At 48.1% G+C, this 219706-nt stretch overlaps 9 protein-coding genes, 2 long non-coding RNA genes and 2 other non-coding genes across 29 annotated transcripts in view; 4 read left to right on the top strand and 9 right to left on the bottom strand.

Moving 5' to 3' along the window:
* Positions 1–12675: 12675 nt before the first annotated feature.
* On the top strand, positions 12676–28436 carry LOC123652071. The gene is made up of 3 exons (XR_006741158.1): positions 12676–12691; positions 22407–22410; positions 28304–28436. It is a non-coding gene; the product is annotated as an uncharacterized LOC123652071 (long non-coding RNA).
* On the bottom strand, positions 13025–41804 carry LOC118715512 (myelin associated oligodendrocyte basic protein). 7 transcript variants are annotated; one of them, XM_036431937.2, is made up of 7 exons: positions 40599–40882; positions 35832–35921; positions 28988–29197; positions 28355–28681; positions 23167–23374; positions 15013–15095; positions 13025–14893 (listed from the first exon to the last, which is right to left on the bottom strand). In XM_036431937.2, exons 3-4 carry the CDS (start codon positions 29191–29193, stop codon positions 28390–28392), a joined length of 498 nt encoding a protein of 165 aa, XP_036287830.1. In that variant the 5' UTR covers positions 29194–29197; positions 35832–35921; positions 40599–40882; the 3' UTR covers positions 13025–14893; positions 15013–15095; positions 23167–23374; positions 28355–28389. The 7 variants fall into 7 exon arrangements, with proteins under 7 accessions (XP_036287830.1, XP_045435398.1, XP_036287832.1 ...); XM_045579442.1 differs by lacking the exon at positions 35832–35921 and having other exon boundaries at positions 40599–41804; XM_036431939.2 differs by lacking the exon at positions 28355–28681 and having other exon boundaries at positions 40599–40849.
* An 8143-nt stretch (positions 41805–49947) lies between these two features.
* RPSA (ribosomal protein SA) lies at positions 49948–56720 on the bottom strand. Its single transcript, XM_036431933.2, has 7 exons — positions 56574–56720; positions 55558–55721; positions 54590–54708; positions 52672–52917; positions 51698–51826; positions 51411–51576; positions 49948–50108 (listed from the first exon to the last, which is right to left on the bottom strand). Exons 2-7 carry the CDS (start codon positions 55688–55690, stop codon positions 50014–50016), a joined length of 888 nt encoding a protein of 295 aa, XP_036287826.1. The 5' UTR covers positions 55691–55721; positions 56574–56720; the 3' UTR covers positions 49948–50013.
* Positions 52455–52607, bottom strand: LOC118715849. The gene has a single exon (XR_004986988.1). It is a non-coding gene; the product is annotated as a small nucleolar RNA SNORA62/SNORA6 family (small nucleolar RNA).
* Positions 53524–54252, bottom strand: LOC123652072. Its single transcript, XR_006741159.1, has 2 exons — positions 54210–54252; positions 53524–54008 (listed from the first exon to the last, which is right to left on the bottom strand). It is a non-coding gene; the product is annotated as an uncharacterized LOC123652072 (long non-coding RNA).
* LOC118715850 lies at positions 54773–54922 on the bottom strand. Its single transcript, XR_004986989.1, has one exon. It is a non-coding gene; the product is annotated as a small nucleolar RNA SNORA62/SNORA6 family (small nucleolar RNA).
* A 4932-nt stretch (positions 56721–61652) lies between the features above and the next one.
* On the bottom strand, positions 61653–73223 carry LOC118715508 (caspase-14). 2 transcript variants are annotated; one of them, XM_045579436.1, is made up of 7 exons: positions 72775–73223; positions 70762–70814; positions 68974–69126; positions 66498–66723; positions 65528–65644; positions 63439–63548; positions 61653–62780 (listed from the first exon to the last, which is right to left on the bottom strand). In XM_045579436.1, the coding sequence occupies exons 1-7, from the start codon at positions 73124–73126 to the stop codon at positions 62679–62681; spliced, it is 1113 nt and encodes a 370-aa protein (XP_045435392.1). In that variant the 5' UTR covers positions 73127–73223; the 3' UTR covers positions 61653–62678. The 2 variants fall into 2 exon arrangements, with proteins under 2 accessions (XP_045435392.1, XP_036287816.1); XM_036431923.2 differs by having other exon boundaries at positions 68974–69123.
* A 5398-nt stretch (positions 73224–78621) lies between these two features.
* SLC25A38 (solute carrier family 25 member 38) lies at positions 78622–90355 on the bottom strand. 6 transcript variants are annotated; one of them, XM_036431929.2, is made up of 7 exons: positions 89972–90355; positions 84119–84240; positions 83225–83309; positions 82593–82772; positions 82211–82379; positions 81270–81436; positions 78622–78889 (listed from the first exon to the last, which is right to left on the bottom strand). In XM_036431929.2, exons 1-7 carry the CDS (start codon positions 90038–90040, stop codon positions 78767–78769), a joined length of 915 nt encoding a protein of 304 aa, XP_036287822.1. In that variant the 5' UTR covers positions 90041–90355; the 3' UTR covers positions 78622–78766. The 6 variants fall into 6 exon arrangements, with proteins under 6 accessions (XP_036287822.1, XP_036287823.1, XP_036287821.1 ...); XM_036431930.1 differs by lacking the exon at positions 89972–90355 and adding an exon at positions 88570–88615; XM_036431928.2 differs by lacking the exon at positions 89972–90355 and adding an exon at positions 84681–84776.
* A 1543-nt stretch (positions 90356–91898) lies between these two features.
* CCR8 (C-C motif chemokine receptor 8) lies at positions 91899–93184 on the bottom strand. Its single transcript, XM_036431924.2, has one exon. It carries the CDS (start codon positions 92961–92963, stop codon positions 91899–91901), a length of 1065 nt encoding a protein of 354 aa, XP_036287817.1. The 5' UTR covers positions 92964–93184.
* Positions 93185–115836: 22652 nt separating this feature from the next.
* CX3CR1 (C-X3-C motif chemokine receptor 1) lies at positions 115837–127134 on the top strand. Its single transcript, XM_036431920.2, has 2 exons — positions 115837–115938; positions 126028–127134. The coding sequence occupies exon 2, from the start codon at positions 126037–126039 to the stop codon at positions 127105–127107; it is 1071 nt and encodes a 356-aa protein (XP_036287813.1). The 5' UTR covers positions 115837–115938; positions 126028–126036; the 3' UTR covers positions 127108–127134.
* Positions 127135–156778: 29644 nt separating this feature from the next.
* On the top strand, positions 156779–166385 carry XIRP1 (xin actin binding repeat containing 1). Of its 5 annotated transcripts, none has more exons than XM_036431918.2 (3): positions 156779–156940; positions 160521–163953; positions 164369–164426. In XM_036431918.2, the coding sequence occupies exons 2-3, from the start codon at positions 160585–160587 to the stop codon at positions 164375–164377; spliced, it is 3378 nt and encodes a 1125-aa protein (XP_036287811.1). In that variant the 5' UTR covers positions 156779–156940; positions 160521–160584; the 3' UTR covers positions 164378–164426. The 5 variants fall into 5 exon arrangements, with proteins under 5 accessions (XP_036287811.1, XP_036287808.1, XP_036287810.1 ...); XM_036431915.2 differs by adding an exon at positions 164707–166385 and having other exon boundaries at positions 156780–156940; positions 160581–164634; XM_036431917.2 differs by adding an exon at positions 164707–166385 and having other exon boundaries at positions 156781–156940; positions 160584–164634.
* Positions 166386–192181: 25796 nt separating this feature from the next.
* Positions 192182–204189, top strand: CSRNP1 (cysteine and serine rich nuclear protein 1). The gene is made up of 5 exons (XM_036431907.2): positions 192182–192320; positions 198883–199107; positions 201018–201277; positions 201693–202007; positions 202097–204189. The coding sequence occupies exons 2-5, from the start codon at positions 198906–198908 to the stop codon at positions 203015–203017; spliced, it is 1698 nt and encodes a 565-aa protein (XP_036287800.1). The 5' UTR covers positions 192182–192320; positions 198883–198905; the 3' UTR covers positions 203018–204189.
* A 3653-nt stretch (positions 204190–207842) lies between these two features.
* TTC21A (tetratricopeptide repeat domain 21A) overlaps positions 207843–219706 on the bottom strand; it is a 30318-nt gene continuing 18454 nt past the window's right edge. Inside the window, exons 15-29 of the mRNA XM_036431906.2 lie at positions 216965–217203; positions 216196–216268; positions 215993–216103; positions 215497–215635; positions 215180–215283; positions 213069–213257; positions 212121–212231; positions 211358–211439; positions 210091–210241; positions 209692–209853; positions 209352–209544; positions 209029–209253; positions 208376–208496; positions 208110–208177; positions 207843–207977 (exon numbers count right to left, since the gene is read on the bottom strand). Coding sequence (XP_036287799.1) covers positions 207900–207977; positions 208110–208177; positions 208376–208496; positions 209029–209253; positions 209352–209544; positions 209692–209853; positions 210091–210241; positions 211358–211439; positions 212121–212231; positions 213069–213257; positions 215180–215283; positions 215497–215635; positions 215993–216103; positions 216196–216268; positions 216965–217203 — 2046 coding nt within the window. The 3' untranslated portion in view covers positions 207843–207899. The remainder of the gene's footprint in view (positions 207978–208109; positions 208178–208375; positions 208497–209028; positions 209254–209351; positions 209545–209691; positions 209854–210090; positions 210242–211357; positions 211440–212120; positions 212232–213068; positions 213258–215179; positions 215284–215496; positions 215636–215992; positions 216104–216195; positions 216269–216964; positions 217204–219706) is intronic.

The following is a 219706-nucleotide window of genomic DNA, read 5'->3' as shown; positions in this document are numbered from 1 at the left end:
TATTGACTTCAGACAAAGTAGATTTTAAGACAAGAAAGATTATCAGCAATAATCTACATGTATAAAAAGCCAGCGACCAGGATGCCCTAACAACCAGAACAACCAGAGACCAGACCACCACGGCCCCTCACTCAGGCTGGGCCCGAGCCCCCAGGGAGCGCTTAGGGGTGTGTGCCCCTAGGCAACACCATAGGGGCCAGTTGGATGGAGAATGGGGGAAGGCCTAAGGGTCTGTAGGGTTGGGGGGTCGGCGGGAGTGGGTTTGGAGTGTGCTGGGGAAGGAAGAGGAAGATTCGATTGGAAAGGGCTCAGCACAGTACCTTTCTCATGGAGAACCAGACGGCACCAGCTGTGGACTGAATGGTGGTTGTTCCATGAGTGCGCTTGGGAGTGACATGTTCATGGCCTGAAACGTCACTGATTCCAAATAGTAAACAGCTGTCAATGTCAAAGAACAGAACAGCCTAGAGGCCCTGGACCGTTGCAACAGGACTGAAGGAAATACCGCTTAAGGAGGAGCTAGAGAAACCAGAAGTAGGCCACCAGAGGATTGTGGGATTGTGGGGGTCGCCTGGTTGCCTACCTACTAGATAGAACAAGAGCCTGTTATTGCGCATGTGCATAGTCAGCGCTGTAGTCCTTGGTCTGCCAGTATTTGGATGTGACTTCTGGCGGGAAATTATTTCGATTGAGGTTTGCTGTTCCTTTGCAGTGAATAAAGATTTATTTTTTAAAAAAAGCCGAGACCAGTTTGGCTCAGTGGATAGAGCACTGACCTGCAGACTGAAGGGTCCCAGGTTCGCTCCCGGTCAAGGGCAGGTACCTTGGTTGCAGACATATCCCTAGTGGGGGGGGAGGGGGGGTGCAGGAGGCAGCTGATGGATGTTTTTCATCGATGTTTCTAACTCTCTATCCCTCTCCCTTCCTCTCTGTAAAAAATCAATAAAACATTTTAAAATAAAATAAATTTAAATAAATTAAAAAAAAAGAATTAAATGTTTTGTTTGTTACCTTGGTTTGAAGCAGAGGAAAATGGGATAGTGACGAGTAAGAAACTTCGGAGATAGTGAAGGGCAGCTTGTCCAGACTGTTGAGAGCTCAGAATTAGAGTTTGTTTGAGATAGAAATCCTGCTAATAGCACCTGATGCCTGAAATCTGAGCACTCAATTTTTAGGTTTTCCAGTTCAAGAGTTTGGAGACTGCCTATGAAAGCATTCCTGGTTGGAAAGTGTTTGTGTAGAAACCCATAAGTATTATTTGCTGTGTTTACCATGCTTAGCTCTCTGTAAAGAATATGGAATAATGTTAAATGCCTCATGTTCTCAAGAAGCTTGAATTTTAAAATAAAAAAATAAAGAAGAAATATAAATGTTAAAAATTAAAAAAGAAGAAGCCTGAGTTTTAGGGGTGAAATCAGGCAGGCAGGCGAGCAGTTAGGGGCGATCAGGTAGGCAGGCAGAGAGGTTAGGGGTGATCACTCAAGCGGTTAGGAGCCAGTAGTCCCTGATTGTGAGAGGGTGCAGGCCAGGCTGAGGGGACCGCCTCCCCCCTCATGCCTATACATGAATTTCGTGCACCAGGCCTCTAGTATGAAATAAAAGAATTCATTTAAAACCCAATTTTAGAATGTATTACAATATCACAGGTGAAAAGAAAAACATTAGCTTGAGGAAATCTTAATGTTTAACTGAACTTTAATTTCATATATGCTTTTACTTAGATTTCCTGACTGCATGCATACATTTATTAAATAATGACATGTTGTCATCTAGAAATATTGGCCAAAGTCATATATCTTTCTGATTCCCACAGATAATTTGTTGCTTTGCAGAAAGATTTTGCCTTTTTAGACAGATTGGTAGGGAAACAGCAGTTTTGCTTTGAAAATGTTTTAGGCTGTAAGCATCGACTGTGCTCTCAGAAGCACAAGTGGAAATCCAAGGACAACTGAACGAAATTACATTCTTTGGCTATTGGGAATACTTTTCATGCTTGTCTGAAAGTAGATAAAAGAAAAATCTATACGTTTGTTTTCTATTCCTGTCCTGTTTTTCCCTGTGGGAGATATTAAAATAGGTGCAAGAGCATTTGTGTAGATCTGTCAGTAGATCTCAAATCGCTTCATCTTTGAGTTAGAGGGTAATATTGCCCCATGAATGTATGCAGTGTCAATTGACTGGTAATCCTTGATTTCAAGGCTGGATTAATGATATATTTATCCTTTATTGCTAATATATAGTAATATTCAAAAGGCTTATGACTACTAACCATATGTTTACAACCTAGGGCTATTACAATGCCCCACCAACTGCTTTTAACAAATATTCAAATGATATTTTGTTAGGAATTTTGACGTTCTTAAAAAAAGGGTCAAGAATAAAGTATTCCTAAGGATGGTAACTACAGGGAGTAATGATTTTAATATGCTCATAATCCATTTATACTGAAATAGTCATTGACTAGATCTTATGAATGATTGAAGTGCCTAAAAGAAAGTAATGCATGTGGGCAGACTGTTACCTTGAGGCACCTTAAAATAGATCTGTGGTGTTGACAACATTAATATTCATAAAATTCATTCAGGATTGTATCAAATACTTACTGCAAATGGCCCCGCATATAAAATGGGCTTCAGCTCCTCTGTGAGAAAAGCCCTCAGTGGTGCTGGAAAGCCTTGAATTCTGGTTTTACCACTATCATCTGGTACAGCTGCAGGCAAGGTACGACAGCTGTGCGTGTGAGCATGTGTGCCTCAGTTTCCTTGACTGTACAAGGGTATCAAATGATCTCCCAAAGTGGTCTGTAGGGTCAAATGAAAGAAGATGACAGATCAAAGAGCGTTATCAATGTGGGGGAACAACATGGGGTCCCCGTATAATTCAGGAGCACAGATGCTAGTTTCATTTCTTCTGCTGCCTGCCAAGGCAACAGGGCTGTTTTGATTGTTTTGTTGTTGTTGTTGTTAATCCTCACCCAAGGATATTTTTTCTATTGATTTTTAAGAGAGTGGAAGGGAGGAGGAAAAATGGAGAGAAAATTGATGTGAGAGAGACACATCAATTGGTTGCCTCCCGCATGCACCCTGACCAGTGCCAGGAATCGAGCCTGCAATCGAGGTACATGCCCTTGATCAAAAATCAAACCTGGGACCCTACAGTCCATGGGCTGACGTTCTAACCACTGATCAAACTGGCTAGGGCTTGGTGTCAGGTTTTTTAATAACCATTTGTCTTTTTACTAAACCAGGAAGTACTTGATAAATGTCAATCTGTGATAATGGTGTTCATGGTAACTATCCTCAATGTAAAATATCTTCTCTTCTATTCCTGGGATTATGAGCAGACTATAAATTAACCCAAAGTGCACCATTTGGGAAAGAGGAACTGAAATGTCACTGGAAAATCAAAGCATTCAAGTGATTATTTCACTTTTAAAATGTTTTAATATATTTTTATTGATTTCAGAGAGAAAGAGGAAGGTAGGGAGAGACAGAAACATCAATGATGAGAGAGAATCATTGATTGATTGCCTCTTGCACACCCCCTACTGGGGATCAAGCCTGCAAACCGGGCCAGAATCGAACTTGGGACCCTTCAGTCTGCAGGCCTACGCGCTATCCACTGAGCCAAACCAGCTAGGGCTATTTCATTTTTTAAATGTATCTTATTTTCAACATAAAAGAAGGTAAAGATGCTGCAAAAGGAAGAAATTAACATTTGCTGACCATTTTGTGCATGTAATGCCATTGTCACACTTTTACCTTTAAGCAAAGTACAATTCAACGAGAAGTACTGTAAAATCCGTTGGTCTAAACTCCTTTGATTGGATCTCGTACTTGTTTTGATCCAATCCAAAGCTCATTCTCTCTCCAACACATTACAGTCTTCGAAGGAACCTACAACAAAGACCAAGAACACAATTGAATTCCTGCCTAAACCACCTCTTGGGCTTTGTGCTGCCTCTTCCTGGCAGAGATTTCTCATTGAAAATCTGATGCGGGGCTTCTATTGGGGCGTGGCTTTCAGTATTCCTGCTCCATGGGACTAGTGTGCTACTGACTTGGACTTTAAATACTCTGTTCCTCTTGTCAGCTATTAATCTCATCTGTCTGCTTTACACTTCCGTCCCATTCATGAGTTTTGTTCATGTGAAACGTGCCTGAGAGATGGATCCATGCTCACGGTGCTGATAAAATAAGCACAGAAAAAAGGCTAAGGATCTGTGAAGGGGAAGAATGCCACCAGGTGAGGCCTCTTTGGGGAGGGCCTTGTGTGCCCTGTACACAGCCTGCCATCAGCACAGGCCTAGGGGCGTGTCCACCACCAGAGGCACTGCTGTGGAGGCGGGGCCAGAGAGAAGGAGCGCGGGGAGTGGCACAGTACGATTATCATTCCCTCTCACCCTTCATCAGCGCAGCTCCTCAGAGACCAGGCATTGGGGTGGAAAAAGCTTCCAGTTCACAGAGCCGTGATGCCGAGAAGGCTCCGAGCTGTAGAGAAGCCGCGAGGCTCCAGCACAGGTGTGCAGCGGCATGCTGATAAAAATGTTACTTAGTGGGCTGGGAGGGTTGTGGGGGGAGGTAAGATCAACTGAAGGACATGTATGTGTGCATATAAGCATAACCAATGGACGCAAGACACTGGAGGAGGGGAGGGAGGGTATGTGTTGGTAGGGGAGGTTAGGGGAAGGTCAAATGGAAAAAAATAAATAAATAAAAGGAGACATATTTGTAATACTTTAAACAATAAAAATAAATAAAATATTACATAGTGAGAGTGCAGAACGTCTGCTCAGAGTGAGGTATGGTTATATAGAAAAAAAAAAAAGAAAAAAAATCCCATAACTGGTAAAAGGACACATGTGGTTCAATAGAGGAACAAGAATGGGATAGGCATGTATTCAATACAGATGTGAGGAAAAAGGAAACACTGATGTGAGTCTCCGGTGGATGGGAGAAGAACTGAAGAGAAAGGGAAGGTACGGAGGAAGTGGGGGAGGCAACACCAGCCTTGGCCTGGATGGGTTCAGGGACAGGGACACACCTATCCATCTCCAAACACAGGGAGTCCCATGACCCAGCCTCCCAGAGCCTCGCCACCCTTACCCACCTACCACAGCTGCAAGGGTGACCCTTCTCAAGTCACCATAAAATAAAGGAAACCAGATTTGTCTGGTCGAAGAGCCCTGGTGAAATTTCCCATAAATCTCCAGTAGGCATTCCCGCTATCAAAAGAGTCCCCAATAGAGTTCGAGGTAGAAGATGCATATTGGTGAGCTCCTGTGAGACAGGGCAATGGTGGCCTCTTCCCCATGGTTCGGAGGGCTTGGTCGGGCAAAGGCATGGAGAAGAGACAGTAGGTCCATGGACGCCTGGGGGGCTGGGGTTACCTCTGAGTGGGGAGAAAATGATTCAGAGAAAAAGCAAGGGGGAGACAGGATAATTTCCCACCCAGGACGGTGATGAGAAGCCCTGTGGTGAGCTATTGGGTCCTGCAGCGGAAAGCAAGTCTGTTCTGCTTTCCACCCTGGACTTAATTACGTGCCAGGCAGTGAGGCGAGTGTTTTCACCAAACAGCCTCAGGACCTGTGCTGGGCCGTTCAGCCGAGGGTGTCCACATGCCTGAGGGAGAGAGTGGAGTTATAAGCACCGTCTCCAGTGTCCTCATGTGATAAAATCAGACGCCAGGGAGCCCAGGAGCAGGCTCTGTACCTGGGGAAGAGAGGAGGAACTCCCCATCTGACAGCCAAGCAGAAGGACTTGCGAAGGAATAAAGTTCGACGGGAATTTGTTCGTGGAATTCCAAAAGCTACCCAAAAGGGCAGGGGTGGAACACCACAGAATCAGAAGAAAACACTGATTGCCTGGAGCTGCACGGTCCTCATTGCTGAGCTATGAGGAGCCTTTAGCCCCAGCTCTTCTTGCCTTCGTACACGAGATTCTTCCCATCGGGAATGTTCTCATTCTGTTTACCCGAATCCCGGCACCTGGGCTCAGCCCTGTTGAAAAGCCTCCACCGCCACGAAGCAGACCCTTGTTCCCCCAACTCAGGAGGCCCCTGGACCTTGTCACAACCTCTGCTGGGAGACATTGGACTCTGTACTTTGCATGATGCTATTTATGTCCACGTCTCATCTGCGCGGCCAGACGGGGCTGCTCGGGGCCGGGAGCTGTGCTGTGTCAGCTCTGTGCCCAGCGCCTGGCATAGCGCCTTGAGCACCATGGTCCTGGCTCAGCACCCGCTGAGAGTCACCTGAGCGAAGACTCTCTGCTCCTGTCAGCACTGACACCTGGTCGGGTTGGGAGGCTGGGAGCCACCCTCCAGAGGTCAGGCCACCCCGTGCCCCTGGGACTCCCTCATCCAACGTCCTGCCCACCAAGGTCCATTTCCTGGCAGCAAGCTGACGGCAGCAGGATGGGCCAGCAAATCACCGTCAGCTGCACTCCTGCTTCCTGTGATTGCTCCTCATTCTGGGTCGTCTTCCCTGACCAAGAAAGTTTCATCATCTGCATTTCTACGTTTCTAGCAATTTTGTTTTTCCAGAAAGCAAACTCAGGGCAGAGCAGGAAGGAGCTTCGTGTCCCTCACACCCCAGCAGCGACCTGGGAGGGGCGGCCTCCGTTATTGTTGATTATTGTTGACAGAGTGAGGTGAGGGAGAGCCTCCCCCCTCAAGTTCCAGGCTCTCCTTCACTCTCCCCTTTCCCAGGCTCCCCAGGCTGTGAGCACAGGTGTCAGGTGGCTGCCAGCAGAGGTTCCCCTGGCCTCAGAGCTGCTCTTTGAGGGGCGCACATTCCACTGAGCCAGGGGGCCAGACCTGTTCCACTGCGCACTGAGGTCAGCTTGAGCCAACCCGGGCTGGGTGGACCTTGGCATTCACAATCTTCTGCCTGTGCCTCCCTTTGCTCCTGACCACCTGGGCAATCCTGGGAAAACTACTGAGCTGCCCAAAGTCTGTAAAAAATGGCATTCAGCTGCCAAAAGGTAGTTCTCAAGCGTGTCCCTCTGGGGGAATGTGAGGCTCAGCTGACATAACAGTATGTTGAAAGCTATTGGTGCTGCAATGTTAAGAAAGTTATTCCAGCCCTAACTAGTTTGGCTCAGTGGATAGATCATCGGCCTATAGACTGAAGGGTTCCAGGTTCGATTCCGGTCAAGGGCAAGTACCTTGGTTTCAGGCACATCCCCAGGTGAAGGTGTGCAGAAGGCAGCTGATTGAGGTTTCTCTCTCATCAATGTTTCTAACTCTCTACCCTTTCCTGTCTGTAAAAAAATTTTATATATATATATATATATATATATATATATATATATATATTTATATTATTTATTTTTAAGAAAGTTATTCCAGTCTCAAATTCAAAGAGAAATAGCCCTGGAGTCATTTTTCTGGATCCTTGAACCAGGATGGTGGGGGACGGGGAGGTAAAGAGGAGGAGAAAGGAAGGGAAAAGTCAGACAGATGAGTTTCCTCTTAACACGGCTGAGTCACACACTCACTCACCTGTGTGCAGTCATTGATTCGCTCACTCAGTCTACAATTATTGAGTGCCTGCTGCATGCCAGACTCTCTCCAGGTGCCAGGGACCCATCTGACGGTAGGAAGACTCCAAAGGATGTGATTTCTATAATTCCGGCCGGACATGGTGATGCCGCGAGGCCTGGCAGAGGAATGAAGGGAAGTGCGCAGCTTCCATTGGTACGTGGGAAGCTGAAGTAACAGAATGACATCTTTTGGATATGAGAGGGGGATGTTGGTAAGAGAAGAGATGATGTCAAGGATAACTCCCATTTTCTGACTCGAGCAAAGGGCTGGGTGACAGTGCCAAACACAGAGGTGGGGGTCCTGGGAGAGGAGCCGCTCGGGGAGGGGACATGGCAGGTTCAGGATGAGTCACACTGAGTTTGAAGTCCCTCTGAGACATCAGATGAAAGACACTCATTAAATATTAGGACTAAACATTGGAAAAGAAAGCTGGGTTCCGAGATAGACTTAGGGAACATCAACATTTGTGCTCCAAAGAGTTTCAATCTCACATGAATACCCTCAGAGTCCAGAAGATGGATCACGGCTCTCTGGAAAGTTCTCTTCTGGCCACATTCAGTCCATCCAGATCTGATGGGCACCCAAAGCCTCTTCTCCCTTGGTTTCCTCCTACCTCCTTTTTTTTTTTTTTTTAACTACCTGCTGCTTCTTCCACAGGGACTCAGTTTCATCTTACCACAGTTCTTGGTGAGGGCTGGCAAGACCTAGTCTCAACTTCTATCCATGAGAGATAGTGTCCAGATTAAACGAAACAAAAAAAACAAAAAAAAACATTCTTTTTTTTTTTAAATATATTTTATTGATTTTTTACAGAGAGGAAGGGAGAGGGATAGAGAGCTAGAAACGTCAATGAGAGAGAAACATCGACGAGCTGCCTCTTGCACAACCCCTACCAGGGATGTGCCCGCAACCAACGTACATGCCCCTGACCGGAATCGAACCAGGGACCTTTCAGTCCGCAGACCGACGCTCTACCACTGAGCCAAACCGGTTTCGGCCAAAAAAAAAAAACATTCTTGATAAGATTGATTGCCTCTCTTATCAAAAGTTCAGAAAAGAGTTTGCAACAGGATCAGAACGGGAAAGAATAAAGGCAGTGAAAGGCAGAAAGTCTCCCTTCTCCCAAAATGTACCCCCAATAAATGACAGCCCATGGAGGTCCCAGCGAACTGTGGCCTCTGCACTTGTCTTCTCCCTTTTAGTCCCAAACCATTAATACACTTAAGAATGTGGGATGCAAAACTCCCCTTTAATTCCAAAGTTTGCTTAGCACCTTCCTGAATAGCCTCTTCTTGGCATCCTTTTGTGAATCAAGGCATGGTTGAGTTAGGGCCAAGCAGACAAAAGGAGCTCAGTGCTGTATGTGCCAGCAAATCACCGTCAGCTGCCACCCATGGAATCCTGTGCTTCAGCAGGAAACACCAGAATGCCGACTTAGCATAACACAATCCACTCCCACTTTGTCGCACTTTCCTGCTGAGCCCAGTACTTCCTCTTTTGCTGCCATATAGCCAGGTTCTAGGATTTGCAGGAACTGGAAGAGTGTTAAGACCATAGAGCAGAGACTCTCAGAGGCCACGTCTTGTGAGCTCTTGATGGGCAACATGAAGGTTTTATATGTTTAAAAAAAAAAAAAAAATGAAAGTAAAGAAAGACCTGCCCTAGCCAGTTTGGCTCAGTGGGTAGAGTATCAGCCTGTGACCTGAAGGGTCCCAGGTTCAATTCTGGTCAAGGGCACTTACCTCAGTTGCCACCTCTATCCCTGGCTCTTGCCCAGGCACATGTGGGAGGCAACCCATCCATGTGTCTCTCTCATCATTTATATTTCTCTCTCTCCCTCTCCCTCTCCCTCTCCCTTCTTCTCATTAAAATATATTTTTAAAGTTTTTTAAAAGAAAGACCTGATTCACATTCTCCTTTTGACATAACACATTTTCTGGATCCTAGTCCAGAAGCAAAACTACAGAACTACTTTCATTCCAATTAACATGTTTAATGTAATGGATGGTGCTGTTTTTTGTTTGTTTGTTTGTTTGTTTTGTGTGTGTGTGTGTGTGTGTGTGTGTGTGTGTTTTAATATATTTTATTGATTTTTCACAGAGAGGAATGGAGAGAGATACAGAGTTAGAAACATCGATGAGAATCATCGATCAGCTGCCTCTTGCACGCCCCCTACTGGGAATGTGCCCACAACCCAGGTACATGCCCTTCACCAGAATCAAACCTGGGACCTTTCAGTCCGCAGGCTGACGCTCTATCCACTGAGCCAAACTGGTTTCGGCTGGATGGTGCTGTTTTGCTAAACAAAAAACATTTATGTTGGTTTAATAATAGAAAAATGTTTATTAGATGTTGTCTGGGTATTTTTAAATTTGTTAATCTACTTTTTCTTTTCAAGCATGCTGAGGATTGCTATCTTTTCATTTAACATTACCCTTTATTATAATGAACCAATCAATCAAACTGTGCAGTCCAATAATGAGAATGTATTGAAAACCTTTACAGCTACTACTACTAAACCATTTTGAGTTGATAACCCAGAAACAAGATCTGCATGAGGCATTTACTTTTTTAAAAATATTTTTATTGATTTCAGAGACAGAAAGGGAGAGGGAGAGAGAAATAGAAGCAGCAATGATGGAAATCATTGATCGGCTGCCTCCTGCATGCCCCCTACTGGGGATTGAGCCCAAAACCCAGGCATGTGCCCTGACTGGGAATTGAACCATGATCTCCAGGTTCTTGGGTTGGTACTCAACCACTGAGCCACACCAGCTGGGCAAGAAGCATTTACTTTTTTTTTTTTCTTTATTGATTAAGGTATCATATATTTGTCCTCATCCCCCCCCCCCTGTTCCCATCCCCCACCCCTCCACACTCATGCCCCCACCCCCCTATTGTCCTTGACCACTGGTTAGGCTCATATGCATGCACACAAGTCCTTTGGTTGATCTCTCTTTTTTATCCCCACCCTCCCCCTGAGATGAGGCATTTACTTTTCATGAGTCTACTTCTGCCTGCTGTGACCTCGGTCTTTTTACTTCAGCTTGTCTATCAGATAGGAATTGAGTGAGGACTCTGTTCTCCTACCTCTTGTCTCTCTCCAAACTACCACACAACACTTTTGTGTGTGGCTTTTTCAGCCCAATATATTGTCATGCAGCTTTCCTTTGCATGGTTGCATCGGTTATGTAATAGTGTTCTGTGCTCATTAGCATGAGAAGCGAAAGAAATGAAATGGAAGTAGTAAGCATATTCCTGTTCTGCAGTAATTTTTAGGATGTCAAATCAGAACCTCAGTTTGCAAAATGACTTACAACTCTAAAGCCTTCTCCTACGGCAATGCTCTCCAGTGCATATCACCGCTGCTGAAGAGAAAAAAATCTGTCTTTATGACACGAGTACCATGGTAATTATGAGTCAACTGTTGTCATTTCGACACCACCACCCTAACGTCATTCAGAGAGGCTTGGCCGCACGGTACAAGTTCAATGCTGTCACTTCAAGGCAGGGATTGCTCACTACCCACATCATTGTTAGCATAGCTCAGAAACAACACGGCAGAAGCTGATTTCAGTCTGAGTGTTTTATCCACATGACTGAGGGTACAGTTAAAATAATCCTTGTAAGATCATCAGCTTTTGAGAATATTACACTTTTGGGAAGGTTGTCTATTGAAAAAAGAAAAATATTTAAATTCTAGAATTCTCCCAGCCACAGACACCAGTGTGATGCACACCAATCTCTGTCATCTTCACTGTTCAGAAGAGGAACAAGGCCGGGGGAGAGGGAGGCACACAACTGCTCCGGAACGGAGCTGGACTCACACTCAGCTCCCTCCCATTCCACCCGGCCTTGTCTCTGTATCGCCTTGGTTCTTGTACCCCCAGAAGCAAGTTGGGTCTCACTAAGTTCAGAAATACAAAATGGTGATGCTGAAGGATACTTATTTTTTAGTTTAGCTTTTTAAATGTGTGTTGTGTGTTTTGTTTATTTTTGTGTTTGTTTTTTCTTCTGTGTCTCCATTAAAACGTAGAACTTAGAGTTCTGAATTCACACTGTTGGTTCATGGATAATAATTTTGTTTCTCAACTGCAACAAGAGCTCCCTCTAATGGCTGTTTATTTGGACAACAAATTCTTGGGGAAATGAAATACTCCTGTTCTTTCAGAAGGGAGGACTTGAGATCATTTGAGTCTTTGGTCAGCATGGCCTTAGCGCAAAATCTGTAAAGAAAAAAGCCTTGCATCCTATCCAATTTGGCTCAGTGGATACAGCATCAGCCTGTGGACTTAAGAGTCTCAGGTTAGATTCTGGTCAAGGGCATGTGCCTTGGTTGCGGGCACATCCCCAGTAGGGGGTGTACCGGAGGCAGCTGATCAATGTTTCTCTCTCATGGATGTTTCTAACTCTCTCTCCCGCTCCCTTCCTCTCTGTAAAAAAACCAATAAAATATATTTTAAAATTTAAAAAGCCTCGGCCTTCTTCCAGGAAAACACCAAAGAAACTAAGAACTCAGTACATCCAGAGTGATAGCATGTTTGCTTAATAGAAGATAACAGTGCATTGTAGATTATAGACAAGTACCACTTCTCAAGGGTACAAAAAAAATCTGTCACTTTTCTCCATTTGAACTCCCTGATTTGATTGTTTTACTTTTTCTTCATATTTTTTCTTCCACTGGTGCCCATTTATGAGACAGAACTTTAAGTAAAAAACCCATGGGTACATACAGTGGCCTGTACCAACTAAAGAGTCGACCGTACACATCTTTTCCCAATTCTGCATTCAGAGACACCATGTTCATAGCTTGCAGTCACCCACAGTAGAAGTATTTACACCACGGCAATTGGCAAGTGCTGTAAATCAGGACTTTTTACCCAGAGAGCAAATAGTTAAGCATTTACAGAACAACTGTGGGCACACACCTGTTTTCCCCAAATCAGTCAAAATGTCAGAACATGCTATCAATTAACATCTAGAATCATCTGAGTAATATGCCAAACATGAGGGTTGAGAATTCCTACTCAAGAGGTCAATAAAGAATAGCTTTGGGAGCTTTATATAATTTCTGCAATTGTCACTGCATAACATTCCCCGAACTAACCCTTAAAAGACAAAAAATACAGCCTGGTGGCATAGGTCAGTGGTTGAGCATAGACCTATGAGCCAGGAGATCACAGTTTGATTCCTGGTCAGGGCACATGCCCAGGTTTCAGGCTTGATCCTCATTGTGGGGCATGAAGGAGGCAGCCAATGAATGATTCTGTCTCATCATCTGATCTCTCTCTCTCTTTCTCTCTCTTTCTCTCTCTCTCTCTCTCTCTCTTTCTCTCTCTCTCTCTCCATATATATATATATATATATATATATATATATATATATATCCCTTTTCCTCTCTAAAATCAATGTGTGTGTGTGTGTGTGTGATAAAATAAGACAGTAATTTGGTTTTTAAAAAAGACCAAAAATACAATTCGATTAATAGTATGTTTTAGTTATAATATCCAAGGCACATTACATGTAGTTATCTATCAATTTCCAGAGGGCTTTATTTCCACAACAGACAAACATAGAGAGTTCAGTAATGTCTAGTGATTAAATTTCCATGCTGACATCCAATTCTTTACATGAATGAACACATGCTATGCTCTCTCCTCCCCAACTTTACACTCTGCATAACTGTGTACCATCTGGATAGATATGGAGAACAGAGCCTAGCAAGCCTGAGAATGGGGTCTGGCTTTGCCAAAATCTAAGATGGACTGAAGAAATACTGTTGAGTCTGAGTGGGGCTGGCCCACTAATTTCTTCTTTCTAGGAGTCTGTCATGGCACCCCGGGTGTGATTCCCAGGACTGTAATGGCCTCAGATAATGCATCGTTGGAAACTGTTTGCAGCAGAGGTTCTCGTTTTGTTGTTCATTTAGCACCTTAATTTAGGCAGGAGAAACACTAGTACCTGAAGGCTCTGTGTAGCTGAATCCCCCGGCCTTTTTATTGCCACTTCAACAGAGGACGATGGCCTGAGCCAGGACACTCAGGCCTCGCCCTCCAGCTGCCTTGGGACAGTCCTCGGCCAGATTCCTCTTTCTGAGGGGTTGGTATTCTGAGCTATATTTCATCTGAATCTACTACACTTCCTCCCTACTCTCTGCCATTTCTGCTAACCCCAGCCCCACACCTTGGACAGGACTTCCTCTGGCATGGCCTCCATATTCTTCCTCGCCTTGGTAGAGCTTCGGGAATAGGCCAGTGTTTGGCTACCCTGGCTCCCAACACAACACTGCTCTGGATGCCCCTTTCTCCTTTACTCTGAGTTTCGCTCCAACTAACATCCCTCCACATTCTACAACATTCTATTATCTTCTGAGTTTTTCTACGTATTATTAAAGGAAGGTTGGGAGAGAGGGAGTATTCTATATAGTCCCCTTGTTCCCCATGTCAGAAACCTGCAGGAATCACAAGACAATCCAGATCCAAAACGGACTCAGAACAGATGTGTTTGTTTTCTAAGACTTGTGACCTTGGAGGGACGCTTGGCTTGTCCTCAGTCCCCCACTTCTCTCTCCAAAAACATTGTGCCTGGCTAATATTGTTGACCATTTCCATACAGCTTTTAATTTCTATTATTTCCTCAAGCCAGTAATTATTTCAAGTCATCTTCTTGTTTTCCAAGAGGACAGATATTTCTTGGGTAACCTTTTATTTTGTTGTCACTTTTTAAATTCTCTGGCATTACAGAGAAAGTGTGAGATCTTAAGGTTTCTGCTTTTTTTGGCAACTATAGCATTGTGAGTCATTCAAATCTTGCATAGGGCATCATATTGCAATTACCATCTACTATTGCTTTTTATATTTTTCATTTTGTTTTCCAAATTTATCTACTTGGTATGGGTATATCTGATTCACTTGTTTTAACTGCTGTTTAGGATTTTATTTAAATATATGATTATTGATTTATTCATTCTCTTATTGGTGGACATTGATTAATTTCTTCTTATGTCTATCTTTTTTTTTCCCAATGGCAAACCATGCTTCACTGAACAGATTTAAACTTACACCAGTATCTCCTTTTTCTATGAATGCAAGTTTTCTCTAGGATGGGTATTTAAAATTATAATTTCTTGTTCTATGCAATATCCTGCTTTACTAGCATCCACAGACTTCACCCCAAAGGTGCTGTAGAAGTTTATAAATTCTCATTGGTAACTTATGAGAATTTTCCCCACATCTTTGCCAACATTTGAAATTTTTTATCTTTTGCCATTATAATGGGTGTACAATATATTTTTTTGCACATCCATGAAGAAAGATATATGTATCTTCATATTGAAGAAACTTGGGTCCTACGCAAAATAAATAGAAATAAGTCTATAGTGAGTAACATCTTAGTGAAATTGTAGAATACCAAAACAAAAGAAAAAAACATTTTTAAATAACCAAAGGGAAAATACAATTTACTTACAATGGAAGGCAAGTAGAATGATAGCAGATTTCTCATTGGCAATTATAGAGGTCAGAAGACAATAGAATGATATCTTCAAGATGCTGTTAAGGGAGAATAAAATCAGTCAAACTAGAATTCTCTATTATTCTCTTGGTGATTTTATCTGTACATTCTCTATTGGACCTCCCCCAAAGGAAATAGATACTGTCCCTTGACCAAAGGGGAGGGTAGGTGTATGAAGCTGGGCAAATCCTAGAACCTTGTGCCTTCTAGTCACATGATTGTCAAGAGTAGGCACACAAAAAAAGAGCTCTGGCAGGCTGGTGTGGCTCAGTGGTTGAGTGTTGACTCATGAATCAGGAGGTCATGGTTGGATTCCCCTATAGGGCACATGCCTGGGTTGCGGGCTCAATCCCCAGCAGGAGGCATGCAGGAGGCAGCCGATCAATGATTTTCTTTCATCATTGGTGTTTCTTCTTCCCTTTCCCTTCCTCTCTCTGAAATCAATTTAAAAATATATTTTTAAAAGAAAGAAAGGGCTTTGGACATGCTCAGCCCTTCCATCTCCATGCTTTGAAAAGACATTTTGTTTGTTTTGGTCCCTTGCATCTGAGAGTCCAGTGAGGAAGCTTTTCAAGGAAGAAAGAAAAACTGGTGCTCAGTGCTACCAGCTCTTCCTTAGGACTCCAGCTATTCTATTCTTAGGACCCCAATAGCTCTCCAAAGGGAAACTTACACTAGAAAAAAAACGGAAGGCATCACATGAGGAACTGGGTTAAAAATTTTGAGAATTTTCGGAGATTTGAGATGATGCAAATAACATCTATAGACGAAAGTACGTTAAGAGATAGGTTCTGAGATGATACAACCATCCTAATGCAGGTGAACACCCCTGCAGGACATAATGGCACCTTGGCACCAGGCCATTTGGGGAAGTGACAAAAACCAAGACTGGAGAGACCTGGAGTCAGAACACACCTGGATGAAGATCAGTAGCCCTATATCAGGGGCCATTCACAGTTACCCGATGGTGGGGACTTGACTCAGTCAAAAGGGTATTTGGGCAGAATCTGTCAGCACCTGGGAAAAGATCTGGAGAAGGCAGTGACAACTGTGAAGCCCGGAGCAATAAAAGTGGAGAAAGATTGATAGTAGCTATGCCAGAGATCTCAAAGCCAGGATGTTTTGTGAGTTTAAGTTGTAGAAAGACAGGTGAGTGAGGGAAAGAGATGGAAGAAGGATGGCATTTGGAGGGCATGCGGGACCCTGGAGTGAAGAGAAGGCTGCGATCTGCCCCTAGCTGTTCCCGCCCTCCCAGCACTGCCTACTGAGATCAGTGAGCAAATCACGGGAGATGTTTGGTTGTTAAAGAGGCTGTGGCTTAGAAAAATAATGGAGTTGACATTCTGAATAAATATGTTATGCAGCTGAAACCACTTGATCTTTGCATCAGAGAAGAAACCCCTTAGGGAAAGAAGTGGACGGGATTCTTTTTAAAATAAAAAGTTCGTTGGCAGATTACCACAGTAAGAAGATGAAAAGTCAGGGAAATCGGATGGTAGCAAAATCCATGTTGCCAAGAGTTGAATAAAGACGCACATCATTAACATTACAAGCTACATAATGAGGTGTCAGCAAGACGTCAGCTGTGGGGAAAAGTTGGAAGATGATGCTTTTTTTTACTTGCAGCCAGAGCTCTGGTTGAAAATAAATGCCATATCTTGCAGCTGACAGTAGAGATCCTTAATGATCTCCATCAGAAAACTAAGACTGTTTAAGGGCCTGACTCAGAAAGCTTACAAGACAGAAGAGAAAGAACAGAAGCTGTTGGCTGCAGAGAGGGCGTTCATGGAGAATTTCAGAAATGGAGGGTGAATTATAGTGAAAACAGATTATGTAAAACTCTGTTGAATCATCCTGCTGGAAAAACAAACAAACAAAAATGCCCAGGACACCAGGCATTTTTTCTTTTTGATGCATCAAAATTTCTTCCTGTCGAAACTGGTTTGGCTCAGTGGATAGAGCGTCGGTCTGCGAACTGAAAGGTCCCAGGTTCAATTCCGGTCAAGGGCATGTGCATTGGTTACGGGCACATCCCCGGTAGGGGGTGTGCAAGAAGCAGCTGGTCGATGTTTCTCTCTCATCGATGTTTCTAGCTCTCTATCCCTCTCCCTCCCTCTCTGTAAAAAATCGATAAAATATAAAAAGAAAAGAATCATTAAAAAAAAAAAATCTTCCTGTAGAAAAGAGAAGTGCTGCCTTCCTAAGACAGAAATTGCAGGTAGCAAGCCTTAAGATAGTTGTACTTCAGAGATTTCAGAAATAAACCCAAACCCAACAAGATCTACTAAATAACTCCCATCCATAAGAGGTTCTAGAAACCAGATGGGCTCCCATGACATATTCTGATGAGTACAGGAGCACTGTACCCCCTCCCCTCCAGTGTACCTTTCACCTTTCTTTACTATGGAAGATGAATGCTGTGAATTAGCTGAATTAGCTGTGAGTGGGCTTGTACCTGGGTACAAGGATAAGACGTGGTCAGGAAAAACCTTACCCTCTAACCTGCATGCAAACATGACTTAGTCGATGAAACACTGCCAGAATGTCTAGTGGGTACCACACCCTCTGATGACACACTACCCAACCCTCCTTGATGGTGGACTCAAGAGGGATATCGCCATTTCATCATCAATCAAACAGATTTGCCTAGATGTTAGCATAGGGCCGTTCATGGACCACCACCTTGACCAAGGGACTTTTTCAATATCTGATGGAAATATCTACCTCTAACCCTCTAGCTGGTTTGGCTCAGTGGATAGAGCATCAGCCTGTGGACTGAAGGGTCCTGGGTTTGATCCCGGTGGCTTCATTAATGAAGAATGGCCCGAAGAGCTTGCACTTAGGGCTGGTTTGGCTAATGCTGATAAAAGGAAAGTCCTATCTTTATCAGGAACACCTGTCATACTCAGCACAGAAAGGACTCCCACCGCGACCAGCCACCGTCTCAAAAGTAGACCCTCTTTCTCCCACTTTCTTCCTGGTGGGCTTGCATTCTGTCTAAAGGAAACTTTAGAAACTTAAAGCCTTTCGCCATGAGAGACTACCTTCTTTCTGGACCCTAATGAGTTGAGATTATCTATCTTTCTCTCTCTCTGCAAAATACTTCCAGCCTACGGGGCCTAGAGACAAGACCAATCAGCTTCTCCAGGTGCCAACCCTGGACCCCACAGGCTCCCAGTCTCAGGTTGTAAAGAAACTATTGGGAGAATTTATGTGCTTCAAAACCCAATGTGAATGTTACTTTGGTAATTAAACTTTAGAGCTTAGTTTTATTATTAAGAGATCTTTTATGAGCCACATTATTCAAATCTGCTAGGTATTTTATTTGCTATGAAGGCTGGCTACCACTTAAACTCTAGTCTCTCATTTTCTCCACTCTCCTCAAACCCATTTTATGCATTATTAATGTAGTTTATATAGTTAATGTAGCACATGCAACAGAAATGTTGAGTGCCAAGTTGAGTGTAATACTTTTACATAATTTTTAAAGTATAAATATAAGTATCAGGAATGTTTGTTAACCTATGCACTTTTGCTCAGCCACACGTTGGATAAATCCAGTCAGTTAATCAAAAGTCAAAACAATCAACTTTGTGTTGGCGAATTGTTTTCTAAGCGGAAATAAGTAACCCAAACCTATGATGTAATTCCAAATAGTATACTCTTCGGTTCAATAAATCATTTAGAAAAATCACTAACATAGCTATTCTATCAATATTTGCTTTCAGTCATGAAAGCGGAGACTGTCAGATTCTTTTACTCCAGTAGAACCATTTAACCATATAAAATTAGAAATCAACATAGTCCCTAAAATCTGCCTTAGATGATGTGGAGGTGGGGCCAGGAGCCTGCTGACTTCACCTCCCTCTCATCTCATAAGGTGGCATCTCCAAGTATTCCAGGGCTCCACCAGCTCAGATTGGAAACTTCTAGGTCACAGCATTATGGCAGCAAGTTCAAGGTCACATTTCATATATTAAAAAAAAAGAAGAGCAAGTGTGAAAAATCTCTCTAAATCACAAATGTACACCCCACTGTCCAATCGACAGAATCATCTTTGTTCATTAAGAACATTTCATTAGCCCTCGCTGGTTTGGCTCAGTGGATAAAGTGTCAGTTAGCCTGCGGACTGAAGGGTCCCAGGTTTGATTCCAGGCAAGGGCACATGCCCGGGTTGCAGGCTCAGTCACCAGTGTGGGGCATGTAGGAGGCATGATCGATGATTCTTTCTTATCACTGATGTTTCTATCTCTCTCTCCCTCTCCCTTCCTCTCTGAAATAAATAAAAAATATCTTTAAACAAAAGATCACTTCATTATATTTCAACAGAAGTAATAAGTACTCTTTAATGGAGGTTTTTTAAAATATATTTTATTGATTTTTTTATAGAGGAAGAGAGAGGGATAGAAAGTTAGAAACATCAATGAGAGAGAATCATCAATCAGCTGCCTCTTGCACACCCCCTACTGGGGATATGCCCACAACCAAGGTACATGCCCTTGACTGGAATCGAACCCGGGACCTTTCAGTCCGAAGGCCGACGCTCTATCCACTGAGCCAAACCAATTTTGGCTTTAATGGAGTTTTTAATGGACCTGACACATGTGCTATGGAGTCAAGCAAGAAGCACTCCTAGGACCCTTCCAGGGTGAGTTTCCACATTCTTCTGATGTTAGAACAGCAGCCCAGATGACATTCAGCAAACTACTTTCTCACACAACAGCTCCATCTGGCTGTGAGCTGTCAGAAATTCTATAGCTTCCAAGAGTGAAGGCTTCCTTGTCATTCTTTATTCCTTAAGAAGATTAGACTCTCTCTTGCTCCAACTCTTCTGAGACCATATGGGTCTCAAGTTAGATCAGGGATTTACATCTAAATATGAAGTTGTAGGCAAGGACTTAGTGGCAAAATATTGCCTTGAATTGTAAATTAATTAACTCAGTAATTAAATTCACCAGGGGAAGGTTTTTTAAAGAAGATTTCAACAACCTGAGATAAAGTGGTTTCTTCTCCACCATTCTTATCGCTGACTCCAATAGCAGCACCCCCACTGTGGACTTCAAGAGAAAATCAATGCCAAAGGTGGGAAATGACCCAAGCTCCTGCCACTGACCCTGCATACCCATCAGACTCTACTCTCCTTTTCTTCTTCAAATTTTTTCCTAATAAAAAGGTGCCTCTGGTCCTAACCGGTTTGGCTCAGTGGACAGAGCGTCGGCCTGCACCCTGAAGGGTCCCAGGTTCAATTCCACTCAAGGGCATGTACTTTGGTTGTGGGTACATCCCCACTAGGGTGTGTGCAGGAGGCAGTTGACTGATGTTTCTCTCTCATCGATGTTTCTAACTCTCTTCCTCTCTGTAAAAAATCAATAAAATACGTTTGGTTTTTTGTGTTTTTTTTAAAGGTGCCTCTGAATCCATGCCTAATCCCCTCATCTGTTCCCTAGATTCCACCTCCCACATCCTCAGTTCTTTACTTTATCAATTAATCTCCTCCTCTTTCTTCGTGCACCCTCTCTGCTGCCTTCTTCCCAGTGGCATTCCCCATGCTCAAGTGTCTCCTAAGTTCATGGAAAATTCCTGCTCTTGCCCTATCCTCTGCTTTCTTTTATGGTCAAGCTTAGTTGAAGGAGTTACATCAATCTTCATGAATTCCTTTTCCTCACCTTCCATTTGTTCCATACAGAGGGTGCCCTACAAAGTCACCAAAAACTCCTTCTACTAAATACAACAGACATCTTTGATTCCTCAATAGTCTCTAAATGTTTAAAAAAATGTTCCTATAAAAAATCAAACAAACAAATATCCATTCAATCAACAAGTATTTATTGCTTTTACTAGTGCTGGGAACTGAGGACGTAGCAGTAAATGGGTCCTGGCAGTCCTGGAGTCTACATTAGGAAGGAAAGGGAGCCAAGCAATAAACAAGTGAAAAATGAACAAGGTAATTCCACTGGGTGATAAGCATTGTAAAGACAAACCAACCAAAGTGATGGGCTAGAAAGTAACCATGGAAACCACTCTGAGCGGAAGGCACCAGTGCAAAGATCTTAGGCCAGAGCATCACAGGCAGAATGAACAACCACAGAGCCCCAAGATGGGCACAAGCACTGGGGAGATATGACAACATCTTATCTACAAGTACAAAAGGAAAGAACAGAAAGAAGGCAAGAATGTGTGGTCTTCCTCAGTAGAGAAAGGGCATCTGAGTCCCAAGCAGGGTGAACCAAGCCTGGATGAACCATAAGCCTTTTACCCTTACGGTCTGGGGCCTGGCTCCACATCACCTCCAGACCTAAGAAGAAAAGTGTGAGGAGGTGGGGAGAATGGGGGAAGTATCTACAGCTTGCATCTTTCACCCTTCAACCCCAACCTATACATCAGCCAAGCTTAGGCTTCAAATAAGCTGGGGTGGCTTCTGGAATGGATCCTGCTGGAGCCTAAAGAGAGACTGATCCACTCCAACCCTCTCCTTCCACCTTCCAACTCTGATGTTAGGAAAGTGGCCAAGAGGGGCTCCTATAAGGCTACTGCTTGGCATGCAGTGGAGCCCTAAGTCAAAGACAGGCCCAGAAGGGAGTGTATTAGAGTTTGTGTTTTCAGATGCTCAGCTTAAGAAGTCAGAGTCCTCAGGGGCCATGGATCCAATGTGAACTTGTATTTGTGCATGAGAGAGAAAAAATGAGTGCCCAAAGATGATGTTCTTCCAAAGCCAAGTTCCCTAACCACACACACACACACACACACCAATCCACAAGGTGATCTGAGAGTCCTTTATTTAACCATTAACCTATGGACACACTCCCTCCCTACAGCGTGTGTGTGTGTGTGTGTGTGTGTGTGTGTGTGTGTGTAGGGGGTGTGGTGGACCAGGATAGATGGGGGCGGGGGAGAGCTACTTCCTTTGGTGGTGACAGAGAGCCCATACTGACACCAAAGTCCTTCCCAAGAGTCTAGGGCTACTGGTAGTCGCAGTAAAACAGAGAGCAGCGATGGGCATTCAAACACAATCTTGCACCATTACGATTGGGACCAGTGCCCGCCACCCACCCCCTCCCTAACACACCCTTGCATGGCCTCCTACACAGGAAGGGAAGGCTTGGCTGCTTAACCTCCCATAACTCACCCTTCCCACCCACTTAAATCTCATCTCCCCAAAGCCAAGCTCCTCTTTGTCTTCTCCTGATCTCACTGCAGTATCAGAGAGAAATATGAAGGGGTCCAGCTAGGGAGAGCATGGAGGGACCAGGCCTCAATCCTCCCCAGGAACTGGGCACTATTTCTATAACAACTCTCTGAGCACACTTTCTGGTCCCATGAAAGTGCCCAGGGGCCATCTGCCCACCCAGGGAAGTGAGAAGGTGGGAAAACAGTATTTCCTGCTTCGTATGGAGGGCCCATCTTAGCAGCCCAGTTTCCAGGACTCCCCAGAAGAGGGGATGGGAGTAGGGCATCATGGTGGAGGCCAATAACCTGCTCAAAGCAGCACAATTTGCAAAGCAATGGATTCTGGAGTTGAGACCACCCAGATGGGTTGACAAGCTCAAAAGCAGTGCCTTAGAGTCTTTTCTCTCACGCAGGCTGGGATCAGGAGGAGACATTCACAAATTCCTCTGTGAGGTCGGAGATAGAGGCCTGGGGAGTAGCAGGGGCTGCTTTCTCATGCCTTTTCTCTTAGCTTCTGACGCAGTACATTGGCCACATGTGGATGTAGACCACTCTGACCCTTTCTGGGGATATCTTGGCATCTTTATAGATTATTTGAGAGCCTATTATTTTACTCTGAGAAGAATGTGGATCTTCCCTAGAGCCAACTCTATGCTTCTGACTGTGGGCTAGTCCAGGAAACTCACTACAAAGAAGAAGGCCACGGATCTAAACAGGACCAAGGATCTGCAACAGGATGCCAGGGACAGAAGGAAAAGGGGTTAGAGGACAACACATGGGCTGACACTTAAACCATCCTGATCCAAAGACCCCGGGGCCTGAGCACATCCTGGGAGAAAGGACTGCAGGTAAGACCAACGGAGCCACGCCCTGAGTTCTGGAGCCCGTGGGGCGCTGCTGGAACCCTCCGACTGGAGCATAACACAGAGATGCCCCTCTCACCTCCAGGCAGGCCGCCCGGTGGCCCTCCTGCCATGGAGACCTTGGGCATCAGCCGGTGTCTGTCTCTGCATCGTATTCGGAGCCGGCGAGCTTGCCCAGGGGCATGTGGGTCAGGCAGCAGTACGTCCAGGAGCTGGGGCCATCCGTTCTCTTGAAACTCCTCCTTGGTTATTTCTTCCTTGGGGTTGGCTTGCTCCTCCTTCTCAATCTGGTTTACAAAGAGAGACAGGAGAATCCATGACCCTGGTAAGGGCTCAGTTCATGGGACTCTGAATTTGTAGACTACCTTTGAGGTTATTTCAACAAGTGGGAGCACCTGAGTTGAGGAGAATCTGCTAATAGCTAGGTTTAAATGGCACAGTGTATCCATTAAGTAACAATTCTAGTCACATCCACCTACCTAGTGCTATAAGATCCTACACTAAGTACTTCACCGCGATAAATAATGAGGTAGATAACATCCTTATTTTACAGATGGGGGAAAAGTGTGGTTTTGAGAGAATAAGTAGCTTGGACCGGCAACAGAGCTCAGATGCAAACCTGATGCCATTGTCCTTGCCCTTCCCACTGTGCCAAACTAGGTGTATTTATAGGTCTCATTCAGTCAGTAACATCAGCCAACCCCTGAGTGGGGCCCTGGAGATATGAGTGTAAGACAGAGTCCCAGCTCCTGACTCATGTACACTCCAGCAGGGGAGACAGACTGTATGGTGTCCGATGTGTAACAGTGGAGATACCAACTGAGCCTAGGGAGGGGGTGGGCATCTCCTAAGCAAGAAATATGAAGGCTGTACCAACGCTCCTAACCACTGACAGGCATGATGGCTCTGCAGACACAGGAGAGAGGTTCTCGGCTTATATGAAATAGTTTACGCATCATTACCATTGACCAACTCAAAATATGCCCCAAATTCTAGTAGTGATTAGAACCTCTTTGTGTTTTAAATCCAAAACACATTCATGCCCATTCATTAGTTTAATGACAGAGTATGTCTATCAATGAACCACGATGAAAGATTAACCATATCTTGAAATGAGAATATGAAGAAAATACAAGTATGAACCTACAACCCAACCCAAGTACCTTAGCTGGTTGAGCTCAAGCCTTTGGACTCTAAACCCTTTCAGTGATCCCAAAAAGCCAAATTATCAAGGACTTAATCTTGTTAAAATAATTCTCTAAAAAACAAATGTTCTAAGTGAAATAGCTTAGGTTTGCATATGGTTAAGCATACAGATTAAAAAGTAAAAAATAAAATTGTCTCTTCATAGACAACAAGATTGTCAATGCAGAAAATTCCAGTCTATCCCCTCAAAAAGGGTAGAATAAATGAGCAGCAAGATTACAGGATACATGATAAATATACAAAAATCAATTGTTTTTATATACTACCAATGAACAATTTCAACAGCACTTTTATAAACTACTTAGGTATAAAACAAAATATGTGCAAGATCTGTGTACTGAAAATTATTTAAAAAAAAAAAAAGCCTAAATAAATGGTGGGAAATACCATGTTAATAGATTCAACAGTGTTACTACTTCTCCCCAAATTGATTTGTAAACTCAACTCAATGTCATTCTAAATTCTACCAAGATATATTGTAGAAACTGACACACTGACATAAAATGTATACGGAAAAATAGAGAAACTTGACTAGCCAAAAACAATTTCAAAAATGAAGAACAATGTTAGGTAATTCACACTAATTGGTTTTAATACTTCCTTTAAGGCTACAGTAATTAAGTGTGGTGGTGTTGAAAGGAAAGATATATACATTAACAGAACAAAATAGAAAGTCCAGAAATAAATTCACATCTTATGGCCAAAAATTTTTCAACAAAATTGCAAAAGTGATTCAATGGAGAATCTTTCCAACAAATGAGACTGAAACAATTAAAAAATGGATATGGGGAAAAAATTAACCTTAATTCATGCCTCACACCATTTAGAAAAAGTTAACTCAAAATGGATAATAATGTAAATGTAAAAACTACATATTTAAATTTCTAGAAGAAAATCTTTGTGACCTTGGATTAGGCAAAGTATTCTTACATATAATACAAAAAGTATAACTCATAAAAAATGATAAATTGGACTTTGTAAAATTTGAAACTGGTTCAACACAAGACACTGTTAGGAAAATGAGAAAGCAAGCCACAGGCTGGGAAGCAATATTTGCAAAACATATATTTGTATCTAGATAAATTTTATAATCTCTCAAAATACAATAATAATAAAAACCCACTTTTTAAAACGAGAAAATGATTGAGCACACACTTCACTAATAAGTGGTGGATGATATACAAGCTCATTAAAGGATTCTCAACATCATTAGGAAAATGCAAAATTACACACCTATTAGAATGGATAAAATTTTAAACCCTGACATACCAAGTGCCAACAAGAATGCAGAGCATTGCCCAATGCTGGTCAGAGTACAAAATGATACAGCCACTTTGGAAAACAATTTAGCATTTTCTTATACATTGAAATATACAAGTGCCATATGTCCCAGTCATACCAGTCCTAGTTATTTACTCAAGAGAAAAGAAAACTTATGCTCACATGAATGTTTATAGCAGCTTTATTCATAATCACCCCCAACTGTAAAAACCCTAAATCTCCTTCAACTGGCAAATGCAAAACTATGATAGGTACATCCATATAAAGGACTACTATTCAGCAATCTAAATGAAAGAACTGTTTATTCACGCAACAATGTGGTTCAATCTCAAATGCATTATGCTAAGTGAAAGAAGCCAGACTCAAAAGGCTCCATGCTGCACGATTCCTTTTATACAACATTCCGGATGAGACAAAACTATAGACAGAAAAAAGGTGAGTCGTTTTACAGGAGCTTGGGGGTGGATTGCAAAGGAGAAGTATGAGAGAATTTTACGGGTGATGAAATATTCTATCTTCATGTGGTGGTGGTTGTGTGCATAGAGCTATCTTCTTTTATATATATATATATTATTTTATTTATTTATTTTTTTTTTAATTGATTTTGTACAGAGAGGAAGGGAGAGAGATAGAGAGTTAGAAACATCGATGAGAGAGAATCATCGATCAGCTGCCTCTTGCACACCCCCTACTGGGGATATGCCTGCAACCAAGGTACATGCCCTTGACCGAAATCGAACCCGGGACCCTTCAGTCCCCAAGTTGACGCTCTATCCATTGAGCCAAACCGGTCTTGGCCATAGAGCTATCTTCTGAAAAGGTTGTGTATCTTAATAAACCTGACATATGTGATGTGTGTGGGGGGGGGGGTGTATTACACATACATGCACATGTAAACCCTGGAGGAGACAGGAAGAAGGAAGATCACAGGTGTGGCTGACCTGATCAGAAGAGCATGCTTTTCCCCTGAGGCTGAGGGGAAGCATTTAGACAGGTATATATCCTGATAAATGTGTGAGGGCTGGCGGGGCAGGCTAGCCTGGAGAGGGCCTCAAGCTCATTCATTTGTGGTGGCACCAACCCACAGAGCTGAGGCTTTCCTGGCCATGCTCAGCAGCCATGGCTCAGCAGTTGGGAAACTGCAGGTGAGTCATCAGTTTGATGTAAGATCAGGGATTTGTGAGATGAAGGTAACATGATATGGGACAAGAGGATTAAGGCTATAGGAGGGAGACTGGTTAACCATGTGGTTGTAGGTTAAGGACATGTGATCAGGGAGGAGGTGTCAGACTCGGGGAACGCACAGCTGCCTAACCCAGGCCTCTGCATTGGGACTGCCTACGATGCGCAAAGATGCTCAAGGGCCATGGTCTGCAAACTGCAGCTCTTGAGCCACATGCTCTTTGGCCCCTTGAGTGTGGTTCTTCCACAAAATACCACAGCCTGGAAGAGTCTATTTTGAAGAAGTAGCATTAGAAGTTTAAGTTTAAAAAATTTGGCTCTCCAAAGAAATTTCAATCGTTATACTGTCGATATTTGGCTCTGTTGACTAATGAGTTTGCCGACTACTGCTCCAGGACAATTAAAGCTCACTATTAACTTGTAAAATAGGCTCATTTCCAAATATTAAAAGGACTAAAAGTTGGCCTGCCATGTGTGTGGGCAGGGAGTATATGGGAAATCTCTGTAGCTTCTGCCCAATTTTACTGTGAACCTAAAATTGCTTTAAAAGATAGAGTATTAAAAAAAAAAAAAAAAAAGTTGACCTGCCTAAGATGATGCGGATGAAATGTGCCTGTCTGGCTCACCTTTTCTTTCTACATGGATCCCCCGCCTTTTACCCTCTATTCATCCAGCTGACCACCTCTGTGCAGCCTCGGTGAAGCAGGCCCTGCTCCAGACTCCTATGGCCCAATGTTCACACTGACTGTGATAATGTTAGGACATTTACGGTATACCCTACATTGTGACCAGCTATTCTCTTGTTTGGTCCTAGTGAATCACACACACACACACACACACACACACAACTGGCTTGTTCACTGCCATGCCCCTTCCTACAGCATGGTATCCGGCACTCTATACATATGGAACCAAGTTTGTTAGATGACCGACTGACTCACTGACTGACTGAGTGAATGAATGAGATTATCCCTGTTTTGGCTCAATGAATAGAGTATCAGCCTGCAGACTGAAGGGTACCAGGTTCGATTCCGCTCAAGGGCACATGCTCAGGATACAGGCTCAATTCCCAGTAGGGGACGTGCAGGAGGCAGCCGATCAGTAATTCTCTCTCATCATTGATGTTTCTATCTCTCTTTCCCTCTCCCTTCTCTCTAAATTAAATTATATATATATATATATATATATATATATATATATATATATATATATGATTAACATTAGATGAAGTGTGTTGGGAGGACGGATAGACAAAATGGCTGAACCTCTGCTTTACACATACCCGGATATTCTTTAGAGTGACCATTCCTCCTTTCTCCGAGGCACCGGAATGCAGAGCCTCATCTACTCAACCTGCTATTGTGTCAAGACTCTGAACTGGTAAATTAATCACTTCCAGTTCTACTAGACCAAGGAGACCATGGACACTGCCATCGGAGGTACTGTGTCGGTGGCATGAATAAGGAAAGCAGAAGCCACACTAGGTATTTCAAACAGAGGGGGTTTAATGCAGGGAACGGGCGGCATAGGCTTGGGAAGGCTGAGAGAGGCCCTCGAGATAACCCAGAGAGTAGTAAACACAGGAAGCAGCTACTAACCTGAGGGCTGGGGGAACACAGGGGAAGAGATGGTGTTACCAGAACCTAGAGGCTTTGATGGGGGACCCCCCACGGCCGGCGCCTGGCCCTCTGTGGGGACTGCTGCGGGGGCTGCTGCGTGGCGGCTGCTTGGACTTCTGAGGGGGGCGCTGCTTGGCTGGTGGCGGTCGGACCTCTGGACGGGGTCGTGGCTGACGCTCAGACCTCGGAGGGGACCGTGGCTCAGACCTCGGAGGGGACCGTGGCTTGGCTGGTGCTCTGACCACCGCGGGGGGTGCCGCTGGCTGGAGCTTGGGCCTCGGGGGGGACGTTGCACGGCGCCTGGTTCTGAGAGGGCCAAAAGAAGCTGGAGCCCGGAGCCATGGCTCTCCTCTGCTGCTTAAGGGATGCTGGCAGGAGCTGGAAACAGGGAGGCAGGCCTGCTCCCCCTCCCACCTTCCAGTCTCCCTCTGGCACCTTCCAATGGCAGAACCTAACCGGGATCCGTCGGGCAGGGGCCTGGGAAGAGCAGCCTGCAGAGCCCCAGCCCCAGCATCACAGAGGAGAGGAGGAAGGTAGGGGTACGAAGGTCAGGGGGTGGCTTGGAGCTGAGAGACCACAGGCCAGCACCCAGCCCAGGTGCCGGTCCCTTACCTGGTCCTCTGGCAGGCACAGCAGATCCAGTCCTCTTCCTGCTTCTGGTAGAAGCAGCCACTTTTGCAGATGCTGTACTTCCGGTCCACAATCTCACGTTTGGAGTTGAGGAAGGTGAACGGCGGGCAGCACCGTATGCTGAACTGCTCAGAAAACTTCTGGTTCTTGGAGAGCCTGGGACCCTCCTTACTCGTTTTCTGACTCATCTCCCTGGAAATCATCCACGCGGGGGCAGGTGGGGAGACAGAAAACAGCAGGTCAGGTGAGTGAGTGTTCTACTCAAGGAACACACTCCCTGCTACTCCCAGAGCTGTCTTATGCCACAAACACCTGACATAGCAAGTTCCTGCCCAAGTCCGGGGAACAACTCAATGAAGGGTTAATTTTTTTTTTCTTTCTAGAAATGGACTCTTTTTTCCATATGTTTAGTGATCCATTTAAGATAGAAAAAAATATTACAAAGCCAAACATTACTGAGCACCTAGTATGGTAGTTGCTTTATAGACTCCTCATTTTTATAACATATGGCTTTATCAACAAACTAAAGATGAGAGAAGCTAAGAAACATGACCAAGTTCATAAAGCCTGTAAGAGGCAGAGGATGTGAACGCATGCCTCTAGGACTCCAAAATCCTGTGCCTCTTTGACCAGGTCCAGCACTATCTGTGCCCCCTGTGCTCAGCCCTCCTCTTGCAGCAGCAGGGGGGCAGGCGCTGGGCCCAGACCAGACTTTGGGGGACTGAGATGGGCCCAGAGAAAGGATAAGTCTGCACAGATGTGCGTGCGTGGGTCCTGGGCTAGAAAAGACTGAAAGTTGGGGAAAGAGCTCAGAGAAGAAGGAGAGGCAGAGAAGGGCATTGGGAGACTTCGCACAGTACGCATATGCAGCAACACTGTCCCCAGCAAGCAAGAAAGCTCCCAGCGGGGAACTAGAATGTAAAACCAGAGGGTCCTGGAAGGAGAATGGCAGACAGGTGCTTCCCTCTGTTCCTCCACCACTGGCCTTAGCGGGTTTTTTAAATCTATCGATACATTCACTGTTGAAAATAAAATATTTTGGATGAATGGAAATAATAAAAAAATTCTGCCCAGCTGGTGTGGCTCAGTGGTTGCATGTCACCCTGTGAACCAGGAGGTCATGGTTTGATTCCCAGTCAGAGCACATAGTCACAGCCCCCTTTATAGTTTATATATTTTCATCTTCTCTCGTTTTTCTTGATTACTCTTGCCAGAAGTCATCTCCTTTATATTCTTTTCAGAAACAATCTCTTGGTTTTCTTGCTTCTCTTTGCTCATTTTTTTTCTATTGTAGTTCATGAATTTCTGTATGCATTTATTATTTCTTTTCTTCAGTTTTCTTTACATTGATGTTCTTGTTCTATTTCCTTATTCTTGAATCAAATACTTATCACATAGGCATTTATGGCTGTAACTTTTTCATTAAATTCAACTCTAGTTGCATGCCACACGTGTTAGCATAAATCATTTTCACTTCATTTTAAATATGGATGAGTTCTTTGATTCATCAATTCTCTTTAAAAATCTGTTGTAAAATTTCCAAGTGTATGGAATTAATTTTGTTACATTGACTTCTAATTCTAATGCATTCTAGTCAGAGAAGAGTGTATATGATCATGACTCTGATATAATATTGGTTGAGATTTGCTTTGATAATGTCCTAGTATATATTCAGTATTGTTACACATTCCACACGTGCTTGAAATAAAATGTGCATTTTTAGAAACAATTTGGGGTTACCTAGGGAAGATAAAAGTATGCACAAACTACAGGTCAGCCATCTGTTCTTAGGCACAGCAGCCTTGGATGGCGGCTCAGCCGTGAAGAGGAAGCCTTAGGGTAGAGCACAAGGCCTGGAGGAGCTTATCTTATGAGTATAAGATATTATTATCTTATGCCTATGAATATATACTAGGACATTATCAAACAAATCCCAAGGCGGCCCTGCTCCTTCCCAGGCCCCTCCTTCCCTTTTCCCAGCTCCTTCTTGTACATGGCTATCGCTCCTCACTAAACCACACGGCCACCCTCTCTGCCTTCCAGTGACCAGGAATAATTGTAAGGAAAAGATGGGAGTAACCAGAAACTGGCATTGTCATAGAACAAGATGAAATGTCTAGCACTGAAAGCACTAGTATTTCAAAACATGAAGAATTAGCTTCAAGTGCTTAAAATATTTATACATTTTTAATGAATTTCTGTTGGATCTTGCCTCCATTTCACAATGTAATATTTATTCTCTGAAAATCAAAGCCCTTGAGAGCAATAAAAGCAGTTAATCTTTCATTCTTTGAGAGGAGACAGAAGTAAAATATAGTTACAGTAATAATGCATGAATATGGGTGAAAATTGTAAATGGAGTTTTACTAACTGGTAAGCATAGGAGGGCAGGTGGGATTAAGTGATTTAAAAAAAAAAAGACTTAATTTTGTGTATTACACAGAATCAGGGGATGGTCTTTCAAGAAATTGCCAGAACAGAAAAATTGAAGCATTCATAACTCTATATATGTCTTAAAACCAGACTAGCTTATTAAAGGCGAGAATATAGGCAAGGGAATCCTAGTATTTTTATAAAAACACAATGTAAGCCGGGACCGGTTTGGCTCAGTGGATAGAGCGTCGGCCTGCGGACTGAAAGGTCCCAGGTTCGATTTCGGTCAAGGGCATGTACCTTGGTTGCGGGCACATCCCCAGTGGGGGTGTGTGCAAGAGGCAGCTGGTCGATGTTTCTCTCTCATCGACGTTTCTAACTCTCTGTCCCTCTCAATCCCTCTCTGTGTAAAATCAATAAAATATATTTTTTAAAAAATTTTTAAAAAAACCAATGTAAGTAGTAAGGTTTTGATTTTATTTAATTATTAATATTTTTATTCTTGATGAATCACGGAAATAATAGGTAGCTATTTGAAGAACAATGGAATATTAGCCAGCTATTTTTAAAGATGCTTATGAAGATGTCATACTGACATAAGAAAATATTTCTGTAATATCAAGTGAAGGCACAAGGAAGCTAGACTATTTCTCTTTTTTTTAATATTTTTTTAAAGTCGATTTCAGTGAGGAAGGGAAGAAAGGAGAGAAAGAATTAGAAACATCAATGAAGAGAATCATTGATTGGCTGCCCACTGCACGCCCCTATTGGAGATTGAGCCTGCAGCCAGGGCATGTGCCCTTGACCGGAATCAAACCTGGGACCCTTCAGTCTGCAGACCAATGCTCTATCCACTGAACCAATCCACTTAGGGTTAGACTATTCCTTGTCTGTCATCAATTCCAGCTTCCAGCTGCAGCCATCTGAGTCAGAGGGGCTGACCACTTCAAGAGGACTCCCAGCTTCCTCTGACTCCTCCAGAAGTAGTCCTCTCGTCAGGGCCTAGGACAGAAGCCAGGGTGACCTCGGTAGGAGAGACACACAATCAGACCCTGCCTTGAACAGGTGAGACACTGGTGCTCTGGAGACTTCGAGCAATCTTAGGCCCAATTTTCAGGCTGGCAAAGACTCTCTGAATTGTTGGTGGGAGGTATTAGGACAGGTGGGGCCACAGGGACCCACTGACAGTGGAGGCCAGGTGACATATGCAAAAAAAAAAAAAAAAAAAAACACGGAAAAAGATGGAAGGTAAATACAATAGTAACACTCAGCCATTCATTCAAATACTTGCTGAGTGCCTACTAAGTGCCAATTGTGAACAAGACAAAGTAGGTGCCTGTACTCATGGAGCTTAGGGTACAGCGAAGGGGACTTGCCCCGAGACTTGCTGTGCTGAGGAAAGCACAGAAAGTGGTGCAGCTGAATATCATGTGGGCAAGACAGCCCAGGGCCTTGCCGGTGAGCTGATGACTAGGAAGAATTGGAAGGCACGGAATGGTCTTGACCAGAGGAAGTAAATCTTCCTATTCATGTTCCAGGAAGATCACTTGGGATTCTGGCAATGGCGATCAGAAGGAGGCAGAAGTGGAAGCGAGAAGATCAGTGAGGGAGGATAGGAAATTCACCTTGGGCAGTAGCAGTAGTAAAAGTTAATAAGACTGCCAAAACCGGTTTGGCTCAGTGGATAGAGACTGAAAGGTCCCAGGTTCTATTACGGTCAAAGGCAAGTACATTGGTTGCGGGCACATCCCCAGTAGGGGGTATACAGGAGGCAGCTGGTCAATGTTTCTCTCTCATCGATGTTTCTAGTTCTCTATCCCTCTCTCTTCCTCTCTGTAAAAAATCAATAAAATATATTTTTAAAAAAGAAAGAAATTTAATAAGACTTAAGGATGGATTGGATGTAGAGTCCATTGGGAAGGGCAGAGCAAGGATGACTGCCAGGCTTTCGGCCTGAGCATATGCCTAATAGAGCAGTTTACTGAGATGGAGGAGATGGGGGGAGGGGAGTAAGGGTATAGTGGGACATTCATTTATTCAACAAATATTAATTGAGCATCCACTTTGTGTCAAATATGTTAAATCTGAAATGCTTATGAGGATCTAGTGCTGATGACGCCACACAGGAGATGGGTCTGTAGTAGCAACATTGGCCTAGGCCTTAAAATTGCTTAGGACCAGAGTATAACATGAGCAAGAAGCAAGGCAGCAAGACCAATAACGAACAGGACTTGCAGATGGATTAATGGCAGGCAGGAAAGAAGGACAAACAGGATTTCTCTAAGGGGGCATTTTATAATGGAAAATAGATGAACTACTCAAAAGAGACACAGAAATGAGAGTAGATCAAAGACCCCAATTAGAATAATAACAGCAAATACATGTCAGGAGATACCAGCCAGACACAATTCAGACTGCACATATTTAATTAACAATAGCTCTGTTTTTGCACATGAGAAAGCTGAGATATAGACCTAGTAAATGGGCCCCAAGATCTCAACCAAGGCAGGCTGGTCACTATTTCAGTTTCTAACAGCAGACATCAAGAAGAGGGAAGCAAATCAAAGATGATGATTTAATAGAACAAAAGATACTACAAAGCTGCAAGTTAAAAGAGCTATACCAGCCAAAACCGGTTTGGCTCAGTGGAAGAGTATTAGTCTGCGGACTGAAAGGTCCCAGGTTCGATTCCCATCAAGGGCATGTACATCGGTTGCGGGCACATCCCCAGTAGGGGGTGTGTAGGAGGCAGCTGGTCAATGTTTCTCTCTCATCGATGTTTCTAGTTCTCTATCCCTCTCCCTTCCTCTCTGTAAAAAATCAATAAAATATTTTAAAAAAACAAGAGTTATACCAGTAGAGAAGAAAATATATGAACACATAAAAATATAAGGTGCTAATAACCAGAATGTTTACAGAAAAAATTGTAATTTTTTTAAGAAACAGGCAAATAGAAAAAAGATATTATAGAAGCCAGTAAGCATATAGCAATAGGCTTATGTCTGTAAGATTAAAATAAAAAAGTAAAAGCAAAAAAATGTCAGATCATGCCCACTCTGGCCCAAAAAAGAGGGGATGATATTAGCAAAGAATGGGGGAAAGGCTGCCAATCAGCATGTCAGGGAGGGGGCGGGGTTAGCAGCATTCAGCAAACAAGGACTGGGCTGGAGCCGGGTCCAATGACCCATCCAGGCTGCAAGCCCTGGGCAGTCAGAAGGATGCCTCCGACCCCCACAAGTGAGGAGTGAACATGGATGCTCTGATCAGGAGCTGTTTTTAGAATAAAAATTAGGGATTCAAAACTTCATGCCTAGGTTTCTTTCACCTACCACATCCTTCTGAAGGCTGCTCAGCCCCAACTCCTCTGCTATGAAAAACACGACCACAGCCAAGCAAATTCATTCTGCATCCGCCTCTCCATCAGAACCTGTAATAGTTTCTAACACCTTGCTAACTCTCTCTTGGGCCAGGAGCCAATGCGTTCCTCCACGTGCAGATTTACCCAGTGAAAGACAATGGCTGCCATGTTGATCAGTCCGCAGCAGCAAAAAAATACATCTAGGAAGCAAACTTTGCTGTCTCTAAGGATATCTTTATCCATTTGTCCTTGTTTATCCATGTGTAACCTTGGCAACCAAAATGTTCACAAAATTAGTACAAGGAACGTTGAACAGATTATTGTTTGGAAGCCAGTTCCAGGGAAGAACACGACATGCAGGTGTTTATTCTGAATCAGAGTGCTTTTCCCCAGAGAGCAGCATCCCATCAAAATCCAAAACTGACGGGAGGGTCTGCGGTGGCTGTGAAAATAAGATCCTGACTGTCTTGGGGTTGACAAGCTACTTCGGAGACAAAACAACACCCTCACTGCTTTCTTTGGCTCTGGCAACAAGGGTAAATTAAAGCTGCCCAAGGACCACACTGCTGGCAGTCAGCTATCTCACAGACTTCTGCAAAAGACCTTTCTGACTCAACAAGCACTGCCTGGCTCGGGCATTCCAGGAAGGGAATACGTGTGACCCAAGGTTGGTATCCTTTGCACGAGCTTTCAAAAGTGTTCAACTTGCCAAAACCGGTTTGGCTCAGTGGATAGAGCGTTGGCCTGCGGACTGAAAGGTCCCAGGTTCAATTCCGGTCAAGGGCATGTATCTTGATTGCAGGCACATCCCTGGTGGGGTGTGTGTGCAGGAGGCAGCTGATCGATGTTTCTCTCTCATCGATGTTTCTGACTTTCTATCCCTCTCCCTTCCTCTCTGTAAAAAAATCAATAAAATATATTTTTTTAAAAAGTGTTTAGCTCTTATTCAAAATTGGATTGCCCGGAAAAAAAAAAAAAAAAATGGATTGCTCAGTCTTTTGCTGATTCTGCATTCCACTTGAACTTTCTGAACAAGTGATCATTATACAGTAATCTAGATGCAGGTCCAAAAGAGTGTAAGAGATTCACTGGTACCTGTATTTTCATCCATACACATCTGGTGATTAGGTCTCTGTTATGAGCTTGTCTTGGTATCATCTGCTTCTTCTTCTTTTTTCTTTTTTCCTAAAAGTGAAGCAGCAGAATGTGTTCTGGTCACTTAGGCTGCAGTTAATTCGAGTGCATTGTGTACAGAGCTTCGCTTTCACAGTCTGCATCAGATTCCTGACTTTTAAATGCTGTTGCTCCAGAGTCTAACCGCTGCTCTCCTTCCTCTAGGCCCATTCATGCCACATGTGGACTCTGAGGCGGGATTAACTATATTCTTCTACTTCCTGTATTCTTTTTTCTTTTTTTCTTTTTTTAAAATATATTTTATTGATTTTTCACAGAGAGGAAGAGAGAGGGATAGAGAGTTAGAAACATTGATGAGAGAGAATCATCGATCAGCTGCCTCTTGCACACCCCCTACTGGGGATGTGCCCGCAACCAAGGTACATGCCCTTGACCGGAATCGAACCCGGGACCTTTCAATCCCCAGGCCGACACTCTATCCATTGAGCCAAATCGGTCCAGGCTACTTCCTGTATTCTTGATGCTCTGGCATCTGGGGCCTTGCTGATCCTGGAGAGACTGCCCCTCTCAAGGCTAATTAATTTGGAGACACAGCAAAGGACTCCCTGCTGAGAGTGCCTTTTATATGCAAAGCAACAATCCAGAGCCTAAACACACCAACTCCCGGGTTTTTGTGTGTGTTTTTTGGGGTTTTTGTTGTTTTGTTGATATGCGCGTGCGTGCGTGTGTGCGTGCATGTGTGTATTTATCAAACTGTCACAGATTGAGCTAAAATTCCTCACTCCTAATCATCCCAGGGCCAAGTACCAGATGATTCAGATCAACCCTACACTCCAGAGTCCCCCCCTGAACTTAAACTCGCCCATCCTACACCTGCCTACCCTGCCTACCCAGCCCGCTCATTCATACCTGTAACAAAGGTACAATGAAGTCCCTTGCTCATGCCTTCCTAGCCCCTTCCGGCTGCTGGCAGACTCTAGTGTTTCCTCATCTAGGCCTCCATGGTCTGGCATGCCCTCTCCTCTTGGGAACTGTGAGTAACAAACTATCTTTTCATTAAAAAAAAATTTTTTTTGAGAGAGGGAGAAACATCAATATGAGAGTGAAACATCTATTGGCTGCCTCCTGCACATTCCCGACCAGAAATCAAGTGTGCAACCTGGTTCCGTGCCCTGACCTGGAATCGAACCATAGAACTGGCAACCTTTCAGTGCACAGGACCACGGACCCAACCAACAGAGCCACACCAGCCAGGGTAACAAACGATCTTTTCAATGGCAGTCATCTGATTTGCTGGCCTCACCATACCTAAACAAAAACAAAACCCCAGGTACATTTTAAAATATATTGGTCCCTTAACCACAGCGAACACCAGGTTTTTCCTAATGCATTGTAGCAGAAGCACCAGAATCCATAATGGCCTTCACAGCCCACACAAGAGACCACCCCTAGAGTCCATGCCATGGTGCCTAATCCTCGGGTTGGCAGTCTTCGGACTGAGGAGAGCAACTCAACTCCCAGTCACAAGACTCTCCTGGCCTTTCAAGCCTTCCATGTCCTGACCCCAATTTTTTTGACTAAGTGTGAGGAGGCCCTTCTTTTCCACCCCAGGGGATGGCTCATCACAGGAACACATAACTCTTCAAGTAGAAAGCACTTTCTCCAAGTCCAGGGCGAGTTGTACAGCCCAGAGAGGCCATTATTACAGCTAGTGCTGTCCTTTCTCAAAAGCTGGGTTCCTCAACATTAAACAGCACCATGTGCAGAATCCCTAAGTTCTAACCTAATTTCATATTTAGAAAGAAAATATTTATCTACCTAATCCAGGGAACAGTCCTGTGAAAGCCATAATACATTCACTTCACTACCAAGATCATATAACAACTTAATCAACGCCTCTTCATTCAGATTTACGATGACATCAGAGTTTTTTTTTGGGGGGGGGGGGGAAAGGATGCTTTATATTTGTGTATCTAAAGAATCTATTTAAAGAATGCTGAGACCAGTTTGGCTCAGTGGATAGAGCGTCAGCCTGCAGACTCAAGAGTCCCAGGTTCGATTTCAGTCAAGGGCATGTACCTTGGTTGCGGGCACATCCCCAGTAGGGGGTGTGCAAGAGGCAGCTGATCGATGATTCTCCCTCATTGATGTTTCTAATTCTTTATCCCTCTCTCTTCCTCTCTGTAAAAAATCAATAAAATATAAACAAACAAACAAACAACAAAGAATAATAAAACTGCCAGCCACCTCCAAATAGTTTTCCCACTTATGAGCAAACAAATGAAAGTTCCTTCTACCAGACACCCTGTCAAGGTGCTGAAGGAGGCCAGTGAGCCTGCAGTGGCTCTTCAGGACAGCTCTTTATCGAGCTGTACCTGTTTCCGGCAGACGGTTTTGCTTAGAAAGAAATGACCACATTGATGATGCTCATACTCATAGAGTAGCAGACATGAACCCAACACACACAAAGAATCTAGATTAAACACCTCACCATACACCCATCAAGTTCATGTGCACATCATTGTAATTACCATTCATAAGTAAGAGACAGCACTTACACGCTTCTGGTGAGTATTGGGAATTATCAGCAAAAAGCCCTGGATTTTTTAATTTTTTTGCACTTTCTTGTAAGATTTTAGGTACTCATTTCAAATCCTAGTAACCATTAGATAAACAACACCTTGAGCCAGAACCGGTTTAGCTCAGTGGATAGAGCGTCGGCCTTCGGAATGAAAGGTCCTGGGTTCGATTCCGGTCGGAGGCATGTACCTTGGTTGCGGGCACATCCAAGTGGGGGCTTTGCAGGAGGCAGCTGATCGATGACTCTCTCTCATCGATGTTTCTAACTCTCTATCTCTCTCTCTTCCTCTCTGTAAAAAATCAATAAAACATTAAAAAACAAAAACAAAAACAAAAAAGCAACCCCTTGAATTACAAAATGTGTACAATCAGATGTAAGTGTGAATTTGGATATGTATGATCTATAATGCAAGCATAGTCCTTCCAAACGTCATAGCCTGGACCTAATCATGAGAAAACATCAGTCCAAACCCCAAGTGAGGAACACTTAACAAAATAACGCCTTACACTGGCCAGTGTGGAGTATTGGCCTGTGCACCCCAGGGGTCCACCAGAGGGTCCGGGTTTGATTCTGGTCAAAGACAGGTACCTCTGTGGGTTGCAGATTTGACTCTGGCCCTGGTAGTCAGGGTACGTGTGGGAGACAACCAGTCAGTGTGTATCTCTCTTATCAGTGTCTTTCTCTTACTCTCCCTTCCACTCTCTCTAAAAAAAAAAAAATCAGTGGGGAAATATCCTTAGGTGAGGATTAACAAAATAATAATAGTAATAACTCCTCAAAACTAGTCAAGGCATGAAAGAAAATGACTGTCTTGGGTACTGCTCCAGAGTAATGGAGACTAAAGACAGGGCCACTAAAGGGGACGCATGATCCTTGGATTGATTTCTGGGATAACTGGTGAAATCTAGTTGTTTGCAGAATAGATAATAGTATTTTCTCCATGTTATTTTTTTTAATTTTGTCTCTTTTTTTAAAATATATTTCATTGATTTTTTTACAGAGAGGAAGGGAGAGGGATAGACAGTTAGAAACATCGATGAGAGAGAATCATCAATCAGCTGCCTCCTGCACCACCCCCACTGGGGATGTGCCCGCAACCAAGATACATGCCCCTGACCATAATCGAACCCAGGACCTTTCAGTCAGCAGGCCGATGCTCTATCCACTGAGCCAAACCGGTTTCAGCTATTTTGTTTTATTTTGATCATGACTCTAATTTATTTTTAAATGGCTCAGGAAAAAAATAATATGTATATGCATAAACAGAGAAAGAAAGGATAATAAAGCAAATGTAGTAACATGTCAGCATTGGAATAGTCTCGATACATCGGATTTTTGAACTGCTTGTGATTTTTCTGTAAACATGAAATAATTTTTAAAATCCACTCACCAAGGCATTCTCCTGCTCTTCTGAATAAACATAAAACAGATGCCCATCTGACAATAGTCTGTTTTCTGCCTCCCGGATTTATTCAGGAAACATTAAAAATTCTTTCCCCAGGTTCTTCCTAGAACTTCTAGCCAAGTTCATCACTTTATTCCCCTGACAGATAATATTTTCTTCCCTTTCTCTATCAACTGAAAATGAAAGGAAATCAATCCGAAGACTGATTTCTGAAATTCTGCTCAAGACAAAGCATGGATGTCTTCCATTTATGTTTTCTGGGAACAAACGTTCTTCCAAGATTGGGGCTTTGCAGGACATTCCCCCTCCCCCGCCCCCCACATAAACCCGAAGATATGAAGGAAAGCGTTCCTAGATTAAAAAAAAAACACAAAAACACAACTCATTTCCAAATCATGATCAATTATAAAAAATAAAAAAAAAGAGAGAGAGAGAGAGAAAAAAGAAGAAGCCAGAGCAGGGGGCTTCAGACCAGAATCTGAGTTAGGGCCCAGATTCAGACAATTGTCCCAGGCTCAGACAATTTCCAGGCGTTTGCCAGAACATTCCAGGAGGGCCCTCCGCCCACATCAGAATAGCCTTGGTGTCCTCTGTGCTTGCGTTCTCCATCCTTTCATGTCCTCCTGCTCCTGGCAGCTCTTCCGGCGGGTTTCCCCTGGGATACAGTGAAACGGCCCATACACTAGCCACCGGAGACCAAGCACAACATGAGGTGAGATGAAAACCGGCGGAATGCCCTTACCTTCCAGTAGCAGTTGTTGTGTGAAACAGGTTCCTCCTCTCTACCAGGCTCCTGAGAGGATGAGGCCACTCAATGCACGCGGAATATATAGGGAGAGGTTATATAGCTGGGCATTTCATTACACAAGGTGTTTTTGATGGGTTCGCAGCCAAGATTCACTTGAAAACAAAAGCTGCACAAAGACTACAAAAAGGCCACACAACGGTTCAACAAAAGGCTAAAGAAAGAGTAAACAAAAGCCAAAGAAAGTTTAAACAAAGAGTGAAACAAAGACAGCACAAAGGCCAAACAAAGACTGAAACAAAGGGCAAAAGAAAAGCTAAACAAAAGCTAAATTACAACCACTACACACAAACACACATATACACACAGTCACAAACCATATCCACGCGTCAGCCGCACACTCTCATATCTGTCTCCCACCTCTCACATCCCACATAACGCCCCATTCCAACCCCCTCACCAAGACTCTCTCCATACTCACTCTACCCAAATCACACCACCCACCAACTCACTCCACCAAACCACACATCCTTCTGCCAATGTGGCATCCACCACAGCAATCATCCCAGCCCCCACTGCGCTATACCTCACCGCACATGCCACAAGCCAAACCCACAAGCTTTGAACAGAGCTAAAATCACACTGACAAATCCCTGCCTTTGGAATCTCTTTCCACACTCTACTCAGAGTAAACACACATCCTCCCTAACCCTCCCTACATACACAAGCATGCATATATACACACGTCCAAGACTAGCATCCATACATGCATGCCTCACACAATTCAGCAAGAGTACCTCAGTGTAGTTACTACTGAGATTAAATCTGGACAATTCCATACCATTTATCATTTACGTTCCAATTCATGAAAACTTAAAAAAAAATCTATGATAGATTATTTCTGTAAATTGAGAATCTCATTTAATTAACATGATATTATTGACTTCAGTCTTGGACATGGCATTTTCTTATAATTTTCCTGGAGTTTGGGGGTTACACCATTCAATCCTGTAACTCTGGGCCTCGGTTAAATGTCATGATCTTACAACCAGTGCTTTTGCTAAATTTCATTCTATGTGTAGAACTACATACTAGTGATTTGAAAGATGAAAGGATGTTTCTGAAACTAATCCAACCAACAGCAGCCTTGCCTCTTGAATTCCCACAACTCGTTGCATGACAGCGAGATTTAAATGTCAACAGTCATAAAGTTTCTTTCTAGGCTCTTGTCACAGTAATGAGAAAAGAATAGAAAACACACACTATAGCCGAAACCGGTTTGGCTTAGTGGTAGAGCGTCGGTCTGCGGACTGAAGGGTCCCAGGTTCGATTCCGGTCAGGGGCATGTGCATTGGTTGTGGGCACATCCCCAGTAGGGGGTGTGCGGGAGGCAGCTTGTCGATGTTTCTCTCTCATCGACGTTTCTGGCTCTCTGTCTCTCTCCCTTCCTCTCTGTAAAAAATCAATAAAATATATAAAAAAAAAAGAAACACACTATAAATCTCATTGTACACTAACTTCATCGCTAACGAAGCATTTTTGGTCTGAGTAATGAAGTATATGTCTGCTGGCTTGTTCACTCCTGCTGTGAGGCCAGCACGTTGCCTGTCCTGCATGGATGTGCGTGAGGGTTTGGGAGCAGAGCAAGGTGGCTCAGAGCACGGATTCTGGAGGACTCAGGGATGGTCACTAAGTCGGTTAAGATGTCACACTGGTTGGTACTGTGCCTGGCACACAGTGCTACATCAGTGTTAGCTATTGTGGTCTGGTCCTAAAGAAGCTTGCAAAACAGTTGTAAGAACACATTTCCTATTTAGAAAACAACTGGAGATGTTGTCTAAATAGGCTTTGTTTTTCTTGTTTTTTGCACATTTTATTTATTTTTCAGGCTTTTTTTTTTGCATTTCATTTTAAAATTGAATTTATTAGGGTGATACTGATTAATAAAACTATATAGGTTTCAGGTGTACAATTCTCTAATACAGCATCTATATATTGTACCGTGTATTCATCAACCCAAGTAAAGTCCCTTCCATCACCATTTACCCCTTCTGTACCCTCTCCTCCTCCCCCACCCCCTTTCCCTCTGGTGAATTCAGGTTATTTAAAAAGTGTAAGATAAAATAAAATAAAAAAGTGTAAGATCGCCGGGCTGGCGTGGCTCAGTGGTTGAGTATCAACCTATGAACCAGGAGGTCACGGATCGATTCCAGGTCAGGGCACATGCCCAGGTCACTGTGGGCTCCAGTGGGGGGACGTGCAGGAGTTAGCAGACCAGCGATTCGCTCTCGTCATTGATGCTTCTTTCTCTCTCTCTCCCTTCCTCTCTAAAGACATTGAAAATATTTTTTATAAATAAATTCATTAATTAAAAGTGTAAGATAGAGTGGGTAGATTATAGAGATACTACCTCTTCCCTGAAGGACTCCTCTGCTTCTCAAACCTTTCCGACAAAGGTCCTTACTGGCAAAGTTTGTGAAGTCGTCTTCGATCTTTACTCCATGCTATATGGAGTGATGTACAACTTATGCCACCAAAGTATGGAGTTCCCACAGAACTCCCGTTATGCCATCTCTTGATTCCTATGTAAAGGTTGGTGTTTTCCCTTCACGCGGTGGTGTTCTCGGCCCAGAAAGATGCGTAGGAGGCCCCACCTGAGTCAGGTCACTTCTCTGAATGGCAGCTTTGTGTTCCACAGAGGGCACCACCTCCTAGAACCTCAAGTGGATTAGTGACCAACATTACATGACCTGCTAACACTACAGATCATTCCTCCACAGAAACATTGGCTACCATCGACCATCCCCACACGTTATGGGCTGAATTGTGTCCCCTTCAGATTCACAGGTTGCAGACCTAGCTCTTAGACCTTACTTAGAAATGGTTCTTTTCAAACGTAATCAAGGGAACATGAGGTTGTTAGGGTGGGTCACTGATGTCCTTACAAAAAGGAAGACATTGGACACAGAGACACTCACGGAGGGGAGTCAATGTGAAGACACACAAAGACAATGGTCATTACAAGTCAACGAGGGCAGTCTGGGACATACCTTGTCTCCAGCCCTCCAGAGGAACCAACCTGCCGACATCTTCTGCTTGGACTCCCAGCCTGGAGAACTGCTGTCTAAGCCACTCAGTGGTACTAGGTGGTACCATGTAATGGCAGCCCTAGCAAACGAATACATCAGTTACTGTAAGTACTATTTTAATTCATTTTTATGAGTATTTATCAAAATAATATTGCACAGTTATAATGCATTAAAAGGCTTATGAGAAACAATAGCCCCTTTTGCACTTCATCCCACTCCATAATCCCACTCCCCAAAGGCTACCCGTTCAACAAATGTTAGCTATTTTTCTATATTTATTTCCATATTGTTAAATAATTCATACCAACAGCTACATACATGCTTATTAATTTTTTAAATATATTTTATTGATTTCTTACAGAGAGGAAGAGAGAGGGATAGAGAGTTAGAAACATCGATGAGAGAGAGTCATCGATCAGCTGCCTCCTGCACAGCCCCCACCAGGGATGTGCCCACAACCACAGCACATGCCCTTGACCGGAATCAAACCCAGGACCCTTCAGTCCGCAGGTTGATGCTCTATCCACTGAGCCAAACTGGTTTCGGCACATGCTTATTATTATAGACTATTGGCTTCCAATTGAGGATTTAATTTTCTTACACTCTACTCCTTTCTCTCCCTTTCCCCCTGTCAACTAAATATAGCTATACCTGTCAAAATTTATATTATCAATATATAAATATATTTTCTACACAACTTGGTAATCAATTATGGTGATTTCATTTCTTTGTACAAATTTGTTTTTCCTAGAGTTAATAATTGTTCTATTTTTAGTTTTTTATTTCTTACTTTTTTAAATATTCCAACAAACCTGTGAAATAATTATCAATTTTTCAAATATAATATATCAAATAATTGTTTACTTCTACTATCTTCTGTAATCGGTCCTCTTGCCCTACTTTTGGACTGGTTGCTCTCAAAGTCTGGTGCAGGACTGAAACCTCCTTGCATTTTTTTTTTTTTTTTTCCCGTAAGGATCACCTATGTCATGGATCCCATGTCATTCTCATTTTTGTTTGCTCCCTGATTTTTTGAAGTACATTTTCTAGTGCCATCATTGGAAAGAGCACGTATTAAGTGAATTTTGTTTTAGTTTTTGCATACCTGAAAGCTGCTTTATTCTACCCTCACATTTGATTGCCTTGTTGGGTATAGAATTCTAGACTGAAAATTATTCTCCCTCAAAATTGTGGATGCATCAATTTTCCATATTTTTGGAAGAAACAGTATGTGTTGTTCACCTGCCACTTTTAACCAAAAACACAGTAACTGTTTTATTGTAATATAACTTAAAATGTACCATAGAATTCAAAATTTTAGGCATAAAAATGTATATTTTAAAATATATATAAGGGTTATAGAAGCATCACCACTATCAAATTCTCTAATGTTTTCATTACTTTAAAAATAAATCCATACTCATTTACAGTGAAACATATACTATTTTATATGCCTTCATTCAAGCAGAAAAAGAGCTGGAGGGTATGACATCTTGTTATGGAGATTGGTGAAGATAAGTATGAAATGAGTGGATCATTTATAGAGGGAAGTCATCTCTGATGAGATAAAGACATCTCTATTATTTCACCCTAAAGCTTCAATGGTGCATGAAGTCATCCACAATTAGAGCATTGTTATTTACCTAACAAAACCATGTGTCAAAATGTGCTGTAAAAATTGGTTTTTTATTTAAAAGACTTAAGGAACAAGCCAAAGATTTTCAGATTCATGACAAAAATTCTATTTTTTCCTGAGAAATATGAAAAAAAATTGAATTTTATGAATAGCTGTAAGACCATTTAATTATTTCAAGGTATATAGTGAATTGGTTGGTCAAAACTGAAAGAAACAAACCTAAATAGTTCTTCATTTGTCTTTTAATCCTAACTTTCAGAGCAAATCTGTCTCCATTGAGACTTTGACCTTGATCTTATAGATTTTTGGCTACAGTCCCCAACTTCGGTAAACAGAAGAAGACAGCACCATCTGAACTGCCAGCAGCTCAGACAAAGCCTCTCTGTGTTCCCAAGCTCCACACCAGCCTCCCTCCTCCTCTCCTTCCCTTCCCCTTCCCCCCCTCCCCTTCCCTCTCCTCCCCTCCCCCCTTTCTCTCCTATCCTCTGCCCAGGCAAAACTGTGAATTGTATTTGGCCACTAGTGACCTGTGAAATAATATACATTATATTCCTTAATTAAGGGACTGGGCTTTATTCATCTTGCTGTTAAAACTCACTCTTGCCCTAGCCAGTTAAGCTCAGTGGATAGACTGTCAGCCTGTGGCCCAAAGGATCCCAGGTTCTATTCTATTCAAGGGCATGTACCATGGTTGCAGGCTCCTCCCTGGCCCAGGCCCTGGTCAGGGCCTGTGCAAGAGGCAGGCAATCGATGTGTTTCTCTCACATCGATGTTTCTCTCAGTCTTTCCCCTCTCTCTAAAAATCAATGGGAAAGGTGAGGATTAAGGGGGGGTGGGGGGGAACCCTCACTCTTAAGGTGGCATGCTTCTCCTATTCAACTTTCTGAGCCCAATTCATGGATTTTACCCCTTGTAACATTATTAGAGAAGGAAAGGGTGGACACGGTGGGAAAATGCAAGGATTCTAGCAAAGACGGAGACTCAGAACAAGAATGGATCAGTGTACTGTGTTAAAGAAAACCTGAGCTGAACAGTAATTCAAGTGTTAAAAACTGATTTTATTCAGGAGCTGTTGCAATAGCAGGAAAAGAGACTTCAGTTTAACACTGGGCTCAATTCCAAAGACAATGTGGACAAGTGGGGATTTATAGCCGCAGGAGCAGGTTGAGGGAGTCATTGAACGGAAAATTACTAAGAGGAAATATCCGAGGGGGGGGGGGGGTACAGGAGGAGGGGTTTCTGGCCAAACCCAGCTGATAGGATTCTTGCTGAGTCAGGCCCAACTGAGCAGACATCACTATGGGGGATGAGGAATTAAATTAGATATCAATTATTCTTGCTAAAATGACTCAGCTAGATTCTTTTTTTCTTTTTTTAATATATTTTATCGATTTTTTACAGAGAGGGCGAGAGATAGTTAGAAACATCGATCAGCTGCCTCCTGCGCGGATGTGCCTGCAACCAAGGTACATGCCCTTGACTGGAATGGAACCTGGGACCTTTCAGTTCTCAGGCTGATGTTCTACCCACTGAGCCAAACCGGTTTTGGCGACTGGGCTAGATTCTTGTTCAAATGGGATGATAGAAAGACAGAGAGAAGCCCCAAGGTAGAGACCTCGTTGGGAAAGGGGTTCAGAGGAGCCTGACTGAAGTTGGTCAAGGGGATCTTAGTCAGATGTCAGCACGTGGCAATGGGGAGCCCTGATTCTAATTATTGCTATCAATACAGAGACAGGAAATACACACAATGAAGTAAGACCCAACATTAATGGTAATTATCTTCAAAAAGGGAACTACCTTTGTTTTAATTCTAAGCTTACCAATACCCACGCATCTACCATTTTATCTGGTGGTTTGTTAAGAAAATGCCTTGAGAAAAATCACAGATTCTAGGTAATCTGTGGCCATTTGAGTTAATAGATTTACATTAATGGTCAAGCACTATTTTCTTTTTTCAAAAATACATTTGATTTCAGAGAGGGAGAGGGGCAGAGAAACATCAGTGATTAATCATTGATCAGCTGCCCACTGCAGGTCCCACACTGGGGATCCAGCCTGCAACCCAGGCATCTGCCCTGACCAGGCATCAAACTAACCTCGTGGTTCATAGGTCAGTGCTCAACCACTGAGCCACGCTGGCCAGGCTTGGTTGAGTCTTTTCAGGAATCTACTGTGGAGGTTATAATCTATGGTATTTTCTTTTCTTTTTTTTAAATAATATATTTTATTGATTTTTCACAGAGAGGAAGGGAGGGGGATAGAGAGCTAGAAACATCGATGAGAAACATCGACCAGCTGCCTCCTACACACGCCCCACTGGGTATGTAGGAGGCAACTAATGTACATACCCTTAACCAGAATCGAACCTGGGGCCCTTCAGTCCACAGGCCGACGCTCTAACCACTGATCCACACCGGTTTATGGTATTTTCATTTCAATATTTGATATTAGTTAATGTATTTTAATTTTTTTCTCAGTAAATTTCAGTGGATTGCAATGTAAAACATAACTAGGCAGGCTGTTTTTATGAAAATTTCTATACAAAATCAGGGATTTTTTTAACTTAGTTTCAGTAACTATTAACAGAAAGCAGCAATAAGTACCAGCCCTTTGTCATAGTAATTGCAAACCCTGTTGGGTCCTGTTTCATAGGAGACCCCGTGTCAAGGGATGCAACTCCTATGGAGGGGTACTCCCTCGTCTGTTCCCGAGAAGGTACGACACCCCTCCCGGAGACCAAGTGGTGTAAGGACGGGTCTACTCGTAAAGAACAGCTACGTGGGCAGCTGAGCCTGTCCACAAGGATACTGACGAACTACACAGTTCAATTCAGATTCTGAGCAAAGTAGCTCTTTAACCATTAGGACAGCTGGACTGTCTTTACAGGCTTAACCACGTAGTGGCCACGATGGCACAGGCATTAAGTGGCTAGTAGGCCATCACCCTATGTGGGGACAGGAACATGAGCTTCACTAGGGTGGACCCATTATTGTCGTAGACTCTAAGGAGATGGCAAATGGGCAGGGAACCCCTAGACGACCATCCTGTGTAAGGGTTTGTGTGGGAACCCTAATAAGAGTACACCAGATGATCAGGGCCAACTGGCCATTTGCATGTGTGCAGGCAAGAATGTATCAATTTGAGGCCTTTTGTTGGAGGGTGTACAGAAGTTGCCACTGAGCAGCCAGGTGGCTGGGCTGTTTTGTGCAGCTGCTTTTGTGGGACTACTTTGAAGAACTGTCTGATGGTTCTTGTAGCAATGGGTACTCTTGTCTACAATAGTCTCTCCTGTATGTGCCTGCGACATCTCATGAAGGTTGAGGTTGATCCTCAGGTAAGGAGTCTGTAAAGAAGTTCCCAATCTAAGACATGGCTTCCGGTATGGGGTACAGTAACCTTGCCATATATCTCACCCATAAAATTAGATTCTATGGGATAAAAGGCCATTTGATGTTGTGCCAATGCCAGAAGGCAAGTATCCCAACAAGAGTGCAGCAAGATTTCCAGGTTGGAGATACTGGGCGCTAACGACACAGGCTTGGAAGGGGATCCGAGGTACTAAGGGAATAGACAGGGTAGTCCGAGAGGGTTCAGCAATTGGAGACGGGAATGCCCAGATGAAACTGACCATGTTTTCCTGTTCTTTGGTCTCTGAACAGCCTCCTTGATCCCAAGACATTCTGACCAATGAGCTTTCCACCCCTGACTTGGCCCTTATACCCTAAGTTCCTTCTCCCCACCTACCCCAGCTTTCCAGCCATTGGATTCTAGAAATGACTGCAGGTGTTGCTGACCACTTGTCATGGGTTTGAGCTCCCAACACACTGGAGCGTTGAAGGACCTGGCAGATTTGCCCAAACTTGTCCTAAACACAGCCTGTGGCACTTCCTATGAAGCTAATGCTGCTGGAACTGAGGGCTCCCCCTGCCTATGCTCAGCTGCAAGGGGCCCAGAGAACAGTCACATGACATTTTGTCGATTTCCAAGGGTACAATGAATCTGTGAATCACTGGAACTACTCCAAACCTGGGTCCACTTAATTCCTCTATTTTCATTCAAGACAATGGTTTTCACTTGGCTGAGTGGCACTGTGACATCAGTAGAGCCATATTCTTAATAGAATTAAAATGCACAGAGCACTATGCTATAATTCTATAGAATTTCACACACCTGTACAACCCTCTCCCAGAAACTATAGATAAGCTGACTAGGTGACAGAAAATAGGTGACTCTCAAAGCTGGGGAGGCTGGCACCCCTCCAGTGGTTCCACAATTGAAGATCATATCACACCTTTGCCCAGTGTGTGTCTTCAATGCCATATCACTCATACACTGGCCATACAATTGTCAAATAGTAGGGCTGTCAATGAAAACCAATTAAAGTCTGGATTCTACAGAATTGACCAATACAGATGTTAAAGAGTATCAGGGCCTTGGAAAAAATAATCCTAGGGTTAACACTTATGTGCAGCTATTCACATCTATTTCCAGAACACATGATGATCCTCATACAAAAAAGCTCTGGAAAATTCCCAAGTGAAAAGTAACACACTTACTTGTCAAGGCACCTAAAGTAATTCCAGGCAGCTTGATCTGGAATAAAAAAACAAATGGACACGACTTTTAGAAACTGTTTATTTTCCATCAACCTTATTTCCGTTCTGCTAAGAATTTGTGGAAGAACAGCTTAGGACCACTCAGTGGTTGTTGCTACCCACTCAGTAGCCTGAGCAGTGGGGGCTGCAGACCAGTCTTCAGTGGCAGGCTGAGCACTCCAGTCTTCTGTTAAGAAAATACAAAGAAAAAGCCATCAGCTCTGTTCCCACAATACCTTTTGTCACCTTCCTGGCACCAGCAATCTGCCTTGCGTTCTATCAGACACACATTTCAAAATCAGATCACTTCATTTTTTTTTAAATATATATATATATATATTTTTTTTTACAGAGAAGAAGGGAGAGGGATAGAGAGTTAGAAACATCGATGAGAGAGAATCATCGATCAGCTGCTTCTTGCACACCCCCTACTGGGGATGTGCCTGCAACCAAGATACATGCCCTTGACCGGAATCAAACCCGGGACCCTTCAGTCCGCAGGCTGATGCTCTATCCATTGAGCCAAACCGGTTTCAGCCAAAATCAGATCACTTCAAATGCACCTGAATTCAATCTCTCAAGTTAACACAGCTTTTTAACATGGCCATGGAGGTCATTCAAGTTAAAAACAGACGTTCCAATGATGCACTTGTATCACAATACAGTCAACCATTGATTTTGCAGACCTCGATTTAACAGACTTCAAATTTAATGGGCAAAATTTCCAGTCTGTCATGTGAAAATTAACACATTAATTTTAAAAGGATTTGTTCATAATTAATAGGTTATTTTTGTTATTAATCCATACTGTCATTTTTAACAAATCTTAGTGAATAGGCCATGTTGAAAAAAACACCAGTGATTTCACTGACATAGTTATGTACCTACAACTATAGTCTACATATTTAAACTCGGGTCACCACTTGTAAATGTTCAGCCAATGATTAGAGTATGATCACACTACATCACTGAGGTAATTGGTTGTTGTTAAATGGCATGAGTTTCCTTGGATGTTCTGGCATGTGCTAAGCCATGTGCATTTGCTTACTCGAAGTGTCTAGACCAGGGGTTCTCAAACTTTTTAAAGTGGGGGCCAGATCACGGTCCCTCAGAGAGCTGGAGGGCCGGACTATATGAACTACTAATTCCTACTGTAACACCTTGGCTGTGCTCTCTGCCCAAAAAACCTGGCGGGCCGGATCAGACTCCTCTGCGGGCCGCATGTGGCCCGCGGGCCGTAGTTTGAAGACCCCTGGTCTAGACCCATTCAGTACAAATTTAATATTATAGTAATACATAAAGAAAACTTTACCGTGAATTTTTCATACTTAATTTTAGTTACACAAACATATGTCTACATAAGTAAAAACAGGTTTATACTTACTTATGTCTACATAAGTATAAACCAACTTGTCAATTTTTAATGGACTTTGGGTTTAACGCCCCTTCCCCCCATTGGTCCGTTACATGGAGGTGTTACTGTACTCACCAGTAGGAAACTGCTGAATGGGCACAGAGGGCACCTGCACGCCTTCAGACCAGTCTGCGACCTCAGGCTGCGCAGCAGTGAACTCAGGAGCAGGCGCAGTCCATTCACCCTGAAACTCCTCCTTAGTCACAGCCTTTTCAGCAGCGGCCTGCTCTTCCTTTTCAATCTGGTTAAAAAAAAAGTGTTGTTGTTTTTTCATAAGGACTAACAAACTTTACTTGCAAGAAGTATAAACCAAGGTGTCCAACTTGCTTAGGTGACCATAAGCCTTTGTGGAGGAAGCTTACCTCCTCAGGATCTCTGTAGAAGTACAGATCAGGCATGACTTCCCACGGGTGTTCACGAGAGATGGTGCCACGCATGCGTAGTACTTCCCGGGCCAGCATCCACCACATCAGACCCACTGAGTGAGCCCCCTGCGAGAAGGCAGAGTATTAGAAAGTGCCACTTGGGCCGATGGGGTGCCGAGGTTGACCATCTCCCTGAATCAGGAGTTCTGGTTCAATTCCCAGTCAGGGCACATGCCCAGGTTTTGCAGGCTTGATCCCCAGTGTGAGTGGTGCAGGAGGAAGCCGATAAATGATTCTCTCTCATCATTGATGTTTCTAGCTCTCTCCACACTCTCCCTTCCTCTCTGAAATCAATATAAAAAATTATATATATATATAAAAGCTACACTTGGTCAACCCCAAACTGTGTACCTCCCATTCCACCTAACCCAAACCCACATCATCTATAGTAAGTACCGCTGTCAAGCCTCTATCTCAGGCAACAAAATGAAATACCCCAAGATCAGTGCCAGGACACTGGTTATTGAATTAAAAACATTCAGGAGATTCAGGGTTTTGAGACCAGTGACAAACCAGACCAACTTGAACCATATGCAGCCCACCTTTTAAGGATCTTACAGGATTCAGCAAGCTGGTCTAAAAACTGAAAGGCTGAGTAATGCCTGAGAGGCCCAAGTAAATCAAGAAATTTGGAGAAAACAGACCCCTTTTCAAATGTTTTCATATCCTTAAAACTCTCATACATTCAACTCATACTTGTAGCAAGAATTACTATCAAACTCCACTCATTGGGCCAGAGACCCTTGTGGTGTTTGCAAAAATCTTGCCTCTCATGTAGCACACTACCTACACTTGAGAGTCAATGGGCCACCAGTGGCCGCAACTCCAAGCTCTAACAATGTGCAGAGGAATGCCCAACCATCTCTGGAGCACTCATTCTCAAGATCTAGTTTAGATCGAAAAGCAGTTACCTTGTTGTTGCAAGGGATGGCAATGTCCACGTAGCGCAGAGGAGAGTCTGTGTTACACAGAGCAATGGTGGGCAGGTTAACATAAGACGCCTCTGTGAGAGGCTGGTGGTCAGCCCTGGGGTCAGTCACCACCAGAAGTCTTGGCTCCCGGAAGGCTGCCTGGATCTGGTTGGTGAAGGTTCCAGGGGTGAAGCGGCCGGCAATAGGAGTGGCTCCAGTGGCAGCAGCAAACTTCAGCACAGCTCGCTTAAGAAATAACAGTATGAGTTAGAAGTGCTCCAGAGACAGAACTCTCAGAGTAAGCATGTGACGGGTTGTGATCACGTGAAGCAGCCTATTTAGCCAGAACTCCCAAATACCCTTCCTCAAAAATGAAAGCATCAAATTCCAGCAATTCCTGTCCTCCATGTTACCTGACCAATATGTACACAAAGACTAGAGTTAAAAAAAAGACATAGCCACACTGCTTGGTTTCTCCCCACGTGGGCCACTTTGTGAGTGACTTGGACTAATTACTCATATGCTTCCAGGTTGCTCATCTACAAATAGAAAAGCCGAAGGACCCTTACAACTGAAAATCCAGTTGACCAGTTGCTATGGTAGCCAGTGCACTCCCCAGGTCCCGCCCCCACCGGCTGGCTGGCCCCAATTGGGATTGGGCAAGATGACCTCAACTGCCGGCCAGGCCTAGGGACCCCACCTGTGCACTGGGCCTCTAACAGGGTTATAATTAAACGAACCAACACAACAGTGCCCGATAACCAGTAAGCACTTCCGGCTCTGGTCAAGTTATCACACAGCTATCCTACAAAAGCAGAAACAGCCAGCTTTACCTTCCCTCACCTTTCTCTCCTCTAGAGCTGATTATTTCCTGTTTGCCTTCCGAAAGGCAGATCTAGCTGTTTTCCAGCTACATCCCAACCACCTAGCAACACTTCCTAGATCAATATAAATGCTTAGCAAGTTTTCAGTGAAGGAAGTGTGGGAGTGGTCACTAAGTTCATTCCATAGCAGACTTTCTTCTACCAGGCACCAAACTGGAGGGACCCAGTCACAAGCCAGCCTCTGGGGAACAACCAACTCCACTACCCACTCCCCGACAAAACACACTGAAGTTAATGGGAACTAGTTTTATTGTCAAGCTAAACAATGAAACATGAAAGGATTCTCCCATGATTTTGAAAGCTCCGTTCAAATCAAAGCAAAGGATTTTTTTTTAAAAAAATTAGAAATGGGGTGAACAAAAAAAGCTTTCTTATTTAAGTTGGAAAAGATCCTTACTTTTGCTTCTTATGAAGACTTGGATGAGAGGACTAGCACTATACTCTTTCCACACTCTCGACACAACCTATATTCCTTCTTTTAATACCTCCCAAGCCCAACTAATGTCCATCTCTTGCTTGATTTTCCTCCGGATTTAGTTGAACTAACCTCTATCAGCACTTGTGAAATATAAGGTACTATGGGGGAGGGGAACTCAGCTCATGAGCTTCATCATCTCACCTCCCACCTTCATGACCCAACTCAAGTCCCACCACCCTTTTATTTTAGGTTCAGGGAAGGGAAAAGGGAAAAGCAGGGCATGCTGCCAGAAGACTTCAAAACCCTTCTAAAAACTCTGCAGCTGACAAAATTTCTCTCAAATATAAAAAATTTGACTATCATTAAAACTGATGAGCCATTTCATCAGGGTCATTTCTCAATATTTAGCGGCACAAAAAAATACATGACATGAAAAATGAACCTCAACATGTTAGGTGGCAAGTGTAATATGCACTGGAAATGGTGAATACTGGCAGCTCATACATTTCTAGAGTGAAATCATGGGTTATTTTTATACTCTCCCATATAACCCAAAATGCATATTTTTAAACGTTTATTTTTTAGTAACAAAAACGAAGCATATTGTCCCACCAACCTGGCCAGTATTCCTGGACGATATGACACTGACGTCAGCTGGGTTTTCAATGGCAACAATGGCCCGAGCTGCCAGCAGAAGCTTCTCCCAGGTTCTCTTCAGATTGATGATGTAGATGCCTAGGGGCAGCAGAGGTGTTAGCACGTGACCTGGCTTTGCAAATGGACCCTCTTCTAAACAGTTGAGTGTGGCAGAGAGCACTATCAACTCCAGTCATAGAGGCAAGCTCTACTGGTGTCAGCGAAAGTCCTGCCATTAATATAGCACACTTCCGACACTCAGAAGTTCATCGGCCAAGACTGGCCTCCACCCCGAGCTTTAATAGTGTGCAGCTTTCCATCAGCAGGCCATCATCGGCTTTCTCTGTGGTAATGCCTAGTTGTTGCCCACTGTCTGGCCTCACCATACTTTCCGCTCCTATGCCTTGACACCAAATTCAGTCTAAAACTCCATCATAGCTGAAATCCCTCTGTGGCTCCATCTCCCGAGCTGAGAACTACGTTACCCACTGTAATGCTTTCCACACTCTCGACACAACCTATATTCCTTCTTTTAATACCTCCCAAGCCCAACTAATGTCCATCTCTTGCTTGATTTTCCTCCGGATTTAGCTGAACTAACCTGTATCAGCACCTGTGAAATATAAGGTACTATGGGGGAGGGGAACTCAGCTCATGAGCTTCATCATCTCACCTCCCACCTTTATGACCCAACTCAAGTCCCACCACCCTTTTCCACTGGAACCCAGAAAACCTTTCCTTCCAACCTCAGCCAGTTCGAACAGTTGGTTTTAAAGCCTGTTCTCAACCTAGAGATCTGGTTTTATTACTTAGGAGAGCGCCCTCCAAGGCAGACGCAGAAATTACCTCACCCAGCACTTCTCATCAGAACGGCGGGAGTCAAAATTTGCCCTGAAATGGGAAATGGGGGAAGAAAAAAAAAAAAAGGCCACTAAAGCAATGACTGACCATCGCTTTTCCTCTTGTAGATGTACTGCTCCATTTGGAAGTCAAGGTTGGTGCCACCTAAGTGGGTTCCTGCTGCAAGGAATTTGAGGACATCCTCCTCCTTCATTTGCAGGACATCAAGCGCTCCGGACATTGTGAAGTTTCCCTTTAAGTTACGTGGGAACCTGAAAGAAACACACGCGAACACACATCTAGTCCTTTTCATTCCAGTGGGATAGGGGAGCAGGTGCATTCTAATTACCCCTCAAAGCAACTCCTTTTTTAAATGGAATCTAGGCCACCGCCCAGTCCAGTGGGATGAGACACAATAACTGTACAGACTACACTACACACATACTAACCGCATCAAATCGCAGAGGAGAAAGTGGTGTGAAGATGGGGAAGCAGCCGGGTAACAAACTAAATCAGACTAGTGAATTGAGACTTAAATACTTCTCAAAGTACCCAGGAGTTAGGCTCAAGTTCTAGATGAGCAAAGCTAACTACCAGATGCAAAAAGAGCAGCCAAATTCGAGAACATAAGCAGAGCCAAGGCGGTGGAGACATGAACACGTTTACATTCAAGTAGCTCGTCGGTGGGCACGCTGGAATTAACCTCTCCCTCCGGTAGCAATTCCTTTTGCTCAAAACCCATGATCACCAAACGAAAGAACCGACCAGCCCTAGCAGCAGGTGGAAGGTGGAGCCTAGGCCTCTGGTTTCACAGCCAAAGTCTGGGAGCCCCAAGCGATCGCAGCACGGTGCACCCCCCACCCCCCATTCTCCCTTCCTGAACCCGAGCTCACGAGCAACTCGGCCCCGAGCCCGGGCTCCAGCGCGCCCGCCGAGGGCATTGTGGGAGACGCGGGCCCAGTCGGCCACGTGCGGCCGCCTGGCGGATGCGGAGGGCGCCGAGCCCCCCCAAACCCGCTCCGTCTGCGGATCCCACCCCCGGTTGGTCCTCACGCCCCTCGACTGGGCAGGAAGGTGGTTCCAGCGGCCCTGGGAGGACGCGGGGACCCTCATGGGGGACTCACCGAGAACAACGCCGTATGGAGGCCTCCCTGGGTAGCACGGAAAGGCCTGACGGGCGGAAATGACGTATTTATATACCCTGCCGCCAGCCAATGACAGCAAACGCCGGGCGGAAGAGGGGCGGGTCCAGGCCTTCTCCTTCCGGGAGGCGGGCTGAAGGCGCGGCGCGGGCTCTCGGGGCGGCGGAAGGGGGCGCCGTGGTGCTGGGGGGGCGGATCGCGACTTAAGGGTCCCCCCCGCCCCCCGCCCCCCGCCCCTCCAGCGAACCGGAAGCCAGCCCGCCTGCCAGGACTGGAGCCTGTTGTCCTGACCTGAGACCACCGCGGGGCCCTCACCTAAGCCGCCGTGCCCACTACGTGGGAAGGAGTGTGGAACCCACAAGTCTGAGTGTTGGATGAACAAAAGCTGCAGAAACTATTAGCACTTTTTTGGAGGACATTTTAGAATTCAGATTCTGAAAGTTCACTTATGGGAAATTTTCCAGAAAAAAATAAAAAGAACAAGACTGCACAGATGCATGAGAATTTTTTTTTTTTGAGGGGGGGGTGGTGGTGGGAGGGCGAAGGTATAAAAAATAGCAATATTCACCAATCGATTGGTTACTAAAAATATACTCCAATACAATACTATATAACCATTTAAAAAAATAATTAAAATTCTATGGTGCAAAAGAGAATTAGAGGGTGATTCTTAAAAAACTGGAACGCATTAAAAGGTTATTTTAAATGGCCAAATGGTTAATAGTTACGTATACAGTAGGTTTCAACCCTGGCTGCACTTAGAATCAGTTGCAAGCTTTTCAACATGTTCAACCCAAACCAAGAAAATCTGATTTATAAAAACACCTCCTGAGATCATCTTAATGTGCAGCCAAGGTGAGAACTACAGGTGTACACGTACAGAAAGCGGGTGGGGTTTCCCCCTCATTTTTCAGTATTTTTTAAATTTTCTGAGGAACATAGGATGTTCGTATATTGAAAACAAAACCCTGCTGCTTCCAAACAAAGCTGGCGTAGAAAAGGAGTAAACGTGGAGGCTTGGCTTTCAGCATCCTTAGAAACTAAGGACCTGGAGACGTTCTGGCTCTCACAAAAGGTAAGACTTCGGAATAGCTTTTTGAACTAGCTGGTGGTGAAGGACTCTAGAGAACCTTCCGGATACTCCCAAACCATCTCATCAGCTCCCTCCTCTGTCCACCAAGGTCTGAAGAACACCTTCCATCATTGTAACTACCAGGACATGGCACTGTAATTACGTTCACGTGTGTTTCTCCACAAGACACTAATATTTCCCCCACAAAACTAACTTTGGCCTTGACACTAATCTGCAGGGTGAAAACTCTTGGGGAGGAAATGAGAAGAGTCTGAGATGAAAAACGCACCGAGAGGATGGGAAGTCCCGGTGGAGCAGCCCTGGCCTACGACGTACTTGTCAAATGGCCATGGCTCCATTGCGCAGGCTCCATTCCGCACAACCATCTCCATCCTTATTTTATTCACGCCCATTTCTGATGAACAAACATCTCAGCGCCTTCCTTTTCCAAACTTTGGTTTCTGGGCTTTGTATTTAAAAACTAAATGATTTTCCCCCCCATATATAAAATTGTGCTAGGGACCGTAATATTTTGGACTACACTTCCCACAGCATTGGGGAGCGAAGAGATTTGAAGCTGGGAGAATATGGGGCATCTTACTGGCCCCAGGCATCAAGTTCATCTTGGGCATCTTCCCACCTCCCTTTCTAACCCAGACTTCCTTGCTGCTCCTCTACACCCGTTTGCCTGATACCTAGGTGTCTGGTAGTCCTTTACCTTGTACCTGAGCCATGTCCCAGAATCCCTTTTCCCAGCTTTGTTGCAAAGCTCTCATTCTGTTACATGGTACGGTCCCTTCTGTCCACCGCAAGCATCCATCTGTGTAACTTTTCCCAATCACTTCGCACTCTGCGTCTTATGTTAAGTTCGTGCTTTGGAACCCCAGCTGTACCACCTTCTAACGGTGACTCTGAACAAGTCACTGAAGCTCTCCCAGGAAGTAAGAGCTGGTGATAATTCAGGTGCCGCCAGCCCGCCTAGAAGCGGCCCCTGTGCCCGGAAGTCCTACAGACGCAAGTGAACGCAGAGTTACGTATGAACCAAGGAGACATTTTAATGCTCTGTACAAAAATCAAAGCTACAGATCAAATGGAACTCCAAGGTTCCAAGATTCAATCACATGTATGGATGCTTAAGAAATCGCACTAACCAAAAAGGACTCAATTATCCCTGAAATGGAGATAGGCCTGGAAATCCTGGGTTGCTTCGTCCATCTTCACAGCGTCCTTGCCAACCGCCTGCGTTCGCCTGCAGGCCCAACCATCTGATGCGAATGCCATCTCGAGCCTCTGGGTGTAGGAACAGTCACCTCTGCGGGACGTTCATGAGCAAGTTCCCTGAGAAGTCAAAGTTCCCTGAGGTCCAGCGGGACGAGTTCTGAGTCGGCTTAGCCACACCTCCTTTTCTTCAGATGGGGAAACCAAGGTCCGGACACGGTCCACGTTACACAGGGAGTTAGAGCACCATCACAGTGGAAACCCATGCTGTTACTGTGAAGACACTGGTCTGCATTCAGATTTTCCTTTTAGTGGGCGGGGATCCAAGGGGCACCCTGAAGAATGTGTTTTGGAGGAAGCATACAGAACAGAGGGCGTCTGGGGTGGAAAGAAGAGTGAACTGTGACAAAGTATCAGAGTGTTCAGTGAGGGGATGACTGAGGGAACAGCAGATCATCTGGAATAGCCAAGACCAGGACAAGCGGGGAGTACTCGGGTAGTGTCGGCAGGGTCTGGCTGAGGACTTGGGATATGCTCCTAAGGAAATCTGGTGTACGTTCTGGAGGCAGCGAGGAGGCAAAGGATTAACAGAAAGCGGGTGGGGAGAGAGATCCAAGATGGCTGCTCAGGTAGACACCTAGCCGCAGCGCACACAACAATTTCAATAAAATACGACTAAAATATAAAATGGACATTACCCAGAACTACAGGAAAGTCGACTGACTGGAAATTCTACAACGAGAAGCAAGGAGAAAACCAGAAGGAGGCGCGGAGGAGCTGGAAAAGCCTGAAGTACGGAGACACGAGCCGGAGAGGAGGGCGGCCGAGTGCCTGGCGGGCGTTCCCCAGCGGGAAGGAGATAAATGCTCCAACTGCGTTGGGCCCCAGTTCTGACTGCTCTGAACCCCAGTTCAAGGCCAGACCCCGGGGACCCAGGCTCACCCAGCGGGAGCTGGGCTGTAAGGCGGAAGCAGCAAAAGGAGGAGGAATTGCCCTGGGGGGAAGGAGACAGGGGCTCCAGACTGCTCTGAACGCCACATCCAATTCCACTTCCAACTGTACTGAACCCCAATACCAGGCTCATTGGGGGAGAGCACAGACTGTTTGGCAGCAGGCGAAAATCGAGGGCACCTTTCTCTCACATGTGCTTGCAACGAGTACTGAAGGACCCTGAGACCCAGGAAGCCAAGGCTGTAGGCTCCACCCTGAAACTCCGTCCCATCTGTAGCTGTGAAAATGCAGAGACGAAACAGATCACAAACGAAAGAAATGGAGGACAAAAAGCGACTGGATATAGAGTTCAAATCTACGCTTATAAGGTTTTTCAAGAATTTCCTAGAAAAGATCGATAAGACCTATGAGGATATGAAAAGAGATCAACTAGAATTAATAAGGCATCAACAAGAAATGATAAGGGATCCACAAGAAATGATAAGGGATCTACAAGAAATAAAGAATACATTCTCTGAAATAAAAAATATTATACAGAGTCCTAAAAACAGAATGGAAGATCCCAAGAATCAAGTCAAAGATTTGGAACATAAAGAGCCAGAAGACACTCCTCCACAGAAGCTAGAAGGCAAGAGAATCCAGAAAATTGAAGATAATGTAAGAAACCTCTGGAACAACTTCAAGCGAACCAACATCAGAATTATGGGGGTCCCAGAAGATGAGAGAGAGCAAGATATCGAAAACATACTGAAAGAAATAGTGACAGAAAACTTCCCCCACCTGGTGAAAGAATTAGACTTACAAGTCCATGAAGCGCACAGAACTCCAAACAAAAGGAATCCAAAGAGGACCACACCAAGACAAATCATAATTAAAATTCCAAGAGCAAAAGACAAAGAGAAAATATTAAAAGCAGCAAGAGCAAAGAAGGTAGTTACCTATAAAGGAGCACCTATACGATTGTCAGCTGATTTCTCAACAGAAACCATGCAGGCCAGACGGGAATGGCAAGAAATATTCAAGGTGATGAATAGTAAGAACCTACAGCCAAAGATAATCTATCTAGCAAAGCTATCACTCAGAACTGAAGGTCAGATAAAGAGCTTCACTAATAAAGAAAAGCTAAAGGAGTTCATCAACACCAAACCAGAATTATATGAATTGCTGAAGGGGGTTCTTTCAGAAGAGAAAGTAAATAAAGATAAAAATTATGAACAACAAATACGTAACTATCAACAAGTGAATGTAAAAACCAAGGAAATTAAAAAAAAAATCTGATGAACAATATTAACTGTTGAATATAATAGAATCAGAGGTATGGAAGGGGAGTGAACTGACGATTCTTGGGGAAAAGGGGAGAGGGGGATGTGGGAAGAGACTGAACATAAACTGTGCACCTGTGGATGAGGACAATGGGGATGTGGAAAGGGCAGAGGGTGGGGTGGGAACCTGGTGGAGGAGAGCAATGGTGAGGGGGAGGGGAAGGAACATTTGTAATAATATGAACAATAAAAACTTATTAAAAAAAAAAAAAAAAGAAAGAAAGAAAGAAAGCGGGTGGGGAGATTTAGGGGAAACAGCTTAACTTCCGACTGACGAAAAGTGGCCATGGAGCCTGGCTCAATGGTTGAGCATCGACCTAGGAACCAGAAGGTCAGGTTCGATTCCAGATCAGGGCACATGGCCGGGTTGTGGGCTCAACCTCCAGTGGGGGACATGCAGGAGGGAGCCGATCAATGATTCTCTCTCATCATTGATGTTTCTATTTCTCTCTTCCTCTCCCTTCCTCTCTGAAATCAATAAAAAACATATATTTCTAAAAAGTGGCCATGGGACACACAGGTGGGGATGACTAGCATGTGGCTAGACAGGCACGGAGGTAATGAGGCGAGGTCTGAGGAATGGATAAAATCATGGAAAGATGGATGAGTCCTTTGCTAAACATTTCTCATGGGGCTTCTCTCTGTCTTAAGGCACAGATGGAAGCTGGAATACAGTTACGAGTAAGACACGTGGCCTCTGCCTCTTGGAGCTTACAACTGAAGAGAGAGAGAGAGAGAGAGACTAGCAGCCACGACACCGTCGGTGAGTACAGTAGTGTTAAATGCTACAGAAGAAAAGCAGAGGGTCTCCGAGTGCTGAAGAGCTGACCTAGCGTGAGGGGCTGCTAGTTCTCTCTCCCTTTTTGATCCGAGGCAAGGATGCTTGAACTAAACTTGGAAGGACAGAAGGGACTTACCTATGGGTGGAACAGAGTGTGCCAGGCAGAAAGTAGCAGTTCATTCAAAGGTGCTGAGGCAACGAGGAGGAGGCTGGAGAGTGGGTGGGGGATGAAAACATGAAGGCATCAAAGATACAGAGGACAAGTAGAGATACCCAAGGTCAGACTCGGGGATGGCTTAGGAAGTCAACAAGGAGGTCAGCCTGGCTGCAGACAATATGGGGAAACAAGTGAACCAGGGGAAGTCCACATAAAGGCAGTTCCGGATTACTAAGCCAAGAAGATGAGGCTTAACTCCGGCACCAAACATACAGTGGAGAGGATGGGGGTGATCAGCAAGAGAAGGACATGATAAAACAGCACACACATGGGACTGGACTTCCATGTCTTCATCACAGTTCAGGAAATAAAAAATTCAGTAAAAAAAAGTCTATTTACAAATTCCAAATACATGTAGTTAAATCTTAGAAAACAACATATGGATACAAAACAAATTAGAGAAATACAACCAGTGACAAAAATAATACAAAATGAGACTCATTTGTCCTATGCTATTATACAAAGCCTCACAGTTCTTTACAAAGTCTGTTATAAAGAAGTGCTTATTTTTTAAACCATCCTGATGTCAAAAGTACACGAATCTAGTTAGAGTTGATTCCATGACAAGCGATACTTTTATTGGTTCATCGCGCAGAAAAAACTCCGTGTGCACCACCTTGTTATTCACCTGCAAGAGAAAAGCACAAACTGTCCACGAGCCTGCAGAGCCCCGAGCAGAGGGTCTCTCAGGAAACCCGCCAGGAGGAGGTGGCAGAATGCTGACCCCTAGGAACGCAATGCAGACATCACTATAGGGAGATGTCCCACCAAGTGCTTGGTCCTGTGAGATAGAAAGAACATTAGACTGGCCAAAACTGGTTTGGATCAGTGGATAGACCGTCGGCCTGCGGACTGAAGGGTCCCAGGTTCGATTCCGGTCAAGGGCACATACCTTGGTTGCGGGCACATCCCCAGTAGGGGGTGTGCAGGAGGCAGCTGATCGATGCTTCTCTCTCATCGATGTTTCTAACTCTCTATCCCTCTCTCTTCCTCTCTGTAAAAAAATCAATAAAGTATATTTAAAAAAAGAAAAAGAGCTGACCTAGCCTGAGGGGCTGAGGAAAGCACCCCTGTACAAGTGAGCAACTCCAGCCAGAGTGAGTTTCTTCTTAATCTGGCATTTTTATATGAAAAGAGAGTTAATTAGGAAAGGTTGTAAATGAGCACAGTAACAGCAACACTAACACTGATTACAAGGCTAAGGTCAATCTTGTCATTATAACCTTCTCATCAAGTGCATTCGCTTTAGAGTGAATGAAGCGCAAAGATCCTTGGAATGTACTTACTTTGGTGAAAAAGTCGGCGATGTGCCACTTATTCCCATACTTTTCGAAGATTTCAGTCATTGCCTCAATCATCACAGAGCCAGTGCGGGGGTGCCGTAAAGCAACGTGATCTACAAATTAAAACACAAACATTCGTGCATTTTCCTCTTCCACTTGTGTGAATTGTTCTTGTGCCCAGTTAAAGCCTAGGAAATGGCTTTGAACTGAGAGGACGGAAACACTCTTGCATTAGCAGAAGTGTGCCTGGGGCCATACAGACATGGGCCATTACAGCTGGCCCATGTGACAAACAGCACAAAACTCTCAATAGGGCTTTCTTTCAGTAAAGGTTTTCAAATATACACAAAGGTAGGAAGCAAAGTTTAACACTTCCCCATAGAATCATCCCTCAGGTTCAATGGTTTCCATCATTTCACCATTTGCTTCATTTTATCCCTCTTCTATTTTTTTAAAATATGTTTTTACTGATTTCAGTGAGGAAAGGAGAGGGAGAGAGAGAGAAATGTCAATGATGAGAGAATCATTGATGGGCTGTCTCCTGCATGCCACCTTCTGGGGATCAAGCTCAAAACCCAGGCATGTGCCCTGACAGGGAATTGAACCCTGACCTCCTAGTTCATAGGTTGATGCTCAACCACTGAGCCACACTGGTTGGGCTGGAGCTCATTTCTTTTTAACGCCAAGTAGTATTCAAAGTATGATATGCCACGATTTGCTTATCCATTCACCTAGTGATGGTCATTTGGGTTAGTTAGAGTTTCCGACTACTTCAAACAATTTGTACACTATGAACATTTGTGTACAAATGACATGAGGAGATATGCTTTCATCTCTCTTGGGTAAATAACCAAGAAGTGGAATCTTACATCTAACTTTAGTGGGGACTTTTTCATGTCTCACCATTCAGTATGTTTCATTTTATATTACTGCCTTTACATTCTTAGCTTCCATTTCTTCACTAACATTTTATCTTGAATTATATATATATATATATATATATATATATATATATATATATATATATTTACATACTACCTTAATCCTTTTTGAAGATTAAGATAAAACATCAACGGTCCTTGACCGTCTACTTCTGTCTTCTCTACTTTTCCCTGTCAAGTCCACCCCTTCAGCACCTAAGATTTTTTAAAAATTTTGTTATTAGTGACAGTATTAGTAATAATAATGATATTAGCATAATACATTAGTAATAACATTAGCTAATTTTTCAGTATTTATTATGCCAATTACGATAAGCACAGTACCTGCATTACATAATTCAATTTACATAACATTCTAATGACATAAGTAAATTTTGTCATCCTCATTTTACATGAAGAAACTCAACCCTAGCCCTAGCTGGTTTGGATAGAGCATTGGCCTATGGACTGAAAGGTCCTGGGTTCGATTCCGGTCAAGGGCACATGCCTGGGTTGCAGGCTCCATCCCCAGTGTGGGGTATGTAGGAGGCTACTGATGAATGATTCTCTCTCATCATTCATGTTTCTATCTCTCTATCCTTTTCCCTTCCTCTCTGAAATCAACAAAAGTATATTTAAAAAAAAAACACAACAAAACACCCTAGTCAGTTTGGCTCAGTGGATAGAGCGTCAGCCTGCATACTGAAGGCTTCTGGGTTCGATTCCGGTCAAGGGCATGTACCTCGGTTGCAGGTTCCTCCCTGGCCCAGGCCCTGGTCAGGGCTCATGTTGGAGGCATCCAATCGATGTGTTTCTCTGACATCGATATTTCTCTCTGACTTTCCCTCTCTCTTCCACTCTCTCTATAATCAATGGAAAAATATCCTCAGGTGAGGATTAAAAAACACACACATACACACAAAGCTGACATAAAAATAATGCAGAGTCTAAAAGATAGCCAGTGACAGAGTTAGCTTTTGAGCCAACATTGTTTGCACAAGACAGCCAATGAATGACCTTATTTACTTTGTGGTTACGCAGAGGTTGATGTCTTTCCGGAAGAAATGAACGGTAAGATGCCAACCTACCATTTCTGAAAGTAGGAACCATTGTTGAAGGGAGATGGAGGGGGGTAATGGGCATCTCACAATCATCTAGCTTTGCTGTCTTACCTGCCTGGGTAGGATAGATGATGAAATAATCACTGAACGTGGGCAGCCTCTTCCTCTCGGGTATGTCATCCAATTCCATGGGCTCATCATCTGTTTCAACACCACTATCTCTTCTCTCTGTTTTTTGAAGGATGAAGAGACAAACTACAATGATACATCACCGACACCAGCGACCCTTAATAAACGTCACCATGCCCAGCCGGTGTGGCTCAGTGGTTGAGCATCAACCCATGCACCCAGAGGTTGGCAGGGCACATGCCAGGGTTGTAGGCTCGTTCCCCAGCAGGGACCATGAGGAGGCAGCCCATCCCTGTAGGGAGCATGCAGGAGGCAGCCCATCCCTGTAGGGGGCATGCAGGAGGCAGCCCATCCCTGTAGGGAGCATGCAGGAGGCAGCCCATCCCTGTAGGGAGCATGCAGGAGGCAGCCCATCCTGTAAGGAGCATGCAGGAGGCAGCCCATCCCTGTAGGGGGCTTGTAGGAGGCAGCCTGTCATATTTCTCTCTCACCAATGTTTCTATTTCTCTCTCTCCCCTTTCCCTTTAAAAATCAATAAAATATATTTAAAATAAAATAATCGTCATCACAGCTTGTATCTTCGTAAGAGAGAAATAAGCTAAGTCGGATGTTAGTCCCAGAAGCCACCTGGAATCACCTGGAAGGTGGGACATCCCTTTGTAGACATAGCCTCTCCCAGCATTTGAAGCTCCCAGACCTACCTCATGAAGTCAGTGACTTGGACGGTTCCTCAGCCCAAGTTAGCTACTCAATCCCAGTTCAGTTTTCCATCCATCCCTTCCCCCAGCTCAAACTCGCTAGTACAACTATACGACTGAAGTTACATCAGCTAAGGATCCTCTCATTTAAAATGTATTATTTGCTCGTATATGTTTTTAAACCTATTCTTTACTCTGTCATCAGTATGAGAATTTCCTACAAGTGCGATGATTACAAAGACGTTTCCACTTACCTCCTCTGCAGGCCTGGATTATAAAGATCTTTGGTTTCTCCTGAAGTGCTGGACAATTTTTATTATTGAACATTTCAAAAATCTCTTCCAGGCTGACTCTTTCATCATCTTTTATTTTCAGATAGCCTTTTTCTCCATGGGACATAAGCGTGACAAGGCAACAGCTAATTTCATCTTTAATTTCATTTAAGCCATCACGAAATGATGTTAGTTGTTCAAGTAACTCCTGTGAAATAAAATAATATATTAAAACTAGAGGCCCAGTGCATGAAATTCGGGCACAGGTAGGTCCCTAGCAGCTGCCAGCCAGGGCCTTCCTTCATTCTGTACCACCCCCTGGTGGTCAGTGCATGTCATTGCGAGTAATTGAACTCCTGGGGGATACTTTGCATATTGGGCTTTTATATAGACTAGAGGCCCGGTGCACAAAATTCATGCACTTGTGAGGAGGGTGTGCCCCTCCACCCAGCCTGCATCCTCTCCAATCCCCCTTGGGGGGTGTCCAATCTAAACCAACAGTCAGACATCCCTCTCACAATGCGGGACTGCTGGCTCCCAACCGCTCGCCTGCCTGCCAGCCTGATCACCCCCTAACCACTCCCCTGCCAGCCCCATCGCCCCCAACTGCCCTCCCTTGCTAGCCCGGTCGCCCCCAACTGCCCTCCCTTGTAGGTCCAGTCCCCCCCGAACTGCCCTCCCTTGCAGGCATGGCCCCCCCCAACTGCCCTCCACTGCTGGCCCGGTCACCCCTAACTGCCCTCCCATGCAGGCCAGGTCACTCCCAACTGCCCCTGCTGGCCTGATTGCCCACAACTACCTTCCCCTGCCAGCCATCTTGTGGTGGCCATCTTTGACCACATGGGAGCAGCCATCTTATGTGAGGGCCAATTTGTAAATTACCTATTTCTTGTCCTAAGTAAATGCAAATTAACTAACACTCCATCACAAAAATGGTGGCACCCATAGCCACAAGATGGTAGCACCCAGTCCTCTCAGCCCTGCCAGAGTCCCCCAGTCCTGGGGGGAGGAGGGTGGTGGCAGCTGAGAGCGGGCAGTGTGAGCATCCTGGTGGAATGCTTGCTTCATCGCTGCAGCGACAAGGCAAGCATTCTGCGCCTGGCCAGGGATGGGCCTCTGGGCCACGGAGAGCCTCTGGGCAGCAGGCGCAGAGCGGCCAGGCCTCACAGAGAGCTACTGGTGCACGGATTCGTGAACAGGGCTGCTAGTATAGGATAAGAACCGAAGGTGGGAGGAAATCAGAGACACTAGAGGTGGCCTCTTTACTAAGGAGGTGATCCAATGCAATGGTAAATATGAAAATACCTACATCTCTAACAGTTAGTATGAGGTAATTATTCGTTTCTTGACTTGTTACTCCCTTTTGGTTGCTCTCAGAATTCATTTGCTTTCTTCTTGTGCTACTGGTTCTAGTTTGACAAAATTAGGGCATTTCTGATTATCTACCACAAAATACAACAGAATTATAACTCTTCAAAGGGCTGGTGTTTTTAGTTCTATTATTAACTTATTTTTATAAAAAGTATTTTATATTGATATAACTAATACTCTTAATAAGGTAGAAACGGAAGGGAATGGAAGAGTCCAGCCATTCAGATACACCTGCCGGAGTCTATCAGCAGATGTCATCAAAGTCCACCCGCAGGGGCAGCCATGCATGTCTTAATAAAGACCCTACCCATCACAATGAAGTAAAGCAAAAAGTAAATGAAGTTCAAATATTGGAAACAAAGAACCAAAGCTCATTATATACAGATAACCTGACTATCTAGAAATATAAAATAAATCAACTAAAAAACTATTAGAATTGGGGATCATCAAGTTGACCAGATATAAAATTCATTTACATAGTCTACATTCCCCCAATTACCCAGCAATAATCATTTAAGCCACATAATGGAAAAGGGGATCCCATCTGTGGTCACAACAAAACTAAAATACCTAGAGGAAAAACAAAACAAAAAACAAGGAATACGGATTACCTAAGTGAAGAAAACCAAAAATATATATTTGGTGAAGAGGCAGCATAAACAAACCATGACATGCTGATGCTTCTGGCTGAGGTGACTTCATACTGTTAATTTGCTAATTCACTCCAAATTAATCTCAATTCAGTGTCATACCAATCAAATCCCAAAGGATTTCTGTAGAAGTAACCAGATGGTTCTCAAGGTCTTAGAGACCAGGTCATTCTCAAGAACAATAACGCAGAAACCCGGTTTGGCTCAGTGGAAGGGAGAGGCAGAGGTAGGAACATCAATGATGAGAATCATTGATTGCTGCCTCTTGCACGCCCTGCGCTGGGGATCGAGCCTAAAACCCAAGGCATGTGCCCTGACTGGGAATCGAACTACTCAACCACTGAGCCACGCCCGTCAGGCCCAATTATTTATCTAATAAAAAAGGAAGGGTATACAATCCAAGCTACAATTTTTCATTTTTGTTTTTAACGTGTTACCTTTTTGTCGGGGTCGATGCATGACCTATATTCGAACTGGCAGTGGTCAAGCCACTGCTTCATGAGATGGACGTCCCGGTGGGCCCCGGGCCTGTTCTTCTTCACGCACATGAGGAAAGCGTTCCGCCTGCCTCTCAGGTCGTAGCAGTCCTCCTGTTTGCCAGCAAAGCCAAGAAACAAAGTTTAGACCAACCCACAGAAGGCTGACCCCTGAACGACTCAGGTCAATGGGAAACTCCCGGGGTAAGTTCCAGCCTGGGTTATTCAAGGGTCAACGGACTATGAAACGATGAGTTTCTCCTGGGATTAATGGTGAGGTTTCCCAGTTCAGATCAGGGCACAGCAGTGATGGCCTCTCTGGGGGGAGGCATGACTTGATTTATAGCTCATCCCAATACCTTTCCCAGACCTGAACTAGTAGGCCATTCTCAGAAAATCCCTATATACAACCATAACTAACAGTATCAGGAAGCAGGACTGACAGAGAAACGTGGTAAATGACAACACCAGGTTGGAGCCATTAAAATCCAGAATGTGGGGGATTTTACAGGCCAAACAATCTGGTTTCTTTAACACTGTGGTCGGCAAACTCATTTGTCAACAGAGCCAGTTTGCCGACCACTGCTTTAACATATATGCAACTAGAAAAGGACTAAAGAAGACTTTTTTGTGTTGTTGTTTTTTAAATCCTCACCCAAGGATATTTTTCCACTGATTTTTAGAGCAAGTGAAAGGAAGAGTGAAAGACAAAGAGAAATATCAATGTGCGAGAAACATAATTGGTTGCCTCCTGCACTTTGCACGTGTCCCGACTGGGGCCCGGGCGGGGAGGAGCCTGCAACCCAAGTACTAAGTGCCCTTTACCAGAATCAAACCTGGAACCTGGGACCCTTTATCCAGATTCGAACGCTCTGTCCACTGAGCTAACCCGGCCAGGGCAGGAAGAAGTCTTAAGAGACAAACCAGTCAAATGTAGTTGTGTAGACCAGAGTTCTGATTCCAACAAACCAACTTTAAAACACATAGGGCCCTAGCCGGTTTGGTTCAGTGGATAGAGGTTGGCCTGTGGACTGAAGGGTCTCAGGTTCGATTCCGGTCAAGGGCATGTACCTTGGTTGCGAGTACATCACCAGTGGGGCCTGTGCAGGAGGCAGCTGATCTGTTTCTAACTCTCTATCCCTCTCTCTTCCTCCCTGTAAAAATCAATAAAATATATTTTAAAAATAAAATAAAACACATAGGAACCAGTCAAGGATAGCTAAATGCTTTGTTTAAGGTAAAAGGAATTATGGTTCTGTTTTGAAGAAAAGCTTTCTCAGAGATACATACTAAAATAAAGTATATGTAGATGAAAGTGATAAGATATCTAGATTTGCTTTAAAATAATGGGGGGGAGGAGGACAAATAAAACAGGACTGGCCATTGTGTTGCTAATTGCTGAAGCAGAAGTATCCCCGCCTGAGGTTGGAGGAGCCATCTTCCCAGTCTCTCTACTTTATCGTACATTTAAAATATCCATAATAAAACAACAATTAAAAAAAAACCTAAGGCCATGCAAACAGTGTTTTATCTCCAGTGGCCACTTGCTTTGATTTGTAAAATAGAGAGAGTACAGTGGTTTCAGCCGGCTGTTAGAACAGGAAGCAGTGAGATCTGGCTGAGGGAGATAAGCACAAAGGTGGTGAGTCATCTCTGGCCCCACAGGAGCAGCACCCCAAATGTCCAAGTGGGGGCCAAACGCCAGCTTTAATAAGCAGCGTGCAGGGTGAGAGTGAGGGTGATATTTACCGAGTCCCCGTCCACACAGTTATAACTCCTCTTCAGAGCTTTTCTTGGGATCACTGAATGAATTTTCACAGGAAGAGAACAAAAAAAAGAGCATTATTATTATTATTATTATTATTTTCTTTTGAATCAAGTTCCTCCCAAGCATTTCCCAGGCCTCTCATGCTTGTGGGTCCAGCAGGCTTCCATCACATTTTAGAACAGCTTCCTTGGGTTAGGGATGCCCCCTCCCCCCAACTCATGAGGCTAGAACCCTAAAACAGAGCTACCTCAGGCCCCGTGAGGTTCAGGGACAGAAAGACCTCAGCCAGAGGTTAAAGGACAAGGACTAACTGACATTAGGCACATGCACTTCCTGAGGAGGAGACCAAGACATCAATAAAGAGAAGATGAAGGAAAGGAAAGGGTAATTAAACTGTGATACATAAACAACTAACGGGGAGGGAGGGAGGAGGGGAAGGGAGGGAGGCAGGGAGGGACAGTGTAAAGCAGTGCAGGGGCAGCAAACCAAGGGCGAGTCAAAGGTCAGAGGGACAGTATCCAGCCTGCAGGCCTTGTTTGTTGGCAATTACAGGTCTCCGCTGCCAACCTGCAAAAATCAGCAGCGGCTCCTTACCTCCAACTCAACCAGCTCATATGCAGGCTGTGGGCACGGGCCATGGACAGGCATTTTAGTGTCCACCTCAAGGTCTCCCATATAAGTACTGCATTACGCCTCTCTGCCCTCCCCCTCTCTCTCTCTCCCCCTCTCTCCCTCTTTCTCTCTCTCTCTCCATTCATTCATATATTATACACACATGCATTTATTAAATTTGGGGATAGAGGAGGGACTAACCCCCCTCCCCCAACCTGTTTTCCTCTACCACACCTTCCCAGATTCATGGCAATGAGCTAACGGTGTGCAAGGAGGCGAAGACCTCTGCTCCCGAACACCCGCTGGAGATCCGGCAGAGAGGATTCCAACCGGGGCTGCTCCTGGTGTCCGCTCAAGGCCGCCCACATCACAATCCCTTGGAGATGCTTGTTACAAATGCATCTCAGGCCTGCTGAGTCCCTCTGACCTCCGAGCCCGCCTCCGAACGCACGAGCAGATCCTGATGGCTATTCTCCCACGGGACACGGGGATTCCCAGCCTGGACAAGGTGCCCATCCCGCCCACGCACCCCCATCCCATCCCCCTCCCCCCACCCCTCCTGCCCGCCGCAGGTGCAATGAGCCCCTCGATGCTCCCACCCTCCTGGTTCAGATTCACCCCCAACCCCTTCTTCCAGCCTCTGCTCTGGGCGCGGAGGGGCCCCTCGGGAGCCGCCTGGAAATCCCCGGGCGGGCCGGAGCCCGCGCCCCGGGAGGACCGCCTCGGGCCGGGGTCCCGCGTCCCAGGAGGACCGCCCCGGGCCTGAGCCCTCACCCCGGGAGGACCGCCTCGGGCCGGGGTCCCGCGCCCTGGGAGGACCGCCCCGAGCCGAGGTCCCGCGTCCCAGGAGGACCGCCCCGGGCCGGGGTCCCGCGTCCCGGGAGGACCGCCTCGGGCCGGAGCCCGCACCCGGGGAGGACCGCCTCGGGCCGGGGTCCCGCGTCCCAGGAGGACCGCCCCGGGCCCGAGCCCTCACCCCGGGAGGACCGCCTCGGGCCGGGGTCCCGCGCCCTGGGAGGACCGCCCCGGCCGGGGTCCCGCGTCCCGGGAGGACCGCCTCGGGCCGGAGCCCGCACCCGGGGAGGACCGCCTCGGGCCGGAGCCCGCACCCAAGGAGGACCGCCTCGGGCCGGGGTCCCGCGCCCCGGGAGGACCGCCTCGGGCCGGGGTCCCGCGCCCCGGGAGGACCGCCTCGGGCCGGAGCCCGCGCCCCGGGAGGACCACCCCGGGCCTGAGCCCTCACCCCGGGAGGACAGCCTCGGGCCGGGGTCCCGCGCCCCGGGAGGACCGCCTCGGGCCGGGGTCCCGCGCCCCGGGAGGACCGCCTCGGGCCGGGGTCCCGGGTCCCGGGAGGACCACCCCGGGCCGGAGCCCGCGCTCACCCGGGCCGTAGGCGAGGAAGCCCTGCCAGCGCGGCAGCAGGTCGGTGCGGGGCAGCTGCTGCAGGACCCTGACCAGGACGCGCGCCGCGGTGTCCGGGGGGTAGTGCTTGGCGAGGAGCCGCGCCAGCCCCGCGATGCTGCCGCCCTCCAGCTCCAGCTTGAGCGGCGTCACGCGCGGCTCCTCGTCCAGCTTGGCGAGGAGGGAGCGGAAGGTGCGCAGCTCCTGCGGGGACAGCAGGTCCAGGGTCTCCTGCAGGCGGTGCAGCAGCTCCTCCCAGGCCTGCGTGGTCTCCCCGAGGGCCTGGGGGCCGTCGGACCCCGAGAGAAGGCCGCCTCCGAGGCTCCCCTCCATCTTCGCCCGACGGATCTGCAGCCCTCGGAGGCCAGGAAAGTCCTCGGAGGCCCGGCCCGCGCCGCGCACGCCTCCCGTCCCCCCTCTTTGTTTTGAATAGAAGGAGCGGTTCCGCCCGAACGGCAGCCGCGGAGCCTGCCTATGGGCGTTCGCGCCTTCCCCGAGGCCACGCCCCTCACCCCAGCTCCCCTCTTCCTCCCACGCACTCCCCCCCTCCAACGGTCTCTGCCTTAACCCTTGGCGCTCAGGGTGGGGGAGCCGATCGGGAATGGGCCCTGCAGGCTCCTCCGGGGTTCTCTGCCTTGGGCCGCTGCGCCTTAGGGCCCATCACCTGGGGAACTTTTAAAGCGCTTCGTGCCCAGGCCACGAAGATAGTAAAATCTTCGTGGCTGAAGATAGTAAAATCTGGTGGAGGAGGAGGGCCAAAACCGGTTTGGCCCAGTGGGTAGAGCACTGGCCTGTGGACTGAAGGGTCCCAGGTTCAAGTCCGGTCAAGGGCATGTACCTTTGTTGCGGGCACATCCCCAGTAGGGGGCGTGCAGGAGGCAGCTGATGTTTCTCATGTTTCGAACTCTATTCCTCTCCCTTACTCTCTGTAAAAAAACAAAACAATAAAAATATATTTTTAAATCAATAAAATATATATATTTAAATCGATAAGATGTTTAAAAAAAAAAAAAAACTTGTGGGGGCAGGCCCAGGCAGGCATCAGTAGGTTTAAAGCTCTCCAGATGATTCCAATGGTTATCCAAGTTTGAGAACCACGGGTCTTACGCTCCAAGGCGTTATCAGCTCCCTAGCCAGCGGTTCCCACGGAGCCAGAAGCACTTACAGGCTGCTGCATCGACCCAACTTTTAGGGGAAACAGTGTGGTGACAAAAAAAGCTGAGATGTGGGAATTTGGTGCCCACAAGAAGTGAGAAGTGCACACTGCTCAGCCAGTGGGACAAAACAAGAGCGGCCATTGTGTTGCTAATTGTTGAAGCAGGATGAGTATGGGGGCTGAGGTTCGGAGGATCCATTTTCCCAGCCTCTCTAGTATATACTTAAAATATCCAGAAGAGCTGAGACCGGTTTGGCTCAATGGATAGAGCATCGGCTTGGGGACTGAAGGGTCCCGGGTTTGATTCCGGTCAAGGGCATGTACCTTGGTTGCAGGCATATCCCCAGTAGCGGGTGTGCAAGAGGCAGCTGATCGATGACTCTCTCTCATCGATGTTTCTAACTCTCTATCTCTCTCCCTTCCTCTCTGTAAAAAATCAATAAAATATATTAAAAAAAAATAATAAAATATGCAGAAGAAAACTCCAACAGCAATTAGGAAAACCTTGGTGAGCAGATCTCAGCTTCACAATCCCCAGTCTTTATTGCTGGCTCCCTGGCTTGATCAGGCCCATAGGGAGGACAGTGACTCTAATCGTGGTTTGTCCCCAGAGGACTTACTTTTGAACAGTCGGTGGAAGGATCTCAAGACCTTATTTGAATCCTGATTTAGATAAACTTATTGTAAACATTTTTGAGGCGGTTAGAGTGGAGGAACGCAGGAGGCACAAAGTGGTGAACTATAAATGTATTGTTCCATCTATGAGCAGAAGGGCTGAGACCAAAATGGCACCAGAGGGGCAGAGCAGGGGAGTGGAATAGTGCTGTCTCTTGGTGAAGGTCACGCAGAGTAAGGGGTGGGACCAGGTGCAGGTGGGGCCCAGGTGTAGGTGGTCCACTGGAAACTGGGTGAGGTGGTTTATGGGAAACTGAAGGTGGTTTATGAGGAAATGTAAGGTGAGAATAACAGGAAAATCTCAGGGAGTTTCCTGTTATTGGGGCAAGAGCCCCGAGCAGGGCATAATGGAGTGCCAGAATGTGCATAACAGAGATCAGAGAAATGTGAATACAGGCTGGGTATTGGAGGATATACCAAAAAATACTAACTTTTTCCAAGTGGGATAATAACATTGCAGTCACGCAAAAAAAAAAAAAAAAAAAGCCCTATGTTTTGAGCTGCACATTGAAATGTGAAAAGGTGAAAGGTGTGATGTCTGGGATCTGCTTTTAAAAGCTTCACAAAAGAAAAAAGTGGGGGCAAGAGTAGAAAGCCAAACAAGAGTTATCAGGGCAAAATCCTGATAACTGTGTCAAAATAACATTCGCTCCCACTCCTGTGACGTTTGGAATATTTCCCAGTATGTATGTGGGAACTGAGTACAATGGCAGCTTGAAAGCTTGGCATCTGACCTTTTTGCTCTGCCTTACCAGTCTCCCCTCTCCCCCCACTTCCTCCTTAAGTAATTTGCCTTAGGCAGCCGAGAGCTGAATTAATTTTTAAAAAGTAAAGGGGTGGAGGGGGGATTACAGTGAGCAATGTTTACAGAGTCACTTCCTCTCTGAAATGTGATATCCTTGGGAGGGCAGGACAGGAAAAAACAAATTCTTGGGGCCTGGGATATGCAACCCCCAAGGTCACTTGCCTCTGATTATCACCGTGTAACAAGGTCACTCGAGCTGGTTCACAAAGGCAAGTTGCAGTCTCACCCTAGGTTTAGAGGAAATTAGACTATTTCCCCAATCGTTTGATTATTTTCCCCTAAAAGGACAAATGAAGAGCATGGAATGGTGTCTCTGGTGGCTGAACTTCACCAGTCAAATAGGCGGCAGGCGAATCTGCCCTGGGATGAAGCCCACACCTCTGGGCCTCATCTCTGCCCCGCCCTCCCAGGGGCCTCACTGACTTAAGGCTCCAAAGGCCCAGAATGAGAATCAAAGGAGACCGAAGAGGCCCTGAGAAAGAACCTGAGAGCCATGGCTGAGTCCTTAGGAGACAGCCACTCCTCCCTCTGTCCCCTTTCATTCCTGTCCCAACACACCATTCTCAGTCCTAAGTGCTCCGCTGCTTTTCCCAGCACAGGCCCTCACCCGTCAGTCACCATGCACTAGGGACTCAGGTGCCACTAGGAGGTTAGTGTCCTACTCTGTTCTGATACTCCTTCCCATGTAATTGGAAAAAAAAAAAAAAAAAAAAAATAGGGTATTTTAACCTAAAACCTAAAGTATAAAATTAAACTTGTAAATCATTGAACTTCATGTTATGAGTTGATTTGTGTCCATCCCTGAAGATATTGGAGTCCTAACCTCCAGTTTTTATGTAACCGTATTTGGAAACAGGGTCTTTGCAGATGTAATCAAGTTAAGATGGGATCATTCTGGGGTAGATGGGCCTTAATCCAGTGGCTGGTGTCTTTAAGAGAAGATGGAGTCTTAGACGGTTTGGCTCAGTGGGTAGAGCGTTGGCCTGCAGACCAAAGGGTGCTAGGTTCAATTCCAGTCAAGGGCACATATCTTGGTTGCAGGCTCCTCCCCGGCCCAGGCCCTGGTCGGGACTGGTGCAGGAGGCAATCAATTGATGCATTTTCCTCCCATCAGTATTTGTCTTTCCTTCTCTTTCACACTCTCAAATCAATGGGAAAATATCCTCAGGTAAAGATGTTTAAAAAAAGAGAGAGGATGGGGATTTGGACACGTAAGACACACGGGCAGATTGGAGCGGTGAGTGCCAAGAATTGCCAGGAGCCACCAGACGCTGGGGGAGAAAAGGAACTAGAGCCTTCAGAGCGTGGCCCTGTGACACCTTGATTTCATCTGTAGGGTCCAGAACTGTGAGACTCAGTTTGCTGTTAGAAGCCACCGTTTGTGCTGATTTATTGTGGCAGCCCTAGGAAACGAATGCAAACTGCTCCTTTCCCTCGGTTAGGAAACGTTACCACCGCCATTCTCTACGCAATTTCCAGTGTGTCCAGGAGGTGGAGGGCCAGGCTTTCAACCCGGGCCGCCTGGATCACAGCCAGGTACTTAACCAGGAGACCAAATTTCCCCTCTCTGGCGCTTAAAGGAACAGCCCTTCCCTAAGCTTGAACGTTGACAGGAAAACTTGGATGGCTAACAGGCAGTAAGTATCACGTGATGAGGAAAACGTGGGGAGATTGGAACCCTCATATACGGTTGCTTGGGGATGTGAAATGGAGCAGCCACTTTGAAGAACCTGATAGTTTCTCCACTGGTTACAGTTTTAACACGTGATCCAGCAAATTATACTCCTAGGCCTTACAGGGGTGGGCAAAAGTAGGTCTACAGTTGTGAGTACTGGAGAGTATATTCTTGTATTATTATTATTATATTATTTGGATTATACAAACCTATTTTTGGCCATTCCCGTATATGCAAGGGAAATGAAAATGTACATCCATACTAACATGTGTACATGAATGTTCATAGTGGCATCGTTCGTAAGAACCCCAAAGTGGCCGAGACTGGTTTGGCTCAGTGGATAGAGCGTCGGCCTGCGGACTGAAAGGTCCCGGGTTCGATTCCGGTCAAGGGTATGTACCTTGGTTGTGGGCACATCCCCAGTAGGGGGTGTGCAAGAGGCAGCTGATCAATGATTCTCTCATCGATGTTTCTAACTCTGTATCCCTCTCTTCCTCTCTGTAAAAACCCAATAAAATATATTAAAAAAAAATAAGAACCCCAAAGTGGAAACAAAATATTAGTTCACTGACGGATAAATAACATAGGGTACAGGCATGCAATATAGCATCCTGCCACTAAAAAAGGATAAAGTGTTGGATATGCCACATCAGAGATGAACCGTTAACACATGATGCTAAGTGAAAGAAGCCAGCCACAGAAGCCAACATACTGTATGGCTCCATTGACATGAGATCTAGAGAAAAGGCAAATTTAAGACAGAAAGCAGACCAGTGGCTGCCTGGGGTTGAGGATTAACTATAAATGAGATCTTGAGGGATACACGCGTTCTAAAATTGATTTATGGTGACGATTGCAGTAAAGTTACTAAAAATCACTGAATTGTATATTTGCAATGGGCACACCGATGACAAGTAACATAATACTGTTTAGACATTTTAGGTCCTAGATTTTAGGACCTACCTAGGTCTTAGGACGGCGTGATGACACTATTTAGTTTTCTAAGAAGTTTCAATGGTAAAGTGCTGAGTTTTATTTACCTGGACTTCAGCTGCAGAAAATGCCAGAACTCAGAGGTGAAACAGTGCTGGGACAAAATAAAAAACCTTTATTGGGACACTGAGAGGCTAGGAAGCCACTGTCCCCCCTTCGGCAGGGCCTCCGCAGGTGAATGAACCAATTCTTCCTCATCCCCACATCTCCGATGCAGACTTTGGCCTGGTGACAGTGACTCCTCTTTCTGCAGAACCGCGCCCTCCCCCCTCCCCCTTCCGCTGGAGTCCCTCAGTCACGGCAGGTGGCCCGCAGCTTCTCTGGCTTTGCACTTCCTTGTCCAAGGACAGACCCCAGAGGCACAGTAGTATGGGGGTGGCGGAGGCGGAGACCCCCGACAGAGCGCTCTCCCTGGAAATGCTGTCAGGTTTGCAGGGTGTGCAAGCCCTTCTCCCCCAGGTGCCTGCGTGTGTCTCAGTGGCTCCTCTTCAGGGAGATTCTGAGAGCTGGAGTCAGGCCCACCTATTCGCTACCTGGCCTGGGTAACAAGGTGACTTATCTGCCTGGCTCTCCCCATAGGGCTTCGTCTCCGTCCAGGATGGAGAGGAAGCAGCTCTTGGCAGACACCAGGCAGGGCAACAGGTCCCATCTCTTCCCGGTGCCCCTGGGTCAGGACTTGAGGCCCATCTTGGCCATCATCTCTTCGTAGACTGTCCACGCCATGGCTGCCATCAGAGTCCTGCGGAGGACCCGGGGGACCCCGCCTTGGAAGAAGCCACGCAGCCCGTAGTCCTGGGAGGGAAATGAATGTAAAAACTCTGGTAAGTAGCAATAGCGTTATATCCCGGCCACAGAGTGAGGTCTCTCAGTACCCCGTTTTTGAGTCTTAGTTTTTAGGCTTTTATAAATAATGTCCAAACTATGACTAATGAGCTCAAGAAGACAATGAACTTAAAAAAACCCAGGCTTCAACATTTGGTGTAGAAACAGTCTCACCTTGTGCTAAGTACCTGGGAGACCATTCTTACCAATGAGAGGGCCAAGAAATGGATTTGGCAACCTTTTGTAGGACAAATACTTTGGTATCATTAAATTCATGACTTGTCTAGTATAATCTCTTACTCCAAAGGAGTTTCTGTACATTTTAGTACTGCATTTTTCTTTTGTTTTTGTTTTAGTATTACATTTCTTTGTATTTCTTGTATTGGGCAAGGGTTCGTGTTCTTTAAGCTGAAAATTTCCTCCTGAAATTAATATCCATGCAATCACCATGAAGTACATTATAATAATTTTTTTTTTTTTTTTTTTTTTTTTTTTGCTTACTTGCTAAACTTTCTTTCTAGGTTTGCTCCCACCCAGGGGATTTATTTCTTGGCTGCACAGAAGCACCAGGCCCAGTGGCAGCTGGAAACCAGACCAAGGTCTGCTCGCCCAGCCGTGGGTCCTGGCTCCAGGCAGAAGGAAAAGGTGCCTTTTTGACAATTTCTTTGCCTAGAGGGAGCTTTTTGGGGAACGGGGAAGGGAGAGGGAGATAATTCACTGTATATTTTTGGTGGCTCTATATAAGAATTAAAGACAAAACACCTCTTTTTTATCCCCCATAATCTGAATTAATTTGTTCATTCCTATTGTTATATTCCTGCCATTTTATCATATATTAAAGAATATATTTTAGGTAGGGGCTGGGGGATGGGGAAGTGGGGAAAATGGGAGATAGCTGTAATACTATCAACAATAAATATATATACATGTGTATCTATGAATATATTTCAGACCAAGTGACTTGAGGTGTAGAGAAGAAGAAAGCAGGCAATCTAAGCAGTGTGAAGATATGATCAGGTTCATAAATATCTGCTTTTATCTAGGGTGGAACTTGACGCATATGCTCAGGTTTCCTCTGCTGCATAGAAAAATTGACAAGTACAGAAAAAATCTAAAGATACAGGTGATAAATTTAGCGCAAACAAGAGTATCTGGTGGGTGGTAATAGTACATGTTTCCCAACAGCCAACGCAGTGGTTTTATTTTTTTTAATGTATTTTATTGATTTTTTACAGATAGGAAGAGAGGGATAGAGAGTTAGAAACATCGATGAGAGAGAATCATCTACCAGCTGCCTCTTGCACACCGGGATGTGCCCGCAACCAAGGAACATGCCCTTGACCGGAATCGAACCCGGGACCTTTCAGTCTGCAGGCAGACGCTCTACCACTGAGCCAAACCGGTTTCGGCCAACTCAGTGGTTTTAAATAGTACTTCAAAGCATTTACGACTACTGTACTGTTATCTTCAGTGACACCATTTGCAGAAGAGCAAGTGAGAAACAAAATGTGCTTGTGGTTTTTTTCTGACTGTATTTCCTCCTGAGTCCTTAACAAGTCTCCCCGGATCGCCTGATTCAATGAGTCTGGGGTAGAACCCTACAATCTACATGCTTTACAAATACCACAGGTTGTCCTAATATAGGGCCCCTGGAAAAACAAACAAAACACTGACTGTAGGTTTTCAGCAGTGACTCTCAATTTTTGCAACAAGATTTAAGAGCCACTGGGGAACGCCCTAACTGGTTTGGCTCAGTGGATAGAGCGCTGGCCTGCGGACTGAAAGGTCCCAGGTTCGATTCGGGTCAAGGGCATGTACCTTGGTTGCTGGCATATACCCAGTGGGGGGTGCAGGAGGCAGCTGATTGATGTTTCTCTCTGATCGATGTTTCTTACTTTCTATCCCGCTCCCTTCCTCTCTGTAAAAAAATAAAATAAATTTAAAAAAAAAGAACCACTTGGGAACTTAAAATACGGATACCTGGTTTTCACCCCCCAGAAACTCTGCTGTACTCAGCTCAGGTTGAGGGGATTTTTAAAAGCTCCCCAGGTGACTCTACTGTGTAAAGCACATGTGTCAAACACAAGGCCTGCGGGCCAAATCTGTCCCGCCAGGCCTTGCAATGTGGCCCGCACCGCGCTGTCATCACTGCACTCCGCTGCGTTTCCATCACAATGACAGTTTATGACTGTTCAGTAAACCATTCGGCCCGCGATTTAGGCTGGATTTTAGATTTTGGCCCCTTCTCTGATTGAGTTCGACACCCCTAGTGTAAAGGATAAGAGCTACTGCTACTCTAGAGAGAGCGTCTTAACCGCAATGAGAACAAATATGGATTGTACAGCCTTACTTTGAAGATGATCGTCACTGCCTGGCCGATCCACCGAAATTTCCCTGGGGAGAGCTGCATATGAGTTTTGATGACATCTGCAGGCTGAGTTACCAGTGAGGCCAGAACCCCAGCAAATACCCCACAGCTGAAGTTTACAACGGGAATAAGGGCTGCATCCAACTGGTCTGAAACAGGAAAGAGGGAACACTCAGTTGTAAACAGATCTCATTCATCAGATAAATATCGATGCCAAGTTGCCCACTAATTTTTCCCCAAAGCCAGAAGGGCCTGGATTTGGACAAAGTTGAGAATTAAAAATTTAAAGATATAACTAATAAGTGTTGATGGAGTGAAGATTCACCTTTTTATAACCATCACAATTGATTCAAGCAAGAATCAATGCCTAATGCTCAAATGTATAGATGAAGGGAACAAGAAGTTTTATATGGATTTAAGTAGGTTCAAAGTATCTTCCCACAGAGATACAAATTACAATAATAATAATAATAATAATTGAGTTTTCAATGGAGATGCTACCTTATCCACATGATAAAAAGTTAACATCACCCACAATGGGTCAGACTGATGTCATGAGCTTCCCGATGTAAGGTACTTGGGACACAATATCACTTACTGGTCCTCTTGCAACCTTAGAACCAGGCAGATTTAGGAAGCATTCTTAAGGGCCTCTGTAGAAGTGCTTTGTTCTGCCCCACCCCTCATTAAGAATGACAGTGCATCCCTTTCCAAAGGCTGCACGTGAAAGGGCAGAGACCACACCTGTGATGCCCGCTGCACCCCAGCGCCTGGCCCTGGCCCGCCACAATGCCCAGGCTCAGTTCTTAAAACCCTGCTGAGGATCCGGAGCTGCTAAGAGCAACAGTCTCCCAGTAGCAGAGAAAGCGGTGAAGATGCATCTCAGGAGATCTTTCCCCCCCCACTCCTTCTTTTACCAGTACCATGGGGCACGATGGCTTTGGTCTGGTTGTAAAACATCAGGTAGATTCCGGAAAAGGGGGCATCACGAAGGAGTGTGGCTGTCAGGCCGCTGAAGAGGCCCCGGTGGCCCTCGCTGCGGTAGATGCTCCGCAGGGCTGCGTAGACGCTCTCGTAGCCGTACCTCCCGCTCTGCGAAGGAAGCACAGGACAGGGGCTCGCACGGTGGCCCCGGATGTGAGCACAGAAGCAGGCCAACTTCAGGGTGGCTGGCATTACCAGGGCACCGGGCCCTGGCTCACACACGGCTTGGCCTGAATACTCAAATGGGTTCTCTGGGAGGTGGCTCAAGGAGCTTCCTGCCTCTGTTTACCCACCCTGAGGGCCTAACGTGGTCAAACTCACCTCGTAACGTGTCTTGATCACAGTGATGGGCGACATGCAGACCCCTGCGACCGAGCGCGAGCTCACCCCCAGCATGACGGACTCCATGGCAGTGGGGGGATGGCCTCGCAGGAAGTATTGCTTCAGAGAGTAGAGGGTCCCGAAGTAGATTCCAACACCAGGGACACATCTCACAATGGACTGCAGAGAGGGGTGGTGGTGGTGGTAAGAGATGGAGAAGGAAAGAAATCGAAGGTCGGTACTGTCAGATACTGTCTTAGCTGGGTTTTCCCAAAGGACCCAGGATTTGCATGCAAGTAGTTGATTGGAGAGAGGGCAGACGGTCCATCAGTTACTCCCACGGTCAAGGGAACCCCTTTGGGGAACGCTGGGCAGGGTGGAGGACATGCCTCAGAGCTATCCCTCCACCCGAGGAGGGGAGTGAGGTAGAAGCTGCACTAGCAAGCCGGACCTTGTTAGGATGCAGATGCACGTCCCCTGCCTCACACAGCAAGGGAGCCACCGCGAGACAGGCAGGAGGACTGTGCAGATCCTCCCACCACTTCCAATGCTCACGTTTGCTTAAAGGAGGATATATGGGGTAGACGAGTTAGGAAGGAGAGGGTGCAAGAGAAGATCCAGAGGCAGCTTACAGGGGACACCCCTTTCCACAGGCCCAGGAGACTCTCGGTGCGGACCACCTGCAGGAGCAGAGCGAGCATCCCCACGCGCCTGGATCTGCGGGCAGACAGCAGGGAGGGAGGGAGGGAAAGTCACAGCCCGCACCCGCACAGGGCAGCTCCCGCTCCACGACTCCCCTGCGTGGACCCGTCAGGGCACTTAAGAGTCTATAATTTGCCCTAACCATTTGGCTCAGTGGATAGAGCGTCAGCCTGCGGACTGAAGGGTCCCAGGTTCGATTCCAGTCAAGGGCACATACCTTGGTTGCGGGCACATCCCAGGTGGGGAGTGTGCAGGAGGCAGCGGATCGATGTTTCTAACTCTCTAACCCTTTCCCTTCCTCTGTAAAAAAAATCAATAAAATATATTAAAAAAAAAAAAAAAAAAGAATCTACATGCATCTTGGAATCTCAGAATTCTTAAGTGTCGTGATTTGACACTTATGTGTTTATCTGTCCAGTCATCCTACAATCAATGGAATAACCTGACCTGATTTAAATCCTTCCAGTTCATACATATTTAGTACACTGCCCACGGGGACGCAGAAAAAGACACTCCATACTGGCAGCACAGGGACATTACGGCTAGCACAATAACACGCAAATGTCACCCAGGCAGATCCAGGAAGCTGCTCAGGGAAGGACCCCGTTTAGTCAACATTAAATTACATAAATTAATTACACCAGTTAATGTAAAAAGTATTTACAGAGAAGAATATACACAGAACCCATGAAGGGAGAGCCTGGCCTGCTTCCCAGCCAGCAGCCAACAGAACGGAGGTGGCCGTCACACGGTACAGATGCTCCAGGGCCAGAGGGAGGGACGGAAACCAGTCCCTCAGGGAGATGGGGGACAGCAGGCCTTACCCATGGGCCGAGGGCTGGAGTGTCTGCAGGCGCGTTTTGAGGAGATCCAGGGGCTGGAAAAGGAGGGTGGAGCAAGTGCCACTGATGGAACCGCACAGGAAAGCCTTGATCGTGGGGTGCAACTGCAGGACAAGAGAACACTGTCATCTGTGGGAGGATCTCATAAAAGCCACCTGGTGGCGCCCTCTACTGGCTTCACCAGGTGACTGCCGATCCGGCAGCCAGGAGTGATCCGCCTGCAAGGCTGTTGAGAGCAAAGCAGGCGGCAGGGGGAGCTCTCTGGTCCTGATATTGCTAACCTGGCTCCTACTGAGCGGCCTATTTCATGGGTGTCCCCACAATAAAGATTACTGCCCATCTCCTTATCTTCACAAAAGCAAAACCGACTGAACACGGTGTTTGGACTCTGAACGGCTGGTTCCCAGGCTCCCTGGCTACAGGGCCTGCAGACATTTATAGGAACAAGACAAAGGAAGTGAAACCTTAAGTGTAAGGCATGCGCCACTTCCTGTGAAACCTACGGTTTCCTTAATTTAAAACTTTCCCCTTCCCTTTCCCCCACCCATCTCTCTGAGACCTCAGCAGCGCGCTGAGGGTGTGGTAGACCAGTGGCCTTCCCTGGTTCTGCTGGCTCTCCTGTCATACACACTGATGAGTCCAGAGGCACCACCAGGGAGGGCAGGAATCCATCAAAAACTCAATGGACTCCCCCAGCCGAGCGCCAGAGCCCTCACAGCATGCCCCAGGATCCAGGATTTTGAGGAGATGAGGAAGGCTGACATCTTTCAGAGTGCAAAGTGACTCTGGCATGTCAAGAATCTCTCTGGGTTGTGTCCCATGGAAGTTTGTCACTGACCCGAGTTCCTCAACTATGAAACACGAATCTCTGAGCTAAGGAATAGCTCTTGATAAACAATTAAGAAATACTGAAAAATAGCCCTAACCAGTTTGACTCAGTGGATAGAGCATCCATCTGCAGACTCAAGGGTCCCAAGTTTGATTCTGGTCAAGGGCATGTATCTTGGTTGCCGGCACATCCCTAGTAGGGGGTGTGCAGGAGGCAGCTAGCTGATTGATGTTTCTGTCTCATCGATGTTTCTCTCTCTCCCTCTCCCTTCTTCTCTGTAAAACAAAACAAAAAAAACCAAAATATATTTTTTTAAAAAGAAATACTGAAAAATAAAAATCCAATAAAAAAGGAAAACCTTCTCCAAAGAATTACTTGGCAATCTCCATTCAAAACGGTATTCTCCTCCTCATTATTATTATTTTTTTTTAGCATATTTTTATTGATTTCAGAGGGCAAGGGAGAAGGAGAGAGAAACATCAATGATGGGATCACTGGTCGACTGTCTCCTCACACCTCCTACTGGGGAATGAGCCTACAATCCGGGCACGTGTCTTTGACTGGAATCGAACCTGGGACCCCTCAGTCTGCAGGCCTACGCTCCATCCACTTACCCAAACCACCTAGGGTCCCCTTGTTATTTTTAAATAAATGGTACACATGGTCCTAAAACACTATTAAGATGAATATAAAGTTGCCTTTATGCACATCATGTAACCAAAATGATTACGATCTGTGATGTTTGCTTCCCAGAGAAGAGAAATCATTCCACATTCCACCAAACAACCCAGTCACAAGTTATAACTGGAATTACTTAAAAGATTGTTGGGAAAGGATTAGATAAGTTCAGACAGTAAGCAGTGCAGTTTATAACCATGTTCAGGCAGCTTGTAAAAGTATCAAAGGATGGTAGAATTGGCAAGACAGCCTGGCCAGCGTGGCTCAGTGGCTGAGCATCCACCTAGGAACCAGGAGGTCATGGTTTGATTCCCGGTCAGGGCTCATGCCCAGGATGTGGGCTCGATTCCAGTGTGGAGTGTGCAGGAGGCAGCTGATCAATGATTCTTGCTCATCATTGATGCTTCTCTCTCTCTCTCTCTCTCTCTCTCTCTCTCTCTCTCTCTCTCTCTCTCTCTCTCTCTCTCTCTCTTTCTCTGCCTCTCCGTGCCAGTGACATCCTCTCTGTTGCCTGGAAACAAGCTCGCAAGCCCCCCAGCTTCCCAGCTCAATGGCCAGCCATCTCCTCTCCCTCTTCACTCCTCAGACCCCCATCGCCTGCCTTCCAGCCACGGCGTCTCACTAAGCTGCCCTGGTGCTTGCCAAGGACCTCATTCCCATCTTTATCGTTTCTTACGTGGTGGTCCCACTGGTGCATCTGAGGTGGCTGATGGCCTCTCCTCTCAGGTTGGGGTTCTCTCTCTTCTCCTGGCTGCCTGCTGTGTCTCCTTTCCCTCAGCCTGCCTGCAGATGTTGCTGTTCCCTTATCTCCTCCAGCTGCAGCCTCTCAGGGCAACCTCACCCTGCCCACACCCACACCCACACCCACACCACACTCACACCCACACCCACACCCACACCCACACCACACTCACACCCACATCCACACACACACCACACACAGGCAGCAACACCCACACCTCCAGCCCAGGAGGCTCGGCCAGACACTGACATTCCCACCCCCCCTCCACCTCCCATTGGCCTCAGGCATCTCAACCTCAACATTCCAACACGGAAACTCAGCCAACAGCTCAACTTATCCCATGAGACATCTGAGAGACACATAAGACTCCTCAGTCTATCTACTGCTTCATGACCAAGTGCTGCTGATGACCCCTCACCCAGAGTCTGCCCCTACAGGTCCATCCTTTTTCCCCCCCAAAATATATTTCTTTATTGACTTCAGAGAGGAAGGGAGAAGGAGAGAGAGAAACATCATGATGAGAGAGAATCATTGATGGGCCACCTCATGCACACCCTCCACTGGGGATCGAAGCAGAAACCCAGGCATATGCCCTTGGCCAGAATCGAACCTGGGACCCTTCAGTCCACAGGCCAATGCTCTATCCACTGAGCCAAGCTGGCTAGGGACCCGCCGGTCCATCCTAGTGGCCTCTGGGCATTCTCCAGCCCTAACTGTGCCAACCTCCCCCTTCCACCGTGCTCCCAGAACAGCACTGGGCAAGGCATCTACACCCACCACCTCAAAAAATCTCACAACACTTAAGAGCTGGGTGTTAACTCGCTCGACAAATGAAACCAGAGCTCACACAGGTTACAAACCTGTCCTGAGACCCAGGGTTTGCAGACGCCAAGTTCAGGCTCTTTTCACCACACCCCCCAGCCTGAAGTGGGCACGTGGCCCCACCGTTGACCACTACTGGCCTTGTCTTGGGATGCTCTCTCCTGACTTCAGGGACTGCCTCCCACTTCTCTGGCCTCTGTTCTGGGTGAAAACGCTCCTCTTCTTTCCCTGACAGCACGCCTACCCCCGCCACCCGCTCCCATGGTTCCATCTCCAGCCCTCGGTCCACACTCGCAACCCTTCCAGAGCTTCAGACCCACATACATGTCCACTCACTCAGCTGTGCCACAGCACATTTCCTACCTGCACTCATCTCTCTCCCTCACCCCCACCTGCTCCTCCTGGCCGCCCTGTCCCAGGAAATGCCGTGCCATTTACCCACCCCGCTGCCCCTGCCAGAAGCCTGGGCAGCACCCTGACTCGGCCCCTCTGCACCTGCTCATCCTACCTCCGAACAGCTCTCCATCTGTCATCCCAGCTCAGGGCCCCATCCTCCTCGGTGACAGCCACCACCTCTTCCCTCACCTCATCACTTTGATCCCTCTGGTCCAGTGGTCGGCAAACTCATGAGTCCACAGAGCCAAATATCAACAGGACAACAATTGAAATTTCTTTGGAGAGCCACATTTTTTAAACTTAAACTTCTTCTAACGCCACTTCTTCAAAATAGACTCACCCAGGCTGTGGTATTTTGTGGAAGAGCCACCCTAAAGGGGCCAAAGAGCCGCATATGGCTCGTGAGCCGCAGTTTGCCGACCACGGCTCTTTACATATAAGGAAACTAACTGCAAATCTGACCACGCTGCTTCCAGGGGCAAACACCTTCAGGGAGAGACCTGAATTAAAATTTAAAAACGATGCTCCTTAGTTGTTCCTATTCCTCCAAAGGTAAAGTCCAAACTGCTGGTTTGGAGGACCTTCCCCGAATCAACAGGCCCCATCTTATCGTTGTTCCCTGTGCCCTCAGCCTCCTGCCTCTTACTCTCTGCAGTTCTGATGGAGGGACTCTGCCTCTTCTCACCTGTGAGAACTCTACCCGAGTTCTTCCCAGGTCTAATTAGTCTGGGCCTCTGCTTAGACCTTACCCGCCCTGGAAAACCCCCCGCAGTGCTTCCACCACACCTGAGCCCATCGCCCTGTGACTGAGGGGTCAGGGCAGGTCCTGGTGGTACAGCTCATGGGTACCTCCAGCATGAGCCTGGTACACTGGTACATGTAGGTGTTCAACTGTCAACAATGAGTGAATCAGCCCTGGCTGGTGTGGCTCAGATCTTGGGTTCAATTCCCTGTCAGGGCACATACCCACGTTTTGGGTTCCATCCCTGGTTGAGGTGCACGCAGGAGGCAACCGATCAATGTTTCATTCTCACATCAATGTTTCTCTCTCTCCCTCTCCTTACCTCACTCTCTAAAACCAATAAAAAAGCAGGTGAGGATTAAAAAAAAAAAAGAACCTTCTGCCAAAACCAGTTTGGCTCAGTGGATAGAGCATCGGCCTGAAGACTGAAAGGTCCCAGGTTCGATTAAGATCAAGGGCATGTACCTTGGTTGCCGGCACATCCCCAATAGGGGGTATGCAGGAGGCAGTTGATTGATGTTTCTCTCTCATCGTTGTTTCTAGCTTTCTATCCCTCTCTTACTGTCTCAATAAAATATATATTTTTAAAAAAAGAACATTCTCCATTACATAAACTATCTTTTTAACACCCCCCGCTTTTTTCCCCCCACAGCACAGTGCTAAGATATCTTATTGGCTCAATAAATATTTGGTAAATATATAAATAGAGCCGATAACTATTTGATATTTTTCTAAATAATCAAAATTATTCAAGGTAAGTAAAATGAGTAATCCAGTTCCTTTGTTTTGTAGGGCAAAAAGAACCAAACAATAGTAGACAGGTACACAAATAGTAGCACTTACATAGTTAGCAAACTAGTTCCCCAAGCAATTTCTACATGCCTTAAAACATAAAATCCTAGCCCAGCCTGCATGGCTCAGTGGCTGAGCGTCAACCTATGAACCAGGAGGTCACGGTTCAATTCCTGGTCGGGGCTCATGCCAGGGATTGTGGCTAGACGCCCAGTGTGGGGCGTGCAGGAGGCAGCAGATGGATGGTTCTCTCTCATCAGTGATGTTTCTACCTCTCTCTCCCTCCCCTTTCCTCTCTGACATCAATTTTAAAAATGTTTAAAAGTAAATAAGTAAATTCTAAAACCAGTTCAATTGTAAATCCAATAAATCTCCAGGCCGGAGCGGGATGCAGCCCCGCCTCCGTCACCACCAATAGGGACTCGGAGGCCCAACCGCGGCAGCCAATCAGGACGCCTGGGGGCGTGGCCTCGCGGCGCCGGCAGATGCACCCACTCGCGGCCCCGTCGGAGGCTGGAGACCCAAAGGTGCCCCCCTCTCCGCCCGCAGCGGCCCCAACGTCCCCGGCTGGGCCTTGCGATGGCCCCAATAACAGACCGCCCCCCAAGGCCCCGGCAATCCCGCCCATCTCTACCCAGACACCATTCCCTGCACCAGCGCGACCTTTGGTCGTGGGTCCCACGCTGCAATGCTCTCCCCCCTCCTCCTGGCTCGCCAAGTCCTCCAATCTGCACGCACCCGGGGCGCAGGAGAGGGTCCGCGGGGGCCGCCGACCCCGGGCCCCCTCCCTGAGCGGCGGTCCCGGCCCCTCTGCCTGCCCTGCCCGCGTTTTACCATGAGCGTTTCCATCCTGTCTCCCACATCTTGAGGTTGCAGCAGCGCCGGGCGTGACTTCTGAATCATTGGAGGGGGGATCTGCGAGGGCACGGGGCGCAGGGGGGCCGTCGGTGGGAGCTCCGGCCCGGCCCCGGCGGCTTGGGAGGAGATGACGCGTTCCGAGGCGGGGGCTGTCTACCGGCCGCACCGCTCGGCGTCCGCACCCGCGGGGTCCCGGGCTGCGCGCGTGGCTCCGGGCAGGCACCCGGGAACCACCTGCAGCTTCTCACTTGCGTGGCAGGCACCGCGGCTCCGCTCTCCGGCACATTCTGCCCAGGCGTCAGGGCTGGAGACGGTCGGGTTCAATGTATCAGGGGTGCGGACGGCTGGAGGAACTGGAAAGAGCCGGTGGGTTTAACTTCCGGGGTCGGAGGCTGGTCTGGAGCAGGTGAGGGCGCGCTCCTTAGCGCCACCTGGGGAAGACATCGGAACTGCAGGGGTTGGCACTTTTGTTTTGGGGGCTGTTCCAGGCTCTGGGGATACCGCAGTGAATAAAGCAGATGCCCTCATGGGGCTTACTACTTCCCTAGCAGGTCATAGCAGGTAACATTAGCTGTTGTACCTCCATACCCTCAGGTGCTGTTCTAAGTGTTTCTCCGTTGTATCTCTTCTTTTTAAAAAATATTTATATATATATATATATATATATATATATATATATATATATATATATTTAATGTATTTTATTTATTTCTTACAGAGAGGAAGAGAGAGGGATAGTTAGAAACATCGATGAGCCAAAACCGGTTTGGCTCAGTGGTAGAGCATTGGTCTGTGGACTGAAAGGTCCCAGGTTCGATTCCGGTCAGGGGCATGTACATTGGTTGCGGGCACATCCCCAGTAGGGGGTGTGCAAGAGGCAGCTAGTTGATGTTTCTCATCTACATTTCTAGCTCTCTATCTCTCTCCCTTCCTCTCTGTAAAAAATCAATAAAATATATATTTTTTTTTAAAAGAAAAGAAACATCAATGAGAGAGAATCATCCATCAGTTGCCTCTTGCACACCCCCTACTGGGGATGTGCCCTGCAACCAAGGTACATGCCCTTGACCATAATTAAACCTGGGACCTTTCAGTCCGCAGGCCGAAGCTCTACCCACTGAGCCAAACCGGTTTCGGCTGTATCTCTTCTGATGCTTTCATACTTGGGTTATCGCCATGTATAGTTCAAATTCAAATTTTACCAACGGTACCCAAATGGTCCTTCACAGCACTTCCCCCGGATTTAGAATCCAATGTAGGGTTATATACTGGTTAGTAGTCATGTCTCTTCAGTCTCCTTCAATCTGGAATAGTTCTTCAGCCTTCCCTTGACAAACATATTCTTAACATGTGACACATACAGAGCTAAGCTCCAGTTCTTCTATCCTACTGCAGGAGACTCTTGTCACCGTCAGTTACTGAATGGCAGGTAGGTGGCATCAGAACACAGTTTTGTAACCCTGTTATGATCCTCTCACATACATCAAAGATATGTATTTTACATATAAGGAAACTAACAAGCATTTAAAGTAAATTGCCTAAAATTCCACAGCTAAAAACAAAACAAAACACAAAAAAGTAACAAAATAAAATTTGCCTTTATTAATTTTACTCTCCCTTGGATCCCTGCTATACTAGCCCAATCATTTTACCCCAGAAACTCCAGTCACTCAAAACAAAATACTATTATTTTTGTCTGCAAAAAACATTGAAATCAGAAATTTATAACTGCACTTGAAAGTGTTCTTGAGAAATGGTTTTCTACATAAAACTTCAATAAATTCCTACTAATACAAATTTAATGTGAAATATATCTTGTGTCCATAACCAAATTTCTAAATCTAAAAAGATACTCATACTCCGGTATATGCCATTTTTGTCTTTTGGAAGAGGAGTGCCGTTCTCACAAGATGTAGTCTGTGGCGGAGGAACGGGAGGAGTGCTGATAGAAGGAGGATGGTTTCTCCCCCTTCTCCTTGGCGATTGACCTTCCCAAGAAGAGGAAGATGTGGTTGCAACTTGTCTGAAATATTTCTGAGAGGTGTTTCTTGAACTTCTCACCCACGAAAGCATAAATAATAGGGTTCACACAGCAGTGAGTGAAGGAAATGATTTCTGTGACATGGGTGGCATAAATCAGCTGCTGGCTCGTGGCACATCCGTCCAAGATGTGCAGGTCGTGCAGGGAAGTGAGGAAGAGGACCACATTGAATGGGACCCAGAAGACTAAAGATGCAATCACCACGATGAGTACCAACTGGATGGCCTTGGTCTTGTTCTGGTTCTGGCAACCCTTCAGCTGGAGCAGGATGCTCGTGTAGCAAAATATCAGGATGGTGAATGGGATCAGCAGGCCTAAGATGTTTATTTCGAAGTGGGTGAAGAGCTTCCACTTTAAAGTCTGGTGATTGTAAGACAAATAACACTGGAGGATGCCATCGTCAGAGGTCACTTGGTAAAATACCAGCAATGGGCTGGTGGCCATGACGGCGATCAGCCATACTGCCAGGCTCAGGGCTGCCCCCATTCTGGCTGTCCTCACGTGCATGGTGTACACAGCATGGACAATTGCCAGGTACCTGTCCACGCTCATGAGGGTGATAAAGAACATGCTGCTGAAGAAGCCAACGTAATAAAAGCCAGAGACTACCTTGCACATGACCGTCCCAAACGCCCACTGGGAGAGCTGATAGTGAGTCTGAAAGGGGAAGGAGAAGACGAAAAGCAGGTCAGACAGGGCCAGGTTCAGGAGGTATATGTCTGTGATGCTCTTCAGCTTCTTGCAGAGGACAAGGACCAGGATGACCACGCTGTTTCCCAGGAGACCGAATACAAACAGGAGGCAGTAAAAGATGGCAAGAAGCCACTTGCTTTCTCTCTGGATAACTTCCCCATCACACGGGCTCGAGAGGATATCAGGGTAGTAGTAGTCACTTGTTGTCAGGTTGGGCTCGTGTGTATAATCCATCAAGGCAGGAGGGCCTGGTCACGGAGGTTCCTAAGAGATAGTCAACTTTAAAAATATTTTCATTCGAAAGTACAGACTGAATGCGCCCCCCAACTCCCAACTCGTATATTGAAGTCTTAAAGCCCTGTTTCAGACTAAATGTTCTCCCTCCTCTCCCAAGATTTCAAAATGAATCATAGCTCAGTTTCACACATACCTGATTTAGATGATATCTAGATGAAGCTTTTTTTTTTTTTAAAGAAAATGTATTTTTTTAATTAATTTTTTTACAGAGAGAGGAAGGGAGAGGTTATAGAGAGTTGGAAACATCGATCAGCTGCCTCTTGCATAACCTCAACTGGGGATGTGCCTGCAACCAAGGTACATGCCCTTGACTGCAATCAAACCTGGGACCCTTCAGTCCGCAAGCCAACGCTCTATCCACTGTGCAGAACCAGTTAGCGCTGTTGTTTTGTGTGTTTTTTTTAATTTAAAATTTTTGTGCAGTCGATGTATTATAGATAGAACACTTGATACCTATACAGTGGAACATCAGTTCTCAAACTTAATTTGTTCCAAAAGGCTGTTGGAGAAGCAGTGTGTTCAAAAACGAAATCATTTTTTCCTCATTAGAAAGAATGAAAATTGAATGAACTTGTTCCAGAACTCCAAGTCATTCTGTGTTCACCTTTCTTATGTAAAGTACATGTTTACTGTACAGTTTAATCTATGAGCAAACACCTCTTTTCCTAATTTATCAAAGCATCCCCTACTAGCCTTAAACAAATCACGTCAGCACTCAAATCTTCACCTTTTCACACACCATTGCCTCTGAAATGCTGTCACTGGCTAACTTCTTTTCATTTATCCAAATCAACAACTTTCCTTCATTTGCCTGTGATCATTGTTTCATGAACACTTTCACACGGTTAGCAAAATCAGCACTCTTGATGGCCTCCTTAGGTTTTAAAATTGTGCTAATCGTCTATTCAGTGTTTATCAAACTTCTCTCATGCTGAGAATCACCTGGTGGAGTTGTTAAAATACAGATTCCTGAAACCCAACTAAGAAGTGCTAAACTAGAATTTTTGGGAACATATAGGTAAAATTCCCCAAAATTCTAGTTTAGCACTTCTTAGTTGGGATTCAGGAATCTGTATTTTAACAACTCCACTAGGTGATTCTCAGCATGAGAGAAGTTTGGGAAACACTGGTCTATTTCAACAGCAACCAAAGCAAATATATATTTAACAGCACAATTTTCTGGGATGTTAACAAGGTGAGATTTAACGGTAACCTGACTCACATTATATTCTTCATGGCCTGAGAGAGGTTTTTTGTTTATTTGTTTGTTTGTTTGTTTTTTGTTTTTTGTTTTTTTGTCATGCTGATGTATCAGCATGAAAGGGTTGTCAGGTTGAGAACTGAAATTTATTCCAATAACCAAGACATTTTCTCCATGAATAACTTGGTCAAAGTCCCAATTGTTCAAGATGGAAGATGTTCAAGAACTGTATTGATTGTATAATTTTATTGAACAATGCAGCTCCAATAAATTCATTAGAAAAAAATGATAATTTTTCTCAAATTGATATATTCATTCGAGGTAATTTCAATACTATTTTTCAAGTCATTTGATTGCTGAGCACTCAGAAATCCCTTTTCACTATGCCACCTTTCTCTAATTTGAAATTCCAAGCAAGATAGCCATTTTTAAAGATATTGATTTTACTTAAGTATTTACCCCAAATGTATTTTACAAATGCAGTTCCCTCAACCAGAGCCATAGGCAGCCACTAAGACATGCAGGGTTTAAATTAAAAATAATAATAATAATAATAATTAAAAAAAAAAAAGACATGCAGGGTTTGTGTAAGCTGGGACATTCAAAGATTTTTTAAAAATTTACTTCTTGTGGCAAACCTTTGGAATATCAGCCTTCCCTTGACCTCCTTCCCAAGAACATAAACATGTCCCTACCTGTTTATATCCTTGTTCTCCAAGGACGATTAACACATACCTTAATTCCAGCCTTTGTTTCAGTTGCTAATTACTTCTTTTCAGAGTCTGCGTGTGTGGTAATACCTGTGTGGTAGTGGTAAGAGGCTGAACTGGGCTGAGCATCGAGCATCCTGTGTTACTTTATTGAGAGGAAGAGAGAGGGACAGAGAGTTAGAAACATTGATGAAAGAGAAACATCAGCTGCTTCCTGCACACCTCCTACTGGGGATGAGCCCACAACCAAGGTACATGCCCATGACTGGAATTGAACCTGGTACTTTTCAATCCGCAGGCCGATGCTCTACCCACTGAGCCAAACCAGTTAGTGCTGTGTGTTTTTTAATTTAAATTATTATTTTTTATTTTTAAAAATAATTCTTTATTGTTGAAAGTATTACAGATGCCCCCCTTTTTCCCCCATTGTCCCTCTCCAACACCCCTCCCCCCGCCCACCCCAGGCCTTCACCACTCTATTGTCTGTGTCCATGGAGCAAATAGGACATAACCTGAGGATCTACTGTATGCACCCATGGACACCAAAGACCTTGTATGCATATATATATATATATATATATATATATATATATATATATATGCATACAAGGTCTTTGGTTCATTACATCCCACCCACCCACCCTTCCCCCACCTCCCCTCTGTAGATTCCATGCTCTGTTCCATGATTCTATGTCTCTGGATCCACTCCATTCATCAGTTTATTTTGTTAATTAGATTCCACATATGAGTGAGATCATGTGATACTTGTCTTTCTCTGACTGGCTTATTTCACTTAACATGATACTCTCCAAGTCCCTCCATGCTACCTCAAGGATAAGAAATTCTTTTTTTTTTTTTACTGCTACATAGCATTCATGGTATAAATGTACCACAGCTTCTTTATCCACTCATCTACTGATGGGCACTTGGGCTGTTTCCAGATCTTAGCTCTTGTAAATTGTGCTGCTATGAATATGGGTGCATACAGTAGATCCTCAGGTTATGTCCTATTTCTAGATATAACGCGATTTTTGCCATAAGTTGTAGTATTTGTTTTAGATCTAGGAAACATGTTGTTGGTATTTTAATAGGGATGGCATTAAATCTGTAGATTACCTTGGGTAGTATGGACATTTTAATGATGTTGATTCTACTAATCCATGAATACAATAAATTCTTCTACTTGTTTATATCTTCTCTTTTTTCAATGTCCTATAGTTTTTTTAGTACAAGGCTCTTACTTCCTTGGTTAAGTTTATTCCTAATTTTTAAAAATTATTATTATTATTCCTAAATTTTTTTTAACACATTTATTCTTTATTTTTTAGAGAGCAGTTTTCAAAATAGAACCTTGATTTACAGTTTTTCTTCTTCTTCTTCTTCTTCTTCTTCTTCTTCTTCTTCTTCTTCTTTCTTTCTTTCTTTCTTTCTTTCTTTCTTTCTCTTTCTTTCTTTCTTTCTTTCTTTCTTTCAATCAATCTTTATTGTTCAGATTATTACAAAGGTTCCTCATTTCTTCCCCCCTCCACCAGGAACCCAACCCCCCCTCCGCCCCCTCCCCACCCCCCATTCTATTCCTAATTTTTTTATTGCAATGGTAAATGGGATTGTTTGTTTAGTTTCTCTTTCTGAGAATTTATTATTGGCGTATAACAAAGTCACCAAATTTGGGATGTTGATTTTGTGTTCTGCTACATTGTAAAATTCATTGAATCTAGTAGTTTTTTGGTGGAACCTTTAGGGTTTTCTATGTACAATATCATGTCATTTACTTTCTCCTTTCCAATTCTGATGCCTTTTATTTCCTCTTCTTGTATGATCTCTGTGGCTAGGACCTCTAGTCCTATGTTGAATAAGAATGGTAAAAGCGGTCAAAACTGGTTTGGCTCAGTGGATAGAGTGTCAGCCTGTGGACTGAAAGGTCCAGGGTTTGATTCTGGTCAAGGGCATGTACCTTGGTTGCGGGCACAGATGTTTCTCTCTTATCGATGGTTCTAACTCTCTATCTCTCTCCCTTCCTCTCTGTAAAAAATCATATATATATATATATATATATATATATATATATATATATATATATATATGTATGTATATATTTAAAAGAATAATCTTTAAAAAATTTTTTTTAAAAAAGAGTGGTGAAAGTGGACATTGCTGTCTTGTTCCTATTCTTAGGGGAAATGTTTTTAGTTTTTGCCCATTGAGTATCATGTTCACTGTAGGTTTGTCATATATGACTTTTATTATGTTGAGATATGCTCCCTCTATTCCCATTTTGCTGAGAGTTTTTATAAAAAATGGTTGTTGGATTTTGTTGAACGCTTTTTCTGCTTCTATTGGTATGCTCATGTGATTTTTATCTTTCGATTGTTAGTGATGTGTCATGTTTATTGATTTGAGAATATTGTACCAGCCTTGCATCCCTGAAATAAATCCCATTTGGTCATGATGTATAATCTTTTTAAATATATTGCTGGATCCAATTTGCTAATATTTTGTTGAGGATTTTATCATCTATGTTCATCAGGGATATTGACTTGTAATAGTCTTTGTAGTGTCTTATCTTGTTTTGGTATTAGGATAATGGTGGCCTCATAAAAAGAGCTTAGAATTAGTCCTTCCTCTTGGATTTTTGGATAGTTTAAAGAGTATAGGTACTAATTCTTCTTTGAATATTTGGTATAATTCACCTGTTAATCCATCCATCCAGGATTTTTGTTAGCTAGTTTATTCCCATAATTTTCATTAGCTCTAAGTGGTCTGTTCAGTTTTGTTTCTTCTTGATTCAATTTTGAAAGGCTCTATGTTTCTAGGAATTGATTCATTTTTCCAGATTGTCCAATTTGTTGGCATATAGTTATTTGTAGTATTTTCTTTTTGTATGTATGGTAATCCTCACCTGAGGATATTTTTCCATTGACTTTTATAAGAGTGGAAGGGAGAGGGATAGACACAGAGAGAGAAGCATCTCAGGACCCTTCAGCTGGCAGGCTAGGACTATAATATTTTGTATTTCTGAGATGTCAGTTATTACTTCTCTCCTTCACTTCTTATTTTATTTATTTGGGTCTTCTGTCTTTTTTTCTTGGTGACTCTGGTTAAAGGGTAATTGATCTTATTTATCTTTTTAAAGAACTCTTGGTTTCATTGATCTTTTGCATTGCTTTTTAGATCTAGTTCATTTATTTCCACTCTGATCTTTATTATTTCCTTCCCTCTACTCACTTTAAGATTTGTTTGTTGTTGTGTTTCTAGTTCCTTTAGGTAAAGGGTTAGATTGAGACTTTTCTTGCTTCTTAAGGAAGGCCTCTATTGCTGATTTTTTTTTTCCTCTGAGGACTATTTTTGCAGTGTCCCATAAAATTTATGTTGTTGTGTTTTTATTTTCTCTCAAGGTAACTTTTTATTTCTTTTTTGACTTCATTGTTAACCCGTTCATTGTTTAATAATGTTTTGTAGCATCCATTTGTTTGTGTAATTTTCTGTTATATTTGTAATTGATTTCTAGTTTTATATTGTTGTGGTCAAAGAAGATGCTTGATATTTCAATTTTCTTGAATTTATTGAAACTTGTTTTGTGACCTAACATGTGGTCTATTTTTATTTTCTGTGTAAGTATAGGCAGGAACATTGCCTGCATATAATCAAGGTATAACCACAATATTGTTTTGAAGGTTTGAAGGTGGAGAACTATGTGTGGTTGATAGCATAGTATTTGTATTTTTAGCTGCATTTTTTCAGGAAACTCATGCCACATCGTGTGCAAGGATTGATTAGATCTCAGTCCTTTGATGGTCATTTATTCCCAGAATTTATCTTCTACTAGTGTGTGTGTGTGTGTGTGTGTGTGTGTGTTTCAAGGCAACAAACACAGAGGACTAGCATATTCCCATACTGTTCTAGCCTTTAGAAGGGTTGAAAGTATATGGTTTTTCCCTTAAGGAGTTTAGCAACCAAAGGCACTTTTCCTCAAAGAAGTCCCAGGAGGTAGTGTGTCTCTGAGAGAAAAAAATCATTATGAAAACTTTGTAGAAAGTTTTCAGAACAATCTTAAGATTAAAAGAGCAGACTAAAAACCCTAACTGGTTTGGCTCAATGGATAGAACATCGGTCTATGAAGTAAAGGGTCCTGGGTTCAATTCTGGCAGGGGCATTAAACAACAACAACAAAGTAGACTAAGGTGGCATGGATGCTTATGCTTATGTGTAATGGGCACATGTGATCACATGAATGAAATAGGCAGAAATTAGATTAATAGTCATAGATTAGATTATTCCTCATTATTTTTCAAGTTTTCTTTAATGATGACATGTCTTTTCTTTTTTAATATATTTTTATTGATTTCAGAGAGGAAAGGAGAGGGAGAGAGAGAAATAGAAATATCAGTGATAAGAGAGATTCATTAATAGGCTGTTTCCTGTATGCCCCCCACTGGGGATTGAGTCCAAAATCCCCCACATGTGCTCTGACCAAGAATTGAACCAAGACCTTCTGGTTTATACATAGATGCTCAACCACTAAATCACACAAGCTAAGGCAAGGCCACAGTTTATAAAAGAGACCTTGAACCAGCCACACTAGCATTTCACCTACAGAAAATCCAATCCTCAGAACAACCAGGTAGGTATTTTAAATAACTTTTCTAAGATTTGTACACTCTTATGGGGAAGAATGGGTACAGTCCAGATTATAACATCCACTTGGACACCAAAGCCCCTTCTCTTACCTCTTATCAATCCTCATCAGAAATGGAGTGAGCTATCTAAAGCTACCCAAAGTCATCAGAGCAGTCAGAGTTAACTTTTTTCTCATTTGGTCTACCAAAACCCTGGTTACTCAATGTAGATCTTGTTTAAAAATGGAATGTATTATTATTATTGTGGGACGAAGTGTTTTGAGATTTGTCTAATGACCCACTGTATCTCCATTGCTTGATGCCATACCCAGTAGATGTGGCGGCTGAACAATCCGAAATGTCACCGATGCCAGGAAAACTCACCACTCAGACCACACGAGGGGGAGAGACGGCTGGAGAAGAAACAGAAGAGGGTAAAGCAAGGATGCTTTGTGGTTGCTGATAGACTTCTGTGAGTGCCCACCAACCTCCAGAGCTAATGTGGTGGGGAATGAATCTCTGCAGAACAGGAAGTCTTGCAAAAGAGCAATACATACAAACACACACTCTGTCCAAATCCAGGGTAGGGCTTTTCTGTTAGTTTCCCATTTCCTTTAAAGGCTAGAAGTCAGTTAACCCTTGGTAGCCCTATAGGGAGTTTTGAACACAGCCCAGTAAAGGATTGGGGCAGGTGCACCAAGGGGCAGAGAAGCATGGAACAGGCGAGCTCAGGGCTACTTTGGGGCTGAACTCAGGAGAGAGACACTCCACAGCCATCTGAGCCAGCCTCCTAGAGGCAGTGTCTTGGTCTGGAGATTGGATCAGTAGAGGAGAAAGTGTAAGTACAACTTACATGTGATGAAGGATGTATGCTTGAGACTCAGATGACATACAATTATGATTTTGTAGAAAATGAGAAACCCCATGAAGAGATTATTTTAGGGCACTGGTATGGGTTTAGTGCTATTTCTACAGGCAATAAAATCTCAGCATCTGCTTTCTTGGACCACTTCTGGCATCAACTGCTGCAAGTGGGTGCCCCAGGAAGCAGACTCCGGAACGAAGATTAGGGTGCAGGGAGTTTTTGAGGGGTGCTTTTGGGAACAGCATCTGTGGGAGAAAGAGTTAGAAGACAAGAATTGGGGAGATGCATGAACAACAAAAAGACATCAAATACATACCTACCAACAAGTGAATCTAAAAATCAAATGAATAAAAAATCTGAAGAATAGAATGGACTGGTGAATATAATAGAATCAGGGACATAGAAAGGGACTGGACTGACAATTCTCAGGGGGAAAGGGGTCTAAAGAATGCGGGAAGAGATTGGACAAAAATCTTACACTTATGGATAAAGACATGGTGGGGGTGGGGTGAGGAATCTTCACCTGGGTCAGACTCTCTCCTGCGGGACCAAAGCTCCATCCAAAAGACACTGGGAGGAGTGGTGGAGAGGTGACCTTCACGTTTCATAATAAACTCGCAAGAGTAAGGCCCAGAGCACACCTAATGGGTGGGCTGGGATGGAGTAGTTTCCTTTGGCCTCAGTGAGCTTGCATTCTAAGGAAACTGAGCTCAGACATCATCCATTTGAAGAGTCAAATACAGAAACTCCCCCTTAACTGTGCCCTTTGAAACGCAGGTTTCCGTTCTGACTGAGCTGACTTGTGGGCAGGAGCGCAAGGTGGGAAGGCCCCACGTCGGGGGGGGGGGGGGGGGGGGGGGGAGGCAGGGCAGGGAGATGGATGAGGAGCAAGCCTCTGGGAAGGCATCCGTGAGAACTCAAGCAGCACTGAACACAGGACCAACGTCTTGGGGAGCGGGAAAAACACTGATGCTGGGAAGACTCGAACCCCCCACTCTGCCAGCTTATTCTCAGAGTCCTTGAACGGACCCTCAACTCTCCTAACCCGCTCCTCGTCTGTACCCACTCAGCAGCACACAGCTTCCCACCTAGTGGCATTCCATTCCTGACAATGAGCCTCAAGCAGGCTTCCCACATTTCTAGGAGATTCTACTCAGTATCTCTGGTTAAGTCAACCTCTCAGCCTCCACGACAATCATTTCACCCTCCATCCTTGTTTTCACTGGATGGCCTTATTTTTTATTTAACTGAGAGAAACCCTCCCTACCCCACCCCACCCCCCAAAAAAATCAATCAATCAAAGCAGCTTTTTCAAATACTACTATCCCTTACTTACTTCAGTCTGTATCAGGAGACTCTAGGCTCAGCCCTCGGACCTCCTCTCCTCTCGGTTGATGCCACGAGGTGCTGCCACCCATTGCTGTGGCTTCAATACCATTAACAGGCCCGTGAAGCCCTCATCTACTTCCCTAGTCTAGCCCATATTTCTGTCTTACACTGGATTTGTACCTGCAGCTACCTACTCGACAGTTCCGTTCTAGGCATCTAAACGTAATGTATTCCAAATAAAAATACCTTCAGTCTGCAGGCTGATGCTCTATCCACTGAGCCCTGACCGGTTTGGCTCAGTGGATAGAGCATCAGCCTGCAGACTGAAGAGACCCAGTTTTTATTGCAATCAAGGGCATGTGCCTTGGTTGCGGGCATATCCCCTGAAGGGGGTGTGCAGGAGGCAGCTGATTGATGTTTCTAACTCTGTCCCTCTTCCCTCCTATCTGTAAAAAAAAAAAAAAAAAAAAAAAATCAATAAAATATATATATATTTTTAAAATGAAGACCACCAGTTCATTCCCAGTTGGGGCCCGGGTTATAGGCTTGATCCCCTGTGTGGAGCATGCAGGAGGCAGCCAATCAATGATTCTCTCTCATCAATGATGTTTCTCTCTCTCTTCCTCTCGGAAATCAATAAAAATACATTAAAAAAAAAAAAAAAAAAAAAAAAAAAAAAAAAAAAAAGCTGAGAACAGCCAAAACTGGTTTGGCTCAGTCTCATGGCATTTTAAAAAAGTCCCAATTTTTGGAAAAAAATTGGAAAATCGGGACTTTTTTTAAAAACAACGTGGGCCGCAGGACAAATTGTTAAAAATCATGACATCTGGTCACTTTAGCCAAAGAGCCACATGTGGCTCATGAGCCGCAGTGTGCTGACCACTGTCCTAGACGAAATGGACTTAGGAAACAAGTTATAGAGGTAAAGGAAGGGCTTGGAGCTTGGGCGTGAGGAAGCTAATGGTAACCGCCTGGGGAGGGGTAGGGAATGGAGGGAGAAGAGAAAGGGAAAGGGACGGAGGGTCCTCCAGCCTAAGGGCTTTAAGAATGGGGATTTTAGGGGCGGTCCCAAGAAAAGACCTCAATAGAATATTCAGCAATTTTCCGGGTGTGTCCTTTCAGGGTTGTGGTTTCCATTGATGGATTGGCCAGCACCAGGTCATTATTCAACGCAGCTAGCTGGTCTCGATGACAACCATAGAGGGGGAAAATTTGCTGCTTTCCTGGAACTGAAATACAACTGAGGCCTAGATGTTATCTCTAGGGAGGGAAGTTGGAGGTGGGGTGGGGAGGGGACCTTGAGGGCAACTTTTGGATTGGATAAAGGACAACATGGATTACATGGGAAAGTAAGCAAATTGAATAAGAATGGATATGCAGCTGAAACTGGTTTGGCTCAGTGGTTAGAGTGTCGGCGTGCGGACTGAAAGGTCCCAGGTTCAATTCCAGTCAAGGGCATGCACATTGGTTGCGGGCACATCCCCGACTGGGGTGTGCAGGAGGCAGCTGGTCGATGTTTCTCTCATCATCGATGTTTCTAGCTCTCTATCCCTCTCCCTTCCTCTCTGTGGAAAATCAATAAAAAATATATATAATGGATATGCAAAAGTTTACATGGGTATTACAGTCATGGGGAAATAGGCAAAAGGAATAAGAATGGGTAAAATGGTTACAGATTATAGGCAATGGGGGTGGGGGTTCCCAAGGGCGGCACTTCTGGGACTCTATTGTTTTGGCAACAAGTTTGTTCATCTGCCCATGATACAAGAGGAGGAGACCGTTAGCTTAAATCTTGCTTTCAATTTTTCTGTATTCCACTATGAAATTCCTTTTTTTAAAAAAGCTTTTTTTTTTATTTTTTTTATTTTATTGATAGGATAGACATTTTCTGATGTGAGATTGGTTGCCTCCTGAATGGGCCCTGACCAGGGCCAGGGACTGAGCCTGCAACGAAGGTATGTGCCCTTGTCTGGAATTGTACCCGAGAGCCTTCTGTGAAAGGACTGAGGCTCTATCCACTGAACCAAACCAGGTAGGGCTCCACTATGAAAATTTTAATGCCCCTGCCCATGCCTGCAGATTGGCAAAACCAGCTTTTGATGACGCAATTGCAGAGCTAGATATGCTGAGTGAAGAAAGCTGTAAGGACTCTAAATTTATGCAGTGGTTACCTGATAATCTGACGCTACAGACTTCTGTCATGCAGAGTGAGGAGCAGCATAAAGAAGTGCTGTGTGCAGGATGTGGAAGATGAAGATAAGACACTCTGATCACGACACTCCTTTCCATCTCTGCTCTCTTGGAAATTCCCCCACTGTCACTGAGAACCACCAAATCTGACTTATACATTTGGTCTCAGGATTTAGGTTCCTGCCCTATTGGTTTTTAATTTTTTTTAAATTATTTTTTTAATTTAATAAATATTCTTTGTTTTTTCTCCTTCCGTCTCTTCCCCCAACTCCTCCGCTCACTCAACCTCTTTTGTTCAGTATGTGTAACTTGGAGCTAATTTGTACCACTGGGTGTCTGGCTGGAGCCAGAGATACAGAATCTGTATTGTTCTTACTGTAACACAACAAGGAATTGAAGTTAAACATTCAATAAAATAAACTTAAATTAAAAATGCCCCCCAAAAGTACTTGAAATGGTGGTTGACCCCACTAAAACTACAATGTGATACCACTACATGCCCTTTGCCCATTTTTCTATTCAGTTGCCTTTTTCTTATTGACATAGAGGTGCTCTTTATATCATGGTCATTATTGCATTGTATGTGCTATTTATATGGCCCTAAGATGAAAGCTGATTTTCAAATTCTATTCATCAAATTTCAAAAATCTCAGCAAGTTAATTTTGTTTCATCAATGTAGGCCAAGATACGTGAGGTCTCCACTAACATAAGTCCCAGTGGGGTGCACAGACCACCTTTGCTTGATCACTCCACTTGAATCCTTGAGAAGGCAAGTAACTGAATTCAGATCTGAACTACAGTCTATCTAATACCAACCTCATGAAATATTATTTTAATGTGTTATATTACTTTCAATACAACATATGCTGACTGCATATACAGATGTTTGCATAGGATCAACATTGTTCTTATAAATAATACTGACCATAGCTAATTTATGGCCAATGCAAGTAAATACTACATACATTATCACATACATACATTGTCCCATTTAATCCTCACCAGAACTCTAAGAAATGGGGACATTATAATTATCACCATTTTGTGAATGAGGAAACAGAAGATTAAATCAGATAAATAACTTGTCCAAGGTCACAGAGCTAATAAGTGGCAAGATTTGCTGCCTGAGCACCAAAACTCTATGGAAATGTTAGGTTTCCGGAAATACTAGGGAACTTACTACAGATAAGAACTCTTAATGAACAAAAATCAGTTCAAGGTCGCATACCCGGGAGGAGCTGAAATTGCAATTAAGTCTTGGTTTGCTGTGATGAGGACAAGGGACTCCACCTTGAGCCTGTTGTTTCTTTTTGAACAGAACTCTCATTCTAACCAACTGTTTTATAACTAAGTCTTATCTCAACACTCTTACCAAAACACTATGCCCACTACTTGGTGTGGCCTGGGCATTTTCTCCAGCCCTGATAACTGCCAGGAGGTGCGCAATTCAATGATGGGATAATTATAAAGCCCTTCACATGCGCAAGAGAGGTACAGAAATGTCTCATGTCAGCAGGCTCATTGAAAAACCTCAAAATAATTTTATTTCCAGATAACATCAGAGCAGAAATAAAAATAGCTATGAAACACATAAAGGTTAATTTATGCACTTTTCTTCGGGGAAGAAGAGGTGGTATGTAGGGGGGTTTTAAACTTATAAGTAATTTTTATCTTTATCCCAGTAATATATGCAAAAAATTGAACAGTGGTAAAGATCTATATATATATAAAGAGGTAATATGCTAATTGGTCCTAATGGTGTCACAGTCACAACTGCTAAGGAAGAGGCTGTCTGCCTGTGGTGGGGCGTTGCTCCTGGAGACCGGATGGAAGCGGGGAGGTGCCTGGAGGAGGCAGGACAGTCTGAGGCGACTCAAGGGACTGAGGGCGGGGCTTGAAGCGACCAGAAAAGACCAGAGGGGTGGGGGTGGGGGGGGGGGGGAGCTGGGCCATGCGTGCTGGAGCTCTGCATGGAGAGGTTCGAGTGTCAAGGCAGAATGGCGGGTGGGTGGGCAGGTCTTGTGATTTTGCATGCTGGGCTCCTAGTTTATAATAAAATATAGCTGTTTCTTCTCCCCAAAGATCAGACTTGGACTGGATGATGACAGTTCCTCTGAGATGGAAACCAAACACAGTGGCCACCCTTGGTGAGGTGGAAGGCACAAGGTGTGGGAACCAACCAGGCCTGGCTTCTTGTCCTACTTGGGTACTTACCGGGGCAAGTGGCTTCCCCTCCCAAGATGGTGTTATGCTCCATACTGTATATGTGACTGCGGGCCCTCTGGGGCTATGATGGGGAATGATGATAAAGTAACTAAGTGCCTAGCTCAGGGAGGGAGGGTGCTGAACAAATAGCCACTTCTTCTCTACTTGTGCAGGCAGTCGGAATTTGCTGGGAATTGATGGTGGTGGCATTGGTGGTGGATGGACACAGTTCCCACCTTCATGATGTTTCAGTGTGAGCACCTCTGGCATGTCACTGAAACCTGTGCAAGTGGGTCAGTCTCTCTCAGAGCCGTGGCTTCAATATGATATCGTCTAGAGCTGCCCTGTCCAATACAGTCACTCTGGCCGCATGTGGCTATATTTGAAGTATGGCTCGTCTCAATAGCAATGTGATGTAAGTGCAAAATTCTTACCAGATTTAAAACCCATTAGTATGAAAAAGGAAATGTAATATCTCAATAATTTTTTGTTAATTTAATGTTGAGATGATAATAAGTTGGAAGCATTGGGTTTAATAAAATTGGGACACCCTTTTTGACTACTCAGTTCCAAAGCCTAGTTGAGGGTCTGACTTAAATGTTCCATTTAAGTTTTTTTTTTTTTTTTAAATGTTTTTATTGATTTTTAAAGAGAGGAAGGGAGAGGGTTAGATAGAAACATCAATGAGAGAAAAACATGGATGGGGTGTCTCCTGCACTCCTCTTACTGGGGATCAAGCCTGCAACCACAGGCATGTGCCTGCCTGGGAACCAAAACAGCAAAGCTCACAGGTCAATAGGCTGAAGTTCAAATGAGCCCCTGACTATGGAATGTCTGGCACAGGGCCAGGACCTTGCTGCCTGCCTGTCTCAGTCCAAGTCTGGACCAGCAGTTCCTGTGACAACCACACAGGGGCGCCCCAAAGCTTCTATCGAAGAAACGGTTCCTCTAACCAACAACCCCAGTCTTTCCAGTTTGTCTTGCCTGCTGGCTGCTCAACCAGAGCCTGGGGGAAAACTCTTTAGGAAGGAGTGATGGCTGCCCACCCTAAGTCTACCCAGAGGGCATCTGATGTAGGTTTGGTAACCTGGAGAGAAACAGTAGACACTTCAGATAGGTAAATTTCTGACCTGGGTGGTCTCCCTGCCGAACTGCTGATTGGCCCCAAATTACTATTCTGTCTTCCCTGAGCCTCCATTTCCTCACTAAAAGGAAGCCTGTGGGAGTACCTGTAAACCCTGGTCTGAGCTGCACAAGACTTACCTATCCATTTCTCTCACCTCCAGCCCCTGACAACCACCATTGTACTCTATGTTTTTCTGAGTTCCATATTTTTAGATTCCACATATAAGTGAGATCATACAGTGTTTGTCTTTCACATATGAATCACAGATGGATTTCACATACAATAAAACACACACTAGCCCTAGCTGGTTTGGCTCAGCGGGTTTGATTCCAGGCACGGGCACATGCCCAGGTTGTGGGCTCGGTCTCCAGTGGGGGGCATGCAGGAGACAGCCCGAAATGATTCTCTCTCATCATTAATGTTTCTATCTCTCTCTCCCTCTCCCTTCTTCTCTGAAATCAATAAAAATATATTTAAAAAAAACAACCAACAACACCATTCTCTCTCCATCTCTCTCTCTCTCTCTCTCTCTCTCTCTCTCTCTCTCTCTCTCTCTCTCTCTCTCTCTCTCTCTCTCTCTCTCTCTCCTGTCTGGCGTTGCTCAGTGGTTGAGATTTGACCTATGAACCAGGAGGTCATGATTCATTTCCCAGTCTGGACACATGCTTGGGTTGCAGGCTCAATCCCCAGAGGAGGGCATGCAGGAGACAGTGATCAATGATTTTCTCTCATCACTGATGTTTCTATCTCTCCCTCTCCCTTCCTCTCTGAAATCAATAAAAGTATATTTTTTGAAAACCACACCCACTAATGAGCCCACACAGGTGAGCTTTAGAATATGACAAATGTTGCCTAACTCACAGGCTAAATGCTTCCTATGAAAAGATGTCTCTGTTCAGGAATTATGGCCATGTCACTCAATATATAACCAACAAATGTGGGCTTCTTTGTGGAGCTCAGACATACACTTAAACTACAGGATATATTCTGGCTTCAAGGAAATATATACCCTTTCAGCTTCCTTTGCAAGCAGGTTCAATTGACTTGATTGTTGATTTACAAAATCTGAATCATTAAACACTTAAAAGGGGAATTTTAAGCAAATGTTCCATTTGAGCTTTTCAAAATATGGAAAGCTATGCCTCCTTGTGCCCAATTCAGATTTAAGAATATTCCCAATTTGGCCGAAACCAGTTTAGCTTAATGGATAGAGCATCAGCTTGGGGACTGAAGGGACCCAGGTTCGATTCCAGTCAAGGGCATGTACCTTGGTTGCAGGCATATCCCCAGTAGGGGGTGTGCAAGAGGCAACTGATCGATGACTCTCTCTCATCGATGTTTCTAACTATCTCTCTCCCTTCCTCTCTGTACAAAATCAGTAAAATATATTTTAAAAAAAAGAGAATATTCCCAATATGTCTGAAGTGAAAGTTCCAACTGAAATAACCTGGGGTCTGTTTACCACATGGAATGTCGAAAACTTTGAAGTAAGCCTGGCATCAGTATGTGGTTCTTTCAAAGCTGAAATATCCCAGCTGGTTCCATCATCAGCACTGCTCCCCAGATGCTAAGCTTCTTGCAAATTTGTCACCGGAGGACCAATCACTTTATCAACTATGTCTGCAGGACAGTGAACAGTCAGATGTCTTTAGTCTCATACGGAGCCAGATCATTACCTTCAGGCATGGTAGAAATGTGGCTGTGATTCCCTCAGCACCAATTCTTTGAGCAGCTTTTATCTGATTACTGGTTAGTATTCACGTGTAGCTACAGCCACAATTTCATATTGTCTAAGTTTTCAATGGCAAAAGCAGCCAAACCTATGAATTTCTGATATTCTGCCTGCTAAGAAATTTAGATGGTCCAATATTTCTTTCACAGCCTTTGCACCTTAAATGTATTTTTGAAACAAGGGTCAGTCATGTCATGTGAAATTATTGGCTCTGCAGGATTAAAAAGTGTGCCTGAGGGGTCTAAAGTCTTGGCTCAAGATCATTTAACTGAGGAAGTTGATCAGGAGCTAATTTGGCTGCACTGGACCCTCAGTTACAGACTCTGTTGTGTGGTCTAATGATAGTCTTACATTAACCAGTGTCCACTTCAGCCCCCACAGCACAATAAGGACCCACGACATTATCTGGTGTTAGTTTTTTTGGGTCAAGTGAGCCTGGAGCTCTTATGCAAACTAGTGTAAGGCTGCCTTTGGTCTCATCCCTCCATCTTTGTACTTCATTATGAACCCCCCCCCCCTTTTTTTTTAAATTAATTAATTTATTTATTTTTACATATTTTAATGATTTTTTTTGCCCCCCTCCCTCCCTCCCCCATATCCCCTCCCTCCCCATAGTTTTATGTCCATTGATGAACCCCTTTTTAAATTATTGTATACATGACAGTGTTTGAAATAAAGAAGATCCTATTGGAAATTAGTTGAGGCACTCTATCACTTCTATTGTCACAAATGTCACACATAAAGTTATCCGGGCACTGGCTAAACTTCTTTTCATTCTTTAAAAAAAAATGTATCTTTAGCCGAAACCTGTTTGGCTCAGTGGATAGAGCGTCGGTCTGCGGACTAAAAGGTCCCAGGTTCGATTCCGGTCAAGGGCATGTACCTTGGTTACGGGCACATCCCCAGTAGGGGGTGTGCAAGAGGCAACTGGTCGATGTTTCTCTCTCATTGACGTTTCTAGCTCTCTATCCCTCTCTCTTCCTCTCTGTGAAAAATCAATAAAATATATTTTAAAAAATGTATCTTTATTGTTGAAAGTATTACAATGTCCCCCTTTGTCCCTATTGACCCTCTCCACACCCACCTGCATCCCACCCAGGCCTTTACCACATAATATGTTCTTGCCTCCTTTGTCCAATATTAATTGACCATGTAGGTCAGTGTTTATTTCTGGGCTCTCTATTCTGTTCCATTGATCTACATGTCTGTTTATATGCCAGTACCATACTTTTTCAATTATTATGGCCTTGTAGTGTAGTTTACTTTGTTCTTCTTTCTCAAGATTGCTGAGACTATTCTGAATCTTTTGTGGTTGCATATAAATTTTGGATTATTTGTTCTAGTTCTGTCAAATATGTCATTGATATTTTAAGAGGAATTAAAATACTAATGCATTGAATCTATTGATCACTTTAATTAATATGGTTATTTTAATGGTGTTAATTCTTCCTATCCATGAGCACAGTAAATACTTCCATTTATTTGTGTCCTCTTTAGTTTCTTTCTTCTATGTCTTATAATTTTCTAAGCATATCTCTTTTACCTTCCAGTTAAAATTATTCCTAGGTACTTTAATTTTTATTGATGTACTTGTAAATGTATTGTTTTCTTAGTTTTCTTTTCTGATACTTCATTATTGGTATATAAATATGCAACCAATTTCTGAATATTAATTTTGTATCCTCTATTGAATTCATTTATCAGTTCTATTAGTTTCGATGGAATCTTTAGGATTCTTTGTATACAATATCATGTTCTCTGCAACATGATAGTTTTATTTCTTCTCTCCTATTTGGATGCCTTTTATTTCTTTTTATATAGTTGCCTCCCAGTTTTGGTAGGGTGGCCTTAGGTAGTGGTGGGGCCCAGTGGCGCAGTTTCTTTGATCACCAGACCGAGGTACTCTAAGAATGTCCCCATGTGCATTGTGTGGACTTCTCTGTTGTAATTGAGTTTTTTTGTTTTTGTTTTTGTTTTTTGTAATTGAGTTTTGATTGCTGGAGCCTCAGGCTGACTGATAGTGAGGCTCAACCCCAAACACAGCACGCAGGCTTCCATGTAGGTGCTGATCACACAAAACACACGAAGCAGACTTCACCTCAGCAAGGTTTGGTGCCTGCCAATATCTCCCTGTGGATATGCTACCTGTGAAGCTTATTGGGTCCTGCTCTGTTGTTGACTAAAGCTGGCCACTGGGTGTATTGGTTCTGGGATTCTTTGGAGGGACTGGGTGCAAGCCAATGTCAGATGCTGTCTGTGCCAAGCCCTGAGCAACTTGTTTGGAGCTATCAGCGATCCACATCTTGTGGTCCTGGGTGTATATGGAAAAGACCAAGCTGGGCACCAAGGTCTGCTTTTTCTAGCCCTCAGTCCAAGAATAGGTCAGGCAAAGATCCGCCTCTGCCTACAGGCTCTCTAGTGGTTTCAGTCACGTAGTCAGCCTCTAGCTATACGTCCTCAGAAGGGCATAAGCTCCCCAGGTATTCCGGTGGGGGTGGCTATTGCGTCCCCCCAGGCTGGATGGGAAAGATCCGCGTGAGAAAGATGGTTTCTGCGATATGGGGTAATGACTCAGCATGGGATCCCAGCTGCTGACCTCTCAGCTCTCTCCCCAGAACCACCAACTGCAGACTCTCCTCACACAGCTCTAGACCTCACACAGCAGCTGCTCTGCTCTCCCTCTTCTGGAGCCCAAGGTGAGTGGCTGCAGATGCAATGATTTGTATTCGGTCTTTAAGAGGTTACCTTTGTTTCTAGTCATCTCTCCACCTATCCTTTTCACAGCCAGATATTCGGAAACCTTTCCCAGTTCTGGTGCTCTGGGCTAAGGAATCCAGCTTGGGGTTTAGACCCCAGATTTCTCAAGGGGAACCCCCTGCAGCAGAAATATACCTCTGGGCCTTCAGTTGCTGCCTGTGGGCTAGCCTCCGCACTTCCCAGCAGTCTCAGCTTGGGCTTCTATTTAAGTCCTTGTGTTGTGGGCCCCAGAAAAGGCACCAGGTGTTAGACTGGTGGGGCCAGACTGGAATTGGGTTCAGCAACCTCAATACTTGAGCTCTGGCTAGGAAAGAATTCAGAGCCAAGACTCAAACTACTAGCATAAGAGAACATCCTTTATAATGAAGAGCTAATATGCAAATGGTCACTATATCCTCATGCACTAACAGCTCAAGACACTCAACACTGGGGAGAGATGAATGGGGACCAGCCAGGCACAAATGAGCTCTCGAGAGAGGAATGGGGGGCCAGGCTGTGGCCCAGGAGAGGGACAAGCTGCCAGCCCTGTGGTCCAGGGTGCCAGCGCCTATGACCTGGGAGAGGGACAAGGTGCCTGTCCTGTGCTCTCGAGCGAAACTGCCTGTCCACGGTCCCCTGTGGCTGCAGCCAGCCTGGGCGAAGCTGGCCCAGGTCCTTGGTGCCTGCAGCCAGCTAGAAGGAGGGCATCCCGGGTCCCGGGAGTGGGGCCAGGCAGAGGCGTTCAGGGGCAGTCAGGCCAGCAGGGTAGCAGTTAGGGGCAATCAGGCAGGCAGAGGTGGTTGGGGCTATTAGGCAGGCAGGCAGAGGGGTTAAGGGTGATCAGGCAGGCAGGCAGGTGAGTGGTTAGGAGCCAGCAGTCCCGGATTGCAAGAGGCAGTCAGACATCCCCAGAGGAGTCCCAGATTGGAGAGGGTGCAGGCCTGGGGTCATCAGGTTACATGAGTTCATGTGCATTGAGAACTTAGAACATTGCCTAGCACACTGTCTTGCTGCCTAAAAGTTTGCTGTGGTCATCCCCAAAGCTCTGTAGCATAGAGTAGGAATATCTTAGCCTGGCATTCAAGGCATAGTCATCTTTTTGCCGTGTCACTCTCACAAAGCTTTACCCAAACCAAGTCTTCACCTGCTTTGTAGGTCTGTGCCCATCACTGCCAGGCTGGTCCCACCATCCTCACAGCCTGTCCACAATGGCTTTAACCTCGAAACCAGCCTAACACATCTTCATCCCACTACCCAAGAGAAATCAGGTCATCATTGGCAGTTACTGTTTCAATGGCAAGAGAAACTGAGGATGGTAAAGTATTCATAAACAAGTGTAAGGGAGGAAAAACAATTGTTCCCCTTCACTGACTCTTACCAGTTTTCCCGGGATTCCATCTGCAGGTTCTGAGCGAGCAAGGTGTCTCAGAGGTTCCACCGGAATCACCAGAAACTGTAGGAGAGAAAAAATCATTTTCTCTCTTCTTAGTTCTTGGATAAGACCAAGAACTCTCATAAAAGAGAAAAACAGGTTATTAACATTGAGATCTCATATTTATATGGGAGATGCCCAGGGAAGGGTTTAGAATTCAGGCTTAAATACCAGCATAATGGGGAAAGGGCTGCGGGAGAGTAGAAGATTTTTAGGGAAGCTGAATGGGCCCTTAGAAGAATAGTTGGAAGGGTTGACTGGGTGTGGTGTATTTCTGATGTCTCCTGTAACAAGAGGCAATCTTCATGGTTGGTGAAACTCCCTGGGAGGGGATTTATGACAATGAGTTCCTTTTGGAGGAAATGCCTTCAGGCAGACAGTAGTTTAGAGAAGACCTCTCCCTGTATTTGCTGTTTTTTAAGCACCTACAGCTCAAAATCATTAATTTGATGCAGTGGCACATTTTGGAGGTGGCATAATTCTGCTTCCCTTCCTAAGGAACAGCTCAGACAAAGGGTGAGGCCAGAGGGGCTGGGGAAATGAGGAATGAAGACTGGGCAGCACCCAGAGTGAGAGGGCTGGGGCTAGGGGGGAGGGGGGGGGGAGCGTAGGGTTAGAAAAGGTCCCTAGAGCAGAGCCAGGGATCCTTTTTTTTAATGAGGCCTGAGGAAGTGTGGTGGGAGTGGGAAGGCCGCTGAGACTCTCCTATCTGACCGAGTGTGCCGTGAAAGCAAAGGCCCAGCCACTCTTCCTTAGCTGTTTCTTAGGCTGGAGTTTGCAGTCTCTTAGGCCGTGTCTCCCTCAGTGCCAAAGACCCGGCTTGTTCTCTGCTTGTTATAAAATGCCACGTTCCCCAAGCCCGGAGTTCCTCTCTCACCCTTCAGTCTTCTTCATGTGTAGGTGTCCATCTGGGCCTCCGTGTCACACTGTGGGTTTTGAGAGAAAAAGGGAACCTCACAAATAGGCTGTGGGCTGGGCGGGAGTCATCAAGTCCTGCCCTCTGCCAGCCTTGTTTGCCCTCAGAGGGAAGAAAAGGGAAATGCTCTTTGACAGAGTCTACGTGGAACAGGGTGGCTGATGGGCACATTCAGGGGTTCCCTTCCCAAGCTTCCAAGGATAACAAAATGGAACCCCAGCCCCGCTAGCCCAATGAGGTAGGCTGGGAAATGCTTGCAGGAGGAGCTGGGGGTGCTTAGAGAGAGTGGGGAGCTCCAAGGGGCTGGATCTCACCAAGGCCATGCTCACAAGCCAGGGACTTGAACTTTAGTGAGCAGAGCCCTTGGAGGGCTAAGTCAACAGTTTGGGTTCTAGAAAGAGCTCTCTGGCTTTGAGGTAGAGAACGGTCAATGGGGTAAATGAAGGTGTGAAGGACATGGATGAACCTCAGGGTTCACACAGGCACCATTGGACACAGAGACAGGTGAGTTAGATCACAGACGGTCACTGACACAGAGTAGATATTGTCCAGGGAGAGTGTATGACAAGAGGAGAGAAAGTCTTGGCCAGATCCCAGAAAGAAGCAGTCAGGGAAGTAGGGGTTGGGCTGAAGGCAGGGAAAAGGGGCCTAACCTTGAGACCAATGACAGACAAAGAGAGGAAACCAATGGTGGGCTTCTCCCAATGCCGACAGGTCAGAGTCTGTGGCACTGCAGTCCCAGCCCGCAGGACTGAGGAGCAGGCACAGTGGAGAGCACACAGTATACCCTGACCTCAGGAAGCCACAGCAACCAGAGCTAAGGAGGTGCTGGGGTGCAGGCTGTGAGGTGGCAGGGAGGAGCCAGAGAAGGCTTTGGAGGAATCATGACATTTAATCAACATGTACTGAGTGTCTCCCAAGGCCAGACCCTGGCTAGATCAGAAATAGTGTTGGCTTTGAGCATGAGCCAGGCAGATAAGAACGTGATGGGAAGGCAGTGGGGTCCTCGTGCTTGAGATCTGGGCTGTCCTCTGAACAAGCTGGCTGGGTCAGGGGGCAGGGGGCAGGAGTGTGCCCTGGAGGAGTCGGGCCCCAGCTGGGCGCCCTATCCAGCTGGAGCAGTGAGATAATGCTGAAAGGAGCCTGGCCAGTTTGCTTTATCATGTGTGTAACTTGGGATAACTTGACAGAAGGGTAGAGAGTCGTCCACTACGTGACTTGAAGGAAGGAGGTGCAGAAAAACATAATTATTAAGCAGGTACCAGATGCCAGGCACTCACTAGGTGCTTTCTGTGCCAGCGCTTCTCAAACTCAATGCTTTTACCAATCTCTGAAGAATTTCAGAATCGAATTCAGTAGGTCTAAGGTGAGGTGCTGTGTTTCTAATAAGCCTCCTCCGCCACCTGTAGCTCATTTACTCTGCACCCAGTGCTGTCCAGTGAATATAATGGGCTCCCTTTCATGGGCAGAAAAGATGATGTTTTGTGGGTTTTTCTCAGCTTGCCTAAAAGTGTGCCATTAAAGAGAATTGCACTCCACTAATGTTTGGGTAAAAAAACACAGCCCCCAAATCATCACTCCTGCCAGCCCCATCTTGGTCCGCTCTAGGAGGCTCTTCATCTGTGAATTCTAATCATTTTGTTGTCAACTGGCCTCCAGCCTGGAGCTTCTGAGCCTGCTTGCAGCAGTATTTAAAGATAGCCCACCTCACAGGAAACCAGACACTATTGGCTAACTTTGCAAATAAAGATGCCCTCAGAGGGAGGAAAAGGGAAATGGTCTCTGACAGAGTCTACGTGGGACAGGGAGGCTGATTGACACGTTCAGAGGTTCCCTTCCCAAGCACAGCCCAGGTAGGTGCAGAGGGCTCGAGCAGCACCCGTGGGCACATGGGGCAGGACGCTGTGGTCACAGGTCAAAGTGGGGTAATGATGCTGGTTTTCTTCACATGCCAACAAGGATGACCACTAATCTGAGGATGTTCTAGCCTAACTGTCTGAAGGGCTTGAGGAGTAGGGAGCAGTGACTGATTAGATCACTTATGATATATTTGTGCTAGAATATGATCAGAAGCATTAGTGAGGGCCTAGAGAAATGCTCCATGATTTGCCATTAACTTAAAAAAAAAAAAAAAAAGCATCATTTAAAAGTTCACCTGAATGATACTATAGAATTATTGTTAAAATTTTAAGGTGAGAAATAGTGTTAAAAGTTGTGTTTTTTTTTTAAAGGAATCTTTATTCTTTTAGAGATTCACACTTAACTGTGTATGAGTGAAATGCTATGATGTCTGAATTTATTTTTAAACAATACAGCAGGGCATGAAGTGGGGAATAGATTAAATATTGACCATAGGTGCTCACTGTTTGAGTGAAGAGTACATGGGATTCTTTCTACTTTTATGTATGTTTGAAAATTTTATAATAAAAGTGAAATTTTATAATAAAAATAGCAACTACATTTTAAGTATAAATGTAAATATACTTAACATGAATAGACAAATATAAAATATGCTTAAAGATTGGACTTAAGATGCTAAAAGCTAGTTGTGGTTGAATCTGGGAAGTTAACTTGTAGATAGTTTGTGTGTTTTATTCCCTTTTATTTATTTATTTATTATTTTTATTTTATTTTTATTTTTTTATTAAATTATTATCTGTGTACATACTTTACCATTGCCTCTCCCACCTCCCATACATGCCCTCCCTCCCTTATTCCCTTTTATTTCCATGCTTTTTTAAAATTAAATTATTATCTGTGTACATATTTTACCATTGCCCCACCCTCCCATACATACCCTCCCTCCCTAGAGTTTTGTGTCCATTGGTTGTACTTATTTCCATGCTTTTTTGTGCAGCCACATTTTTATAAAGAGTACCTATTGCATTTATCATGAAGACAGTTTTAATTAATAAATTGCTGGCACAATATTGCTATACACTGTCATAATCATTGTGAGAACACTCATGTTCACAAGGTTTGCGTCATTGAAAAACGCGGTCTTCATAAAGAAATTATGAGTGGGCACAGCTAGATTTCCCCTAGCTCTCAGGCCGACCTGATGCTTTCTCATGCCCTTGGGAAGGGAGCCCCTACTGTGTGTCAGCCACATGCCAGCCATTCCCCCCATCCCACCTCCGCTTAACTGTCATTCTCTCCATGTCACAGATGGGGGCCGGGGGGGGGGGGGGGGAGGGCAGCGGTAAGACAGCTTGGCTTTAGGATAAAGCCCTGGCTCTGTATTTGACCTTGCTAAGCCTCAAATCCTGCTTTCAAAATAAAGATGGGCCGTGAGTTGATAATTAGTGATGAGTTTATAATCATTAAAGCCAGGTTATGGGTCCATGTTGAGTATCAGTGAGGATTGAGGTATAGTATATAAAGTTCTGACCACGCTTCCTGGCCCTTATTTGTTGCTCAAGAAACAATATATGTTGTCATTATGGGAAAATGAGGCTCAGAAAGTTTGTACTTCAAGATCACTGGCTACTTTCAGATGAGGTTGTGAGGGACAGGAGAGGAAGGGACAAGCCAGCGCTGACCCCATATAGGACTACCTTCCTTTCCCTTCCCCATTCCCACACTAACTCCCACCACCCCTGAATTCCCCAACCCACCCTGACTGGGCTTTGGAAGGGCAGCAGTGTCAGAGACGTTGACCTCAAAAAACAGACTTCCTGAAATATTCGACTGACGCCTCTCCAGCCCAGCCTCTGACCTGGAATGGAGTCTTCAGCTGCCCATTTCCATCAGGTTCAAACGTTGCCCCCTTGATGATGTTCAGAACCAGCACCTGCAGTGGCTGAGCTGGACCGAGAGGGGAACATATACTGTCCCATAGCAGGTCACAGCTAGGAGCCAGGGGACACAGGCCAGGTCTTCACTGACCTTTCCAAGGACTTGCTCTGATTCCCAACAGCACATTCAGGGATCCTGAGTCTGCCCGGGAGCGCCCAGAGAAAGCCTGAGGCTTCCAGCCCGATCCTGATCCCGCCTGCCCACCGTGGAGGCTCAGAACGTGCTGGACACCAAAGAGCTGGAGTCCTCGTGGCTCTCTAGACACAGTGGGCAATTCAACCACTTCATCGTTGGGTGTGGCCAACCTGCAGCTGTTTTGTATTTTGAGTCTCAGAAGGAAGAAAACCCATAGTACATCTCTTTAAATATCTTCCCACACCCTTTTTGGCCTTTTTCCTTAAACCTGTTTATTACGAAACACTCAAAGAACAGTGTGTAGATTAACGGATTATTACGAATTGATCTCCAGGCAGTGGGAATAACTGGGCCAGCAGACCAGCAGCCTCCCTCTGTCTCTTCCTGACCCCAATGCCCACCGTCCCAGAAGTCACTGCCATCCTGCCTTTTATGGTCTTTATTTCCTTGCTTGTGCTCATACGTTTACCACCCAGATGTGCTTCCCTAAACAATATGGATTATCACTGAGATCTGGGACATTTGGCTGCCCCTTCCCCTTTATGTATGTGAATTTATGCAGTAGTCTGCCTTTTTGGTCTGTATTTTTAAAATGTACCTATGTTGAAGGAGATGTACAATAGATACATATAGATAAATGTTGATGGTAGCATTGCACTGACAGTACTATGATGACAAGAGTGGAGCACTCTAACAATGGCATCCTGCAGAGCAATGAGGACAGATCACAGTTTCAGCAACAGCATGGATGAAATACTTCCAGAAATCCTGATATGAATTTACAGATAAACGCAAAACCGGTCCTTATCTGTAAGGCAGTTATCGCCTGCAACTCACTGACACAATTTCTATTTCCAGGAGCAAAAATCACAGTACTGCTCTCAGCTGGTTACAACTTAGTAGTAAATTAGATCAACCAATGGGGAAGGCGAAGGTGGCCCTGGGGGGGTGGGGGTGCTAGGAAGGACATCAGCAATATTTGGAGGGTGGGGGTGGGGATGCTATTTCAAAGTCATTTATAATTTGTCCTTATAGTTTCTTAGCATGGAATTTGAGACTCTTCTGCCTACTTGGTCTTGGCTCTCTCTGCATCCTGTTGGAGCCCTATACTTGGACTAAACCAAACTTCCCTGAATGCTTTAAAGATAAGCCAGCCTCATCTAACCCTACACACACATACACCTCTTAGAATGCAGGGAGAGCTAAGGCTGAGGAGGTAGAAGAGGGACAGATGGAAGGGCCTTGGATTGGACACATTTTACCACTTGCACCCTGTCCCCTGTGCAAGATGAGTGGGTCTCTACTCCTGTGGTGAGTCTACTTCAACCTACTTTTATATGGGGTCAAGCACAGAGCCCAAGGCAAAGACAGCAACAGGAGGAAACAGTGCCTGAGGTGAGGGCCCTGTGCTGGGTGAGCCACCTCTTGCAGAGCCTGCCTTGTTCTGGGTTTGACACGCCTTCCCTCTCTTTTCTTCAAAGTACCTTAAGGTATTTATCTACTACCTCTGCCAAAGGAAACTAAAATATTGAAAAGAAGTGCTTCATGAATTTAGAAAATAGTTGAGAAAGAGGTGGAATTGTTTATTAATTAATTATTAATTAAGTCAATGTTTATTAAGTATCTTTACTATATGATAGTGTAAGCACAAATAACAATTAAAAATATGACACTTCTCCCTGTTGATGAGGAGCTGGGTGCAAAAGGTGAATTTTAAAGGGATTAAGAAGTACAAATTGGCAGCTACAAAATAATCCCGGGGATGTAAAGTCCAGCATAGTGAATATAGGCAGTAATATTTTATTAAAACCCCTTTACTTTTAAAAATTTCACTGTACTTTAATTAAGATTCTCTGGATCTTAATTTAAATTTTTGTTTCTGTTTCTTTAATTATAGTTGGTCCTTATGTCCTTCTGTTTCTAGTATATCCTCTCTACCTAGCCTTTGACCCAGGAGAGCTCCCCATGCTCAGATCCTCAGTACCTTTGGCTCCAAATCCCTTTGTACCCTTCATTCCCATCTTTTTTTTTTTTTTCATTCCCATCTTTATCGTTGTCTAGCTGGAAGACCCTCCCAGGCATTAAGACAATTCTTGGGCTTCCCATAACTTTTTAAATATTCTGACATGAAAAAAATTAAACTTCACAATATTGTTTTAGACATTAGACTGCAACTCAAACCCAGTCGTCACTCAAGGGCTTAGAAAGCCATAAACAGAGACCAAGGAGGTTAAAAAACAAGTAAAAGAAGTGAGCAGGACTTGAAACCAAAGGAAAGAGGGGATGAAGCCTCTTTCTGTTTACAACCTGAAAAGGACATTGGATAGAAGAAGAAAATAGATTTGGGCCACTAATAAGGGAGGAAGTATAGGAAAGGGAAGCTGATTGGAAACGGTGGGTAATGATGATTTTTTTTTTTTTAAAGAGTGAGCTTGAGAAAAGGAAGTGGACCAGAGGAAGTAGAACAAACTGGGTGGGGAGTAAGAGGGTGCATTTTTTTTCTCTTTAAATTAGGCTCTTCAAAATTCATTTCTACAGGGGTCTGAAATCCACACGCATTCAAAACTCAGCTTCTAGTTCAGTTCAAACTCTCTCAGCTCAACACCTTTTAATCAAACCTTGACATAAGGGAAGAGAACGGAGGACCCCTGAGAAGAGCCTAGAGGGTATTGCTGCTGGCTTCTGCCCTAGGCTGTGCAGAGCAGCCTTGGTTGACAGTGTCTGCATGAACTTGGTGTGCACCTCTCTGCTTGCAGCACGGTCTGTATAAACCTAGCTGAGTAGACACTGCAAAAGTTTACTTACCTCATTGAATACTAGAGTCCTCAGGGGCCAGGAAAGCCAGTGTTCAGCCTAAGTAGAAGCTCTTGATAGCTCCTTGACATCCTCTGAAGACCACCCCCAAGGATTGGTCCTACCCCCATTTGCTGCCAGGAGGCCCTATCTTCTGTGTCATTTCCCAATCCTGGACCCAGAAAGAAAAGGTCCACCCAGCTTGGGCCCACCCTTCCTAAAAAGATCCCTTGATTAAGCTATTAGCTTCAAAGGAATAATTTAGTGATGGAGAAGCCCTACCTGCCGTCAGATTTCTGATGTATATGGTACCTTCACATTCTCCAGTGATGTTTAACAAGGCTGGGTTTGAACTGGCTCGAATGCTAAGACAGACTTCAAATCCTCTTCCCAACCAAGTAAAAACCTGGGCCATCCTGGAGTCAAACAGTTGAGACAGCAGCTGGGCCTTGACATTTTCACAGAGGAAAGAACTGAAATTGATCATTCTGGTGTCTGTCCCAAGATCAGACATGTTCAAAAGCCATGCATTAAATGTGTTGAGATGAGGGCCGTATTTTCTAAGTTTTCTGGAGGGTGGGTCTGTGCTTCTCTACTGAGGCTCTGCCTTGGAAGGCTGATGTATCTCTTCTTTCACTTCTCTAGGCCTTTCATTCATTCATTTACTCACTCACTCACTCACTCACTCACTCATTTATTCACCCACTCATTCATTCGTTTATCAACACAATATAGGCCACTAAGCTCCTGGAGTTCAAGGACCCGTGGCCCAAGATCACTGTGTACACTGTGACACCTCTGGGAACAAGGCAATGAAAGGCCTGCTGTCACCATTATTCACATGGAGCTCTAGAATGAAGGTCTAGGATACAATATTGATTCTTCTATAAATATTCCTATACATTGGCTCTGTGCCAGATCTCTTTTTTGTTGTTGAACAGTAGTCAACAGAGCTGAAGAGAGCACCCACTGTTCTTCTCTTAGGAACCCCTAGTCTTGGGTTGGGGAAAGGGCTGTATGCAAAGTTGGGAAAAACACTGAGTCTGGCCACATCTGAGCTCAAACTTCAGCCTTCCCACATGCCAGCTGTGTGGCCTCGAATAAGTCGCTCACCTCTCTGAGTGCATCTATGTGCCCATAAAGTGAAATAATTCTTTATGGTACCATTAATTGAGCATGTACAACATGCCAGTATTATTATATTAGGCAACGAGGAGCTCGTTGAAAGCTTTGTTTCTCTGTTCCTTTCTCTGTATCATGATGCACAATTGTTCATAGCAGGGGACTCGATGAGTGAGTACCTACTATGTGCATAGCACTGTGCAAGTGCTGAGGCAGAGCCCTGGGAGGCTGGGACAATTCTGGGGTCTTTGCTGGTAGTGCTGAGCCACCAGGGAGCTGAATCCTCTTTCCGGAGTGGACTCTCTGGACGGCAGGTAGTGGTCCCAAGCCAGACTGATCCCCCTGATCAGCCATTTTACTTGCAATAAGCAATGAGGCCAACAGTCAGGCACAATCATCCCTCCCGGATCATATCTTAAATCGTGTTCCATCTTGAGGATAAGTTGCCACACTACTGAATTCTGTTTTTATCAAAGTCTTTGCCTTTGTGGTCTCTTCGCTGTTGAGATGACAAGCCCCTTCAGGCCTGAGACTGTGCCCCCTGCCATGCAGAGCCCAGAGCCTGTAGGACTTCATATGTGTTTGTAGAATGGATGTTGAGCTTCTCCAACCAGGACTGCCCCTGATGTATTTGGCATCTCAATGCCAATTAGAAAAAGTATCACTGTGTGTGTGACGGCCTTGAACTAGGGCACCCAGCAAGGGCAGGGGCTGGATTTGGACCTCCCTGCCACGTAGCCTGGAAGTCAGTTGTTTATTTCTAACCATTTCTACCTTCTCCACACTCTTCTCCCAGCGGTCCCCTTCCTCTAATCAAGAATATGCCTGGAGCCATTCATTAAACATAGGACTTTCCCTTCAGTATTGCAGAGAGGACTAAATAGATAATGATGTGGATTATTTAGAAATGAGCCTGAAAGCTTAATAAAAGCTCAGTAAAGCTTGACTTCCTCCCTCTTCTCTCCCCTCTTCTCCACTTAAAAAAAAATCTGGAAAGGAAACATTTTTTTTTTTTGGGGGGGGGGGATATAAAACAACCTTTATAGACCAAATTTTCATAACACCTAGGATGGGAGTGAAACATGAGTCCACAGACAGCCTGGGTGACTCCAAAGGTTTGTCCAAAGTGCTTCTGCTTCCTCACACATTTATTAAGTGCCTGCTGTATGCTACACACGGTGCCAGGTGCTTGCTTCAAAACAGCACTGTGGGCAGGCATGAGAATGAACCCCAGTCTTGCAGGTGAGGAATATGAGGCCCAGAGGTTCCAAGTTCATCCAAGGTCACTGGGCCAGAGAGGGCAGGATATGGGATGCAGTCTTGGGAGAGCCCATCTGCAGCCCTCACCCTTCCTGCCCATCTCTCTTCTCTTCCTCCTCAATGACCCAGGGACACTTACCCAGACATTTGTAGGAAGGCCCCGTGTGTAAGGCATGGTGCCAAGAGTGGACATCAAACCCACCTCATGCAGATTTGGCAAAATCAAACCAAAGCTTGAAGTTCCTGGGCTGCAGGATTGAGCACAGGCACTTGAAAAGTTGCAAAATGATTTATATTGATGTTGGCCTCCTCTCAAGGTCAGCATGCCAGCTCCTTTCACTGCAGGGAAAGGGAGGGAGAGGGTACCTCACCCCTGAATCCTTAATTAGGACCCCAAGGGTTTGACTATTTGCCCTGCTATTTGCATGTCTGGAAAGATATGGGTTTTCATCAAGCCACCATCACCAAGTAGCAACACCTCTGTCTTCCCCTATCAGCTTGCGCCATTTGAAACTGACATTTGTGTGGTTCTAACATGGTTGCATATTAGCCATTTTATATGGTTCAACTTAAATGTTATTGATTAAGGTCACACCCAGAGGTTCTTTTCTGAGTAAAGGCACTGCAGCCTAAAGCAAAGCAAGTATAGGCTTTTTCTAGGGGTGAGAACTCCATCCCAGCCTGAGACAGCCCAGGCCAGAGTCTTGGCCTACTTAGTTCTGCCAGAGTCTGGGTCAGATGCAGAGATGGGCCTGGACACAAGGCAGAGGCTTGGAGGGAGCACCAAAGCCCTGGCCAGGTGGGTCTCCACCCTGGCAGAAACATCATCTTAGTGAAACCATCACGAAAAGGAAGCAGTGGGGTGTGGAAACTCCCTTGGTTAAAGAAGTGTGAGCTTTGCTTTTAGTTGTGGTGGAGAGGGAGGCAATGACAACCAGGAGGTGTGCCCCAAATATGGTTGAGGTTTCTGAGGTACCTATCTGTAATATCACAAACAAAAGCAGGAGGCCTCAGGGACCAGGCATAAGGGTTCTTCTTATGGCCTCTGGAGAGTGAGGAGTGAGTCCTGGCTGGGAGGGGGAGGAGGAGAGGGACAACATGGGAGAAGTATGACTTCCCAACCTGCTCAGAAGGATCTTTTCTTTCTACGTTTGTTCAGGAGGAAACAGGAAGTAAGAAGAGTAGGGAAAGCTAGGGCAAAGTCAAGTGTGGGGCTGGTAATTATCAAGTTAATTAGCCATCCAGGCCCAGTGCAGCAAGCTGAGCATAGGCCCCCATAGTGGACAAGCAGCACTTTTATGGTGACACCTCCTCTTCTCTAGGAGCGGTTGGATGACCTACCTTGTGGGTTTGCTCAGAAGTGAGGGATTTCTGACAGAGGAGGCTTTCAGTGCTAAAACTGGAAAAGTCCTGCCGGGACTGGTTTGGCTCAATGGATAGAGAGTCAGCTTGGGGACTGAAGGGTCCCGGGTTCGATTCCAGTCAAGGGCATGTACCTTGGTTGCAGGCATATCCCCAGTAGGGGGTGTGCAAGAGGCAGCTGATCGATGATTCTCATTGATGTTTCTAACTCTGTATCTCTCTCCCTTCCTCTCTGTACAAAATCAATAAAATATATTAAAAAATAAAAAACTGGAAAAGTCCTGGGCAAACCAAGACAAGGCAGTCACCATAGAGCATGTGAATCTATCTTATCTCTCTCTTTTTTAAAATATATTTTATTGATTTTTTTACAGAGAGGAGGAGAGAGGGATAGAGAGCCAGAAACATCGATGAGAGAGAATCATGGATCAGCTGCCTCCTGCACACGCCCCACTGGAGATGCGCCCACAACCAAGGCACATGCCCTTGACTGGAATCGAACCTGGGACCCTTCAGTCCGCAGGCCGACACTCCATCCACTGAGCCAAACCAGTTTTGACTCTATCTTATCTCTTAAGGGAAGGAAGGACTTGTTGGTTCTGAGAGGAAAAGGAAAAACCTGGCTCCCAAAAACAAAGATGAGGGCTGTTGGGTGTGTGTCTGCTCAGGGCTCTGGATGGTGTCTGAGACTCTTTCTGCAGTCTCAGCTTCCTGAAGGGGACATTATGGTCCAGAGGGTGGAGGAGGGGGGAATAAGTGAAGGGGGCAGAGAATTGCTTTAGGAAGTTGGGACTATAAGTGTAAATTATGACTACATCCCTATACCATCCCACCCCCTCATTTCCCTGCCAATTGCCTTATCTCCCCCATCCACACACTGATAAAGCTAGCTACTTTTGGAGAAACTTTTAAAAATACATATTTTTAAAGGTTTGGCTTGGCTGGTGTTGCTCAGTGGTTGAGCATTGACCTATGAACCAAGCCATTGTTCAATACCGAGTCAGGGCACATGACTGGTTCCACCACACTCCATCTCCAGTAAGGGGCATGTAGGAGGTAGCCAGCCAATTGATGATGCTTCTCTCTCATCGATGTTTCTATTTCTCTATCCTCCCTTACTTTCTCTCTAAAAATAAAACATAAAAATATTTTTAAAAAGAAAAAGAAAAAAAGGTTTGTCTTGTGCTCCAAAAAACTTAGATCCAAATGCCAGCTGACCCACTGACTGAGTAGCCTTGGGCCAATCACTCTTAGAGAACTGACTTCCTTTAATGTGAAAGGAATCAGTTACAGCCTCCACAGAGACAGCCTTGGGGACAACGAGATGGCAGGTCTGACGTTGAGAAATGTATTGCTTAGGCACCAACCAATATTTTTTTTTTTTCTGGTCAGGCTATGTATGGGGACAGACAGAATTCTGACCTTGTCACTCTGAGAACTCATGCTGTTCCTTGTTTTCCTTTTTGATCCAGACCGTCACCATGCCTACCTCCTTCCCTGAATCAATTTCAGAAGACTTTCAGTATGATGAGAGTGCGGAAGCCTGTCATATAGGGGATATTGTGGCCTTTGGAGCTACCTTCCTGCCCATAGTATACTCCCTTGTCTTTGCCTTTGGCCTGGTGGGAAATTTGCTGGTGGTGTTTGCACTCACCCATAGTCAGAAGCCCAAGAGTATCACCGACATTTATCTCCTGAACCTGGCCTTGTCCGATCTGCTTTTTGTAGCCACCTTGCCTTTCTGGATTCATTATCTGATAAGGGAACAAGGCTTTAACAATGCAACGTGCAAACTCACTACTGCCTTCTTCTTCATTGGCTTTTTTGGAGGCATATTCTTCATCACCATCATCAGCATCGATAGGTACCTGGCCATTGTCCTGGCCGCTAACTCCATGAACAACCGGACAGTGCAGCATGGCGTCACCATCAGCCTCGGAGTCTGGGCAGCAGCCATCTTGGTGGCAGCACCCCAGTTCATGTTCACAAAGCTTACGGAAAACCAGTGCTTCGGGGACTACCCTGAGGTCCTGCAGGACATCTGGCCTGTGCTCCGCAACATGGAAACAAACATTTTTGGCTTCCTGCTCCCTCTGCTCATTATGAGTTACTGCTACTTCAGAATCATGCAGACACTGTTTTTCTGCAGGAACAACAAGAAAGCTAAAGCCATTAAACTGGTATTTCTGGTGGTCATCATGTTTTTCCTCTTCTGGACACCCTACCACATTATGATTTTCTTAGAGACACTCAATTTTTACAACTTCTTTCCCAAATGTGACACAAAGCGGGATCTGAAATTGGCGCTCAATGTGACTGAGACAATTGCATTTATCCACTGTTGTCTCAATCCCCTTATCTATGCATTCGCTGGAGAGAAATTCAGAAGATACCTTTCCCACCTGCATAGGAAATGCCTGGCTGTCCTGTGTGGCAGATCGGTGCATGCAAGTTTCCCCTCTTCTGAATCACAAAGGAGCAGGAGGGAAAGTGTTCTGAGCAGCAACGTGACTCACTACACCAGCGATGGAGATGCATCCATGAATCTCTGAAGAGATCCCCAAAACCCTGGCCCTCCAGAGAGCCTGTAGCTCCTGAGTCTGACTCTGAAAAATGAGGATAAATTTTTTTGTTTGTTTCTTATGTGCAAGAAATGATGGTCCCAGTGGCTCCCCGACAAAATCCCTAAGGCAGTGGTTGGCAAAGTCATTAGTCAACAGAGCCAAATATCAACAGTACAATGATTGAAATTTCTTTTGAGAGCCAAATTTTTTTTTAACTTAAACTTCTTCTAATGCCACTTCTTCAAAATAGATTTGCCTAAGCCATGGTATTTTGTGGAAGAGCCACACTCAAGGTGCCAGCGAGCCACAGTTTGCCGACCACAGCCCTAAGGTGTTTTTTGAGATTTGTTCTCAAAACGTGAATGATGAAGGATAGGCATGTCTCTTACTGCAAAAGTCAGAACTTTTTTGTTTACAAATGACAAAAGTTTGACTCAAACTAGCTTAGGTAACAAGAAGGTGGTAAGTATTGTTCACACTGTGGCACTGACAAGGGGGTGGCTGAGCCCTCAGAGTGCATGGGGACCGGGGTTTGAATCAAGCTAGAATTTCCTCTCTCTGATTCTCAAATCTTTGAGTGGTGACTGAGCTCCCAGACTCACATAGCACAGCTTTGTCATCAGAAAGGAACTGAGATCCATTCCTCCCTCTCTGGTCTCTAGGTCAAAATTCCCAGGGAAAGGCTCTGATTGGTCAAGTTTGTATCAGATGCCCATCAGTTGGTGGTATTCATGGGATAGATAATACAGCAATTTCCCTTCCAATCTCATGGCTAGCAGTTCATGGAGATGTATTCCCAAGAAGCTGGACAGGTGGGTGCTGCTTTGATCAGACAGAACCAGATCTACCCACAAATTTTACCATGTGTCTGGCCTCCAGTCACACCAACCAGTACACACACTAGCCTCCTCTTTAATAAACCCCTTCTCTCATTTCCCCAAACCTACAAAGGTTCCCCATTGCCAATTGCCTCAAGTCCAAACTCAAATGCTTGGCCTCTGTGACCCTCCAAGAGATTCCCTATTGCCTCCCCTTTTTAAAGGCGTCCACCCACCCTGGCATCAAGATTTCTTCCATTGGCTTCATGTTTCTCCAAGTGCTTCTGGGCCCAAGGGGAATAGAAAGAACCCTGGCCCAAACGGTAAGTGGTTTTCAATCCCTACTCTCTATCACTTGCCCATTGGGGGGCCTAGGACAACTGAGCTTCAGATTCCTCATCTGTAGAATGAAGATAATGGCACTTTTCACATTGGTAGCTTTGTTTCCAGTATGAAGAACTAGCCACCAACTGTTGCGGGTCCCAACACTGGACTGGTTCCCAGACCACAACTTGCTCCCCACTTGGCATCGTGTTTAAGTAATGGTGTTGGCAGAGCCTGGAGGTGCCTGCAGGTCCGCTGCATGCTCTAGCCCAGACACAGAAAAGGCTGGTTCCTAGAGTGACATTCTGTGAATGCTCCTGGATGTACGGATCAATAACCTGCCCTGACCCAGCCCTCCAGACTGCCTTGAACATTCTCTTCCAATCATCTTGTGGCAAACCCTGCCCACCTGGAGATAACCCCATCATTCACAGCCACTGCCAACCCGAAGAGCCAGGGCCACAGGAGTGGCTTTCTTTTTTTCAGCTGACATTTGGGATGATCTAAAACTTTAAAGCTTGAAAAACAGCTATAGTGATGCTAAAGAAAATGCCATCTGTAATCCGACCATGCAGTATTCTCATTTGCCCATCCAGATCTTGTTCATACCCTCGTTGAAATCATAATGTACAGATGGTTTTGTAATCTGCTTTTCTTCTCTTAACATGAGGGCACATATCACTTTCTGTTCCTCCATGGTTTTGTGATGACCATTTTAGAATGCCAAGATGTATCCTCATTAAAGGCGTCTGACTCATTGCTGTATTTCTGGTACCTCTTTGGCAGTCAGTATGTTTAATCAATGAGAGGATGAATCATTGTACTTGTACTGAAATCAAGATCATGTACTGTAATTTACTCCCCATTGCTTTGTTGATAAGCATCTCACTTGTTTCCAATATTTACCAAATACAAACCTGTGATTTCCTTTCTCCTCCTCAATTATTTCCTTTGGATAAATTCCCATGACGGGGGATAACTGGGTCAAAGGGCATGGCAATTTTTAGCTACTGACACATAACATATGAAAGAACATCACAAAACCTTTATTAAGCATATTTTCTATGCAATATGTGAGCTCAGATCCAGAGTTGTTCCAAAGATGCATCAGACCCAGCCTCTGCCCTCAATGCTTAAGCAGTGCTTACCATTGAAGCACAGAACAGAGAACTGAACAAATAAGTATAACTTGCACTAATTGGTAACACAAGGGCAGGGACTTGTGACTGAATGTGTAAGGGTAAGGGTTTCTCCAAGCAAAAAGGAGGGGATGGCATTCTAAGGCAAGTGAGTGGCATATGCAAAGGACATGAGTGAGAGCATGGGGCCCTTAAGAGAAAAGGCATTGGGAGCAGAGTGGGTGGTGGGAACCTTCTGGAGTGTTGGCTCAACCAGCGAAGGGAACTGTTCTCAGGTGTTCACAAGTTGCCCCATTATTACATGATCCTCATTCCAGCTGTTGATTCATGAAACTTTTAATTAAATTTTAACTTATATTGTGTATTTGAAAGTTGTTAAGAGAATAGATTTTAAAAGTTCTCACCCCACCTTCCACTCCCCAAAATTATAACTATGTGAAGTGATGGATGTGTTAACTAACCTTATTGTGGTGATCATTTTGTTATATATATATATATATATATATATATATATATATATATATATATATATATAAAATATATATATTTTCACTATATTGTATACCTTAAACTTATACATTGCAGTGTGTCAATTATGTCTCTGGAAAAAAAAGAGCAGCGATCATAGGTAGGCAATGAAAATTCCTCAAAAAGGAGGTCTGCAGGTAGATGATGTTGGCAGGAAGGGGATGCCCTGAGAACCCAGGGAGAAAATTCACATCTGGCCCAACAGACTGACAACTACACCTGGGACCATGGAAACCCAGCTCTGAGAGGTCCACTTTGAAAACCACTTGGCCTCCAGATGGTGTCCCATTATGCCCTGAAATTCAGGCAATCTGTCCCAACTCATAAGCTAATTTCCTTCTCCATCCATTCCCCACTTTCCTGGCCTATGGGACCACTTCAATTTCATCATGACTTGTAATACTGTTGGCTTAACTGCTGAGTGAACAACCACATTTTGGTCTACCCAAAGGTAGTATAATCTGAGAACAAGTGAGAGAAATAGGTCCTAGCAAATTAAAAAATATCTGGCTTCTTTTCAAGACTCCCTCTATTTATAGGAAGGTCAAGCCATTTTCTCAAAGATATGCGGAGCTATGTTTCCATGTCTGTTTTTTGAGGCATGTTGTTAGGTAACAGCCAGAGTTCTTCCACAAATGCCCAAGACAGCTCTAGAAACCACAAAACAGACTTGGCAGGAAAATCACTCTTACACCATAGTTCCTCATTTATTTAGTTAGAAACAATAATAAATGTTCTCGCATTTCTTTGAATAGTAGGTAAGATTGTTCAGTTTTCATTGTGTTTATTTTATATTCTTTATATCTTTCTTCAGATTATAAAAGAGATGGTCAGTCATAGAAAATACCTCTCACAATTCAGGACTTCTCACTCCTTATCTCCCATCTCCATTGCAGGTGGGAGAGGCTCCTGCCACTGCCCCTACCCTTGCCAGCCGTGAGCCCAGCTTCTGGCTGAGCAGCACTCTCCTCTGGGAGTGCACTGACCACTAGGGGACAGCTCCTCAATGAGTGTCTGTCCCCTGGTGGTCAGTGCATATCATAGCGACCGGTTGTTTTGCCATTTGGTCAACTTGCATATTAGGGTTTTATTATATAGGATGGGGAGAGTTTCAGTTTTGCAATATGAAGAGATTATGGAGATGGATGATGGTGATGGTTATATCATAATATTAATGTACTTAAAACTATTGAACTGTATATTTAAAAATGGTTAAGATGGTAAATTCTATATTATGTATATTTTATCACAATAAAAAAGTTGGGGTGGGGACAACAAAATCTAGGAAGAGAAGGAGACGATGATACTGACTCTGGGGAGAGAGGAGTGTCTTAGAAGGAGAAGAAGAGGAACAGGGCACCCACAAAGTTCTATGCAATCTGCATGCTTAAAAAGTTCACTTCTATACAAAATGTGAACAATCTGCAAAAGGCAACAAAGATAGAATTTATTCAAGGCTTTGCACAGTTGATTTCAGGAAGGTCAGCTTTCAATGCATCATCCACCATCATTTTTGGATATACTTGGATACAGCTGTCTCAGTATAATGTAGAGCTCATTACCTGCAAAATGAAAGAATGAAAAACAAGTATGAGCAACTTAATTTCAATATCTAGTAAATTCTTTTTGGTCGCATTTCACAAATTATTTATACCTTATATGAAAGGGAATTTATTAGAAATCCAAACCATTTATGGATACCCTATATTTGGGCTTTTGCTAGCTGAAGTGATGCTTCAATAAGCAAAGAACTCCATGAGTTCTTAGAACCAATTCTAAGAACTCCTTGGCATATGCAGGTAACCCCTTCTTGGGGCAAGATGCTGGCTATCAGCCAAGCTGGGAAGTCGCATATCAAAAGGCTAATTACCAGGAATGGATAAGTGCCCATTGATACCCCCACCCTCTTCCCTCCACAATGATCTATTTCAGTTCCCATGTAGTCATCAGTGTCATCAATCCCCATTGTCAAGAGGAAGCTGAAAAGCCAATACTTCTCCTTTGGGGTAAGTTGCAAAATTCTTCCTCAGTTCTCAGCATTATAAATCCTGTTTTTACTTTCACAGCTATATGCAAAAATCCAAACATCATCTTTCTAAAACTGAAAGAAAAAAGAAGCCACAACTTATCCTGATATGAGTTCCCAAGGCCCTCAGAGGAGAGAACTAGGAGAAGCTAATTCAACAGAGTCACCTTTGTGCTTGATGGGACACTGTGGGTGCTCGCTATCAATGGGGTGTCTAGCGAAGAGATGAGAAAGGACCCAGCTTTTCAGAAGGAGGAAGTTCAGGCACATATCCCCAGTGGAAAGCTAGCTCTCTAGAACATACTGGATGACCCCAGAACTGAATTTGAAATCTGATGGACTCTTATTTCATTCTCTCTCTCTCTCTCTCTCTCTCTCTCTCTCTCTCTCTCTCTCTCTCTCTCTCTCTCCACCCCCCCCCCCCTTTCTCTCTCACTCTTTTAGATCAATAAAAACATATTAAAAACAACAACATCAATGGACCAGCCCCTCCTCAATACCAAACCACCTGTCAGTTGCCTTTTACCATAACTCTTCTCCCTAAGACCACATCTGAAAAACATACAGGAGCCCCAGAGGGACATAGCCTGGTGTAAATCCTTGCTCTTTCACCCACCAGTTATGAGACTTGGGCCAACTCTTAACACTTGGGACTCAAGTTTCTTCCTCTATAAAATGAGATTGACAATACCAGCTCACCTCCTAGTGCTGTGAGATTTAAATGAATTACTGTTTGTGAAGTTCTCAGACCTGGACCAGGCAGGTAACCAACATCCCATGACTATGAGTTGTAGGGCTGGTGGTTGTCGTGATTAGATATGTCATACCAGCAGAAAGTGGCCAGGCTGGGATTTGAGTGCAGTACTCAGCCAGACTCTTCCTATGAAGCTGGTGGGTTTTTTTTTGTTTATTTGTTTGTTTTTTGTTTTTTTTGTTTTGTTTTGTTTTGGTTAATCCTCACCTGAGGACATTTCTCCATTGATTTTTTACAAAAATGTATTTTTATTGATTTTAGAGAGGAAGGGGGAGGAAGAGAGAGATAGAAACATCATTGATGCCGAAACCGGTTTAGCTCAGTGGTAGAGCGTCGGTCTGCGGACTGAAGGGTCTCGGGTTCGATTCTGGTCAAGGGCATGTACATTGGTTGCAGGCACATCCCCGGTGGGTGTGCAAGAGGCAGCTGGTCGGTGTTTCTCTTTCATCGACATTTCTAGATCTCTATCCCTCTCTCCTCCTCTCTGTAAAAAATCAATAAAAATATATTAAAAAAAGAAAAGAAAAGAAAAGAAAAGAAAAGAAAAGAAAAGAAAAGAAAAGAAAAGAAAAGAAAGGAACATCAGTGACGAGTGAGTGTCATTGATTGGCTGCCTCTTGCATGCCCACTACTGGGGACTGAGCCTGCAACCCAGGAATATGCCCTTGACTGGAATCAAACTCAGAACCCTTCAGACTGCAGATTTGCACTCTAACAACTGAGCCAACCAGCTAGGGCTCCATTGATTTTTTTTTTAGAGAGAGTGGAAGAAAGGGGGAGAGACACCCCGAGAGAAACAGTAAGTCAAAAAGATGTTGAATGGTTGCCTCCCACATCTGCCCTAACCAGGGCCAGCCTGCAGACAAGGTATGTGCCCCTGACCAGAATCAAACCCAGGACCCTTCAGTACGCAGGTCGATGTTCTATACACTGAGTCAAACAAACTAGGGCGAAGCTGATTTTAATTTGGAAATGTATATTCCTTAATATTCAAAAGTAGGCATGAGGAACTGAAATGAGAGGTCACCTCCTCTCTCGGGTTACCAGCATGTGACCAGAAGTTTTTAAGTTATAGTAGCCTTTCCTCTGAGCCCCTGGTTGTGTTGCCTGGGACTCAGCGGATTGAAAGCACCCAGCTCTCTCTTCTCAGACAAGAATTATTGTTCTAGCTAGGGGAAAAGAGAGGGAATGTCAGAGGGGCTTGGGAAACTCACTTCAAATTGTTTTCATTTTCAGATTTTGAAAAAGTTAAATGAACCATTTTAAGCAGCCTAACAGCTCACCCCTGGAACTAAATTAAGAATTAAGATCAAGAAAATTTGCCGAAACCGGTTTGGCTCAGTGGTAGAGCATCGGTCTGTGGACTGAAGGGTCGCAGGTTCGATTCCGGTCGGGGGCATGTGCATTGGTTGCGGGCACATCCCCGGTGGGGGGTGTGCGGGAGGCAGCTGGTCGATGTTCCTCTCTCATCGACATTTCTAGCTCTCTATCCCTCTCTCCTCCTCTCTGTAAAATATCAATAAAATATATATATAAAAAAAAAAAAAGAAAATTTCCTTCATTTATTTCCCCAACTTTTATTTTGAACATGTTATAGCTAAGAAGTTAAATGAGTACTACAATAATCACCATATAACCTTTACTTGATTCATTAATTTTAACAGTCTACCACATTTGTTTAGTCTTTCTTTGTGAAGACAGAGAGGAGATATTGAGGGAGAGGAAGAGAGAAATTGTTTTTACTTTGGCTGAACCATTTGAGAAAAAAAAAAAATATATATATATATATATATATATATATATATATATATATATATATATATGGCTAATATGCAAAGTGTCCCCTTGGGAGTTCAACTGGGAGAGACCAGGAGTTCGATCGCTCGCTATGACATGCGCTTACCACCAGCGGGCAGTGTGGAATGAAGGAAGGCCCTGGCCAGCAGCCAGAGGCCCTGATTGGCCCTGATTGCTGGCTAGGCCTAGGACTGTCCCTACCTATGCGTGAATTTCATGCACTGGGCCTCTAGTATGTTAATAGAAATCTTGATATTTAACTCCTAATCACATCAACACTTCTAAGAGGAAGAACTCTTCCCACATAACTACAATATCATTATTATATACACAAGAAATTTAATATTGATTCAATAATTTCATTTGCCCAGCCAGTGTTGCTCAGTGGTTAAGCATTGACCTATGAATTAGTCTCAGTTCCTGGTCAGAGCACATGCCCAGATAGCGGGCTTGATCTCCAGTATGGTGTGTGCAAGAGGCAGCCGTTCAATGATTCTCTCTCATCACTGATGTTTCTCTCTCTTCCTCTCCTTTCCTCTCTGAAATCGATAAAAATATTTAAAAAAAAAATAACTTCATTTAATATATTGTTCATACTCAATTTTTTTAAGGTTCAGCATTATATTTGCTGCTGATTGTCATATCTCGTTAGTCATCTTTAATGTACAACATGAGTTGGCAACTACTCAACTTTGCTGTTGTAGATTGAAAGCAACCATAAACAAGATGTAAACATATGGGTGTGAATGTGTCTCAATAAAACTTCATTTACTAATACAGGACAAGGGCCAGATTTGACCCATGAGCTATATATTGATCAGTTTGCCCTGATCTAAGGCATTCTCCTGATTCCCCTCCTTTTTTTGTTGTTTTTTAAGACATTGACATTTATTTTTTTTGTGTGTGTGAATCCAGGCCAATTGTCTTGAAAAATATTGCATATACTAGATTTGTCTCATTGTTTCTTCATGATTTAGATACATCGAAATGTTGGGCAAAAATGCAAAATGGATGAAGCAAGAAGGAGGCAAATGGGTCAGTTTGCTCCATTATTGGTGAGATTTAGTTTGATCTCTTGGTGAAAGTGATATCTGTCAGACATTTCCATTCTAAACGCATTTCCCTGCTTCCGTGTAATTAAAAAGTAAGGAGAAACTTCCAAACTACATGAAAATTTTGTTCCCCCCCCCCCAAACCTTTCAACTAATGGTGTTAGCATTGATAGCCATGCATGCTGTTCCTTAGCTGGATCAATTATTACACTGATATTTGCACAATTAAGATGTTCTAATTTTATCCTTGCTTCTATACATGCTAATTGGTGTTGTGGTGGATGTTGTGGTGTGCTTTCCTGGTTCCACTTCAGGACTGGGAGACCCCTTTCTCCAGCTGCTCAGTGTGTTGCCTGCTGAAGGTTCTCAGCTGAGGTCTGGCCCAGGAATTACCCTCGGTGGAAAGAAACTGCCTTCCCCAAGGACAGTCCTCATCTCCAACAATGTAATGGGAAGGAATACAAAGGCCCAGGCCTCTCACCCCAATTAATCAACTCTGATGAGCCATCCCAACTCCAGGGTCCTTGTGAAAACAGCTGTTACTCCTACTATGATGACATCCCAGTTCACCTCCCAGCTCTACCCAATCCTGCTTTTCTAAGTTCCCCACAGTGTTCATCCAAGGAGCCGTCCCAAGTAACCCTCCTGCATACAAATCTCTATTCTCTAGTGCACATGTGTCAAACACAAGGCCCGCGGGCCAAATCCGTCCCGCCAGGCCTTGCAATGTGGCCCGCACCGCGCTGTCATCACTGCACTCCGCTGCGTTTCCATCACAATGACAGTTTATGACTGTTCAGTAAACCATTCGGCCCGCGATTTAGGCTGGATTTTAGATTTTGGCCCCTTCTCTGATTGAGTTCGACACCCCTACACTAGAGTCTAGTGTGTTTTTCTAGGGAACTCAGTCTGTGACATGTATTCTTCTATATAAAAGGTGTCTTTTTCCTATACTTCTTTTCCCTCACCCCTGAGCATTACTATGGATTCATGGATATTTCTAAAATTTAGTATGGTATAATCCATTCTCATCATTACTCTTTTTGGATGCTCAACTTCTCTCAGATTGAGCCAATGGGAACCCCTTCAAGCTGGCTCCTGTGTCCTTTTCACATGTCCCCATTAGTATTTGAGCATATCCTTGCTTTCTGGACTTAGATTGAAACAAAGTAATCTCATCCCTCTTTCCAAAGACACCAGTTCAAGAACCAGGTCTAAGCCAATTAGCTTTTGGCTTTCCTCTGTCTATGGATGGGTTCAAGGATAATCCAATTGGGGATGAGGTCAAATGTCTCATGCCAGTCGGTATGGTATGAATGAGTCTATGAAGCCTGAAGCTGCTGCAGCCTCTTTGTCACCGTGAAGGCAGCCAGCCTGAGGAAGAAGTTGGATATGGGCAAGAAGAAAGAGCAGAGGAAATAGAGAAGTAGAGCTAGAGCGCTGATCAAATCATATCTGAAGCCCACGTACCTTTGGTGTTTATATTTACAGTCTACTCATTACTTCCTTTCTGAATTCTCTTGTGTCAGAAAGTCAGGAAGGATTTTGATATAATGCTCTAAGCTGTCCAGAGCTCTGATGGACCCCAGTGGGAAACCCATCATATTCCACCCCTCTGACCAACGAGGTTGGTCATGGTCATGCTCCAAAAGAGCTCAGTGAGAGTCAATTTCAGGATGTTTGTGGGAACTGTTGGGAAGAAGGCTCTCGCTCTCTTTTCCTCTGTTCAGGAGCCCTGACAGTGGGATCTAGATGTGTTGTTCATCACTGTTTGACAATCATTTGGGAAGAGTCTGCAGAGAATGAGGCCAACACAAAGAAAAGCAGAAGCAAAAGATGGTGAAAGAGAGCCTGAATCCTGATGACATAGCTTAATAAGCAGCATCCCATCACATCCAAACTTCTGGGCTTTTCATTACATAAGCCAGTGAATTCCCTTTGCATATTTACTTCAGGTTGGTTTTAATTTTCATCACTTGTAACCAGAAGAATTGGGCAATAAAGGTCACCCCAAGATAGTGCTTCTCTTTTAGACTGGAACTTTCCAAGACACCTGTGCCTCAGAATGCTTTGTCCAAGCTGCACACACACACATACATATACACCATCAGAAGGGTTTTGTCTACTTGGGACACTGTCATTGTCTACTCCAGCTCAGCTCTCTGACGGTCTCCTGATGAGTGTTACTTGGAGAGGGATTAAGTAGGACAGCGTGGCTGAAACTGGTTTGGCTCAGTGGATAAAGTGTCGGCTTGTGGACTGAAAGGTCCCAGGTTTGATTCCGGTCAAGGGCATGTGCCTTCGTTTCAAGCACATTACCCAATAGGGGGTGTGCAAGAGGCAACTGATCAATGTTTCTAACTCTCTATCCCTCTATCTTCCTCTCTGTAAAAAATCAATAAAATATATTTATTAAAATATATAGTCTAAGGATCTGTCAGCTGCTAAGTCCATTAGCTCCTTCCTCAGTTTTGCTGAAAGCACAAAAAGACCCCTCTTAGCTGGTTCCCCTCAGGAAACAGGAAACAATCACACAAGATCCCATGCTCTTCCTAACCTCTGAAGATAGTTAGCATAAGACTCATAAGACTCTTATCTTCCACTTTCTTTCCAAGCTCTGTAAACATTTCAGCTGCTTTCTCACCCTTCCCAAGGCCTGATCCCTCTTCCTTCTCTGATTGCCACATTCCTAGTTGCAGGTCATTCATTCCATCACCATTTGGTGACCACTATGACCCCAGCTCTCACTTCTCACTAGTTCTTCATTTCCTCTCTGGGATGAGTGCTGAGTCTACTCCCCTCCAGTTGTCTATTAAGATTTGAACATCGTTAACCATCCAGTGCCTCTAGTTTAGCAGCCACTGTTGATGCCTTTTCTCCCAGGTTGTGGAACCTCACCCAGGAAGGCACATTGGTAATCATCCCTTGAGCAACAGCTCAGGCTGTTCCAAGCACCAGTCTTTGCATCCTGGAGCAAGGACACCTCACCGAACCAGCCTCACTAACCCAGGCTGAGCAGGGCGAGCATCAACCCTGCAGTGTCCCCCACTATGGGGTGTGTTCCTCTCACTTCTCAGCTGAAGGAGACGCCCATGCTGCTGGGATCTCAGTGGGTATACAGCCTTTAGCAGGAAATGACCACTCCCTCGCTCAGCCCCTTGTTAAGAAATGTAAACCCAGACCTTTCAAAGCGGAAGGCATTGCCTTGCAGTGTCACTGGGTAGTCTGTCAGTACTTCCTAAAGTCAACAGGGTTTTTGTTGCTCATTTTTCTTCAGCACAAGGTCAGCACTTGTCTGCTGTGAGTTATAGTTCCTGCCTAAAGAGAGAGAAAAGTTTGAGAACACAGATGTCCCCCTCCCACCCCTCAGGGCCCCTTCCTTGCAGAGAGCGCTCTGCTCCTCCAAATCCTAGACCAGAGCTCCCCCTCTCCACCTGAGGCTCCCCGCCCCCCAAGCATGTATTTTACGCAATTATTCATATGCATCTCACACAGTTTGACTGAAGCCTGGAGATGAGCGTCTGGGAGCTTACCGTCTACCGGGGAAGCCAGGAAAAATGACCCGTGTCTGGTGTGTCACGAGTTACATCAGAATCAGCAGAGCACCGGGACGCCACCAGCCTCCCTGGGAAAAAGGCCGGAGAGCATGCTGGGAAGAAGAGGTGCCAGCCTTTAGGAGCTGACCCAAAGACATTATAGATAAGTTAAAATTGATTTCTAAAAAGTGCTCCATACGAAGACAATAAAAAGAAAACAGAAACAAAAAGAGAAAGGGGGGAAAAAAACAACAACCATAAATCAAAAGATAAAATAATAGACCTAAATCCTGGTATATAGATATTACATTAAGTGAAAATAGTCTACGTAAATGAATTAAAATACAGAGATTGACAGAAGGGATTTTTTTAAGGTATTTTTATTTTTATTGATTTCAGAGAGGAAGGGAGAAGGAGAAAGAGAAAAATCAATGATGAGAATCATTGGTTGGCTGCCTCCTGCAAGGCCCCTATTGGGGATCAAGCCTGCAACCTGGTCATGGGCTCTGACCAGGAATCAAACCATGGCCTCCTGGTTCATAGGTCAAAGCTCTACCACTGAGCCACACAGGCTGGGCAACAGAAGGGATTTTAAAATATGACCAAACCACCAGGCCAGCACAGCTCAGTGATTGAGCATCAGCTGATGAACCAGGAGATCAATGTTCCATTTCCAGTCAGGACACATGCCCAGGCTGTAGACTCGATCCCCAGTAGGGGTGTGCAGGAAGCAGCCTGTCAATGATTCTCTCTCATTATTGGTGTTTCTATCTCTGTTTCCTTCTCCCTTCCACTCTGAAATAAAAATATTTTTTTTTAAAATATGGCCAAACTATATACTGTCTACAAGAAATTTACTTCAAGTCTAACCTAAATCTCATACCTTATACAAAAATTAACTCAAAATACCACAAACCTAAATGTAAAATAGGTATAATATTTTTAGAAGAAAGAAAAAAGCCCAGGATAATATCTTCAGTATCGAAGACTAGGCAAAAAGTTCTCAGATGTGACACCAAAAGTTCAATCCATAAAATGAAAAATCAATGCATTGAACCTCATTAAAATTTAAAATTTTGTTCTGTGAAAGAGTCTGTATAAAGGGTAGAAACGCGAGCTACAGCATGGGAGAAAATATTTGCAAACTGCATATCCAACAAAGGACTAATATCAATAATACATTTTTAAAAACTTTCTAAACTTCACAGTAAAAAAAAAAAAAAAAAACATTCTCAAAAATGGGCAAAATATGTAAAGAGACAGTGCACCAAAGAAGATACACAGAAGGCAAATAAGCACATGAAAAGATGTTCTACATTGTTAGCCATTAGGAAAATATGATGCTACTATACACAGTGAGAGACTACTGTACAGCTATCAGAAAGGCCAAAATAAAAATAGTGACACCACCAATGCTGACAAAGATGTGGAGAAACTGGTTTACCCACATATTGCTGTGGCACAGACACTCTGGAAAACAGTTTGCAATTTCTTTAAAAACGAAACATGCAACTACTATATATTCCACTAGTTGTACTCTTGGGAATTTAGCCCAGAGAAATGAAAACTTATGTTCACACAAAATATTATACTTGTGTACCAATTTTTATAGCAGTTCTATTTGTGACTAGAGGCACAAAATTCTTGCACAGGGTGGGGGTGGGGAGCTCAGCCCAGCCTGCACCCACTTCTATCCAGGACCCCTAGGGGGGATGTCTGACTGGCGGGTTAGGGCTCCTAATCCTAATCGCTCACCTATCTGCCTGCCCGGTCGTCCCTTACTTTTCCCCTACTCCACCCTCCCCGCCAGCCTGATCGCCCCTCACTGCCTCTTTGTGCTGACCTGATTGCCCCTAACTGCCCCCCCTGCCGGCCAGGTTGCCCCCAACCACCCCCTCCTTGCTGACCTGGTGGCCCCCAACTGCCCTTCTCCCCTTGCTGGCCTAGTCACCCCCTACTGCCCTCCCTGCCATCCTGGTTGCCCCCAATTGCCCCCCCTCCTGCCAGCTTGATCTCCCCTCATGGCCTCCCTGCTGGCCTGGTAGCCCCACAAACCTGCTGTTCAGTCATGTGGTCGATCCTCACTAACTCCCCTGCCGACCTGGTCACCCCATGCAGCCTGCTTGGTCAGTCGTTAGGTCATCCCTCACTAAACCCCCTGCTGGCCTGGTTGTAGGCAGCCATCTTGTGAGGATTAATTTGCATATTACCTCTTTATTATATAGGATAGCCCAAAACTAGAAACAATCCAGATATTTTTAATAGATAAATTAAACTCTGATACATCAATACCATGGAATACTACCCAGAAATAAATAGAAATGAGCTATTGATAGTTCAATGCAACCTGGATGACACTCTAGAGAATTATGCTGAGCATAAAAAATACACACACAAAAGCACAAAAACAAAACAAAAGCCATTACCAAAGGCCACATACTCTATGGTTCCATTATATAATAACATTCTAAAAATTAAAAAATACAGAGGTGGGTGGCAGATTAGTGGTCGCTGAGGTTGGAGCAGGGGTGTGGCACTTAAAAGGCAACATTAGGAATCCTGTGGTGATGAAAATGTTAATGTCAGTCTCTGGTTTTGACATTGTTCCATGGTGTGTGAGATGTTGCCATTTGGGGAAACTAGGTAAATGTACATGGGATCTTTCTGGATTATGTTTTACAACTGCATGTGAATCTACTCTTACCTCCACATAAAGACTTTAACTAAAAGATTATGTAAAAGAAAACTGACAAAATTATATATAAAGCATTGAATTTTTAAAATGTCCTTTGATACCACTTCCCCTTTAGCACCACAACTCAATTTCTCTGTTCTCCTTCACAGAAAAAAAACTATTTTTAAAAAGTTTTCTTCTCTGCTTACTGACTCCAATTTCTTTCTTTACATTCTCTCTTAAATGCACTACAATCAAACCTTTGCTTACAAGGTTCACCAAAATGGCTCTGGCCAGGGTCATTTGCAACATTGCTAACCTTTGATCAATCCTCAGTTCTCTATAAGCAGCATTTGACACAATTGGCCAACTTAATCCTTCTGGACAAAATCTTTGCCTTGTTCCCAGAACTACTCCTTCTCTTTGTGTTTCTCTCATTTCACGGGATGCTCTTCTGAGGTCTCCTTTTTCTGGTTGCACATCTCCCCTTCTCCTAATGTGTCAGCATCCCTGGGCTCAGTCCTGGATCTTTCCACTGTTCTGTCTCTGCTCACTCCCTCGGTGTTCATCCAGGCTGGCGGATTTAAGTATTATTCATCTACTGATGACTCTGAAATTTATATTCCCAGCCTGGACATCTGTCTTGTAGACTTGAATGTCCAATTGTTTCCCTAACATCTCCCTCCATTTGTATGTTAATAAATACCTCAAAGTAGCGTGGATAAAACTGACCTCCTGACTTCCACTCAAGGATGAAGGCATCTTAATCCTTCCAATTGCCCAGAGCCCTATCCTTCGACCATCTTGGACTCCTCTCTTTTTTCTCACTCTTCATACTTAACTCATCAGCAAATCTTTCCCTCTGTGCCATGAAAGTATGTCAAGAGTCCAACACTGTGTCATACAGCATTCAAAAGCCATGAGTATTTGGTATGAAGTCAGTGGCTTCCCTCCTTTCGGTGGGTAATTGGGCTTCCATCTTCCTCTTGGGCAGAGGTCTGTCTGGATCCCAGGACTCAGCCAGGAACCCGCTTCCTGCTTCTGGGTCCTTGGTGGCACTGGCCAACCTGCACCAGGATCTGCCTACCTGCCTATCTACCCACACCCCCCCCTGGCCTTTCATCTCTGTTCTTCTGGCTTCAGAGGTGGTTCAGGGATTACATGGGATCCAACCTGGGCCAACTATTCAGAAAAAGGTCCTATCTTCCCCCCCTCCTCCCCAGGAGTTTGCTTGGCTGACAGAACTAAATCTAGAGATGCCTGTGGCCATATTTACCACAATTTGGGAAGAGCTGACCTGGGAATAGAGGTGATTTAGAAGAAACCAGGGCCAAGGAATTCCTGGTGGCAGTGTTGGAATTCTCGGATCCAGCTGAGCCTGAAGCCTGACTAGACCCAGGAATTTTCACTTTTATGTGAGCAATTAATTCTTTGCCATCATTTAGTTTCTGTTCTTTGCAACTAATCCACTCCCTCTTACCTCTTGCTCCAGAAATTTGTCTAGGCATTTTCAGTTACTGATAGAATCAAGTTGTTTGTCCTGGGCCATCAGCACACACACCCTCTTCAACACATGTTGCAGCTGGAAAACTCTTAGTGTCAGAGGTCCGGGTTGTATAGAGGCAGCATCTGTTTTCAGAATCTGCATGCTGTTATTTCTAAGTAGGCTATTCATTTATTCAGCCAGTTACTGTAAAACCTACCATATGCCACATACATTTCTAGGTGTTGGGGACACATCCGTGAACAAAGCAAGCAGACCTTGCCTTCATAGCTTACATTTCAATGGGAGATATTGAAAACAAATATAAGAAATTAACATAATATAAGCAGAGCTAATGTTCAACAGGTATATACTAGTAACCCAGAGCACTACAATCAAACCTTTGCTTACAAGCTGAGATATTTCTGTCTCTCTGCCCTAAGGCCCAGGTGTCCCCTAGCTTCCCTGGCCCTTCCTGAGAATACCACCCTATTCCCAGATCTTCCTATGATCCAACAACTAAAGGGTAAATGCCCAGCCCAGCAGGGGTCTCTATAGAACCAATATCTTATTCTATACTCTATAGTTGCAGTGTAGGTTATTAAGTATTTTGAGTACCTACTAAGAAATGGCAAGTGGCTATGGGAGAGAAAAATGGAGCAAGACAATGGAGTAAGAATGTCATTTCTTTTCTCTAGCCAAACAATATTCCATTGTAAGAATACACTACATTTTGTTTATCCACTCATCAGAAAATGGAGTTTAGGGTTGTTTTCACTTTTTTGACTGTTATGAATGATATTTTTAGAAACATCTGTATACAAATACTTATTTGGCATATGTTTTCATTCCTCCTGGGTATATATCTAGAAGTGCAATTGCTGGATCCAATGGTAACTATTTGTTTAACTTTTTACAAAACCTCCAGACTGTTTTCCAAAGCAGCTGCACCATTTTAACCCTCCCCCCCCCACCCTCCACCCCAGCAGCAATGTGTGAAGTTCTCTCTTCACATGCTTATTAACACTTATTACCTCATTATTATATTCTGGTCATCATTGTGGGTGTGAAGTGTTACAGCACCGGGTTTTGAATTGTATTTCCATGATGACTCGTGATGTTTGAGCATCTTTTCATGTGCTTGCTTGCCATTTGTATATCTTCTTGGGAGAAATATCTATTCAGATCCTTCACCTATTTTTAAATTAGCTTGTCTTTTTATTACTGAGCTATAGACATTCTTCATATATCCTAGATTTACAAATATTTTCTTTCCATTCTATGAATTATCTTTTCAGTTTATGTTGATAAAGTTCGATTTATCTTTTTCTTCTGTTGCCTATGCTTTTGGTGTCATAGCAAAGAATCCATTGCCAAATCCAGGGTCAGATTTATACCTATGTTTTCTTTTTATATATATATATTTTTTTTATTGTAGAAAATATTACATATGTCCTCCTTTACTCTCTAGCGACCCCCTCCAGCCTGCCCCTGCCCCTCCACCTTCACCACCCCATTGTCTGTGTCCATGGGCCATCTATATATTACATACAAGGTCTTTGGTTCATTACTTCCCACCCACCCACCTTCCCCTGCCTTCCCTCTGAGATTCCCCACTCTGTTCCATGCTCCTATGTCTCTGGATCTACTCCATCAGTTTATTTTGTTACTAAGATGAGATCAGGGGCGTTCAGGGTGGTATGGCCGTAGACTATTTTGTTACTTAGATTCCGCATTTGACTGCAGTCATGTGATACTTGTCTTTCTCTGGCTGACCTATTTCACATAGCATGATACTTTCCAAATCCCTCCATGCTGCCTCAAAGAGTAAGAGATTCTTCTTTTTACTGCTGCATAGTATTCCATGGTATAAATGTACCACAGCTTCTTTATCCACTCATCTGCCGATGGGCACTTGGGCTGTTTCTAGATACTAGCTATTATAAATTGTGCTGCTATGAATATAGGAGTGCATACATTCTTTCTGATTGATATTTTAGGTTTCTTGGGATATATTCCTAGAAGTGGGAGCACTGGGACAAATGGCAGTTCCATATTTAATTTTTTGAGGAATTTTCATACTGTTTTCTATAATAGCTGTACTAGTCTGTATTCCCACCAGCAGTGTACTATGATTTCCTGTATAGTTTTGGCTTTTACACTTAGGTTTTTGATCCATTTTGATTTAATTTTTGTAGATGGTATAAGATAGGGGCTCCAGCTTCATTCTTTGACATGTGGCTATCCAGTTGTCTCAACTTCATTTGTTGAAAACGTTATCCTTTCCCATTGAAGAGTCTTGACATCCTTGTAAAAAATAAATTAACCATAGATATATTAATTGTATCTGTAGCTCATTGATCTACATGTCTATCCTGATGCCACATTACCTTATTATCTCTATAGTAAGTATTGAAATTGAAAAGTGTGAGTTCTCCAATTTTTTTTTTTTTTCAGGAGTGTTTTAGCTATTGTGGTTTCCTGTGTTTCCATATAAGTTTTAGGATCAGCTTGTCAATTTCAACCAAAAAAAAAAAAAAAAGCTAGTTGCAACTCCAATAGGAACTACATTAAATCTATAGATCAATTTGGGGAGTATTGCTATCATAGCAATATTCAGTTTTCTGAACTATGAACACAGATGTTTTCCCATTTAAATAGATCTTTCATTTCTTTCAACTATGCTTTATAGCGTTCAGAATACATTTCAGGAATTTTCACTTCCTTTGTTAAATTTCTCCCCAAGTGTTTTATCTGGTGCTATTATAAATTAAATTGTTTTCTTCATTTCATTTTTGTATTGTCCATTACAAGTGTACAGAAACACAATTTTTATATATTTCTCTCATATCCTGTCACCTTGGTAAACTCATTAATTAGTTCTAATAGTTTTTAGTAGATTTCTCAAGGTTTTCTTGATACAAGAACATATCATCCACAAATATAGTTTTACTTCTTCCTTTCCAATCTGAATGCCTTTTATTTTAAAAAAAAAATGTTTTAAATAAATCCCCTGGCTGCCTTGTTGAGAATACCCTAAATCAGGGTGGGAGTGGGTCAAGAGTCAGGTGAGAAAGATTGTGCCTTAGGCCAGGTGGTAGCAGAAAAGAGATCACGGAGTGGTCTGGGCTGCTTCGCTTTTGTTCTCTTTCCCTTTATTTCTTCTTTTGTCTTGTGGGCCATCTTGGTGATGTGTTTTACCCTCTCTCACCAACAACAAAGCCAATACTAGCGTTCTTAAAATCCTCAGTAAGCAGTTTCGCGTGAAGGAAGCAGGCACCAGACAGGAGACTAGAGAAACCTAGACTGTACATGTCCCATTTCTGCAAGAACAGATCCTGTAAGACTAGGTGGCCTGAAGGTCTATTTCTGAGAGGAAAAGAGAAGTGTTTCTCACTAGGTCTCAGAAATGCTGCAACCCTCAGCAGTCAGCTAAACAGTGCAGGCAGGGAACCCTATGCCCTGTCTTTGGCTGGTGGGGAGGGGGGAGGTGCTTAATTCTCTGTGTATACTACCGTAGGTAACAGGAACACATTTCTCCCTGAAGATAGCAATACAAGAAAACCCTCCATAAGCCCCCTCCCTCCCCCTTCGTGACTGGACCAAGCCAGACATGATCTCTCCCTCCTGGTGAGCAGCACTCCAGCGTTCTAGTCTGGACTGGGTTTAAAGGGAAACATTTGTATGATTCTGAGAGTAAGGCCCTCCTGAAATTGTGCCTCTTAGGCACTCCACCCTGGTACCAGCCTGGCTCTAATCCCGGTTTGTGTGAATGGAGACAAATCCTTTGTTCTCTCTAAGCTTCAGTTTACTCATCTGACAAATTGAACTGCTGGATTTAGATCGCTGTTTCCTAATAATGGTCCATGAACCCAAACTGATCCTTCATGTTCAGATTCACAAAACCTTTACCAAATGTCCTTACTCCTTTAAATCTATAAACTGATCAAAAGCTGCCCTGTGAGAACTTAATGTATGACTATGGAATGTAGCAGATGTGTTCAGAGTCCTCATTATGATGAACTCTTCTTAGAGAAACTGTTTTACTTATTTACTAAAGGCCCATGCACGAATTTATGCACTGGTGGGGTCGCTTGACCTGGCTGATGATTGACCAAAAAGTCTCTTGTTGATTCTTGGTCAGGACACGGGTTGCAGGCTTGGTCCCTGATGGGGGGTGTGCATGAAGTAGTCAATTGATCTCTCTCTCTATTTCTCCCTTTCCCTTCTTCTCTATAAAAATAAAATAAAATAAAATAAAAGCATATTTTTAAAAAAAGAGGGTGGACAGTTGAAGGGGAACTGCAATGGAGAGTGATATGGAGCCACCAGTGAAGTCTAAAGCAAACCAGGAGAGTGTTAGGATGCTGGAAGCCACTCAATAACTGTTCAAGAAAGGCGGGGCTCTGATCACCTGTGTCCCATTTAAGAAGAGGCCTTAGAATTGGCCACTGATTTTTAGTTATGATATGGTCACTATGAATTTTGAAAAGATTTGTTTGGATGGAGTGGTGGGGACAAAATCTTGATTAAGAGGGAGTGGTAGATAAATCAGAGACAACAAGTATAGGCAAAGTTTTCAAGTTTACCTGCAAAGGAAGGAAGAGAGAAAAGTAGTAACTGGAGGGGGAAGCAGAGGACTGTTGTGTTTTAAGATGTGAAAAATATCAGCATGGTTGCATGCCGATGGGAATGATGCAGTAGAGGAGGAAAAGATGATGCAGGAGAAAGGGAGAAAGTGGTGAAGCTATGTCCTTAAGAATAAGAGAGGGGATGGAATCTGGGTCTAGGGAAAGGAGCTGGCTCAGCTAAGAGTGGAGACAATTACTCAATAGTTATAGGGAGGAAGGTAGAACACTTGAACAGTGAATCAGGGCATTGGGTTGACATGGTGGTTAGCTTCTGAGACTTCTCTTCTGACTCTTGGGTCTATTCTCAGGGAAATCAAGGCAATCTGCTGAGGCTGAGGATGGGAGGGGCTAGATTGGAATTCTGAAAGAGCAGTAAAGATATAAAATTGTTGTCTAGGAGAGGAAGGGAAAGAAAGGAATAGGGAAAAGAAAGATGATTACTGAGCAGTACTTTGGGCCAATTGAGGTTTCAGTTGTCATGGACTTGGAGAGTCACCAGTCAGCACTGAAACTTTCGGTTCCCTGAAACCTATCTGTTTTTCTCCATTTGTTCATCTTGGTTCTTCTCAATTTTGTTGTGGATTTTGCAGCTATCTCTAGCGGTTAGTGGTTGACAGCTCATGTTTGCATTGAAGGGTCGGGTTAATGCTGTTGGTGACTGAAGACAGAGTCTTCAGATGGAAAGACCCTCCATATGCTGAGAGGACTAAATGGAAAAACACCCACAACGAGACACTTCATGGTCTAGTTTCAGAACCAGGAATGTAGAGGCAATCTTAAGAGCTGCTGGTATGAAAAAAAATAAATGATAACAGTAGTAAAGTTGTCCCCTGCAAAGGAAAGAATGTTGTCAGCAGCCCTGATCTGGAAGACGAAAATCAAGCCTTTGAAGATAAAGAAATCTAGACCCAGGTTACCCGCCAATACAGCATGAACAAACTTTCATAATATGTAGGATCTATTCCAACAAAATAAGGAAAGAACTGAAGAAAGAAAAGGGCATGAAAAAGTAAATCCATCAGAGGAGAGCAATGAAGAGAAATTCAAGGGTAGAGTTTAAGTTGTCTTAATCACACACTTTCCTAAGGTTTGAATGTCTATCTTGTGCATTTATCACTTTTACAGCCATTTTTGTTTAAATGACAGCAAACTTTGGAACATTATTACTTCTCTCTCTTGCCACATAGCTTGAAGTGTTGGGGGGAAATGTGCTTAATTCCTTATTAATTTTTTGCAGCAAACTATATCCTTTCTCATATTGCCAAGAGTGTTTATAACAATTTATAATGGTTTTGTTGCTCATCATTGCTCCATACATAAACTACCTCTTTATTGCAGAAGATCTCTTTATTCTAATTTATTTTTTTAGGAAGAGTTCACTGGTGGTGTAATTTTCAAGTACCCGTGTTTCTGAAAACATCTTTCTTTGACTTGCACAATCTGATAATTATGTGCTATAATTGCTAAGGTTACACATTTTCTCCCTCTGACCCACAATGTGACCTTCCCCAGTTTAAAAACACAACTTCTGGCCCTAGCTGGTTTGGTTCAATGGCTAGAGCATCAGCCTGTGGATTGAAAGGTTCAATTCAGATTCAAGTAAAGGGTACATGCCTAGGTTGCAGGCTTGATCCTAGTAGGGGGTGTGCAGGAGGCAGCTGGTCAATAATTTTCATCATTGGTGTTTCTATCTCCTCTCCCTCTCCCTTCCTCTCTGAAATCAATAAAAATATCTTTTAAACAAACAAACAAACAAACAAACACAACTTCTGCCCTAATAACCCACATTGCCATCATGCATTTACAAAAGCAAGCAGCCGCACCATTTGGCCTATGGGCCAAAGTTTGTAAACCCCTGACCTTGAGCATTGTTTATTGCATAGTAAATAGTCAATAAATATTTGCTGAGTGCATTTCTGCCTCCATGATGGCTTGCTCTCATGGCTAGCAAGTTCAGGCTGGCTCTTGGCTGGGAGATTACCCAGCGTTAGGGCCAGGAGTCTTAGTTCATCTCCACCAGCTGCTTGGGCTTCCTCCCAACATGGTGACCGGTTACGGTGTCCTCGGAGAACCAGATGGACGCTGCATTGCCTTTATGACCCAGAAGTCGTAAAGTATCCTTCACGAAAGCCACAGCTCAGTCTGCCTGGGTCCCAGGGAATGACATATGGACTCCTTTCCTTCGGTCGGAGGAATGTCAAAGTCACAGTCTAAGGAGTACCTAGGGGGTGGCCATCTTTGGAAAATACATCCAGTCTGTTCCATGAATAAGCAGATACAGCACTTAGTGGTGCGCTCAATATTGAGCCAAAGTTCTGTTCAGTCCCTTTGTGTAAGGAAGAAGGAACATAGGTCACACATTCTAGAAAGGTTCCCCTGCAACTAAGAAAATACTGTAATAAAGCTTTGGAGCTTAGCGAGATTATTGACGGTTATGAGGATAATTCCGTTATTTCTATCACCTGCTTCTTTAACTAAAATATAGGCTTGAGGAGAATGCCTTAACTTTAGTTTTTAGTCCAGAGCCCTGCCCATAGTAGCTGCGCAAAGCATTCTTTTAGATTAAATACATAGAAGGATGAACTGTGCTTGATGGAGCCAGATGAAGGGTCACCTGGGGAGGTGCTGCCTCCTCCTGGGCACTGGGAGCATTCCAATACCGTTTCCTGCCTGCCTTGGGAACTATGCACCCTCTCCCCTGAAGCTGCTGTGAATTCCCTGGGCACTTTCCTGAGAATTATTCATGTTTTTTATCAACAACCCTGACTCCTATATTGATTCCCATTTGGCCAGGAGATCTGTGAGAACCAGAGGAATTATTTACCAGCATCATCTCTCCCTGTGCCCTGGCAGGCTCATTCCAAGCCCTCTGCTGCCTTTGCTTCCTCCACCTCCCTGTGGTTGCTTTGGGCAGAGACCTCAAGGGCGCCCTTGTTGGACCCTCCCACTGCTCATCTCCCGCTGTGGAGCCCTGGGAACTGGTCCTCTTCCTCCCTCACCCCGGCATCTTCCCGGACCAATTCCTGTGCTGGTTTTTCTCCTACCTCCCACTGCAACTTCTCCTCTGGCCACCTGCTTCACAGTCCGCTGGGAGATCACCTCACCTCCAAGCCTGGTTCCCAGCTGCACACAAACCGGCCATCAGCTCTCTGTCACCACCCAGTCTTCTCTCCTGGCTCCAGACCCGATCTGAAGACCGGCTTTTACCCAGGAGACCCTGGCACCTCATGCTCATCTTGTCCAAAGGCAATCTGTCATTTCTGCCCGCTGCCAACCACCCCGCCCTTTCCCTCACTCCCATTGCACCACCCAGTCACATCCCCACACCGGATAGCTGGGATCTCCCTGGTGCTCCCTCTCCTCACCTCCCAGTCTACTACCTGGTTCTCTGGCGCTACCTCCGACTGTGCCCCAAGCACTCAGGTATCTCATAGCTCTTTTAGGCTTTGCCTACTCTTCTCAGCATCCCTTAGACTCAGGCTCTCCTCCCCACCTCTTTATACCACGGAGATCCTCATCATTCAGAACCAGTACTGCTGTGACAGGCCCTCATCATTTGCCTCCTGTGACCCAAACTACCCCCTCATCAAACTAACCCTTCACCATAAGGGCCCAAACGCCTTGCCTGGAATTCACAATTTGGTCCTCACCCATCCCCACCGCTCAATATGGCTCTCCATTCTCTGCCCGCCCACCCTACACTCAAGTCACACCATCCATACGTCTGTGCCTTTGCCCCCTCTCTTTCCTCTGCCCTCAAATACCCTTCCCCATCTGCTCATGTCCAAAGCACTCATCCCCATTGTACAGAAACTGAGGCTCAGTGAGTTGGCACAGCTTGTCCAAGGCTGTAGAGCTGGGAAGTGGTAGAATAGGGTCCCCAAAGAGGATTGTCTGAAACCAGCTCCTTTCACTGCTCCACATCAACCAAGCCCTGCTGCAAGCCTCAGTTTCCCCAGGCATAAAATGGGAGGAATGGAGAACTGCAGGTGCTTCCTGCCCTGACTTTCCCTACCTCGGATTTCTTGATTCTGAGATGGTCTGAAGCTCTCTGCTGGTGACCTGTGGTACTGAGCATGGCTTCCTAGCACCACCAAGTAGGCCACTTGATAGAAAATGCTTAGGCCAAGCTCTTGGCTGACTGGGTGACGGTTATAAGTGAGCAAGCATGGTGTCCTGCCCTCTCTCAACTGCTCCAGTTTCCATTCTGTATTAGCTTTCCATTGCCGTTTAGCAAAACACCACACACTGAGTGACTCAAACTACACTCGTTTATTAGCCCACAGTTCTAAAGGTCAGAAGCCCGGCATGGCAGGCTGGCTTCCCTGCTCAGGGCATCCAAAGGCTGAAACGAGCCGAGTCCTCATCTGGAAACTGAAGCAGAGCCCTTTCTCACGCTCATTCGGGTCGGTGACAGAATCCAGTTCCTGGGTGTAGGACCCATTTCCGTGCCGGTTGCCGGCCAGGAGCCTTCATTCCTAACCAGTGATGGTGTGTCACAGCCTCCTGATGTCCTCTTCGGCCACCAGCTGGAGGACACGCCACTGTGAAAAGGCTCACCTGGTGGGGCCAGGCCCACCAAAATGGTCTCCTTATTTTAAGATCAACCGGAAAGCACATGTCTAAATCTTCAGAGCAACCACGTTACACACACTCAATATCATCACAGATGGAACAACCTAATGTAGCAAATGCTGCCAGTCCCCCCAATATCCTTCTCCCCTCTCCAGGGGGCTACCTGCAGCTTTAATGGGCACTCCCTGTAGGACACTCCCTGTGGGACACACAGTTCATGGCATCCCTGAGGGGCAGGTCCAAGTATGGGGGAGTTAGTGTTTCCAGGGAACAGCCCTTAACTGGTGGGGTGAGGGTTGGTGGATAAGCACCCCAGTTTCCTCATCCACGGGAGGCATGTTCTACACCAGCTCTCAGAGTCCCTTGTGGGTGGAACCCCAGTTGCCCACAGAAGTAATCTACTTTGCCTCCCTCTCCAACTCACTTATTCCCTCCCTCACCAGTGAAATGGCACTGCTCCTGGAAGATTCCAAACCAAGGTGGGAGGGTGCAGAGAGCTGGAAGACTCTCAAAGGTCATATAAACAGGGAGACAGGCTGGTGATTTGATCCCAGGCAGTCTGACACCGGATCCCACACTCAAACCCCAAACTCTGCTGCCTCTCACGCACCCCCCATGGGAGGAGGGGGACTCTTCGGCCCACGTGTCTGCCCCGTGAGCTGACCCGGAGCACAAAACCTCTTCTCTGGGTTCCGATGGTTATATCAAGAGGCTCAGCGGGCCTGTCTCTTCGAGGCCTGGAACAGACCCAACCTGGTGTGGCCAGAGCTGTCCCTTGGCACCAGTGTCTACTTCCTGGCTAGAGGGAAGCCAGCACTGCCAGCCAGTGCCTTGAAGGGCACTCATCTTCAACCTCAGAAGACACGCTGGGATCTGGAGCCTGGAGAGGCTGGGGGTGGCCAGGATCTGGGGGAAAACTCACTGAATTGACTTAGCTAAGTGTGCCAGGCACTATTCTTTTATTTATTTATTTATTTATTTATTTACTTATTTATTTTTATTTTATTTTATTGATTTTTTATAGAGAGCTAGGAACATCGACTAGAGAGATACATCGACCAGCTGCCTCCTACACAACCCCACCGGGGATGTGCCCGCAACCAATGTACATGCCCTTGACCGGAATCGAACCTGGGACCTTTCAGTCCGCAGACCAACACTCTACCACTGAGCCAAACCAGCTTCGGCTGCCAGGCACTATTCTAAGTGTTGTCTGTGTTATGTGTATGTCTGTATAACACATGTATATTCCTCACAACAGCTCTTCGAGACATGCATAATTAGTATTCCCGTTGTATAGGCGAGGAAACTGAGAAACAGAGAGGGTAAGTCACTAGCCAGGCTCACATAGCTGGTTGGTCTCACAGGCTAAGATTCAAGCTCGGGCCAAAACCAGTTTGGCTCAGTGGATAGAGTGTCGGTCTGTGAACTGAAGGGTCCCAGGTTCAATTCCGGTCAAGGGCATGTACATTGGTTGTGGGCACATCCCCAGTAGGGGGTGTCCAGGAGGCAGCTGGTCGATATTTCTCTCTCATTGATGTTTCTAGTTCTCTATCCCTCTCTCTTCCTCTCTGTGGAAAATCAATAAAATATTTTTTTTTTTTAAAGAAAAAAGATTCAAGCTCGGGTAGTCTGCTCTTAATCAATCCTGCCTTTCCTGAACATTCAGGGGAGTCTGTGGCCAGTTGCTCACCCTGAGCTCCACCGTTAAGTGCCAGTTCTTCAGGGTGACAGACATGAACTTCTGAACAATGCCCAACTTTGGTGGAACCCCACTTGGAGGGAGGAGCTGGCAGGGGAAGGCCCCCAGGACCAAGAAGCAGGAGGCCAGAAGGAGGGACAGTGATCTCTGGAAAACAACACCCTTTCCTTCCCCCCCACCCCCCCTCCACCCCAGCTCCCCTCTGCCTTCTTCTCAGCACAGCCATTCGACCTCAGTGCATTTATTTATTTCCAGCCTCGCTCCCACAGAAATCCGGGGGATAGATGCACAGCGTCTCCAGCAAAGAAACTCTGATAAATCATGCCTGGCTTACTGCCTTACTGGCCTTGTAACTGATGTGATAGTATCAGTGTTTCCCAAAGTGTGGTACGCATACCCCCTGGGGTATGGGAAGAGTTTGGTGGGGTGCGCGTTGCACCGGAGTTTGGTGGGGATATGCACTGCACTGTGTTTAGCTGCGCCTAATTCTACGTTCTCATGAGTACGAGGGGTACTCAGCGTTACGAAAATTATAGAAGGGGTGCACATATGTCAAAAGTTTGGGAAACACTGATTGCACAGGGACTGACCAACCCCTCCTGGTTTTCTTCGAACCTCCCCAGTTCTAACGCGGAAAGGTTTCTTATTCTAAGACCCTCAGAGACGGGCAATAGGGGCAGCTGGTCACCTGCATCACACAGGCCACAGGCAGAAGACTAACCGTGCAGCTCAGAGCTTCCTAACAGCCAAGGCAAAGAGGGAAACGCCACCTGTTTGAGATAATAGTGCTATGCGATAGAACTTTCCACAAGGATGGAAACGTTTGGCACTGCCCGATGTGATAGCTACCAAGTGCGTGTCTCTACGGAGCACCGGAAATGTGCCTAGTGGGACGGCGGAACTGGATTTCCAATTTCATCTCCTCTGAACCTGTCTGAACTAGTCGCATGTGGCTAGTGGGGGGCTGCACTAAGCAGCGCGGTTGGATGAAAATGAACGTGGGGGTCAGGAAAAGCCTCTTTCTTAATACGGAGGCCTGAGAACGTCTAGCAGGGGTTGTCGCACTTGAGGTGAATACAAACGTGGTTTCCACGGGTGTTTTTCTCTTTTTTAAATTACAGTTCACAGTCAATATTGCTGTTTCAGCATCGTGGTTAGACAATCAGGTACTTTACAGAGCGGTCCCCGGCATTTCCAGCACCCGCTCTCTTTTCTCACATGGGTGACAACAGCAGCCTTTTCTATAGCGTGCGTGCTAAGCACGCTCCTAAAACCTTTTCTTAATTCATTCAATTCTCAAAACCACCAGAGCAGGCAGGCACCTTGGGCACCCCCAGGGCAGAGGCTTCGGGACACACCGAAGGTTCCTCTTGCTCTGGCCTCGAAGGGACTTACATTTTCCTGGCCTTCCTGGGGAGAGCCCGGGGCCTGGGGAGCAGGCAGGATGGCGGAAAACAGCAGGGGAAACAGGAAGGGGCAGTGGACCTGGGAGAGGGTTTCCTGGCTGCCCCTCTCTCCACCCACAGGCCAATGCGACACGAGGTTGACTCAGTGGAAAAAGTGAGCAGGGCCTGGTATCACTCCCTGGCACCGGAGGGCACTGGGGATGTCCGAAGGAAGGCCCCGCTCTGCCAGGCGGCAGAAGGCACCTGCACAGCCTCGGACATGCAGCCTGGGCAAAATGCCACCTCTGCCTGCGCTCTGTGTGGTCCCCTCACTACACTGGCCCCTACGTGACCTAAATGCCAGGGTCTCTCCTAAGCTCCTCAGGCTCTACCTGGGCAGCAAAGAAGGGGCCACTGGGACCCACCCCTTCCTCTGTGACCAGAAGCTGATGACTCCAGGGTCAGAAATAACCCCACAGTCAGCTCCCCCCTGCCACCTTCCCCTCCCCTTCATTCCCTGAAAACCTGGGCCCTGAGTCAGAGGGAGAGCCCAAAGGCAAACAAGGACCCAGATAAGCTGCCATGAAAACCACAGAACCCGTCTGTGGAAATTCTTTGATAAATCAGGGACCTCAAAAAGAGCCGAGGCCTGGAAATTCAGACGCCTCTTCCCAGAATCCAGCTGTGCTCAGGGCTGTGCAGACCTGAGCCGTGGGGCCTGGGGAGGAATGGACACAGAGAGGAATCTTTAGTGCAGAGGGAATGGGGAGAAGGGAAAAGAGGAAGAGGGGCCAGGCCTGCCCTGGAGCTTCCAGTCTCCAGGCACCCGACAGACACCCATCAGGAATAGTCAGAGGTCAGTCTACAGTAGGGAGGTGGGGGGCTGATGGGGCTAGGAGGCAGAGCCATCCAGGTGTCACTGCCCCCACCCCTTATTCATTTTCTCAAAATAGTCTGGGACACAGGCACCCTACCCCGCGGCTGAGTCATGGAGCCCCGTCCTCAGATCAGACTTGGATGAATGAAGCTGTGCCCTCACTGCTCCTCCCCGCCTCCCCCCATCCCCCCACCACCTTCCAGAAAGGACATGTAACCGATTCCCCAGGATGGAAGAGTGACTTCCACAAGCCCTAAAAATAACTGAACCACTTCATACTCCGAACTTAGCCTCTCCCGCCCGCTCCCCTCCACCCTCCCACCCCCACCCCAGCCAGCAAGATAAAGGCAGCTGCTGGGCCTGGCAGGGGACAGAGACCCGGAGCCAGGGCAGCGAGAAGGCACCTCACAGATTCAGCCGAGTAGAACCAGCCCCGAGCTAGAAGGTTGAGAGGAAGGACAGACCCTTGGGCCGCACCTGCACAGACCCCAAGCACCCACCAGCCAAGTGGGACCAGCGGGTGAGTACAGAGGCGGGGTCTTTCAGGGCAAGGCTGGCTAGCCAGCTGGGGTCTCCTTTGGACCCTTGGGATGGCTCTCAGGACAGCAGGCATTCGGGGTGGCAGAAAGAGGTTGAGCCCTAACCAGTTTATCTCAGTGGATAGAGCGTCGGCCTGCAGACTGAAGTGTCCCAGGTTCGATTCCAGTCAAGGGCATGTACCTTGGTTGCGGGCACATCCAGAGTAAGGGGTGTGCAGGAGGCGGCTGATGGATGTTTCTCTCCCACCAATGTTTCTAGCTCTCTATCCCTCTCCCTTCCTCTCTGTAAAAAAATCAATAAAATATATTTTTAAAAAAGAAAGGAAAAAAAAGAAAGAAAGAAAGAGGTCGAGGGGCCGTACATCTGGATGTAAGAGAGTGGAGGGATCTCTGAAGATTTAAGGGAGATTTGACGTGAGCCCCATGGGAGCTCTCAGAGCGGCGGCCACAGGCCTGGGCCAACAAAAGGGACAGGTTCTTACCAGTCGGATACAAATCCAGAAAGGCATCCAGGAGGAAGTGGCCTGTAGTTGCACTCTTTAAAATACAAGTATGGAGCCCCCTGGGCTTCAGGGCTTCCTCCCAGGAAGGCCCCGTGAGGGAAGGAAAGAGGGAGAGGGGAGGTGGTGGGAGGGCACACGGGTGGAGGGTGGGAAGCGGGTCCGCATTGCTAGACAAGTCCGGTGCCCAGTTGTTGTGGGTGAAAGTCCTGGCATATCTGGCCCCAGGAGTGTCCCCAGGGCTGGCCTGTGCCCAGCTCCCCACATAGCAAGACCTAGACTCTGCCCCAGGCCATCATCCCGCCCAGGGGGAACACCCTGGGGGAAGGCAGATCTGGGGAGGGGCACAGGGTGGGGGACAAGGTCTGAGTCTGCCAGAAGTGGAGACTTGCAGAGGGACTGGGCCAAGGAGGGGCACACTGGGAACAGAGGTGGGGTCACCCTGAGGGGCTGGCCAGCCCCAGGAGGCCAAGCTCTGGGACACTGCTTGGGGCTCAGCCCGCACACCAAATCTGGTCCCAGTTCTGAATTCTGCCCTCCCCAACCCCCATCCCCGCCTTCTAGAAACTTAAGCTCCAGGAAGGGGCAGGCGTGGGGAAGCCAAGCGTTCGGAAACCTGCTTCGACTGCTTTGCGGAGCCTACCGGGGCAGCACCTTTCCCCTCTTTGGGCCTCAGTTTCCCTGTCTGAACCCACAATAGCTGGACACAGAGCTTGTCCTCAGCTTCAGTGACCTCTGGGAGTCCTCGGGGCTGACGTCCCTGGACTCCAGGACTCTGTCTGGGGCCATAGCAGGGATTCTGGAGATTCCTGGGGGTGGGGGAGGGGTGGAGTTGCTGGCCTTGCACAAGCCATCTGCTCAGGCCACACTGGTGGTGACAGGATGGAGAAGGGGTGGGGACAGGCATGGTTTGCCTTTGGCAGGGGGTCCTCATTAGAACTCAGAGACCCCAGAACGTGTGATGAGACTCACGTGGCAGGTATCAGAGTTCGAATCCCTCAGGGTTCTGATGACTTTGGTGGACAGGATGGGGTAAGGGGAGAGGGTGACAAGTAGACCTCAGTTCCCCGCTCAGATAGCTATATCCAGGAGCCTCTGCCTTGGGGATGCCCAAAAGTGCCCGCCTGCTCTAGTGGTTTTGAGAATTGAAACCCTTCCCCCACCTGTGGCCACTGTCCCTGACCCTCCAATCAGCCCCATGCCCCTTTGTCCATGAAGGGTTTCTGGCCCCAGCACCGGCCATCCTGCAGGCCAGGGGCCTGGCTAGGTTAAGGTAGGAATCTATGCTACCAGGAAGGAAAGTTGCTGTCGCTTTGGAACCTGTACAAAGCTTTACCCCATGGCATTGCCTTCCTTCCCCAGGAGCCAGCCCTTCTTCCCTTTAAAACTTTTATCAAAATGCAAAAACACTGCACTGTAATTACTTGTTACATGTCTGTTTCCACTAGCTAAGGGGGTAGGGATCCCAGGGGAGATAAGGAGATGAGATGGGCCCAGGCCCCCAGGGTCCCACTGGCTGAGCCTGAGCCTCCGTCTGGAGCCCAGGGCTGCGCTGCCGAGGCCAGGCCCTCAGCTATATTTAGCATCCAGCGTGGAGCAGGGCCATGGGTCAGGGGCGGTAAGAGGGGCACATGCTTCTCATTCTTTTCCGACGGGCTTCTGGGGGTTGTTAGTTCACCTGTCACAAGACAGATAAGACACAGAGGACAGAGACCAGAGAAGGGCTGGAAGGGTGGGAGGCCGTGAAGGGGGGCAGGGGTGAGCTGGAGGGGAAGGGTGTGGGAACGCCATGGTGGAACCTGGTTGACATGGGCAGAGAAAGAAGAGGACCCCGGAGTGGATACTGGCTCATTGCACACAGTTGGGACCAAGTCTCCATGAGCAAGGGGCAGGGCGGTCTCTGCAGAGGGTCCCACTGCCCACCTCCCCTGTAGGTGTCACCCTCACTGTTCTAAGGGTGTCTGCTGGGGAACAGAGGGGCATCACAGCCGACAGGAAAGTTTTACACCCCCTACCCTCTAATCTCTTGGGAGCCAGGCCTCAAAAGGGTCCAGGAACCCTAGGCCAGCACTGCCTGTTATTCATTCACCAAGATCTGACCCTTTCTGGGCCTCAGTTTCCTCATCTTTAATTATGAAAGGTTGGGTCTGAAGGCCCTCGGGATTTCCCTGGCTCAGACCTCTGAGTCTTGGGTATAGCACAGAAACCCCTACCTGGGATTCAGGATCTGGCTCTGCCTAACCATGAGATACCTGGTGAGCCTCTAACTGCTTCCGCTGGAGCATGGGCTGTGGGCCCCCTGGGCCTGGGAAAGGGTGGACAGTGAGTAGAAAGCCTAGGTGGAAGTTGGGCAAGACTCTCAGTGAACGTGGCAAGCGCGCCCTCTGGTGTTATGGGAGAGAATTTCTTCTCTATGGGAAATACCTAGGCACTTGTTTAGGGACCTGCCTCTTCCTCTCTGGGATCCCATAAGTCAGGATTTCCTCAGGCCACTCCCCTGGGACTCCGCCAGAAAAAACTGATTTTGGTAAAGGAAGGTGAGAATGGGGCCTGTCCAGTTAGCCAGCTGGAGGCCTGAACATCCTTTGTGGGGCTGAAGGACAGCAATGTCTTAGCCAGCAATGTCTTGCTTGCTCAGGTGATTGAATCTTGGGAAGCCTGGACCCATCTTAGTAAGATGGGTCCATATGCCCTAAGTTTAAGATTGGTCACACACTTGCCGAAACCGGTTTGGCTCAGTGGATAGAGCATCGGCCTGCGGACTGAAAGGTCCCAGGTTCGATTCCGGTCAAAGGCATGTACCTTGGTTGCGGGCACATCCCCAGTAGGGGGATCGATGTTTCTAACACTCTGTTGATGTTTCTAACTCTATCCTTCTCCCTTCCTCTCTGTAAAAAAAATCAATAAAATATATTATTTTTTTTAAAAAGATTGGTCACACGCCAAGCATGCAGGTGGCAGAGTGAGACCCAAGAGAAGTCTGGGAGAGGCCATGTCACCACAGCCCTACTCTGACCTGCTGTGGCGACATGGCCTCCTGCTCCCTCCCATTTCCCGCCAGCAACCAGCCCCCCTCCCACCTAAGGCCCCAGCCCATCCTCACCTCTGCCCTTCTCTTCAGAAGGATGTCCAACACCCAGACGCAGGTGGCCCCCACACCCACCATCCCGATGGCCACGGCCCAGGACCTGCCCCTCCCTCCGCCGCCGCAGCCGCCGCGGGCCCCGGAGGACCTGCCGCTGCCCCCGCCCAAGGAGTCCTTCGCCAAGTTCCACCAGCAGCGGCAAGCCAACGAGCTGCGCCGCCTCTACAGGCACATCCACCCCGAGCTCCGCAAGAACCTGGCGGAGGCCGTGGCCGAGGACCTGGCCGAGGTCCTGGGCGCCGAGGAGCCCACCGAGGGGGACGTCCAGTGCATGCGCTGGATCTTCGAGAACTGGCGGCTGGACGCCATCGGGGACCACGAGAAGCCGGCAGCAGCCAGGGAGCCGGTGCCCAGCGGGGACGTCCAGGCCACCTCCCGCAGGTTTGAGGAGGGCTCCTTTGCCGGCGGCACGGGCCAGGAGCCCGCCGGACCCCCTCCGCCCTCGGGAGCGGACGTGCGTGCAGCCCGACGGCTGTTTGAGACGAAGCCGCTGGCCGAGCTCACGGGCCAGACCGAGGAGGCCCGGGCCCCGGAGGCGCCCGCCAAGGAGCCTGAGGCCAGTGGCGACGTGCAGGGCACTAGGATGCTCTTCGAGACGCGGCCCCTGGACCGCCTGGGCTCCCGGCCCTCCGCCCAGGAGAGTCCCCTGGAGCTGCGCTCGGAGATCCGGGAGCTGAAGGGCGACGTGAAGAAGACGGTGAGGCTGTTCCAGACGGAGCCGCTGTGCGCCATCCGGGACGCCGAAGGCGCCATCCACGAGGTCAAGGCCGTCTGCCGGGAGGAGATCCAGAGCCACGCGGTGAGGTCAGCTCGCTGGCTCTTCGAGACCCGACCTCTGGATGCCATCAATCGGGATCCCAGCCAGGTGCGGCTGATCCGGGGCATCTCCCTGGAGGAGGGGGCCCGGCCCGACGTCAGCGCGACCCGCTGGATCTTCGAGACGCAGCCCTTGGACGCCATCCGCGAGATCCTGGTGGACGAGAAGGACTTCCAGCCGTCCCCAGACCTTCTCCCCCCGGGTCCAGATGTCCGGCAGCAGCGGTACCTGTTTGAGACCCGAGCGCTGGACACCCTCAAGGGGGAGGAGGAGGCTGTGGCGGAGGCCCCGCCCAAAGAGGAAGTAGTCCCTGGGGACGTCCGCTCCACCCTGTGGCTGTTTGAGATGAAGCCCCAGGACACCCCCAGAGGCCAGGTCCAAGTGGGTCACCTGCAGCGGGTGGGCCCCGGGCAGGGAGAGGGGCTCATGTGTGCGCATCTGTCCAGTGACAGCTTCTCGGCACTATGCCTCCCTCCAAGCGCCCCCCAGAAGGATGGGGTGAAGGGGGACGTGAAGACTTTCAAGAACCTTTTTGAGACCCTTCCCCTGGACAGCATCGGGCAGGGTGAGCCTTCCACCCCCGGAAACGGGAGCGAAGTAGCAGGAACGGATTCCGCTGGGCAGGCCCAGGACACGGGGTCCCCGGTGTATGCCGTGCAGGACGGCAGAGGCCACCTCCACGCCCTGACCTCGGTCAGCAGAGAGCAGGTGGTCGGAGGCGATGTGCAGGGCTACCGGTGGATGTTTGAGACGCAGCCTCTGGACCAGCTGGGCCGAAGCCCCAGCACCATCGACGTGGTGCGGGGCATCACCCGGCAGGAAGTGGTGGCTGGAGACGTGAGCACCGCCCGGTGGCTCTTTGAAACCCAGCCCCTGGAGGTAATCCACCAGCGGGAGCGGCAGGAACGACAGGAAGAGGAAGGAAGGAGCCAGGCAGGGCCCCAGCCGGAGGCAGCCCCCAAGGGTGACGTGCAGACCATCCGGTGGTTGTTTGAGACGTGCCCGATGAGTGAGTTGGCAGAGAAGCAGGGGTCAGAGGCCACAGACTCCACAGCTAAGGCCGAGGCGCAGTCCTGCACCTGGATGTTCGTGCCCCAAACCCTGGACAGGCCAGAAGGCTCCAGGGACCAGCACCTGCAGGTTTGCCAGGTCCGGGCCGGAGAAGGACAGACAGACAGACATGTCTTTGAGATCGAGCCTCTGCGGGCGTCAGGCGGTCCCTGTGGAAGAGCACCTGTGCGATACTGCAGCCACGTGGAGATTCCTTCAGGGCAGGTGTCTCGTCAGAAGGAGGTGTTCCAGGGCCTGGATGCGGGCAAGAGGGAAGACCAGGGGTCAAGGGCAATCCCTGAGCCCATCCCTGTGGGCTCGGTGCACAAGTTCACCTGGCTCTTTGAGAATTGCCCCATGGGCTCCCTGGCAGCCGAGAGCATCCGTGGGGGCGACCTCCAGGAAGAGCAGCCAGTGGGCCCGTCAGGTTCGGTACCCAAGAGGCAGGAGACTGCGATCCAGGGGACCCTGCGGACTCTGCACGCCACGCCTGGCATCCTGCACCGTGGGGGCATCCTCATGGAGGCCCGAGGGCCAGGGGAGCTCTGCCTTGCCAAGTATGTGCTCCCGGGCCCAGGACAGGGGCCCCCCCACATATGGAAGGAGGAGCTGGTATCTAGCGAGCTTCCCAGGATTGTCCGCCTAGTGCTGAGCCGGCCAGACGTGGACCAGCAGGGGCTGCTGGTGCAGGAGGACCCCGCGGGCCATCTCCGGCTCAGGCCCATGAGGCTTCTAGGAGGCAGCGGGAATGTGGACGATCTGGACCCAGAGTTCCAGCAGTTGCTAGCATGTGGCTTGGGCACCTCCGTGGCGAGGACTGGGCTGGTGATGCAGGAGACAGAGCAGGGCCTGGTCTCACTGACTGCCTACTCCCTGCAGCCCTGGCTCAGCAGCAGGGCCCCCGAGAGGAGCAGTGTGCAGCTGCTGGCCAGCTGCATAGACAAAGGAGACCTGAGCGGCCTGCACAGCCTGCGGTGGGAGCCACCGGCTGACCCAGTTCCGGTGCCAGCCAGCGAGGAGGCCCAGCGGCTGCCTGCAACGGAGAGCATCATTCACGTGCCCCCACTGGACCCCAGCATGGAGATGGGGCACCTGAGAGGCCCAGGGGCCGCCCCTGGTACCCCACAGACCATTGCAAAGAGAAGCCTGCTGGCTGGCAAAGAAAAGCAAGAAGACTGTTGCGCTGGGCAGGAAGGGGCGGAAGCTTTGGGAAAGTCGAAAGGAGCATCGACGACATCACCAGGGCCCGGGGCAGCAGACCTCCAGGCCACCATGCAGGGTCTTCGGATGGCGACAGCGGAGGCTCAAAGCCTGCAACAGCAAGTGCTGAACAAGCCCAAGCAGGGCCCCACCCCTGGAGCTGTCTCCACACCCTTCCAGGATGGTCTTCCGCAAGCACTGGCCGCTGCCACTGGGACTGCTCAAAGCAACACCAGGCCCACGGCTGGAGGTGACCCCAGGATCCCAGCAGCCCCCAAAAAGGTCAGTGGGGAACAGAAAGTACTGCCCACGGGGCTGCCTGGGGGGCGGGTGACTATTCAGGACGGCGTCTACAATGCTCACCCCGTGAGGACCTGTGACCTACCTGGGAGTGTTCAGCCCTTTGAGAGGGAACACCCACCAAGGGGCGGGGAGACTGTCTGCTTGACCCAGGCTTCCAGCCCACTCCACGAATGCCCAGGTCAGAGTCTTGGGCAAAGCCGGGAAGAACCTGGGGGCTGCACACAGAGAGCCTGGGGGCCTCCAGAGAAAGCCATGGCCGAAGTCAGCCCCCAAGCTGCAGAGACCACCCTGAAGGCTGCCTCTTCAGCCCATTACACTCTGACCTCTGGGCCTCCAGCTGCAGGAGACGGCCTGCATTCCCATAATGCCTCTGATCCTCCTCCTCCTCTCCCAGCTGCTGTGACAGGACCTGACTTCCCGTCCCAAGCCCACCGCGATAAGGACTCCAGCCCTGCCGGCCAAACAAGCCCTGGGGAGTCACAAACAAAGACCCCAAATCTGGAGCCCACCTTCCCACCAAGAAAGAAGCCCCAGCTGCCCCCAAAACCTGCACACCTAGGCCAGATCCCCCCTCCTCAGAGGCTGCCCAAGCCCTCAGCTCCATCTCCCAGCTCCTCGCAAGGAAAATACAAACAGGGTGAGACAAAGGCAGCCACGCCTCCGCCAGCCAAGGTCCCCACCACTACAGGCCAGGGACATGCATCTCTGGCTGGATTCTCCAGTGGTCAGAGCCAGCCTGGCCCTCAGCATGGTCCCAGCACCATGGCCCCTGGGCCGACCAAGAGTCAGGCTATGGGCAGCAATGTCCAGAGCCCTGAGCCCCCCAAGGTCTCAGCTCTCAACAGTGACCCCACCTCACCACGGCACGGCCCCGGCACCCCAGGAGAGAAGCTGATGGAGTGTTCCCAGCAGGGGGCCCCTGAGAGCTGTGAGACTCAGCAGGGAAGCCCGCAAGAGCTCCAGAACCTCCTGAGCCAGGTGCAAGCCCTGGAGAAGGAGGCTGCGAGCAGCGTGGACGTGGGGGCGCTGAGGAGAATCTTTGAGGCTGTGCCCCAGCTAGAAGGGGCCCTTCAGGCTCCTGCTGCCCCCCATAAGCCTGAGGCCTCGATGGAGCAGGCCTTTGGGGAGCTGACGAGGGTCAGCATGGAGCTCTCCCGGCTGAAGAAACAGACCCTGACCAGGCTGCTGAGCATCGAGGAAGCTGTGCACAAGGCCCTCAGCAAAATGTCCGGCCTCCAGCCCGAGGCTAACACCCGGGGCTATCCCCAAGGTCCCCTAGAGGACCACGGTGCCTACAAGGTCAGTGTCATGGACAGCAGTGGAGCCAGGCCCAACTGCTCAGGGGAGAAAGTCAGGGGTCAAACTGCACCTAGGAGCCAACCTGAGGTTACGTGCCACACTGAGGTCCAGAGTCAAGCCAAGGTCAAAAGTCACACAGAGACCAGAGGTCCAGCAGACTCACCCGCGCCTTCCACCAGGAGGATGGAGACACTGAGAGAAGATGCAGGCATCCCTCCAGTCTCGCCTTCTAGCAGAGATGCATCCTCCTCCCCAACCTTCATCTCCTTTAAGTCAGCCGCAAGGAAACTTCCAGAGGCTCCCAGCCCCGGGGGCAGCCCAGCTGTCTCAGTGCAAAGCACACACCTGGCCCAGGATGTGAGCCAGGCCCCCCTCCACCAGAAAGGTATCCGGGCCAAGGCCGGGGAAATAGAGGTCACCCAGGGCTCTGGACAGCCCGGGCCTACCCTTGCCTCAGCCGGCACCCTGCCAGGGGCCCAGAAGAGTGTCCTGGAGCTCCAGACTGGGCCTGGGGGCTCCCAGCGCTGGGAAGCCATGAGAACTGGGACTGAGCAGTACACGGAGGCGGGCCAGTGCGGGAACGCCCTCCTCACACCTTCCACTATGGCCACGGAGCAGGCAGAGCCCTCGGGGGGCCCAGGTCCCCACCTCGGGCTCCAGGCCTCCCCCTTGCTAAAGCCGTTCCTGCACAGCCCGGCCGAGCTGAGCGGCCACTCCCAGTCTGCAGCCCAGTGAGCCCCTCCGCCTCCCACCTGCCCTGGGAACTGAGGTGGGTGCCTCCGACCTGCACACAGGATGGCAGGAGGAAAGGGCCTCTCTCGTCAGCTCCCTCAATAAGGCCCCGTTCTTGCAAAGGGAGAAAGATTGGGAAAAGGCCCACGGAGCGGCTGGGCCCAGGTGTAGGATGGGGGCTCGCGCTGTTTGTGGAGGTGATGTGAGCAGACACCTCACACAGGACTGGCCGGCACGCTGACATCCATGAGTCTGCACGCCACTGCTCCAGCCGGAGTCCCCGGAGTGACCTGCCACCCTCAGCCTTTATTTCTATTAGGAGTCGAAATGTTCTCAGCCATCTGTGCCTTAAGTCCCGGAGGGGACAGGGTCAACTAGACGCTGGATGGGGCTGTGTTCGGGATCAGGCTGAGGGCTCCCGAAGGGCCCTGCTGCAGCCCTCCGTCACCATCTCCACGGGTCAGAGGGTCATCCCGGCAGCCCAAAGGGCATAGACAATGTCGCCAATCAGTGATGCCCCTAGAAGCCAAAGGTTCTGCGTTCCCACCCCCACTGCCCCTCACTCGGCACCCAAATGGGAAGGAAACAGTCTGAATAAACCCAAGTTTTATTTTCTCTGCTGCATGTGTCTGACTATTTGTGCATCTGGGTCCCCACTGTGAGGGGAAATAGCCACAACCTCCAGGTGCCCCATTTCCCTGGCAACAGCAGTGCTGGAAGCCACTCTTCTTCTACCATCTTGGCTGGTACCCACGAAAGCCTGCCCACACCCCTGTTCTCCTCACTCCTCTCGCCCCCCCCCCCACACATACACACATACACACATACACGCAATGCTGACCCTCTACCTCTGGCCTCCCCCTGGTGGTTCTTGGACATCCTCCTGGATGGCAGCTGACCAGATGCTGCTCCAGAGTGGCAGCGTGGCCCGGTCAGGCCTGGAAAGGAGGGAGAGCCTCATGCCAGGAGAACTCCATGCCAGGAGAAGCCAGAGGGATTCGGTGAATACCTGCTGCCCGCAAGGCCTGTCCAGCAGCAGGTGAGTTCCAATGGGCCCTGCTCACAAGGTACTGACTTTCCAGAATGAGCACACAGAGCCCATGGATAGGAAACACTGGGTCAGAGCAACGCACCTGACTGGGCCGCTCTCCCATTCTGGGGCGGAGGTCTTAGAATATAACAATGTGACATTGATAGGTGGTTGCCTTAGAGGCCTTGGCCAAGACAGACCTCTCTAATGAAATCAATCAATCAATCAATCAATCAATCAGTCAAACACAGCAACAACAACAATACCACACACACACACACCCTAGGATCTGAAGAGTAAAATGCCAGTTATGTGAGAATCAGGGGGAGCTGCATGCTAGGCAGAGGGAAGAGAACATGCAAAAACCCAGCGGTGGGGAGCTCGTTGCTGGATTTCCTGGAGAGCCCTCTGCAGGAAGGGGCTTTAACAGCTATGATTGTCTGCCACCCCCAATCTGGCCCCTCCAAGGTTATGTGGGAACCTGCACTTGAACAGGCAGGCTCCTGTCCTACCTCCAGCAGCCAAGGGCTCAGCCCTCCATGCGCTCACAGTCTGCTCGTTGCCTGCTGTGCTGATATGGGGGCTCCCCCAGGGCAGCGGAATTCTGACCTGGAAGGAGCCGGTCACTGGTGGGAAACCGCTGTAGGGGAGCAGTAAGACACCAAATCTACCCGCCTGAGCCTGATGCCCACCTCTCCACGGGCCCCTTGGCACCCGTCTCCCTCTCATGTCCTCTGTGGCATCTCACCTGGTTGTAGGGCCCAGCATCTTTTAGGGTGGCTGTTCTCAGCGCCTCCCCTCTAAAGTGGGCACAGTGATAGGAGCTACTATTGTGAAGATGACGTGAATTAATTATGTTCACGTTTAACATTGTCATGATATGCTTCAACATATCTCTTCTCACCTCCAGGTGGAGTCCCTGTCTTGCTCATCTCAGTATCTCTAGCGCTCATCACCAGAGTGCCTAGAAGGCACCGCGTGAATGTCAAATCAATGAACACACAGATGAATGAAGTGATGACGTGCGTTCACCGATTCATCCGAATAACATTTATTGAGCATCTACTTCATGCTGGATTCCCCTTCAGGGTGCTAAGAACAGAGAGAGAGAGAGAATTTATCCCTAACTAACCTCCTGGAGCGTAGGTTTCAAGAGGGCAGACACTGTAGTATAAGCGGATCGGATGGTTTTAGAGGAGAGCGATGACACTGTGAAAGGAAATAAAAAGCCGGGTGGGCCAGGAGAAGAGGGTGGCAGTCACTTAGTTGGGGTGGTGGGAGAAGGAAGGCAGAAGAGCCGGTCCTCGCGGCTGGAGGCGGCGGCGGCGGGGGGATGGGGGAAGAGAGGTGTGGGGAGGGAGGGAGGGATGAGTGGTGATCACGTGGGCGGCTGCGTGCACCCAGGACAGCGGAGGCCGCCCGGGGAGGCCTCGCCCAGCCCCCTGCACACCTGCCGCCACACCTGCCGCCGCCGCCTGGGCCCCGCCACTCCCCTCCCCTCCCAAAGGCGGTGCACAACCCGCCCAGGCCCCGCCCCGAGCCCGGGGAGGGGGGTGCATGCTCACCCGCGGTCGCCAAGGTGACGATGACGTCACCAGGCCACCGGGTTCGGAATGTTCGGGCGGCGGCGGTTGCCCGGAGACGCTGGCCGGCGCGCCGCCAGGGGCTGGCTCCCAGGCAGACTCCGGACGCCAGTACGCGCTGTCCCGGCCCGCCTGGCTCTGGGCCTCCCTCCCTCCCTCTGTGATTCCAGAGGGATGCCGGTTCCGGTCCTCACCCACGGTCGCGGCTCCGCCCGGGACCCACCTCCCTTCCCAGCCCCTGCCTGTGGCCCGAGTTTGTCTGCCAGCCCCATGGGCACTGCCACCATCCTCCTGTCTCAGGCACCATCCTCATCCCCTGGTCCGCCGACCACCGCCGTAACCTCTTACTGGGAAGTGGTCTTTCCTTCCTTCACCCTGTCTGTCCTTGCATGCTGTCATCCACGTGCCAGGCAGCCAAAGCTCTGACCAAGCGCTTAGCAGACCAAGTGGCTCCTGTATAACACCTCCCTCCACTGGCTTCCCAGCACACCAGCCTGAAATCTAACTTTTTTTTTCTCCTATATTGTATTGATTTTTTTTTTGATTTTTTTTTATTTTATTTATTTATTTATTTATTTTTTACAGAAAGGAAGGAAGAGAGATAGAAAGTTAGAAACATCGATGAGAGAGAAACATCGACCAGCTGCCTCCTGCACACTCCCTACTGGGGATGTGCCCACAACCAAGGTACATGCCCTTGACCGGAATCGAACCTGGGAACTTTCAGTCCGTAGGCCGATGCTCTATCCACTGAGCCAAACCGGTTTTGGCAAATCTAACTTCTTAGGCCCCTGGGAGAGCAGAATGACTTGCCTCTGTCTTACTCTCCATTTCATTGCCCCCACTCTCCTCCTCACCCACACCCCCCTAGTGACACTGGCCTTTTTGACCTTCACAGAACACACCAAGCTTATTCCTGCCTCAGGGCCTTTGCACATGCTGTGCCATCTACCCCGAAGGCTCTTCTCTCAGATCTTTAGTGACTGGACTCCAGTTCAAATGTCTCTCCAGAAAGGCCTTTCCTGATCCATATTTCCCCTACCTCCCCCTCCTACCCCTTTCCTGTCCCCCATTTTAAGGAGGCTTTCCCCCAAATCATCACACTGCAATATGTTTTCCTGAGGACCCGTCATCACAATATAACATTATCCTGCTTATGTACTTGCTTATTGTCGGTGTTCTTCAGACTACTCCTGCATAGCAAACCACCTCACATTCAGTGGCTTAAATAACAACCATTTTATAATGCTCATGAATTCCGTAGCTCAGGAATTTGGACAAAGCACAGTGGGATGGCTTGTCTCTCTGCCACGATGTGTGTGGGGCCGCAGCTGGGAAGTCTCCAAGGCGGGAGTGATTGGACAGCGAGGGGCTGGGAACATCTGAAGATTCACTCGCTCACATGTCTGGCAGTTGATGCTGGCCGTTGGCTGGGACCTCAGCCGGGATGTCAGCCAGGACACACATGCACGGTCTCTCCATGTGACCAGGGCCGCCTCCCAGCATGGCAGGCTCGGGGTAGTAGGACTTCCTGCATCTCAAGGCTCCTGAGGCATGTCTGTGTCCCAGCGAACGAGGCAGAAGCTGCATTGCCTTTTATGACCTAGCCTCCGAAGTCACACAGAATCACTTCTGCCGCCTTCTGTTGGCTACACATGAGTCACCCGTCTGCCTAGACGGAATGGAAAGGATACTAGACACCACCTTCTGATGAGGAAGAGGCAGAGTTCCAGAAGACGTGTGGCCGTCTTTGCAAAGTGCCACCTACTCAGTCAAGTCTTCCCCCACTAGAATATCATCTCCATGCAAACACTTCCCATCTGCTTATTGCTGCAGCCCCAGTGCCTGGCGCGGTGCAAAAGCATACAGTAGGTGCTCAATCCACGTTTTAGAATGAATAAATAAAGGTTTTTCTTTCAAAGAGTCATTTGAGCGCTGCTCTTCTCCCTCTGAGTGTATTTACTGCTCCAGTCCTTGCTTTGGGCCTGGTCTGCTCCGGAGGAAGCCCCGTGCTTGCACTAGAAGGTAACTGTAGCTTTTGTGTTGTTTTGTTTCTGGTTGGGGAGTGGGCGGGGGTTGGGAGAGGGGGGGGGGGCGGCACAGGGAGTGGAGTTACTGGGGATTGAGAAATGTGTAGCCGGAGAGGTTCTGGAACAGTGTTCTACTTGTAAGGGATGTTGAAAACCCAGTCTGTTTTTTTTGCATTCTGAACCCTTGACATGCCCAGGAGAGGACTGTGGTTTTGCCCGCCAGGCCATGGGGTGCCGAAAAGTGGCCCAATGGGAATGGAGCTTTGGAGGGGTACCTCCAGCAGCGGGGTTGGGGATGGTGGTGGTGGTGGTGGGAGTGTGTGTGTGATGCCTCAGGAGCCACCGCAGAGCCCACAGGCCTATAAGGATGCACAGAGTCTCCCTGCGGTGCTATGAGTGCAGGGCCTTCCACGTGTTCTTCCCAAAGCCGTGAGGCACATCCAGTTTCTCTCCTTTTCTCCTTTTCCACGAGGGGTGTGGGCAGAGGGGCAAGCCCAGCTGTGTCCCTGTCCCCCCCCCCCCAATGTTCTCCCCACTCCTAGTGCCGCCCCAAACTGTCAGTCCTCCAGCCCTGCCCCACAGCAGCTCCCCACCACCTCTCCCGTGGAACCCACACTCCTCAGATCGCCAGGCAAAGCCCTGGTGCAGCTGCTTCCTGCCTCTCTCCACCTCTCTCCCGTGAGAACCTGCCTTCTAGGTGCGTTCCCTACGGGCTGGCTTTGCCTAGGGCCAGCTTACTCACTGAGCACAGCAGGCATGTTTTGGGCCAACCATATATATTTTTGAAAAATATATTTTATTGACTTTTTTACTGAGAGGAAGAGAGAGGGATGGAGAGCCAGAAACATCGATGAGAGAGAAATATCGACCAGCTGCCTCCTGCACACCCTCCACCGGGGATGTGCCCGCAACCAATGTACATGCCCCTGACCGGAATGGAACCTGGGACCTTTCAGTCAGCAGGCCGACACTCTATCCACTGAGCCAAACCGGTTTCGGCAGACCAACCATATTTTTAAGTGCCCGTGAAATGTTTTACCTTCTTTTAAAATTTAATTTTGTTAATCCTCACCCGAGGACATTCTTCCATTGACTTTTAGAGAGAGTGGAAGGGAGGGGGAGAGACACAGAGAGAAACATTGATGTGAGAGAGACATTGATTGGTTGCCTCCCACAAATGCCAGGATCAAGGCTGGGGATGGAGTCTGCAACCAAGGTATGTGCCTTTGACCGGAATCCAACCAGGGACCCTTCAGTCCACTGGCTCAGTGGTCGGCAAACAGAGCCAAATATCAACAGCAAAGCAGCGTTTTTCAACCGCTGTTCCGCGGCACACTAGTGTGCCGCGAGATGTTGCCTGGTGTGCCGTAGGTGCAAACAAGACAAGAATTTTATAATTTTTCACTATTTTGTTTACTTAATATTTCATAATAAAGTAATTATAAAATACTTTCTTTGTGTTTATTTGATTCCTATTCAAGAGAATTACTTTATATATAGTCAATATAGGCACAGAGTTAAATTTTTTAACATTTTCTAATGGTGGTGTGCCTCGTGATTTTTTTCATGAAACAAGTGTGCCTTTGCCCAAAAAAGGTTGAAAAACACTGCAGTAAAGTACAACGATTGAAATTTCTTTGGAGAGCCAAAATGTTTAAACTTAAACTTCTTATAACTCCACTTCTTCAACATTGACTCGCCCAGGCCGTGTATTTTGTGGAAGAGCCACACTCAAGGGGCCAAAGGGCCGCATGTGGCTCATGAGCCACAGTTTGCCGACCACGGAACTGGCCCACACTCTATCCACTGAGACCAGCTGGGGCTATTTTACCTTTTTTTAAAATCAGAAGAAAAAAAAAAAAAGAACTTTTAGGTAGAAGAAAATGTTTTAATACATAACAATAACACATGTATCTCTATACCACAAGCTGGTAAAATATAGTTTTAAAAAAATATCTTTACGGAGATAGGAGCCCATGCAGGCAAGAGTGTCTAAGGCTTACAATCACCATACGCAGCCCTGGGTTTGCTGGCGCCTGGCGGGCCTCACCCCCTGACTGTCCACCCTGGAGACTTGGTCTCAGAGATCCAGCTCTGAGGCCACCTCTTCAAGGAAGCCGAAGCCATGGAGAGTGTCCTTTGAACGCTCCTCCTCCTGAAATACTGTAGTTTAGATAATCCGGTTGTAACCTTTCGCTTTTGTGTGTCTCTCCCTCACTAGACTGTTAGGATCTGCAGATCAACACCCCCTTCCTCCCTCCCCTTCCCCTCACCCCGCTTTTCTCCACCTTGGTACCTGCTCCCCACCTTTGGCAGAGCTGCCAAGTTAGAAGCCAGCTAACTAACTTCTCAGAAAACCCTAGTGGAGGCTCAGCCTGGGGGCGCCCGGGGAGAGCCCCCTGGCCCCAAACCAGGAACCAGGGGGCCGGGCCAGGGGGAGGAGGGGCGGGTGCTTAGGTCTCGAAGGCGCCCTCGGGCCCCCCCCCCCTCCGCGCGCCCTCCCCCCACCCCCCGCCCCCGGGCCACCCGCCCCTGCCGGCTCCACCCGCCCTGATCGCCAGCAGGAAGCTGGCTCCGCGCCCCTCTCTTCCAGCCCCAAGCTCCCCACCCCGCCGACGCCCGTCTTTCCTCCTCCCCGCCCGCCCACCCCGTTAGGTTTCTTAGGAAAAAGTGCTGCTGAGAATTCCCAGAAGGTCCCGGACGTGAAGTCACTGGTGTGAGGTCACCGCGCCGGGTTCCAGGAATCAGATGCTTGTGGGGGAGGCAGGAAAGGGCAGAGACAGGGAGAGCGCAGCCCTGGTGTGGTCCGCGGGGCCGCCGGGCCGGCTGGGTCCCAGGCTCCGTCTTCAGCCCAGTCCGGGCAGGTCAGAGGCAGGGGAAGCTTCCTAGGACCAGAGGCTCCGCTCCTCCCATAAATCAGAAATGCTAATTAGCCAAAACCGGTTTGGCTCAGTGGATAGAGCCGCGGACTGAGGGGTCCTGGGTTCGATTCCGGTCAAGGGCACGTGCCTTGGTTGGTGTCAAGAGGCAGCTAATCAATGATTCTCTCTCATCGTTGTTTCTAACTTTCTCTCTCTCTCTCTCTCTCTTCCTCTCTGTAAAAAAAAAAAATCAATAAAATATATTAAAAAAAGAAAGAAAAGAAATGCTAATTAGACACAAATGTATGGGTCCATGTTAACCAAGATCTGGATGTTGGAGCAGGTGGGCCAGCAGGAGGGAGAGGTGAGGTGGGCAGGGGGAGGGAGGAGAGGTGAGGGGGGGGGAACTGGCTGGGCCTTCCAGCTTAGCCATCGGATCAGAATTTTAAAGGAACATACCCCTTTAGCCCAACCGATTGCTCACGCATAGGGGTTTATCCAAGGGATGTGAGCACAAGGATAAATGCCTACGATGATCCGTAGCTGCATTGTGTGGAATACCCAAGATTGGAAGCCGCCTTAAATGACGTATAGGGCACTCGGTGCCCTGGGATACCGAACCTTGTGGAACAGAACGAGGCAGTTGTGTAGGGGCCAAAGCTGTAGTGTTGGGGGAACAAAACAGGGGGGCATCCTCTGACCTCCTGTCCATGCCCCTCCCCGCCTTGTGACGTTTTAAAGATATATATTAATTTAACAAATACATATTGAGCACCTGCCACGTACCAGGCATCTTGCAGACACTGGGGCTAGAGCAGTGAATCCTGCGGGTCACGGAGGTGTGCATACGTGAGTGCTGTGAAGGGAATGGGAGTGAGGAGTTCAGAAAATGCGGGAGGTCATGCTATTTTAGACGGGATGGTCAGGGAAGGCCTCTTGCACAAGTTGACATTTAAGCAGAGAACGAGGGGAGAGAACTTCGGTATCCGGCAGAGCAAAGGCCCCAGGCAAGATTTTACTTGGAATGTGAGGAGCAGTGGGGAGTCCAAGCACAAGGGTCAAGGGTCAGAGTGATAGAAAGGAGTGTGGTCAGGTTGGGAAGGGGGGGGGGGGGGGGGGGGAAGGAGTGGGGGCATGAAGGCCTCTGTAGGGTTTAGCTTTCATAGTGAAGGGGGAGGGGGGACCAGGGGCGGGACTTAAGCAAAGAAGGCCCTGATCTGACTTTAATTTTTTAATTTTTAAAAAATATATATTTTATTGATTTTTTACAGAGAGATAGAGAGTCAGAAACATCGATTAGAGAGAAACATCCACCAGCTGCCTCCTGCACAACTCCCACTGGGGATGTGCCCTCAACCGAGGTACATGCCCTTGACCGGAATCGAACCTGGGACCCTTCAGTCTGCAGGCCGACACCGGTTTTGGCTGATCTGACTTTAATGGATCCCTCTGGCCGCTGTGTGGAGATAGAAGACGAAGGGTTAAGGGTGGAATCCGAGAGCCCAGGGAAGAAGCGGCTGCAGTCATCCAGGGGAGACACAACAGTGGCTAGACGAGGGTGAAGGAAGATGTCAAGCAGTGATGTGCTTCTGGATGGCTGTATTTTGATAGCAGAACTGATAACATTTGCTGATAGGACAGCTGTGCCTGTGAGAGAAAGAGGAGTCGGGAGCGATTGTTTAGCAATCAGCACGGAGGTGTCTTTGCCCAGGCCAGGGAAGACTGTGGGAGGAGGAGCGGTGTTAGGGAGTTGGGGTGGGGAGTCAGGAGTCTGAGCTGCTTCTGTGGGTCAGGGGTTCAGGGATGACAGAAATACGAGAGCTGTTTGGAATGTGTAGCAGGGAGGGTCCCAGAGGGGAACAGCCGGCGCACTCGGGTTGAGAAATCTGAGAAGGGCTTAATAAAAGCACTCTTTGCAGAAGCGGAGCAGGGTACAGGGAAACGGGAGGGCCATGCAGGACCCCGGGGCTAATGGCAGGCCATAGATCCGAAGGGGACGAGGTGGGAGTTGCTGGAACCTGGGGACAGAGAGAGAGAGAGAGAGAAAGAGAGAGAGAGAGAGAGGGCGCAGAGTAGAGAAGACAACATCCAAACCCGTGTGATTTCATCCAAGGAAGGAGATTTATTTTTGATTTACAAGTTTGCGTTGTTGCCCACTGACAAGAGCTGCGGCCCTTGGAGGAGGAGTGCAGCCAGTCCATGGCAACCCTACAGGGAGACCCCATATCCTCACCTCACGCTCCTTCCCCGCCTCCAAACGCGTGTCTGAGTTGGCCAGTGGTCAAACCCACAGGGAGCCAAAGGGCAAGGGTGTCACCCATTGGCTCATACAGGTCAGCCCCCAGGCACTGAGCAGGGAGGAGAAGGCTAGGTCTGGAGCATCGAGTGAACTGGCCCAGCACAGGTCATCTGATATGCGAAGCCAGGGCTGGAGAAGGGGCCACTTGGGGGGCTGGATATAGGTAGGAAAGGATCGGAAGTCATTGCCCTGGGGTCATCTGATATTGAGAGAGTGAGAGAGAAAAATAGAACCGGGAAAGGATCCTCCAGCGAAGCGATGGGTGAGCTGGGAGGACAGAGAGCTGCGTCAGGGCCCAGTGTCAGAGATGTGTCCAAGGAGGAGAGAGGGAGGGAGGGGCAGGGAGGGCCGGGACAAATGGCCCCCGTAGGTCAAGTAGGATGAGGTGTGAGTGTACATAGACTGTTTCTGGAAAGAGACTAAACAAACAAAAACAAAAAATAAAATCTCTTAATAGTGCCTCTAGTAGAGAGCCCAAGGGTGAGCCGAAGGAAGAAGACCTAACTTTTCATTTTCTTCCCGTTTGGATATTTTTAAAAAATATATATTTTATTGATTTTGTACAGAGGGGAAGGGAGAGAGATAGAGAGCTAGAAACATCGATGAGAGAGAGTCATCGATCAGCCGCCTCCTGCACACCCCCTACTGGGGATGTGCCCGCAACCAAGGTACATGCCCTTGACCGGAATCGAACCCGGGACCTTTCAGTCCCCAAGCCGACGCTCTATCCATTGAGCCAAACCGGTCTCGGCCCGTTTGGATATTTTTAACCATGCACACATATGAATTTTATCAAAGGTATGAAAACATAATTTAAAAAAAATAGAAGACTCTCAGGAGAGAGGATACAGTTTTACAGAAAGCAGATCCAGTTTTCCCTCATCGCCTGGAAGACAGGCCTGGGGGAGCACTGGGACTTGAGGAAGAGAACTGAGGGAGCCTGGGAGGGCTGCCTAGCACAGAGGTGCTAGAAGGTTCTCCCTCGGTAAATTATGCCAATGGCTTTCGGAACAGTGACACCGAAAATCTGGTGCAAGCCATGTCCTGTTGCTCACTGCAATCCCCTGTTATTTGCACCCCTCACCCTGCTTCTGCCCCACCCGAGATGGCAGGAAAGCTTTAATTCTTCACATCTTAGTATCTTTCCAATAATTGCACATGTCATGCTTTAAGAGTTTTAATCTTGTACATAAAAAAAAAAAAAATCCGCTTCCTCGGAAGAAGTTGCACACGCTTGGATGAGAGCGAGTCCCCTTAATTCCGATGAAGCTGGGCGTTAGGCAGGCGACTTCTCCGCAGAGTCTGACTCCTTCGGGTCAGAAGCATTATTTTTCCCCCTCAGTTAAGAATCAGCTCCAGCCAACACCGGTTTGGCTCAATGGATAGAGCGTTGGCTTGGGGACTGAAGGGTCCCGGGTTCGATTCTGGTCAAGGGCATGTGCCTTGGTTGCGGGCATATCCCCAGTGGGGGGGTGTGCAAGAGGCAGCTGATCGATGACTCACTCTCATCGATGTTTCTAACTCTCTATCTCTCTCCCTTTCTCTGTGTACAAAATCAATAAAATATATTTAAAAAAGAAAGAAAAAGAAAAAAAAGAATGAGCTCCAGGTGAAAATTATGTCAGGATGGCGCACTGATTCTGATCTCTGTTGCAGATGCTGAGGGTGGTGACCCACTTAAGGGTCCCAGCAGAACCAGCCTCTCAGGAACCTCAGCACAACTTCAGTAAGAAAGCTTCTCACCAGCTGGAGGGCTGGGGCTGGGGAGGGGAGGGGGTTGCCCTGGGAAACCTGTGCCCCTCCTTTCCTGGGGTTGCTTCATTGGGCGGGGAGGGGAGACTCCCAGAGGAACAGGCTGGAGACTTTTCTAACTCAGGGTCTCTCTCCACGGAAGGGCCCCGAAAGGTGAGGGAGCCGCTGGCCCATCTCCCCCCGTCGGGGACTGTGAGCTGCCCACTCTCCATCTCCCACTCCAGAATAACTCAAACTTCTCAGGATGCCCCTCGCCTTTGAGTCTTGTCTGTCCCTGTCCCGCTAAAAGAGAAAATTCCAGGAGAGCAGAGACCTTGTCTGTATTATGTGCCACTAACGATCCGTGACTAGAACAGTCTCTGGTGTAGTAAACAGCTTGAATGACTTTTCCGCAGCTCAACCTGGATTTCAGGAAGAAGTCTGGAACCCTCTCCTGACCATCGATCACTACACCCATTCTCTCCTTCGTCGTCTCACAAGAGGGGTCCTAAGCTGGCAGCCGGCACCCAGTGGTGGACGGGAGCCCCCACCAACCGCCTGGAGAGCTGAGTGTGCCCATCTCTTCCCAATTTCACCTGCAGTGCCAGTAGTTTGAAACCAGCCACGGTAAGAGAACTGACACCATGGAAATTGGAAAACACGGCAAATTATGACCTTTTCTATTCCTCCCCCACCACCAGAGAATTGGTTGTTAAACATGTATTAGCTCACTACTGCCTCGGGTCCTGTTTCTGCCGCTGACAGGTTCTATAATCCAGACAAGTTAGTCACTCTGAGCTTCCATTCTCCCTAAGAACCTACCTAACAGGATCGTCTGGAGGGTGACATGTGATTACAGTCCTGTAATGTTTTTAGCATCATGTTTGGCTACTGGTAAATACACAATCCACTTTAGTATCGTTCAGGTTATCTATTGCTGCATAACACACCGCCCGCACAAATTAGTGGCTTAGCACACAAGGTTTATTTTGCTCAAGAATCCATAGTATGGGCAGGACTTAGTGAAGACAGCCCATAACTAAAGAGGCATGAAGGCTGGGGGTTGGGATCATCTGAAACCATGCTCACTCATACATCTGGCATTTGATGCTGGCTGTCAGCTGGGACCTCAGCTGGGGTTAGATAGAGATCAGAACACCCACACATGGCTTCTCCATGTAAGCTGGGCTTTCTCACCATATGGTGGCTGGGGTCCAAGGGTGAGCATCCCAAGAAAAAGCCAGCCAATAGCTGTATCACTTTTTTTTTTTTTAAACTTACCTTGGAAATCACACAGTATCATTTCTTCCATAATTCATTGATTGGAAGCAAGTCACTAAGGCTGCCTGTATTCAAGGGGAGAGGAATTAGATGCTCCCTTTTGATAAGAAGATTGTGAAAGAGTTTGTGGACATTTTTAAACCATCACAGCTAATGTTATTATTGTGGCTTAGCCTCAGCTTCTTAGCCTCAGCTCCCTATGGAAGGGCAGGGATTCATTAAGGTGCCTGCACCCCGCTGCTCCCCAGAGTTCACAAAGGTTACAGAAGTGAATTTCCTCTCCTCAGAGCTGGCCCTGACATGGGTGCTCCAGCTTCTTTGGATGCCAACCCTGCTTGCCCCACAGAAACTAAGGAGAGGGACCTGGGTGGGGCAGGTGGTTTTACCAGCAGGACCATGGCCTCCACTGGCTGTACTCATCCTGGGGCTGTGGGTGACCATTAGGGTTAAGAGATTGGCTTAAATACACTCACTCACAAGCCTGCCCTGAAGTTGGGATGGCAAGGTCACCGTCTGGGAGTCAGGTCGTGGGCTCGTGGTCTCACTTCTTCCTTGGCCTCAGGTTTCCCTCTCTGTCCCTTGGGAATAAGTAAAGATCTACGGATTGGGCATTTGGAACAAATCATCTTATTATTTAGGAAGCTGGGCTGGGAGCCAGTTTCTCCTTCTGGCAATGGTTGCCCAGGTCACAAGCTGCTCTCACAGGAAACAGGGAGAGACAAGGCAGAGAGAAATCTCCCGCCTTCCTCTGCGGGACATAAATCCTTCTTACAGTGTGTCTGAGATCCACAGACCTGGGGCCTAACCCCAGAGAAAAGTGTGTGTGCGCGTGCGTGTGCGTGTGCGTGTGCGTGTGTGTGTGTGTGTGATGTTGGGGTGACTTCTTTAGGAAAGACCCAGAAAACCTTCATTTCAGGGAGTAGGAGGAGCACCCACAAGAACTGAGAACAAGCTGGGAGGGGCTCAGAGGGGTCACGCCCAGGCCCCATTCGGCCTCAGCTGCTCCTCCTCTTGTTCCTCGCTCAGCAGCTCTTCCAGGTGCACCTAAGAAGGGCTGAGGGCCCCGTGTGCCACGCCTGAGTCAGGAAGTCCGTCAGACCCTCTAACACAGCCCCAAGGGCATAGGATGTCTGCCTGTGCTGATTCCCTCACAGGGAGCTCCAGGACCAACCGGAATGCCTGTGACATAGAGTGACCCCCGGCACATCACGTCCCCCACACCGGGCCTCAGTTTTCTCATCTGTAGACTGACCAGAGTTGTCTAAAGCAGTTTCCTCTAAAATGAGGCTCCTGAATCTCACGGTCAGCAAGGGTATTTCAGAGCAGAAACCAGCCTGGGGCTCATTTTTCCCAGAAGCGGGCCCTGAGACAGAGATGTGAGCGTGGGTGTGTCCCTTGGCAGGTGAGCGCAGGCAGCACCAGTGGAGGAAAGAGGTGCCCAGCGAAGGAAAGGGACCCACCCAAGGCGTGTGGATGGGCATTTGCAGTTACGGCTCAGCCCCCCTGGGACCTGTGGGACGCGGTGTGGGACAGCCTCAGAGCCCCCCACCCCAGCCCACTAAGGGTAAGGGCTGCAGCCAGGGGTGTGGGCTCCCTGGCACTCCCAGCCTGCCCTGAGTGCCAGCTGAGCACAGCTCTGAGGCCAGAGAAACCCCCGGGGCTGAGAGTTGTGTGTGTTTGCGGGGAGAAGCCATCAGCACAAGTGAGTGGGAGGGCACAGAGGAAGGTGTGGCAGGGCGTGCTGCGCAGGCAAGCGATTTTGTTCATGGACACTTCACAAGTGTGAGATCGGCAATAATTTCCATAGAAATCCATTACCTTTGTGGTAATATCATGGCCTTGTAGGTGCACCCGTGCCACGAGAACAGTGTTGGCCAGCTGAGCTCGGTTCATTTTTAGTAAAAAGAATGCTTTTTTAAATTTTTATTATAGTCACACAAAACAAAAATCTGAAATAAAACTACAAATAATTTTCAATCAATTGACATAATTAATTTTATAAACTACTTAATAAACGATTTACTTTGCTGTTAAGCCTCTACTGTAAGTGTATTTTTAAAAAAATATATTTTAGTGATTTTGTACAGAGAAGAAGGGAGAGAGATAGAGAGTTAGAAACATCGATGAGAGAGAGTTATCGATCAGCAGCCTCTTGCACACCCCTTACTGGGATATGCCCGCAACCAAGGTACATGCCCTTGACCGGAATCGAACCCGGGACCCTTCAGTCCCCAAGCCGACGCTCTATCCATTGAGCCAAACCGGTCTCGGCTGTAAGTGTATTTTAAATAAGATAAGCAAAAAGTTGCTCGGCTGTAAGTGTATTTTAAATAAGATAAGCAAAAAGTTGCTTCTCTTTCCTCCACTGGTGCTGCCTGCGCTCACCTGCCAAGGGACACACCCACGCTCACATCCGGAGCAACTTTCTGGCTCACCCCTACTCCGCCCTATCTATCTCCTTCAGAATGCTCTTAACTGTAGTCCAACTTGCTAAAATATATATATATATATATTTTTTACATTTATTGGGGTGACATTGGTCAACATGAAGATACAGGTTTCAGGTGTGGGTTTCTATGTTGTAAGATCTGTATATTGCACCGTGTGCCCACCACCCTAAAATATTATTTGTACACCATTTTCTTGTTATTGCTTACATTTGTTATATTTTCATTTTACGGGTACTATTGTACAGTAGTATGGCCCCAAATCATAAAGATGGATCAGTAGTTCCAAAGAGGCTCATTAAAGCAAAAAAGCAGTACTGAAAATAGGAAAAACACTGCACAGTAAAATGTGATTATGTATAGCAGTATAGATGAGGTTGTAGAATGAGATAATTTTATATGAGCAGGGGGAAAGTATGAATAAGAAAGACAACTATGGGAATGAATATCTGCAATGGGATTTTGTTAGCGGGTAATACATTTCCTCGGGTCCCAAAGGCACTATGTATTATTCAATTTTGTCAAGTAGTGGCACAAAGCCTATGGAGATGTTTGCATCAAGTCTCTCCAGAATGTGGAAAGTACTGATGTTCTGTGTGATATCAATGCATTTTATCAGCAAAGACAGAGAAAAGATCAAAACCAGAGAAGCGTCATTCAAATTGTCCAACTTACATGGAAAACCAACACAATCCACACTGTGGCTTGTGAATGGAGTCATGGGCTACCGAGAAATAGTATGATCAGAGAAAAAGTAGAGCAAGCCCTGGACAAAACTCCTCCATCAGACAATACGTTTGGACGTCACCTAGAATCAGTGGCACACAGTGTGAAAGAGCCATCGCTGCCCTGAGAGCTAGCAGACAATCGCTTTATTGTTGAAGTAAACCACTTGTGGCAAGCCTTGTTCATTGTAGGTCCAGGATTTATTCCATCCCTTCTTTCCTGATAACAGATCTCTGATTTTGATCCATGCACCCAGATCTCCAGACTCAGGCAATCAATGAGAAGTGGTCTGAATCAATCAGGACCAGCCCATTTTCTTTTTTTTTTTATTTATTTTTATTTTTTTAAAAAATATATTTTATTGATTTTTGTACAGAGAGGAAGGGAGAGAGACAGAGAGTTAGAAACATCGATGAGAGAGAGTCATCGATCAGTTGCCTCTTGCACACCCCCTACCGGGGATATGCCCGCAACCAAGGTACATGCCCTTGACCGGAATCGAACCCGGGTCCCTTCAGTCCCCAAGCCGACGCTCTATCCATTGAGCTAAACCGGTCCCGGCGGGACCAGCCCATTTTCCATGTTCTCAATCTCCCTTGCTGGTACAGGAGATCATGAGACTCAGTTCTGGCCAACAAAATATGATGGGAAGTCTGCTGAGGGTACTCCTATAAAAAAATTTTGGATTTCAAAAAATAAACAGGCAAACATGAGGGGGCCTCTTTTCCCCTTTCTTCCTAACTTAACTGTGGTCATGATCCTGGTGCTGGCTCAGGCCAAGCCTGAGAATTCTAGACACCAGCACTGACATGACTGACATGACTGCATGTGTGTGGCTGCCTACTTCCAGCCTGCCTGTTCGCACACAGAAGCAAACCTCTCTCTGTTTAGAGCCACTCTAATACGGTAGTTGACAGCATTCTTGACGGGTATACCGCTGATGTGTCTGCTCTCCACATATTTGCAGGAAACATGAGAGAAATGTACCAGATGACTTTTGGTTCTATTTGCAAGATAAGATAAATGAGGACCGGCTTGCCTGGCTCAGTGGTTGAGCATCGACCTATGATCCAGGAGGTCACGGTTCAATTCCCGGTTGGGCCATATGCCTGGGTTGCGGGCTTGATTTCCTGTGTGGGGTGTGCAGGAGGCAACCAGTCAGTGATTCTCTCTTGTCACTGGGTTTCTATCTCTTTCTCCCTCTCTCTTCCTCTGTGAATCAATTAAAAAAAAATATATATATATATATATATATATATATATGCACACATACACACTAAGTGGCCAGATTATTATGCTCTCTGAACGCATAATAATCTGGCCACTCAGTATATATAAGAGGCCCAGTGCATGAATTCATGCATGGGTGGGGTCCAGCCAGCCTGGCCAGGAGGAAGGGACATGGAGGGTTGGCTGGCCTGCCTGCTGGTTGAACTCCTGGTCCTTATTTGCATATTAGCCTTTTATTATATAGGATATGCACTGAGTGGCCAGATTATTATGCATTCAGAGATCATAATAATCTGGCCACTCAGTGTGTGTGTGTGTGTATTAAGATGAATTAGCTAGCTGGAACCAGTTTGGCTCAGCGGATAGAGCTCCTCTCTGTAAAAAAATCAATAAAAAAAAAATATATATATATTTATTTATTTTTAAAAGATGAATTAGCTATAGATCCCAGTTGGGTTTAGCCATGGGGAGCCTCAGCAAGAAAGGGAAAGGGAAGAGACTGAGATCAAGGCATTTAGTCCCCTGGCTCCCTGTCAGGAGTCTCCATGTGTTGGATGCATCCTTCACCGAGGGGCCACTGAGCCTCACCAGGCAGCCAGCCCACTCGTCTCGGTTCTCTCCTTCTGGGGATCCTTTCCTCCCCTCTCCTCTCCAGGTGATAACAGCTCTGTTGGCGCTCATGCAGGTTACTGCACCATTCCTTGGGATGCTCCTACACTCACATGTCTGTGGATAGTCTTTTTGAAAACAAGCTTTCCTAAAAGTACCCTATTTAAAAAAATATATTTTATTGATTTTTTACAGAGAGAAAGAGAGAGGGGTGGAGAGTTAGAAACATCAATGAGAGAGAATCATCGATCAGCTGCCACTTGCACACTCCCTACTGGGGATGTGCCTGCAACCAAGGTACATGCCCTTGACTGGAATCGAACCTGGGACCTTTCAGACCATAGACTGATGCTCTATCCACTGAGCTAAACCGGTTTCGGCTATTTTTTTTTTTTTTTTTTTGAGTGTGCTATTATATATTGGTAACTGTCTGATCCACCAGCATCAATTCACAGGTTTAAAAGAAAACACACACACACACACACACACACACACACACACACACACACACAATTTGCATGTGAATGCCAATCATACACCACTGTGTTTATAAACAGCAGCTGCCAGGCAACAATCTGGCTCCTGATCTCGGTATGTGTGGAAACAGCTAGCAAGAGGGGTCAATGCCCTATATTCACGTCTTCTCCGACGGACTGTGTCTTCTCAGACACTGTGGGGAGAGATGGACGGCAAGTAAGAGACCCTGCTAAACAGTATGCTGCCTGTTAAGGGAAATACACTCACACGAGGTTTTGATATGAGGCGATACAGCATCCCTTTGTGCTATCGCTCTTTGCTGTAGGTGGTCAGTGCAGGCAGCACCTCAGGGGCATGTTCAGAATCTTGATTACTCCAAACTCTTGGCTTCAGGGCAAGACTATCACCATTTTTCACGTGGAAGGTAAGATATCAAGAATTCAAAGACAGAACGGTGGTGCCAAGGCTCAGCCTTTGAGAATATGACTCCTCCCTACAGATGAAGGTTTTCTTCTCCTGGCAGAGAAATAACTCAATAGAAAGGCAACCACTAGAGAAATTAAAAGCAGACTATAAACCTTCAAATCACCAGGCAAAAATACAAACACATGTGCGGGCGCACATGCATATCAAAGAAAACAAAAAAATACACATAGTAAAACAGAGAACAGAGGAAGCATTGAAACAGAAAACACAGAAGATAAGATGACAGAATTAAGGCTAATATATCAGTCATATCAACAAATATAAATAGGATAAACCCGTCCTGATAATAGAAAAAAGAGGTTCTCACATTGGATCAAAACACAATGTCCTGTTGTGTGTTGTATAGGAGAGATACATCATTAGCAAAACAACCTGGCGAAGTTAAAAATAAAATGTGAACCAGATAGAGAAGGAAGTACTGAGCTGAGGCTGCAGTGCTACCATCAGTCAAAGGTAAATTTAAAATAAAAATGTTAAGTGAGACAAAAGGAAGTTAAACAGAAGAGAGAACAGTATCCCTGTTAAGAATCTAGTTTCTGGAAATCTCTATGCACCAAAGAGCATAACTTCAAAATCAAGAGTAAGAAATGATAGTTGAGAATAAAAATATACAGAAGACGCATGAAGAAATGCATGAAGAAATGGGGTTTTAATTGAGCACATCAGCTCACGAGCTAGTAAGAAAACAAAAGACAGCCGAAACCAGTGTGGCTCAGTGGTAAAGCATCGGTCTGCGGATTGAAAGGTCCCAGGTTCGATTCCGGTCAAGGGCATGTACATTGGTGCAGGCACATCCCCGGTAGGGGATGTGCAGGAGGCGGCTAGTCGATGTTTCTCTCTCATATACGTTTTCTGGCTCTCTATCTCTCTCCTTTCCTCTCTGTAAAAAATCAATAATATATATAATTAATATATATTATTATATATACATATATAAAAGAAAACAAGAGACAGGGAGGAATGTGGAGAATCTGAATAATATTAAATATGATCGAGCTTGAGGTGCAAAAATATCAAATAAACTACAAGAAAACATAAATCATCAATATCTCAAAAAATCATTTATCACCTCCAAGTAAGTTCATCGTAGTAACATTCAGGTGGTTCAATAATATTAGGGAATCTAATAAAATTGGCCACATTATTAGGTCACAGAAGAATGATATAATTTCTTCTCAATTGATGCCAAAAAGAGATTTGATGCATAGCTACACCTAGTCCTGCTTAAAACAAACAAAACCATAACAGAATAGCAAAAGTATGTATAGATGATGTGATTGAAAAATGCACAAAATCAGAGACAATAAAAGAATTGAGGGTGGTTTCCAAGGTTAATATAAAAAACTCAGCAGCCTTCTTTTATATTGAAAAAATACAACTTATCAGAAATATATAATAACAAGAAATTGAAGTGACAATAGCACTCAAAAAGATAAAAAATTCAGAAAAATATTTAAAAGGCCTGTAAGGGCCTTTACAAAGATAATACTAACGTTATACAGGGAACATTCTATACTGTGCTTTTGAATAGAAAGACACAATATTAAAATGTCAGTGCTCCCGGCCTGGGTAGCTCAGTTGGTTAGAGTGTCATCCTGATACGCCAAGGTTGCCAGTCTGGGCACATACAAGAAACAACCAATGAATGCATACGTAAGTGGAACAACAAATTAATATTTCTCTCTGTCTCTGTCTCTTTCTCTAAAAATCAGTAAGTTCAAAAAAATTTAATGTCGGTGCTCAATTAACATATTAATTCAATGTGATCCTAATTAAAATATATTGACCCTTTAAAAAGTGGAGTTAGAGGCACCAACCCCTGCATTCAAAAGTCTGAATATAACTTCTGACTCCCCCAAAACTTAACAATAGTCTTCCCTCGGTGTCCACTGGGCATTGATTGCAGGACCCCCTGCCGATACCAAACTCTGTAGATGTTCAGGCCCCTTCTATAAACTGGCACAGAACAATGCACACAGCCAGCCCCCCACAACCAAAGGCTCCCAACCATGAGTTGAAAATACTATTTTCCGTCAGTGAACGGTTGAACCTTCGGATGCAAAACTGAGGATACGGAGGGCAGACTGTAGATTTATTGAGAGTCTCCATGTAAGTGTGAAGTTCAAACCCATGTTGTTTAAGAGTCAACTATATTCATAGGACTTTTTTGTCTGTCAGTGGAAACTCCTAAAAAAAAAATTGATATGAAACTCAACTGTGGAAATAAATAAAAACCGGGAAAGCCCTGAAAAAGAAGAGTAACACGATGGGTTAGACCAGTGGTCGGCAAACTCATTAGTCAACAGAGCCCAATATCAACAGGACAACGATTGACATTTCTTTGGAGAGCCACATTTTTTAAACTTAAATTTCTTCTAATGCCACTTCTTCAACATAGACTCGCCCAGGCCGTGGTATTTTGTGGAAGAGCCACACTCAAGGGGCCAGAGAGCCGCATGTGGCTTGCGAGCCGCAGTTTGCCGACCACGGGGTTAGACCTGTCAGATGATAAAACACACTATGAAATTATAATTTGTAAAGCAATATGGTACTTAAAAATGAAATAAATAGATATAACCCAGTGGACCAGCATAGAGAACCCCAAGCAGATCCCAATATACATGAGAAGTCAATTTCTATGTAAGGTAACTGACTTTGGAGGGGAAAGGTAAAGTGGGAACACTATTCCATTCCTTACATCAAAACACATTGTAAATGGATAAAGGTTTTAGATGTTAAAAATAAGCCAATAAAACACTAGAGAAAAGAACAGGTGAATTTATTTATAATATGATGGCACTGCAGCACAACAAAACTAGGGTCCCTCAATGAACTATATAAACATTCAGAATGTCTGTGTGGTAATAAAACATACTAGAAACTAAGGTAAAAAACCATCCAGGAATAAGTATGACATCCTCAATCCTCAAAGACTTAAAACAACCCAACACAAAATAGGTAAAGACAAGCCAGCAGTTTAGAGAGAAGTACAAATGGCTTATAAAAGTCTCAACTTCATTCATAATTAGAGATGTGCCCATTGAAGCAGTAAGATATCCTCTTTGTTTCTCCTATCAGATTGGCAGAGATCAGTAAGTCTGATAAGACCCAGTGCCAGGGAGGGTGTTAGGAAACAGGCATGCTCAGAGACTACTGGCTGGGTGAAATTGGTGCAACTTTTGGGAGGATGATTTGGCAATATCTGTCAAAACCTTTGACCCAGAATTCAACAGCTCGGATTTTTCACCCACAGACCTACACTCAAAAGCCTTCCAGTTTAGCCCAGCCAGTGTGGCTCAGTGGTTGAGTGACAGCCCATGTACCAAGAGGTTGCCCATTTGATTCCTGGTCAGGACACATACCAAGGTTGTGGGCTCGATCCCCGGCAGGGGGCTTGCAGGACACAGCCGATTGATGGTTCTCTCTCATTGATAAACAAGCATGTTCCTTGTAAGAACATTCACACCTACATCCGTAGCAGGAGCCTGGAGAATTAAGTTCCTTTGAGTAGGAGGAAGAGGAAGGTGGAGATGGACAAGATTCTCCCCAGGACTGGAGGGGTGGGGCTGTCCAGAGAGGGGCATTTGAGCTTCCTAAGGAGATGGGACCTTAGTCCTTACTCCCAGCCTCACTAAAGACTCCCTGCCTTCCCTCCCACCACCGAGGGTGCCACCACCTACTCTGGGTAGATCCATAGGCTTGGATAAGAGGTGCATTAGCCATGAGCAGACAACTTGGATGAAACATCAGAGAGCCAGGCCGTCCTGGACAGAGAACAGCACTCCCAGATAAGCCTCGGAGGTAGTGGGGTTGGGGCAGCACATGGGAGAGTGTCCCTGCTGACTGCGGTTGAAGTTCTGGGGACTTAGCTGCTTTGATTTGATTTTGAAAAATAACATCTTTTCAATAAACGCTGCTGGAAAAACTGAATATTTACCTGCAAAAGAAGGAAGTTGGACTCTGACCTTACACCGTATACAAAAATTAACTCTTTTTTTTAAAAAAATATATTTTTATTGATTTTTCACAGAGAGGAAGGAGAGGGATAAAGAGCTAGAAACGTCGATGAGAGAGATACATCGACCAGCTGCCTCCTGCACCCCCCCCCACCGGGGATGTGCCCGCAACCAAGGTACATGCCCTTGACCGGAATTGAACCTGGGACACTTCAGTCCGCAGGCCGACACTCTATCCACTGAGCTAAACTGGTTTTGGCCAAAAATTAACTCTTAAATAAAAGACCGAGCTAAAACTATAAAACTCTTAGATGCAAAGTAACATGCAGCTCCTGGCAACCTAGGAATCACGGTGGATTAAAATTCTTCCCCGCTCCACTAATTTATAGGGAGAGAAACCTACCCCGTTGAACCTGAACGCTGAGCCTCGGGTATCCTCATTGATAAGGAGGTAGACTTACTGGTGGGAGGCTGAAAACAAGGGCACCGATTGTCATTCCCTCTCCAAGGCAAAACCTGTACGGAGTGAATTGATCTGAAGCGTTGACCTTGACTTTTTTACACGTGTACGTACTTGTCCCACCACTGCCCAAGTCAAAATAAACATGTCCAGTGTCCAGAAGACTGTCTGGTGGCTCTTCCTGTTCACTACTCTCCAAGGTAATGTTATCTGCCACTGTGCTCTAGTGCTGCCTATTTTTAAACTTCATGCAAATAACTGGAGTCGTAGTTATTGCTCTTTTATGGTCAGCTTCTTTTACTCAGTACAATGTTTTAAAGGTTCATCCCTGTCATTGAATGATGCAATTGTGTGTGTGTGTGTGTTTGTGTTTTTTTTTCCCCCCTGTGCCGTGTAAAATTCCATTGTGTGATAAATCATAATTTGTTCCCACGTGCAGGTTGGATATTTAGGTTGTTTCCAGTTTTAGGCTGTTATGAATAAAGCTGCCACAACATTCCTGTGGCCTTCGGTGAGCATAAAAACCTTTTTTTTTTTTTTTTTTTTCTCTTGGGTATATACCGAGGAAAAGAATGATAAGGTCACGGAGTTTACCTATGTTTGATCTTAGTAGGAACTGCCGAATTATGTTCCAAACTCTATCAATTCACTTCCCCCCCTCCCCCCAACAGTGTTTAATAAAGCTGGTGAATTTTCAATCTTGCTGCATTTGCTGCTATTTTTTTTTTAATCTTTTAAATTTTAGTCTTCCTGATGGGAACTCGTCATGAATGTTTAACAATATGTAAAACTAGTAATTTTTTTAATTTACCTAAAACAGGTGGTCCAAGGATGCTGAATGCCTGAGAAACTTGTTGGACGCTCTCAAGTCCTCAGCATGCCCTGGGGAGGTGTGGGTGTGTTCCTGTATGTGCCACAGTCCCAGATGGATGCTGCTCCAGACCCCACCCTGCTTGACTTGGAACAGACCCCTTATTTCCCCACCAACAGGAAGCACTTGCTTGGGATCCCAGAGGGAGATGGTTTCCATCATCGGCAACATCTGGGCAACATCTGGCGAGCCCATCCCAGGTCAGAGAGGCTTTTCTGGAGAAAACGCACCCCTTACTGGATTCTTTTTAGTCTCCTGTATTTCCCCTTGTTCTCTCCTCTGTTCCTGGCCCCAAACCCCGTCACCCACTGGGCTCCCTGGCCCCCCAATCCCTTGCCAACTCCCTGGCCTGGTGCCTGGCAGGATGCAAACCTAGGCAGCCTGAGAAATCCTCAGGAACTCTAGTGCTCAACCTGGCAGGGTCTTCTCATTCAAGGAATGTTGAAGCTGGTGGGGTTCTCAGGTCTAGTGTTCTCATGGGGGGTGGGGGGAGAGAGAGAAAAAGAGAGAGGGAGAGAGAGAGAGGGAGAGAGAGAGGGAGAGAGGGAGAGAGAGAGAAATCAGAACTCCACTCCAGGTCACAGAGATTCCCTTCCTCCTGGGGACCTGGCCAGAGAATTAAGAGACAGGAAGGAGGCAGCCACAGGGAGGGCATAGCTGAGTGCCTGATGCGGAGGGTGGTGGGCATCACAGCCCTGAGGGCTGAGCCACCTCTAGCAACGGACACCCAGCTCCACAGCCTCACACGCCCTCCTGAGCTGTCTCAGCCATCAGCCGAGGCTTCAATGCACCAGCCTTCTCCTTCAATGCACCCTTCCATCGCCACTTCCAGCCCGGCCCTCTCCTGCAGCCCAGCCCCACCTCCCTGTACACGCTCACTGGGCACCTTGAATCCACTCACGCAGCCTAGAGCTTTATCAAGGGTGTGGGGTGGGGAGGGTAGCGATAAACCTGGGAGAAACTTAATGAGATAGAGAGCAGAAAACCTCACGTGTAAGTGAACACTGTGCAGCTGGGCCGGCGTGACTAGCACCGTGCACAAATAAAAAGCCATGAACACCAATGAAAGACATGGAGGTGGGAGTAGGAAGAGAGGGCCCTGAGCCTGCAACGGGGGGCCAGGGAGTTAGTGGAGACCTGGACCTGAGGGCGCTGCGAAGTCCCTGGGGACTTGGCCCCAGCGGTGCAGACACCGCCCGCGGCAGACCCCCAGGCGTCCGGGAAGGGCGGGATGGTGGCCTCCCTCAGTCCGCCTTTCTCCTAGGGCTCCTCCCGGGAGAAGGGAAGGCGGGCACGCCCCTCTGGGCCCCTTATACATAGACACCTTTGGCTGAAGAGGGGCCTTCACCGTCCGCGCCGAGGCAGAGCCATCCAGAAGCTCCGCGCCCCCATCCACCCCCCACCTGGAGGGAGGTAGGTAGGAACGCGGGGGGCTGGGCTCCTCGCTGACAACTGTGGTCTGGGGCCGCCCGAGGAGAACCGGGATGCACACTGCGGGAGCGGGACCGGGAGGGGAGGGGCCGGCGTCCCGGAGGCTCCCTGGACGGGGCACGGGAATCTGCGGCCTTAGGCGATGGGGTGCTAGTCGGCAGCCGGGGTCAGAGAGGCGAGAGGGCCGGCTGCGGCCAGGGTGTGAGGGCGGCCACGCTCCGGGGCGCGTGGTGGGGAGGGTGGCGCCTGCGGCCGGGAGGAGGCGGAGGGACGCCTCGTGGCCGTGCCCGGGCTCGCTGCGGGCGTGCACACGTGAACCTGCGGGCGTGCGGGAGGGTTGGCCCGCAGTCCCGACCGGCCGGGGCGAGGCGGAGCGGGGCGGCTGTGCACCAGAGGGGCGGGGCGAGCGGGACAGGGGCGGAGCCGGCGGGGCGGGGCGGGCGGGACCGGGGCGGTGCCTCCGGGGCGGGGCGGGGCGGGACCGGGAGGCTGTGCACCGGAGGGGCGGGGTGGGCGGGGCGGGGGCGGTGCCTCCGGGGCGGGGCGGGGCGCGGCGGCGGGAGGCCTGGCCGGCGGCCGGGCTGCGTCAGCGCGGCCGCCCCGGAGTTTTCCACTGACGACGAGGGCGGAGCGGCGGGCGGGGCCGCGCAGACTGTCTCCCGCCGCCGCCGCTGCCGGACCGCAGAGCCCGGGGAGGCAGGGCCGACGGCTGCGGGCCGGGGAGACGCGGGGTCGCGGAGCGGAGGGCGTCCCGGCGGGGCGTGCGGTCGCGTCGGTCGGGGTCCGCGGAGAGCGCCTGGCGGGCAGGTAAGCGCCGAGGGTCTGGGCCGGCCGGACGGGGCTTTGGGGAGGGGGCGTCCCGCCCGGGGGGCGCTGCGCCTGGGGCCCTGCCGTTCGCCCCCGGGACACCCGGAGCGGGCGCGGGGGCCAGCGCGGCCCAGCGGGCCCGGGGCGGCGTGACACGGCCGGGGTCCGGGCGGGGGGGGCAGGGCACGGAGGCGCAGGCTTTCCGCTCCCCTCCCCCGTCCCCCGTCCCGCCGCGGGCGCCCCACGGAGCCCCGCGCCCCGCGCCGGCGGCGGAGACGAGCTGCGCGCGGGGGCCGGGCGGCGGGCGGCGGGGCGCGCGCGTCCGCGGGCGCGTCTCCTCCTGACCCAGTTCGCGGAGAACTTTTCAGAAGTTCCTCTCGTGGCCGGAGCAGGTGACAGCCGCCGCCGTCTTGCTCGGGCTCCCCCCGGGGGTGGATGCCGGGGCTGCGGCGCGTGCCCGGCGCCCCGGGGAGGCGGGCCGGGAGGCGCGGAGGGATGAGCCGGGAGGAGGCTCCGTGAGTCACGGACCCCGGGGAGAGGGGGGAGGAGGGGGAGGAGGAGGGGCCGTGCCGCACACTCACCTGTTTGTCACTCGCCGTCACACGCGGAGGCCACCTCCACGGTGAGTCACGGCGCAGCTCCCCGCCGGCCGCCCCGGGCACCGCAGGCTCCGTCTCCCACGCACTTCCTCTCCCCTCCCCTGCACGCACTTCCTCCCGGCCTCCGGGTCTCCCTCCCCCCCCCCCGGGGGCTTTTCCACCGGCACCCACGGGCGAGGCCAGCGCCACGGCAACCGGCACGCACTGAGTCACTCCTGCTCGCTGGCACGGGCACCCGCAGAGCCCACGCTGCTGACACAGAGGGTCCCTCCCCGGCCCCGCTGCCCACCGACACCCCCGTGCAGATGACCCTCCCCCCCCCCCCCGCCCTCCAGCACCGATCATTCACTCCCCCTGCCCCCCCACATCCTTCAGATCCCCGGTCTCTGCAGCCTGAGGTCACCCGGGCCCCAAGTTCCCCTTTCTCCTCCTGTGTCCTTGTCCTGTCCCTTCTCCCCGTCACACCCCCTCCTGTCCCCGTGCTGAGCCATCTTTTTTAAAAATGCAAATCTGGTACGGTCACTCCGTGCCTAAACCCTGCCGTGGCTTCCTGGGCGCCTGCCCACCCGGGCCTCTCCACTGGCCACTCAGCTCTCCTCTCACGTCCCTCACTCACGCTGTGCCCCCTGTCTGAACTCTCTCTACCTCCTTCCTGCCAGAGGGCCCTGTGCCCTTTCTGCCCAACCCCTGCCACCCACCCTCACCACACACAACAGTGCTTGTGAACGCTGATTGTACCCCTATCCTCTAAGCTCAGCACCTCGGGGGACCCCACTAAGGTGGGTCTTGCTCTCTCTGTGCCCAAGTGCCAGAGCAGAGCCTGGCACCTCGGTGGAGTTCCGTCAATATTTGTGGAATGAATGAGTGAATGAATGAATGAACGAATGAGAGGGAAGGAGGAGGCCTGGCTGGGGTGGAGGGAGCAGTGGCTGTCAGGTGCAGTCTCCCTGCTGCAGAAGCAATTGCCTCACGTAGCCAGCAAGCCCTTGGCACCTACCCAGTGCCAGGCCCTGGAGGCCGAGGCGGAGGCACTGTCCCCGCCCCCCCCTCTGATCACTTTCAGAGGGAGAGGTGGGGGAGGGGTGTGCCACGGCTTCCTGTCCGCCCTCTGGGCTGCCCAGGCTGTTTCTCCGGCCAATCCCCATGGGGTGGAGGGCCCCCAGTGCTCAGCGGTGCCCTCCCTCTCTCCCAGGAAGTGGTTCTTGAGGGCCTCGGGTCTTGGGGGACACTGACCTGCCCGAGGTCAGGGCCTCTGAGGTTAAAAGACACATGTTTCAGATTCTTCGAGTTGGAAGGAGGCTGCTGAAGGTGCCCGCTCCCCAATACTAGCTTGGGGTGGGGGCTGGGGCATTGGGCCTGCTGGAGTGCACAGAGGCCCTGAGATTGTCTCTTCCCCTGAACCCCACCGCCTCCAGCCCCCCACAATAGCCTTGGCTTGTTTGGTGCCCTGGGTGAGGTGCCCTTTCCTGGATGCAGGTAGTGTGGACTGAGTGTTATGGTGAGTTGGGTGGGGAGGTGTGCCCCCCTCGCCCAGGGCTGCCAGCTCCTGCGTGTGTGTGTGTGTGTGTGTGTGTGTGTGTGTGTGTGTGTGTTGTGCTGGCAGGCAGGCGGTCTGATTCCCGGGGCCCAGGCAGATCCCGGAAGGAGCTTGGTTCTCTCTGATTCCCGACCTGTCTCCGGGGCTCCTGGGGGGGGGGGTGGTGTTTCTGTCTGAGCCGGCTCCCGGGAACTGCTTTTCCTTCCCCCAGGACCCCGGAGGGGGCTGTGCTTCCTGGGAACGGGGCCACGGTCGGTATCTTGATTCCTGGGAAGCTGCTGGAGGCCCCTCCCCCCCTCTGACTCACTGTCTGACACTTTTCTTGGACTCTTCCACTATCTTTCATTCCTCTTTCTTGGCTTCTCCGTGTCTCTGGCTGAGCCTTTTTGCCTTATCGCCTGCCTCTGCCTCTCTCAGCCTCTGGATTCCCAGGTGGGATGGTGGCTCTTGCCCTCTTCCCTCACCCCAAGGGAGTATCAGGGAGGAGACGGCGTCTGGTTTTGTTCCAGGCCTGCAGATCCTGCGGGGGTTCCTCATGGAACCTGCAGCGCAGCTTCGGAGCGCGTAACCCCTCACCCTAAGTCCTCATTCTGCGGGGCTCCCTGGGGCAGAGCCGAGGCTTAAACCTGCTTCCTTGACCTCTCTGTTTGTTTACTGGGGAACGGGGAGCCTCTGGAGAGGCACGCGTTGGCTCCTGCTTTGGCACCTGCCTGCAGCCGAGTTTCCTTCTCCCTCAGAGCCACCCCCTTCTGGGTACCCCTCCGCTGCATGCTGGGGGAGGGGTGTGAACCCCGCCCCCTTAAACTGACTGTGACAGGAGCATGAGATCACACTGACCACTCGCTCCTCCCCTCCCCCCCAGAGAACTCACGTGCTTAATCTTGTTTCTACACGATACACAGCACCCGCCTGTCTGCCTCTGAGGGTCCTCAGTTGCCTTCCCAATGCCAGGCTACATTCTAGGCCTGGGCACCATGACAGCCAAGCTGGGAGGCCCTCAGCCTGGTGAGAGGGAGAGGAGCAAGAGGCCACTGCAAGGTGGGGAGGTGAGGGCTGTGATGGGGGAGCCAGGAGGTGAGCAAGTTGTGGCGATTAGGGGCGCAACAAGTTCTGCTGGAGTGTGGAGTGAGAGGGGGTGGGGAGGCACGGGAGGAGCCTGGAGGACGGGCTGCCCTAGGCCTGCTCTGGCCTCTGCCTTTTGTGGAATCCCCTCGGGGGATTCTAAACCCCGAGGTGGCCGGTAGATAGGGGTTTAATAAGGTTACTCTGGCTGCGGGGTAAAGAGTGGCTGTGGGGAGAGGACGTGGGTAATAGCGGTGGGGGTGGAGACATAAGGGCAATAAACTTTTTAAATTGCAGGTGACGTACAGAAAATGCATGAAGTATATGAATCTTATGCGCCCAGTTAGGTGGGTTTTATGGTTTTAGACACGCATGGAACAAATAGCAACCCAGGTCAACTTCGAGCATTTCCAGCCTGCTCCCCCCTAACCTCACCCCACCACTTCCCCAGGATTCCCTCCTGGCTGCTGCCAAGGCATCCCTCCCCTCCCCCAGGAACCACTGTGTCAACCTGCATCACCAGGGATCGGCTCTGCGTTTTCTTTTTTTTCTTTTTTTTTTCTTTTTTTTAATGTTTTCAAGTTTCATCCGTGTTGTAGAATGTACCAGAATTTTATATCTTTTTTTAAAATTATTATTGATTTTTTACAGAGAGGAAAGGAGAGAGATAAAGAGCTAGAAACGTCGATGAGAGAGAAACATCGACCAGCTGCCTCCTGCACACCCCCCACCGGGGATGTGCCCGCAACCAAGGTACATGCCCTTGACCGGAATCAAACCCGGGACCTTTCTGTCTGCAGACCGACGTTCTACCACTGAGCCAAACCGGTTTCGGCTGGTCTGCGTTTTCTTGAGCTTCATTCACATGCATTCTTGCGCCTGGCTCCTTTCATCTAACGGGGCATCAGTGAGATTCGTGTGTGTGTGTGTGTGTGTGTGTGTGTGTGTGTGTGTGGTGTGTCCAGGAGCTCATTCTTGTCTCAGGCACTGAGCACTTGACGTGAATTGACTCAGGGAAGCCTCCTAACCCCACGAGGTTTTCTGACAGAGGATCGGAGTGGAGTGCCGCGGTTAGGGAACTGACCCGGGGTCACGCAGCTAATTGAGAGCTAAGCCGGGGTTAAATGCCAGCAGTCTGGTTCTGGAGCCGAGGCCCTTAACCCTGTGCTGGGTGGCCTCCATGATACCTCCGGGGCCCGTGCCGGGCCTGGTGGGGGCCAGACGCGTTAACGTGCGGCGGGACGTGGACGGAGGGAGAGAAGAGGGAAGAGGAGTTGAGGATGGCTGCAGGTTTCTGGTTCTGGCTTGAGTAACCGGGTGGGTGGCAGTGCTGTTACTAAGATAGGGAACACAGGAAGAGGAACAGATGGCATGGGCTGGGGTGGGGGGAGGCCCGCGCAGACAGGGGGTTCGATTTGGGGCCTGCAGGATTGTATGTTTCTAGGGAACAGCCGGGCAGAGATACCAAGTGGGCATTTGGCGTTGGCGTTGGGGGAGGGAAGGGGTCTCAGGCTTGGGGGTGTGATTCGGGACTCACTCAGCACCCCGTAGACACATCTGGAGCTTGGGGAAGGACGGACCCCGTAGGGAGACTGTGGTGGCAGGGACAGCGGGCCTGGGTGTGCTTTGTCCCCGTGTGTGTGTGTGTGTGTGTGTGTGTGTGTGTGTGTGAGTGGCTCTGGCCCGCACGTGTCATTCTCTGTGTGCAGACCTGATGCTGGGTCGCCGAGTCCCCCCAGCTCCTGGGAGAAGCTGCAGGTCAGCTGTGAGCCGGGCTGTTTTTGTTTGTGGTTTAACCTGGGGAGGGGGTGCCAAGCCTGAGAACGCACCCGCCGAGAGGCCCCCGGAAACACCTGTGTGTCCTCTTTCCCCCCCGGGCCCCGTGTGGAGAGTTTGCAAGGAGGCCAGCCCTCTTTGGCTTCCCTCGGGCCTGCAGGGACAGGCTGTCCCCGCAGAGGATTTTACCCAGGAAGCCTACCCAGTGAGTGGATGGCCAGCACACCCTCTGGGCCCAGCACGCAGGGGCTGTGTGGGAGGGAGGCGGGCACAGGGAGAAAGGGGTGTCTGGGGAGGACACCTGAGGGGGGGAGGTCGCCAGGCGCCTTCTGGTTGGCTTTTCCTGTTCTCTTTCACTTCCTGTGACAGCTGTGGGGGAGGGGCTCCCCGGCGCTGGGGCCCCTGCATGGTTTCCCTTTCCTCTGAGTGACCTCCTGGGGGCCTGAGTGCCACCGGATGTGCCGAGACAAGGTAGCTGGCGGTGATCAGCCCTGAGGACGGAGTCCTGAGGGGATTCCCAAGGGGCTGGGAGGGACTGTTATTTGCCTTGGCATTTAGGGGAGGGGACCCCAAGTCCCCACCGCGCCCCTCGGATAGGGCCAGCCAGACGGTGGGAGTCTGGTTGCATTCCCCCGGAGGACTGAGACCTGCAAAGGGGAGACAGGAGCAGCGTGTCCTGGGGAGGCTCCCAGCCCCCGAGCTACCAGCCGGAGAGAGGGGGACATTGTCTTGGCAGGTCGGTGTCACCAGAAGAGTTGTTTGTTTGTTTAATGAGAAACAATAATTTCCATGGGAAGTTAATTCACACAAACGGGGCTAGCTATGAGAGTAGAAGGCAGGTGGAGGTGACCTTTTAAGACCAAACTGGCGATGTGAAAGCGGCATGAAGCCTGGGTGTCCCGCGGTCATGACAGGAGAGGCATGTCCCCCGTGGGGCGGGGGTTTCTGAGGGGAAGTCTGGGCAGGTCCTTCCTGGGAGAGGAGGGACTCGGGGAAAGTCCTGGGTGAGGGAAGCAGGGCCGGCGGCAGAGCAGCCTGTGTCCCGGAGTGTCCTGGCCGGCCTGGCCCTGGGACTGAGGCCCGCAGCTGCTGTGTGCGCGCAGGGCAGGGTGCCTGTGGGTGTGCTCGGAGGGGGGGAAGAGGAGGAGGAGGAGGAGGAAGCAGAGCCATGGCTGCGCAGACAGTCTCTCACACACAAAAGCACACAGATGCGAGGCCTGTGAATCACCCAGCCCGTGAGTCAGCCCCCAGGATTCCTGTCGGGGAGCGATCGAGGCTGGGCAGAGGTCTGTCGGTCCATCTGTTCGTCTGCTGTGTGTGCGCCTGTGCAGGTGGGCGGCAGGGGGCCGTGGGGAAGGGGCCTGGCCGTGTCCTGGAAGGGCTTCAGGGCGGAGTGAGGGGATCTCCGAGCATCAGGACGGGGGTTTGGGCCTCTCTGCTCGGTCCTGTGTGTAAAGGAGCCCCCCGGGGATGTGCCCCCTGCACCTAGAGCTCCGGGGCCTGGGACACCTCGGAGGGTACGTGGGAGAGGGGACGATCTGGGACCCCCTCAGGCCCGCCTCTGAGAGCCTTCTCCTTCCCGTTCCAGGCTGCCTGCGCCCGGGACCCGCCATGGCTGGGTCGCTGAAAAGGAAGTTTGACCAGTTGGAAGAGGATGACTCCTCGCTCTGCTCGTCTTCGTCTTTGTCCTCCTCGGGCCGCTGCTCTGGCCCCTGCTCCCCAAGCTCCCCAGCCTGGGACCTGGAAGAGGAGGGCCCCTGGGATCGGATGTCCCTGCCGGACCGGACCGTCAGTGGCCCCCAGAGTTTTACCCGTGAGTCCCTACTCCCCTGGGGACCCCACCGCACCCCCCCCCCCCCCCAAAGGTGCACGGGAGGCCAAGCCATCCTAGCCACCGGAGGCCGTGTCCCCGTGGCCTTCGCTCCCCACTCATCCCCTTCCTGGAATACCGTGGTCACTGAATGCCCACTGTCCAGAGGCGCATGGTCGTGGCTACGTTCACCTCTGACCTTGGGACTCCCCCGTTTCAAAGTCATGACATTCAGAGCAGAGCTCCTGAGAGTGGCCCTCAGGCCTCCCGCCCCGGCTCCTCCCTTCTGCTCCAGTTTCGTTTCTCCAGCTCTCGCCCTGTCCTCCTTCCAGCTGCTCTGCAGAGCCCCACGCCCGCACGTCTCCGCTGCGAGGCCTGTCAAGCCGGTCCCTCTCCTGTCAAAATGCCACTTGGCTTTACCTGACCAGAGTGAAAAGGTTACTTTCCGAGCCGGCAGGTTCTGGTTCCAAACTGACAGAGGCGGCCCCGGGGCAGTTTCTCAACCTTGCTTTGTCTGATCACGCCCCCCAGCCCCAAAGAGCCTTTTCATTTTTAAAAATATATATATATTAATTGGTTTTTTATAGAGAGGAAGGGAGAGGGATAGAGTTAGAATCATTGATGAGAGAATCATCGATCAGCTGCCTCTTGCACATCCCCCTACTGGGGATGTGCCTGCAACCCAGGTACATGCCCTTGACCGGAATCCAACCTGGGACCCTTCAGTCCGAAGGCCAACGGGTCAGGGCCCCAATGAGCCTTTTCAGACTGTGTTTTCCCTCATCACCCCCGTCTGATACTTTATGAGCACAGAGATGATGTTCGTTTATGTACTGCCTGCATATCTGCGTTCTATATAAAGTATGATTTTTAGCACGTAGATCTAACGGTGCATTAACTGACGAAACGACTGTGGGTTTATCCTGCAAATAGAAGGATGGTTTAATATATAAGAACCAATCTCACAGTTTGCCAACTGACTGTGTCAGAGGAAGAAAAATACAAGAGCTACTCTAGATGCTGAAAGAATATTTGATAAGACATAATGTTCCTTCTAGATAAGACTCTGGGTAAGATAGACATTAGGTGAATTCTGCTTAAATGGTTAAAAAATAGGTTTCATCCCAAAAGCTGATTCTGACCGATGAGGAAAGACTGGAAGCGTTTCCCAGTAGGTCAGGAACAGGAGGAGGATGCTGTCTGTCACCACTGCTGGCTCACAGTGCTCAGGAAGCGCTAGCCAGTTCAGTTCACAGAGGGAATAAGAATTCTATGTATTGCATTGGACAGGCCAAGGTGCCACTCATGTCTCTAATAGCATATATAAAGCGCTCCTACAAATCAATAAAAAAGACAACTAGAGCTGAAACCGATTTGGCTCAGTGGATAGAGTGTCAGCCTGTGGACTGGAGGATCCCGGGTTCGATTCCGGTCAAGGGCATGTACCTTGGTTGCAGGCACATCCCCAGTAGGGGGTGTGCAGGAGGCAGCTGGTCATCGATGTTTCTAACTATTCCTCTCCCTTCCTCTCTGTAAAAAATCGATAATATATTTATATATATATATATATGTACACACACACACACACACACACACACACACTAGAAAACTATACAAGGGATCTATAATCTGCTTATAAATAAATTCTCTCCTTTCATCTGGTAATAGCAAGATTGAATGCCTCTTGCTATTACCAGATGAAAGGAGAGGAGTGGCATTCAATTTGACCAACTCTGATCCCAGCCAGGCTGGCTCCTCGTTTTTTTCTTGTTTTTGTTTTTTGTTTTTCTTCTAAGTTTGAATCCTTCTCTTTTGGGGGGTGTGAGGAGCGGGGGATCAGGGTCCTCTTCCAGGGGCTGGTGCTGTGTATCACCGAGAACTCATGCGTCGCCCCTTCTCCGCCTGCCTTCCAGCCTCGTCCATCCTGAAGCGGGCCCCCCGGAAGCGCCTGCGCCGCGTCGCCTTCAACGGCACCACCGTCTTCTACTTCCCGCGGTGCCAGGGCTTCACCAGCGTGCCCAGCCGCGGGGGCTGCACCCTGGGCATGGCCCCTCGCCACAGCGCCTGCCGCCGCTTCTCCTTGGCTGAGTTTGCCCAGGAGCAGGCCCGGGCACGGCAGGAGAAGCTCCGCCTGCGCCTGAAGGAGGAGAAGCTGGAGGTGCTTCGAGCGAAGGTAGGAGAGAGAGACCCCACAAAGGTCCACAGTGACGACCCGGCCTTGCAGGGATGGCTCACTGTTTGGGGAGAGACACGCATGGGGCCAGGGATGGCGTGATCTGGGACCTGCTGCCTGGATTATGTGCGGGCAGAATGGGGCATAGTACCTGGGTCTGTCTGCCTTCACTGGGGAGGAGGATGGGAATTGACGGACACTGGGTGTCAGTGTCCATGAAATGGACAGGAAATCTCTTTGCAGATGCCCTGAGGGCAGTGCTCTTGGCTGCCCTGGTCACTGGGATGTCCATCCAGCCCAGAGTAGCACATCGGGGAGGAGAGGAGGGGGCATTGGTCAGATGACTGGTGGCTGTGGGGACTGAGACCACCATGTCTGCCCCTCTCACGTCCCTCCTCCTCTCCCCTGGATGCAGCTTACGGAGGCTGGGGTCCCTGAGGCGGAGGCTGGCCTGACGCTGACAGTGGACGCCATTGACGATGCCTCTGTGGATGAGGAGTTGGCGGAGGCCGTGGCCGGCGGCCGGTTGGAGGAAATGACCTCCCTGCACCCCTACCCGGCCCGGAAGCGGCGGGCCCTGCTGCGGGCTGCGGGCGTGCGCAAGATCGACCGGGAGGAGAAGCGGGAGCTGCAGGCTCTGCGCCAGTCCCGGGAGGACTGTGGCTGTCGCTGCGACGGGGTCTGTGACCCCGAGACCTGCAGCTGCAGCCTGGCAGGCATCAAGTGCCAGGTACGGCGGTCGGGCTGGGCTGGGAGCGGGAGCCTGAGCTGGGGGGCTGCTCCTCGGGATCCTCACCGGCGCCTCTCCCTTCTCTGCAGATGGACCACACGGCGTTCCCCTGCGGCTGCTGCAAGGAGGGCTGCGAGAACCCCAAGGGCCGCGTGGAGTTCAACCAGGAGCGGGTTCAGACCCATCTGCTCCACACGCTCACCCGCCTGCAGCTGGAGCAGGGGGCTGAGAGCCTCAGGGAGCTGGAGGCCCCTGCCTTGGGCGGCCCACCCAGCCCTGGAGGGCAGACCCTGGGCCCCACCTTCGCCCTGGCCAGCCCCCCCGTGAGCAGCGAGCTGGGAGACCACAGCTGCAGCAGTGACATGACCGATTCCTCGGAGGCATCGGGCACTAGCGAGTCCTCCGACAGTCCTGCCCATCCGGCCCTGCCTGACCCTGGCTTTCAGCCTGGCTCGGATGATGACAGCCTGGAGCAGATCCTGAGGTTCAGTGACTCAGACCTGGGCGGAGAGGAGGAGGAGGAAAAAGGGGGCGTGGGGAACCTCGACAACCTTAGCATCTTCCACCTCGCCGATATCTTTGGCTCCGGTGACCCCGGTGGCCTGGCCGGCTGGACCCACAGCTATTCCAATACCAGCTTCACATCGGGCATCCTGGATGAAAATGCCAACCTGGATGCCAGCTGCTTCCTAAACAGTGGCCTTGAAGGGTTGGGAGAAGGCAGCCTCCCTGGCACCGAGGTGCCGCCCAGCCTGGACGCCGGCCAGAGCAGCTCCGTGGACCTCAGCTGGTCTTCCTGCGACTCCTTCGAGCTGCTCCAGGCCCTGCCGGACTACAGGCTGGGGCCCCACTACGCCTCTCGGAAGGCGTCCGACACCCTGGACAACTGGGAGGCACCCCACTTTTCCCCGCCCGGGGACACCGGCGTTTGCTTCTTGGAATCCATCATGGGCTTGTCTGAGCCAGCTGCCGAGGACGCTGGCTTCCTTCTGGGACTGCCAGTGGTGTGAGGACACAGCCCTGGCATCCCTGCTGGGGCCCGTGCCTGTTACGAGGACTAGGGTGCCTTTTCCCGGCCCCGAAAGCCCTGTTGCTGCTGTGTCATAATTTGGGGGCTCTGTGGGGCCTGTATGTAAAACCTGTCCCCCATTAGCTGACGCACCCATGCGGGCATTCCTGATTTTCATGCAACACTCTGATGTATTATTTATTTTTGTAACTTGCTGTGCTGGAGAGAGTGGGAGGGGGCTCCCTCCTTCGGCCCCCCAGCCCCTGGTGCCCAGTCTCTCCCACTTCCATGGCGCATGCCAGGAAGAGGAGGGCGTGATGTTTCTCAGCCTGATGACAGCGACACAGGGCTGGAAACATCTACCTCTTCCGGCTTCTGCCACCCTGAGCCTTCCCCACCCCGGGTGGCTGAATCCTCTGGACTGTGAAGACTATAATTTATTTCCATAATTTATTTGGAGACGAGGCAGCTTAGGCTTCTCGCCCCTGGCTGGCAGGCAACGCTGAGGTCAGGGTGGGGCACGGACCCTGTGAGTCCCCCTTTTACCTGGTAGTCCTGCAGCCCCGCCTGCCTGGTCGTAGGTGCAGACCAGATGTGGATTCAAACCCTGTGTCCGCTGTGGCAGCTGCCTGGCTCCGGATGGCTGAGCAGGCAGAGGTTCGCCTCGGACAGAGGAGGGACTGAACTGACCAACCGTGACCCACTCGGCCCCCCTCCACTTCCTGTCCTCTGCCCCGTCCCTCCCCTCCCCCAAGGGCCATGGCCTTTAGTCCGGGCCCATGGATGTAGGAAGGGGAAGCAGGAGGCGGAGAGAGCGAGAGGGGCTCGCCTCAGTGCCTCGGGGCCCGCCACACGCCCTGGAAGACAATCTCAGGGCTTTCTGGACACTGCACTCCAGCCCGGCCCGCCCGCCTGCTCCCTCGGCCAGTGGGCCAGGGCCCGGGGTGGTGCCTTACGGCTCTTCTGCCCGTTTGTTGGTGATGAGTTTTGCATCCGGATTTCTATATTGTCCCTCGATATTGTAACTATAATTTATTCATTTCTCTCTGTGTCTGTGCCAAGGAGCCCAGGCGCTGCGCCTGCCTTCTTACCCAGGAGGCCGTCAGCCTGTGTGCTCGTGGGAACACCTTATGCCTGAACTTACAGGTACCAATAAAAAGGCTCCATTTTTAATGGTGTGGTCTGCGTTTGTGGGAAGACTTAAGAACACAGGTGTACGCCCTGGAGGGAGGGGAGGGGAAAGGGGAGACGGGTCCTGCAGGGCTGCGTGGATACAGAGGCTGTGTTGGGAGTGGGGACTGAGGACTCAACATGCTGGGCCTCCTTCCGTGCCAGCTGCAAGAGGCTGGCTGGGCTCCCGGAGCAGTTCTCCCTTTGGAAGAGCCCCTCGCGCCCCCCCCCCCCCCGGGGTCTCCTGGGGTGAAGTCACTGCCCCTCCCCCAGGTGGAGGCAGGCAGAGGGGTGGGGTGGGTAGAGGCCTTGTGTGGGGCTGAGCTGCTGAGGTCCCTGGGGACGTGAGCACCACACACAGGAAGCTGTAGAACTTCACCCATCTGCACCGGCCAGACCTGTCTGTCCTGCCCCTGGCCGCCTGGGCTGCAGGCCAGAGGAGCAGGCTGCACTCTGCCCTGGTGAGCCCCGGTCCGGGGGCTTGAAGAGCAAGGTCAGCCTCCCTCTTAGCAATAACCCTGATTTGCACAAGTGCTGGGAAGGGGGCCCAGCAAGGACACCTGGCTTCTTGTCCTAACCCTCTGCCTGTGTTCGTGCTCTCTGTGGTTTACTGGTTAAGCGCACGGACCCACAGTGCCAAGTTCAAATCCCAGCTCTTCTACTACCAAGTGAGAAGTCTTATGCAAATGACTTCCTCCTCACTGTGCCCAGGTGTCCTCAGTTCTGACTGTGCAAATAACCCTGCTCACCTCCTAAGCTTGTCTAGTTCATGTAGGTACAGCACTCCGGAGAGAGTCTGGAACATGCAAGCCTCGTGACTCCCATGCTGTTTTCATGCTTTGGCCTTTATGTTTTAGCACCCCCCCCCCCCCCCCCTCTTACCAGTTTTGTCACCTTATTTAGGTACATCTCTTGCCTCGGGACATGCATGCACGTGGCCACATGGCGATGAGGTCAGTGGCCACTAGAGGACTCAGGGCTTCGAGTCTGGCCTGTGGTGGGGTAGGCTGTCCTTGTGCCCAAGTTAGGCAGGGACGGCCAGGTCTGAGGCTTCTCATGGTGGACACCCAAGTTGCCTCATCTGCTCTCTCACTGGAATCCTTCTGTAGGGATTGCTTCGGCATGTGATCCCAAAGCCCACCTCTCCAAAGGCGGCGAGGCGAGGCTCTGACTGGCCTGGGGTCTGGGTGGCAGCCTCCAGCAGCTCCAATACCTCAGCTGTTAGGCCCTGCACGCTCCTACCCTGTGGACACAGCCCATGGCTAGACTGAGCCTGCTCACTCCCCCTCTAGAGCCACAGCACCACTTGCTTTTTTTTTTTTTTAAAGATAAATGAAGACAGTCTAGGTTAGTGGTCGGCAAACTGAGGCTCACGAGCCACATGAGGCTCTTTGGCCCCTTGAGTGTGGCTCTTCTACAAAATACCATGGCCTGGGCGAGTCTATTTTGAAGAAGTGGCGTTAGAAGAAGTTTAAGTTTACAAAATGTGGCTCTCCAAAGAAATTTCAATCGTTGTCCTGTTGATATTTGGCTCTGTGGACTAATGAGTTTGTCAGTCACTGGTCTAGGCTTTACAGCAACATAAATGTGCTGAATATGTAATCTTTTACGGCATCATTTTCCGTACAGACCTCTCAGCATAGCCCTTGTGGAGAGTGGCTACAGTGTTTGGATGGGTTAGCCCACGAGGCCGAGTGATAGAGGCTGCGGGAGGTGCAGCCAGTAAACAAAGCTTGACCAGGTGCACGTAACTGAGTAGATTCGAAACCCATGAGAACTCTGTAAACATCTTGGCCACGCCCTTCCTTTGCCTTGGGGAATCTGCTGTAAAATAAAGACACGGCTTGCAGGCCGTAGCGCTGTCTCACCATCAGAGAGGGCAGCGTCCCACCCAGACCCAGCTTTATTCTCTTGTCTGTCTTTTCTCAATCCTTCACCGTCCCCTCTCAGGCTCACCGAACCTGGCTGTGCAGGCGTGGCAGGACTTTTCCCAAAAGAAAGAGGGGAGTAACCTAGGGACAGCTTTCCAGAGAGGCCATGCACACCCCACGTCAAACAAGGCTCAGCAGCCAGCAAGGACAGACAACCTGAGCTGCTCTGGAAGGGACCCTCACTCGTTCGCTGTTCCCAAACCGCAGTCACCGGACTTCTCTCCATAGCTTTGCCATGACCACACGCTACTCAGACTCAGCATTTTACTCCGTGTCAGTTATATCAACATCCTTAAAAGTTAGAACCATTCTATGTAACAACACACCCGGATTCATGGGCCGGTTGTGCTGTTCTTCTCCATTGTGTAAAACCATCTAAACACACAGTTGTTAAACCTGAAACATGTTTTCTAAATATCACTGGCAGGGATTTGTACCATGGTTTGGGAACACACGGATCTGGTCCAATTTCCTGCCACGGATGGGGACACTGAGTCCAAGAGAGGGGGGAAGGTAGGGTCCCACGAAGGTCACACACGCACATTTGAGACCTCCTGATTCCCAGAGTTCCTTCCCCCTGGGGTCAGACGGGCCCATTACTGCCATCCTGGTAAACAGGAAGCCAGGCACCGGGAGCACAGCAAAGATGACCTCTGTCACCCTCTTGCCAGTCACAATGAACGACATTCACCTAAGGAGGGACCCCTGCCTGTGTCCCCATGGGTGCTGCAGGGTTTCTCTAGAGGAGGAATGAGTTGGTCCGTGTCTTTTTTTTTAATATATATTTTATTGATTTTTTACAGAGTGGAAGAGAGAGGGATAGAGAGTTAGAAACATCGATGAGAGAGAACCATCGATCAGCTGCCTCCTGCACCCGCCCCCCACTGGGGATGTGCCCGCAACCAAGGCACATGCCCCTGACCAGAATCGAACCCGGGACCTTTCAGTCCCCAAGCCGACACTCTATCCATTGAGCAAAACCGGTTTCGGCTGGTCCGTGTCTTTTACAGAAGCTGAAGTGGGAACTATTTTTTCTTATGATGTATTTCCCTGTACTAGGCAAGGGTAATTTCCCAAACCAGTGGGGACCAGCGGAGGCCAGCTGGGGACGCGGGGAGGAGGAGACAGAATGCAAGGGACAGAGTGGGCTGACGACCCTTGCAGGCTGCAGGGTGGCGGTCTCTCTCTCACTCGGCACCGCAGCCATGGGGACCTTGTGCAGCTGGTCCTCCCATCTGCTCCTGTGGCCAGGGAGGACGCAGCGAGCACCGTGGCCAAGAAGAGCATCCTTTAGAAGGGCTGCCTCTTTAGCTCCAGGACTTGGGGGACCAGACAGGAGAGGAGGGGCATTTACAGAGCTACCGTAAGGACATTAAAATAGCTGTAGCGCATTTTTTAAACCACCTCTTTGCTCCCCTCTGTCCCCTCCCGGAGTCTGCAATCAAAGTGGCTGATGGGAAAGGACCGGATCTAAAAGAGAGGTAGGTGCCCAGGGAGCCCTGAGCGGGAAGCTAAGCTGCTCGCTGTCCTGGGTCCCCAGAGCAAAACGGCTGCTTGTGCCCTAAACGTATACAGTTTTTGGGGGCCCTTAAGACCGGAGCGGGCGTGGCTCAAATAAATCACACAGTACAGGCCTGGGGAAGAATAAGTCATTTTCTGAACCTCTCTCCACGGATGCACATCCCGCCCGGCCCCCCTCCTACCCCCCCCCCCGCCTCCCCCCCGCCATGAGATCCCAGCAGGCTGGTGGCTTCCATCCGACCTGGCTCCCGCTGGCCACAGCTAGGCCCTCAGGCAGCCCTGGGCCTTCACCAAGATGTCTTCTCTGATTTTGGGGTAGTTGGGGTACTTCCCGAGGACCTTGAACAGAGAGAGAAAGGGGGTCAAAACATCAGAGGGGCTCCCTGCCGCTACACCAGGCCGCTGCCCGCCCCAACCGCCCCCCCATCTCTCCCCCACCCTCCCCCGCTTCCGCCAGCGCTGGTGGCTTACGTTGTGGCAGACTTCGATGGCCTCCACGAATTTCTTGCCCTTCAGGTAGTTGAAAGCTAACTTGAAGCCTGTCCGAGGGCAGGGAGAAGACAGACGGCGGTGGCACAGATGACCTGAGTAAACCCCTCCCCTCCCCCCCCCCCCCCCCCCCCCCCGGCTCCCACCGCGGGCCCGAGCACAGGCCTCGAGGCCTGCGGTGAGGTCAGGGCGGCGGTCCTGCTGCCGACCCCCTCCCGCGCCCACGGGAACCTTGCCGGTGGCCTTACCGACGGCGGGGTTGGCATAATGGCTGTACTTCCAGGCCAGCTCGTAGTTGGCGGCGGCGTCCATGTAGGACTGCTCCTTCTCCATGATGAAGCCCAGGTACTCGTAGGCCTTGTAGCAGGACTGCGGGGAGAGCGGCTCAGAGCCCCTGCCGGGGGCAGGCCCCAGCCGGCCCCGGCGCCGGGCACCCGCAGCCCCTCCTCGCCTGAGCGACCCCTGGACCCAGGAATCCTTCCCAATTCTCTCCCCCATCCCACATTCCCCTTGGCTGCCCGGCTTTGTCCGCCTCTTTCCCCTCCCCCCCCCTTTTAAGTATATTTTTATTGATTTCAGAGAGAAAGGGAGAGAGAGAAACATCCATGATGAGAGAGAATCATTGACCGGCTGCCTCCTGCACGCCCCCCACTGGGGATCGAGCCCACAACCTGGGCCTGTGCCCTGATGGGGAAATCAAACTGTGACCTCCTGGTTCATAGGTCAACGCTCAACCACTGAGCCACACCGGCCCGGCTGTAAGCCTCTCCTTGCCTTGCCCTGTGCTGTGCTCCCTGTTCCCATCTTGCTCTTTCCTGGCCTCTCCTCATCCCACGTCTGCTCTACCCTGGACGCCTGCCACCCGGTGTCCAGTCCGCCCCCCAGGGCCTTGGCCCCTTGCCTTGTTGTGCTGCACGCAGCGTCGCAGCAGCTCGGAGGCCAGGTCGAACTTGCCGCCCTGGCAGTAGATGTCGGCCAGCAGCAGCCAGCTCTTCTCCAGCTCCTCGGCCTCCGCCAGCGCCCACGGGGCCTTGGCCAGACGCTTGAGCTGGGTGCGCGCCTTGGGGACCTGCTTCAGCAGCATGTAGGCCTGCGCCATGGCCAGCAGCGCGGGGGCGCTGTCCCTCTGTGCCCGGGGAGGTGGAAGCGGACGTCTGAGCCGGGGACCCCGGCCTCTCCCGCCCGCGACCCCCCTGCCCACCCGGCCGCCCGGCGCAGGCGCACCTCCACCTGGGCCATCTGGATGAAGGTGCCCAGGGCGGCCTCCATGTTCGCCTTCTCCTTGGTGGCCAGCAGGCAGAGGCCCTGCAGCAGCTGCAGCTGGGCCTGGCCCCAGGCCGAGTGCGGGTGGAACTCCCGCAGCAGCTTCTCTGCGGTCCGCACGCCCAGCTGCTCCGACTCCTTCCTGCTGGGGCAACTGGAGGCATGGGGGGGGGGGGGGGTGGACCCCGCGCCTGAGGCCACGGGCCTGCCAGCCCTCGGTGCAGGTCTGGGCCTGAGGCCACAGGCTCTCCCTGCCTCTCCCGGGTCCCGCCCCCGCCCCCAGGGGGCCAGCCGCCCTGACCTTTCCTCCGGCACCAGGTTGTGGAAGGCCTCTCCCCCCACGATCTCGTTGTCCGGGTTCAGGCAGATCTGCACCATGTGGCAGGTGGCGCTCTGGCCCCACGTGCTGTCCTTGCGGGCTTTGTTGAGGAGCTTCAGCGCCTCTGTGGGCTGCCCTATATGCCTGCCACGGAGGGGAGAAAACGCCAGCATCACATGGGGAGACGGGGAGACCAAGACCCTGCGCGGGCAGGGGACAGGCCGCCGGTCTCCCGGCTCCCTGGTCTGGAAGCTGAATTTCTGCAAAGGCCCAGCGTGCCTGCGAAGGAGAGCGCCTCCTCCTTGTAAAGGCTGGACACCGCCCCCGCTGTGTCCCCCTTCCCTTCGCCCCCGCCCCTGCCCCTGCCCCTGTCCCACTCACCAGTGGTAGATGCCTGTGCAGTAGTTGAACCCTGGCTCCAACAGCACTCGGCTGGACATCTTCTTGGCCAGTTCAAAGAAGACAGGGGCATCCTCCAGCTTGCCACTTCTCCGAAGCAGGTCGATCAGTTTGTTCAGGACGGAAAAGTGGTCTAAAACAGAAGAGCAGCCGAAGCTGGTTTGGCTCAGTGGCAGAGCGTCGGTCTGCGGACTGAAGGGTCCCGGGTTCGATTCCGGTCAGGGGCATGTACCTTGGTTGCGGGCACATCCCCGGTAGGGGGTGTGCAGGAGGCAGCCGATCGATGATTCTCTCTCATCGATGTTTCTAGCTCTCTATCCCTCTCTCTTCCTCTCTGTAAAAAAAAATCAATAAAATACACTTTAAAAAATAAAAATAAAACAGAAGAGCAGTGGTCTCCAGGCTGGGAGGAGCAGGGAGGACCAGGAGACACAAGCCCGCCCGGGCCGAGCAGGGACATCCCAGTCGCTCAGGGTCTCCACGGGCCCCCAGTGCGGAGAGGGTGCGACCGTGATGCGTCCAGCAGCGGTCATCGCGGCTGACAGTTACACGAAACTGGGCGTTACAGCGTTACAGCGTGCTACCTGGGCATTAACTACACAATGGAGCAGTCACTCTTATTGTTCCCGTTTTACAGGCGAGGAAACGGGACACAAAAGAGGCTAAGAAATCTGCCAGAGGTTTACATCGCCGGTAAGTGGGAGACCGGGATTCAGCCCTAGACATCCTGGCTCCAGGACCCACACGCCCGCCCAACAGCCACGATGTGCAGGGCCTCTGGGCAGGCGGCTGCCGCCCGCTGGGTCTGGCGCCTCCTCCAGCCAGAAGCGGGGGAGGGGAGGGGGCTGTGTCGGAGCGAGAGGCCGCGGAGCCACACGCCCGGGGTGTGTGTGTGTGTTCTCAGCCGCTCCCAGGGGGCTGCGGCCCCTCAGGAGGGGACTTGGGTGGGACCCCGCTGCCTGGGGCTTGGGGACAGAGACAGGCTGTCCTGGGGCCGGTGCCAAGGGCTGCCCTGCCGGAGGCCCGGAACCGGCCCCTCGGACAAGGGAAGGGCCAGCACGTTCCATCGGGGCCTTATCAGCTTCCTGCCTTTGCGGGAACAATCGGAGAGGAAGGGGTTTCCTCGGCCCCGGTCAGGTCAGGAAGGCGGGGAGGGGGCCCACCCTCCTGGGCAGAGCGAGGGGCCCTCGCCGGTGGGAACTGCCACGGGCGGGCCATCTCGGAGGGCGGGCTCCACGCGGGCAGCTACCTGGCGCTTTCTCCAGGACCTGGTGGTAGAGGTTGATGGCAGCTTCGTATTCCTGCTTCCTGAACATCAGGTCTGCCATCATCTAGCAGAAAAGACACAGCTCCAGAATTCCTGACAGCAGCTTGCGAGGGGGTGGGGCTGAGGAGCAGGGGGTGAGGGAGGGTGGGGGATGGGGAAGGGGGGTCGAGGGTAAGGAGGGAAAGTGGAAAAGCTTCCCTGGGCACTGGGAGGAGCTGCCACAGGAGGAGCCCAGAGGCGGGGCTGCCTGGGGGAGGGGGTGGGGAGTGGAGGGTGGGGGTGGGAGCATGGAGGTGGGAAGGGAAGGCCAGGGCTGGACACCAATGGGACCTTTTGACCCGCGTCTGAGAACTGCCAGCCCCAGGCCGGGGAGGCAGACTGGGGGCTCCCCTGCTCTGCTGGGGTGGCCCTGGAGGTGGCCTAGGCGATAGGGACCAGTAGCTCTGGGGAGGGGGGCTCTTCCCACACACACTTTCCCTCGGAACCCCAGGAACCGGCCCCACCCTGGCCTTCACCCACAGTAGGTGTGGTTTCCCCTGGAGTGAATGGACCTCCCTGCCTCCCTGGGATTGTGCCAGGAGGTAGATGCTGCTGCCCCCTGCTGACAGCCCCCCCTCCCGTCAGAAGGACAGTGTCTGCCCCGCGGGTCAGCCAGGCCTGGGAGGTGCTGGGGCGGGGCAGCAGCCTGCGGGCGGTTGCGGGAGCCTGCGGAGGGCGGGCGGGGAGGAGGTCCGGGGCCCCTCACCACGCAGGCGGTCTCCCGGTACTTGTCGGTCTCCAGGAGGACCGCGCAGTGCTGCTGGCACAGGTCCAGGTGGCCCTGCAGCAGGGAGATCTGCGCCAGCTCCAGCACCACCTGGAGTGAGGGCGGAAGTGAGGAGCCAACCGGGGAGCGTCCTGGGACCCCTCGGGGATGGATGCCTTGGTCTCCCACACTCAGCTCTGCCCGCTCTGCTTCCAGGGCGAGTCTCAGGTTCCCGGGGAGGACTGGCCCTTCTCGTCTCCCCCGCCCAGGACACCAGCCATGCCGTGTGTTTCGCTAACGGCCCTCTCCAAGTCGGGGGCTGGGTAACTCGCACTCGTCCTTCAGCTTCAACGCTGACCTCCCCTCTTCTGGGAGGCCCTCTGCACCCCAGACTCGGGGACAGGCACCCCTTCTTCCGAGTTCCCGGATCTCAGGGTTGGGGGACTGCCTGTGTACGTGCCGCCAGGGCCTAGTGGACTGACTACCTGGCAGGCATGAGGAATCTGTGAGGTGCGAACACATTCGGTGAATGAAGGGTCTGTCACTCAGTTCTCCATTTACTCTCTCAGCCTGAACCCCAGCCCCATTCCCTGACCAGAGCCCCGCCTCTCTCACGCCTCCAAGCCTCCTTGGAAAGTTCGCCCGGGGCCTCACGCCCAGAGCCCCTGGCAGCCACGCTCTCATCGCCGACCCACTTCCAAGGGGGACCCGAAGACGCCAGGCTGACATGATGTTCAGCAACGTCTTCCCACCCTCCCCTCCACCAGTGGCTGTCAGAGTGGGGCTCCCCAGCCTGGCTCCAGGGGCTGCGGTGGGAGAGGCCCTGGGGTCGGCTAGCGCGGCCCCCACACCAGAGGTCCCATGCCGCTTACGCCCGGGCTCCTCGGGGAGCCACAGGCTGTGCCCGCGAGGAGGAGGAGGAGGGGGGTCTGGCTTTGAGGACCCCACCTTGTTGTCGGTGGGCGCGTAGGAGAGGGCATCCTTGAGGGAGCGCACCGCCTTGTCGTACTCCTTCTCCACCACGTAGTGCTCCCCAAACTGGAAGCAGATGGAGGCTGCCAGCTCCTTCTGGGAGGGAATCCCCTCCGGCTGCTCCAGCGGAACACGCTTCAGTATCCGGGACTGGAGGTCCAGGGCCTCGGGAAAGCAGCCAACTCAGGGTCAGAAACCTGGAGCCCGATGTGCCAGAACCTCGGGCCAGTTCACAGCAAGCCCCCGGCTCCGTCCCCAGAGCTCGCAGCGTTAGAAAGGGCGTCTCGGGCGCCCTGGAGCAAATCTGGGTCCCTCTGGGCACGCGAGGCCAGTGGCTGCGTGCTCCGGTGGCAAGCTGGCACCACCCCTGGGACAGCCCTCACACAGAACGCTTCTTGTATTTTCCTTGTTCTCCCGTTTCCATCACACCTTGGCACTTATGGTGTCTCATTTGCTTAGGCCGGACCTATGGGCTCGAACAAGCACACAGTAGATATTCAGTGCAAGCTGTGTTCTGATGGGTGCATTTGTTCTGAACATTGCGCTGCTGCAAATGTGAGGCAGCCCTCACAGGTGTCCACGACATGCAATGGCCAGGTGAGCAGCTAGAGAGCATCAGGCCGGAGGACAGTGACGATGCCAGGAAGAGGGCCCACATCAGCACTGAGCTCCCTGGGGGCCAGAGAGAGGAATGGGAACCCCACGGCAAACAGTGGGATAAACCAAGCTGTCAGAGTGGGCTGTCCCTCTACCACCCCAGAATGCACCCCAGGAGCAAGCTGCAGGCCGCACCGCTGGGTGGAAAGAGTGAGGCAGGCAAGACAGGAATGGCCAGGCACTGTCCCGTCAGGGGCAGCCCAGTGGGGAAGTATGTAGAGCGGCTACAGCGTTTGGACAGGTTCAAGCCTCGGACTAATGAGAGGGTGCCGGTCCTCCCGTGGCAAAGCCACGTGCAAGTCCCAGCTTAGAGGGCAAAGCCCTCCCAGCACAATTAGAGCCGAAGGCTATGGCTGTGAGCTTGGCCTTATGGTCCGAACCTGTGGTCCCACGTGGCGGAGCGATAGAGGCTGCGGGAGGTGGCAGCAAGTAAGCAAAGCTTGGTCAGGCGCATGTGATTGAGTAGATTCGAAACCCACAAGAACGCTGTAAACATCTTAACCACGCCCTTACTTTGCCTCGTGGCATCTGGCTATAAAATGAAGGCTCAGTTTGCAGGCCGTGATGCTGTCTCTCTGTCAGAGAGGGCGCCATCTCACATAGCGCCCAGCTTTATTCTCTTGTCTGTCTTTTCTCAATCCTTCACCGCCCTCTCTCAGGTTCACCCATGGCCGTACCGGCGAGGCACATGTGGCACCCCATGCGGGGCTGAGTATGAGGACGTGGGGCCAGCTTGGCGCAGGGAAGGGTTTGGGTTGGGATCGGCCATATTCTGATTCCAACCTCGGCTCCACCACTACTTAGTAGTGTGACTTTGGGCACATTTCTTAATCTCTTTGAGTGGTATCTGTCAAATAGCAGTGTCACAGTATCTTTCTCAAAGGGCTACTGGGAGAATTAAGCAAGCCAAAAAGCCTGCTGAAACCGGTTTGGCTCAGTGGATAGAGTGTCAGCCTGCGGACTGAAAGGTCCCAGGTTTGATTCCAGCCAAGGACATGTACCTTGGTCGCGGGCACATCCCCAGTGGGGGTTGTGCAAGAGGCAGCTGATTGATGATTCTCTCTCATCGATGTTTCTAACTCTTTATCCCTCTCTCTTCCTCTCGGTAAAAAAATCAATTAAAAAAAAAAAGAAGCCAAAAAGCCTAGTACAAAATCCAGCATAGAGCTATCATCACCACCAGCATCCTTGAGGACAAAGGCGTTATCTTGCTCTCTGCCTTGCCCAGCCCAGCCAGGCTTAGGGTGCTTTGGTGCACCATCAAACCAGTGAGCAAGGGCTGGGGAGTAAATGAAAGGTGGAGCTCAGGTGTAACGAAGTCTTCTTTTGAGGACCAAGCCTAGATACTTCCAAACCTTTAGCCCCATCCTTCCTTCTTCAGCTCCATCAGAAAATGGCAGGTAAAGAGCTCGAATCTGCTGGCCAATTACCTTGTTCAAGGTTTCCAGCACCTCCTCTTTCTTATGGCTCTTGTAAACCTTTGCCAGCAAAAGCAAGCACTTGACATCATTCATCATGGATGGGATGTCTGTGGCTGCAAAATGGAAACTCAAATTACTGTTCTCTGCCTCTTGGGAGCCCTGGGGTGGGTGGGTGGGAGGGAGGGGGTTGGGTTCAGGACCTCAGCTAGTATCTAGTGCCTGCATCATTCTGTAAGAGAAGACAGAACTGGGGTGGGGTGGGGTGGGGGGAAAGGGCAATAAGCCTGCTCCCGATGCAAGGGGAGCGAGCTAGAATGCTACCTTACCTACGTCGTGTTCCAGGGCCTGCTTCAAAACCTTTTCTGCTTTGTTGAACTTCTTTAATTTCAGGAGCAGTTCAGCTAGATCACAGCACAGAAAGTCCTGCCCGCTAATCTTCTGGGCAGCCTCATAAAAATTAATTGCCTTTGTGCAAACAGGAAATACTGGCATCAGGTCGGGTTCTACCCTGGAGTGCCTCCCCTTGGGTTCCCCGCAGCGGCCGCCACACCTGTGGGCCCCTCCAGGACACAGAAGCCTGGGATGCAAAGGCCCTCCCAGCTGGCAGGGCTCAGGCTTCCACCTGAGCGGGTGTGGGGGGTGGGGGAGGGTTGCTGAGTTCTCCCCTTGGCTGGCACCCCATTCAGCAGGGAGCTCAGGGGGATCTCGGCCACTTCCCTCCCATCCTGACCCTCTCCCCCACCCATGCACCCTCCTCCGCCTTCCCTGCTGGGCTGGCCCTCCGCACCTCTTCCCGCCCAGCCCAGCCCAGCCCAGCCTGACCTTGGTGTACTCGTGGGCCTTCACATAAGCGCGCCCGATTCTGCTGACCAGGGAGGCGTCGTGTGGGTTCTTTCTATAGGCCTCGTCATAAGCCTCCAGGGCCTTCTCGGGCTGGTGGGGAAAGAGTCAGGGGTCTCTGCCTTCTCTCCCACCGGGGAGGTGAGATTGGGTGGGGGGCGGGGGGCGGGCAGCGACTTGCTCACCTCCAGAATGTTCATGAAAGCGTCGCCCAGTAGCAGGCTGGTGTCGGGGCCGGGCAGATGTTCACAGAGCTCCCTGCACAGGTAACGGGGAGCTTATCTCAGACCTGTGTGTCCTTCATATTCCCGAACCCACCTCCTTCTCTCTTCCCGCTAGTCCCGGCCGACATCCATTCATTCCTCCAGGACTCGCTGAGAGCCCACTGTGCATGAGGCTCTCCTCTCTGTCTCCTGGCCATGGCCAGAGCCTCCGCCCAGCCCTCCAGACCGCTCCCCACGGGGCAGCCACACGGCTCTTACTAGGACTCCAATCTGACCACGTCACCCCACTGGTTATGGTTTCCCACTGCCATTGAGATAGTCTCCCCGCCCCCGCCTGCCCCTCCCACCTGAATTGCCTAAATGGAGTTTTGCCTGAGGAAAGGGACTGGGAAGGGACGGGGTCCCCATGTCAAATCATAGACAGCGGCTTGGGGCTTCAGAGCCGTTCTCCATCCTCCTTCACCTCACATTAGTCCCATTCAAGTCATTGGACATTTCCTCAAGGATGGGCGGAGCTGGGGGCCAGGGCAGAAGTATGTTCCCATGGTTCCCCCCTGCCCCCGCCAGAATGGGGGCCATACACGGGGGAGGGGGTGCAAGCAGGTCTCAGTATCCTCGGAACTCGGCACCGAGCCAGCCTGGCTGACCCACCACGCTCAGTGCTAGCCCTCGGGGAAGCTTCATGCTTTCATGCGACGCCGCTGGAGGGGGGCTTGAGGGGGGTGCTCACCGGTAGCAGCCAATGTAGAGGCGGACGTCCTTGCGGGTGTGCAGGTAGATGCTGGCCATCTTCTCCTTGGCCTCCGTGTAGTAGGGCTGCTTGGGCGTGATGTTCCTCAGCATGCTCAGCGCCATGTCCACGTTCCCCTTGCTCAGGGCCAGGTCCACGTTGGCGATGGTGATGCGCGTCTCCTCCGGCGTGCCGCTGAACTCGTCGATGGCATCTTGCATGACCTTGGTGGCCTCGTGCTAGGACACGGGAACCCAGCACACCCTTTATTTGCCTCCCCCCACTGCAAGCGGCCTGATAACACTTAAAATCGCTTCTAGGAGACTTAAAGAGATCCCCCTGTCCAGCCTGGCCCGGGAGAGAAATGAAACGGGGAGACGGCTGCCGGGAGCAATCCTGCTACGTGGGAGCCAGACATAGGATGACCCTCCTCCATCTGCAGAGGGGCTTCTGGGGCAGAAAGAAGAGACATCGCTTAGCTGTCCAGGGTCACTGTCCTTGGAGGGCAGGGTGCCCAGCCAGCTGGGGGGTGGATACAGAAACCCCCAACTGTAAGAACCTCCCTATTCCTTACCACCTCAAAGCCTTCCCATGGGAAACCGACCTATGGACGCCTGTCCTTGAACTTCCCTGTCTAAATGTTGTGGGATTAGCCAATACCGGTTTGGCTCAGTGGATAGAGCGTCCGTCTGCGGACTGAAAGGTCCCAGGTTCGATTCCGCTCAAGGGCATGTACATTGGTTGCGGGCACATCCCCAGTAGGAGGTATGCAAGAGGCAGCTGGTCGATGTTTCTCTCTCATCGATGTTTCTAGCTCTCTATCCCTCTCTCTCTCTATAAAAAATCAATAAAATATATTAACAGAATAAAAATAAATGTGTGGGATTGGGTGCATAGAAGTCTCTTTACATTTCCATTATATTTGTACCCTTGATTATTTAACACAGATACTTTCTTTGCCCATTTTGGTGCTTTTTGCCTTGCGTTCGGCCTTCCCAGGGTTTCTTCCTCAACCTTTGCCCAGTCTCCTACTACTGTGACCTCAGTGCTCTCTGTGCTCCACTGGTTCTCTCCTCTGTAGGACATTGGTTAAGCCGTTAGTGGAGACCTGTTGTCTTTCTTATCCATCATCCTCTCAAGTCACTTATTTTTCCCGGTTTTTCAACCCTTTCCTCCAGTCAGAGCTTCAGCAAGGGCCAAGCTACTTCCTACTCTTTCTCATGAAATTATAGTCTTATAACGACATCATTGTTTTTGGTGGTTACTCTCTGTAACTCCGCCAGCTGACTTTTCATCTCTCCCTGTTTTATCAGGACCCCTTTCTTGATCTCTTATGTTCTACTTTGACTTTGTTTTATAAGACCCTATGTTCTTTTTCTTTTCACCAAGTGCAGTAAAGTTTTCTGAAAAAAAAAAAAAAGTATTTCTTCTATTTCTTAATAGTATTCTTTCTCCTAAAGCAGGGGTCGGCAAACTGTGGCTCCAGAGCCACACACGGCTCTTTGGCCCCCTGAGTGTGGTGCTCTTCCACAAAATACCACGTGCGGTCAGAATCGGTTTGGCTCATTGCATAGAGCGTTGGCCTGCGGACTGAAGGGTCCTGGGTTTGATTCTGGTCAAGGGCATGTACCTTGGTTGTGGGCACATCCCCAGTAGGAGGTGTGCAGGAGGTAGCTTACTGATGTTTCTCTCTATCCCTCTCCTTTCCTCTCTGTAAAAAATCAATAATATATATATATATATAATTTTTTATTTAAATACAGAGCAATTGAAACTCCGTGGCCCATTTGCAGAAGTCGGTTTTTGGCTCTCAAACAAAATTTCAATCGTTGTACTGTTGATATTTGGCTCCGTTGACTGAGTTTGCCGACCACTGCCCTAAAGTATAATCTTTTGTCTATTTTATCCTCCTTCCCTCCCTCCATCCATCCAGTAGCCTATAGTTCCACATTGGGCCCATTCTGATGACCCCTCGTCCTCTGTGGGGACCACCTCCTCTAGCCTTGACCTTTCTCACGAGCTTGGCCAGGAGCACCGCTCCCCTTAGCATTCTCCCTTTGGAGGCAGCCTTCCCGAGAAGCCAGGTCAGGATGGAACCTGCTGGCTCACAGCGAAGGCCACAGCTCTCGGGTCTGTTATCTTGGCCGAGGGAGCTGCGAAAGTGTGGCCAGGTTATTCCCCTCCTTACTCTCCTCTGGCCGCTGCCCCAAAGGAGGGGTCCGGGACAGCGGAAGCCACGGGCATTTCAGAGGAGAGTCCTTGCTCAGCGGCCTGCCCTTCTACGGGCTGGATGTGGGTTCCTCCAGGGATGTCCCTGCTTTTCCTGTGGCTTGACCCCGGCCCCAGTTCAGAAAGTTTCAAGCGAAGGCCAGAACCTCAGGCCCCCCACTCCCTGCACCCTGCTTCCTCTGAGTCCCCCAGGGTAGCTTCGGCAAGGACGGGGGTCTTGTGACTTCCTTTATCCCGGGCCCCATCCCAGGGGGGTCCTCCATCCATAACTGAACAAATGGCTGTCAACTCTTCCCAGAGGCAGCTGTCTCCTAATTTTGTTACAGATGGAGGTTCCTTCTCTACTTTTAATGCTTTTTGGCAGATTCAAGGGAGGACAGTACCGTAAAAATTCCCATCTTTGCCCAAGAGGCAAATTTTAACTTTAGCAAGAAAAGTCCTCACAGACTGATTCCCCTCTGCCAAGATCGTTGTTGGAGGAAGCAGGATGGCCCGGGACTGGTGGACCATGGA

The sequence above is a fragment of the Pipistrellus kuhlii genome, unplaced genomic scaffold (assembly GCF_014108245.1).
Source record: "Pipistrellus kuhlii isolate mPipKuh1 unplaced genomic scaffold, mPipKuh1.p scaffold_m20_p_11, whole genome shotgun sequence".
Lineage (NCBI taxonomy): Eukaryota > Metazoa > Chordata > Mammalia > Chiroptera > Vespertilionidae > Pipistrellus > Pipistrellus kuhlii.
The sequence above is the reverse complement of the archived record's forward strand: the minus strand, read 5'-3'. Positions and strand labels throughout refer to the sequence as shown.

Excerpts from the sequence above, each read along its gene's own strand:
- LOC118715512 (XM_045579442.1), bottom strand. The coding sequence starts at position 29,193 with ATGAGTCAGAAAACGAGTAAGGAGGGTCCCAGGCTCTCCAAGAACCAG. Across the intron at positions 28,682-28,987 it reads TGTGCCTGCCAGAGGACCAG|AACCAGGCGCCGTGCAACGT; the intron begins GTAAGGGACCGG and ends TGGCCCTCTCAG.
- RPSA (XM_036431933.2), bottom strand. The coding sequence starts at position 55,690 with ATGTCCGGAGCGCTTGATGTCCTGCAAATGAAGGAGGAGGATGTCCTC. Across the intron at positions 54,709-55,557 it reads CTACAAGAGGAAAAGCGATG|GCATCTACATCATCAATCTG; the intron begins GTCAGTCATTGC and ends TGCTGCCCCTAG. Across the intron at positions 50,109-51,410 it reads CATTCAGCAGTTTCCTACTG|AAGACTGGAGTGCTCAGCCT; the intron begins GTGAGTACAGTA and ends TTTTCTTAACAG.
- LOC118715508 (XM_045579436.1), bottom strand. The coding sequence starts at position 73,126 with ATGGAGGGGAGCCTCGGAGGCGGCCTTCTCTCGGGGTCCGACGGCCCC. Across the intron at positions 65,645-66,497 it reads AATCCAGGCCTGCAGAGGAG|AGAGAAGAGATAGTGGTGTT; the intron begins GTAAGTGGAAAC and ends TTCAAAAAACAG. Across the intron at positions 63,549-65,527 it reads CATCTATCCTACCCAGGCAG|ATCACGTTGCTTTACGGCAC; the intron begins GTAAGACAGCAA and ends TTTAATTTGTAG.
- SLC25A38 (XM_036431928.2), bottom strand. The coding sequence starts at position 84,761 with ATGACAGGAGAGCCAGCAGAACCAGGGAAGGCCACTGGTCTACCACAC. Across the intron at positions 82,773-83,224 it reads TGTGGAAAGGGGTGTCCCCT|TCCATTGTGAGATGTGTCCC; the intron begins GTAAGCTGCCTC and ends CCCTCTCTGCAG. Across the intron at positions 78,890-81,269 it reads CAGTGACGATCATCTTCAAA|GACTACGGGCTGCGTGGCTT; the intron begins GTAAGGCTGTAC and ends TTTCCCTCCCAG.
- CCR8 (XM_036431924.2), bottom strand. The coding sequence starts at position 92,963 with ATGGATTATACACACGAGCCCAACCTGACAACAAGTGACTACTACTAC.
- CX3CR1 (XM_036431920.2), top strand. The coding sequence starts at position 126,037 with ATGCCTACCTCCTTCCCTGAATCAATTTCAGAAGACTTTCAGTATGAT.
- XIRP1 (XM_036431915.2), top strand. The coding sequence starts at position 160,585 with ATGTCCAACACCCAGACGCAGGTGGCCCCCACACCCACCATCCCGATG. Across the intron at positions 164,635-164,706 it reads AGACAAAGGCAGCCACGCCT|CAGCCTGGCCCTCAGCATGG; the intron begins CCGCCAGCCAAG and ends AGTGGTCAGAGC.
- CSRNP1 (XM_036431907.2), top strand. The coding sequence starts at position 198,906 with ATGGCTGGGTCGCTGAAAAGGAAGTTTGACCAGTTGGAAGAGGATGAC. Across the intron at positions 199,108-201,017 it reads TGGCCCCCAGAGTTTTACCC|CCTCGTCCATCCTGAAGCGG; the intron begins GTGAGTCCCTAC and ends CCTGCCTTCCAG. Across the intron at positions 201,278-201,692 it reads TGGAGGTGCTTCGAGCGAAG|CTTACGGAGGCTGGGGTCCC; the intron begins GTAGGAGAGAGA and ends CCCTGGATGCAG.